This window comes from Pipra filicauda, unplaced genomic scaffold, assembly GCF_003945595.2.
Source record: "Pipra filicauda isolate LSUMZ 115617 unplaced genomic scaffold, ASM394559v2 scaffold13_size5146498_pilon, whole genome shotgun sequence".
NCBI classification, from domain to species: domain Eukaryota; kingdom Metazoa; phylum Chordata; class Aves; order Passeriformes; family Pipridae; genus Pipra; species Pipra filicauda.
In genome coordinates, this window is record NW_024103874.1 from 2,523,809 (window position 1) to 2,750,206 (window position 226,398).

Consider the following 226,398-nt stretch of genomic DNA (forward strand, 5'->3'; position numbering starts at 1 on the left):
ATGGGCTCTGGTTGCTTCCCCTGCTTCAGGTATCACAGCACTTCACATCACAGCTGAGGTCTTCACTGTTTCTTACACTTAACAAAATTGTATTGTCGTATATTTTTCCCCTCTCATATTCTGACATACAGCCACACTGCAGCAACACTGCACCAGTTCTTTGGTCTGAAATCCAAGTTTCATCTGTTGGAAATATTGGTATTCACAGGCAGTATTAATGAAAACCATTCAAAGCTCTTTTCTTGAGCTGGAAAAACAAGTTCCCACTCCCTTTGTCAGTCTGGCGGTGGAACTGGCAGAGAATTGACATTGTCAATGTTTTCCAGACAAACCTATTCAATGACTTCTATTATACAACTCTTACAGGCCCCATCTATAAACACTCTTTCATTAGCTGTAAATTCAGTATCTGAGGCTGTTCGTGCTTGGCTTTATGTTCCTTAATGTACTTCTTATAAGAACTTTGTTGGATAGCAAAGCTCCTTTTCTCTGCTTCCAGAATCAGCTCTTTAATGCCTTGCAAGTTAAAGTACATCTCATGAGAAGGTCACACCAAATGGTACTTTTAATAAGCAAATACTCTTCAGAAAGAAAGCACAGCAATACTCCAGTGTAGGATGGTACCAACTTCTCTAGCTTTGCTCATACTTTAATAGGAGTGTTGAAGTAATTTTAATCCTTCCAGAACTCTGATTAGGATCCAAAGGAGTCACCAGTGAGGAAATGCCACCATTACACAACATATAACATTCTGGAAAAATGGTGTTAGGTGCAAATGAGTTTACATGAGGATACATTTACTGTGTCAGAACAGAGTACCATCAGAACACTGTACCATGGATTAGCATTCATATGCTTTGGTGCATCCCTTTGAGTCTTCAAAGAAATGTAGGTGGGAGAAAAAGATTTCCTCTTCAATACTGAAAATGTGTTTTTATCAAAATAAACAGATTCTTTACCAGTTTTATGTTGTCTGTGTGGCATTAACAGTTCCACTGCTGATGTTGGGTCCTACCAGCTGCTTCCCACTGCTCCAGCAAGCTGGCCTCCCACTCCAGAGCCTTTCACCTCCCTTCTTCATAACTGATGTCATCCCAAATTCCTGTCCCTGAGGCCTGTGCTCATCATTTGACCCCAGGCAGAGGGGAAGGATGGGAATGCAGCAAACAGCATTTAAGACCCCTGAGCTCTACAGCATCTCACAGCCTCAGTGAAGGGAGCTGCACTGCCAACCCACAGCTGTGCAGCACATCCTCAGCTCTGCCCACGCTGTGTGAGCTGGTTGGAACAGGTGCCACCTGAGGGCAGTTACTCCTGATCTCCAGCTGCTCCTGCTGTTGCTGTGGGACAGCTCTTCCTATGGCCAGGATGAGCACTGTGAGGGAACAGGGCAGCTGAATTCCTGTTTTCTGCACAGTGAACCATAAATGTAATGGAAAAATCACAGAAAGGCCCTGCTAGTGCTGCAGAGCCAGAACAAGTGGTCAGGGCTGATTTAGCCAATGCTCTGCACGCCCCAGAACAACCACTGGAGCCAGCTCGGCTTTAGCAAGACATTTAACACTTCTCTAAGTTCAGTGCATTCATCCACTTCATCCACTAACAAACACTGACTTGCTATTTGTTAGTATCATGCAATTTGGTTCAACCCAAAAACCCTCACAGATCAGTGTAAGACAACCAAATGCCTGTATTTGTTTCTGTACTTTATCAGTCTACCAGGGAAGTTTTCTATCCTTTAGTATTTAGTGCTCTTCCTCCCTCAATTTGAAGAAAAATCAGATTATAGAAATGGCCAACAAATCCCTTTCCCCAACCCCCCGTGTTCTGGTGAAAATGGCTGTCAAGTTGCATATGAAATGCAAATAAACATTTTTACAGATTATCATCTTCTATCCTGAGACTAATGCCTACCATCCTCAAAGAAGAGATGAAATAGCAGTAACATATCAGCTTTCAGGAAAAAGATGCAGGTGTTTATATTTTTATTAAGAAATAAGGCTGGATCCATTCCTGCCTTCTGAGTGGAAAAAACCACGAGAGGGGGCTGGATCACATGTGTTATCTGTGTATTCCACTCCCCGTCCATGGGGCTTCACATGCTCAAGAACAGTCTTTTAGACTTCAATTTCCACAAGTCCTCATCTGTGATGAAGTAGCTTTTCCTTCCTTTGCAGATACTTGTCACCACAGGCACAATTACACCACATAACTCTCAGGGATGTGACTTAAATAAAGCAGATCCAATGTCTCAGGTAATGGCAAACTGAGATTTCCAGACAGAAAAACCTGAGAACAATTCAGAGTGCAAGTGTCCTGTTGTAAACCTGTGCACTCAATATGAGGGAAGAGTGTTTGGTACTTTAATTATGGAAGCAGTGAGGAAAGCCTAGGGTAGCATTCACAGAATGTAATTAGGAAACTCTTAACAGGAGCTAATGCATATTCCAAAAGGATTTAAAGTAGTCTTTGCTGAAGAGAGAATGGCCTCTTCATCTTGACCATGGAATTGCTTTTTCTTGGAGAAGCTCTGAAAGGCAGAGTTACAGTCAGAAACTAGATATGAAAGAGGTGTATAGAAGATGATAAATCTTCCATCAGATTCTACCCTGGATCTCTCATAATACCCACAGAGGGAATGACACAGCCCAACGAACCCTCTGTAAACTTACAGGATATTCTGACCAAATGGCACAGGATCTATAAGGAAATGAATTTACTATTCCACTCACACTTGAAGTCATTCTTAACAAGTAAAAAATTAAAAACTTGGGATAAGATCTTCAGAAACCTGTGGCCACCTGATGTGAAAAGATAGCATGGGATATGAACTGCTAATTTGCCACACTGCTACAGCTCAGTTGGTTTTAGCTAATTAGAGCTAAGAACATCAAGGGGAGACTGAGATTTTGTTACCTAGAATTTAATATCTCTCCCTTCCCTGAATAACACCCTCTACCTTGAAAAAAACCCCAAATCCCATCAGTATCCTGCCCCCCCCAATAAATTCAAACCCAGACATTATCTTTGCTTCAGAACATAGAGTTTAAGTTAGGACATATTAAGAATGTGCATTTTTAATAGAATGATCTGGCACTAGCCCTGGGACAAACATTTGGTTGTCAGATGCCTTTTATTTTATCCATCTGCCATAAATGTGCTAAGAGTCTTAGAGCTGCACACCTTCAGAGGGCTGTTGCCTCATATACCTCCCTTATGGAGCGTGTGATAGGAGTACTGCAGTTGGGAACCACACTGTCTAACACTGCCTACACTAACCAGGCTCTGGTGCTGTTTATATAATTTGAATGCAAATAATTATTTTTCTTATCAGCTTTCCCTCCCACCTGACAGCACACAAAATGCAAACCCAGTGCACACAGGATCCCACCCCGCTGCCCAACTCACCTCCTCGCCCTGAGCGCTCCAGCTGCTTCCAGTGTTGGCCCTTCCACCTGCTCCCTGGGCTGTTTTAAGGTGCTCAAATTGCCACAGGGAAATGATTTACCACATTATACAGCTGCCCTTGGATTAATGCCTGGCAGCAGAGGTCTTAAACATGGCCCTTAAATGCCTTTTGGCTAGTAAATGATCTGGTTTCAATTTAAAAACTGACTCAGGGTTTGTGCTGTTTGACTTGTTAGACATAAAATTTTTGACTTTTTTTTTTTTTATTGTTTAGATTGTGCAGTTTCCTTGACTTCCATAGTTCAGGCAGGTTGATTTTGGTTGTACAAACAGTTCCATCTCGTCTGTGTCATTAGTGGGAGCAGCAGCTGCCACCAGGTGTTTGACTGGAGTGCAGGTACCCGGCGGTGCACAGCTCACGGATGCAATCTGACTATTCTGTTGTCTGGGAAACAGTCTCTTAAACTCTGCAGAATATGACAGTTACCAGCCAGATAATGTTTTCTCTTGCAAGCATCACAAATGTGCATGTGATCAAGTAGGCAGATGATAATCACATGTTATCACCCACAACTCATGAGCAAGCACAGTAACAGCACAATTAAAGACAAAACCACAAATTTTAAAGTACTTTGAAAATGCTGATGATTTTACATTGTTTGGAAATAATCATGTTTCTCCCCTTATCTGATCCTTGTGTAATTCTAAAGACAACAGTTCTTATAAAAACACACTGAGCTCTCAAACATTTGTCGAATGCAATTTTCAGTGCTAAGCCTTGAAGAACCAGCGATGACAGGTCGTGGTCAGAATTCCGTGTTAAATCACAAACACAACTCATGGTCTTCAAACTTTGCTCCTGTGTCCAAAATTTGTATCAAGCTCTTTGTTTCAGAAATCTTTGGACATGGTTTAAAGAAACCACAACGTGGGAATAAAAGTTGAGAATTCCTCATACACAAACTACTGCATGGAAGTGGCCACTTAGTCACCAGTGCTGACTTACCCAGACAATTGTCACCAAGACAATTCTCAGATCAATTATAAACCAAACAGTCTTGAGACACCTCTGACTTACATCTGCCAGCTGTGGTGAAGGCAAGCCATTAAATCATTTTTGCTCCAAGTTTTGGGGGCTACAGAACAGGTAGGTCCTGGATTTAAGACTCTTTCTGCTGTCCTTAGTGCTGGGGTTGTATTTGCCACCTCTTTGGGAGGGGGAGGATCCAGTCTCAGCAACTGAGAGCACAAGGCCTTGTCTCTGGGACCACAGTCTTCAGATCTTTAATAGTAACAGCAACTTAAGGCTCAGTCCCAACCTCCTCAGGGGGGCTTGACAGCAGGAATTCCCAACTCCCAGCTGAGAAGAAATGCTGGTGTTTGGACAGGACTGACAACCCACAGCAAAACAGCGAGACTGAGAGTCAAAAACTGCACCTGAAAGTGATCCTTTTCCTTCTGGGGATGAGGCACTCCAAGAGTTTAATAGTTTTGATATTTATCTGGCCAGTGATAGTTTCCTGTTCTGAAAATACACCTATTTTCCAAGTACCTCCCAGGGGTTTTTCATGAGTTTATTTCATCCCACCTAAGGAATAAACTATAAAAGAAAAACAAATAAAAATATTAATCAAAGAGGAGAGTTTAAGATAGAAACAGAATGCAAGAATCTTCTATGCCAATGAAGTAACAGGATACTCTTCTTGTACAATTGGAACAAAAATACTTTCTTTCATGGTGTTCTCTAATAAACATTTAAAACTAACAAACAGACTCCATAAAAATCTTCATTAATTTAAAATAATAGATTTCCATTTAAGAAAAGTCAAAATTAAAGGCAATGAGGTGGTGTGATCAAATCTGTCAGAGTCCAGCTTGATAACTGCCTGAGTCTGCACTGTCCTGTAACCACTGTCTGACACTCACTACAGGTGTTTTTTTATAAACTTAATGGTGAAATCTCATAGCACTTAAAGAAAGTGAGAGGAATATGTGGGAATACTTATAATCTTGGAAGTCCTGCAGAAGAACTCCACTACATTCTCTAGAACTGTCCTGATCCGAAGCCAAACACATTTCATTTATCAGGCCTGTACACGAACAGAAAGAAAATTGGAGTAAAATTAATGCAACAACTTAAAGAGGTTCTAAGAACTTGGTAAATATTACAAGAACATATGAGCTGTAAAAATCCATTTATGGAACTTGTGGAAAACACCAAGTTAACATCATCACAACCTTAAATCCTGCTGTGGAGGTTGGGCACTTGCAGACTCAGACACTTGTCTTTCTCCACACTCACATCTCACTCTGTACCAGGGATGGAGAGTGTTCAGTGCACACAACAGTTCTTAGATATGGAATTCAGACTCTTCTAGGCCTTCACCCACCCCATTATTGTTAATTAGTGCAGCTTCATTAGTGATGATTAATTAGAGAGCCCTTTGAGAGAAAAAAGCTTTGCCATCATCATACTGCCTATACTTATGTGATGCTGAAACAAAGCTGTATGCATCTTAGTGTTTCAGCAATAATTAAAGGAATAAACAACATGTATAAATGAAAAAAAAATTAAATTCCAAGCACTGAGAAAGCCTCACACCCATCACAGTATGATTAAGCCAACTTGGATTAATGCCATCCATCTCCTGAGGATGTACATATGCTTGTAGAGTCCAAAATGTTAACAGCCACAAACTTAAATTAAAAATATTTCATAAAGGAATAAATATTTGTAAATGTAGTTTTAACAATGAGTAGTCTTCTCACAAAGCAACCATTTAAAATGTAATTTGCCATACCTAGGTCTTGCACATTGTACATTAAAGCACTTTCTTACCAGATGCCTCAATTTATTTTTTCTCTAAATTGAGTCATTTAAGAACCACTTCCAAGTTTCTGCACTAGCAAGTAACATTTGTATCAGTTCCACCTCACTGAATCAATAGGATATCCATCAGGTTCATGATTAATAAGATGGTAAAATTGGAGTTTGAGCTTCTTAGTGTCAATGTATGGTTTCCCTGCTCAGAAATGAGGAGGTTTTATACACACTTTCTACCAGTGACAAATTCTGAGCATTCAGCAACTCTCTGCAATACATAAAATACTGTAAAGCAGTAATTATTAAACCCCAAGGTCTATAAAAAGGTAAGATGAAGAGCACAGAACCTACAGCAGCTCTTCTTTTTAATCAAGACACGCATTCTAAGTCCGGGGCTCCCAAATGTCCAGTGGTATGAGTAGCATAGGAACAGAAAAAACAAATAGTGTGTGACCAGCTGAGCACTCCCCGAGCAGATGGACTCACACGGCCACTGCTCTGCCAGAGCATGAGCAAGGAGAGCTCTAAGTGAAACTCTGATATTAATAAAAAGCCTCCACAAAGCTTCACCAAACACAGAGCTTGGAGACAGCCCAGTATCAGAAGCAACTAAAACTTATTTAATTCGGTTACCCCACAATTAATGTTTGTTCCTTTTATAAATGTGTGTTTCAGAGTGTCATATATATATATATATGTATATCTATCTATCTATCTATCTATATCTTAATCCCTGCTGATAAAATTAGGAATACTTTCAAAACCATCTGAACACTCCTACAAGGAATCTGCACAGATTTAAACAAAAGTTAACTACAACTACCTGTAAGAAAGACCCTTATTTAGAAAAGTGATGGTGAATATTCTTTTTGGTTCAATAATTATCCATCTGATAGTGAGGATCAAAACCATGAAAAAAAGTCTGCAGAATTAGGGTTTAGGCCAACCTCAGGTGTTGAATCTCTTCTGTGCTAACTTAGAAAAGATTCTCTTCCAAAAAGTAATTCCTACCTCATCTGCTTGTAGGCTTTTTTTAAATGCCTATATTAAGAGTATGGTTTGTCATCTGTTTTTTAATTAGTGTATTTTTTTGTTGCCTCTTAGAGAATCTATTCAGCACAGGCATGCATTCCAAGAACTGAAATACTAAACCCAAAGAAAAAAAAAAGATATTCTGTTTTCTGAAAATCATGGCTATAAATGAAGAGAAGGAGAACAACTGCTAACCTTGCTAAAACACTTGTAATTTCTGGAAGATGAACAAAATGGGATTATACCTGTCAGCTTTGTTAGTTAAAATGAGCACTTCAATTTAATCTGTCTTTTCAGAAATAATATGAGAAAGCACTGAAAGCTGTGACAGTTCACAGAGACTTAAGGGAATAGCAGCCCTGGGAAGATGGAATCTTTACATGTAACAATCTGGAGAACAAACTCCTTGGCAATCATGACACATGTCTCAAACAACAAAGCTTATAGACTCTAAACTATTAAAGGAAACGTTAGGAAAAATGTTGTCTCTAGTCAGAGATATTCAGATATTCACTGCTAGGAAATGTTTCCTTCACAAGCCACAATAACTAGTATTTTGTGTAGGAATAAAGAATAGGATATAACCTATGGTTTGAGTTGGAAAGGATCTTCTTGGTGTGGATGAATTTGATTTTAAAAAAGCCAAGATAAAGATAAAAAATGTGAATTTACAGTCTAAAGGTGCAGTAACTAAATAGCAGAATCTATATAATTAGGCAGGAAGCTATTTACATCTGACACATTAAGTGATGAATGACCACTAACTCAAATAACACCTTATAATTGTGTCTCAGATTCTTTGATGGCTTTATTCAAGGAAATAAAAATTCCTCATGCCCACAGTAGTCTAGTGAAATAAGGAAGTATGAAATATGTAAGTAGTAGTGTCTCAGACGTTACAAACATGAAAATGTTGAGGAGATTTTCTCAAAGCTCTAGGATCAGCTAAGGACTCAATTCCCAGGAAAAAATTAGTGGGAGTTGAGCTTCCAACTCACATGTTATCTTTTTCAAAATCTGACTTAGATGGCTTTTCTGAGGCAAGGGAATGGTTCACCTTGATTTAAGAATTCACAGTTCCCAGTTCAGTCAACTGAGCCACATTTTCTCATTGCACTTTCTTATATTTTGAATTTCATTCCCATGCAAGCACATAAGGATGGGTGTGTGAAGGGATCCTTGCACAGAACACAACTTGAAAATTTGCTTTCCTGAAGTAGTTTTACTAATGACTGTTGGGGAGGACAGACCATCTTGTCCCTCAAATCTTTGCTAATAACAGAGATTTGGAAAGGTTGGTAATTATTGAAAGGGCCCTGTAATTTTATTATACATTTTGTTCCATTGCTGTATTTTTAATTTGGAGCAGCCTTGAGGAGTTTATTAAATTGCTCAATACTTCAGAGACCTAGTTTTTATTAAAATGAACCCTGAAAGGATAGTTTAGCAATGGATCTTTACAAACACAATCACTGAAATCTATACTATGAGGAGAGCTGTTGAGATGACTGTTTCCATAACAGCATCTACAGGATGGTCCTCAGAGACACAGGGTACTGTTTCTATGGCAATGGAATGTCTGAGCCTCAAGGATACACAGAAATCCAGTATGAAAAATAGGAACTAATATTTTAGATTTAAGAGGCTTCCTTTTCACACTTATCTGTGTTTAGCCACTTGTCACCCTTTTCTTATACCTACATTGTAAACATTTTGGGTTGGTGACTCTCTTTAGCTTTTTTTTTCCTAAAAAAAAAAAAAAAAATAGGTGGTATCCAGTCATTCTGTCTGTCCTGCTCTTACAACTTCTTAAACTGTTGGTTAATTTTAATCAAGGTACACTGTGGGACTGGTGTGTGTCTCCTGGCTGGGGCTCAGAGTGGTGGCACTGGTGGGATGTTCATACAGTGAGTTCAGTTCTGTCCTCTACTGAGGCTGAGGGCAGGAGGGACTGGAGATGATGGAAAGAAAGGGTGAGGGTATAGAACATGCACTTATGGTGCTTTGTAAGCACTTCAAACAGGCAAGTAAATGGTAACAAGTAAATCAGGAGTGTTAGAAGATGGCATAGGAACAATTTCAGTGTGGTAGCAGTGTCCACACAGCCACAGACAGACATGCAGATCAGTCACTTTTTGTCTTAAGAAAACATGAATTATGTCCCTGTTAAGTAATACCAGTTTTAGCAACACTGGTGCTCTCAATTCTTTGTGCTTTTCCATATTCCTGTATCCTGACTTGGCCAGATATTTGGCTGTAAAAATTCTCCCAGATTATCCTATTGGGGTCAAATTTACAAAGGATCTGTAATATGTTAGATATTGGGCTTGACACTGAGCAGATTCACAACAGAACTTGTGCACTTCTTTGCAGGGGACCATCAGAAATTGAACCCTATACAACTAAAAAGCAGAGTATTTTCAGTAATTTCAGAGCACCACGTCTGGAGCCTGAGTCTGGGTGCAGTGAGTGTCTGGATGCTGGAGACTTTTCTTAGCATGTACCCAGAATTTCAGGACAAGGAGATAACACATGTTAATAGCTGAAAAACTGCTGATATAATTTCGGTGTCTGCTTTTGAAAATCAGAGCCATTAATGGTGTCAATAAATTACAAAAACTCATGGTAATCCAATTACTGCTATTTTAAAACACTAAGGTTCCTTTGTAGCTATGGAAACAAAAATGCAGACATTAATGAGCAAGGGGGAAAAAACCCTGGTGTTTCCTTGACGACAGATAAAAGCAAAGCTCCATGAAACCCGAAGGGGAGAGGGACAGAAATACCTCTTACCATGACACACACAACTGAAATACAAGTCCAGTGCAATGACAGCCTTCACTCTGCCAGGAAGCTACAAGTGCTCCTTCCCATTTCCCACCTTTATCCATGCACGAGGCATTCTGTGTGTCCCACCGATCGTCTCTGTGAGGGTAACAATTGAAATGGCATTTTAAAGCCTGTGATAAGAAGCAGAACCCTTCTGGGCCGTGCCTGGAGCAGGTGAGTGTTGTACAGAACACACTGAAAATGTTTCTCAGACATCAGGCAAGAGGTAAATGATTGGTCCCAAATCTGAGACTGGCCCGGTGCTTTGCAGTGTGAGTTTGACTCATGTGCTGCACAGGAAGCTCAGCATGGGCAGGGCAAACACCACCACTGCACACCCAGGGGTTGAAGGGCAGCATCATAAATTCTGGAGTGCATCATAAATTCTGTGTATATGTATAGATTTATATATAGTACCCCTTCTCCCAGTGAAAACCTGCCTAAATGTCAGGTAAAATTATGACACAGATACAAGGAGTGTGCAACTGCAACTTAATTAGTAGCACCTGAAATTTAGCTGGCAGCTCTCACAAAATCCCAAAATATTGTTTGTCAGAGGAACTCAGCACTGTTCAAAGATAATAAAACAAGAGAGGAATTGTAGGTAAACGAGAAGACACCAGTCAGATTACAGGGTTGCTTTCCAGTGGATAGCATATAGCCTAACAGAATATTGACATGTAAAATCATTAATAAAATTAATAAATAGAAGAATTAATTGGCAAATTTCCCATAGCCATTTTGGAAGAACTGAACTTTAAAAAAAGGTCTCCCTTTAACTCTATCCAGCTTACGGTACAAGTGAAGATCCCTTCATAATGGGAAGGCAAGTGCATCAATTGGTTCAAAACCCTAAATTATTTTGTGTCTACAGCAATAAGGAGCTGGATACTAAGCTACAGGAATGTAGGGTTTCCTTGGCAACATGCTGAGAAAAGACACAACTACATAAAAACTTACAGGGAAAATTAAAAATCAAAATAGCTGAGTTGGCTGAATGGTGCAGACTGTGGACTGGGACAGTCTACCTGACTCTGTTGGTCTGGGTCACAGTGAGGGGAATGCTCTGTTTCTATATTTATAGTTACTGATGCTTCCTTTTACTGGTCTTGACACTGATCTGAAAGTTGGTTCAAATGATCAATGACTGTCAAATTCTATTCTCTTTTCTGTAAAACACATTTAAGTTGGTGTAGTTGGGGGTTTTCAGAACATTTCTGACTACTGTCAGTAGTTCTGGTTATGTGTTTTTCTATGACAAGTCAGAAACAGATGGAAAAATTAATATGTCTATAGTTTGTGCATGTACAAACCAACAAACCTTCTTGCCTTTTTGAGTTGAAGCAACTGTTTCTCTGACAGCTACATTGCTTCTAAGTGTGTAATAATTGTAATTACTCATATTTATGATGTGATATACCTGAAAATTAATCATTAATCCAAGAGAAATTACCGCTCATTAATCCAGCAATCTATAAGACCTGGAAAGACCCTTCGTATTTCTCCTGCAAAACATCTGTTTTGTAGAAGAGGCACCGTAACATCCTCCACTTTTTAACCTTTTAACTGTCAGGAAAAGGATGATTTGAGCAAGGAGGAGTAATTGGAGATCTTCATTCCCACCCAATCATCTGATGCTTTAGAAACAAAGCTGGACTCACACATCTGCCTTTTCTCTCTGATGTCCAAGTTTTTTCTTGGATTGTAGACTGTCCTCATAAATTAATTCATGAAACAGTCCTTCAGTATACCTTTTTATGGTGAATTAATACTAAAAATCTAAACCAAATAACCCCCAAATTAAACTGTATGAGGATTCAGCATTTAGAGCCTCACCTAAAACACATTAAATCTAAACCTGGATAAAAAGATCTGTGAGTTTTTAATGGAAGGTGGTTTGAGGCTGGATTTTTTGTTTTCTTTTTTTCTTTTCTCCTCTGGGTGTGTGTCCAGCTCTGCTGCTGGGCTGTGAAAGGAACCCAAGCACTTTAAAGGAGACATTCCATTCTCAGTGAAACACTGAGTTGTGTGTGCACCCAGCTGCACCTTTTCAGTGCTGTGACTGCCCTTGCATTTTCTCGGCAGCCCTTGGGTCTTTTCCCTCTGGGATCCATTACTTTGTCTTCTGTTTTAGTTTTCCTTGAACTGGCTTTTCTTTGGCAAGTAGACTTGTGTTTGCTTCTAAAGGAGCCACATCTCTCCCTTTTGCTGTTCGAGCACATTTTTGTCTTTAAGTTTTTTTCTCTTGGACTTCTTTTTCCTGTATGGCCTGACCAGTTTGTGAGGGTTACTCCCCTCTTTGGGTGGTGGTTTTTGCTGGCTCAACAAGACAGAAGTGCCAGATGAATCCTACTAGGTGTTCTGCATTATTGATATGAGAGTAGTAGTTGGCTGTCCTGTTTACTGGAATGCTTTGAATTTTTTTATACTTACTTTTCCCCCCAGACTTTTAATAGTTGCTTTAAGAGATTCTGTGAATTTACAAAGCTGTGATCTTTGTGAAAAAAAAGTCATGTTAATGGTGGAAATGTGCCTTTGGTCAAATGAAAGTTGTGTAGGCAACCATGATTTCTGTACATTCAGAGTTCATGTCTATAAGGGAAATATTGCCATTTATGATAACCAACAGCAATATTTCATAATGGTTCTTCATGGAGAGCAGTCCTCAGGGGAGGATTAGGTGCATTTAGACATTCTAGGTGTTACTTCACCTGCAGCAAAATGGCCAAAACCCAGGCAGAAATGGTGACTTGGAAAGACGACATCTTCAGGGTCAGGATACATAGTTGTTCATGTCACATAAACCTTTCAGAGTTACTGCTTCAGGGTGTGTGTTTTGTTACTAAACTTCACTGAATTGATTTAAGCAATTCCACTTTGCAGTCCTCATCAGGCTGCACAATGGCACTCGGTCTGCATGAATGGAGCCCTGCTGGGAGCCAGATTTCTTGTCTCTCCAAACATTCACTTTTCTGTATCAGCTGAGGCCACAGACATTTCTCCAGTAAAATATTCCTGGAGCTGCCCTCAGCTGTTAGTGTGTACATGAAAGAAGAATTCAGGCTTCTACTGTGGCCAGTAGCCAGACCCCCTTGGTACCAAGGCTTAGTGCTGTGTGTTAGTGGTAATATCTCTGAGAGTTTTACCAGGTACAGAACTGAAGGTCGTTTTTCATTCACTGTTGGGTGATTCACTGCTCAAGTCCCTTTATCAGAGTCTTAGTTAAAGTTCAGGATTAGTAGTCTGAAGTCCTCAAGTCCAGAGGACTTGCTGAAAACTTGCTGTTTTCACTCACACACTAAATTGTGCTGGTTTGGCATCCACTTTTGGGTCCTCAGCCCTGGGAACTCTCCCTGCTTCACCCTGTGGGCAGGAGATGAGCTGAGAACTGCCAGGGATACCCTGCACTAAACAGCAATGTGGGCATCACAAAGTGTCTCCTCTTTCCCACCCTCTTTGCCTGTGTTTCCCTGCTTTTGATTGTCAGCACAACATCAAAGGCAATAGAAATCCTGAGTGATTTGGGGATCGTTTGAATATTTGAAAAAATAGACAGCCAAACCTTTCCACTCCAGAATGCATAAGCCTTCTGTCCAAGCACATGATTTTCAAGCTGGCTGTCTTCTCTCAAGGTACATGAAGATATATATTTAACAAGTGTTAGTCCCTGACTATCATGGAGCAGCCAAGGCATAAAGGCTCCTTGGAGTTTTCAAGCTCCTTTCTAAAACTGTTTTTTTTCTCTCTTTCACTCTTTGTGGTAAAAAATCTGCTTGAGAAGTGTTCTTGTTTGTCTGACAAAAACCTTCCACCTGTCCCTCCCAACAACAGTGTGCCTGTAACTGTTTATATTCAGTCTCTTGTGTCAGCAATTTCGTATCAGCTTAAACAGCACTTTCCTCTCCTTCCCCTCGATATTACAGAGAACATCCCCTTTGTCTCACTCCTGTGGGTCTCCAGTACTTACAACAAACATTCAAGTCTGTTTTCTGCCCAGTTTGGGTGAGTAAACCTGAGGCATTGCTGGACTACTGAACAAAAGTGGGTGCCAGCATGTTTTCTTTTCTGTGTTTTGTGGAATATTCAAGGAAATAGTCCTGGCCTCATTTTTCCTACCTGGCCAGTTGTGGAGTGGCTGCTCTGTCTATCCTACAGTGCTACTTGGTGCTCCCAAGATCTGGGTACCTATTTAACACGTCCAAAGGCAGAAATACAGGTGTGCTCTGAAGACTTTTACCGTGGAAATCTGGACAGCCTTCTGGAATACAAGCTCTTGTAGGTTAATTAAAAAACAGCAGCAAAACCCATAACAAAATGTTCACGCTACGTAAAATCTAAAAACCTTCCTAAATACTTAATTTACCTATTATTTTTTTTTTAATTTAGAGGATGAAGAAGAAACTTGCCTGTCTAAGTTAAAAAAAAAAAAAAAGCAACAAACAAACCTTAGGAAAAAAATAAAAGGCAAAAAGTGATAATTTTTCATTTGTGCCTGATGGGGTTGTGTGTGTTTTTTTTTTTTTTTTTTTTAACTGTTTGCAAATCTTCAGTGTAATGGTTTGAAACCCAGTCGTGTCATTTCTTTACGCCCACACACAGAGCTGCAGTAGTGCAGACACTGTAGCAGGCAAACCATATTACCAGCATCGGCCATTAAAACTCTTCCTACACCAGCGTGGGCTGACTTCACCCCCTCCTCTCTTTGCACACACCCCACCACCCACCTTTCAGTTTTCAAACGCTCCAAAAAAAAAAAAAAAAAAAAAAAAAAGAGAAGAGAGAGACACTGAAAAAAGAAAAACAGGATGCTTCTTTTGTTTCAACGCTATTCCAGGGACCTGAACCTCTCCACCTGCCTGTGAATTGGCCACCTAAAGGTTAGCAAGTGTTTCGTTCTCGTTTTATGTGGGCAGATAATTAAATTCGAGATGGTAAGGCAGAAATTTTAAAGTTCTAATTTTTTTAATGTGATGGTTCTTTCACTTAGCAACGAGAAAGATTTTTTCCTAAAACACAAAGCATTTCAGTTCTGGCCCCACTTCAGCTTTTAAGAGGGCTTTAATTGGTATTTTTTCATCATTTAGTCCAACCTCCTAAACTTTAAAAGATGTATTAGGGTTATTATTTTTCTGTTAGAACAACCTGTTGATTGCAGTCTGCTGGCTGGAGGTTGTTAACTCTTTCCTAACGTGGGAAATGCACAGGAGCAAATTTGATGAAAGGATGAAACAATCAAAATCCTTGGAGGTTTTTAAACACTAAAAATCTTACTTTTTTCCTCATTGTGAAGCCACCGACAGTGTTACAAAACCAACAGATGTTTTAGATATGTTTCTTTTTAGAAATAAGTGGTGCAAATGTAAAATAAAGACATATAATAAACTAGAAAGCTTTTCTTATGACTAGAGCTGAGAAAAGTAGTTGGATAAGAAGTAGAATAGGAAATATTCTCTGATATAAATTGCATGAAGAGATCAAAAAAGCCAATGCAATGTTTACTTCCACACTAAAATATATTTTAGGTTACAATGTTCTTACTGATTTAAGCCTTTTGAATGTTTTCATTTATGGACATTCAAGAAAAGGAGGATAAAAAAGTATAGAAAACTGTATAATAATGTTCAAACCAGTTGTTATTTTAGGATGAAGAGAAGTTATTACAGATCCTATTCTTCTTAAAAGGTTTTAATATTGTATTCTGGTACAGTGTTTACAAAAATAATAGTTAAAAAAACCCTGCCAGTTTTGCTGATATTACACAACTGTGGAAGTTTGGTGTCAAAAATATTTGTCCTCAGGTTATGGTACAAGAATTTCAAAGTTCAGGCAGCAGGTTTTATAGTTGCTTTATACTTTTATAACACGGGAGGCAAAACTTCAGAACAATGAACTTCTTACTAACCAGTAAGATTTCCCAAAGTCAGAATTTGAAATGTGACCACTGAAAGACTATAAAGGTTTGAGAAGATGAGGGAATTACACATTTCCAGCCCAATTCTGCAGGGAACTGAGGCTCCCAACTTTGTTCAAAGGTCCCAGCAGGCTGCAGGTGGAACTGGCAGTGCTGTGAGATCAGACACATCCCATAAGAACAAGTGAAAAGGTGAAGTCAGTACTTCTGTTATGAGACATTTCAAGATATGAAGTCAAACTGAGAAAAGAGCAAGGGCAGAAACAGGTTTTAAATAAAACAAGATGAACGGTGATTTCTGGGCTAATCAGGAAAGGTATCGGTTCCATTTGGCTTGTTTGAACTGAGAACTAGAAAGTGCCAGAATTGGGATACACTCACAAACACTCTGTTTCCATCAGAGAAGGGGTGCTTAAAGTACCTGCACAACATTTATTTCAGACCCTGTGGTTCACTATTACGTTATGATACTAATATTTAAGTAGAAGTTTTGTCTAGTCAGTCAAGAGAGTTCACAAACACTGTCACGTTGTGCCAGCCGGCAGTGGGGGGAATGCAAATCCCAGTGTCTGTGTCTTCTGCTGACAGAAAGATACTGTGTGCTGGTCTCAGCATCACTGTCCTCAGAAGAAAAATGAGTAATTAACAATCCTAAAAGATGCTTTAGTTTCAGTTTGAAAAGTTCTTTAAAACACGTAGGATCTTCGAAATCTTATTCTCTCATTAGCACAGGAAGCTGCTTGTTGCTGCTTTCACTTGATCACCCCTCTGACAGAACTCTGTACCTTTGCAGGGATTGGAACACCTGGGACAGTGCCTTTTTCACAGATACCTGGGACCCAGAAATGCATAACAATGGGATGTGGGTTTATCTCCCCAAGTCCTGCTTAGGACATGAAATGAGAGCAAAGTGTAGCCCCACATAGTCCCTCCTGGGCAGTACCTGGCCGTGGCTGATCTTTATACACAGTCAAAATAGATGTTTTGCTGTACACTGAGACAACTGAGAAGTTTCTCTGAGCAGGACAGTGTTTTGAACTTAAATGAGTATAAGTAATCTTGCACAGAGATTCCATCTTAGGAAGTGACACACAAAAATAGATCGATTAAGAATTTAACTTCATTCCAAACATAGTTAATGCAGTGTAATACTGGTCCTCTGTATTATGTGCACAGGTCAAATTCCTTCTAGCCATTAGAGCAACCTGTTCATCCATATAAATGGGAAGAATCACAGGATGCTGTGGAGCCAGCCTGATTCCAGAGTCATTTATTCAAGATTTAGAGATTTTAGATCAAGCTTCAAAAGGTTCTGCTAAGCCCTGAAACCTGTGTGATAGTGGCAAATATCCACACAGGCACTTGCTTCAGTTGTAACTTGCTTTAATTGATTATTGCCTCTTCAAGCATCTCAGGATAAGAAGTTTGCAGCTTTAGCATGCAGAATGTTACTGAGTGGCCTAAATAATGAATTTTGAAAGCTTACACATGTTTTCAATTTGTTCCTAGTTCCAGCATACTTCTGGAATAATTAGTACTGTTTAAAACAAGTCTCCCTTTTAAGTAAATTCATCTTAACTTAATAATAGTCAGTCTCAAAGTGGATTAAATTATAATGGGCTGCAGATATGTGATCGAACTGAAGAGAAACTAATTTTGACTGGTTATGTAAAATGCCCAGAATCATCTGTTTGTCTGATTTGATTCATGCCAGTGTTCTATTATAAGATGTGCATCTTTTTCCCCGTTGGTTTGTTGACTGTAGCATGCAGTAATCCTCCAGAAGATCTCACTCAGAGGTGAGAACACATTCCTTTAGGAAAGTATCTCCCAGCAGAGCTGAAACTAGTTGCTGCATGTAGTTCTCTCCATCTGGACAGACAGTCTGTAGAGCAGAAGCATGAGTCATTGTAAAACAGTTCAGAATGTCAAGTATTTTCTAGATTCACTGATTTTAAGCATTTGCAGTGCCATTACCAATTACTGGGAGCATTTCAGGCTATGGTAGAAACAAGAAGGATTTTGAGCAACAATACCAGGCCTTGTTAAGAGCTTTTCTGCCCCCTGAATAACTAGATGATAGGCAAGAAAGATAGGAAGAACAAGACAGAAATATTTCTCCACCTCCAAAACTAGAGGCCTACTAAATCAGGGCTCCAGAAACAAATGGAAAGCAATCCAAACAACAGGAAAAACTCTCCAGGATCAATAAAGCTGTGTGGAATGAAAATCCACTGGGGCCTCCAGCATTAGTCTCTCACCAGAATTAATAAAAGAAAGAGCTTGCACTGAAGTGGATACTGGACAATCAGAACTTTACAGTTTCATCACTATCCAGCTTACAAGGGACAGGCTGCAGTGTCTGAACTGGGCAGATGCTCATTGCAGGAAGATTAAAAGCTGCGTCTTCCAAAATATGATGTTCTTAAGGAAATTTTACAGGCTGGATATACCAATTTGGTAACATTATTGAGAATTTATATTCCACTTTGGGATTCACTCAGTCTCACAGCAGTGGAGGGCGCAGCCATCCCAGTCCATAATTTAAATGAGTGTTTGGATGAAGAAGAGCTGCCCCTTCCCAGGACCCCTCAGTGCTGCTGAACTGTGTTACCTGAGGACTCTTCATGAACTCAACCCACAAACAAAATCTAATCTTTTAAAATGATCTTTTCACTGCTGTTGACTGTCCCCTATCCTGTTTTCCCTGCAGTTTCCACAAATTTAGGGAGGTTTGTTGAGCATGAGCTAAACACTTCTAACATTCCTGAGGCACTTTCCCACCTCCTTACAAGCAAATCACCTTTAGGGGTATAAAGAAAAAAGCCTACCATTGTGTCAGTGTATTTCATGGAATGGTACAACTGAATGCAGTGCACAAAATCCCCATTTTGTGAAGATTCTGTGTAGAGGTTCCTACATAGAGAGTGATAAAGGATATGGAGAGATTGAAATGTCACTTCATTTTCTCCTGTTTCAGCTCTTCCTGTTTTCTGAAGGTTGTCACTGTGACACCAGTGTAGAAAAAAAAAAGAAAACCACCCAACTTCCTACTTCTAATCTGTTTCAAGTCTTTGTCCTCGTTTCTCTCTGCTTGCATCAAGTATTGACAGAAATGAGGCTTTTTTGCTGACATGCCTGGCTCAGTCAAAGGTACGTGAGCTAAAATTATTTCCAGACTAAAGAGGATTCCACTTCTGTTTGCTCTCTGGTTTATTTAAGGTAAGGATCACCTAAAGCTTTTTAGAAAGGCAAAACCTTGTAGTATAACTGAGTATATTGTGTATGTTCAGAATGTTGAAAACCTGCTTCTGTGGGGTTACAAAAATAACCTCTGTCATGTCTCCAGGTTATACCTGTGGACCAAGGTGGGGACTGAGCAACTGAGCTTTGCATCTGCTTAGGGACTGATGCTCTTCTCAATGTTGTGTCAAAAAAAATTATATGGAAGTGCTGGAAATAAGTAGTTACATGTTTATTTATTGATTTAATTAATAATGAAGGGCAGCTGACAGAGCACTTACATGTGACAAAAATCTTTCACTTGTGTAGTCCAAGATTATTATAACAGTGCTGACAAAATTAAACAAGTTTTATAAAATGTATTTGGAACTCAAGAAAGATTCTATAAAAAAGGAACACACTGGATTTAAAATGAGTTTTTTATACCACCCTTTCCTATTAAAATACTTTATACTTATAAAGTGAGTAAGACATTTTCTGATACAATGATTTTTTATCTGAAACTCTTCCACTTCTTGACTTTTCAGTGTTCCACAGGACTATCTATGCTGTGTACCTGAAGCTAGAATTCAAACGAGGAACAAAATAATTGTATTTAAATGGAATTTTAGTGACCAGTTTTGATAGCTTAGGAAATCAATTTAGATAATTTTGGATTGGCCAAATCCTGCATTTAGTTCTGTTTATTTTTCCTTATCTAGTTAAGATCAAGTTCTTATGCTGGTAGTTCAATGCCACAAGCTGCAAACAGCTGGGAACACGAGGTGGATGCTCAGTAACAGAGCTCAGGGGATAATCAACAAAGGAAGTTTTTCTACTTTAGGCAAGGACTACCCAGCATCAGCCTTGGGGCAGAATTAGTTTGAGATGAGCTATTTTTGTCAATGTACAGAGAAATACAGTGGCTTTTTTTTGGTATATAAACAACAGATGTGAAAAGTCTGATCGTATTTGCCCCAGTAGAATACAAGCCAGGGCAGTTTCACTTAGGAAGAAAGTCTGTTTGTTTGCTGTGAAAAGCAGGAAACTACCACAGCTGGTAGAAATGTGTTATTACATTCTTAACAGTAATGACCTTGTGTGTCACCATTACTTTACTTGTTTAGCATTGTTTAAAACTTTCCTTTAAATTTTCTGCCACCACTTAGGTATTTTCTTTGTGGACCATTGCAGAGCACTGAAATGATTCTCAGAATTACACTGAATTTTGGGCCCCAGAAACTTAATAAGTGAAATTACAGAGAGTCTCTGGTATTTGGGAACCACAGGATTCATATGAAAAACATCTGGCCATGGTGAATCCTGCTGACTCAGGCTGGCCTTGAAGGGCCCATCAGCTCTGTGTGCCCATGGGGATATTCAAGGAGAGAAGTAGTTTGTGGCACTGGAGCTGACTGGGAGGAAATGTAAAATATGTGGAAATGTATTTCCACACTTCTCTCCAGGGGAAGGAGGGGAGCACAACCACTGTGACTTGTTTCATCTGGTGTGGTACTTGGATGTTCTGGCTGCAGGGTATTTAGGCTTCACTTCTTGGAGTCTGGACTCTGCAGTGTAATTTTTTCCCTCAACTTCTTTTTCCCCCACATCTTTGGAAAAACTACTGCATGCTTAGTTTGTGAGTATCACGGGCTCATGTCTTATCATTTGCTCCTGTTTTCATTGTATGCTGTGTTAAAATTTAAAATTGCCTGTATAACTTAAGAACAATCTTAAATGGACTTGAAATGTTGATAACATCACTTTGCAAATCAGAGAAATCCACTTTTTTCCTGTAGAGTTCACCACACTACACAATATGGATAATAACTTAATTTCTTTAACAAGCCATATTCTTTTAACATTCTTCCATCAATATAATCATTACCTATAGCAAAAAGCCACTTAAGTGATTATTCCATGTAGAAATCTCTGAAAGTGGACAAGAAAAGTCCCTGTGTGATAAGTGAACTTGGTTTATAACATTCATGGGAAAGGAGAAAGGGAAAAATCTAACAATGCTGTGCACACATCAGTTCATTTTACAGGTTGCTTTCTGGGATGGAACCAGTACAAATTTCAAACAGTGTTTTTAAGTAATCCTTTTACTGTTTCTCAGCAATGATTACCTATTAAAATGATCCTAGGAAGTTACAGAAACGCCACTACAGCTTGTGCAGTAAAGCAACAAATTGCAGATTTCAAATTTAGCCACCAATTATGTTATTCCAAATGGGTTTTTTTTATGACTATTTGCACAAGAACAGCCCATTATTCATAGCAGTAAACTGATACAGAGCTGTGAGTAAAGCTGAGTAAGAAATGAACATTCACAGATCACCTGATTTTCACCCTGACTGTAATTACAAGGGGTTATGCTCATACCCCTATTAGCTCCTCCAAAGATAATTTTCAACTTGATTATTTTGATAGTTTACTCCTTTGTTGCTAATGAAAGAAAAAAGACAATACAAATTTTTGTTGAAATAAGAACTAGTCTGGACCAGCACCAACCCTGCACATATTTGGACAGATTTCATAAGAATAGGCTCACTTTTTTCAAAAACTGTGTCTAGAAGATGTTTTCATCTGGCATTAAAAGCATCTAAAAATAAGCAGCATATCATAATATCTCCATTTATTAGATAAAATGAATTAGGGCTACACAAAAGCCAGCTTTAATTTATCCCACTATTTTCCTATGATACCATCTTTTCTACTTTGCACATATTTATGTAAATCTCACTTGTAAAACAGGACATCAGTTTACTTTTGTTCACATATTTCCATTTTACACCATTTGCTGGAATATGTTTGGCTTTAGCCCCCTTAAATTTGGGTAAACAAAGATTAATATGAAGCCATGTTTACTGTCCTGTGTTTGGAACAGTTGCCCAAAGAACCTGTGCAGTTTTTATCCTCAGAGGATCTCAAAACCAGACAGGGTAACACCCTGACAACCTCATCTGACCTCAGTGCTGACTCTGCTCTGAGCAGGTCTTTGGACTAGAGACCTCCTGAGGTCCCCTCTAACCTCCATTGTCCTGTGTTTCTATATTAACAATTATTAATGTTAATTAAATATAAAACCATGATACACATATATAATGAGAATATGGTTCCAGAAAATTAAAACTGTATTATTTCTGGTGTGCTGAGAGCCTCCATTTGCAAATCTGAAACTCAGGTTTATTTCTAATGCTTTGGGTATCTATCACAGATCGTAAGAGTGGTTTTAAATGCAGTGTTAAATGTTCTTTACACTTTAATTCCTAGATAAGAAATGAAAAATGAATCAATTTAATTGGAAAATGAAGTAATTGTTGTCTGTATAATGCTTGTGTGTAAGATTTGTGATATTCTTAACCGCTGACTTTCCTAGTCCAGCAGTTGAATGTTTGTATTTTATTTGCTGCCTGAAGATTCCTACTTGCTCTGTTTCCCCTCCTCGCAGGTACCTGAGCACGTGGCAGAGAGCCCTTGGCATGGAGGCACAGAAGGCACAGAAGGCACCTGGTTTCACAGCTGCACCCCCAGATCGCCCCGTTCCAGCCTCCTCTCTGCAGCCCTCGCAGGGCTCCTCAGATCCCGGCCAGGGCACTGGGCTTCCCCGGGAACCGGCGCTGTCCCAGCCCGTGTACCTCAAAGCCCTCACCATCCCGCTGTACCAGCCTGTCCAGGCAGGATGCTTCCAGCCACACGGGCAGTTAGTGACCGCCAGGAGCTGTGTCCATCTCGACAGCACCAACATTCCCCTCATCCTCAACCCACTCGTCCCTCCGGAAAGCCCAGATCGGCCTCAGTCAGTTTTTCAGAAACAACTTGGGCAAAGTCTAACATTGAGCATAGTCAGCACTTTACCAGTTTTATCATCACCGAGTTCTTGTGTAAATGCATCTACTGGAAGCCCAGGAAAATCCAAAAAAGCTGGGAAATATATCTGCAAACACTGTGGACGAGATTGTCTGAAGCCAAGTGTCCTTGAGAAGCACATTCGCTCCCACACAGGAGAGAGGCCCTTTCCGTGCACCACCTGTGGCATTGCATTTAAAACTCAGAGCAACTTGTATAAACACAGGAGAACTCAAACACACGTCAACAACACCAGACTGCCCTCAGACTCTGACACCAGTGGGGCATCAGAGCAAAACGGGAGATCAGCAGAGAGCACAACCTCAGCCCAAGGCAGCGAACCACTGAGCAGCACCGGTGAGGACAAGGGGATACAGATGAAACAACCAAGTTCAGAGACCAGTGCTGGACCAGACACTAAAAAACTTCACGAGCTTTCACTGCCAGCAACAAGCACTTCACCAGTTTTTTCAGAAAATCAAGAAAGAACGAATCAATCCTTCAGTTCAAAGGCTAATCAAGGGGTTCCTGAAAGAGAGCCTCGCAGTTTATCATCTCCAGGAGCTTTGCCAAATGGTCCGTGTCAGAGGAAGAAGATGCAGGAACAAAGAACTCCAACTGCCAACAAGCATATTCAGCTGCAAAGGCAGCAAGCAACCTCTTCGGAGAAGCAGTGGGATTACAAGCCATTGGACTGCAAGCTGAAGAAGTGTGAGAGCACTGACTCGGGGTATCTGTCCCGCTCTGACAGCACAGAACAACAGATGGCATCACCCAGCCCCTTGCACAGCCTCTGTGAGCACAGCACGGAGCTGGAAAGCGAAACTGCCTTCAGCAGCCCCAGGTGTGCCTCCGGAAGCAGTGCAAAGCCAGAGGCAGCCGAGAAAGCTGCAGTCTCCATGCTAGAGAAAAAGAGGCTGGAAGAACACATTTCAAAACTTATTTCTCATAACAAAAGTGTGGTGGATGATACCCAGTTAGACAATGTCAGGCCCAGGAAAACTGTCCTTTCCAAACAGGGAAGCATTGACCTGCCAATGCCTTACACATACAAAGACTCTTTCCATTTTGATATCAGAACTTGTGATGTAAATAGGAAAAAGAATCTTGCCCTTTGTTCAGCAAAGTCTACCTTTGCACCCCTGGAGAAATGCAAGCCAATGTTTTTCCATTCAGTTCCCACCCAGTTCTCCACGACCATTGACACTGTGCCTGTTACTCGGAGCAACTCCTTGCCGTTCGTGGAGGGAGCAAGGATGGCACAGGACAAACCAGGTTGCTCAAAACCACTTTCTCTTACTAAGCAGTCTGTAAACACAGGCACTGCTGGTTTGCTGCCTAGCAACAATCTTGCTGCAAATTCAGTGGATTTCCCTAATAGCCATCCCCGAGCTCTAGTCAGACAAACAGCCGTGGATGATTTGCCGCTAAGTAATGTGGTTGATCATCCTCCTCCTTCAGAGGAGTTGCAAGGCAGTAAAAAGCTTGGGGCTGGAGAAGTAATCAGTGCTAAAAATAAGAAACACAATCAAAGGAAGTTAAAGATGTTCTCTCAAGAAAAATGGCAAATGTATGGAGATGAAACATTTAAGAAAATCTACCAAAAAATGAAAAGCAGTCAAAACGCCAAGAAAATGAAACAAAGGGGGGATAAGATTACAGGTATTACAAGCTTCACTCCTGACTCAAAGGAATCAGCCAGCAGCACTGAAATTATTGAGGAAAGAGATGGCAGGAGCTCTGTAAGTGACAGTCATTCCTCCCTTGTGACAGCAGCTTCAAACACGGGTAAATCAGGAACCTGTACTGATGGTAATCATGTTCTGCAGAATGTGTCCTCTGAGGAAACTGCAGACAGTGTGTCCTACCTAATGGAGACATCGCATTCCACAAATGCCTGTGCATGGACTGTAAGGAGCAAAACTTCCCAAGACCCCAGTGGCAGGGACAGAGAGAAGTGCACAGCTCTCAGCAGCACAGGGCGAGCTCCAAGCAGTTGTGAGCTCAGGTTTCAAAATCTTGAGTGGCAGCCCAGCTGTCACAGAAGAAATGATGACTCCTTGCCAGTACAGAGTAGCAAGTGGGAAAACCCAAGCCCTGGGAAAGAATCCAGTGCATTTGAATTAGATTCTAAAAGCACCCCAGACAATTATGGAGGCCATCGCAGGACTAAGGAGACTGGCCAACAAGGCCTGTGGGTCCATTGCAACAGCAGAGAGACTGCAGGGAAATCCCAGAATTTACCATCAGAAAGAAAAAAGCTGAAATTTGAAGTGGAGAAGACAACACAAAATATGATTTCAATGTCCTGCCCTAGTCCTGGTAGCGAAAGTAGTGCAGTAAGTGAAGCAGAGAGAGCCCATTGCTCTGGCACTCCCTGTCTTTCCACAGCTCCAGTGACATTCTCCAGTAAAGCACAAGAGCAAAAATTGGGCACAGGAATTAATGAATCCACTGGAGGTACTGAGAATGTGGAATATAGGAAAACAATCAAACTCCCCACAAAAGCCCTCAATTACAGTGATGTTGACCTCCTTTCAAATTCAACTGGTATCTCAAAAGCTTCACTGGTGGGATTTTTAGGGCCTGAATTAAGGGGAAGTGATTGCAACTCTTTTGCCTTGCACAATGCAACACATAAAGACGACAAAACATGTCTTGTGAAAATAGAAGCAAAAGTACCACTTTTCAATGACAATGTTGTGGATGTATCTTCTAAAATTCATCATCTGCAATCTGGTCATTCAACTCCAGCCCCACAACAAAATGCCTTTTCTCCAAAATATATCCTTAAATTGCCACAGGCCAAGAGAGCCTCAAATTTGTCACTTTTGCCTAGATCTGAACAGGTTACACCTTGCACATCTGAGACAAACACCCTAACCACCCCTTCCTGCTCTTCCAGCAGTGGATCCCTCCATTCTCATCCCAGTGATGTGGTTTGGTCCCCTTTACAATTTGAAGTGAGACAGAAGGCTGGCACAGGAGAGCTTCGATGGAACATACACACAAACTGGAAAACTCCAGGATTTTGTTCACCAGTCACCTCAGAAACAACAAATATCTTAACCACAGTAGATAACACCTTTTATAACCCAAACTTCAGGCAGCAGGATATGGCGAGAGATGATTGGAAAAACAAGCAGAAGAAAAAAAAATTGAATTATCAAAGGCAAACAGAAGAGAAGTGGATGAGCATAACTACTTGCTCTACACAGACTCCAAAGAAGAAAATATGCTTTACTTCTGTGTATACAAGTGGCTTTTTCATATCAGCTGACATCAAAGATGAGAGAAAGGTTTTACAGCATCTTTGCTCAGGAAGTGACTCTTTGATAAAGACATCAGCTTCTAGCAAGGGAGCAGAGCCAACAGTCGTGGGATGGGACAGAGGGAGAAGTCTGTGCACCCTCAAGGATGCTTCACCAACAGTGCAGGACACGCTGCAGCATCCTCAGAGCTCGACAGACAGCCCCACTTATCTTTGCCATTCTTTTGGCACTTTTTATTGCCACACTCTCACCGCTCACTGTAAAGAATTCCCAGTGCTCCCCCACAATAACAGGACCTGCTCCTCTGGCAGTTTAACAGTGTCAGGCACAAAGGGCACCTTCCCCTCCCTCAGTGCTGAGCCCCGACTAACCTGGTGCTGCTTAAGCAGGAGCCTCCCCCTGCCCACGGAGCAGAAGGGGAATGCAGACTCTGCCTACTCCTCCCTGCACTCCTGTGACAGGGGATCCAGCAGGGAATGCAGCCTGTCCAAATACGACATCTCTATCTTCAAAATGAAAAATATTAACAAGACTGTGGCATATGGCTTAACAAACACAAGTTTAAAAACGCTGGTTTCATCTTTTTCTAAAGGACAACAGATGCAGGAGGTAATATTAATAATCCTATTTGCCTTCTCAAGAGGGTGTTATTGGCTGACAGCCCATCCTCACCCTCTTATTAGAAAAATGAAATAATTATCAGAAGTGTATTTATGGTCATTTACAGGATTTTGTTGATACAGAATTTACAATTTACATTTTTATAAGATAAATCTTATATTCATTTGATGCATGAGAAAGGTATACTTTTGTGTGAATATTTAAGTTTCTTTCACTTGACCATTTTGGTAAGAATGCTGGCTAGTGAGAAGAATGAACTGTTATTTTTCCTTTTGGGTATATTTTATATAATTATCAGAAAAAAATGGGAAAAATTCAGAGTTGTGCTACTAAACTACTATGTTGTTCACTGCTATTTAAAAAGAGCACAGATTTCCAATCTCTTGGTCAATGTAACTCACAGTTTTCATTTGCTTAATTTTTTCCCAATATTCTCAACAGTTAAGCTCAGTAGCTCCTGGTGGTGCTTTCAAAAATATTTCAGAACAAAAGAAGAAAACTGTAGTTTGCAGAAAGGAAAAACCCTCAACAAATAAACTCAAGAGGAGCCACAAACAGAAAAAGATTAAAGTCACCCCCAAATGGTAAGAAATATGGTTTGCAGCTTCGCTAGATATAGACATGATTTTGCTGAAATGGGTGTAAAAAGTCCACAGAAAATAAAAAGGCATCCCCAAAATTCAACCACGTTAAAATTGGGGGGAAAAAAATAAATCTCTCAAAAAGAGCTATTCTCACACCGCAGCAGTTCCCCAAAGGTAAACCATAAAAATACCAATATGTTGTTTATTACCAGGAACAGACTTTTCTAAGTCAAACAGACATATCCCAAAGAAAGAGGATGATTGGTCAGTGGAGTCTCACTATGCTTTAGAAATTATTCTTATCTGTCAAACTTGCCAGCATTTACTTTTGCTCGAAGGGAACCAAAATCCTTTCGTTTTTAATCCGGTTACAGCTCAGAGCAGAGCACAAAGTGCTCCTGAACTGCTATTCACAGGAGAATGCAGAAGAATAAATATCAAGTTTAACACAAACTAACAAAACCATCTGTAGTTCAAAGGATCATTTGGTTTAAATGAAAAGCAGGAAGAATTTGAGCATAAAACTGTCAAAGGCACATTGTCTCAATCAGCAAAGCTCCCCTGTATCTAATGGGAGCTCAGGCCAGTGGATTTAGCCTCTAATCTTTCAGGAGCGTGGGGCAGCAGAATGTCTGATGAATTGCTTCAATAAGAAACACATATTGTGTGCATACATCCCTCTGATTCCATTTCACGACCAAAATCAGACAGAGTGACTCCCTTGAGGACAAATCAGTGTCAGTAACTTAATCACCGTGTCTAGTTCAGCAAGCAGCACTGAGGAGCATGAGAACAAAAATAGAAGACTCAGGGCTATGTCATGCAGCCTAGTCATACTCCTCTAGGACTTTTTTCTGATTTGTTTTTTGGGTGGTGTTTGGTATTTTTTTTTCTTTTTTCCTGCTGACCTCAGAATTTATTTATTTGGCTCTATCAAATAATTACAGGGATTCAGGTAAGTACAGCATCCTGAAAGCTCAGATCATGCATACTAGTAGCTAACTGGCCCAATTGGTAACCAAGAAATTCAGTGTAATTTTCTAATACACCAAATACCAGAATTACCACGTCCTTTTAGGTTTACATCTTGCTCTGTGTGTGGTGACATTCTACTGATTTAGTCACTCAGAGTTACTGAAAGATCTATCCAGAGTAGAAAACAAGGCAGAGCTGGAATATTCAGTGTGAGTTTTCTAAATAACTGAAACACTTATGCTGTTCTTTAGTGATGATGAATAGGTGGCACATAAGAAGTGAAAAGTAAAAAAGCCAACAACCACACAGCGTCAGGTGACTCCCGTATGATTCGAGCCTTTATGAAGTATATTGTTTTAAAATTCCAGATACAGGAAAAAGGATCTGTTATTTCTTAATCCTTTTCTCTTAGAAAACCAACAGAGGGGGAAAAAAAAAGTAATAAAATAATTGTGGGTCTCTTCCCTAAAATCCTGATTATTTTTTTTTTGAGTTGGCATAAACATCTCTTTCACAGTGGTAAACTGCTGTTAGACTTTAGTGTCTGTGACGAGGTGGTGTTATTACTCTGGCAAGTTTTACATCTCCCATATTTGTTTACCCTTTCAATGCCTCTGGCACTGCAGGTACAGAGGGAGGCATATCCATGGATATTCCCAGTTGAAAGTGAACCGGCTGAGCAAGAGGCCCTGTTTTCCCAACAGAGCACTGGATGCTTTGAGAAAGGGCTGTTCATCACAGCCCCCCAAATTCAATAAGCATAAGAAGTGCCATTCTCCTCAGCTGAAGGTGCAAGGTAAGTATCTTGAATATTTTTTTAAAAAAACTGATGTTACTTCAGTGCTACGATGAGAAATGTAGTAAGTTCTAGCATGTGGGGCAATAAAAATCAAAGTAAAAGTTTCTTCAACCTCTTTTCAATAGAGAGTTACCTACACCAGCAAAATTCCACCTCAGATAAACCACTTTGCAGAAGGAAAAAAGAAGGAAAGAATAACTCAGGAATATCTTCCCATACTGAAAACCTAAACCATGTTAAACAAAGAGACAAAACGGATAAAAAAGTATGTATTGTACCTTAATTCCTGTATTAATATCTACTAAAATAAAAAAAAATCGGTAATTAAAACGTGAATTATATTCAGCTGGTTTAAAGTTCAAGTTGAGACTACTTTGTAGCACAGGTTTTGTTTAAAATGTTTAAAAATATGTTAAAGGTATTACTGGGGGTTAAAATACAATGAAAACTTACTAATGTTAGCTTTTTAAAAAGAACAACTAAACTTGCATCAATTGCTCTGGATTGAAAATTTTAAACCTCAATTTTTTCCCCCCTCCTAATTTCTACAGGACATTTCTGGGCAAATCAGGGAACACACGGGAACAAACGTCTGTGTCCAGAACATCACGGCTCCCCTGGGAATAGCTGTGACAGCTCATTCCTTTCCCTCCCCAGCTCCCACATCCATGCAGCAGGTCAGCAGGGATGTGGCCATTTGCTGCTGGGTGACACAGCCCCTCGTGCTCCAGCCATCCGGGCCAGGGCATTCCCGGCCAAGCCTCCGGAGTGACTCAACGGCAGCTTCCTTTGGGTCTCGCCCTTCTGATTTTACAAACACAGGCACAGGTGACCAACCCAGCAGCACAGACCCAGAGGCTCCTGGTCCTCTTTCCTTACATCTGGAGACAAGCCAGGAAAACACACTGAGTGCAGAGTCAGAGAAGCAAATATCTGGTACATTAGACCCGGTGATCCGGGCCTCGGGAAGGGAGAAAACTCCAGCTGAAGAAGACACAAATTCACCTCCCAAAGAACACCCAACTCCCAGTTCCCAGCCTGGATGTTCACATTTATTTGGATCAAAAGCAGAGTCTCTTCCTGAATCAGTCACAAGGGCTCAGTTACCCAGCAGAGAATACACAGAGAGGGCAAACGTGTCTCAAAATCTCCTGGACCTCCACGGAAGCAGAGACAGGAACGGATCCCACCTGCAGCCCAATCCCTATGGAAGGCCACATGGAACAGCTACTACTACCTTTAAAAAGCCCCCAATTTCTCTCAGATCCCCTGAGTTCAAGAGTTACTCTGCAGCACTTTCCAAGACATACAAAAAGAGAGGTTTAGAGATGATGAGGAAGCAAACGCGAGTGGAGTACGATGACACGAGCAGTGATGATGAGGACAGGCTGGTTATAGAGATATAGCAGACAGGCTGCTCACACAGGGACAGGAGGAAATGCCAGGGATGTCTGATCCATATTTCTGAAACACCTAAACATCAGCAAAGCCATTCCTCTGTGCAAGAGGCAGAATTCTCTTTGGAAAAGCCCTTTCTTTCAAGGACTAGAACTTTTTTTAAAGAAGCTTATTTGAGGCATCACACATTTAAATGCAAGAGGTAAACCTGTGTTTCTGACGGGTTTCCAGCATTGTTATGTTCTTGTCACCCTCACAGATTTCCCACAAGTGCTGGCTGCCAGTGGGTGTGTTACTCAAAGCCTGCAGTGTATTTGGTTACTTTTAACAATACAACAGCAGCAGCTTCCTCCGTGTACGAGCTGGGATTTCCTGGAAGGCTATAGATGTGTCCTCTTCCATACACTCCTCTTTTCTTGTAGTCACTGCCATCTGCACTGGGAGTGACACACTGGCATTAAGGGGAAGATCTGCTCCCTAAGTATCTGTGATATTGGAAGAGTGTGGAAAAATGCTGACCTTTTTCCATGTTGCACAAATGTCAATGCTTCTGTGTGAGAAATGACACAAGCATGCTTTGCTTTGTGTTTCGTGCCTTTTATGCCAAGATCTACTCAAATATTCTTGATTTCTAGGTGGAGAATATGGGTGTTAGCTATTGATATTTCCTTGTGGTAAAATTTCTGACAAGGATTTTCTCATTGTATTTGTCACATTGTGCTCCAAACGATGTCATCTGGAATGTTTTGTTTTTATTGTAACTTTAACTGCTCTTTTATTGAGGGTAAAGAAGCTATATGGCATAGCTGGTTTTCTTTTTTTAACAAAAAGTTTTGTGCTACAAACCCTAAAATTTACTGGTTTCCATGTGAATAAATAATTAGATATTTCAACTTGACCAGGTGTATTCACTTGCTTCATTAAGCCGATAAACACTAAAACCATTCCACTTCTACATTACAGCCAAATTCTACACTTAAACTTCTACTGTTCCTGTATTGTGACACACACACAGGGTTTAATGCATTAACCTACATAAGATATTTGGAGTTGCTTTTACTTTAGTCATGCACAGGTAAAAGCTTATACAAATCATCATCACAAAGAAATCTAGAATGTATTGGCTGAGAAAAATGAATGTATATGTGCAAAAAGATGCCAAAACATTCAACTGCTTCAGATATATTCCACCTTCATCTTCAAACTCCTTGTGTATCATTGTTAATAGTACTATGGATGGCAAGAAATCTTTGGTTTTCACCAGCAGCCTCCACAGCAACTATATTCACCTCTTGCTTGTGCAAGAGCTAATTATTATATGGACATATAATGAATCTGTTGTATAAAGTTTTTTTTGCATAATATTTGTGGCTAAATACTGTGTTTAAAAGTGGAATTTCTAGAGCAGTAATTTAGAAATATAGCAATTAGAAATTTAGACTCACAAATGCTGTGCAAAGAAACATTTACACTGCATATATTTTACAGCATGAAATATAGAAATTTCTTTGTCATACTGAAGCTGTAGCTGGAAGAAAAACGGGACAAGTCAGCTGAGAAAGCAAATTTTAAACTACATTTCCTGACATAAGTAATCCTTGAAATTTTAGCTCACTATACTGTATGAAAATTTGACCTTACATTAGTTTTTTAGAAGAACCAGTAGATCTATGGGGGCATTTTAACAGGATTACTGAAGAAGGCAGTGACTGCAGCACAAAGACTCTGAGCCACAACAACCCCTGGAGGAGTCAGGTCTGAGTCATGTGCACTGTGAGAAACGGTCTTGGTTTAAGTTAGGGAATTCAGGGAGTTTGCACATCCAAATCCAACTGACCACAGCGTATTCCAGCTTTCCAGAAGGCTCTGTATTCCCAGAACACGCCAGGACAAACAGGCAAACTGTTCCCTACCTTCTACACAGCAGAAGTCTCAGCCACGCAGTGAATTCACTCGCAAGTAGCTGAACATCAAAACCACATGAGGGCACCAGGCACAGAGGGAAAAAGCTGTGCTGCTTTATCCAGCAGCAGTTCTGAAGGATCCTTGCTTTGCTATAAGCAAATCTGAAATTCCTTTGCACATGAATGCATCTCATCTTTTTCCTCCTTCTAGCGAAGGAAGAAAATTATTAAGGAGTGTTGATCACAGGCTGCAAATAAGTGGATGTTTCAAATTTTGCCATTTGATTTGTGAACCCGTTAATTCTTATTGTTTCAGACTTTTATATTAGATCTTATTAATTACTGATACTTCACTGATCTGCCTGGCAAACCCCAACTCAGGGGTGCAAACCAACCAGAGGAAGCCCAGAGATCATCAACAAACATGAAGATATACCTTGAATACAAGTCTGTCTTGGAGCCACTGGAATTTGCTCCTTAGGGGAAACTTCCAGCAGCTTCTCACAGAAGCCACCCCTGCAGCCTCACCCCATTACCAAAACCTTACCATGCAAACCCAATACAGTATCATTTCATTTTGGGATGGAACAGACTTTCTTTCCAGCCCCATTTTTTATTCATGAAATCTTGTTTGTCCACAGCTTCCCCAAAACACAATGCCTAAAATATTTAGTGCTTCTGTAGAAGCACTCCTGACACACACAGGGGGTGATACTAAACACAGAGATATCTGGGTTTGTGTGCTGCCTAGGTTTTATTTGCACAACCAAATTTGTTCCCATTCACCAGTGTTTATATTATAATAATTTTCATGTAATTAAGTAGCTTTGTTAAACCATTAATTTTACCTCAAGGATTTGTGTGGAATTATGGCCACAGATTAAGACTTCTGGCCTGTATTTTTCATTTACCATCAGCATTCCATGAGAGTCACATGGATGAAAAGGTCAATAGTATTTTTTTTTTTTTTGACTTTACAATACTCTGAGCTTTTAACAGCTCATTTAGTGTGGCCTGGTGGAACTGGATGAGTGTCACGTAGAAGTACATAACTGTGTCTTCCAGGGAGCTGTAATGTTACCACAGTTTGGTTATAAGCCATCCTCTTAAATACTTAAATATAAAAAAGTGGTTTTCTTTCTCACAGTCAAAGTACCTACTGGCTACTCACGACAATTGCCTAAATATGTCCTGTATTTATGTCATGCTTGAGTTTAGAGGAGCTACAAGAGCCAGTTAAACAAGAGATGAACTCACTTGACAAATTTGTGAGTGCTTTCCAAAGTAGTCAAAACGGACTCTTGTGCCATGGGCATATAAACTGTTTTAGCTATAAAACCCCCATTATATAAGTCTCATTATCAGTCCCTAAATTATTGTTAGGGTTTAAAAACTAAAACAAACCAAGGTGATTCTAATACAGTCAATTAATTAATCCACAATCCATTTCTTTAAGCATCACAAGTTGTGTGCACGTGCATTTGTAGCATGTTTTTGCTTCTCTGGATGACAAAACAAGCACTGCTGGTAAAACACTGTGTGTAACATCGGGAGCATGTTACTAATCCAGTAAGGATTGGAAGTGTTTCAGAGTGAGCTAGTTCAGATATATTAAACTGATTCTTTTCAGACTCCTGTGCCATTAACCAAAGGAGCAATTGGATGGGAGCCGTGGGAGCTGTTTCATAACCTACTGTGGGCTTGTTTTCAGCTGCCTTTGACGGCCCCTCGGGTCCAGCATTGCTGCTGCTGAGCTCAGTCCTGGACCAGCACAGGCTGTTAAACCTTGACAGAGTCAGGCTTCAATTACACTGAGTTACACTTGCCCTCTCCAAAGCAAAGCCTCTTACACATTGCAGAGGTATTCACAGGGCAAAATTTAGGTCACATCAACAGCCCTCCTCACTCTTTTGACACTGATAGGACCATAATCAGGGTTGATATCTAAAAATGTTTTTATAATTTATCATTCTGTATTATACAGATCATATTCAGATTTTTCTTGAAAACATCCTTCTCATTTCATTGCACATGCCCAAATAAAACATTTTGCCTCAAACACACAGCTGGGAGTATGGCAAGATCATTCAGATGAGCTGCTGTTGTCCTTTCTCCTCTACAGAAAGAAGCCGTTACAGAAATTTTCCCCTCTCCAGCAAATGGTTAATGCACACAAAAAAAAAAAGAACAAAATTGATTTCCGTAACATGCTTTGGCAGCAACTGAGGTGAGCAACTAAATGGGGGAAAGGGAGCCAGGGTTGTTCCCACCTGTGTTAGGAAACCACAGTCTGAGAAGAGGAATACTTTGCTGGGAAGCTGAGCCAGGACTATAATAGTTACCTCAAATCTCCCAACTTGTATGTGCAAATGCAATTACGGGATTGGCACAACCAGCACTTCAGAGACCTCTGTGCACATACACGTTTCTGTGTGTTGGCTGCAAGGAGGAACAGGGAAAATTACACTCCTTAAAAAGTAATTTGACCATTAGCCCCTACCATGCCTGTTAATGTTCCCATTGCTCACAAGGAATCATTTGCATTGAGCTCCTCAAATGGAAGGCACAAAACACCATCACAGCCTCTGCAGCCCACGAGTGGTTTGTATTCCAGTTCATCCCTCTTATGAAGAAGTTTTGTATAACTTTGTTGATTCTAGTTATGGGTTATGTTAGCTCCAAATGGAGCAAATATTTAAAAGGGAAATGATACAAAGGTCTCAGACCTCAAATCACTACTTGTCCAGAAGCAAGAAAGTAAATATAGCAAAGTAAAGCATAAAAAACTGCCTCATCCTGCACAATATTATAAGGCTTAAGGGATTATATAAAAAGGATTTACCAACTTTGATTTAAAAATAAGAACAAAAGCAAAATGGTCATTATTACATGTTTGATACGAAAACCACCAAACCTTTTTTTATTTGCACCAGATGTGGATAGGCAGATGTGAACTGTTGGATAATATTCAGAGAAGTGGAATTAGGGAAATATCCATAATTAATAACATGCCTGTGGAAACATGTTCTGTGCTTCAAAAAGAATTCAGGTGGTATTAGAACTGGAAGAACCTCCTTACCCTGAAGATGTTGACAAATTTGAAGAAATTCCAAGCAGTGAAAAAAAAAAAAAAACCAATCTGATTGGGGAAACAGATTACTGGTGCAGAAAGATGAAAGGACCCAATTTTCTGCTCTCAATTACACCAATGTGGTCCAGTTAAATTCAGTGACAATGTACCAACAGAACAAGGAGAAAAGCTTGACTGAAATATATGATATGAAGAATTTGCTTAGAAACACTCAGAGGAAGAATTCCCTTTAGGAAGGAAAGGAACTGGTAAAATATGTGAGGGAAACAATAGGTCCTGTAGGATTTAAACTGAGAAGAAGGAAAATACAGACAATGTTCCACTGCAGTTGCATCTTCCAAATATCTCCTCTGGGATATTTAACATGGAGCTAAAACAGATCCACTCACTGTACAAAAGAATTATGCCCAGGAGGTGGCCAGAGAATGTAATCAGGCAGTTCTGCTCCTGGATATCCCTGTCATTCGTGGAATCAAACACACTGTCTACGGTCATTGTTTCTATGCCTACATCCATTATTTCTCTCCACCTTAATTCACACAGTAGTGACTAATGCACTATGAAAATTTATCCAGGCTGGATCAGTTACTAAAATATAATTGCATTGCCTTTGTGTGCTGTCTATCAGATGTTCCATTTTGTATTCATCAAGAATACGTTGTGTAAGAAGAGCTCCTCAAACAACAGCAAAAAAAAAAATCACCATTCTTGGTTTAATTACAATGACACTGCAGAAAAAAAAAAAAAATAGGGCCAGAAGAGCAATCTTATCACTTATCCTTGTCTCCTGGACAATATGATCAGAGAGTTCCTAAGACAGATCTGAAAATACACATAAAGAATCATAGACTCACAGAACCATTACGGTTAGAAAAGACTTCTAGGATCGTGTCCAACCATCAACAGCACCACGACCTTGTTCACCACCAAACCATGTCCTCAAGTGCCATATCCACACATCTTTTGAGTTTTTCCAGGGATGGTGACTCCACCACTTCCCTGGGTAGTCTGTTCCAATGCTTGACAACCCTTTCAGTGAAGAAGTTTTTCCTGCTTTCCAATCTAAACTTCCCCTGGTGCAATTTGCTTTTGTCTTGTCACTTGTTAGCCGGGAGAAGAGACTGACCCTCCTCTCACTACATCATCCTGTCAGGGAGTTGTAGAGAGCGAGAAGGTCCCCCTGAGCCTCCTTTTTTCCAGGCTCAGCCCTCCCAGCTCCCTCAGCTGCTCCTCATCAGCCTTGGGCTCCAGGCTCTTCTCCACCTCCGTTCCCTTCTCTGGACACTCTCCAGCACCTCAGTGTCAAACCAGGACAGTAGTTTCTGGTGCCCAACTTGAGGCATGACAGGTTGGGATAACGACAGATCTGACTAGAACACATTAGAACAAATATGTTATAAGCATTTATTAGATTAGTGAAATAGTTGCTGGTCGCACTGTGTACTTATTTGCTCCCAGAGCTGGCATGCTTGTCCTTAAAGTTGCATCATGCCATACTTTACTTGCAGTGTGTGTTCCCTCTTGTGCTGTTTATCCCGTGGGAACTGGGCTAAGGTATCATGCTGCTGTACTTTGTAGCGCTGGGATATGATATGATATATGATCTGGTATGATATATGACATGACATGATATGACATGATAGAAGTGCCAGTCGTGAGACTGACGTGGTGTCTGCACCCAGCCGTGAATGGTGGGAGCCATCTATGGGAAACATCCACAATTACACCTTTAACCTGCCCTTGCAGAGACACCTATGGAGGGGACACCTTCCCACACCTTCCCTATGGAGGGGATGTCTTCCCACACCTTCCCTCCCCCACCAGGCTAATTACAGCAGCACTTGAGAATTTTGAAAATTTTGAATATCCTTGGGATGCTGAAACCAGCACAGTTCTATGGCTGGGAACCAGAATGTTGCTAAATGTGTTTAAGGTTAAACTGTTTAGGAACACTACTCAGAGACCTGCCCTGAGGCTGGATAGCTCTGAGTTGTGGGTGTGTGGGGTAGTGTGGGCAAGTACCCAGGACAGGGGGAACCTCCAATGTTTTGGAACTTCACCTCTGAAAAAGCAAGGAAAAGTAATGAAATGTTTGGAAAAAGTAAGTTGTCACTCTGGCAATTCCAGAGAGAGAATGGGCCTAGTAGCCTGGAATTAGACGGTAAGGCAGCCAGCTGGGATCACTCCCTAGGGCAGGAGGCATTGACAAGGCATTTGGAAAAGGGATACAAGCCCACAGGCCTGTTAGGTGTGAAGGAAAGATATTCCTTCCAGGAAGATGCTGGGTGGCAAGTGGGCCACCACGGAGAGAGGTATCCAGCACCCGAGGGAATTAGTCCTGCCAGAGATGTTTTATTGTGACCTGAACAAGACACAAGTACCCTCGGATCCAGACAAAGTCCAACACCCAGAACACACCTGGCAGACACTTGTACAGAGCACCACTGTTGCATGGCACCCACTGCCAGTAAGGACCTGGAGACACAAAGAATCACCAGGGGATGATCCTGATCTCCACCAAGGCACACATCCCATGCCAGGTTACCTGAGCCATTCAGATGCCTGTGCTACCCACTCCTGCAATTCCACGATGTTTCTGGCTTCAGAAATCAATAGAAATCCCAAGCCAAACCAAAACCAAATCTGGTCTTGAGCAGAGCAAAGGATCAATCTAAATTTAAATGGGATTTACTTCGCCTCCCAAGCTCTAGATGTGACAAATTTCAGAACAATGAGCTGTGAACCATTTAGAAGTCAGTGATCAAAATAGCATTTCTGATGGAAAGATTCCACATTGGACTGTAGCAACAGTAACTATGTTGCAGTAAGGCCAAGCCTAAAAAAGCCACTAAGATATACAAAGAGGGAGAGCCATTTCTTCACACGTCCTCACACGCAGAGTTCCCCCCCCGGTCCCATGCTGCGTGACAATAAGAAAAGAGTGCTTGAGTCAACAGAAAACTATTTAGTTGACTATCCCTAAGCTCTTCACATAGCTTGTATTGCTTTAAATATCTTTGCCCCCTGAAAAGTTAAATTCATCCTACATTCTTCTGGGAAGGCTCAGGGCTAGGGTTCCAGCAGCGTTCCTAAGAGGAGCCTGACAGAACTGGGATGTGTTTGCAGGTACTCCCCCTTCCTCCAGCAAGTGAGAAATCCCAATTATGCAAGGCAGGGAAAGTTAACATCATTTGGGAGACAAAGGCTTCATAGTACAGCACAACTTAAAACAGACCACAAGTCTGGATTAAGCACCCTCAGCTCCGAAATAAAAAATAATACAGAAAGCACCAAATGGCTCTAAGGGATCCTAAGCCTAGGAGTTGGTTTGTTGGTTTTTTTTTTCTTTTTTCTTTTTCTGTGGGAGAACACCAGCTATTCTGCAAAAAAGCAGAAATATAACGAAGTCTTAAAATCAATGAAAGCCTAATAGTCTTTTATCAGACTAAAAGGATTCAAATTCTCCTATGAAATCAATCAGTCATAAAATTAATCCAGAAAAATTTACACTTTACAAGTGATGGTCTGCGGGATTATACGACCCTGGCAAACACAAGTGTTGTGGTCAACGAAAATAAGACTTTCTCTTCCACTCAAAGCTACAGAATCCATCCTGGATCCCATCCATGTAGTGTTGATCTGTGCTGGGATGTTTTAGATGAATGTAGAGCACAGGTTTCCAAAACTGATACTTGTAAATCCTGATTTAGGGAAAACTGCTGTTTTCAACTTTTCTAATGACGTGAATTTAGCATTATATTTTCCTCTAAGCACTGTCTGAAGGGGTATGAGGTGCAAACAAATGAAAGATTTTCAGACAGAAAGTAGGTAACGGGTCTCATCTCCTTGGGACTGCACAGAAGTCCTGCCTCCCTGCAGAGGTGTCAGTGGGTTGGTGAGGAGTAACTGCCAAATACCTTCACCCCACCAATGCAACTCAAACTTCACCAGTTTAGGGGGCACATTTACACTAACTTTTATGTACTCTGGCTAATTTCTATTACATTCACATTGTACAAAAATGAGATGCTTTTCTACCCTTCTTTCCCCTAAAAGGAGATGAAACGGAACTGGCACCAGCACATTTTGAGAGAAAGTGTGAACTCCACCATTGGTGAATATTAGTAGTTCATTTTGTTTACTGTTGGAACAGAAATACTCGTTAGTCACTGCACCTAAACCACTTTATAACTGGCCTAGTCAAAACTGATAAGAAATCAATTCCTTGTGCCAGCTGCATAATTTCATTCACAGTTACACTTCATCTTTTAAGTAATCTCAAAAGCCCTCAGGCCCTTCCCAGATGCAGAAAGAAGGAAGCCTGTGCTATTCTGTTTTGAGAATACCCTCAACTGCTGGTTCAATTTAACACATGATGGATTTCCATCCAACCTAATTTTTTAGGCTGCCCTTGCAAAGCAGGTACTTTTACTCATAGAACAAAATTAGCTGTTACAATGCAGAATGTCTGACTTGCACAGCAGATTGCAGAGAAATTTTAAAATTTAATATAAATATTTCTTTACTGCATAATATTTTCTTTCAGATAATGCTGTGTCCAGAATATAGCCAGTAGTATTTACAGGCTTTTTATCTACTCAATGAGAATTTCTAGTAATCTTGTAATGCAGGATTTTCCTTTCATGAATAGTTCATGTCACACATACCAGCTTATAAATTTGATCTTTGTCATACAGGCCTTGGCATCTTCCCTGGCTTTTTATAACATGGGAAGAATATGTTCCCTTCTGAAGAATATAAATTGATTACTTAATACTTAATTTCAGAGCTATCAATATGCTAAGAGGGAATGTTCCTTCAATTGGAGGCAAAGGTTTTAAGCTTCTTTGGAGCATAAAATATAAAACCCCAGCATCACATGACTATAATACTGTCCAACAACACACACACAAACCACGAGTTTCCAGTTTTCTGTTGACAGAGAACAGCCATCCACAGTGCTAAAAAAGCAGTTTCCCCATTAGGTGCCCTAACAAACTTTTCAAACTATTCAAACACAAAGGCATAAATCAAGAAAACAAAGCTTTTGCAAGATGTTACATGTAAGTTATACTAAGATGTTAAAGAAAACCATCTGGGCATAAAATGTAAATACAGCCAGCATACAAAAATTAAGAGGAAAATAAAACCAACCACACATTTCAAATACCCCAAATACGGAGCTTTTATTCTGTAAGACCACTGATTTTTAACTCCAAACATCCATCTCAAACAAAACATTCATTTTTCAAAGTATCACTGAAGCAGAGCACTAAGCTTATGCAAGATGCAGCGTTTTCCAACTTTTTTGGATTACTTAAGTTCCTCAAGACTTTATTTATCAGCATCTCTCCAGTGGCAGTTATGAATCAGAGCTGGAAAGAAATGAAGACTTCCTACATCACCATGAAAAATATCAGGATCAAACCTAAAGGGTTTGGTTCAGCTCCCTATATTGCTGTATCTGCAGTTTTTAATGGTAAAGCAACCTGGACATGCTTTATGGACCCAAGAGATTAAGAATAACCCCAAGAGAAAGAAAGAGAAGAAAGCAAATGCCTGGATACATCCCCAAAGACAGGGGCCTGCAGGATTGGAGGAAGATCAGAAAATACCTCAAAAGGTACTATAGCTGTACAGCAACTGTTTTTCAGAGGTGTCTGAATCAACCAACCAAAAAAAAGCCCTTTTTAAAACCAAGACCCAGAACTTCAGGGGATAAAATCCCCAAACTTTGGATTTTTCATGCTGACTTAGTTCAGATCACTTACATAAGCAACATACTTGAGATTTGATTACATAGCTAGATTTTTTGTTTATTTATTTACTTTTAAACAGGATGCTTGCTTGGGTTTAAGTTAGTTTGGGGAAAGGGAAGCAGGAAGATTTTGAAAACAAACAAATTACTTACAAACAGACAAGTTAAAAAAATAAACCCGTAATCCCAAAGCTCTCCCTGTGTCTAGAGGCTGGTACCTTTGGATTCTCAGTAAATTCCTATTCTTCCTGAACTGATGTAGTGACTGGGAATGACCACCAGCCTGGAAGCCTTGGCAGAGCCCAGCTCACAGCTGATGAGACTCAGTTTGTCACTGATTTTGGAGATAATTATCATGATAGGGAATTCTGGCTTAATTTCCTGATTCGAGAAGGGAGTACGTGATCCCCATCATAAACCATCCCGTGAGCAGCAAACGATCTCTGAGCAGCATTTACAGCTGAAGTTTAAAATACTCATGTAGTTTGTATACAACAGATGTGAATTTTCAAACTGAACAACAGATTTTTCCTAAGAGAAAAGAAGTTGAAACAACAGAGGAAAGCTCTGTGTCCTCTGCTTCTGAGGAATCTACAAGTGAATGATGGTTCTCCCACAGCTGATGTACTAAGTTTCTTTTTTCCTGATGATCTGTTTTATTCTCTTTTTCCAAATAATTTTTCCTATTCTGCCTTTCATATTTCTAGGAAATTACAGCTACATGAGACTTTGCTGATAGGTCTCATGTGGTTTTTTCCCCCCAGATATGATTTTTTCAATTAGTCTTACGTGTTGAAGTTATTGTCCCAGATATTGTATTTACTTGGGCCTTTAGCCTGAAATCTGCATCCATTCTTAATCCATCCTTAGGAGCCCTAATGTATCTTTAGTAGGATCTGAAACCACCAACGTGTTGGGGTTTTTTCTCCCTCCTCTCCTAGGCCACATAACATGGAACAGCCTGGGCCATATCCTGGATGAGCTGTATTTTTTAGAGGATAGATTAGCTTCTGGATTTAATTGCACTTGGTTTCAGCATGTTTTGTGTAATAAAGAGGGGCTGCTAGAGGCTGCTCATATTGAACATGTTCTGTATAAAAAGAAGCTACTGTCAGGTATTTATTTTATCTGATGTCAGGCAAAAGTGTTTCACAGTATTTTCCTGGTTTAGCCAATCTTTTCTAATCATCTGACCTATCACTGCCTTCAGCTTTCCAACTGTGTAAAACTGTCTTGACCAGAAACAACTAGAATGGAGGGAGTAGGAACTCCTTCTTATGCACATGGATCAAACAATCACATCCTTCTGTTTTGGCCCTTTAAGTTTATGCTACAAACCTAACATTAAAATAAAATTAAAAAAAAATAGCTTCATCTCATTTTTTCAGGAAGGCCTATGTATCCACATGCTCTTACAGTCTGTCCTTTAATTCCAAAGAGCATATACTGAAAAAGTTATCATAGAATCATGATGTGAAGTCATGGTGACTGCCAGGATGGCAAGAGCAACAAAATAAAACAGTGAATAAAAGTTTTCACTGAAAACTGGCAACTAAGTCTGAACCTTATATAGAAAACCTCCAACTTAGAGCAGACTCTTCTTCATAGAAATAAACCATGCCATTTTAATTAAATCTTAACATGTTCCTGCCAAGGCATTGCTGTGAACACAAGCAAAAAGCACAGTGGAGGGTCCCAGTGCCTGTTGTGGCATTGCCTTGAGTGGGGCTGGACTGGAAAGAAGCAGTTCTTTAGAAACAGTTTGACCTGTGACCCAAGCTTTTCATGAATGACAGTCTTAATGGGTTGAGACAGTCTGAAATTACAGGAACTGTTTGCCTGAGAAGAAAAAAAAACCCTTGCCAGAATATCAGGAAAACAATTTTTGGAAAACCAGACAAGAAGCAACAGTGGCCCTGTGCTATGGAACCAGAACTGTGTAGAGCCAGAGTAGGAGAAATGCATTAATTAACTCTGCATTCAAACCCCTCCCCCCAAACCCATGAAAAATGGCTTTGGTAGTAAATAATTATGGAGGATTTTCTCCATATGAGAAGCACACTGAGCTTAAACAATGTTATGCCCTTTATCCCACTGTGAACTGCACTATCTGAACGCTTGGCACAGCTGCTGTCCTTGTGTACACTCACAGTTTGGTAACGGGAACCACAAACATAATACCCCTGAGAACTGTAAATTTGCTGTATTATTTGTGCTGCTGCCTCATAACTTCTCCTCCTTGATCTTCCTTTCCCTACTTATTTTACTGGCAGTAAAACTCAGATTAATAATGCTATTAATACTTTACTTTCTCTGCCAGAACTTCTTGGGTGGCCGATTTCCAGCAGTAGAACAATCTTTACTTGCTCACATCTCCTTGCTCTCAGTGCCACCCTTTTTAGCATTTTTTATTATATTCTGCAAATTTTAGGCCCCAGTGCATTTTCAGAGCCTGACATATTTGAAGCAAATACATTAAAGCAACAGCTAGTTACAGTTATTAGCAATTCATGCAACTTTTTACCAAGCAAATAAAGGTATCTCAATGACACTCCAGCTGGTCAAACACTTCTTGGATTTAGTGAAAAACTGTTCAGTCAAAATGGATAGTCAATACTTGATTGATATTAATGAGCCTATAATAACTCTCATCATCATTTTTGCAGCTACCCTCTAGTAAGACAGTGATTTTCTGACCATCCCTGTTATGGCAATGCTGGACATATAAAATCCTTGCCCTTAGATTCTGACCCATCACAAAATGAACACGAGTCCTCTTCATAGATATCACTGGGACAGATAGTCACTACCAGTCTGACTTTAACTAGTTTAAAAATTAGGCTAAACTTTGCTGGCAAAATTGCAAATATCAAAAGCAGAAAGTCTGACCCCTTGCTCTCCATTCCTAGACCGAGAAAAGATAAAACAGTAAAAGGAAAAAATGTCAAAACAACAATAAATTACTTCAGAGCCAGGGATAATAAATTACACGAGGGCCCTTCTATGTGTGAAATGCTGTTACTCAAAACTGGAAAGGCATGGAAACAATTGCACTCCAGAGTGAGAGAAGTATGACCACAACTCTTTTGTTCCAGTACAAACATGAACACACACACATGACCCTTGCTAACAGCTGTGGTGCCTTCTGTCTGTCTCGTTAGGTCAGCAAGGTATATCCAAGGCTTCAGAGAACAGCTTGGAGCACCATTGTTTCTTTGGAAGTGAAAGTCAATAAAAACACTGACAAAGGAATGCAGCCAGACTGTCAGAGTTGTACAAATTCTGCTCCTTCAAGCAATGAAATAGCTCTTTCAACTTGCCTTATTTTATTAGTTTGCCTCACTTTTCTTTTCAATGCTTGCCACAATGTATCTTCCAGAACATACGAAAAGTAACACTGTAGTAAGAACATATCCCAGATTGTCTCTTTATCCATGCCCACAACAGCACAATCATGGACTGAAAATGTTTGCAGCTGAAGCACAATATCTGGGAAGCTCAAATGACAGTCAACTCCACCAAGCAGCCTGGTGCCTTTAAGGAAGCACTCAAGAGGCAAAAAACAGAAGCCAAATCCCAGCCATGCTGTTAGAGGGATATACTTGACCCTTGGCAAGAGATTAACATCTCTTTTTCTTCCTTTACCCTGTTTCTTTATTCCTTTTCCCTACTTCCCCCATTAAGTCTCCTATCGTATCTATTTTTTTACTTTTATTTTTTTTATTCCTCCTCCTTTTTCCTTTTATTGTCTTTATAACAGAAAATATACTTCTGTGAAAAGTGAGCTAATTGACTTTCTCTTTTCCCCTTCCTTTGCCTATTGCTTTTCCTCATTACCTTTCCTATTTGCCCACCAAGCACTGTTGCTTTCCCTGTCCTATTTTGGCTAATGCTCCAGTATTTCCCCCTAGCAGCCAGGGGAGAACATTCTTTTGGCACCCACTCTTTCCTTATAATCTGATTTACTAACTTGCTTTACCAACCCCAATAAGGAAGGGTGAGATGCAGTTGTGGTAAATGTGAGAAAGGAAAAGCTCCATCAGCTGCATTCAGAACTTCCATGCAGGTTGTATGGTGACTTACTCTTCCCCTACCTCTCTTCCTATCCTGATTTCTATTCCTATTCAGCCACACAGAATGTACATGTATGTACTTAAATGTACTAAATGTACAGAACTCCTGCCATGTCTAAAGTACTGCACTGATATTATTCCCAGGCTTGTGTTATTAAACTGAATGGGAGGTCAAGACCCTCCAGAATAAGTGCAGCCATGTCAATGAGAACAGATAAATAGATCCAGAATTCCCATGTTAGATTAGGTTTGTGTTCATCTTGCAACTCCCTCTGTTTACTTTGAAGACCTCTGCCTCTTCTGGAAAGAGCTGTTCCTTTTGAGCCATCGAGGAGGATGCTGTCAACCCTTCTGCTTCCACCAAAACAGACTAAACACAACATTGCCACGGACACGAATTTCATAACTACGATTGCTTTGGATATCTGTGCCATCTGTTACTGACCAACAGCATCTCAAGCTGAAAGCGACTTGGTAGCCTGGATCTGAATGGCATTTATGTCCTTGCCATAAGACAAGCTAGGGCTGGCATGCACACCTACTGGATATTCAGAATGCACAAAAGTAGCTGTGCACCATCTATGCACTGCAGAAAGGGCTCAGACACAGCACTTACACCTCAGCAATGCATGACCTCCCTTAACCTCTTTTAGTTAAACCTGCACTAGTTAAACCCCAGACCATGCAGCCTGCACAGATTTTGTGCAGCTGTCACCCCAGATTTCGTGCTGCAGTCCCCTGATCCCCACAGACAGAGTCTTTCTAGGGACTAGAATGATTTAACCTACTCAGCCTCTGTACCACACCTCAACACTCCCAGAGGACTCACAGATCACTCACAACTCTGATGCCCAACTTGGCCTTGTCTTTGTGTTCAGGCATTTGTGTGACTTCATCCCAACAAGGGGCCTGAAGAAAATCTGAAGGATTATAATCTCATACCATTGCAAAATATAATATGTTCACAAAACTAGGTTCAGGTTCAACCAAAGCTTAGGAACAAAGCAGGCTGCTCTCAGAGGGCTGGGTGTGAGCAGCACTCGCAGTTTATCATGTCACACTGTTTAAATAATACAAGTTCATTTTTCATTTTATTTTCCCTTTACTAGTTCATACAGGCAGACACTTGTTTATTTCTCTCTGAAAGTCTTTTCTTAGGAAGAGATAAGTTACGTGGAGAGAGGAAAGGTTATATATTCAAACATGGTGTCAAGGTTGTTGCTGGACTGATGAGTCTCAGCTGTAGATTCTCCCAAAAAAAAAGAAATGGTACCACCTGTATTTGACTTTAAAATTGGATTTACCAAGAAGTTGCAATAGGGAGACATGAACTTCATCAGTAGCTGGTAACTTCAGCAGAACTTTTCTTTATACTATCCTACAAGGCAGCACCAGAAACATTAATCCCTTACTAATGTTAAGTACAAATTTGAACAGGAGATTTGTCACAGAATTCAGGTAGTTATGACCAGCCTCTTTGGTTGTTATATAGTTGAATAAATTATTACCACACGGTATTCTCACTGCTGCATGTCCATTAACAGTGTTGTCCACCTGGGCACATCACACACAACAAATTTGTTATCAATGTGCACATTTTTGCTACTGCACATTTTATTAAGCTTTGTTCCAGGCTGCCCTTGCTGTGTAACAAGACTGTTGGAAGACACCTGTCTCACCTATGGATTTGTAAATAGATGTTCCTGTCTATGAGTGGTCCAACACAAGGTATTTTAAACTTCTGCAGTCACCTGCATGTCACATCACAAAACCACAAGGAGAAAAAAAATCCCTGAAACTGCTTAACCAGGCAAACAGGAACTGTCACTGCACAAAGAGGCCAACCATCTCTGCAAAAGCCATGCTCTTAATTAAAACCCAGCAGATGTTGTAGAGCTCCCTTCACAGCCAGCAGGGCTATGAACCACATGATTTGTAGCACAAGCTTCAGGCTTTTATTCCACACAAGCTGCTGCCTCTCTGCACAAAGGGAGCCGTGAAAAACGGCACCGTGTCAGTGCCCCAGGACACTTCAGGCTGCTGCTCCATCCAGCTCCTGGAGCACAGCAGTGGCACTGGCAGACACTCACCTCTCCAGCAGCCCAGTGTGCCCCTCCCTGCAGGTTCTGCTCCAGACAGGACAGTCCATTCAGGGTTTCTGGTCTTCTGGTTTTCCAACAAATGCAAAAAATGTCTCTTCAAAAGCATCCAGGCAGGCTTGAGCTCAGTGCTCTCCAAGAAGGGGAGCTGCCAAGGAAGTGTTCTCAGAGAAGCACATGAATTCCACCTTTTATATAATAGCCTGAGGGTCAGCCTTAGTCTTCAGGCCATACCTAGTCTCCAGCCTCCTTCCTCCAGCTTATCTTTACACCTCCCTTTCCTCCCAGCACTACAGACTTCCCCAGCCAGTCACACTTCGACCAAGTGACCACAAGTTTCCTACCAGTCTGCTGAGGGAGGAAAACCAGGCCAGCACCCAGATCCTTACACATGCACACCACTCCCTCCCTCTTCACATCACCCTCCAGACTGGCTTCTGTCCAAATTGATTTGTTTTGGTATTCGTGTCTTCCTCCTCCTGCCAGTGCACCTCCAGAAACCAGCTGTCCCTCCCAGGGCTCTGCCTCTCTGCCTTGCTCATTTTTAAACGTTTAAAGTTCTGGCAACGCAGTCACCTGAGTTTTTTGCCTCCAGCTTATTTGCTGGCAGACCTCTATCCATTCTTTACAAACACAAGAAGTGTTCAGATTGATCATATTTTGATATGGAATTCTCTTTGTTCAGTAGCGTGCCCAAACCTGAATAAATGTCAAGGAAAAGAACTGTTTCAAGTAATAATTATAGACAATTCTCCTTCTGTAAAATCCTGTTATTTTTACAAAGACAGAGATTGTTTGGATCAAGGAAGGGAGGTCAGGTTCAGATCCTGGGGAGAGTGGTGTGTAGTGATAATAACACTTAGAATTTTTGCAGCATTCCTTATCCAGAGATCTGAGCTCTGTCTCCAGTATGTTACAACAGCAGGATATGTTATCTTATGCAAACTCCTTCCTAAATTTCACAATAGCTGTAACAAGCAGGAATCATTAAATTACTGTGGCTGAAAAACAGCCACAGAGCTCCTTCTTTATTTTGCTTTTATCTAAATAAAGTGGAATATGGTCAGAACAGAGGCATTTGTTCTCTTCACTGTTTACCAAGTACCTATATTACTCTTAACAGTATATAAATATTAAAGGAAATAAAAAGAATGAGAAAACAGAAATGGGTATCAGAATTCTCCTCCTTCAAGCAAGTTACCCAATTGCAACCCCTACAAATGCTCAGTTGCCCTTTTACTACATCTGGTTCAAAGGCCACTAAAAATGGGATTCTTTGCACTAACATCAAAGGGCTCTGAAAAGGGCTGTCTGTAACAGGAGAGTAGACAAGATTAACTTCAGCTTTCTGGCTATAGAACTCTAGCAAAAAGTAACAAATAATAATCAGAAGATAAGGTTTTCTGGAGAACCTCCTGATCTCAGCACATTTTTCAAACATCAGCCACCACTATGAAGTTGCTTTGTGAGAGTGATGCAGACTGTGTTACTAAACACAGTGTTTGCAGCTTAAGATGATCTTTTCTTTCAATAACACTAAAGAACACTGTGATTAAGAAGGAAGTAAGAGGGTGAGAAAAGAGATATGAATAGTTTATAAACCAATAGATTGGGGTTCTTTATTTACTATCCCATCTGTATTGATCAGGCTTTCCTCTCGGCCTGCTTGAGGCTGTAAGAATAGATATCGGTGCCAAAAAATTCTCCACTGCTGCTGAAACCCTACACTACCTTTTAAATACAGGCTTTATTGCTAGTGTAAATACATCCTAGAAGGCTGGCTTTTAAAGTGGTTTCTCTCAGTAACCAACCTTATTTAAACACATCTGGAACTTCTTTATAACTCCTGACTGCTTTGTGTAGTCACCTGTACCATGAAGGTTAAATGCTGTGGAATTACTGCTGGAGTCTCTGATTACTCCACAATCACATAAGGGTATGTATAAAGTAGAGATACAAGGGGCAGAGAAACACTAAACAAAACCAAGATTATGTTCCTAATTGAAATGGCAGTCTGGAGTTTTCGCATATAAAATCCGGAATCGGAGCTTACTTTCCTTAACATCATCTATTTCAGCTGCTCCACATTCCAGGACTCCTTCAGCCTTGACCTCATCCCTAAGATATATTCTCCCTCCAGTCAATTAGAAGTTCTCAAATATACAATATTTACACCCGGCAACAGGGCAGATCTGCTGATTGTCTTCCTTCAGCTGCCTGGGTGGCCCTAAGAATGAGGAAGTGTCCCAGGAGTGGGGAATTCCCATTGTCTGTGGAGAGTAGAGCTGGATCTCACAGCACTGCCAGGCTGCTCCTGCACAAGGACAAGGAGTAGGTCAGAGCTGGGAAGATTAGAAGGCAAAAGGAGAAGGATTAACTCCACCCATTTGTCCAGGGCTCTCAAGATTTATGCAAAGTACCCATCCACAGTAAAGACCTTGAAAATGAAATAGAAAAAGGAACCTGTGAAGTTAAAACAATTTTAAAGGAAAAGCTGAAAAATACTATGAATTAGGTCTCTTGGCTTCCAATCTCTGCCTGCTACTTCAATGGCTGCTACTCTTTAACTAAATGAAAACATAATCCTTAGATTTACAAAACCATTTTGCATCACATGCGAGTATCACTGACACTGATACCCAGACATATTTTATTACTACCCAAACAAATAAATTTTAAAATTTATTTGTTGCTATTTGCTTAACCAGCATTCTTGTTTTGAGACTGCTGCATTTATGAAACAAAAAGTTCTCAAGTCATTAGGTAATGTGTGACACAAATAACTTGCTAATCAATGCAAACGTGAATCAGACCTACAGTATCCAGGAGAATTAATTCCTTTGATGACAGTCTTTCTTTCTGTACAATCTATGTCTTATCCTCATCTAAAGCTTATATAAGGTCATTTGATCAAACCCTTGCCCTTAATTTCTGAACCCTGATAGATAATTTCAGAATATATTTTATTACTTCTTTTGTTTGCACAGCACTCGGTATCAGTGCTGATATGGTCTCCCCTGGCTCTTCAGAGATTAAACAGCATATGGAAGAAAAAGCAGAGCAATGTAGAAGAGGCCTTCACAATCTTGTTCAAAATATAAACCAGTAATTTTTAGGAAAACGTGGTTAAATCAATTCACACACAACGAGACTGGTTTTTTGCTATAATGCCCCTATATGTATGATACAGTTATATATGACTAATTTCTATGATAATTTTGCATTAGTGTTAAAAAAGACACCCTGTTGCAATGAAGAAAATCAAATCCATGAAGCAGAATTTACTCATGTCATTATTACTTGTCACACCCACAACATGTAATCAGTACTTCCTACTCACTGCAGAGAGTTCTGTTACACAGTAACAGCACAATAAATCTCTTTTTTTTTTCCAGATAAGTTAAAATGCAATCATTTGTCAAAATCAATCCAACAGCACAAGAGTACGATATCTAGAACTTCCTGATCTGGAGAAATTGATTTTTCTAGTCGTATAAGAAATGCAAACAACTTCAAATCAATTTTTTCTCTCAGGGATGTTTTGTCACAATATTTTTTAAAGTAGAGCACCTATGCAACTGTGAAGCCAAACTGTAACTGCTGATGCTTGGAGAGCATGACTTGAACTTACACAAACCCACAAACCAGCAAAGCAAACGGTACAAACATTCAGGTCACTGCAGCTACTCTTCCTCAAAGGTAAGTAAGCACTTACTTTCCGAGCTCCAGCATGAACTTCACTATAATGCTGACTTCACAAATTTACATGGGCTCTATTTTCCCTTAAATTAGCAACTGCAGTGAAACTTTTTCAAATTAACAGAACTAAAATCTCCTAAGGTGCTTTCACAATTCCTTTTCAGTGCTTCAGTGCTGTCAGTACCTGAGCAAACTCGTGTGTCCTCATGAGCTGCACTCACTGCAGAGGGTACAAACCTTAAATCTTGTGTTTTCTACCTGGGTTTTAGAGATAGGGCACGATTAATACTTCTGGCACTTCAATTTTATATTCCAAAATCTTGTAATTTGCACAAATCGTGTGAAACAAAAGCAATTTAAGTTTCCACAGAGAACTGTGGTCTCAGCAAAACTTGAGAAAATGGAACTTGCTAGCTATTACCCTGCCTGATGATCATCGTGCTCTTGTTCTTAGCTGGGTAACTACAGCTCTCACACAAAACTCTCAATCTGCAGAGATTGACAGAAGGCAAGGTTTGATAACTGACAAAACATGGCATCTTAATGAGGCTTTTTTTTTTTTTGCAAGTGTTACTGGATAGTCCACACCAGAAGCTGGAATTGGGGGCAGGGCTGGAGAAGAATGTGAGGCAGTAGAGAACAGGGATAACGTAACCTGGGTGATCCTGCAACTACTTTGCTACACACAAACCACATTTTAGTGAATATGTCAAATTGGTGTGATACACGAAAGAAATCTTGGCTGAGTTCTTTCTCTTAGTACTGAAATATTCTTAAATGAAACATTGTGTTTTGATTTAAAATATCCACAATTAAATTTGTGACATTTTTCCATGTGCTGTCTATAACATATGTTTCCTATAACAGGACATACTACACATACTACTGTAAAAAAAGATAGAGCCAACTCCCTTAAACCCTTACCTATTATCACCTAAGAGCTGATATTACAATAGAAAATGGGGCCACATGCAGGAGTGTTTTTCTAGGCCCAACTATCAGGTATTTCACACAATATGAAATCCCCTTTTGCCTTTAGTGTTACACTCTAGGTAGGTTTGTCCACAAACAGGTGCTCATAAGTAACTGGAGAAACGAAAGTATTAATTAATTGCTGACTTAATTTCGCCTGGGGAATCACTGGCAGAGTCTTGGGGAGAAAATAAGCCCCAAACAATTTCAAAAGACGTAGCCCAGCTTTGAGTCAAAACGCTGCGTTTCCATCGCACAAGCGATTCCTCCTGGAATTAGACATGGAGCAAGAGGATCAGATCATTGACAAGCGAGGAACCAGGAGCAGCATTAGCAACTCGGCCGGGCTGTTCCGGGAGGATGTGCTGCTCTACCCCTGCTTGTACCTGGCGGGTGGGGAGCGGGGGGCGGGAGCGGGGGCCGTGCCCGCCCCCCGGCCCCGGGGGAGGCCGGCAGCTGTCCGGGTGGGAGGCGTCTGCAGCTGGAAAACAGCAGCTCCGCTTTCTGATCGGATTTGGGGGTGGGGTGGGAGGTGTGTGTGGGAAAAGCCAAGCGATGGATCTTCCCTTCTTTTGACAACGCTCTCCCCGCTTCAGGACTAAGCCTGCGCTGGAGGAAAATAACTGCAAGGGAGAACTGCTAATCACACCTCCGTGTGGGAACTAACTCCGGGGAGCAGCGTGTGCCGCCAGCCCCAGGATATTCCCTGCCTCCAACCTGAAGTGATTCCTCCTGGAACGGTTCAGTCGCCCCTGCAGTTCACCTTTGCCTGCAGTTAACCAGCGTGCAATTTGGGTTTAATGGAGCTGGGTTTATTGTTCCTCTTTGGACTTACGATTACGTCGACTGCAGGTAACTCGAATTTCTTTCTTTCTTTGCCACTTCCACGCATGCACACAAAGAAAGGCTGGGTGGGTTCGTGTTTTTGTTGTTGTTTGGTTTTTTTTTTTTCCTTTTTCCTCCTTCCAAAAGGCTGTGAAGCAACAGCCCGCTCCGGGAGTGAGTGGTAAAGAACCAAACTCCAAAAAGACATCATTTGGCCGTGCGTAGGTTTGAAACAAAAGCGCTGCCTTAGCGATGCATCCCTGTGGGGCAGCGAAAACATAACGGTGCTTTAAGCGCCCCGAAACTCCTGGGGGAGCCGGGGTGGGTCGGGTGCTGTTACAAAGGGGGTCTCCGGGAGCTGAGCGCTGCTGTTGCCTCCCCGCAGGGTCCGCGCTGCCCCGGCCCCGCTCGGCGCTCCCCGCGGGCGGGGACCCGGCACACCGGGAGCGGGACGCGAGCGGGGCGGCGGCGGCGGGCGGCGGGCGCGCCAGGGCGGACGGCGGGGGGCTGCGGCCGCGGGCCCGGCGCTGCACTTGCTACACCTACAAGGACAAGGAGTGCGTGTACTACTGCCACCTCGACATCATCTGGATCAACACCCCCGAGTGAGTGCGGCGGGAATGGCGGGCGGAGGCAGCGGGACGGCGGGAGGGAGCGGGCGGGGGATCCCTGCCCGGCCCCCGGGGGACCCCGCGGGGACGGCCCGGGCGGGGGGAGCCGGAGGCGGAGCCGCCCCCGGCGGGGTCAGGGCGGGACGAGGGAGCCCGAGCGCTGCCCCGGGAGCCCGGGCAGCCCCCCCGAGCCCCCGGGAGCGTGGTGACCTCGGCACCTGCCGGGAGGGGGCACAGGGGGTGCCGCCAGCGCCCGGCGCGGTGACCTCCCCTCCCGCGGTCCAGGTACCATCCGTGTGCTGGGCACAGCCTGAGTGAAATAAGGGAACAGCGGGTATTTTCCGGGAGAAATCTGTTCCTAATAACCCACTCTATAGGAAGGGAAGAACAGTGTGTGATTGTCTGTGCAACTGTACTGGTTTGGATAAAAATTAAAATAGAAAAATACCGGTACGTTAAAATAATGATTTTCTTTTTTTTTTTTTTTTCTTTTTAAATTCAATACACTAGATTTTAAGACGTCACAAAAGAAAGCCTTTTGCAATTATGCTTTGTGGAATGGCAAACATAAGTCATCATTATACTTCAAGTCATAATAAAAACAGTTTTTGAAGACATTTCTCATGGATTGGAAGTTGGGAGCCCCACACAGGGCACTGGGGGTGGAGCACACGTGCAGAAAAGCAGGGTCTGGTACTGACAGTGTTTAATGGAAAGAAATCATCAGGAAGGGTGACACTTTGCCTACATCCCGAAGGTTTGAGGCCTCCTTTCTCTACACCATTGTATATATCCTGTCTTGTTGAGTAACTAAGACTTAAGGATATTAGGTTTCAGTCCTGTAGCAACCACAGTGATCAGTTCAGTAAAAAAATAATCAGGAGATCAGATGAACCCCAAACCAAATTACTTTAGGAATTCAAGTTCTTCAGGCTGTATGACTGTGAACTTCTACACACGCCATTAAGTACCTCAGTGACTAAAGTTTAGGTACAGTTGCACTAATCCAGATCTGCCTTTGAATCAATTGCAAAGCTTTTAATCAGATTAAAATAACAAAAGGAGTAAAAAAACACCAGAAAATAGCAGTAAAATAGGTTAAGTCAAATGGGGTTTAGGGCACTTAATTTGTAAATTCACATGTGTGTCCTGGCCAGAGGCCATGTCTGATGATGTCTTTTGAACTTCTACCAACCTGTAAGTATCATGTATTCACACAAGTCATTCAGTTCTTTGAGTTCCATACCTGCACTAATCCACCCCAGGATTACATAAAGTTATTTTAGCCAAATATTTATGACTCAGTAAATTTAAGTCAGAGCTCACCAGTGAAAACGGGGGAATGACATTCCTTTTCCCCTACACACTGAATAAATAGACCACTGCTAATTTTAAACATACACTCCTCTTTTTCTTTCCTTTCTTTCTTTTTTTTTTTCTTTAGGATATCCTGTTTTAACTCTATAGGAATTACAATTTTCATTCCAGTGGGGAAAGTATTTAGTGTGCATTAATTCAGTGATGTGGAGAATTTTTTCCTACCTGAAAGTTTTGTGCAAACATCACAAAACAAAGAACAAAAAAAAAAAAGAAAAAAAAAGAACATAGAGGTATCTAATGTTTTAGTGATACCTATAGCATTAGCAATGAAGTATGTATAATAATCCAAATATTAAACACTTGGGGCTCTAAGCCTCTGCTTGTTTAACTGAAGTCAGTTGTACATAAATAGCAGCAAATTTCTCAGCTCTGTCAAGTCCACCCCCACTGGGTATAGAGTAGCCTGTAATATTTTGATGTGAGTATTAGGAAATTCTCTTTTTATAACCTTTATGTGACTGGACATTTCTATGCAAACTATGGAATGAATACATTCAATGTCAATACTAAATATTCACATAGAATATACATGTTAACTACTTTGCTCCAAAGACATGAACTTGTATAACCTAATAACACTGTTGGAACTGGGTGAATTGGGATGCTGGGAGCCCTCTGGGGTTGGTAAAGAGTGGGTGGATGATGATGGAAAGTAGGGAATTAGGCCAGTAGGGACTGAGTTTCCTGGAGTGTGTCAGTGTCTGAAGTGGGCAGCTTTGCTGTCCTGCTCCCTGTGCTGTTTCTGACCTGAGCCAGGAAGGTGAGCAGTGAAAGGAGCAGCTCTGTGTGCAGGCCATGTACTTGTCCAAATCTCCCTTTAGGCTGAAACAGGAATGCTTTTATGTATGAGGGCAGAGGAGGTCACTGAAATAAGTGTGTTAGACATTTTGGAGCATTTCAGTGCAACAGAAGCAGCATTAAGATTTCATATCACATGTCTGAATGAACAGGCACTAATTCTGCCCTGCTGTCCTACCTGGAGTAATGTCTCAGCAAGTCAAAAGGTACTTCTGGATGTGAATGTGTGAAACCAGGCCTGCTTGTGCAATCTAATACCCCAAGCAGGTTACACCACTGCCTTTAACTGGAAATAACCCCTGGTGACTTATTTGTAAACGGGGCTTTTATGTTGCTCTTGTACGCACATTGTTGGAAGTTCTTATATTTACTAAAAGCTTGGCTCCAATGCAACTTTGAGGATCAAACACACAGTGAGACACCAGAAGATGGTGTTAAAGTTTGGAGAAGTTTTCCTGACATCTGTTGATTCTGCTATTTTTCTTGCTTATATACTTGCCTTTTTGTTTTGTTTTATTTCCTACGTCAAGTACTATAATTGCTTATTATTTTTTCCTTTTTTTCCCTGCCGATTTATTTCTTTCACTTTATCATTTCTTATTCCCCGCAAAAATTCCTTAATATTTTCTCAACATTACTCTTGCCTCCATACTTCAAGGACAAACTTTACTTCCTCCTCTGGTTTCTTCTGCTTTTCCTGACAGGAGATGCTGTTAAGCATTGTTGTAATACATTCAAAACAAATCTTAGTCATGGCCACTCCTCCTTTTCTGGAAAAGCAGTTAAAGTTTTTAGTGAAACTGTTGGAGGCAAAGTGATGATAGACGGTCTATTCTATCCCTGCTGAGAAACCACTTAGATCAAGCAGGGGCACAGTTGTAGAAAAGCACAAAACTGCAGAGTTTGGAGCCTCTGACTCACTGCAGCTTGTGCCAATTAAGAGAGAAATTATCTCTGTGCACATGTTTTGAGTATTGCTTTATACTTGTGCATGAACCGCTGCTGTTAGGCCAGACCACTAAGAGCATCAGCCTGTTATATTGACATAGTGAGTCTTTTATGCTGGGAACAGTGGGAGCCTTAAGTGGAAAAGAAGATGTCCTAAAGAAAGGCAGGTAAGTCAGAACAGAATCATGCAATTATGTGGTGTAGACAAAGCTTGCATAACAAAGATAATTAAATAATTAAAAGCTGGTAAACTGTTCTCACTGATAAGATTGATTAGTCAGGAATTAGTTTGCAATGTATTTTTTTTGTCAAGTGCTTATCTTGATCTATAGCTACAGACACGTTCTAAAGAAGAATTGTTTTTTTAAACAGTACCCACTGATGTAATACAGACACAACTTGATGCTTAATTCTGTAAGTTAAAGAAGAAAATGTAGACAAGACTACATTTAGATCTGCACTTCTTCAAAGGGCTTCTATATTTCAGTATGAACTGAATTTGTGTATGTGACAGCAACATGTGGTTCAATTAACATTAATGTTGTTGTGTGAAGCATCAGGGATGCTCTCAGTGATTAGTAAAAGATTAGAAGGTGACAACTCCTAAGAAAGCGGTGCTATCATGAGGGCACAGTATCAGATGCTCAAGTGGTCTTCAATTCTAAAATAAAACTACAATGAGAATTTATGGCAATAATCCAGACAATTTTCAAAGGACAATTCCTCACTCAAACTAAGCACCAAAAATAAGAACAGTTCTTTCGAAGGGTTTAAATCAAAGCAAAAGTGAGTTTTTTTCTAGATGTCTTTTTTCTGTATTTGCTATTATGTTCAAGAGAGGAGTAACTGAATGAAATCCTGTGACCACATTGTAAAGACCAGCTTACATGCTGATCTAAGAGTTCTGTCTGCCAATTACATGAATTTCTGCATCAGGAAAATTGGATGGATGGACAAAGTGAAAGGAAGAGTTTGATCTAACACTCTGTTTGCTGCTCTGATCCTCTGTACTTAAACACGTGTTCTATTTCCTTTGGAAGGACAAGGGCAGGGGCTGACTTGTATCTGTTGCTTTTCTGTGTGGGATAAATTGGAGAGGATCTGGTGAGTGTTCCATGGTGTGTGAGTACATGGTGACCTGAAAGGACCTGATGTTTCGTCACTTAATAAATTTGTTTCTGTAACATATGAAGGTCAGATACCCTTTAGCACTAGGTTGGCTCCAGACAGCTCCCAATAGAAATGTGTTTTCCTGACCTAAGGAGACCATTGGTTGGGGTGAGAAAGGCTTTTTGTACACTTGAATTGTTTTGGTCTCTCCTGAAGGTGATGACGGATGGCTTTGTTAGCAACTTGTCAGAAGCTGAACAGACACCAGCCGATTGCACAGGCAGTCAGCTCTGCAACAGCTAAAAGTCAACAATCTCTGCTCATTACTGACTTAGGTTGCCATCAGAAAGTCATCTTAGAATGGGAACAATTTGTGCCCTATCATGGCTTCACTCACGGTTTTACTCACATGTAGAGATGAAGTGATTTCTTGGGATGCTGTTACAAGAAAAAGACTTCAGGCAACCCATTGGTTGCTCCTGCTCTAACTGCTGCTCTGCTGGCTGACTTTTCCTTCACAACAGCTTTTTGTTACCTGCACCTCACTGGACTGCATTTCATTCTCATGGGCATTAAGTGATATTCCAGAGTATTATAATTACCTCAATTCTGGATAATCATCGTTAAATATGTATAGATGATGTCCTGTATTCTACTGGAAATAAAAGTACACAGCTAAAGATTTCTTGTTCAGCAAAACAATTAAGCAGGTGGTTATAAACTTTAGATCAGATTGGAAATACCTGGTAGCCAAAGGCATGATGATAAAACAGTGGCTGCAAGCCAGGCAGCTGAAACAAGGAAGCTAAACAGTGCACATGGTTAACCATCAGAACCAAGTGCCAAAAGTGATAAATCTTCTGTTGAGTTGATTTTATTTTTCTGAATGAAATTTGCCCTGATTTTGCAATCTTTACTACCCACATATTCACTGAAACCTATTTGTCTTGCACAAAATAAACTTCACATAGATATACTGAACATAGTAACAGGCTTCTGCTGTAATTGCTATATTTTATCATGGACAAACTGATCTGACTTTTAGCCAGTTTATTCAAAGAGTTATTCTTGTTTAGACTGTGTACTGACTTCCCACTTTCAGTGTCTTACTGTCTGAAATGTGCACAGCTTGTGTGCCCTCCTCAGTCTAGAAGAAGAATCTATCCTCCTAGTCTTCCTGTAAAGCTTATTTACACAGTATGGACCTTTTACAGCAGTATCCAGAAAGACTTAAAATTATTTGGCTCTGCAGTTAAAAATCCCACATCCCTGCAGGAGCTGGCCCTGCAGAACACAGGGTGAGGGATGAGACACTGATGGCCACTGCCTTGAGATTTCCCCACTGCTACTCGTGTTGGTCTAATTCTAAGGATAAACAGTCTCGAGGGCTGTCAAACCACACTCACTTTCATCAGCCTTATATTTTAACACCACGTGTTTATTTTTCCCCAGGTTTTTGTTTTATTTGTTTTTAAACCTGTGGTGGATTTTGAACTAAACAGGCTGTAGAGAGTGGTAGAAACATACATTAGTGTGTGTTCTTTGTGTGCACTGCTGGAGTGGCTTCAGCAGTAAGTACTCTGAATTTTAGGTTGAAAAGCTACCATTTGACATTTCATTTGATTCCTTTAATCCCTATTTCCCATCAGTTCTGCCTTTTGGCATTTACCTCAGTGGTTTTGTGTTAGAACCACTTACTAATGACATTCCCTGCCAGTCAGAGGGAGAAAAGGAATAAAGGGAGTTTGGGCCTGACAGACAGAAAATTATGCACCAAAGTTTATTTAATTACTTAAACCAAAAATCATATATCCTGCCACAGAACTGGGATCAGATTAGGACTGGTATGAAGTACTGAAGGATATGCTGAGAGTTGTTTTGAGAGAGGTATTTCTGTGAAACAGCGGCTCAGTTTATTGAGCTCTACCCAGCCCCTCTGGGGATTTGGGGTGTTAATGGACACCCCTCACCCCAATCTTTGCTTCATATTGCTTCCCTCAAGAAATGTACCCCAGCTTTTAGCTCAGCAACTCAGATATTGTTCTGATCATGTTTCGAAAAGAAAACATGTAACATCATTTTGACAGCTACAGGAGGAGGATGGATAGTGATAAAAAGCCTCCAGATTCTCACAGCACTTGACTCGGGTACCATGAAATCCCCAGTGGGAGGGAAATCAAAGAACTCACGGGGTCAGTGAAACTGGACAATGAAGCAGATGTGTGTAATCCTTGGCTTATTAACTAAGTTAGCTGTAACTAATGAACTAAAGCTAATTTGCATCCAGCAGCCTGTTCGGTATCAAGGAACACTGGCTACTACTACACTGAGGATGTGGAAAAGAAAGGTGTGGCTATAAAGGATAAAGGTTTGTTTCCTCTGAAAATTACTTTAGGTGCAAAAAGCTACTCAGAAAAAGTCCAGCTTCTGAGAATGGAGCATGTGGTTAGGCTGACAAAACCAACAAGGCAGGCACTTCTTTGAAGAAGGTGTTTTACTGCTTAAATAATGATGCTAGGGAAGGGTTAATAGGGGAGGCACATTGATTGTGAACACTCTTAAAAAATATGTCTGTTACAGAAAGAGTTGGAGCCAACTTTCAGAACAGCCAATGATCTCTTCATCTATAGAGCTACACAATATTACTGCAGTGGCTTTATATGAAAGCATACATAGAAATATCTGTTATTTCCCCCAAGCATCTTTCATTCCGTAGACATTTTGTTTCACTTGGAGGATGGTAAATTTTGCTCCCTTTCTGTGTTCTTTGTTCTCAGTGGTCCTTACAGGGATCTCATACATTTTAGGATTGTCTGGAAACACTGGAGACTGTTGGGAGCCTCGTTGGCCTGGATGCAGGCCAGAAAATATATTGCTGAATACTGAAATCACAGCATCTAAGATGATTGCTGCAACCCCCTCATCCCTTTGTTTTGGCTGAAACTCTCCAGTGCCCTGGAGGTATCTACTGTGTTTAAGTGGCTGGGAAAGTAGAAAATAATAGCAGCTCATAGGTCAATTATAACATAGCATGAGAAACTCAGCCACATGTTATAAAAATTAAAATAAACCAATTAGACTTGTCTGCCTGAATTCACTATAAATGAGGGACAGCAGGACTTAGGCTTCCCAATTCGACCTGAAGGCAGTAATCATTCAATGGGCAGTTTGCTTCTGTGGGAAATTTTCCCTGATATCCCTGGTTCAGAATGGCTGTTCCACTATTAGTCAGTAATTTTGCCTTTTTCAAAAAAAAAAAATCCCTACTTCTGTTAATTTAATGGCCAAATCTTGCTTCAAGAGCTAGCTGGCTTTCAGAGGACAGCTTTTATGATTGTGTTTTGTGGGCACAAAGCACAGAAATAATCTAGGTTATTTCAGCATCTGTTATCCAATCTTCAGATCTATACTTTTTTTTTTCCTTTTAAAATTCTAGAAGGAACATTTACTGTGTATTCCCTTCCACTGCAGAAATCCAAAGCACACTGTGCTTTGATTAGTTTTGTGCTGCTCTGTTATACATGGAATTATCTTCAGTTAACAGATCTGTTGCGCTGACTAATCATAATTACATCTCATGGAATAATTACAAGTACTGGAGAGTTGTGTTAGCATTTTTTACAGAATAAAGAACAAATAGCTTATATTCAAGAAGAAATTACTTCCTTGAACTCAGACCTTCTCTAATCTAGAAAGTGCTTTAAAACTGAGTGTGCAGACTTTTATGCACTCCCTCACTTGCTGCAGTAATGATCCTTAACTCCACAAAAGAGAGTAATTCCATGGAAATCACAAATCTGTGTGTTGCCAATCAGATACCAGTTCAAAGCACGACAGAAAGGCTGATCCAGAACTACACAGGTTTGCTTGTTCTCCACTTTGTAGAGAAGAAAGGGATAAAGGACGCACAGCCCTTAAATAGTGCAAACCCATTTCACTGCTTCAGGAGAAGCTTGTTCTCCTAAAGGAAGAAATGTTGCCTACTTAGTTAAAGGTCAGAAATTCAAATTTTATCTTTTTTTTTTTTTTTTTTCCAAAAAATTTGGAAATGGCTCTTAGCTGGTGCTTTGGCCAGGGACTGGGTCATAAGCATGAGGAACACAGTGTAAGGGAACTGGTTGTTCAGGATCTCCAGAAGCCTGGAGCAGGTAGCCAGCCAACAAATCTGCCTCTGCCCTACTCCAACTGATCCTCATCTTCACCTTCACTGAGAAGACACAAACTACTCTGGGTATACTAAAGTCCTCAAGCTTTGACTAAAGAAAACAGATGCCTCACCTCAAACAGAAAGCAAAGAGACTTTTTTTGCCACACAAGTGCTTGGTGACAATCACATGCTGACAATAATTCCCATTCAATGTGCAGAAATTGTGATTCTACTTCATTTTGCACCTGAGCCTTGCAACACCACAAAAATAATAAAAAAGAGCAGCATCTGTTAATCACATGTAACAATCTAAGATTAAGAAGCTGCCAGGCAAATGCTTCTGATACCTGTTCAACTGAATCTCCTCAGCATCTCCTCTCACCTCTGAAGTGCTGAGAAAGAGGCATGAACTAACTTGAAACACGAACATTTTCAGCTGCTGGAATGATAACCATACACACACTAACATTTGCTTAAACGTTGTGATTTATGAGTTGTATCAGAGTAACTGACAAGCAAGAAAACATCTCTATTTTTTGGTTCTTTTTGAACACTGTTGCAAAGACTGGGTTGCTGTAGAAGTATCTCTGGTTTGGGTTTGAATTTTTGGGTTAGAAATGAAAACCAGGCATATTGGGAGCATTATTACATTTCTATCTCTGATGGGCAAATCTGCACATTAGCTTACATAAAAACTTCACTTGGATGTTCCAGGTAATTCTTACACTTGTCAGAGCACTAGCAGGTATTTCTGGGCCACTGAAAACGAAGGGGTCTTGAATACATTTCCTAAGTTATGAACCACACTCCTATAAGCATTCTGTGTTTCACAGAGCATGAAGTACCTCATTAGAAAGATCAGAAGCAGCATCTAAAATACCAATTTCCTCCTTTGCTTAGGGCTGTGATTTGTGGCTCTTATCACTTGTAATTAATTTATATTCTCTACCCCTCCCTGTTTGCTGGAATTTACTGTTTCTTAGAAAAGACAGCAGACTGGTAATGGGCCTGTTCTTCAGTCACTGTAATTCACACACTGATGTATTAAAGTGAAATTGAAAGTTGATGGCAATTCTAGTTGGTCCATTAATTTGCAAACTGCAGCAATTAAGAATAAAACACATTCCCTTCTTCCTCTCCAGCTATTCAGGCAGAACCTCTGACACAGGGCAAACTGCAGCTCAGTCCCACAGAAATTCTGGGTTAGAGAATTAGAGTGAAAAAAACCAGTATTGTATTTTGGAAGAGTGGTCTTTTTAACAAGGAACCACTTTAAATAACGAGAATAACATACTGCAGTATTTTATGTCTTGTTAGCATAATGTGGGATGACATCTGCAAAAGCTGCAAGTAGCTTCTTTATCCCTTGGTAAACTATCTGTCATGAAACAGGGCTTTCCTATTTGGCTACCACACACCAAATTAATCTTTCTATTTCAGTCTCAATTTGAGCAGGAAGTTGAATAATAGAATTTTACCAGACAGTTTTCATAGAGGATTTGTTAAAAATAAAGTAACTTCCTCCTGTTCCTGTCTCTAAATACTAGCTATTACTTAATTAAAAAGAAAAAAAAAAGTATTTGTATAAAAAATACAACCATACAGCAAAATTATTTATACTAGAAGTTACCTACATTAGCCATTCAACATTCATCATTCTAAAGCAGATGGCAGTATGGAACCATTAATACTCTTCAGTTATAAAACGGGACTCGCTCCTAATCCTAAAGACAACAAAAAGCTTTTTAAATGGCTGTTAGAGAAGGGAGGCCAAAATCAAGTCCTAAAGTGTTTTGAGACAAATATGGATATTCTTGACTCCCCCAATGTCTGGGCATAGGAGTAAAGGGAAAATATGCAACAGTTTCTGCATGTAGGTGAGGCAGAGCAGCATCTGCTGGAGAAAGACCATTTCCTGGGCTCTTAACACAGAAATATTGCTTGTGATTTTCTACCTTTCAGTATGATTTTATCATAAATCCAACTGACAGGTGTGCTCTGGCTCAGGCTGTCAAAGACAAGATGCACAAGCTCATACGTACTGTAAGTGCAGAGGCTTGAATAAATGATTTGCATCAACTGTACTGATGTTACACCAAAATAATGTTTCTGAACCTTTCAGCCCACCATGTGTGTGGGAAAATGGAAAATTTGCTGCTTTCCCATTAATAGCCTAATGATGTTTTTATGAAAGCAAATGTAAGAAGAACTACGTGAAGGTTGTGGTTGCAAACTAATTATTCAGGCTTTGTTCTGTAACCTTTCTGTAACCCTTCTAGATTTACTCTTCCTCTTCCCTGCCTTTTTTTTTTTCCCACTCTCTTCACTCCTCTTACTTGCTTGTGAACATGAGATTCCCTTCATATTTTTAGTGTTTGTGGAGTTGTGGGTTGCTTAGCCCATCCCTCAAGTCCACAGGAGCTTTTATGGGTCTCCAGAAGTTTCATGTGGTGGACAGCTGCTGTCACTTGGGATTCTTTAACAACTTGAAGGAGAATAATTTATGACATCAGTCCAAACCATCCAACTCCTTTTGGGGATGTCAGCAGGAATTGATTGACTATAACCCATTAAAGAGCAAAGCATGCCAGACTGCAGGGAAATACAGAGAGCTGCCTCATCCTATTTCTTGGTGTGCTGGAGTACAGAACACCATCTCTTGTAGAAAGGTATTAATAGATACATACAGGGAAGATTATCCAGCAGTTTCTCACCTCTGTAACTCCAAGGGTCATGTTCCAAACATGATGTAGTGAACTAATCATGCTGACAGTTGTCTCCATTTCTCAATGATTAAATTAATGGCAAATCAGGCTCAGAATCATGAAGATGACACAACTACATGATGTTACTCGTCTGGTGAAATCAGCACAGCTCATTTGTCACTTCACACCAGCCATGGCACGGGACATAACAAATATTGTACACTGGGGGAGGGTGAGCAACACAACACAGGAATTAGGAGTAAAATAAGCAATAACCTTGCTTGTAATTGTATCAGCTGTTAGGTATTCCAATCTTTTTTTGGATTGTGTAGTTGCCAATTAATTCTCCCAGTAGAGCTGATTGTCTGCTACTTAATAACTTCCCAAAAGCCAGAGCTAATTGGGCAGAAGTTACGATCTTTTATAGGCAGAACTGCTTATTTATATGAGTATGTTTTGATTTTTGTGCCAGTATTTATTGCTTTGCATCAATAGATCTCTTTACTAAAACAGCAAAGAGATGGAATATCATTTTAATTGGCTTCTAAGATACACGATATGTGTGACTCACAACAGGAGGACTGTGCCATATGGACTGTCTAACTACAGAGGCAGCTTTAGAGGCAAAAGGTCTACAGGCCAGAGTCAAAGTACTTCCCAGTCTTCATTTCGATGTTCCTGTTTGGATGCTCAGGATGAACAGTGTTTGCAGTTTTGCAGAAGAGTGCAAGACAGAAGAAGGTGAGTACTTGAATGCTGCCACCTGTCTACATGATTTGACTATTTTGCAGAGATAAATTAATCAAGTTGCACTTATCAAATGGAACTGAGTAAAAACCACATTGATTTTAACTAAAATTCCCCTCTCCAGTGTGGAGGGTTAGCCCTGGCCAGCAGCCAAGCACTTACAGAGGTGCTTGTTCCCTTCCCCCCCAGTGGGACGGGGGAGTGAACAGAAAGAACAAAAGTGAGAGAACTCGTATGTCACCTCAGAGTTTAGCAGGTGAAGGAAAGAGGCCAGAGGCAGCCAGTACTGCTTGGAATTTTCATTTTGCTGTTCCTTTCCATGATGTGGTGTTTCTGAGAACACCAGATCTGCCCAGTTAGGAGCATGCTGAATATTGCACTATTCTAGAATGTTTAATCTAGTCTGACAAAGAGCATCACATTGTCTTTTTATGAATGGCTCCATAAGGGGACTTGATGAGAGCACATTTACAAACTTGGAAAATCTCTCTTCTCCAGAAATCATGGATCAATGAAAAAGACAGAGGAGAAAGACCAATGCAGGGAAGAGGAACACAACTTCATTCAGTAGCACAGAGAGTCTGGAGGATTCTGAACAATCAGGTATGGTGCAGATGTTTAATATTTAAAACAAATAGTGATTTTCCATAAACGTTCTTTGTATTTGCAGCACCCTTAACTCTTTTAATTGAATGTTATAAATAAGGGCAGAATTTGGCCCGAGTTGTTTGTTTGGGTTTTTTCCATATGTAATTTTTAAAATAACCTTTACTATGCACAGAACTACTACAACCTCCCTTGTGCTAACTAACTCCTTCAAAAGTTGGATTCTTTGGCTATAAGCCAATACATATTTTTGCCTTTTTTTTTTTTTTTTTTAGGGCAAGGGCTGTTCCTGTCTATCATGTTTTTGCTCATTTAGCACTGCAGCAACTTAAGCTACATGTCCCAGTGCAGTGCTTCAGTAAAACTAGAATTGTCAAGGTAAAGAAACAGAAAAGAACCTTGTGGAAAAAGCATCTGAGGGGAAAAATAAATCTGCTTTCGATAACAGATACAAAGAGATTACTGGGACCTAGCAGCCAGTTTCAAATATTTCCACTTTGAAATAAGTCGCACTATGACCCAAAGTTTTTTGCTATGAAGGAAAGCACTTGGATTAGGAGTCCTCAAGCTGGATTTATTGCTATGATTATCTGAGCAGAGCTAATCAGACAACTGTGCAGCGTTCATTACTCTGGGTACACGTAATCAAGGAGATAAACCCTTTTCTATCAGGTAACAGGCAGTTAGTGCTGAATATTAAGCAGTTTGGTTGTTGTGTTTGTTTTTTTTTTAAAGCTTTAACATTTATTTGCTGGAGCTCAGAAACAAGAACTTAAACTACAACTCTCCCTTGAGATGGACAAACTTGATGCTTCAGTGTGATGCCAGTGGAGAATTGAGCGATGCACCACTTCCATTTCAGCAGTGCCACTCTGAGGGCACGTGAACCTGCATGAGGAAGCTTTGTCCCGTGTTCCCCTCCTGAGAGTCTCAGTAAAGGATAATCTTTATCATGGAACTGGCAGGGAATGTATCACTAGTGAAGAAAACTTCAAAGGCAGATCCAAACTTCAGCAATGCAAAGTTTCAGGGAGCATTTTTTTCCTCTGTGATTTCAAAGAGTACAATAGAAACATACTGTTCCACTTTGTGTCTGAGGAATCCATCCACAGCTTTATGCAGGCAACTGTAATTGGAGAATGTGGTGAGCTAGAGAGAGATTGCCTCTACATGAGTTCTCATTCAGAATAAACAGATGCAAAATATTTCTCTTGTTAATGTATGCAAGCCTGAATCATCATATTGTAACTTCGTGGCAGATGTTTAAATGACAGTATCTATGCAGAATAAATATGAATGGCTAATATAAATATTATTATAAACTATAGCAAGTTAAGAGTATGCATTGAGTATTCAATAGATTACCTAATTTAGGCACAAATTATTCCTGCACTTCAAAGTTCCATTCAAAAACACAGTGATTATTTAAGGTTGCACTGTAGTTGGTGAACAGAACTTTAATTATTCAGCCCCAAGAATTTTCCTAAAGCTGCAAAGGTAGGACTGTGGAACTTCAAATGAAGCTTCATACAATCAGAGTAACTCAGATTTGCTGTTCTAAGCCCCTGCCCACGTTACCATCCACGGCACATACATTTGTCTCTGTTAGTACTACAAATCACACGTTTATCTTCATTGAAACATCATCAGTGAATAACTTGAAAACTTGGCAATAAGGATTAAATCCAACCCTGGACATTTTTCAATGTAAATGATGTCTTCAGAAATTATGGACTTCTTTTTGCTACGAGGATGCAAGAGTAAGCAAGGAAAAAAGAGTAACTTTTGCAAACCCTGTTCTATATTATTTAAGAAGAGAGGAAATCCCTTACTTGTGACAAATTTTTTTTGGGTTGACTGACCTTCATGCAGACTTTCCCCAGGGCACATAGGTTAAACTATAACCCCATGACAATAAATTATATTTTATAAGAAGAAAGATGGAGACCAAAAGAAAAGTGAAAAGAAATCAACAGTACAAATGTTTATATAGGGCTTAAATCAGTGGTAATAGATTTTCTTCGAAACAAGAAAGGGAGCTCTTTGCCAAAACATATGATATATTTTATATATATGTGGATATATTTCATAAATAAATTATTACAGTTATAAAATTAAATATATCTTTCAGTTATTGCATTTGTATCAGTTTCTTACTTGCTGTATAACTGATTTTGTACGTTTATAGAAAATAGATTATTTATTTTATAAAACCACTTCACATACTATTTTCCCGTATTTTTTTTAAAGACACTGTATAGTTTTGGGGATTTTTTAAAAAATAATCAAGCTCTGTTGTGAAGAATACATAATGCTCCTGATGTTGCTTTATGACCACAAACTGGAAACTTTTTCCCCTCAGAATTCATACATCCAGGTCACACAACAACTTGCCTTCTTCAAGACACTGAGAGTTCTCCTACAGCAGTCTGAGAACTATGAAAATATAATAACATTCCATGATAATAACCGTGTATAAAAAGTGACACTACAATTTTGTGTCCCTTTTGCTCTAAATGTAACCACCCAGGCCTAATCCTGGGATAAACCCCACAAACAAACTGGGCTCTTCCTTTGACATGCAGGTAGATTTAGCCCTCGAGCAGTGGGCTACAGGTGCTACTGTTGCTTTTTCCTCAAGAAAGAAAAATCCAGTGTTTTTCTACAGGAAATCCACTTTCAAGTGGTTTGGTTTGGGGACTCTGCACAGCAGCTGAAAATATCGTGTCAATGTACAACTAACAGTTAGTGCAAAAATCAGTCCAATGTGAATACACCAAAAGAATGAAAATGAGAAATAATGTTATATCAAACTATCAGACTCAAAAGAGGGAAAACTTCAAAGTTTACTGTAGATATTTCCAAATAAATCCCTAAGCCACAGCGTATACCTGAAAGTTCTATGTGCTGGATTCTGACATTGAACTACCATTATTCCATCTGGGAACAGTTAACAACCATGAGATACTTTTTACCTAATTTCATATGTTTATAGAAAATGTCAGCATTAATATTCCTCAGCTCTCAGTGACTCAGTTTACCGATTTTTAATTTTTAACTAGAAGGTGTTAAGCTAATTTGAAATACATTTCTTAAAAATTATCCACAGAATTAATTTCATATACCACCAATAAGTGTTTTGAACTAAGAACTCTTAAAATGTGATAAATCATAAAAGGATTATTTGCAGAAGTTAGAATTAAATGCTCTTTCAACATATAACATTAGCACAGTGAGGTGTACTGCAGAATTATTCTTAGTCTGGGATATTATTTTGAGGACATTTGTATTTACTTTTGTAAGAGAACAAATTAGTTCCAGCTCTTACTCCATATATGTCCAAATGTGCTCTAATTCTGTCAGGGTTCCATAGCTCTCATTCTATTTCCCAGTAACAAAAGTTCATTTTTAAATTGTTAATAGCAATAAGAACAATAAATGACCAAAGGCCTAGAAAACAATGTGGAAGGGAACCTTGGAAGAATTTAAGACATTTAGCCTCAAAGGAGAGGAGATGTGAACACAGTTGTCAGATGCAAAGGGCTGAGAGAGAGAGGAGAGCACTGTTTTTTTCCCTGTGTTCCCAGAAGGAAGTACAGGATTTATGTTACAGCAAAGCCCTTCAGGCAAACTTATCAGCACGAGTGGGTGAGTGCCATGAAGACAAAGGTCTCCACCACTACCTCCACCTCTTAGGCTGTGCCTCATGAAAGCCCCAGGCTTTGACATGAGTGTGGAAGGAGCCCTGTCCTCCTCCAGAGCTCATCTTGTTTCCTGGGCATTAAAATAACTAGCTCCTTGTTCCTGTGCCTGCTTTTGGGGACACCACTCTGTTGCTTCTGCTGCTCCCCACACAGAAAATGCTTGCAAAACCTGGGAGCTGAGTTCTTCTGTAGATCCTTATCCTGTTATGTCATCCCTATATTGATCCCCCATTGGCAGCATCCGGCATCTCACACGTACTCAGATGCTGTTTTTAGGAGCTGGCTTTCAGAAGAGCTGGACAAAAATAACTCTGCTGTGACAGATTGGTGAGGACAATCGTGGCAATTTGATGTAAGGTGATTTAAGAAGACAAAATCGTGTGTCTTGATATAAGCAAAATGGAGGCTAACATAAGTAAGGCTGAATAATGCAGCTAAAACTAATCATTAGAAAAGGAACAAATTCTGTCCATATGAACATTAAACCTTTCAATCCTCAGCTTGAAATCTATTGGAAGAGTAATCAAGCAAAATTGCAAACAGATGACTCTGGAAACAATGTTTGTTTTCACTACTGGAGTTTTACAATGCAAAAGATATAACCTGATCTGGAGAGCTTTATGCTACAAAGAAATGTCAGGATTGAGAGATTTCAAATTCTAAGCAAGTTAAACAGAGCATATTGCACTCTCTGTTTGCCTTGCAGTAGTACCTTTCCAAACTTTGCTTAAAAGCACATTTTAAAGAGTAGTTTGACTTCCAAGATTTTCAGCAGTGCTTTAGAAGGCAGATGTGCCTTGATGTGCACTTCAAAGGTATCTCTGCAGATCCATGCTGATAGTTGGTAGCACAACTGAGCTTCAGCAGGGGCTTGGGCTGAGGTTCAAGTCTCGGCTCCTGTTCTGCCACAGGAAACACCTCCCTGAAGCCTTGGGCTCTTAGTAGGTTTTAGCCCAGAATGGCCCCAGTGTCCACATGGAACACCCCTCCTCAGATCTAGATTAGTTCCCTTGTTTTATTTCAGTATGATCCTTGTGCATTTTAGAACAGACCAGGGTGCTGGTCATTTCCTGAATGTGCCACTTTCAGAAGTTAGGGACATGTGTAGGTCTGCAAACTCCTGCTGCACCTCTGGGTTACTTTAGGTATCTAAACACCTTTACTGTGAGCTATCATCAGGCACTGGTAAATGGATACCTTGGCTCACACTTCCTGCAAATGTCTCCAGCAACATAAATGGAATTGGTTGAAGTTCAAGTCCCTTAACAACAACTTGATTACAAGTCTTTGACATTCAGACACCATTTTTTCCTTTAAATATTTTTGTAAAAACCCTATATGGACAAGGTAATTTAGACACTAAAGGGCCAGTATGTTAAACAATGAAATATTCTTATAGAATGTGAGAGTTTCCTTTTTACTGCTTATAATGGAAATTCCATTAGACAACAAGTCCCATTTATTAACGAATCATTTCTGCTAAAGCTGTTTCACAGAGTGTCAACCAGCTCTCCCTTGAGTTAGTGACTATTTATATGTTTCATTAATTATACTTTTACCATACCTGTCCAGGAATTATTTGTTCTACTGCAATCAGTTAAATAATGGTAATTTTTATTTTCATAGTTCATTTTGAGTTAGCAGTCTTGTTTTTATAATTATTCCTCTCACCCTCCCCCCTCAAAGAATTGACTAAATGTGGAAATGCTTCAGTGTCCCAGTGCTCCCCTTTGGTGTTCCAGACCTGGCAATCCATATGGCTCTGGAGGTGAGCTGCCTTTGGGGTGAGTCCTTGGCTATGCAAATACTTTCCATGCAGATGTGAAGAGGGTTGGAGCCTTTTGTCATTAAAAAATAAATGTGCAAACTATTGTAGCAATATAAAAGATATATTGAATGGCTAGTGCATGAGGTGAACCACATAACTAGAGAAAAGCAAATGCAAAATCAAAGCCCAGAGGCTCCATTAGATTCCTGGAACTATGCATATGCTTATGCAACTGTGATACCATTAAGATGCAGTTCCCAAAGGGATGTTTTTTTAAATCTGTACCTTGTTTCCCTGTATCTACCACAGAAGAGGAATCCATTGGTTTCACAATGAAGTCAGTTTACATCCCCTTCTGGTGTCAATTTGAATAGTCACGGGTCAGCTCAGGGTCACGTTTTCAGTGTTTTATTTAAGATACTGCAACTAAGATCCAGATTGAACCTAAGCATTTGAATTCTTCAGTGTAAAACCTTTCTTTACACAAATCTGATCATGAATTAATACGTTCAAAACACCTGTGCCAGATCCTGAGGTTTGTCCTTGATTAACATTCTGTCTTTAAGCCAAGTTCCAAAGAGATTGAACACTCTGTATTTGGAGAAGCAGAGAAGAAAAAAAAGAAGACTTAAGGGGAGGAAATTCTGCATTAGAGTTCAATAACCCCTGAATCAGAATTCTGATTCTGCTACCTCATTATGGGATCTTGGGCAAATTGCTCTTATTGCAAACACTAACACAAGGGCAAGACCAAAGCCAATGTCCATGTTAGGATCCCTATGGACCCAGGTCAAAGCAGTTTTTCTCTCTAAGAAACATTTTTACTTATAAGTGCTTCTGGTCATCCTAGAGAACATGTGAAGAATCAATGCCTTGTGGTGGAACTGCCACTGTACCTCTTTGAACATTTGCAAAGAATTGGTCAGCTATTGCCTATGTGAAACAAGAAGTCTGCACAACACTACATAGAGGAGCAGGCACACATGGAACTGAGGGGTTCTGGTGATGATTCAGGAGAGAACTGGGGCATACAAAAGGTCTGAAAAGCTGTTTTCTTTGGTTATGGCTGCCTGTGCATTCAGGCACACATTGGTTGTCCTGAAACAAGGTAAGTGTTGCTTTGGCTGGTTGGTTCCAGTCCCCCCACATGCTTTCAACCAGAAGGGTTAGAAGAACACTGACAAGTTATTACCATTAGTCTAAACTGAGGAACTGCAGTCTTAGGGGAAAACCCAGAGAAAACTAGGCAAGGGGCATGAAGCAACTCACTGGCAATGTACATTCCCTGCAAGAATCCCAGAAAGGAAACTCATGTACATAGAGTTCACTGTGCTGAGCTGCTCAGAAACGCCTCAATATTGCACCCACTGCCAGTACCAGTAATATTGACATGCACATCCCAGTTGCTTGTGTCCAAATCCTGAGGTACAAATTTGTGTAGGATCTCATACGTGTCCTTAAGAGCAGCACACCCCGAAGCCCCAGCCAAGCTGTTCCAACATGTGCCTTCCAGAGAAGGCAGTGTGGGCACTGGGCCCTCTGTCCCAGGACATGAAATACCAGGAGCAAAGGGTTCCTGAGAAGGGTATTTTACTGTGAGGCTCATTTATTTCACTGATGTTCCAAATGTCTTCTCCCAAACACCACAGAGCAAACCCAGTACACGCGTTTTCCCAGTCACATGCACTGTCTTCATAAACAGGTCTCAAAGCCTTTATTTCCACACATGCTGCACTATCATTTATTTCAAAAGGCAATGCCTGTTGCCAAACTCCTTCTACTGTGCCTGTCTCACTGTGTGAAAAACACCAGTTTCAAAACAAACACTGCCTGTTGGAAGAAACACGAGCTTCACACTCCCTGTTCCTAATATCGAAGAAATGCTGGTGAAGAAAGGACATGGCACAGCTACAGTGTCTGAACTGAGAGGCCTCCAGCATCTGTCACCTCTGCTGCAGCAAAAGGAACTGCACTACAATCTTGCAACAACTTTTTTTTTGCACAGTTGCCAGCATTCTTTATAGGAGTGTCTCTCCTCAGCTGGCCTCAATAAGGCATGGCTTTTTTTTCTTTTTTAAAATCTTTAATATCACTTTTATAAAGGAGTTGTCTAACAGTATGAATTGGGACATCAGCCATCCAGAAAGTTCCTAAGTAAGTCAGCTTTTATTTTTCAAGTGTTCTTCTGTTTGTAAATAGTAAAGAGTTTGCACACCACTTTTTGTGCTTCATCTGTCTCTCCTACTGCAGATTCCATTGTTTGCAGATTTCATCTCTGGAAAGCAGCCTTCAGATGTTTATCAAGTGTGGTTTTTTCACTTAAGAGCCACAGGGACATTTCATGTTGTACAAAACATAAATTTCTTGAAAAATTCCTCTGGAAATTTTCAATTTCTCTGTCAAATGTGCATATTAGCCCAATCCCTCATGATTAAACGATTACCAACCTTACCTGGAGTGTTGTTTGCACTTGAAGTGTGCTTTTAAATCATCAGCTGTTGTAGATGTAAACCCATTAGAAAGACATTATTCCTACTATTTATTCACGTTTTCTGTTACCAGCATCATATGAATGGTATTGTAATTGTCCAGTCTTTGTTCCAGTTTCTCAAATACAAAACCTTGTTTTTGGAACTATACAGACAAACCCAATTCTGCTGCCCATTGCTGTATCTCTTCTATAGAGACAAAGAGAGACCTTGCTCAAATACAGGCTAAACATCACTAAAAAAGTGCCTTATATATGATTAAGGAGAGGAAATACTATGTGACATCTCTCAAAGTTTATGTATTACAGCAATAGGAACACTAAAACATTAATTCTATGAAAACAGATCAAAAGAAGTCTGACTATATATTTTAATTCTTTTAAATAAACTTTTAAATCAAACTGTACCCATTTTTTTTCTGTTAATTCCTCCCATATTTACACAATTCTTTCCTTTCCTACCCTAGAAAACCCCGGTCTTTCAGAGGATTTTGGCAGAAAGAGGCAAGCTGCCTTGAATGATTACAAACATTGGTGGATGGGTCATTAGGACAAACTTGTAAATGAACTTTCTGTTGCCCGATGACCTGCTTACACTGAAGGAGGCATTTAAGGATATCTAAGATTATTAACTCATCCAGCAATCTGTCAAAAGTGGTCATAAGCAGAAGAAAGCATGAAAGGTTCAAACACTCACAGCATTTGCCTAAAAGGCAGAAGTTTGCTTTCTACAGGAAGCCAAAAATCCTTGGAATTTCAGAAATGTGCCAAACTAAAAGTATAACATTACCTAATTAAACAGCTCTTTATGCAGTCCTTGCCTCCTAAAAATAGTAAGTCCATCTCAAAACTCTAATCAAATACATCTATTCCAGTTAGGATTTCACAGAAAATAGCAGCTCCGTTGACATAAAGGAGGAATTTATGGTTGAGACACACTGTAAAAATTAGCCAAGCCAGGTTTTTTTCTGTAACTCTGTTGAAGCAGCAATTTTCCAGACCTCACTCTTTTAATTGCCCATAAATATAACATCCCACTGTCACTGTTTGACCATCAGTGGCTTGGCATTTTCACTCTATACCTTCCTACAGGTAAAGCACCTACACTGGGGTATTTTCATTATTGCAAGACAAAGTCCCCTCGCAGGGTTAAATGAAATTTCTGTGTGACAACAAAAATCCCTCTATGTGGCAGCAACAGCAGAAATACTGCAGGCTGTCTTTGCTGTTCCAAAGTGTTTCATCTGAAAGAACATTTCATGTGAACATAATTGAATTTCTCTCCTCCATTGTCCCTTCCTTCTGTCACCACCACTGCAGGCAAGTGGCAGTCCTGGTTTTGATTATGGAGATTTATTTATCGGACTCACGGAAAAGTTCTCATATGGAAATGATTCGTGATTCATGAATGATCTGATCTGGACTTTAATTGATTTAGAGGTTGGTCTGAAGCACAGCTATCCAAATGCTTGTGCAACTTACTTTCACAAATCGTTACATACCACTTCACACCTTCTGTTACATTTTTTGCATGTAAAGAAACCTCAAAGAGCACTGAAGACCATAAAAAATGAGTTAGATTTAAGCTATAATACCTGCTAGGCAGGTCACGGTCTGTAGCTGTCTAGTAATAACAGCTTCTCAGGAATTTTACATCTTGATTTTATATCACAAGGTTTTGGTATGCTGAAATTCCTGGCTGCGTTGCCTTCCACAACTGTATCTTTTTCACCTAAGGAAACGAATATAAAATGTGTGACTTTTTTTTTTTTTTAATCCATTTTTTGTAGTAATTCTTGAAGTTTTAAGGACAAATTTGGAAAGCTGGAAGGGGATGGTAAATACCAAAATCACCCTTATCATCAGTATTTAATTAAAATGTTTTTGTCAGCTTAGAGTTTTTCGTCCATTTGAGATTGGTCTATAGAACAGGACAAAAATGATGACTGTATTTAATTTTTCCATCAAGGGCAATTATCTTCAGTTATTCATAGCCAGCCTTTAAGTCTTCACTCAGTAGTTTTTGTAGCACACCTTCCCCTCAAAATACTCCAAGCTAATCACAACATCTATTGGAAACAATGGCACTACTCCAGCACCTGATGTTAAATATCTTTTCGAGCAGACAAGGATATACAGAGGGAAGCAGAAATGGCTGTTTACTTTTGAAATGCTGCCAGGAGTGAACCTGGTCAGCTCCCTTGGGAACTGCAGAGTCTACTGCACAGGCTGGGAGAACAGTATTACCTCACTCCTACATCCCACAGTTTATCCACAGCTCTCAAAGCAATTCACAGCAGTCAATAATCATCATTTCTGCTTCACCAACAACAAACCAAGGCTGTAAACAGGCAATGCCTCCCCAAGTTCAACTGGAAACCAAACCCTTCCCCCATACACTGTTCATCTCTATCTGTGAGGCTCTCGCTGCCTTCTGGGGATCAGACCCATCTTGCTACCAGATTTTTATTCGGTAATATCTTGCAGAATTTAAGTTCAGCTTGCAACACTTGGGTGTTTATAGAGCCTCTCTTGGATGCAGTTAGGAAAGGCCACACTCCACAAATACTACATGGCCTGGGAAAAACGCTGCTCTCAAGAAGTGCACGTTCAGAAGGATAAACAAGAGCGTGTAATTACTCATCTGCAAAAGCAGTGCACAAAGACAAAGGGAAGTAGCTGTTCTGAACAGCTTCTTTAGCTTCCAGAGCAGAACCTTCTGCCTGCAAATGTTCCTCAGGAACACAGCAAGTGTGGCACTGTACTGGCAGCACTTCCTCAGGGACTGGGGTTACACAGAGGAGCTCAGCAGAAAGAGAGAACTTGAGCATAACAGTAATTTGTCTTGTCAGTGTTAGTGCCATCAATAACTTCTATTCCTGCTGTTTAGGCAATTATTGGTGATTTCCACGAAATAATCTTTCCCACTACAGGAAATACCAGCCTGTACCTACCATAAGTAGTTCCCTAAATCTTAAATAACGATTTCTAAGGCCAGACACAGACCCCTCCAGTGTTTTCACTGAATGTAGTAAGATTTAGACATCACTAATTAACTAATTTCCTGAGTAACCCTAACTGGAAGGGAGGGCCTGTGTTTATAAGCACTCTTGATAAAACAAATATGTATCTGTCATTCAGGAGGAGTGAGATGACCCTTCTGAAAGAATTCCTCTGAAATGAAGTAGTTGAAATTGCTTACACCCTTTACACATTGAGTACCAAAATCTGTGTTCAGGTTCAGTGCAGACTTGGAAATTACCAAGCAAAACAGATGAAGATAAAGGAGAAAAAAAAAAAATCCATGCCCCGGCAAGATCTGTAAATCATGCATTTCCCAAAAAGTACATCACCAAAGCCTAAATCCTTCAGTTTTCTCCTCTTTCTCTATTAAGAAGCTGGGAGAATACAAAAATCGTTTTTTATATAGTATGGTTATCCACAAGTTTTACTTTTTAAGGAATGGCAAAGGAAGTCAGCATTTCTGTTCCAGTTTTATATCCAAAAAAAAGAGAGCGATGGCTGAGCTACTAACACAGGACTGGGAAAGGGGAAGAAAGTACATCATCCCACATGGAATGACGCTTACAAGAGCATCCAGGCTGCTCCCAACTCACACACACACACGTACTCTGAGAAAACCTTTGGTGTTTACTATCCAATAAACAAGACGTGAGCAGGAAAGACTCGCGGACGCACATGGGAGGGCTGGGCCTGACCACGAGAGCACGGCCTGAATTACCGGAAACGAAACCACCACGGCCAAGAGCAAACTGCGTTTGGATCCCGTGACTTACTACGGCCATCACCTCCTCCTTCAGCCACCCAACCCTGGCTGTGCTCTCTTAAAGCACCAGGGACTTCAGTGGCTGTGCTGTGCAGGGGTGACAGACTGTAAGTGGGAACAGAGGAGAATATGCACTTCTCATCCTCTGCCTTTCTGTCAGTCCTGTTTCTACCGACTCATTTTCTTCCCGTCTGGTTTGGGGGAGGAAGAAGAAATTATCAACTTTTGACAGCACGTGGATATAAATAATCATTTAGTTGCATTTTTCAGCTGTAATTCTGCTAAGCATCATCCTTGGTATTGCTAATTTTAGGGGCAACGTCAAACCCCAAAAGCACAGATGATAGGAAGAGCTGTCAATCCACAGCAGTTCTGTCCCAGTGCAATAATGTAGCTGCTCCACCCCAAAGTGTAATGCTCCCAGGCCTGACACTGCCAGTATTCCAAAAAACCCTCAGGAAACAGCTACTTCATCTGCTCTTCTAAACCATCCTCTTCTTGGCCTTTCTTTAACTGTGAAGACGGGAGGGATGAGAAAAATGGGGAAAAGGAAGAAAAAAAGTGTCCATCATGCACTTAAAAATTATTATAAACTGTTTCAATTAAGGAAAAAGTATTTTTTTTTTTTTTATAACAAGGCTAGGAGCAATCCTGCTCTTCTCTCTGAGATACACCAGTGGAGCTTTGTCCAGATGCAAACATTTGTTCCCATAACAGACAAAAGCACAGGTAGGCAAAAATCCCAGCACTGGTATGCTCATGGGCATACCAGTAAAGACATCTGGAACAGAACAGTTCAGAAACTATGATTTTAAGTCACTGTGGAGGCTTTTTAATGAGTCCTATTATTATGTCCTGCATTGAACCTTATTAAAGTTCAAGAATGACCTGAAGATTGAACACACCCCCTTGATTTATTACCTTTTAAAAAAATAATTAAGATTCATATTGGGAATTGATAGCTTTTAGTATTTACAACAGTTTTTTCAGTTATTTCCTCATTTCTGCACGAATCTCAAGATGCCTCCCCAAATAGTTACCTACATGTGCATTCCATATGTGCTTTCTTCCCTTCCCAAATGTGATTACTGCAATACTTTTTCTGTCTGTCTTTCAAATACAGAGCTATAGGATTACACACTGCTGTGCTTTAATTAAGATTCAAGTACTGGTGTGAATGATAGAACCGTGACAAGGAAACATTTATTAGAAGTTAGGATTAAGATTTTGATTTTTTTTGGACCAAAGCTCAGAGTTTTGATGCTGATCACCCTGATCTCTGTACATGGCACTGATCTGTTACACCATTCTTGACTTCCCATACAGAGCTCTCAGTCCCTTGCTGCTTAAGCAGATCTAAGCAATTAGTACTGCACGGGATGATCTTAGTTTGACCTCCCATTCCCACATGGTGTCTATTAAAAGTGATCCCCAAACTGTTAGTGGTGTAGTGGTGCTCTCGGCACAAAGCAAAAGTCAAGGACAAATGCCAGCAGTGCCTGGTATCCCACTCCCACTTTTGATGTGTCCAGCATCACAGCCTATCTGGGAGGCTTCCTTTGATCACTACTTTTCCCTCTTTTCATCCTGACTGGTGTTTTTCATGCCACAGTTACTGTACCTACACCTGTGCTTATACAGCTATTTGTGGGACCATATGGTGACCTGGATCAGCAGAAGGAAAAAGCTTTTCTAAAGATGCTTTATCATTAATTGTTCATTGCAGAACGATAAAATAAGAAATATTTTAGAGGAAACTTCTGAAAATCATCTGGTCCAATTTCACAGCTAACTTGAAAGATAGAGAAAATTTCAAGTTGAGATCAGGTTGTTCAGGACCTTGACCAGCTGAATTTTGAGAATTCAAGTGAAAATCAAAATGTCCACAGCTTCTCTCAGGCTCTAGTCCAGTGACTGAACACTGGAAGAATTTTCTCCTTCTACCTATTCAGAATTTTCCCTGCTGTAACCTGTGTCTGTTGCTGGTGCCCCCAAGAGCCACCATTGCCTGCACAACCCCCCCTGAGGTCACTGGGACAGTGACACAGCACTGGACAAACCCAGGGCTCCCAGGCTCTGGCTTGGGAATGTTCAGGATCTCAGGGCTCCAAGCAGTAGCTGACACTCTGTAGGAGTTCATCAGTATCTTTCTGGAGCTTGGCTCCCCCCCAAGCCCCAAAACGTGATCTCACAAGTGAATACAGGCTACAACCACTTCCTTGGCCCCCTGGCAGCTTTCTCCATGCAGGCAGCCTTCAGCTCCCCTGACAGAAACGAAGGAGCAGTGAAATCCAGTGTAGGGTTGCCTAGGATATATAAGTTTCCACTGAGATTTAATTCAAAACTTACTGAAAAAGAACAGAATCTTTCCTGCCTTTACCCAGTGTTCACTTGGATCCTCTCTAGGTCCAGGTCCTGCACATCCTGGGGCTTATCTGCACAAATGCCTTTAACTCAGAACAAGATGCATCAAAGCAAAAGAAGTACTTCTTAACTGCTTTGATCAAAATGTGTCAAAATGAACCATCAGTCTTTGCTTTACCACAAATCCTACTTCCCCAAAAGGGGGTGGGTTTTTCCCTAGGGATACAAAGGCACTAGAGAAGGGATAGAATGGATTTCTGCAGTTCTTTATGTTACTGCCACCTCACAAGGTGGGAAATAAGCGGGCACGTGGGCACGTTACAAGGTAGAGTCTGGGACTGGGCCTGGTCACAAAGTGAACCTGGCACAGACACCACCACACTTGCACCACAACAGGAGCCATAGCATGGATAGTTTGGATAACAGTATTGCTTGAAAGATGTATGAAGTAATCCTTCCTTTTCTGCAGTACTGTGTTTAAAAAGAATGCTCAGCAAATAAAGAGCCCAGAAGAACAATGAAGATGGTCAAACATCAAAATTTGAAGGTGTTCTGCCCATGCTTTTCCACATTTTCCAGTTCTTATGCAGAGTTTCTTGGACTTATTGTGCAATGTTCCCATACTAGTCTCCACTTTCAATCAAATAAACTTTAGACTATCCTTTAATTAATTTAAGTGTAATTAATACTGCTTGTTCCTCTCTGCTTTGCTTGCATGAATATGTGCATGCACAGTTTAAAAAACTACTGTCTGCACAATTATTTCACAAACTGTCTGCAGGGAGAGAAAAGCTGGGTTAGTGCAAAGAACAAGTTTTCAGCTACATCTAAAAGAAAGGCAGTAATTGTTTTTTCTGTTGGCTACTAGAACAGTCTTAAATTACAACAAATATTATTCATGTCAAATATTGTTTCAAGGCTTCTTTCTTCTCATAAATGCCAATAACAAGTGAGCAAGAAAGATGAGTCTTGGGACAATGAAGACAAGAGAATCACAAGGAGGCTTTAATAAACGTTCTTTTGGTACAGCTTCAATCTGCACTGTGCTGCTTCTGAGTCTGAAAAACTAATGTGGCCACCACATGTTAGAATGCTTCTCACACCCCAAGAGTTTACAGGTTTTTTTATTCACAGGATTTCTGAAATGTATTGGGGAAACTGAATAAATCCATATTGTTGTGCTTTCCTCTGGCATGAAGCCTTTCAGTTCACAAATGCAAAAGGAACAAAGATTTCAGACTTGGGCTAATCACAGCAGGTTTGTTAATCACGGAGCATCCCAGTCTAGGAGCATTTAAAATACTAAGCTTTTTAAGACATCTCAATAGCCTTCCATAACAAGAAAGTAAGATGGTTTAGGAATGAGCCAGACAGTGCTCAATCTACCTGTGGGGGACAGACAAGGACACCCCGAGTGCCTGAAGGGACACCTGGAATAACGGGGCAGTGTTTGCTGTGCACCACAACGACGTGTTTGCAGAACACATTTCAGAATTGCAGTTTGTTCAAACAAAAATCCTTTCTCTCCCCTCCCACGCCAAGATAAAACTGAATTTCACAGATTTTTGTAAGCTTCATGAAAAGCTGCTGTTCTCAGCAAAATTCAGTTTTGCACAGGTAAAACCCATAAAGCCCATTACTTCCTTGGCAAACAGTTCAAAGGCAAGATGGGGTTTATTTCTTTGTGTCAAGTCAGACTGTTTCACCTTTCATCTTGAAAAGAGATTGAAAACTGATAAATGCAATTTGCTAAAGGAGATATTCTTAATTCCCCCCCCCCCCCTAAACCCACTGGAAGGTTGCTTATTTTCAGAAGCATCATCATGTACTTTTTCAGGAAAAAAGAAGGGGTACCATAAAGATCATAAAGTGGCAAGCACTTAAAAAGTTGTTTAAAGAAAACCTCAGGTTACAGTTATGGTATTTTGTTCTTATACCATGTAATCTTTTTTTAAATCTGCAGAAATTGTCAAATATATTAACTCACATTAGTGTTCATATCAATTTTTAAAGGCATAATAAAGGACAGTCAAGCACAGCCCTGTAACGTGCCTTGTTGCAAAAGAACAAACCACTTAACCATCTAAAAAATAAATGCAAGATTTTGAAAAGGGGTAACAGAAGGAACAGTAGTCAGAATAAGCTTTCAGTTAAACAGAAAATATTTATGAGACTGCAATTTGTCAAGACACTTTTAGGACCAATCAACAGGTCATATTGTCTGTCGATTCCTACATGTTGGAAGACATTCATTCAAAATTTATGCTAGAGAGGGATAAATCTCATAAAACTGCAAAGAAATTAGTGATGCAGAGTCTATTGATTTTTTGCTATTACATTTTCTCTCTCTTTTAAATTTTTTTAAACATATGAATGGATTAGCAACTTGAATAAAGAAGTATCTTCTTGATATCTGCATAAAATAAATTAAATTGGAGAGCACAGGAAGACCTTAAAGCCACATCCCTCCCCTCAGGGACAAGAAGTTTCTAAGAACTTTACAGGAACCTGTATTGTATTTGTATTTGTTTCCCAAACAGTTAAAGACAGACCTCTTCAGGAAACCAAGACATTTGAGATATGTAAAGCATGGTGATACCAACAAAAGAGGAGACGAGTATTTCAGTATTTCACTCCCAATCAGGAGAGTTGAAGGAGGGATTTAACTTTGTTCAGAACACCTGACACTACACAGGACTTTAAATTTACCCAGGGAGAAGAGTGACTCGAGAAAGGTGGATGTGGAGACATGTCAGAATGAGGGCTCTTTTCAATATTGCTTTCTCTGAAATGTTTCATTTTAAATAATACATTGTTTTACAAAGCAAGACGTGCACTCTAACGCTGCAGGTGTTGACCTGACCTGGTGAAGGAGATGGCAATGAGCAGAGGGTCAGTGCCTAAGGCCTCGGGTGGGAATGAGTGTGCTGTGGAACGCTACACCGGGAAAGGGGATGGCTGGAGGCTGAAATGGGGCACCCTGAGGATGACCAGGAGCAGGGTCAGTGAGCCAATTCGTTTAGGAATTGTCACACTGTTCATCAGTGTTTGTCAGGGGGTAGAGCAGACTCCCCATCAGTTTGGCAATTCAAAGTCTCTCAAGTATAACACTTGTAAACACTCCTCTGCCACGGCACCGGGACTGCCCTGCATGGCCACGAGGAGCAGTTTTATGGAAAACCTACAAAGCATTATAACCAAATCCATAAGAATTTACAGACTGGTCACAGGTATTGGCATTGTATCAATTCCAAGCCATCATTCTAACAGGACACAGGAGAACCCCTCAACAGCTTTGTCCTCATCAGAATGTGGAATGAGAATTCCAGGACTTGATTTCCACTGAACTCTGAAAGGCTGATTAGGTTACAAGGTATAGATGCACTTCCCACCCTTATATCTAGACAAACAACTCTCACCAGAAAATGTATTTAAATATACATAAAATGTAAATGCAGCTGCCAACACTTATGAACCAAAACGACCTGTGTTTGTAACAATCCCTGCCCCTCCTAAAATCCGAAGATTAACCCTGGCTCGAACTGCAAAGGGCATTCATTAAAAAAGCAAGCAGCAAGAACACTTACAATAGATTAGATACAATACCGTGTAATGACAGAAAAGTACCAATTTATATAACAATTTTACAACTCTCTTGAAAAGAGTTTTGTTACTTTTCCAACGCCTGATGTTGCAGAATATGCAAAATGCAAGGTCTTGCTCTTTCATACTTGGATACTTACTTCAAATTAGTCTACTGAGAATCACCGACAAACACATGCACTGAGAAAAGCACTCATGTGTGGATGAATGCAAAATAAACCTTATTTTCCAGTATTTGGTTCTGAAGTGTTTTGACTGGCTGTGACTAATTTTGCAGAAATAGATGTTTTAGAAAATTCCCTCCAGAAGATTATATCCAAGCATACGCTTCATTAACCACAAAGATACAATTACTATTTTATTTACAGAATGGGTGAGGTTGGTCCCATCTCCCTGCTCAAGCAGGGTCAATCCCAGAGCACGTGGCACAGGATTGTGTCCAGACAGCTCTGGAATATCCCCAGTGATGGAGACTCCACACCCTCTCTGGGCAATCTCTTCCAGGGCACAGTAAAGAAGTTGTTCCTCATATCCAGGTGGAACTTCCTGGGTATCAATTTCTGCCCATTGCTTTTTGTCTTATTATTTGGCATCATGGAGAACAACATTTAGTTTACTTTGTCAGGATGTTTTTCATTACTGTAGCCCTAGAGGCACTAAATGACTAATTTTACAGACCTCATTGAGACTACCTGTGTTACTCATTGAAAGGAAGGTTCTCAGAAACTACCCCAAGCATTAGACCCTGCTGAGCCCAAATTCCTTTTGTTTCAATGGGCTTCAGATCAGAATCTGAAAACTAAATTCTCTTTGAGAAAATTCATAGTTCAATAACAATTTTACTGAGCAATCTTTACTCAGGTCCAAAAATCTTCTCCATTTGAGATATCCATCTATATTAGCAGATCTTAGTAAATGTTTTTAATGTAATTCAATTCCAGAAATTGTCTGCATTTTTTGTCTTCTTCTGCACTAAGATGTCCATTTAATCCAAATGATGGCCCAAGCAAGTATCTATGTTTCACATGTGTGATGGGATATTCAAAAGCAGCTAAAGAACCTGGGAGCACAAATTCCTTGTGCTGTTAAGCAGCTGGAAGCTGCGAAAAGTCCCTACCATGAAGCCAACGTTACTACAACATTAACATCATAAATAAGGCAGTGCATTGAGGTTCCCCAGCAGAGCCTCTGAAGGGAGCCTTAAAAATCTGCTGTGTCCCAAAAGCAGTTGCAGGTAGAACTGGTTTTTTTTTAATATATACAATATCTGATCATTCAAAAAACACAGTTTATGTAACTGGGAGTGTCAAGAAGTGAGGACATCTGTGAAGAACAGGACGTTCTACAGCTCGTTGATTCAAGACCAAGAATCATCCGTGCTGTGATCTCTAAATACATTTATGAAACATGTCAAAAACATTCATGGCGTGCTGTAAAACCATTCATTCAGAGCTTCAATTAAAGTCCATAAATGCCAGTAACATGAGTCCATGGTGGGTGTGTGCACTTGGTGGGCAAGACAGTTTTTGCATTTTGCCAAAGGAAAAAGAGCAGATAGATGAGCTGAAATTGCACAGTGGGATTAACTGAAAAATGGACAATAATGAAAGAAAAGTTTCAAACTTGCAGCCATTGGACAAAGTAGCTTTCAAATCCATAGGAGCCTTATTATTCCAATTCACAGAACAAATATCTACAAAGAATTCTCCCACACACAGAATTCATGCCTTATGGGGAAGGCTTTTCTCATTAACTGGTCCAATTCAAACCAAATGAGCAAGCAGGAAATTAGGGTCAGGAAATTATTATAGAACAATAAAAGGAACACTGTCCTGTAGGCTCCATCCCAATTATTTTTACTGATAGACCTCAACAAACACTCAAGGAGTTTACCACTAAATTTATTGGGAGATCAAACCCAAAAATCCCTTTTATCAGGCTGCCACATTCAAACAGCCCTTCCATCCTTACAGAAACCCTGAGTCATGTTGCTGTTGGAAAGTGCTCTGTAACTGCTTTCAGAATCCTCATTTTGCCAAAGGTTTGGGAGCAGTTTCTCTGTGAGAGCTGCTATTCCCACTGCTACGGGAAAATAATTTCCTTGGCTAACTGCAGAATTCCTATTTTCTTAATTCTGATACTTTTGGCTACATCTCCAGCTGCTGCCTCTCTCTGACTACTGAAGGTAACATTATCCATTTCAGCTTAATGGCAGTGAAAGGAAAGGAAGAGAATCTGCCTAACAACATAGTGAAGCCTTTTGTTCAAAAGTTATTTATTCTGTGGAAAAAATAGGGCTCAGTCCCATAACCTTTGTAGACTTGGATATTCTGGAGGCTTATGTTAGAGTACAGATAATCTCTCCCACTTCAGACAAACAAAAAAGAGTATAATAATAAAAAGAAACATTACACAGGAATATTAAAAGCTTGGAATATGTTACAGTCACTTTCAAAGACTACACATAACCTAAGGCAACATTTGTTACATAATGAAATCCAGGGCCTTCTTTACATTTAGAGAAAATAGGTTTATTTTATGTTGTGTGAATATTTATGAATTATGGACACAATGACATACAGATTCAAGGAGAAGCATCTTAGCAGGGAAATTTAATTAAAACTGTAAAAAGTTAGAATCAGTGCTAGATAATTCAAGCAGTTCAATGTCTCTGAGAAGCCCTGAACAGACTCGCCTCACCTCAACCAAAAATGTAGTATTGTCTATACAGCATCCATCAGAATTTTCTCTACCTTCTGGACCATCATCCAAGAACTGGAGAAGCCACAAAAGTATTTTGAGAATATGAAATCAAATTGTGCTTCTATAGATTCTTCAGTAGAATTTAGTGGTAGAGAGGAAGTGGAAAATTAGTTGGCTTTAATTGTGTTTAGCTTAAATCATTTTTTTTTTTAATCTGTGCCTCAACCTTTTGTAAGGATAGCAATTATAAACATAAAAAAAAAATCAGCTATAATTCCAACCAAGTCCTAACAGTTGCTTCTCCATTCTTGGGTCTCATATCTGACTTTTAGAAAAGATTCTCTTTTTTTGTGGTGGGGCAGGTCTGGAATAGGAATTTTCTACAAGCTTATTATCTTTAATTCAGCCTTCTTTTGTCCAAGCCTGTTAACTGTATTATCTTTATATTCTTATTTTTCCTCACTTTTTTCTTTAAAAAGTCCTCTTTCAAGAGAAGTAATGAAATATTCACTAATGAAATATTCACAGTTTATTTGCCTGAAATTTTTTTTCCCGCCTTTTTTTTTTTTTTCATTCTGCTCAGATCATGAGATTTCTGACAACTGAATAAAATATTTTCTTTGAAGGTAAATGCTCTCATGATGCCAGTGCTGGGAATATTCCTACTGTTTTCCCTTTGGCAATCCATACCTGTAACAAGTACCTAGAGAAGCCTGGCTATGCATCCCAGAAACAGTAGGTGGGGGCAGGGCCTTGAGGAAGTTGTTGCTCTGGGAAATGTGTTTCCAGAACATTTTGATATTATTTTTAAATCCCCCTCCCTTCATTTTCGTAACAAATCCTCTTGCTTACTTTTTTCAGGCCTAGTTTTTCCCTGGAATATTCTTCTCTCTCTGATGGATTTCTACAGCAAATGAACGTGGCCATGTCACAGGGTCTGGATGTGCAGAGCACCAAGCAGCCTCTGTGGCAAACAAAACTTGCAAGTGGCCACTGACAAATCCTCCTCAAATGCAGTCCTTTTAACACACACAAAATCCAATATTCACTAAAGGAGTTCCCGCCTTCCAGAATAGCTGGCTGCCAGGTGTCCAGGAAAGCAGCCAGTTGGTTTTTTCCCATATTTTCACGATGTTACCTAGAGTTTTTGCAATATGTGTGTGCCCTCTGGCTATCCCCGTTGGATGTGTGCCTTTGTCCTTTTGTACCAAACAGGAATTCCCAGGCTGCATCCTTGCACACCCATCCTCGACAGGTCACGCAGCCTCTCTGCAATGTAGGCTTGGGGCCAGGCCCTGTTTGCTTATTGAGTTTTGGGACTTTTGCAGTTCTTTAGAGTCAGCTCATCCCTTCAGGCAGTTCGAACATGTTAAACTCTGCCTGTCACCGAGCAATTCCCTCCAGTGCTCTGGAACAGAGCAGTTTTCAGCTGCTGCTCCATGGCTGTGGGAAGGACTCCCAGGTAAACCATCAGTGTCTCCTGAAAATGACCCCCTGCTTGCCAGGAAGGTGCACGGAGGTAGAAGTCAAGTGTGATTAAAAATAGGAGTGCACCTGCAGCAACAGTTCCCTCAGTTTTAACATCACCATCAATATTGATCAAAGCTGACAAACTCAAAGAAAAGAAAAGCAAAACTTCTTAATGCAAAACAGAACTAGAGCTTTCTGGGAGAACACACTGGGACAACTCTGTATTTTAGCAGGCAAAAATGTATGGGAGGCAAGCCCTGGAAATATCCAGGGCTGGTAAAGCGATACAAAGCCAACGTTTTGGAGTTTTTTTGCCTTTTGTAAGCACACACCCCAATAGCTGCCACACGATCAAGGAACTACCCAAACTCAGTTAAATCAACGCCTGACTTCACAAGAGTTTAGACCAAGATTTACATGTCAGCTCAGCACAGCTTTTTAAAGTGTAGGTTTAGCTTTCACAGAGGTTCCACCCTTTTCAACATCTAGGGTGACCTTGCCGTCTAAGGTGACATGACCTCAAACAAAGAGGCAGCTCTGCTGGACCCGAGCGACCAGAACACGCACGGTAAATCAGCAGATCTGATAAAAGAAAGATGTCCCCAAAGACGGGGTGCAATTGTCAGTATTGGAACGGCAGAAAAGAAATCTATTTATGAAAGAGAACCCGCATGTAAGCAAGACAACAATTTGTCGTTTAATCCATCCCCACTCTCTGATCCCGACCCATTCCCGCGCCTAATCCAGGGATAACGCGACCCCGCAGCGCCACCTCGCGGCCTGCCCCGAACGGCACCGCAACCCCCCGAGGGGGCAGTTCCAGAGGGGTCAGGAAAGGGACAGCGGCCACTCCCATGGGGTGAGGGCACTGAAGAAAGAAAACCTCGTTTTCCATTCAGTAAGAGCGTGCAATTCCCACAAAAGCCATTTGGAGCTGTATGGACAAGTCCGCATCTGCTGCTGAGCAAAAAACCTCTACTGATTGAAACCAGGAGATCAGGAATCGTTCCCTCCTCATTGTGCAACCTTCATAACACCACATGAACACTCCTTGCCACGCTCTGTGTTGCTTTTAAGGACAGGATACAAGAACTTTTCATTTCTTCAGAACTGGCTCCAGTGCAGAAGCTAAAAAGAATTTATTTCTGTTCTTGAGTCTTTTGCTTGAAGGGTCATAACAGAATCAGATAGCATAGTATAATTACCAGATGAGAAAAAATAAACAACAAATAATTTCATTATGACTGGATTCATACCATTGACTTCAGAGAGATTACTCATGAGCACAAGTTAATGTAAATAAGATCACAAAGCCAGATTTGAAACACGCAGTTTTCTGCCTAGGCTGTATTTTTGGCATAGTAAAATTCTAATACAAATGACAAATTTATCATGTAGTCTAACACAAAAAGCACAGCATTGCATATCAGCAGCTCTGCAGCACTGCAAGGTCACTTACTCTTTCCTTCCCCAAGAAAAAAAAAAACAACTACTTTGAGTCACATTTTTATCATGATACTGTGGGGAAAGTCAAACAGACAGTAACTATAGAGACCACTGTACCCAGTAACTTATTCGTAATGATTTGGTTCCTGCACCTTATTCACACATCCCTTTACTTTCTGAGCCACTGTGCTGTACTAATGCCACACAGGTTTGACATCTGAGTTAGACTTGTACTATTTCACAACCCCAAACTCCCTTTCAGAAGGATGCAATGATATCTGTAGTGTCCATGTCTGGTTAAGAGAGAGAAAAGAAGTAAATGCCATTTCTCAACTTTTACTTTCACTGGCCTGCCTATCCTTGTTTTCCTAGGTTAATTAAATCTAGCAAGCAGTTGTTCCAATTAGGCAGCATTAGCAGCTGGCCAAGCATAGCAGTAGGGAAGGGAAAGGCAGCTGTTTCTCTCCCTGGGAAGTCACAGGAAGGTCAGGGAATTCCAGTCCTAACACACCTCTATGCTCCAGGCCCACACTGAGCCCCTCTGTGGGGACACAGACAAGAAGAAATATTAAATTTGGCATCAGATGCTGAAAGCCCATAATTTTTGCCCTGCAAATCCATGATACGTGAGCCAGCAAAACCAACCATTTACATGGTTATTACCTTATGCCATCATTGCTCAGCTATCACAGAGGGGACTGAAGCTGCATTCCAAGGAGTATTATAAATTCATAAAAGACCTGTCTTGCCTTTGTTGCCATTGCCTGTCTCTAGACTGTAATTACTCCTTATACACATACAAAACTGTGGCACAGTGAAGAAGTGATCTACTTGCTTGGAGCCCAAACTGGAAACCAAACTGAGGGCTCTTGAGACACATTGCATTGCTTTAGCACCAAGGACACGTCCAGTCCTGTTGTGTTCTCCTACTGAGTGCAGGAAGAGATTTTAAATTGTATCATTTGGCCCCTGGGTAGTTTTTCATCCCTTTAACCAGCCAGAATGGACAGAGACAAAGGAGCTTTCTTGGCCTCTTGAAATGGAGGTGATATAAAATGATTGGAAAAAGAAAATTATAAAATCTGACAGCAGTATAATGTGTATATTTATATTTTGGAGCTCTAAACCCCTTTCCTGAATTCTCAGCTCTCCCTCAACACTCCATTTTCAACCCAAACCTCAAAAAGCAGCAGAACACCTTGCTTGCTACTGATAGGTTTTCAGCTCTTTAAGTAAATTCCATATGAAATATTATTCAGATTGTAAAAAGAAGAGGGAGGGAAAAAAAGGGGGGGGAGAAACACCTGTAATAAATCCCTTCCCTAGCCATTACCTTGATTACCAAGGTTTGGATTAATTTGGAAACATACTGAACCAAGAAGTATTTTGAGCACTCTCAGTTAAGCCTTCAACAATTTAATGCCAATAATAACAGCTGATAGACCTCCTTTGGCTTAGACTTGCTTTCTCCTCTGTCTGCTTTACAGACTGTAATTGCTGACCTCTTCACCAAAAGGCCACCACTGATCCTTATTTTTCAGCATTCCTGGAACTGTGTATTAACACACTAAAGACTTCTGCAAGCTTGAGGAGAAGCTGAATGTTCCAGACAAGAATGTTTGCTAACCAATTTCCTTTATTCACAGTCTTCAAGACAAAAAGGTACTTAAAACATCTAATCAAACAAATCTTAGACTTTTTTTCTCCACTTTTCTGAATGCAAGCCTTCATTCTCTATATGTAGACTTTTTAAATCACTCCCAGATACCTGTTTAACAGGGAACCTACTAGACTGGTATAACTGTCCTGTCCTTCCTAATTCCTCACCATTCCACCGTTTTACCACTGTAAGGCAGGAAAGTTGTTGACACAAATTCTGAAGTTGCTCATTACTGACACAGTGCACTGAAAAAACAACATCCCAGGTCTAAATCATCCTGTATGTAACAGTCAGTCATCAAATAGTTTGTCTATAATGAGGCCTGAAAACAGAACTGAACAGTTCACGCTCTGTACACCTACAAGCTGGAAAAGCAGAGCTGCTGCTCACAATTTAAACCAAAAAATGGCTATAGCCCTTTCAGAATGCTTCAAAATGCAGACATAATGTGCAGGATGGATGTGGAATGATTACAAATTAATGTGTAGGATTTCAAGTGTTTAACCTCCTTAAAAGCTAAGGCAAAATGTAACACCACCCCCTTTTTCTAAATGGATTTCTACTTCACTAAGTGTAGTGACTGAATGGCTTATGTGCTGAGCCGAGTAGAAATTGTGCAATACAACATTCTTGGCACCTATATATAGTAATTCACATATAAAAACAGTGACTATTCACTATCTCTCATTGATTCTAAAGGATTTCACCATGAATATTGCATAAAATGCACCCGTAGTTTACCAAAATTATTCTGCTGAAAGAATTTCATGTTGGCTAACGAATGCACAAAGTCATCTCCACTTTTAGGCAGGAAGCCCATAGCAGTCAAATCCCCTGAATAACTCAGTGTACTCATTTCACTTATACACATCTTTATGGCCTCAGAATGGAGGGTTTAACATTAAAGATGATAAATGCATTAAAATCATGAGGGCTTTGGACAAACGTGTACTGGGACGCTTAAAATCCCATGTGAGCAGCGCCTTCTCTCCCTGGCCTTGCTTTGTCCAGTTATGAAACGCATTTTGTTCCACAAAGTCTGGAATTCTCATCCCTCATGGGCCCACCCCAAGGATAAACATGTATAAAACAAATATAAATAAACTCGGTCCAAAACCAGCAAAGGATTTTTGCTGAAAACTGAACTTCTTACCAGACAGAGAACTGCATTTTGGGAGTAAATGGAAAAATCAGAGGGGCTTTGCTTTGTAGGGTTTTGTGTTTGGTGCTTGGGTTTTATTTGGTTTTAAATAATGAAAAATATGGTCAGAGGATTTCACCCACTCTTCAGCTTCTTCAAATATTCTGTTGGTTTATATTTAAAAATCAGTATTTTTTTCATGATATTTTGAGGTTCTTACATTAGGATACTAATTGCTTCAGAGGGATTAGTTTATGTTAATTTCTAAAGAGATGAAGAGTGAATGCAATCAACACTTGGCAATTTTATGCCTTTAACATCAACTACATCACAACACTCAGGACTGTACATTGCATAATCATTATTTAATTGTACAGCAGAAGCTCAAACTCTACATTGTCCCATCCTGTGGCAACAAACTTCTACCACTGGGCTGCTGGAAAACCTTGGGAAGGTTATTTCACACCGCTGAACCAGAGTTATTCCAGCCAAAATGGGAATGCTGATATGACAAATGACAAAACACTGAGACCTATGTAGGGTATAACTCCTAATTGGTGGGTACTTTTATTTGTTAATTAGCTAAGGATGGATTGAAGATACACTAGCTGTGTATCAGGCTGAAAAGCTATTTATCACATAAGTCATTCTTGAAGCCCTCATTTCTTGTGTGTATTTTTTGCAGTGATCTGCTTGCTGTTTAAGTGTCAAACTGCTTTTAAAATACTTAATGCACAGAGTCTGCCCCCCGTTTGTTAATAAAAAGACTATATTTTCATTTGTAAAATGTAATAGGGTATTAATAACATTTGCTTCTATTTTACTATTATTACTGGTGCTTTTATACTCATAGTACAGCCCATAAAATTAAGAAAAACTAAACTCATGCTAATCTATGTGCCCTTGGCACTAAACCCCCCACAAACCCCATCTCAACTACAAAAAGCCTCTTTGCCCATGTTTGAGGAAAAGACATAACTGTAAAGATGACTTAGATTAATCAGAGACTTGAAAGTAAAACATTTGTTCCAAGAAAACATGCAAGCACTGAGACAGAACAAAACATAAACCCAAATCCACAAGCTGAGCAGGGAATGTACAGATTAAATCTCCACATGACATCTGTTGATTTGGCTACTTTGCCACCAATGACACCACGTGCTTATTGAGTATTTGGCCCTAATTAACACACAGGCAATATCTCTTTCAAGCAGCCTTTCCCAAAAAGCTGACCTGCACTACTACAAAACTGGTTTCAGTAAGATGCAACAGTGCTGAAAAGGAACTGAGAGGGGATTTTGGAACAAGCCCTCAGCTACAAGAACTTAAAGGCAGGCTGGGAACCGAACTGAGTAGCAGCTCTGAGGAGGATTTTTGGATCCCAGAGGAGCAGGAGGCAGCAGGGAACCCTGGCACAGTGGCAAAGGATAACTGCAGCGGGACACACAGAGTAGCAACTCTTGGGAAACGACTGTTCCCCTCTGCTTGGCACAAGTGAGGCTACATCTGGTCCTGGAATAGCGTGTCCACTCTTGGAACACTCATTACAAGACAAAGATGAACAAACCAGCGTAGCAGAGGCCACTAACACAATGAGGGGACTGGAGCACACGGTGTAAAAAGGCCAAAGAAGTGACTCTGGTCAGCCTGGGAAACAAGGCTAAGGAGAAACCACCAGCCTTCAGTGCCTAAAGCGGGTGGATACAGAGAACCTGGAGCTGAACTCTTCTTTAGAGGTCCATGGGGAAAGGACATGATAAAGGTTGCAGTAAGGGAAATTTTGATTGGCTAAACGGAAAAAAAATCAGAATTAAACTGATTAAAGTTGCTTGGAGGGACTGGAATCTCCACCCTCAGAGATTTTTGAAACACGACTGGACGTGGTCCCAAGTAACCCAATTTAACTTACAAGATGGTCCTGCTTTGAGCAGGAAGATCAAGGCCTGGATAACCTCCACAAATCCCTTCCAGCCTAAATGTTTTTAGGGTTCTGTGATTTCTAAAGAGGGATTAGATTTAAATAAAAAAAAATATATACAAGAGATCCTTCAAACACAATCATAACATTGCTGCTTTTGCATTTCAGAGAACCAATGAGAGCCAACTAAAACATGGAGCCCTTCACTGCATGAGACCTTAGACTGCCCAAGCATAGTTCTTTATAGGTAAATAATCACCAAAACTCTTTCAAAACACAGGGTATTCAACTATTTTAAGAATAAGAAATGACAGATCACCTCTTAACCTTTCCTTTACATAACAGATGCTATTTTTTTAAAAGCAGTGGCTTATTGTCCTTTTAGAGATGGAGGATGTTCCTGCAGTTCCATGTACAGGTAAGAACATTGTTTCAGCAGAAGGGTCTGCCAGGATGGACAAACACAGATGTCCTTGGCCATATGCAAGTAGTGATTTATAATCTGGGCAGAGAGGGAATGGTATATTCCATTTCTTATAATGAGGATAGGGTTATGGTACACACCAGGGATGAAAATTGTATTGTGGATTCACTCTCCCTCTTTTCTTTTGTACTAACAATGGAAAAATTTGATTGTAATCACACACAGAAAACCTGTAGAGCATTTTGTTCTTTTCTTGACCCTTTTATCTGAGTTTCCAGGGCAAAAGGGCACAATGCATAAGTAGAGAAAGGTGCTACATGAAAGCAGAAACCATCGGTGTGTTAGATTACTTCATAAATAAAAATTACTCAGGTTCACTTTCTGATAACAAATTTAGAGGATTTCTTTACTAACATGCTAACGTGCTGCTGTTTCCAAATTCTTAACTCGTCTAAAAGCCAAACTCTTTACTCATCAGTCCATTTAAAATGTTTATATTCATCAGGTCAGTGACTTGCTGAGACCAATCTACAGAAAAGTCATTAGTTTACCAGGTTTGTTTTTATTACACTTCGGTTCCTAAACTAACAGTGTTTGCTCTGCATGAAGTAAGTAGCTGTGGTTAGGTAATCAGAACTTAAAGGGTTAGTGCTGGTATGTAACACAGGAAATTAGTAAGATTTAGATGGTTACTGTGCCAAAAAACACTGCTAAAAGCACTGCTAATACAAATGTTTCTTCATTCTGAGACATGACAGTACCAGGGTAATTTAGCACTATGGTGTTGCACACACATATTAATGGAAACTTTCTGTATGGCTCATCAGCACCAAAACACTAAAGCAAAACAAAAACTTCTATTAAAAAAATCTTTTAACTTAGCTTGGCAGATAAACTACTCCAGATAACTTTTCTCCATGATATATAAACACAGCTAAGTGTCCTGTGCTTTGAGAGAGTCACTTATGCTAAACTTTACTATCAGTTTATTCCTGGGACTCCTTTCTTACTTCCCAGATGGAAACGATGAACAGCACACAAAGCCACAGTGAAATGCACTTCACAAAGCCACTGCCATCTCTCAGATGCCTCATCAGTTTGCACAACCCTCCTGGCAGGCCTAACAAATTGGGGATATTCCTTTATGTGAGTAAAGAAGGGAATAAACAGATAATGGTAGAGAACATAGCAGGGAATCTCAGAGCTGAGGATGGAACACAGGGAAGGCAAATGGTGAAAAACCACATTGTGAACTCAAAACAACCACAACACTGATAACATTCTTTTTTAAAGGCAACTCATTCCCAGCCACTGTTGTAAAGTTTATATATAAAAGAATGAAATAAACTTGAGGCTGCTCTTCAAAATGTATACCCAGTCCTGCTGTCCATATGTGCCACCCACAAACAACCTTGGATTTTTTGGCCAACTTCAAGATGCAGAAACCAATTTATGAGCATAGGTGCCAGAAATGCGTGTGGTTTTTGTGTGAAGGAGAACACTTCAGTATGTGCAGGTCAGAGGGGAATGGAGCAGAGCAGCTAGTGCTTCTTGCCCACCTGCTGGCTTGGGAACTCAGAGGGATTTGTGGATACAGTGGGGAAAATCTGTGGGTGAGCAAAGAAAACGGGAGGGGTTTTGGTCAATGAAGTGAAAAGCACTGGATAATGAGAGGCCAGAGATCTGGGTAATGCCAATAATGCAGTCAGTGTGGAAATGGTGGGAGTAAAACTCCACAAGATGCTGGCCTGTGCTCATCCTGCTGGTTTGGGAGCAATTCACTGCTGTGTTCACCCTGTTGGGATTGGGGCTGCAAACTGGGTAAGTGCCACCAGAACAAAGAAAATCAGTTCTACAGGCAGGAGGTCTAACACATAGAATTGGTGATCTGCTAGAGAAATGAGTCACTGACTGATAAGAGCTTCCAGATCTTAGAATGCAACTTTAGCAAATAAATTCTGTTATACAAAGCCAGTTTATTGCCTTTAACTGTTCTCCCTTTAACACAGATTACCCTGTGCATATCCCAGTAAATTAAATTTTACCCTTTCAAAATTAGGTAAGACATTAGTATTTTCCTGCTTTTCATTACACAGTTCTGCGATTTGTGGGTTGGTTTTGTTTGTTTGGGTTTTTTGTGTTTGGTGTTTTGTTGTTTGTTTTTTTTTAAACACATACCAAGGCCAGGCCTAAGCACTGTCAACAGGGATCCAGACAGTTCTGCATTTGTCAGTAAACAAAAAGAAATTGTGCTGGTTGGCCAATTTAGACAATAAAACACCCAACACAGAGAAATGAGCAGAGTAATTTGTATGCTGTCATATCATTAATCACAAATACATTAACCTTTCAACTGTGGCTAAAGCAATTCCAACTTCATTACTCCCCGGAGGATTCACCTTGGCAATACCCTGTAAGCCCTCTGGGCTTTTCTGTGTACATGTAGGGGGTCTTCTTTGATCTTTGTCCTCAGTTCTAGAGGGAGAGCAATAGTCAACTCACATTTTATCACTGAGTCACAGCATTAAAGCCAAGATAATTCTAGCCACATACTTACTGCCCCTTGCTTTATTGTTTTTAATCCTATTTCTCATCTCTACCTCCTCTGATTCACTTCTGTCATTCACCTTTGTCTTTCCCGAGGAAAGTGAATGGCATTTTACCCGTGAAGAAAATGAGCTTGGAAATTCTTACATTGATGGCAACGAGAACACTTGAATAAGACTCCACATGGATAAACTTCCTTTTTGAAGCTGGTGTGTTGCTTTATTTCTCTGTGCATATGGGAAAAAAAATCACCTCACAAAGGAGATGTGAGAAAACAGGATAGTTGCCATCTTCACTTAGTGCTAAGGGACAAGTGTAAAAGCTCTAAAAGGTAAAGCAATATTAAGGTAGAAACAAGAAGAGTTCCTTTGCCATGAGCGATAACAGCAGAAAATACACAGAAAAGTTGGATTTGCAAGGAATGGACAAATGGTCCCAGCAGCTTGAGTGGTTGAAAGGTGTGTGGGGGAAAAGCCACCAGACCATCCCAATCCATGTCTCCAGTCGTGCTGCAGCTCGTTTGGCTGGAGGGTTGGTTGGCTGCCTTCAGCAATTTGGGGCCTTAATTTGTATTCATTATCAGATCCATCAAATATTCATCTAATTTCCCAGTGTGTGTATTTACTTAGGAACAACTTTTTCTAAATATTTTATCAGCCTGTAATGCAACTGGCGTGGGGACAGTTTGGCCTTTGGTTTCTCCTGTCTTAGATACTTTTAAGAGGGAAGAGAAATTGGATGGGTCAGTGGATGTTGGCATTTCTTTCCTAGCAGCATTTCTGTCTCAAATCACAATTATTTTACTGTACAATTATATTTTATCCTTAACAACTACCACAAGCGAAGCTTGGAGTGTGGAAAGATGCCATAGCACATAAAACCTTAATAAATACTGAATTACATATTATGTACAGTAAAGAAAGCATGAACCAACCACATATAAAGCCAGCAGCCTAGCCCAAAGTATAACACAGACTAACATTCATGGCAAGAACCAGGAAAAAACCCCCACAACATATTACACCTACGTAATTACATTTGCAGAGCCAAAATACTGTTGTACTGTGATTTTTCCAGAAGTCATTGAATTAACTACCCATGACTCAGTTGTATACAGCACCACAAATGGAAAACAGTTGTTTAATTTCATGGTTTAAAGTTGACGCCCCTGTATTTCAGTTCTAAGGGACCTGAACCCAAAAAACCTGTCTGTTTGCTTCTTTAGATCCCGTGACTGTCACGTGAAACCAACGCTACTTATGAAGATAATTGTCCCAACTGAAACATGTACTTACACAAGGAGAGGGTTTATGAGAAAGTGATGCAAGGAAAAGATGTTTATTGATGTATTCCAGGCTGAGGTCTTGGCCTGTCAGCTACACATGTAACATGGCTAAATTTCATCCAAAGAACAGCTCATAGGGTTTTGTTACTTTATAAAAAGGAGCAGTGTTGCAGATGATTAAAGAAATACTTTAAACAGGTCAAAAGCAGCAGCTGGAAAACATCATAATTAATAAAACAGGTAAGAGCACACACTGTTCTTGTGAAGCTTCAGTAATCACAGTAAGTCATGCACCAGGTTGCTGCCATAACATAAAGCAAGTTTTACTGGGATCTATTTAGCAATATTTTTGCACTTGTGCCAGAATATCTGTACTTTGTCTCTTTTATTTTGTCTTGAGAATAAGAAGCACTAGAAGGTGGCATTGGTTGGTTGGTGCCTTGAGGAAATCCCATTAGCTTTAGAAGCAAAATACCATCTTAGCAGCCAGGAATGCTGAGTAAATTTCATTATGAAAAAAAAATCTAGACAAGCAACATCATCGACACACATTCAAGTAAAAAAATCCAGCTGAGAAATACAGCTTAAAAAAATGGAAGTATTTTAAATAGTACCTTTATTTCCAAAATAAAACTAGACAGACAATTGGTCTGACTCAAAGGAACTGCATGTGCTGGTCCCAATTCTAACAACAGCCCTCAGCTGCTCCAGAAACGATAAGGACATTCCATAAAATCCTCTTAAAGGCAGGGCAAGTGTTATCAGGGAGCACAAAATCCCAACATCCCTACTTCATCCTAAAGGTGCCAGGCCTAGCACCTTTATCAGCCCTTGAACTGCACGGCAGGGAACCAGCAGGTCCTGTGGGCCTTCACTTAACAGGGGTTATTGGCTCTTTCATTTCCATTTCAGAAACAGGATTATGGAATATTTACAGTATTCTGGCCAAGAAGTCACAAATACTGAAAAATCTATGATTTTTAGCACCCTATAAGACAATCAAATTTCTGTCAGATACACAACTGATCATTAGTGAAAGTGAACTGGAATTGGTACAATTTTTGCTTTACCAAGCCAGTATTTAAAAAAAATAAAAAAATACAAGTATTTGATTTAAACATTTCCAAGCTACTTAAAATATCATAATCCAAATTGTGTTGTATCACAAGTATCTTTGATTCCAGCTCTTCCACAGCAATATTTTTGCAGTTTCACATCAGCTCTCCCTGAACTGCATCTCCAGTAGAGCTCAACTGGCCCAGGTATTTTCCAAAGAAACAACACTGATGCATTCACACACTACAGATCTAAATCCAATCGTTACTTACATGCAGGAAGGATTTTCTCCCGGTGTCACAAAACAGGTGATGGCATTTTGTCACATAAGGGAACAGCAATTCTGCAGAGGTTCAGAGGAACTTCCCAGTGGCCACCTTGAACCTGGTCTCTAACTCTGCCCATTTGGAGTGCAAGGCTCTCCCAGACGTTTGCTACCTCCCTCACCTGGGAGTCTTCACTTGCCTGTTAGAGACAACACCTTCCACCTGGAACAGAAATCCTCCAAAATTCCCAGCTGCCTTGCTCTCCATATTGCAGTCTGTCCTAAGGCTCTCATCTTCCACTCTCCTAATCATAACTCATCTCACCAGAGCAGATACAAATATCTGGCATAACATAGAAATTCCCTTGCCAATTCAGAAGCAATCTTTTTGGTTTACCATCCCCTACCCAGCAGCCACTTAATTTTGAGAATTTTTTTGTTTTGAGGGTGTTTCTTTGCTTTTATTTTCCCACTTTCTAGCCAAATTAATAAGAATTCATTTAAAGGGTCATCCTGGAAGACTGTATACAATAAAATTAAAATTAAATAAGTCTTTAGAGAGTAGAGGTAAGTCCTTCATGTCTAGGGCTGATGGTTGAGCAATTCTTAAAGTGAGTCCCTGATACTCAGTATCATTTGAATCTTAGGTGTTCCAATATTATCTTTGCCTGTCTCGTAAATCCAAAGTCCAGAATCACAGGTCAGCAATCACACATACTCTCTTCAGATACAAATGTTGCCACTGATTTTAAGATAAGACAGACTCTAATAAAGCTGAGTTTTGTCTTATTTGGGTTTTTAATCTTTTGAATTCGTTGTCTGGCTTTCTAGAATAACTGTTCTTGGATATTCCCAATCAGAGGGGAATGAAAGTCAAACTATTTCTTATAAACCCAAAGTTCTTGCACAAGGGGTCCATACTGTTCCTCTGGAACTCACATGGTCTGGCTATTATTGTACAAACAGTCTCTTAAAACATGAGGAGAAGCCTCCCAAACTGTGGCTGAAGTATGTTATTCAGAGCTCATATTTTTATCACCTTTACACACACTTGGTTGTCAAAAGGAGAAGTCTCAGGTGATGAGTAGTTATTAAAGCACAAGAAGCAGCATGTTGGGCACAAAGCCTTTCCCCAGCTAGTTAAGATGCTGCTGACATTGGTCTTTTAACCCCAGTTGCCTACGGGCTCCCCAGTCAGCCTCTCTCCTCCATCTGTCTCAGCACTAACTGGTCACACCAGTAACAGCATGTTTGAACTACTTTGCTGAGGTTTAATTATTGCATTTGATGACACCTGCACGATCCAATTCCACACTGTTATGAAATATTAATTGCTTTCTGTACTGTAGAATATAGCACATTCAAGAGTGAAAAAATAATGCTGTTACTGCTCTTTTTTTTAACCACAGATTTTAGATTATTTTCTCCATTATCACTAAGCAAGATAAACAACAGCATCAGTTCTTTGCCACATTTTCTACCCTGTCTTGGGCTGCAATTTGCAAACACAATCTTCAGCCATCCCTATAGCCAGCAAATGCCTGGTGTGCAGAACTTGATCTCCCATGGAAAGTTCTTGATTCAGTTGGAAGGACTGGTTGAAGGGTAAGTCTTGGCCTTCCAAGCTGAAGTGAACACATCACCTCAGTTAACACCCTGCACGCACTCCAGCTGCTCCAACCATACTAACGGCATAAAATGCATTCTTGAACTGTTTTTCTAAATAGATGGGACTTAATCTGCTCCTTCAAGACTGAAGGAGGTCTATGCACACAGACTGCAAAGCCACACGTTAATTAGTAACCCTTGGTTCAGACTGTCCAGCCAAACAGTGCAAAAACTGAGGGAGGCAAAGGGCTTATCCACATTTACACAACTGCAGTGACACAGGGCAGGATAGGACCCAAATCTCCAGATTATGAACCAAGCATTGCACAGTGCACATTCACCTTGGGAAGGGATAAGAATTTCCTGAACTCTCACGATTTAAAGTGGAATATACCCAGGGGAATAATAAGGAAGCGTGGTAGCTCTGTTACTGCTGGATGTGTACTTGTCTCAGTAAGTTAGTATTACAGAGAAGAGACTGCAGGTTACTGCCACCACCAAAAGAGAATAATTAGGACAAGTTAAATAACATTAAAATAGTTTGTGAGCAGCTCAACATGAAATACGAAGGTTACACGAGTAAAACTTGTCAACAGGCATCAAGCAATTCTTGGATGGTAACTGAAGGACCAAGGGACTGAAACCACAGGTTTCATCACCAGCATGGCAAGGCACTTTCTAAATATGAAATTCCCATTGTGTTCTTCAGGTGCCTTTATGTCACCTAGTGAATGCTCTGATCTGAAAACCATGGCATTTCTTTTTCTTTCCTGTGAAACTCAAATTCTTAATGTTTTTTATATGGTAAATTAGATATTTAATCCAGAAATCAAATACAACTTGAACTACAGCTATACATCAGAATTTTCCTAGTCTCTCCCTGAAATATGTATGGTAATAAAAATAAGAAAAAACAAAGGTTTGTCTAAAAGATTGTCTCTCCTGGAAAAAAAAAATACATGTGACACATAGCCCTCCTTACTTCTTGGGCTAAAAAGAATTTCCACTATTACTAAAACAATACTCCACTTTCACTGTCACCTTCTGCCACTCAGGGCAAAAGGACAGAACTATTACTATTGTCTCACAAAGAGAAAAATAATTTTTTTCTCTTATATAGGCAAGAGTTATTTTTCTTTACTCCACATGCTGACCATTCTACAGAATGATTGCCATCTTATGTCTCTTCCCTGAAGAGAGATACAGAAATGATAAGAGATGGAGGTTTGCTTTATGGAAGAGTATGTGCCATAGTTTCCATTTTGGGAAAAATATTTAAAAAAAAAAAAAAGAAAGAAAAGAAATTCTATGGTCTTAAGAGAATATATTGTTCAAACAATTTCAGCCAGCATCACTCTTGGCAAGTATCTAAACAACTATTACAAGAGATTTATTATCTGTATACAACATCCACATTCAAGGCTAACTTTTAAGCTCAGCTGCTTAAATTTCCTAGATTACTCTAATTAGGGACAGCCAACGTGTCCAGACTCAGCTACAAAGACTGAGCATTGCAGAACACGTCCCAGGATGTAACATGCAAAGTTCCCTTAAGACAGAGAGAAACCCTTGCCATGGTGAAATCAGGGTGAGCTCCAGGGACTGCAGCAGGGCCAGCATTTCAGTAGCTCAGTCTCTACTTCCTCATTCATGCAGAAGAAATCCAGCCTCCTATCAACTCATGTGAATCTTTATCCATTTTATTCCCTATATAGACTAGAGGGAAGAACATCTAAGAACTTGTGCGTGTAAAGAAGGAATAAAAACACACAGAGTCTGCTGGACTATGCAAAAATCTAGACCTCAGTGATTCATGGGAATAATTTCAAAAAGTAATTAAGACCAATCAATAAAAGGTATTGTAAATAAAGAGATCTCTATCTCTACCTAAAGGTGAAGAGGGAACATTCTTTCAAAAAAATTAAGTACTGATATTATGAAACAGAAATACTTGTCAAGGCACTCCTATCTATGTGCATTTAAATAAAAGACTATGCAGCAATTGCCCCAAAGTAAAGTGAGTTCCATGTTCCAAGACTGAAAGGGAAAGAGCAGATTCCTACCACACACTGGGGGATGGATCATTAGCCAATACAGATCACTGTACTTTCACAATCCAAGAATTATTTTGATGCATTTTCATCTTCCAAGGCATTTATTTCTAAGATAAAGCAAAACCAGTGACAGGTATACTTGGGAAGATGGATCTGGAATATTTTCCTTCAGGGTTAAGATCCAATCTACAAGGCTTTCATAGCCAGAAAAAAAAAAAAAAAGAAGAATGTTCTTCAACCAAACAGGAAAAAAAAAGCTAAAAATTGTAGTCACACTAGAACACATACAAAAAATGTGCTTTGAAAAGAGATGTAATGAAGTTGGCTTAGACTGGGCTGGAAGGAAGTAGAATAACATTGCAAGTATATAACTGGATAATAAATGACAAAAGGGTTGGGTAACCAGACCAAGGTTAAATAACCCACTTGGACAGATTTTTTAGTACTTACTGTAATTTTGCTAAATTTAAAGTACTAGACAAAATGTTACTGACTTATCTCTCTTTTCCAAGTGGGGAAAAAATAATCCTGCTACTAATTCCAGTACTATGCAAGAAAAAAAAAAATCTTATTTCATTCAAAACTAATTAAGAACATCACTGTTAATCTTAATAGGGATTTTTATTTGTAGTTTTTTCCTATCAGAGTGGAAAACAAAAATATTTTCTTTCAAGACAAGAATTTAAATTTGGAAGGACTGGACTCATTTTGGAACAAAATCAGTTTAAAAGACTTAAACTGGTTGTAAAACAGATTTTCCATTATTTTCCAAAGTAGATTAGTAATATCCTTGGAGACATGCAGAACTCCAGCCAGAGGCAAGCCATGTTGGAACACAGAGAACAGACACTGAAGAGGAATGCCGCCATCCCACTTCAAATAGAAACTTTTTCACAGTGAGAATTTCATTGCTTTCAGAAGAACAGATACAGGCAGACAAGAACTGTGAACAGCCAGACCACCAGCTGAGTAAGGAAAACTCATGGAACAAGCCAGAAGATATGACTTAAGGAAAAAATACAAAGAAGGAAAAATTCCCCTTATATCAAATAGTTCTGGACACCAAGGGAAGAAAGAACATTGAGAAACATTTTTTCTAAAAAAATCCCATTTAAGATAAGGGTGGTAACCAAGTTCATAACCTTGCCAATAGCAATCCACAAAACCATCTAAAATGCCAGTGTTGTGTTACAGTGAAATCAAATTAAAAGCGATGAACAGAAGCCTTCCTCAGATAACAATCCAAACAGTTTGTGGAGCTAAATGAAATGCCAGGGTTATATTGTCTAGAGCAATAACCTCTTTCTGGCTTTTATCTCCATTATGTCTGAGACATTTGCAAACATTTTCAAAATTAGTGTATTTCTTTCAAACCTAACAATTACTTCCAATGCCTGTAAACAGCACAGGCTGCAGGAGATTTAATTATTAGTTGCCCGAGAAGGACAATCCAATTTAGGCATAATTTCTGCTCCTGTTACTCTTTCAGTCACAGCAATGAAGACTTGAAAACATAGACAGAAACAAATATAATAAGGCTGGATTAAAACAAAAAAACAAACTACATAGTTCATCCTATTTTTTCTTCTAAATTTAACAGCAATTACCAGTTTCTTCTGCAAAGATACACCTTTTAACAGTAACTGGAAGTGACTGATTCTGCCAAACTGTGCTTCATGATTTCTGGGCAGTCAACTTTACTGTACTGAACTTCCAAATTACAAGAAAGCACTGGGAATTTATAAAATAAAAACAAGGTTTCCTAAAGGAGCTGGACACGGATACAAAACCCTTCCATTTTTTGGTTTTAAATCTTAACTGAGTTATTTACAAGCATATAAGTATTAATTTTCACTTGGCACAAATGGAAACCAGACCAAACAAACAAAATAAACTTCAAACGGAACAAAAAAACCCCCACAAAGACAAGCATTTAGATGCTTAATCATGCACATAATCAAAAGACAAGAGCAAAAACACCAACCACAGCGAAGTGAAAATGTATTAAAAAAAAATGACTATACCTCAAAGTCTTTTCCAAGGTCTGTGTGCAGTTTGGTTGGCTCTCACATCAACTCCCCCTGAAGCTGAGCTGGAAGGGAATATTTGATGGCAGGCACCACATCATCCTGGGAAAAGCCCTGCTCTACTCAGGCCCTGCTGTCAGCAGAGCCACCACACTCTCTATCAGGTAGCTATTTGTCTTAGGCTTTTTATTAGATCTTTCCAGAGTTCCTTTTCACTATATTTTCAAGCTCTCTTTGCAGGACACTCTTTTCATTTCCTCCTCCTCTGTTTTCCTTACACATGTATCATACGCCCAGGGGCACGGAGTGAAGACTTAATTGCTGGATCCAGGTGCCACTTGAACCAAATCACAGGATGAAATGCAGCTGGTCACACTCACGGTGGAGTTAAAAAGCAGTGGGATGAATCCTCATTTAAAATCTCAGTGACAAATAAACCCAACTCTGCCTTCTATTTAAGATTTTAAAATCTTTTAGCTTTTGGTGAGGCATTTAGATGAAATGATGGCACTCATATTTCTGTTTTCACAAGGATCATCCCAAACCCTTTATACTGTGAAAACATTGCCAGCTTGGTGTGGAATCACTGCTGTAAAACTGTATTATTAAGGAATTGCTTGTTCTCCCCCTCCTTGCCTTGAGAATTAGAAGCAGCCTTGCCATGGCAGGCTCCAGCAAAACCTCTCCCTGCCAACTTGTTTTTCTGCCCTAGGTTTGCCAGCTCCCCACGTACAGTGTAGGTACAAGGCTCCTGCCAGGCATGGCTGTCAGTGGTATCTGCTAAGAAAGCAGATTGCTGACACCAAAACAGGCCTGGGAAGGGACTGTGCCCCACTTCATTGCACCAGATTCCTGCAGAACCTGGAGGGCAGCTTTTGTCACTGAAGAAGGGGTCTGAGTGTACAGGGGGCAGTGACTGGGGATGGGAGGGAGAAAAAAAGAGAAGCAACCCCTTTTCCACCTCGTTTTCTCTCACCAGCCCAGTTTAGCCCTGCTGCCCCAGCCAGCCCCACCCTCCAGGGGTAATTAGAGGTGCCCTCAGGCTTTGGATTGCAAAATTCACTTCTGCCTGCACAGGTGAAATTGGTTTCTTTGTTACTCTGCTAGAATGAGCACAAACAACAAAACCGCTGTTTGTCCACAGTGCTCTTGAAGGATAGTACTAAATCTACTTTGTAAATAGGATGTGGATGGAAACACTGGGAGAAAAAAGAAACTTCAGGAACTAGGTTTTCTGTAAGATGCCTGGATAAGCTGAAGATTTACATCTCTAAAACCAAGCCAGGCAGTCAAGGCAGATTTACACTTTCAGAAATGTCTCAGAAGTTTCCACTGACTGATTTTCTGCTCAGTGACTTCTCCCTTTTGTGAAAAAAACCCCCCAGTTAAGATCAGTTCAGAAAACAGATCAGGCTCTTCCACTGGTCTCCTCACCAACATAACCTTCTTTTCCCTGGAAAATGCAGGGAAGAGGGAGAAAGTTGTATAGACCCAGCAGGCTAAGACATGTTACACATGCTCCTTTTGCCAAGCAATTGGTGGTCAGGTGTAATATGAAATCTGAGCTGGTTAACAGCTCTATCTTGCTAAAAACATGTTCTCCTCCCTTGCTGTGTAGACTGAAGGAATTAAAAATTATTAACTAGAAGCTTAAGCACATTATTTTGCCCAGAGGAAAAGGTAACATGCTTCTGGTGAGACTGTGCAGCCCATAAATTTCTGTGGTATCCAAACATTACCAAGTTACTTTACTTTCCATTTTATCTTCATTTACATAAGTGCACAATGTGCACTCACTGCAGAGGGTTATTTTAATGTAGCAGCAAATTTTGAAAGTGCCAGGCATGGAATTTGTGCTCAAAAGACCAACTCCTTTCCATGGAGAAGACATAGGAGTGGTCCTGCTCTTACTCACCCTCAGACCTGTCAGGCTCAAGGCCAGGGGCACTGAAGGGCAATGGATTCCAGCCATCCCTTCCCCTTGATATAAAAGCTGTGACTTCTAGGATCTTCCATTAACATCTTCTCTAGGAATTCACCCAAATGGCAGCACCAAACCAACAAGGGCTCTCTGAGAACACGAATAAAGCAAATATCAATGAAGACACATAAAGAGGTGAACCCCAACTGCTCAGGTCATAGTTTACATCTGCAATTTCTTACCTTTAAATAGAGTCTGTGCTTGGGTTAGAATGAGCAAAAAGCATTCAGTCTACAAATAAGATTCATAAAAAGAATCTCAGATTTTAAATAATGCATTTTTTTCTCCTAAATGGAGAAAATGAAGGTGCAGTTCCATGATGCTGCTGCATCTATTGAACACCAACTTTCAGCCAAAAAGACTAATCTTCACTTTCTGAAATAGAATAGAATGAAATAAATAAAGTTAGGTTCACTGAATTATTGAAGAATCTACATTCATTTGAGAAAATTATGTAAAGGAAAAAATATTTTTTAAACTGATATTGAAACTATTTTTCTAGAAAAATTACCTTCAGAAGTTAATTTCCACAGCAATTTGTGGAAAAAATATAAGGGCCTTTAATTTAAGTGAACTGGAAACAATGTATTTTTGATTTCCGATCTTCCCATTCAACTGAGGAACCAGAAAAAAAAGTTATTCCCACAGCTTTAGTTGTAACAAATCAAAACTAGAAACAAGCCAGCCTAGCGTGCTGTTCTGATTCCTAATCCTTTGACAAATAATTTATATCTTATATGTAAAAAAGGGATTATTAAACCTCTTCCACTTTTATCTGGAGATTTCCTACCACTACTCAACAGAACTATTAAAAACATTATTTCTTCTTTATGCCCACAAAAATGATTCAGAGGATTGGAACACACCAAGAAGTTTCTGCAGGGCAAGCAAGGGTATTATCTTGAAGAGCTCCAGCTATTCCATGAGAAATAGATACATGCACATCCTTAGCCTAACAAGTAGCTATTTCAAAAAGGGGTAAATTCTTGTCTTACCTCAGGAGGTGAATGTGAGGTGGATTATCTCCCTGTCCTGGGGTAAGAATGTCAGTTTGGCAGCGCTGCCGGGAAGCTGATGCTTTTCAAGTTCACACAACAGTTTGCCCTGAAGTGACTTGTTTGTGTGTCCCTGATCAGAGACTTGTCCCAGCTCAGTGACAGAGCCAGGACAGGACGGGGCAGCCGCTGTGGAGACAGGCTGAGGGAGCTGGGGCTGTTCAGCCTGGAGAAAAAAGGGCTCTGGGGAGACCTTAAAGGAGCTTTCCAAGCTAAAAGGGCTCCAAGAAAGCTGGAGAGGGACTTTGGACAAAGGCCTGGAGTGACAGGACAAGGGGGAATGGCTTCCCACTGCCAGAGGGCAGGGTTAGATGGGATATTGGGAAGGAATTCTTCCCTGTGAGGGAGGCACAGGTTGGCATAGGTTGCCCAGAGAAGCTGTGGCTGCCCCATCCCTGGAAGTGTCCCAGGCCAGGTTGGACAGGGATTGGAGCAACCTGATGCAGTGGAAGGTTTCCCTGCCCATGGCAGGAGGGTGGAACTGGATGGTCACTTCCAACCCAAACCAGCCCTGAGGTCACAGCTAACTGTTTCTTTGGATTTTTTTTCCACAAGTTGTTTAAACCTCCACGTTTACATCTTACTACAGAGAGGACCAGAAAAGACCTAGTCATAAAGTTTTCACCTTTCACTGCAGCAAACACATCCTATACTGGTATTAAAAGAGAAATGAAGTGTCTGCTGAGGTTGTTATTTAAACTTGCTTTCTCAGTGTCATTATAACCCTGCTTTTTTTGTGTCCCTTGTGTTCCTACAGACACCATCACATCCTCTGAGAGCTTCAGGTCAGTCCACTAAGCACAAGAGCTTTTAACCCTTCCTGGACAACGCTCTTTGATTCCTTCCCCATTGAGTAAACCCACTGTAAAACCTTGCCAGGTACAAACATCTCACAGTCCACACACTCCACATGCTAAAAACTGTGACCAAACCAAATCTGGAGCAGTAACCACATTCAATTCTTAACTTTGTGTAACCTCTTCTCATTTCTGACTAAACATTGTACTCGGTGTCATGAATTGAAAGACTGAGAAATACTCTTTAATCACTGGCTCCAGGCCACCACAGGCCTTCAGTCCAACACCCCCAGGCCTACAAGATTGACATTCTGCAGCTTTCAGGTGCATTTTGAAAGAACACGAAGCAGTAAAATGCAGGCAGATGATGAGAATAGATCAAAAATTCTCTCTTCAATTAAGGCCAGAAGACACTAATAAGTGGTTTGCAGGTAACTGGTACAGTTTCAGATATGAAACTACTGAGCTACAACATTCTGAGCAGAGTTTTGGTGTTCACAACCACCTCATGCCTGAGAGTGAACAGAAGTGCAACTCCCAGCAAACCCCCCTGTTCCAGGTACTGGGCAGATGTAAATGGAGCCATTAGTCGCTCAGAAGTGAAAAGCTCCATCCCAAAGAGTATTTGCACAAATGGAAAATTATGGAAATCATCTGTGTTAGCTTTGAAGATGAAAAGTTCAACACTTGCAAGGCAAAGTGATGTTATAGCAGATACTACAGAGCTGATTAAAACAGCTGGACTGATCAGCAGCAGTTAATTGCAATATGAAATTCCCAGCACCATTAGTGTTTGGTTAAAAAATCCACATCAAAAAGAGTAGAGACCTATCCAATTTTAATATTTCCCGCCTTTATAATATATGGGCAAAATATAGGTTTGCTTGGCCTTTTAGTTTTGTTTAGTTCACGACATGTCCAAACAGCTCATGTAAAGCAAGAATGAGAGTTCTAGAATCTTAATTTCCAGTTTGCCGCTAGATATTGCCTGCTTGCAACAAGTAAAACAGAAAACACTAGATGATAAAACATGGGGGAAAAAAAGAACTATTGTTTTATGTATGTAACTTTTAAATCTTAATCTAGCCAAAGAAGTTACAAAAAAAATTCAGTCAGATGAAACACCTGTTTGAAACATTTACTTAGCAAACATGTGCTTTTCTTGGGGAAAAAGAAATATAAAAAAAAATTAAATAAGATATCTGAGCTAAGGGAAATAGATTGCTTTCACATGTCTTGTCTGAAGATTTAGGGTTTTTTTTGCCAGTAAAGATGCTATTTTAAAGTTATAATTAGAGCTGGCTTGAAAGAAGCTGTGAAAAGATATGTGTTGGCAATTTGACCAAATGAACTCCAGTTTTGATGAAAGCCAGCCAGCCAGCTTGAGTAACATCATTTACAAGCATTACAAAGCCAGTGTCATTTAGTTCTTAATTTTAAGTTCTTCATATTTCTGATGGTAGTAAATCTCTTGACACAACACCCATTCAATGTAACGTTACACTGGCAGGCACAAAAAAGTGGCTTCTCTACCTTGTCATGACAGTTTTGCCATTCAAGCTCTTCTCAAATGCTGCTTTTTGGCTACTAATGTTGTGCAATGATTATGAAAGAGGCATTTTGTATTTTCCAAAGGGTATTTTACACAGGCAGCTGACTCCCTCATTCCTACAGCACCTCAATGGTTATTTCTCATCCTACAGGGCTTCCATTATGTATTTTTATTATCAGAATTAACCAAGAAGAATGACTCACGCTTAGTGGGAAGGAAGGTAAGTTCAACACAACACTATGAAACATGCTCGAGTCATAAACTGAACTCACAGCAGTGTGAAGCTTTAACAACTGGCTCATGTAGACTGTTCTCTTCTCTATCATTTCCAAAAATACAGTTCTGTTCCAAGAGTGACAAAATAACAAATGGTTCCTGCTTCGTTTCAGTGATGGTACAGCAATGGGTGCTTTGGCTGGTTTTCCTAAACTGATGTAAAACAAAGTGACATGAAAAGGAAGGAAGGGAATGGAGAAACTACAACCTTCTAACTGTGTTCCTGAATCCTGTATGCTCAAGCTGCAGCCCACTCAATTATCTAATTCTTCCTCTGCTGAGTATTTTTATAGCATTTTGTCTTGCAGTTCCATTTTAACTCTCTGTAGTGATTAAAGCAAGTTATTTTACTTGCATTTCTGCAGCGTGACACACCTCGATGTCAGGAAATTTCTTCCTGAAATTGAGTTGAACGGTGGCTTTGGGAAGTATCAGGTGTGTTGAACACCAGCTGGTGTTAAAGTTGAGCAAGCTGTTATTTGACTACCAGAGTCCCAAAGACAGGTGGTGCCATTGCTCCATCCAGCAGGCCCAAGTGTCTCATTTTTTTCCTAGAAGGTGGCATAAGTCAGGCTTTGGTCTATTCTGGGCAGAGAAAAAGGTACCTTAGCTCAGCTGATGATCATCCACTGACAATTTTACTGTCAGTAGGTACAAAGTACATTTAGTGAATGTTAAGCTAAAAGCCAACAGACTCATTCCATGAGGTACATGAAACATTTAAGTGCTGTGACATTTCGGAAACACCAACAGTGTGGATGTGGGAGCCTTTATCATTATGGTCCACATAGGTTCAAACCCCAGTTCATGTCTCATTTGGGCCATAAGATTGTCTATACTACTCTTTCCTTATAGTGTTAACTGTAATAAATACCATTTTAAGGATACTTTAGAGAAGCTTAGTGCCTTTCTTGCTGGGATCATAAGGGACCAGCACCTCCTGGTGCAGAACACATGTATCTGTAGATCACACCTTGCTTGGTAAGAGACCTGTGCAAAAGCATGCACAGGTTTCCACCTTTTTTGTGCTAAAAGAAAGCCATTAAGATGAAAAATTTTCAGGTAGCTCTGACACATTGCATTGATCAGACACCCCCACACTGTCCCTGTGTCCTGAGCATTGTTGTCCTGCTCAGAAAAATATAATCCCTTCTGCAACAGCCCATTCTGGGCAGACTGGACTGACTCTCACTTAGGCCATAAAAGTTAACTGGGGATTGAGGACAATAGCCAGACACCACTTTAAAACTCTAGTGCCCTAAAGGGATAAATATCAACATATTTTTCAAGTCCAATTAACATTTTTGGCTCCAAGTGTTTGGCAGAAGGAGAAGAGTAAACCTTTTATAACTTGCCTTTGCATGGATTACCTATTAGGAGTTCATTTATTAACTAATAAGGTCAATGTGAGTCATTTTTCTAGTGTGTAAATTTGGCATGCTGATACTTTCCTACTGCTGAGACTTGTCCTCATGGGATGTATTACCTGCTGTGTTATTATGCTTTAACACCTCACTGTTATATATTCTTCTTATTGTCAGGTAACTTGAAATATGTGCTTTGCTCAGAGGCACAAATTTCTCTATTTCTCTCGCTGGCAGAAGAGGGACAGACTCCCTAGATCCTAAAGTCACTGCCCAGGGTCTGACTGATGGGACTGCACGGCAGGAAGGGGGACTATTTCTGACAGGATGCAGGTTTAAATTACAATTCTTTCAAAATTCTGGTAAAAATGCTGTTCTGAAGAAGTTGTGGGGAAGCAGCTTTGAGAGAGGGACACAGGAGTTAGAGAAAGGAAGGAATGCAGCCCTCACAAGCTGTTTTATCAGCACTCCTAGAAGGAATGGATACTGTGGTGAATTTTAGGACAGAGAAAAAAATCCCTTTTGTGGTACTTCATTTTAAAACAGGAATTCAAGCACTTTTTTTTTTTTTACAGAATGCCTATAGCTACTCAACTCTGCATATGACAGCAGCTTATCCTGACAGAAAAAAATGGTAACAACTATTTCTAGACCTTGAAGCAAAATCAGGGCATATGGGATGTGAGGGACTATGCAGTTCCTGTAAGGACTTTTGAAGGCAATTCCTGGAAAGAGTCTAGATCCAAGATTTCCTAGAACACCTGGGAAAATTCCTAGGAAGGGAAATTACTAGAACAGCACAGGAAGTACCTCAAGATCTAGATGCAGGAATTGCCATGACAGTGAGAAAATCTCAAGAAAGGGTGTAGGTCCAGTAAAATCTAGAAAGGATCTGAGTCCAGGAATTCCTGGAAAGATTATACATTCAGGAATACCTGCAAAGGTCAGGGAAATTCCTAGAAAAGATCTAGATCAAGTGATTCCAAGAAAGTGCTAGGAAATTCTTTGAGAATTTCTCAATAAAGTAAATCATAGCATAGGTCTCAATCTAGGTCTTCCTGGGAAGGCTCTTGATCCAGGAAGTCCAGAAAAACTCCTGGAAAACTCTACATATTCCGGAAAAGTTTATAGATGTCAGAATTTCAAAAAAGACTGTAGCCTGAATGTTGTTTATTCCAAGTTGCTTAAACAAATTGAGTAATTTTTACATTTCATCCCTTGACTTAAAGCCAGTAACAGTTTCCATGTGGCCAAATCACTTCCCAGCTGAGCATTCCTGTACTGGAAAGGTAAATAGAAATGGAGTCTCTCTTATGAAGTTTCTTCATTACTCATGAAGAAGAGCTACAGAAAACCCCAAACAATTGTACAGGGACACCTGTGAGTTATTTTTTGTCATAGAAGCAATGTGGGCTTTATCACCAAGTACTTCAAACCAATCCTGGTTAGGATTTCAAGTTTAACGCTCACATAAACAGACTGGTGAACTAATTTTGGGATCTGCAACTCGGGGTAGGGTTTTTTTTAGCCTGGTCTATTTAGGCTCTAATGTGATGAATACCATTGTCATGAGTAGGGTCTGTCCCATCCCCACATATCCCATTTACACAGCTGGCCCCAACATTTAATCTCCTCAAAATCCAGTTCACTCCCCTCCAGCTGCTCTGACTCAATGCTGACAGTGACATTTCACTGCAGTACAACAAGTGGCTCTGCCTCTCAGCACCAATTTGTTAAGTAAGGAAACATCATTCTGAGACAATCCCTTTGCTGACCACAGCTGCACTAATCACTCCCTGTAAATAGAACAGCAGATGAGGAAAACTTTGGACTTCTGGGCTGCTCATTATCTTCTGAGGATATATTTTTTTCTCCAATCACTGCCACATTTTAAGCTACAGCCTTTCCATCTTCTGCTCATAAAATAAGCTGGAAGATATCAATGATGTCGCTGAGAAAGTCCCCCCAAAAGCACACAGGAGCTTTAAAAGGACTAAGCACAAACATACCAAGGTCTCTGACAGCTGATTTCAAAAGGATATAGGAAAAGACAGAAAAAACCCACCTCAAGGTACAGGTACTCCAAAAGAAAATAATGCAATTTTCTCTTCTGGGGGCATATGGAAGATGGGCCATATGAGATCTAGAAAAATACGGTGTCAATCACATAAGGAAACACCATCTAAGGAAACGAACACATTCAGTCATGCAGCATTTTCCCTTTAAATCACCATTTCTCAGAGTTTGCTTATGTGTTTTACATAGATTCACTCCTTTCATTTTTTGCTCAGATCATAATGATTTGAGGTAAAAGTTTTTCTAAGGACTAAGCTAAACCAGAACTAGATTCCTCCCAGGTTATCTGTACAGAATGCAGAAAAGCATCAGCATTCAGTCTTACAGTAAAAACAGCCCATACATTAATTACTATAGGGGACTTTTCCTGGCTACATTACAGATCCCAGTGAAACTCAACTGAGCAAGAATTAAATGTTGATGAAAGAAATCACCAAGAATAACAACAATTGTGTAAAATGAAATGCCAGAAGTGCTAAAATCTTGGTTTAATATACTCTATTTTGTACAAAAGACAGTAGGATTCTTTAGAAATGGGAAAAAAAGCCTTTCATATTTAACTTCACACTGTAGTTCACCACACCCTACTTTGGAAAAGATACAATCCCGGAGTGCTCTCTAGTGGCCGCCAGTCAAAAAACCTCTGTAGCCTGTACTCCCAAGTTTAAAAATACACAAAATAACCAAAAATATTCGGTTGCCCCTGTAGTCAGCCATGACTCCCTGAAAAAACCGTGCTTCTGACAAAGAGGATCAAACCCAGGGCACAGGGAGCCCCTCTGCAACAGCTTGTAAAAACGGGCTTGAAACACCTTTAGTTACAATTAACCAGAGCTGAGGTTCTGAATGTGAATAGAAAGTGAAAAAAAATTAATAATCTGTTTAAATGAGAACAAATTCAGATTCTATTTTGTCTCCAGACCCGTTGACCTGACGTCTTTACCAGCTCACTGAGGAGCAGACAGTAACTTAAGGCACAGTCAGCTGCAGAGGAAAAGGTAAGTTACATTCCTTCTTTTCCCTTGGTAAATGTGATCACATTCCTGCATATTTAATAAATTGTTTTGAAGCTGCTTCAAAACCAAACTTTATCACCTTTTCCAGGTACATGAGCCGGTCACTGGATAGGAAGAGATTCAGTATCAGAGAATGTAAAATTATCTATTAAGAAATTATCAAGTCTAGAGAGAGAGAAGGCACTTGTGTTTGTGTCAGCCTTCTGCACTGACTCAAGGCTTGTTCTTTCCTAAGGACTGAATTCCATAACAAAAATGCAAATATTGATGTGCCTGACATTATATAGAACAAACTGAACATGGTTAAGTATATAAGGTGTCTCACAAATTGGGATCAAAATGTGGGACCCTTTGACTCTTGAACAAACTCCAGTTGTGCCAGATTTCTTCCTCATCCTACAAATGGTGGTGTGAAGGGAAAACCATTCCTTTCTGCTCCATCTGGACTTCTCAGCTGGGACTATCACGTTGCAAAATGGGTGCCTATTTTGGGCTATTAAAAGTGTCTTACTGTGCTTAAAACACAGGTCATAAAACAGGCCTGAGGCTTCTCCCTTTCCCTGAGCTTCCCACATCAGAGCATCACATGAAGACAATGCAGAGCCCAGGGTAAATCCTGAGTGCTGGGAGGCAGAGGACAGGGATGATGCACGTGGAGAGCTGTGGTTCACTGGGCTGACCCTCTCCAGGAAGTTCAGCAGGACACAGCCAGCAAATGCAGCTGTGTGGAACCTGCACATTCCACACCCCAGCCAAAAGCAGGACAAGGAGGGACTGTTAAATTTCTTACTTCAATTTTTATCTTATGTGGGGATTCTTTAAAAAAAAAAAAAAAAAGAGGTACATTTTCAAAACTCATTGGGCAAATATCTGTCTCTGAGAATTCCATGGTATTTGTATTGAGTACAAAAAGTACAACAGGTCAGAATGCCCTGAGGGAAAGGCAGATTCTGGGAGCATCCAAGCCAACCATAGTGCTGAAATATGAAGCAGCCCAGACAACAACTGACCCACATTCCATGACAGTGCCAAGGCAGAGTGGGAGTGCAAGGAGATGTACTCTGAAAAAAAATACCCTTATTTTTAGAGTAGCACAACACTAAAACCTGAAAACACAGGATTTCTGCTACCAGTAGTGTTGAACTTAACCTTGTGACCAAGAAGATAATAAAATCAAGAACCACGTCAGTATGATTTCCAAGAGTGGTGTGGAGAGCTACACAAATATTTCAAAGCAGAGGGAAAAAAATAATCCATCAAAAGCTACCTCGTAAGTGAAACTGCAAACCCCAGAGTTGTGTGTAAAACGTTGGGAAGAACTGCACCCTTGGCTGGAATAGCACTAAAGGATCAGTCCTGAAGGAAAACCAAACAGAAATTCCAGTCCAGAACACAAGCTGCAGGGAGAAGAACTATTCACATTATGTTAAACATGGTATTTCTGTGGGATCAAGGCCTAAAGATTTAGTCTCTTGTAAAATGTCTTACTAATGAGAAGTTATACATTGGTATTTGTTCCTTCAGATGCATAAATAAAGGCTGGATGGCAAAATTACCCTTCAGAATAATTCAGTAATTCCTGTGGCTCTCTCGTAGGCACAGCAAGAATTTCCTCAGTGTTTCCTCAGTGGATTCTCTCAGCTCCATCAGATATTTATTCAGCCAAATAAAGAACAAATTGCTGAGTGTAAAACCACTGCTAAAGGTCTGCAGCATCATCCATTAGCTCCAGGATTTCCTTGACAGCACAAAGGAATTGCAGGCTGCCAATTATAATTAATTTGAGCTCCCTATGGTCTTAAGCAGAGCTCCTCATTGCCCTGGATAGGAAAATGCAGGTTAAAACCCAAGAGTAATATAAAATGGACCCAAAGCTGGTCCCAGGCACTGTGTTTTACAGAATTGGATGTATCTCTGTAAACAATGTGTAGGTGACATTGGCATTGGGCAGAATGCACAAGCTGTGGCATTTTTACAGTGTCTCTGGTCTCCTTTTCAGGAAATCCAGTCAGAGCTCACATGAAAATTTAACAAGTACATACTGTACCATTCAGATGCACATATATAACATCTTTACAAATGGAGAAAGAGATTGATTTTGACAGCTTCAGTTCATGGTGCATTAATAAACAGAATTTTTGTAACAGCCATGAAGCCAAGGGAGAAAGAAGACAAAATGTTAAAATAATTCATGACTTCTGAATGATTTTGAAGCAGCAAACCTACTGGCATCTCCCCTGACTGATCTAGTTGGACTTATTTCCAGTTTATTCTTTCTAGGAGGGGGGAAAAAGGCAACATCAGCAAAAAAAACCTGTTTGCCAATTTATTAAACAAGAGTATGATTACCTAATTCTAAATACCACAGTCATACAATCCTTAGCTGTGTGGACATCCACCTCCAACACACCTGCTTACAAAGGACAAGCAAGATTACTGAGGATTCATTCTTGTAAATAATTAATGGCATATTTAGCAAAGATTTGTGTTCCAAGTCTCTGTATTTCCCATTAGGTTAGAATAAAACATTTTTAGACTACATGTTAATGTAGTCTAAATGTAGTCCGTGCAACCGGACCTTGAAACTTGAAGGACTTGGCCCTGCAGAAGTAATTTGTAGGAGAGAGGCTTAAAATATCTGGGTGGTACACAGATGGTGTTAAACTCACCTCAGGAATTCCTTTTCAATGCATTCTTTTGTGTCCAGCCCTAGAAGGACATAATTATATAAAAATAAGAAGCACAAGTGAAAACGGTGGGACTCTTTGTAGAAACCATCTGACTTTTGACCTCACTGGAAGAGTGTGCCAGGCAAGGCTGCATTTTACTTGGTGGATAAAGATGTTAAAGGGTTTGATTCCAAAATACATGAGATCACAGCTGCATAGTCTGAAGGTGTTCTCCTGATTACAGTTTGCTGCTGTTTGGAAGCAAAGTGTATTTTACAATAGCACAGAAATTTCCATGATGAAACTGTTCTGACTTTGCTTCTGATAGTGTCAGTCTCCAGCCTTGAGTCATGCAACAGGAGATCCATCCAATTCTGCCTTGGGCTCACTTTTCAGGCTAAAAGTTCACCAGTAGGACTGACCCCAGAGAAACCACCACTGCCTCTGTCCATCAGGTGAATTGAGATTAAATTGCTGAGCAGCCTGACCTTCCAAAGCCTGCAGCAAGGTGGCATTGGCACCATTAAGAAACAGCACACTGAGCTGCAATACAGCAGGTGAGGAGCTGTCACGACACAACTGTCCAAGAAATTATACTTCAACAGAAAAACAAGTTAGCTCAGTCTTTGCTGAAGAATAATTTCTCAAAAAGACTCTCTGCATCTGCAAAAGAGCAGAAGCACAACCCCCACAGCAGTGATCTTACTGTACATACATATTTTGCCTAAATGAGGATGTAAAGCACTACATAAATCCTGACTTCATCTCTTAGAAAGCAGTAACTTTACTGTGTAGGAATGTTATTAAGTCCTAGTTTTCCTTAAGATGAAACTAAAAATTCCTGAATTTAAAGCTATTCTGCTTTCCTTCTCAAGTCTTGCTTCAGAAGTTGGTGAGCAGGAGGTTGAATAGATGGAACCATCCCAAAGATTACTCTATCCCAGGTGGATATAAAACTAAATAATAGTTTTATTAGGGAATAATAATAATAATATGGGAACTGGAACCATGACTTTTGGGGAGTTGTGATACACGACTTCAGTCTCAAAACAGATATTGCTCTTCTAAGCTGGACCTTGTTTATTGTGAGTTCTAATCAATGTGGTCTTTCATCTTCTTGTCTTCAGCTGCTGATTGACTCTAAACTTCCTATATTTCCTTCCACAAACTGAAGCCCAAGTTAGCTCTTAATTATATGAGGTTGTAGCTTCTGTGAGATGCTCATAAATCCTGAATATTATGATCTTCACTATATTTCAGGTCCTCAGGAACTGCAAACTGTGACCTACTGAAGGAACCTTGGTCACTCATTCCATGTTTCACTGACCCCTAAAGTATTTTAACTCCCCAACAGCCGAATTTCTTGTGGATCATGGTCAGCGTGTGAAACACCAGCTGCTGAAGTCCTGTGTTACCCAAGAAATGGAACTGATGGTGATAACAAAATGCCATTGAAGTAAATGTTGAAACACCAACGTGAATTGAATCAGAATTTTGCCCTGCAGCTCTGCATCAAAGATTCCTCAGCTCTCATCCAATTAGCACAGAACATCACTTTTCTCTTTCCACTTCTGCTGACAACTGAATGATCTTCACTATTCGAATTAATTTGAAAAAATTACATGTCACAATTATTCCAGATTTGGCAGCAAGATGAGATCTGAATCAGAATGTACTGTTTGCATGCAATACATAATAAAGAGAAATGACATCTCTGATAAGGGTACAAGTTATCCAAACTTAGGTTGGATATTAGAAAAAGGTTCTTCCCCCAGAGGGTGGCTGGGCACTGAACAGGCTCCCCAGGGCAGTGGGCACAGCACCAAGGCTGAGCTCAGGAAGTGTCTGGATGATCCTCTCAGGCACAGGGTGTGACTCTTGGGGATGGGTTGAACTTGATGATCATTTTAAGTCCCTTCCAAGTCAGTATATTCTGTGATTCTGATGGTCTTCCTTTCCATTTTTCCCCACCTCTTCCTCTCCTGTTCCTTCCCATGTAAAATGCCAGCAGGAGCACTGGAGCTGTGAAACAAAGCCAACGTGGAACCCAGCGAGTCCCAGAACAGCTCTGGAGTATCAGAGATGTTCATTGTGAGTGTGCACACCAGGCCACCAATAAACAAGTCCCTGATGCTTATTCATTTTTTATTTGCTTGCCATAGTAGAACATCACTGTGCTTTGGAGATGTTTCAAGTCTTTGTAGTGCCGAAGTTGTGAGTGCTGGATGACATTTTGTCTCTTCTCAGTGACACGCACGGATCGTCTCGACAAACGCAGGCTCAAAATAGGCCCCGTGGCCTCTTTACAAAGAAAGCATCTGAGGGGAAAAAAACCCCACAAATTAAACAGAGACAAGAGCCTTTTGAACATGGGAATGCTCCTCTTTATTGTTACGGGGAGCATGCTGAACTACAACGGGCTGGCAGGAAAATCTCAAAAACTAGGTTAAGACTCACAAGCAAGAGAGCAAATGCTTTCTGCTGCTGCATCTAAGAAACTGCTCCTAGCAGGGCTATTTGTGCCTTGGCCATCAGAATAATTTGAACATGAAAGCTGATACTGTCAATCCAAATGTACCCTGAATTCTTTTTTCTAAACAACAACAGGAAAAGAAACATCAGTTCTGCTCAGAGATCACGTGCAGCTTCAAACTAACGAAAATGAGGTTGTTTAATATTCTGCTGATTCGAGAAAAACAGCACTGACATGACTCACCTCTTTCCTTTCTCCTCAGGGGATCATTCCTTTCTAACACAAGTTTGGTTTCCTCTTTATATAACCAGCTCATAAAACAGGCATTCAGCTGTTGGAGAGAAAACAAATTAATCAAACCATGCACACCATTTATATAGTTGCATTTTAAAAGTTTTTATCAAGGGAAGTCGTATCAAATGGACCTGCATTGGTTTGCTTGTGGACTACGCATCAAAATAAATAGTATTACATAAATTTTATTTTCCCTCTTGTGTTCCTTGTGTGGATATTTCATTTTAAGAAGTATTTTCCTCTAACTGAATGGATGCCAGTTGCAGAAATATCTGCTACTAAGCTAGAAAAATTTCATCATAACTTTTCATCATAAATATCAAAGGCTAGAAATCCTCTGAGAGAGAACTAAACGTATCAGATCATTGTACTTTCTGGGAAAATGCTGCAAACTTGTTTACCACAAGACTGCTAGAGTGAGAAAATAAACCAAATCAAAGGAGGGTCATGTTTCTACTAATAGGGTTCTGATCCTCCAAATATTTTTGTTTGTGACACTTACAGAATCATATCAAGTAGTAAATGGAAACTTGAGGACAATTTGTCAGGTGCTTTGTACCCACAGGAAGAACCAGGCTTAGTTTCATTCCAATTTCAGAGGGATTTACAAATCAATATACTTGGAATATATTGGTTAGTGCCTGCCTTCATCAGCTTTGATTTATGTCTGTGAAAATGCTCCTTTCATTTTGGTCTTTCAGCATGAAGACCGGAGTTTGCCTCCCACAGATTTTTCCTCTCCAAAGCTCTGTCCCAGGAGGAATGCAGAGCCTGCTTTAAGGTAAGGTAGTGAAAAGTGCAAATAGATTCTTCATCATCATCATCATCTATGCAACTTGAAAGTAAAAGACATGCAGGTAATCATACTTTTTACACAAGATTAGTTAGCACCATAGCTTTAAATAATTTAACACTTTTTATTTCTGGTACCCCCTCTTCCAAACATGATGATGGTTCACTTGGGAAGAGCAAGGTGGCCCAGGAGCAGCTCGCTCAGCTGGCAGGAACCCACCTGGGATTTATTCCCAGAATGAGTAGAGACTCATTTTGGCACTCAGATGTGCCTGGTTTGGCAGGAGGGAGAGAAAATGAAACACTTTATCAAAGTGAAAACAGCAAGGCAGATTCCAATCTTGTTTGACTGTTTTCTACCAGACAATATTTTTGATCCAAAGGAACCCTGTAAAGTGTCCTTTATAGAGGCAACCAGTGTGTCAGCTGGCTAAAAATACATCCATCTCATCTTCTGTGCTTCTATAGCTACTAAAGCTGTCTTGGAGATATTTTCTTGGGTTGAAAAATATTTTAGTACATTCAATCTTGTACAAATCTTTAAATCTGATATGGAGCTTTTCAACCTTACATTTTAAACAAGAAATCAGTATTGTTCTCCATCTCAGAAGGCAGCTCTATTGATTAGTGCAAACAGACTTTCACAGAATTCACTGGAAACCATCAACATTTTCTAGCATGACCTAAAAGCTATATGGAGAAAAACCATTTAAAACTTGCTACTTCCTCTCTTTTTGGGACTAAAAATAGATTTGGCTCATTATCTCACTTGGCACCTTAATGTATTCCATTGCATGATGGCACAGCTTAGATTACACAACCACATGCTTCTTCTTCCTCAGGGTCTACCTTATACACAGCAAGAAGGGACAGTTCTCATTGAAAGAGAAACTCTTTGATATTTTACTTTAAATCTTTTGTTCAGTTTCTGTTCTCATGGCAATATTCCCACTCATTAGATGCAGCACCTTGCCCCAGCCACACTCAGCCCTTGTTCAAATGGAGTTTTGGAAGAATTTTCTCACCAAGCTCCACCATTAAAGGTAGGCTCACAGACTTTTTTTCTTTCTCCAAAAGGCCACTAAGTTGACCAAACCTCAGGAGACACACAGCCCAAAGGTGACTCACAAGCAAGATGTGTGCAGGTGGATAAAGAAAAAAGGCAAACACATTTCTCAGTGTCACAGATGGGATGTACCTGGGGTAAAATCCACCCAGAGACCCCACAGAACTGCTTTGTTTGCACCTGCTTTCAGAAATGGCTAAAGCATATTTTCTTCATATAAGATAAGCAAAATGTTCTCCATGTATTTCTGGAGAAGCAGAGCAAGGCTCTTCTTGGTGGTGCCAAGTAATAGAATAAGAGGCAATGGGGAGAAACTGGTGCACAGGAAATTCCACCTGAATATGAGGAAGAACTTCTTTACTGTGCAGGTGAGGTTGTGGAGTTTCCCTCACTGGAGATATTCCAGAACCATCTGGACACAATCCTGTGCCATGTGCTCTGGGATGACCTGCCTGAGCAGGGAGGTTGGACCAGATGACTCACTGTGGTCCCTTCCAACGTCACTCATTCAGTGACTCTGTAGGTGAATGAGGGACTGCGTTAATGGAAAATTTTCTGACACAAAGTTTTATCCCTAAAATTTTGCAAACTTATATCTGTCTAACCCCAGGAGCTTGCTCAGCTTCACGTACAACCGCTGCTCAAGTCAGCCAAAGAAATGTGCTTGTAGGTGAGTGCATTCCTTAGCACCAGTTCCGGGCAAAGACAAAACAGCGTTTAAAGCACTGCCTCGCTGTAAGAAACGAGGGGAGAACCTACACGATCCCAAGTGCCGTCTGAGCATTCTACAGGACCGAGACAGTGATTAAAAAGTATCCCTGGCTTTTACAGGTCAAAACTCCAAGGAAAGACGACCCGCATCACCGGGAACAGCAAAGCAGCCCCGAGTTGCGCAGGACGGGGAGAAGTGACCTTGCGTTTAAAATAAAAACCCGTGAAACCAGATACTCGCTTTAAACAAATTCCCAAACGGAGCTACTCAGTCGAGGCGGAATACCCCGTTTTCCCGGGGTTTCCATGCGACACCTCCTTTGCCACGAGCCCCCCGCCCGCCCCAGCGCGGCCCCGCCGGCTCCGCACAAGGTCCCACCGGGCTGCGCGGGGTCCCGGCGGGGCGGACACGGGCACGGACACGGGCAGTGCGACCCCCGCGCGTCCTGCCGCGGGGAACCGGCGCTTTCTGACCCTCCCCAAGATACCCTCCTCCTCCTCCTCTTCCTCTTTCTCCAGCCGCGGGTGGAGGCGGCAGCGGACCCTGAGCCCGCGGTGCCGGAGGGTCGCGCCGCGAAGCGCCCCGAGGGTCGGGTCGGGGAGGGCTCGGGGGGTCCCGGGGGGCTCCCCCCGCACGCCGAGGGCGGGGCGGCCCCTCCCCACGCCCCCCCGGCCGAGGCGCGGGCGGGGCGGACCCCGCGCACCTGCGGAGCCCCCGCCTTTGTGCAGTGCAGGTGCGGCGCCCACCCCCCCCGCCGTGACGTCACAGGGCCGCTCGCGGGGCACCATGGGAGAATCCCAATGTTTTCCAACGGATGCGCTCAGCGGCGCGGCTGCTTGAGGCGACTCCGGGAGCGACGCTCGGGGGAGGGGGCGTCCCGGGAAGGGGCGTCCCGGGAGGGGGCGGCGGCGGCGGCGGCGGGGGGCCGGGCCGGCGGCCCGCGCCCCTGCTCTTCCCCACCCCGGCTGGCAGAATGGCCCACCCCCGTGAGGAGCCCGGAGCTGCCTCCTGAGCTCCCGGTACCGGTGGAGCGCCCGCCGCAGCCCTGCCGACGGCGCCGGGGAAGATGCTGCCGCGGCTGGTCCTGCCCGGCTGACGCCCCTTCGCCGCCGCCGCACCCCCGTCCCCATTGTCCCCCGGCCGCCTCCGGCTCCATGAGCGCCTCCTCCTCCCCCCTCCTCTGAGCTTCCCGCCCTCCACCTCATGGCTGCATCGGAAGAAGGGACCGGCTGCTTTCTCCCGCGAGGCAGGTCGCAGAGTGACCCCAGCATCCTCACCGACCCCGGGGAGCGCACAGGTAACGGCCCCGGCGGCGCTCGGGGGGCGGGCGGGGGAGCGCCGAGATCATCCGCCAATTTGTAGCGCGCCGGGCAGGGATTGGGAACATATTTCCTGCGGTGAGTGCTGAAATGATGCAGCCGCTTAGCTCCAAACGGGATTAGAGCGGAGCGCGTCCCGCGGCGATCGCAGTGTCCGCTCGCCGAGTGAGAGCGGGGGGCGCGGCCGGAGCCGGGTCCCGTCCGGGGGTCCCCGGGAACGCTCGAGCCCCCGCAGGGATGATTTATGACTTTGGGGGGGGGTGGGGGAAATGAGGGCTAATAAAGCAGGCTGTTTGCATGGGATCGCCATGGAGACAAGGGAAGCAGAGTCATAATTAAACGCTTTCTGCCCACAAGAAGGTAATTTTCACTTCATAGGGAGAAGCGTAATCTCCTTATGGAGACACAGAGGGTGGTGCTGAGGGGACCCAGCCCAATCGTTAGGATATAAATAGAATATTGTGATGAGATTTTTTTCTTCTTTAACAATGGCTAATGGTGTTTTCAGTTTAACTTCACTTTGAGGAGTTATTCTAAATGTCTGTTGGTGGTGACTCAGTAATTTCAGATTGTCAGAATCTAAGCAATGATGAGACCTTTAGGAAAAAAACCCCAACAAACAGCTACATCACTTTGATGAGATGTGATTGCACGGGAAGGCACAACAACAAGCTGGAAGCAAAGGGTAAGAGCCAGTTTGCTCTCAGTTTCTCAGAATAGATGATGGTCACACAAGACCTCCAGGCTTGTTTATGAGAAAAGGAGTAACCAAAACAGCATAAAGACAATGAATGGGGTGTTGATCATCACTGCCCACTACACTGAATTCTAAGCCTGGAATCTTGGGGTTTGGGTCAGGCACTATGAGCCTGCAAGAGACAGTCCCTGAATGCAATTTCAGGTTGAACTTTATTCCGACCTTTCTCGGATTACTGAGTAAATAAAATATTCCAGGCTCTATTCACACACCTGCTCGATTGCTTCCTCCCGAGCCTATGAGGTTATTAATATTTGTATCTATTTTACGTTCTTCTATTTATTTGTCTTATCAAGCAATTCTGAGCACCTTGCTCTGGAGTGAAAGACAAATTAAATTAAGGCAAACAGTAGATGATTTATCTCTGATTACCAACTGTTCCAATACCACAAGTGAAGGGAACAAAGGACTCTTCTTACATGAACTGCTCGACTCACTCCCAAAGGGGCAATCTTGACTGAAAGAGGAATGTATGTTTCTGCCATTTGATTTCTGGAAGCAGAAGTGACTAATGAAAGGCAGGCATATGCAACCTCAGCTTTAATTCCTCTATATTATTTTCTGCTAATTAATTATTTTGGCCTTCGTGAAAGGCAACAAAGAAACTACACAACATGTCCGACAAATAGACAAAGATATAAACATTATTATGCTTTTTGTTAGGAGAAAGAACTATCAAGACTAAGTAGCATTTTTCCCCTAATACAGACTTCATGAAATAAGCCAGTGTCCCATTGCAGAAGCCAAACTAAAATACAAGAAAGGATGTCTTTTATAGTATTGTGTTATACAGACAATATGTGGAGAGAAACAAAGGGTGATAAATACATATGATTTTTGTCCAGGTAGGTAGCAGAATTAGCATGTTTAGTGAGTTTTTCATGTTTTAAATTTGTTTGTCAAACAGTATTGAACATCTGTACGACTCAAAATGATAATAAAAAGTGAACATAAATTACTTAATTTAAATAAAATTTACAGTATTGTGAGTAATCATTATGAGCAATTTCATAATGTGGAATAAAATTTATACTGTTGTAAGAGTTATGTATGCTAGATGACATAATTGTAATTTTTACTTATTTTATTAGCCTGGAAAATAATGTTTTCATTGTCATTATAATACCAACATAACCATCCATGGACTCCAAGTCCAAAGACAGACTTAGGAGTGTGAAATGATATGGACAAAGTTTGTGTTTACATCCCAACCCTACTGGCAGACAAACCACGTAGAGAAGTACCTGTGAACATGTAGGATTCTTTCTTAATTTAAAAACTAAATTAATTTTTATTTACATTTAAGCCATGCATTTAAATCATACAGATAAATATACCAATACCAAAATACGGATCACTGCAAAAACCATTCCTACTTTCACGTGGCATTTGAACGATGCCAAATTCCTGCTGGAGATGCACTCTTGTTTTGCAACGTTTTTTTGAGTGCATGATGTGGTCAAGGATTATTCTGCACCAATTCATTTGGCTGTGTCTACTGAGGAAAGTACATGGAGGTAGAAAATGTGGTAATAAATGGTGCCTAGGGTTCCTACTGGTGGTGTGGAGAATACTGGAAATAGTATAAGAAAGATAAGAAGGAATAAAAGTTTCTTTGTTTTAATTGGAGCAGTTATTTTCTCCTTTTGAGATAAAATCATGCATTTCAGCCTGGGATTTAAGTGAACTATTTTATGGCCACTGAGCAGTATTTTATGAGAATTAGTGGAGTACAACAAAGACTGGACTTGATGTTTGAGTCTGTTTAAGCTCACTGTCACACTGAGTGCAAGCCTTTGAAAAAGGAATATGTCCTCAGTTTGAGAAGCACATATCAAAATACTCATGTCTTGCTTAGCTACAGGCTGTCTCTAGACCAATCCATTGTTAAAAAGAGAATTTCATCTTTCTTATTCATAGAATCATGAAATGGTTTGGGTTGGAAGAAACCTTGCAGATCATCTTGTTCCCCCCCTGCCCATGGCAGGGACACCTTCCACTAGACCAGCCTGATTTAAGCCCCATCCAACCTGGCCTCAAACACTTCCAGGGATGTCAAGAATTTCCTTATATATATCTTACATCTCATATGTCTTTCCCCTCCTCCCTCCATCTTTCCAGATAAGGATCAAGAGAGAAAGGAGAGTCTGAAGAGAACAGATTTCAGTATCGCCATCTAATTGAGAGACAGTTGCACAAAGCCAAAATATTGCTCTCATTACATCCTTCCAGCAGTCACAGGCCATAGGAAAGATTGACAATCTCATTTGATTTGTAGTCATAAAAGAGAGGGCTGCACAGACTGGAGAAGAACAGCGTGTCAAAACTCTGTATTACTTGAGGAGATACAGACAACCATGACAACGTGTGAAAATGTCAACCCCTCCCCTCCTTAATTTGGGGGTAATCCATTTGGATTTCTGTAAGTGTACATTGGTGCCATCATGTTTTGCTCTCTGTGATGTTGCTTCTCCCTCCTGGCACCATGCAATCAATGAATGCTGCTTCAGGATGGGCATTTCTGAGTTCTCCAGCAGACCTTGCCAGTGGTCTGCTGTGTGTTCCTTCTCCTCCAGTGCAGGATCTGTACCAAGGCAAGGAGCTGTTGTGGTGAAATTAGCAGTGTTAGATGTTGTTAACAGCTCTGTCATCATCATTTCTTATTGTTCTCCTTGGAGAAGGCTGATGGAGGGGACTCCTCAGCCTCTACATTATTTGCTGTGATGTGCTTCAAGTTCAGACAACTTAAAGCTATTTCAGAATAGTTGTTCTAGTGATGTACAGCTATGTCTGTGCCAGACACTAATTCCCCTTTTATTTCTATTGATACCATGTGTGATCAGCAGCACTGTGCTCTGAATTAACTCAAGAAGAGAAAACTGCATATGACTTAAAGCTCCTTCCTCACTGTTTCTAGTTATCATAATTCAAAAGTTCTGTAGCAGGAAACATTCTTGTAAGTATTCTTCTAGGATGCTAAGAAGGGAATTGAAGTGTTTTGTTCCTTTTACATCATCCCTCTCTGGGCTGAAGGCTGACCTGAACCCAGCAGAGCCTCACAGGCAGTGTAAGGACTCAGCCCTCTAAGTAATGCCCATGGAAAATCCTGAGTCAATAAACAGCAGATATAGGAATATTCTTTACTACAGCTTTTTCTTTCTTCTGTTTTAAAGCTGTAACCTACCCTGGATGGACTGTGCCACTCCATATGCCTATCATTGTTTTCTCTTAACTTTTTGGGGTTGATTGACATTGCTAAAGATTTTGATTGACTCTTGTTACTGACATATTTGTTCCTTCAACAAGTTTGCTCAGTTGTGCAGTGTTAGGGAGCTTGGGAGCAAGTGGGAAGCTGTGCTTTTCCTCCTTAACCATCAGAGTACTGGAAATCTCAGAGATCTTGGAAGCTACTGGCAGGGAAGGTTTGGAAACTCAAAAGCTTATTAAAAGTGAAGTATAGGAGGTTTGGGCTGTGGGTGCTTGTAGGGAGCAAAGGGAAGGCAAAGAGGAACAGGGGTACAACTGGAGTGCAGACAGATTGGTGCCAGCTTTCTGATCTTTTGCTGCAAATCTGTTCCTTCCAGGCCCATAATTCAGAACATCTTTTAAATGTGTGTGCTGAACTTCAAATATGTGCTTAAGACAAGGGAATTGATAGCAGAGGGACAGAGAAAGATGCTGTTGGTGCCCTGCCTGTCAGCTGGCTGGTGCTCTCATCCCTTTGCAGTCATTTGGATCACTGCAGCTTAATCAGGGCCTTAAAGGCTTATCTGTGATGTCTTTAGTTGTTGCATAAATTTTCAAATTTGATCCCAACACTTGAGCCAGGCCACCTATAAAAAGTTGTTAAGGGTTTTTTTTTTCCACCAGAAAGATTTGGTTTCCATTTCATTTTCCTGTATCAACAAGTCTGTTCTGTTAACACAGTTTGTTTTGCCTGCATCATATTTCTTCTGAAACAAGAAGTGTACCCAGGTCTTCTACATCTTTTCCCCTACTAATTTATGAACAAAATTAAATAAGCTAGCCAGTGCTTTTGCTCCAGTTTATAACTGAACCCTGTGTTTAATGTACGTGAAACTTTGTGATGTTCTCTCACCCAAAGTCAGAATGTTCCTGTTCAAATTCAACCCAAGGGCTCCCTGTAGAAACTTAGGAATACTCAGGAATACTCGGTAGAGACAAGAAACATGCAGGATATTAGTTAATAGCCTATTTCCTTTTACATTGAAATCCAAATTTAAGTCCTGTAAGGCTTCCCAAGACATTTGTTATTTGTGTGAATGTAGAGTTTTTTATAATATAGCACCTGAAAAATCACCTTATTACCAAGTACTACAATGGGAGTTATATTTTAGGAAATGGTCCTCTGTGCTCTTGAGAAGGTCTTTTCCTTTCTCATCAAATTCCCAGCCCCTTACTGGTCTGATCTAACTGGACCCCAAGTGATGCAGAGAAACTTCACTGGAAGCACAGAACTCCCTTTTTTTCTCTGTCCTGCAGTGGAGAATCTCCTGTTACCCCAGCACCCTCCTCCCTGCTCCATCACTCATCTCATACACTTGGCAGTTCTTCTCCAGCATTTTCCAGGAGGGGAGACAGGAATCTCTCCACTCCTGGAGAGGAGAATGGGCACAGTGTACTCGGACAACCTACGTAGGTGGCACTTGGTAGATGTGGATTATGTTACTCCAAATGCATAATTTTGGTCCTGCCCACCCTTGGATTGGTGACAGTGCTGGGGTATCATTACACTGGGCACACTTAACACAAACTGCTTTATGCTGCTTGCCTGAGCCTTTTACTTGCTGAAACTCTCCTTAGTTTATTTTTTGAGATTCAAGAAAGAGCTTGAGGAAGTTATATTTTAATGCTACTTTTGCAAAAATTAAATGAGGTCAGTTAATAAGTATGCTACTCATGTTGAGGCTTGGTTTTAGGCTTTTCCAAGGTTTGACTGTTCCCAGTGTTTGGAGATTTGTATTTGGACAAATCTTAGAGTTCTGTAAAGGAAATACAGACCTTTAATTGGGAAAAAAGAGTTTTACAGTTGTCTTTTCTCCTAAATCCCAAGTTGGCAGGTAGTTTGAATATTGATGAAAAGACGCTTAAACCATTAAAACCTCTTTATCCAAGAAGTGGAAATACTGATTATGCATCATCATAACCTACACTGGATTTATGGGAGTGAGGTCAGCATATCAGAAATGCCTCGTGTTGTTTTATGCTTATCTTTGTCTCTTTAATACAGGCTTTATTACAAAACAAAAGTAAACCCCAAATTTGATTGCATACCTTAAATACAAATTACTCAGACTTAATTTACACACGTAAGAACTTGTGCACACAAGTAGTTGCTTCTCTGTGCAAATAAGATAAACTCATGTGTGTCAAATAATAAAAAAAGTCACCCTTTAGCAATGAATGAAGATGGTTTAAGATTATTCATTCAGTTAATGTTTGCACCACACTTAGAAAATGGAATTAGTTACATAATGCTGGGAGTGGTATTTATCTGGAAATGTAACTGTATATTTTAGTGAATAGTTAAATAACAGCATTAATCTTTCACAATCTGTAGTTTGGGAACTCTGTTTCAAGACTGCCCAATTCGTGCTCTAATGAACAGGCTCCACCGTTTATTTATTTATAACATGGTGTTTTTCTAACCAAATTTGTGGCTTTTTGTTTTTAGAACTTAATATGTAGAATTAATTACCGTGGCTTCCCTAAGCAGGTCAGATCTATAAATACCAAGGGTAAGTAAAGCTAAATATGATACCTTGATTTAGCTGCAAAATGGAGGTGGACTTCGTACGTAATACAATGGATTCTTTGTGCCCATTAAATCCCGTACTTTTGTTTGAAATTCAAGTTGATTTATGGTCTAATGTATACACAATTTATACATGCCCTAGAGAGAACATCATATACCTACTTGATGCAGGTCAATAGCTCCACGCTTGAGTCTGCATAAATAGTTCAGTAAGATGATCTGAATCAAAGGGGATCTTATCCTGCTTTCTGTAGCACACTAACTGTGTAATCACATGTGAGTCAGGAATGTGGACCTGTGGTTAGAACTGAAGAAAGGCATGAAGCACTTCATGACTTCATATAATCAAGAGACAGCTCATGTGTTAACTTTCTTAATCTAATTTTTTTTTTGAACATCCTCAAATTGTTCAGCTGCTGCACAACCAGCAACTAGACATAGATCACTGCATCACATCAAACCAGTGAAGCCTTCAACGTTTTCTGAGGGCTGCTCCGTCCCTCAGGCCAGGCACTCTTCCCCGTGCCTTGCCCATATTGATCTGTTTGGAATGGCTGTCACATCTCATTCAGCTGCTCACAGAAATCTGCATCTTATCTCTTAACCAGCCTGCACCAAACTTAGGGTTTTATCCTTATAAGAACATAAATGCTCTGCTGGGTCAGGGCTGTGGTCTGGTCTAGGACTCTTCTTGACGGAGCAGGAGAAGATGCTATTTAGGGAGCAGGTACTTGCCCAGCCTGGAAGCTTGAGCCAGGCTGGAAGGAAATGAAAGGTGGGTGAATAAACACACGTGAACTCCAAATGGAATGGTCAGGGTGAGTCTTCTGTGTCTGCCTTCAAATAACACACACAAGTGGTGATGCTTTGGGCAAGTTTGCTCAGCATCTAGAACCAGTCCTGCCCTCTTAGGGGAGCTCAGACAAAACATGAGTAGAAATCAGTCTCCAAGAAAGTTTCTTGGCTCCTGGGAGTCCTTTTAATTGTTTCATCATGAATGAGATGAATCTGTGTGGAATATTTAACTAGAGCAAACATGATAGTGTATGCAACACTGACTTAATTGGGTTTCTCTGAAGTTTATGCTTTGCAGATGGGACTTGGTAATTTTGTAAGCTCTGCATTTATGATTAAAGAAAAAATATATATTTTTTTTTTTTTTTTTTAAATTCTAGGAGCTATGTAGACTGGGAGCAGCTTTCTGGGATTGCAGGGGTTTCAAGGAGAAAAGCATCCTATTTTCAGATACAGCAGTTCAACTTAACTTCAGCTTAAATGTTTCCTTCCCTGACAGTTGACTTTGCTCTATGTTCCAATGCCTAGAAGCAGAGAATTAGTACTCATATTAGACTCCTAACTATGCAGAGAAAGCTCTAGAAAACAGAAAATGGAGCCTTTCACTCATACAAATTCTCCACTCATGCACCATAAGTTCTAAAAGCCTCATTTCTTGTTTAACTCAAGAAAATGAACCAAAATATACCAAAAAAATGTATATCCTGACTAAACCTGTGATTCTCCTCAATCACAGGAGCAAATATCAGCCATGGCCTGAGGCTGGTTGCCTTGGACCCTCACAGCAGTGGTTAACTTAACAGATGACATGATCAGAGCCACATTTTCTTAAGGCAAACACAGGGAATGTGAACAGCAGCTGTCAAGATGGATAGCAGAGGGATCTCGTAGTGTTGTGGTGTACATTTTCTGCTGTAATTCAACCAGAAGAATAAACTGAAAGGAAGCCAAGTAATATGTAAAAGTACAAAGAAATGTCCTTCAGAAATCCAGAATATTGTGTGTGAATGAAAATGTTTTAAGAAGGGGCCCTATCTCGTAATAGAAATTTATCCTGTGTCTCTCTTCTTTAGTCCAAGGAAGTGTCACTGAAGACAACACAAGTTGATCTGGAAAACTGGCATTCCTCCTACCTCACTGAGCTGGTGCCTCCCTACATTCTCTTGTTGTCTTGTGAGACAGTAGAACTTGTTGCTACTTCTTTTTACTTTTCTCTACAGTTTTTTTCACTGTCCTGTGATCTAGTCTGAGTCCATTCTATTAGCTTGCACTTTTCTCCTGCCTTGGCAAATGCAGGAGGTCCCTGCTCCAGAGGCCTTTCTCCTAAATGATTCTTTTGGAAGTAGGATGGGTGTTACTACTGTAACAACAGAGAAGCCAACAAAGCCTGCCTTCCTACAGTTCCAGCGTTTTCAGTGCTCAATGGGATCTTAAACTGTTAAAAACCTCATTTATCAGATTTATGAGACTTATGACTTAAGATTGGCTCCTCTCTTGTCTAATGAAGTGTCAGACTGACTGAACTCTCTTCCCTTGAGGGCACTCACAGCATCTCTCCTGAGTGGATGCTTTGGTGTATAAGCAAAACTCACCTCACACTGAGGCTTTTCCTACAGGTGAGACTTATGAGGGTCACTAGTGTCATTTTTCATGAACTAAATCCTTTGCTGGAAGTTGCCAATAAGCTCCAAAGTTATTGTGGGTGACATGAGATGAAAAGTGGTTAAATAAACCTTGTTTCTGAAAGAACCTGAGAGCAAAAACCAGAAGAAGCCGTTTTCAGTAACTTGCTGTTCCATTTATATTTTTCTCACTTTTGTTCTCCTCACACAACTTCTAGGATGTGTTTAGGCTTTATTCCAACACATCAAAGGTCTCTAGTTCTACCAACCTCTTCTAAAAAAGCTGCACTGTGACCTGAAGCATTACTCATCTATCTTATTTGGGAGAGGAGATTTTATATAATCAGCTAGTTTGTGTCCTGCACCTGCAGAAAATCTATTCTGCTCCCCATCCTGGGATTTAATATTTGTCTATTCATCTATTTTTTGAGGATTTTAAACACATTTTGTGGTAACTTATTAAAAAGTCAACAAGAAAAACCTCAACCAGGCCCCCAACCACCCCAACCCAAACAATGCTGCCAAGAGCTTTGCATTTTGAGAGCATGGTTTGTTTGGAGGCTTTAATGAAGGAATTATAAAAGAGATAAACTACTGAATATGTTTTTAGTGGCTTAGACATCATAAAATATCAGCAGAGAAATACACCCAAACTTTCTGAATAGGTATGTGTGGAAAGAAGGTTTCACTCTGTCCAAAAGAGCAGATCTCTCAGAAGGAGGATACACCTTTATAGATATTTTTTAATTTATTTTCTCATCCTATTAAAAGAAATGAAAGTCTACTTCTGGTGGGTTTAATTAATTAGTTTTTAATTCAAATTCCCATTCTCCCTCAAGAAATTCTCCTGCAATTTGCCAGGAGAGCATTGAAGGAATCTTTTTTAGATCTTGGTAGCTGAAGTAAAGTTGTCTGAGAACAAAAACTACTTTTGAACAGATTAATCTAAATACATATCCAAGAAGAAAAAAAGTGGCAGTAGATACCCTGATTCTTCAAAACTAACTTTCATTTTAAGTAGTTTCTTGAAGAAAGAGAACTTTGGGTATTACATCATGTTTTTTCAGAAATACTGATTTTTAAGCAGAAGAAAACTTTTTACATGAATAATCTGATTTTTAGCCGGATAGTGTCTGTTAAAATGAAATCATGCAGACTTAGAAATATCTTTTCTGACAGAAGGAGATGAAACTAAGCCTATCAGAGCCAATGGGAATCCTGCAGTTTAGAGATTTTGTCGTTGTTATAGATCATAATATTCTCATAATACAACAGAGATTACAGAAATATGGCATAGTCTTATTTTGTCTGACATTGTAAAGAAAGAAAGACTTAAAGGATTAGTCTTGGTAACTTAGCAGTTCCTTTGCAACGTATTGTGATATAATAGGAAATAATGCAGCACATTTCCTGAACATGAAATAAAGCCTCTGGTCAGAATCTCGTTAATGCCAGAAGTGATTTAAAGCCAGCGAACGGGCCCAGTTCTCTGTCCCAGAAATGACAACACAAGATGTGACGTCTCGTACTCTAATGCTACAGAAGAGCATATCATGCATATGATTAAGATATGATTCAACACGACTAATTCCTCAAGATTTACTTCTCTTCATTGTTAGAAACCCAAGGACAGCACAAGGAAGCAGGATTAGGTTTGAGATGGAAGCTGCTACTTTGACAAGGAATGAAACTACTTTTCTTTTCCAATGTGTGTTGAGAGGGATGGGCTAAGGAGGCAAAGTTAAGTGTTTTTTCCCTCGAGTAGGCTGAGCACTTCATTTACACATTCATTGGACACAAAGCCTCACTCACTGTGCTAACAAATCACATAATGAGGCATTTGCACACCCACACACATTTCTACACGTGCTGTTGCTCATCTTGCACCTGCAGTGGTGGTGAATAGATGTGTAATTGCATTTATGAGTTGTTGAAAGAGGCTACAGGCAAGGTCTGTGTAGCTGGAGTAAGTGGCTGCCTTTTTGCTTCACATTGCTGTGGTCGGCAGCTTTTTGGGAGCTGTTTTAGCACAGAAATCCCGCTCTGCCATTATCCAGCTCTCAAAGACTTTTCCAAGGAGCCTCTAACGGCTCTACAGGTGTTGGTATTGAGCCATGAAAATGTTGGGTAACTGCTCCACGGGCTCACGTCTCCTGCAGAGTCAGAGCTGATCACACTGGGACACTGATAAGCTACACAAAACCAGAGTTCAGGCATGCTCAGGTCTTGCAGCTAAAGGAAGTTCTGTAGAAGAGGTCAAAAACTGGTACTAGGAGATTCCCCTGAGAATAACAAATATTACATGCTTGAAATCTGCAAAATTTGTCACGTATGTGCTGCTGATGGCAGTGCTGTATTTCCTGCCTTACAGCTTCCAGGTCAGATATTACAGTCCCTCGATGTCAGAAATCAATAGTCCCATCTCAGAGGGGCCACTAAACATCCAAGTCATGTTCCAAACTTTAAATTCATGACTGTTCCTGTGAAATTTTTAGTTATACCTTCTAAAGCCCAATTTTTTGTTCCCTCATTTCCTGTGTAACATAGATCTGTGCAAAACCAGAAGCATTGATAACTTGGATGTTTTGTAACCTCCAGAAAGGGCATTGAGATTCCTTTGTAGGCATTTTACCATTGCAACAAGCAGGACTGACCCAGTGCTCCTGCTCTCATCTTGTCGTTAGGAGAGCTTTCAGGAGGTAGGACTTCAAAGCAACTCTTCCAAAATAGTATGTCTGGAGTGGTTTTAAGCAGCTGTTTTATTTCCTTGTTGTTCTGCCCAAAACACACTCTGCCTTCTGAGATGCAAAGAAAACTCCATCTATCTCACTGCCATCTAAGTGTGCTTGGGGTGACAGCCTTGTTATTTAGGGTTATTTCTCATGACAGATGGGTTATTCACAGCAATTGTATTCCAAGGATGTACATAGTGATATTTTCATAAATTGTGGGCAGCTTTGGGAGCATCACGTGGATTTCTTTGGTCTTATCCATTTATCTGCAAATCAGTGAATTCAAAGTGGCTCCAAAATCCATGATGTTTGAATAGTAATTATTTATTTTTTAGAGTTTTGCCTGAAATTTAACAGTTCTAACTATGCATTTTTAATGGGCATTTCACATCTGTATTGATAGCACTGACCATCACTTTGTTTGAGGTTAATGGGAACTCCCTGTTGCACATGTAAACCAGTGCATCACTGTAAAACTCTTTGCACAATTTAAGTGCCTGGACATGAAACTGTGATTCCCTTTCAGGTCTTGTGCTATCACATAATCCATATCCATTGAAAATTGATTTGACGTCCATAATCACTGTTTAATTATAGTATCTCCTAAGAAGGCTGTTTTATAGAAGTGAAGATAATGGTGTAGAACAAGTATATGGTTTTCTCTAATAAGCAAGTTATTCTGATTACCCTGTCCTAATAGCATAATTGCATTCTGGATGTTCTCTCCTCAGCAGTAACTCTGATAATTACAGTCTACATGTGCTCCAGGTCCTGGGAGAGCAAAGGGGTGGGGTTTGGGGCTTTGCTGTTGTTGATGTTGTTGCTTTAATCTAAATTTTAAAAGTGTTTGGCTGGATTTTTCTGCACTGCAGCTCTGGGCAAGCTCTAGGGCAATCTATGGGATAAGAGAGAGTCGCCATTGGGTTTTATTAATTTTTCATTTTTCCCCATTGTTGCTGAAAAAAATAATAATTGCAGCCTTTGTTGGTGGAGGGAGGTGGAAAAAGGAGAGCTAAGGAGGGGATGGCAGCTATCACTGTTTACCTTTATATCTGGTGTGTTTTCCTGTCAACTTAGTAAGTGAAAAGCACAACCCAGTCTGGATTTCTGACATTTTCTTCCTTCATGGCTCTTGTCACTATAAATCTGTCATCCCTGCAGTCACATCCTCAAAGCAGCTCGGAGTGAGCCTCTGTGAGGGCAACCTAGAGCACCAATTTCACCCCTAATATCCATATAGAAGAGGTTTTTCAAACTTCAGCTATATTTAGGACTGAATTTCAGCTGATGAAGTACTACTGTAAGAGCTGTTCCTCTCAATTTAGAAGAGCCAAGAATGAAGCCATTTGGTCATCATAAGAGATGAGAACAAAGCTTTTAGATTCAAGAGGATTTAACTGTGGAACATTCTTGTAGAAGTGCTTGGGCAAATCTAGTCTGATAGTCCTTAAGAAATACTACATAACCATCCTCATTTTCCAATTTTTCCCACCAAAAATTACTTTAATTAACTTTGTAATGTTCTAGTTCTCTTCTCCCCGAAAAAGACTCCAGAAAACCCAACCCCATCCCAAGTTTGGTCTCCCAAAAAGGAGAAAAGCCAGGCAATTATGTATGTAAGTAATTAAGTTCTTACTAATGGGTTTATGCAGAAAGTGTTTAAATACTCAGATCACAGACAGCATAAAAAAACAGCCCTAGAACACCCCAGGTTCGACAAGGCCCTATAACCCCTCCTGGTGATGTGACTGAGTCCTGATGGAAAGGACTGGAAGGACAAGTTCAGTGCTATTGCATGGGGAACTCTTGTTCCATAAACAACCACCTCAGTTCTTCTGGGAACACTGCAGTCACTTCAGGAAATAATACAGCTTGCAATCTGGTAGTTCATGAAATGCACTTTGTTTACTCTACAATAAGAGATTAATGAAATGGTCTGGGGCTTGAAACAGGATTTTTCAGCTCTCATAATTTTGCAGCTGATTTAACCATTCACCTGGAATTGTGATGCAGAGCAAGTAATTGCACGTTAATGGCAATTACAGTAACTAACAGGCATAATGAAGTGCTTTGCATAGGCACTCATGGGATTTTTGTGCATACAAATCATTTGTATATCTTGCACAAATTTTCTTCATTGTATGTAAAGGAACTCCCTTACATGTTGTTGCCTATTTCATTTTGCACAGCATTTTATACTAAACATTCAAAGAATTCAAGCCCACAGTTCCCATTGATATATATATTATGACTGACTAACTGCTGAACCAGATTGGATGAATAATGCTTTTTTTTTTCATCAAAGGCTGATTCTTTTGTCTAGTTGTCTGGTAGATCAAGGGCTGTCTTATTTACTAGAAATACACAAATTTTAACTGAACTTTGAGAAAATCCCTTTATATGTCTTTGGGGCCTTTCTTGAGAATGTACCTTTCTTGAGAATGAACTTACTGGAGCTGATAGCACAGAGGCCAGAATTTGCCAGAGTGCTTTTCTTCCTTTGGTTTTGTTTCACTATTTCAGTGTTCCTTTTTTGTTTTTATTTTTGGAAGACTGAATAAATCATGCTACTGTATGTCATTAAGCTTATCCACTTTCCCTTACTCTTGGTTTCTCCACACCTAAGATGTGCCAGTTCCTTTCCAGAGTGAGCCAAGCAGAGTCCCCCACGAGCCCACAGCTGCTGTGGCTGTTTCTTTGGTAGAGTGAGGGTTTTTCTCTGTATGTCTTCACTTTTGGGCAATTCTGATGAGATCAGCCTTGAGGAATCTGCAGAACCCATTTCACCATGAAATGGAAAAAAAGAAATGGGAAGGAATCCCCTAAATTCAGAGAAGCAGCTTGCACAGGAGGACATTCCAGAAGGCTTTAGCTCCATCAGTGTATGGTTTGGCAGTTCTGTAATGCACCCCTGACTTCTTTCAGGGAGCACAATGACTCACTGCAGAGGAGACAGAGCTAATGATGGTTGAAGAGTCCTAATGATGCATTTTGTGTACAAACAACGTACAAATCCATTATATTCTGCTTTCATTTTATTAATTAGTTATTCATTACCCAATGCACTGTCAATTAAGCCGCTTTAAAGCAATTCCTAGCATCCTCCTGTTCCTTTTATCTGTAATAAATATGTCAGTCTCTGATTAAATGCCTGAATGGTCAGAACACGTTTAGGGGATATGACATTGTCTACCTCTTCCCAGTATGACCCAAGGCTCTGATGACATAATTAAAGCATGCTCCACTGGACAGACCAGCTACCCACAGTGTGCAGCCTCAGTGGGCTCGTCCAAAGTCATGAGGGTTAGGATCCCACCTCAAATCAGTCTCCAGGAGTGTCTCAGTGTACACCCCCCAGGCCATCTCAGTGTGCTGATGTCTCAGAACTCCCCGAGTCAGCCTGGGCTGGGATGAAGCACGCGGCAAACCCCAATAAAAATCTGTGTTTATGAAAATCACAAATTCTCATTTCACAGCGTTTGAAAATAGATAAAGCATTTAAATTATCACAAACAAGGTACCAAATGGTCGCGTTAGTCTGGGAACACACTCAAGTGGTTCAATCTATTCTAATTTGGGTAATTTCTCCTAAAAATTATAGTGGTCTCTCCCATTTAACAAAATTAGGCAACATCTGTGCAAAGCAAGGTTTGAATAGGCAAGCATATGTTTTGCACACATGCAAATAAACTTAATTAAGAGTTGCACTCAGTCACAGAGTGAACTGACATGAGGGACTGGACTAGGACTGAGCAATGCCACTTGTATTTGGCTGCTGAACTCAGACAATGCACATTTCAAACACACAATCAAAGGCAACATGCAGATAGAAAGTATGAAGGTGCAAAAGTATTACCCATGAGGAACTACTTGCTCAGCTATAATGGATGGCATTGCATCTGACTAAAACAGGATGGGCTGTAAAATGAAATTTGGGTCATGCTATCACATTAATTAGTAACTCCTAATCTTGCTAAACTTACTACCTTCTCAACCAGGCAAAAAACCCCCAGACTTTTGCCTCCAGTTCCCCAGATGACCTGTAATAACTTTCAGATTGCATTTTATTTAACTGATGCTGACTTGAAACGTGAACAAGTTCTATCCTTCTCAGAAAATACAGAAATAGCTAAAAATGCGAGTCGGAGAGAAAGTCCTCCCTGCTTCTTTTTATAGTCACAGTTTGAATTTCATGCATGGCAGTAGCTCTAAGGCACTGGAGCTATTAGATCGTTTTTAGTTCTACCTATTATGTGAGCTGTTTTGGAAGAGAGAAAAACCTACTCAAATATATTTAAAGATAAAAGCAAAACATGAAACACAGCATTTTGAATCAATGCATCAATGGCATCCACGAGCCAACTGCATCTAAAACAATCCCACAGAGCCTGGATCCACAGCCTGAACCTGTGCAGCAAAACCTGCCAGATTTAGTGGGGTTGTTTCATCCCCGTTGTCGCGCTGGGACAATCACGTGTGCTATGTTTTGTCATTAATTCACACCAATTTTTACCAGTCACAATAGTCTAGTGTTGGTGCTTTTATACTCAAATTGGGGGACAGCTGGAAGGGGAAGCCACTCAGTCCATGCAGTGTGACTGGTACCAAACATAGTTGACCTCTCTGATCTCTGATGGGATGGATTTTCAGCTGGTGGGAAATGTCTGTCTCCAGTGGGATCAGGAGAGTTAACTCAGGCTGGGGAACTGGTGTGTTCTCTTTCCTTCTCTTACACTCTCTCCCACATCCACCCCCATTATCTTTAAAATGTTTTAACTGCTTCAGCCAGGCAGAGGAGGAGAAGAGAAGGTAGCTTTTTGTCAGAGTAATTGCCTTGTTCTCTCAGTTTTAATTGAGATGATAGGCCTATGAATCCTAACATTTAGGAAAGCAATCCTGAATTGCTGTTGAGCCAGCCTGAAAAAGTCATCCAGATATGTCTAGTGAAACATAAACTAAATGGGGTGCAGAAAACCCTGTAGTGTGTTGCCTTAGCAGAGGGCCATTAATTCTTAGAACACAGACACGAGTGCTGGATCCACGTCTGAGCTTGCAAACGTTGCTTGCACTTTCTGGGGAAGTCTGGGGTCATTGGACATCTTCCTGCAAATAGTGCTTGTTAGAACAGGCTCCTGGGCAGTGGGGAACACCCACATCAAACCACAGAGTTGTGCAGCTCCTTGTTTTCTGCCCGTGTACTGGAGGCAGGTGTTTACCTAATGAAGAAATGCAGGCTTTTCTCTGAAGTCTCTTACAGTGATTGAACCAGTTGTGCACCTTTGTCTATTATATTTGTGCTTCCTTTTATTTCAAAGGGATTTGAGGGTACTTAGTGCTTTGCAAGGTTTTGAACAGTCAGTGTATAAGAGGAGTGTGGAATTCAGGCTTTGCAAGGACCAGTGCAAGTCAACAGGAGATGGGTCTTAGAAATAACCACCAAGAATTAACATTCTACTAGAAGGAGTGCTTGTGATCCATTCTGCTGTTTTTTTCTTAAAATATTTCATATTTTATATATGCTGACTCCTCTTTTCAGCCAAAGGTATTTTTGATTTGAGGTCTCATAACATTGTGATTGGCCTTTTGCTCTGATCTGTCACAACCTCTGGGCTGACTTGGCACACTAATGATGTCTTCCTGAGGTACTTCCTTTGCCTAAGTCACACATTCGTGAAACAAGAAGTAGAAATGTACAGGAACTTCAGTGAAGATCAGAAGAATCCATATCTTAAATTTCATCTTTTGTTACTGCTGCGCAAGAATAGAAAAATATTTTTGCCTCTCCTCTGCACCACGTGATTTTTAGGCACAAAGACCTTCATTCTGTAGTAGAAAGATGCTGACAGGTTTCTGTTAAAAACTACTATTCAGTCTGTTTTTCTAATACAAGAACATCTGTGTTTTCATGAGCAGAAGTTCCGTGTTGCTGAAGTAATAGCTGAAAAGATCTTTCCGTTTCCATTGAGGAGAACAGTTGAACTTCCATCCACATCAAAGAGTCTCTATCTGAACTCCTGGCCATTTTAATGGCTTTCTCTAGTAAATCTGAAGGCTAGGAGATCAGTTGTCATGGGAACTGGCAACAGATGACTCAAGAAAACAAAATTAAATGTTGGCTTGATGTCAACAGCTAATCCAGTGCCCTGCCAACTGAAATCACAGCTAACACGAGCCGTGCCCAGCAAGCTGTGATTTGAATGGAGCTGCAGCCAAAGATAGTTTCTCACCCCAGGAACAGGAGAACATTTTAAAAATTGAAACTAATGAGGAGACCCAACAACTTTGGAAACAGTGAAACTTAGAAAAACATTGTTTATAATTGTTGAGTTAGAGCCTTAACAGCTATAAATCAGAGTTTCTTCTTTGACATCAGAATTACATCAAATTAATTACCATTTCAAGATCTGTCTTAGCATTTTCAGAATCCATAAGATTGATTTGTGCTGGGACAGAGTCCAAAAATTGTTTCAAGTTGTGGTTTTAGTGCATCTGTTATCTAGAAAATCCAATTCTTATGCTATAATCTATTTTGCAAAGGAACATCTTTAGGCACATAATTTTTAGACTTGGAATTTCAAGACTCTTTTTTCTATCAAATCATACTTAGCTTCTTTTGTTCATCATCAGTAGATTTTAGGGTCCAAAGGGCTACATTAAGGACTGTAATTAAGAGAATATATAAAAAATTGTCTTTTATATACAGTGCTGAAAAATACAGTCGTGGTTAACAACAATCTGCTGATACTTGGCTCCTCCTTGTGACTGTTAAATTAGCCCATATGGAGTGTAATAGAAAATAGAACAGTCCTGAAATAACAGTAGAGTGTGTTTAGAGCTTGTTTACATAAACATGGACTATGAAATTCTGTGGAGTTTCACTTATGAAAGTACAATGGATTAATTAACTATTAAAATCTGTGTGGACACTCGTGTTGAGAATTAAAGTGAGCTTGATTTAATTTAACTTTATTCTGTTCCAAAGTAAATGAACCTAAATTGAATTAAGATTACTTTAATTCTAGGATAGAGTGTTCATGCAAATTTAGTGTGGTTTAATTAAGCTACTTCAAGCTCATGCACTTAGGTAATTTGGATTAGATTCTGTAAGCACTTCCATGTCAAAAAGCTCTTGGGATTTATGTAAAGGACAACTTCTAGGCTGAAATGTCTTTGTGAGCAGTATCAGCCTGGTCACTTCAGTAAATGTGCAGTGCCTGACTTCTCTCTTTGTTTTGGGATTTCCCATATTATTGCCATGTTCTCTCTAGTGCTGCTACACTACAGGCTATTTATTTGGGAAGATTTTTTGACCTTGCTGCACCCACAACACTTAGAAGTTTTGGGAATTTCCAGCTGTCAGCATGGCTTTGTTGTCACTAGTAGATGGCCAAAGGACTTATTCAGAACCTGTGACAATTCCTTCTCTAAATCTTAAAGCACTTGTTGGCTTGATACATAATAAATCCAGCAGGACCTCATCTGCCTTTTTACATGTATAAAATATATGAAGAGGCCTTCTGAGTGAGCATCTCACATGCCTCTAGACCAGTTTAAGGTCAGGAATAGATGAATCTCAATCTACCCAATGCACTTCCATGTTTCAAGTCCACACTCAGAGGGAATATGACTCAGCTAAACCTACACAAAAAGAATCTCTGGGTACATCCATACATCTGTGTAAGGGACTGAAAATGGGTGTCTGTCTCAGTCTCATACAAGGGGGCACACAGGAAACCTGGTTCCTATGCCCTGGGGGATGTATTTGAGGAGCTGACAAGAAATGGAAAGAGAAATAGGCTTTTCTGTTCCTCTGCACTGCCCTGGTTGGTGGGTGGGTCTGAGGCATTGCACACACACTGTAAACTGCTTCAGAAAAAGGCAATTTGTGGCTGGCCTATCATGGAGCAAAGAGGGAGTTGTGCTACAATATCATGTCTTTGGAGACTGTGCAATTTATGATCTTTGTTCAAGACTGTGCCTAAAGGCACGATTTAGCCCATATATTGTACATAGAGAGTTCAAAGGAAAGTACATGTGAGTGCTGTACAATTCATCTGCCTGTTCTTCCACTGCAGCTGCATTGTGCATTACTAAAAGTAAATAATGTTCCAGACTCCGTCTCACATCTAACTGTTTGCATTATATTCCACATAGAATGGTCTGTAAAGAACGCAGTTAATGAATAAAATATAAGGTTTAGCTTTTTTAAAATCTTCTCTATTTCAACAAGTGGTTTATGAATTCAAGATTTCTCTATGTATTTGACAGGAGTTTTGACTTTTTGATGAATCAAGGTCCTTTTATTTTCCTGGGCTGTGCACAGTCCTGAGCTGACCTTGGTGCTGAACACTGGCGTGGTGCTCCCTGCTCTGCATTCCAGCATCACTGGTACTCCCAGTGGGAGGGAGAGACGTGTGTTTATGAGGATAGAGATCACGTTGGGGTACCTTACTCTTATGAGCTGATTAATGTAGAGCCAGCCTCAAATTCTTGTGGCAGTTTTTGAGGGAGGCTGATGAAGAGAGGGCCAGAACAGCAGTCCATAAAAGCGTTACTAGACAGTAAAGTCAACAATTCATGACATGCTGATCTGGATCTATTTTTATGGAAGAAAAGATTAGCCAGTTTAGTCCTCAGAGCAATGGAAATACGGTTTCAAGGCCTGTACCATGTACCCTATGCTTATATTTTAACTTGTTAAATGATTTATCCTATACGGGGATGACAGAAACTCATGCTTTCAGAACTGACTACAATCAAAATTCCTACTTTTACACAGTGCAGAAATTGCCTTCTCATTGATTATTGTCTTGAAAGACCATCACAATTTCAAGTGAAAAGGCAAGGGAAGTTGTAAAGTAAGGCTGATATAATGTGAGAAGAGATAAGAGAAAATCCTAAAGGGAATTACAGTTCAGTGTTCCTGCTTTTTGACATCACTCTTTTCACTTTCTCTGATGTTGGCTGGTGAAAAAATGGTCATCCCTCTTTCAAGTGATACACTTCAAGTGATGACTGTTAGAAGTCACAAGGATCTTATTTTAACAAGTGAGAAGGGAAATACACATTGTGTGTGATATTAAGTAATGTCTGAAAAACTTCCTTCAAAAATTTCTTTAGAGCTCAAACTAATAATTTCAATTGCAAATACAGAAATTCATCCCAAGATGTTAGACAATACCAGGTGTTAATTGTCAACAACTGGTTCCTTTTTGTACTAAGCTAAAATGAGCGTGATTTACCATTACTTGTTTTACCAAAGTTACTCTTGCAATCCGGAAGAGTGGATAATTTATAGACTTCTAAGCTTTTCTACCTTTGGCCAAGTGGAATTTTCTGTTGTGCTTCAGTGTTTCTGCCTGAAGGTCAAACACATATATTTGGGACATCTGTAGAAATATAGGTAAATAATTGATGGATGTGGACATGGATTTTGTTTGTAAGGGTTACATAAACTGCTCATAGGATCACAGAGTGATTCAGGTTGGCAGGGATCACAGAAGATCATCTGGTCCAATACAAAGGGTCTTTGCAAGGAAGAGTTTCTAGTTTCTCAGAGGATGCTGTGGTTGGAAAATAAACTGAATCATGAAGTTATGTCTTGCAGAAACAAGTGCACAACATGATTATAATTCTCTATTCTCTCACATACCTTAAGAGGAGCTCTTATTCCTGTGGAAATCAGTGCCAGGGAAATAAAAACAACAATGTTGGGTCTTTCACTGCCTTTGGAGTAGTACTTATGTATAATCAGTTTAGAGTCAAATTGCCCAGCCCTCATTCCCAGAGCAGTGCTTGGCTGTGTGATAATCACAGCAGTGGTCAACAGGACTAGGTGGGATGTGATGCCATGAGTGAGCAGTGCTGGCAGAACCTGCCCTTGGCATTAACTGCACCCTGATCCCGCTGGGAAGAGCTGTGTGTGCTGTCCCAGGGGCAGTAAGCTCTGCCAATGGATCACATTGCCCATGCACTGTATCCACTTACAGGACCATGATGGGTATGGATGGAAAGCCCTCGGGTTCTCACATTTGTGCAGCAGAACTGCATTTATCACTCTTCACCTCCACTGTTAAACCAGGCTTAATGATTTTAATCATAGCTCAGCTTTACACTGAGTGGCTTCTGTTTGGAAAGCTCTCCATGAAATGGAGCAAGCAGTGGTGTTGTGTTGGAATAATCACTGCAGACCCTTTGGCTACGTTGTGGCTCTGGAGCCCTGCCTGTGCCGAGCTTTCTGTTCCTGACATCCCAACGTTAGGTGTGGAATCTCGTCCCTCTTACACTCACAGCATATCAAGGAGAGCTTTACAAAACCACAGAGAAAAGATTTAAAACCAACAGGAGACATATTTAAATTCTCAGCCTTTCCCCATTGCGCTGTTTCCCCCTTACAGTAATTTCTGGGTTTGGACAGGATTTTATACAACTCAGTTGCATAACAACCTTGCAGTGAACCATTAAATTGCTTACACATACAACAGATTTCTGTGACAGATGATAAAAATAAAAATTGAAAAAGGCCTTATTGAGAAAATAAAAGGAACTTATTGCCACATTTAAAACCCTAAAATATCCTAATTAAGACTGATCAAGACACACAGGGATAATGGTATATGAATTTTCTAGCTTTTGAAAATTATTCGTAGGACGTTTTAAAGATACTTCCAGGAATATATTGGAATATCTGCTCTCTCTTTTTCTACTAAATATAACATTAATTCCAAATCAGCAAAGGTTACAAATGTAATTTACTGAAGTAGTAACAAAGTACTCCAAGCATGTTAAGTGCATTCAAATGAAAAATACTTTAAAATAAGAGAGATTCCTCAGCTTCATGACAACAAGAGAACAAATGCTTCATTCTACAGTATTTCTAAATCTAATCTTAAAGTTTCTGGTTTAAAGAGTAGTTGTTTGCAATTTTATGAGTGTGCCTCTTGTATAGGTATTCATTAAATCTGTTAGAAAAAAAATCTCAAAACTGAGTCCAAGCACAATTTATGACTATTTAAGAAACACTGAATGTTATAGTCCTAATTTCACCTAATTTAAAACCTGTTAGGAAAGATTCCTCAATTGCCAATTTTTCTTCAGTGTGTTTCGAAGAGTCTTCTGATTCTATTTGAAGAGTTCTAAATTAGCACTCAGCATTCTGATACACAGATAAATTTCCTCAAGATCATTTTTTTTCCTGAAAAATGGGAATCAGAAGCAAAACACCTTGGATTTTCAAGAGATAAGAGCCAATTTGCACCCACCAACCCCTTCCCCAGTAAGGAAACGAGCTTTTCAGTATCCACCTATGTTTTGGATGCCAAGTTCATCCTATGTCAACAGCTCAAGTCATTACCTGGTGACTCTGACAATTTAATCTCTTTTTACTGGAAGACTTCTAAACAATAAAACACTGGAAGATGGAAAGTTGCCCAGCTTCACTGAAAGGAGTCATCATTTATTACCAGCAAAGACTTATATTTTAGCTATAATCCAAAGTTCTATGATCTCATAGATAAATTAATATCTTCTAAACCAGAAATACACTGGCATCTGAAATGTGGACTGTTATATCCAAAACTATTGCCACATGCACAGAATTCAACATGAGACATTCAAGATGCTTTAGTTCACATACCCGAAACGTGTTTGCTAAGAAAAGCTTAACAAAAGCTTTGTTCTCCAGACAAACACACTCTGAGTGGGGTTCAGATTCTTAAACAGATATTTTAAACAGGCACATATTCACTGCAGAGATTATTTATTCCTGCAGTGTAAGTAGCCAGAGGTGCTTCTTATACGGAAGTATAAAAACGAGAGTTCTGAGTCTCAGGCAAAAAGGGAAGATTAAAGTCTGGGTCCTTTTAGAGAGGAGAAGTTCTATTTTATTTATGGTATTGAAAAATCTGAATCTGAAGTTAAGCCATTCTAAGCTTTTGGGGAATTTTGCCCATCAGCAAGAGTACAAGACATCAACTATCTCAGTATGTTTATTCATTTCGTAGCTCAGTCCTATATCAAAAACTTGCAGTGGTTGCTGCAGCCTCAGAAACCCTCCAGCATTTTCTGGGGGGCTGTGACACAACTCCTCCATTGGTTAACAACCAATGATTCAGACGAACTTCAGCACCAGAAAAGATCTGTTTATTTTTCTCTTACCTTTAAGAAGCTTTTGCCAGATTTTCAAACTTGAGTGCCTAAATTCCAAGTGTTCAGAAGCTTAGCAAACATGGTTTTAGAACCCAAAGCCTGTTTGCACATAAGGCATCTCCCCGACAGATGAATCCTATTAACCTTGTTAAGACTAAGCACTTAAATTCAAACACATGTTTGGGAACTCTGCTGGGTCAGAGTCTTTAATTTTTAATAAAGATTTCGCCTAATACTTTTTATTTACACTTGAAAGTTGGGCCTTTGTTTGCCATAGTGTTTTCCAGAACTTAAGTAAGTAGAAGGGATGAATTCTGAATGGTGAGATTGTCACTGTCTTTTTTTTTTTTTTTTTTAATTAACTAAGGACTTCAACACAACCAAGGAAGCACTTTTAGATAAGAGGATGTTTGTCCTTTTCTCTGTTCGACTTTATCTTCCTCTTTTCCCTACTTTATGTTATTTGTCTGTCCAATTTTAGGATTCCTCCATTCAGGAATAATTCAGGGAAAGGTTAGTGTTGCCAGCAACAAGGTGAAGAGACAAGATGATTGAACAACCTCCTTTGTCGTATGGTACAAAGATCATTAGACTTTGCAGCACATGCCTGAGAGATTCTAATGGAAGAACTTAATGAATAACAATTAGATTAATGGCCAGATGCTGATTGATGGGTCAGAATAAGGCTCACTAGCAAATTTCTACTAAAAAAGTGGTTTCTTTCAGCTTTTCACTGCTTTTAGTTCTGTGGGATATTCATCTCTCATGACAATATAGACAGAATTACATAAAAACAACCAGGAAACTCAGACTTATCAAAAACTTCCCAACTTTCTGGGCTGGATTTCCCTCTAGAGAGAATCTGATTCTTCCAAAATGCTAAAGTCAAATTCAGGAAATATAAGAAAGTCCTTACCTAGAACATACACACACACACACACACAAACAAACATATATATAGTATATGTGTATACAGAATTGATCCAGGTTATGCCATTGATGTTAATTAAAAGTCTCCCAATGATAATAGTCACTAAACCAGTACTTCATTAAATTTTTTCCTTAAAATACCCCTCAGGGAATAAAAAATGGGCCATCCACTGAAGTCCTGTTTATGACTGAAAGTCCATGCCTCTGTTTTACATATGTTCATTGAATTAAAACACTTTTCTATTTTCAATTTTCTGTTATCCATATGATCAGTGCATTTTTCCAGAAGCAGCAGTTTACCTGAGTTGCAATGGATCCTTTAGTCACCCACTAAACAATTCTGGAAAATACATGTGGGTGGTTGTAGATGATGCATAAGAAGACTCAATAAGAGAAAAACCTGTTAATATGTATTTCCTGGGGCAAAAAAAGCGATTGTGATTTACTTTAAATTTGTAAGATTTTATTGAAAATATCTTAGAATTTCTCCCTGGATTTTGCCAGTTCACCAGCAGGAGCTGTGCCCAGTGCTCCGAAGTGGAATTGTTTGCCAGAACACTGTTTCAGGAATTACATGACTTAATATCTACAGAAGCAGACAGTGCTCAGTTTATTTTAAAAATATTTTCCTTTAGAACTGAAAAACGATAACTTTGGAACATGGGTTTGATGTCCAGCATTTCAGTCTACTGCAGCTGGAATACAGTAGTGCTCATTAGCAGGGACAAGGTATTTCTGAGCTGAAGCATCTGTGGAATGAAATTTCAGCACAGAACTGTGAATAGTGATTAATTTGGAAGTGCACAAGAATTCCTGTACCTGTGGTTCCTGGCCAGTTCTGTACAGACACCTTGGAAGCAAAGACCTTGGAAAAGAAGAATTGTTTTTCACTTTGATCTCATTTTCTGCATCATTGGCATGGAGTACTTGCACAGAACAGTCATTGTGGTTTTAAGCCTGCTTTTGCCTTTGTGCAAGAAAGCCAGTGTTTTTAAATTTAGATGGTAATAATATGTTCCCAGTGACAAAATAATGTACCAAACCATTCTGAAATATGGCTCGCTCGGAGCTGAGAGCAATGCAGCTGTTCACTGAGAGTCCTCTCTTGTTTCTTTTAAATCTGGAGCATCTGCCTTTCCAAAACACTTCAATGTTAAGTCTCCCTAATGAAGGCATTTAGGATTGCAGGAAGGAAAGACTGTTTTCCTGCATTCTGGGAAGTATGGCTAAGACTGGGTGAGGACTAATATGAAATTTAAATATTCTATAAAAAAACCAAACAGTAAGGGAAAAGGCCAGGACAGGCTTTCACTACTGTAATTTAGGCTGGAATCTTTTCAAGCAGTTTGCTGACAGTGCTATAAGACAAAATTGCCTTGGGAGGAAGGAATCAGAGGTTTGATGTGGTAGCTGACCAAAAGTTACAGCGGGGTTCGAGGCATTTTAATGGCCAAAACATCTCCGGTTGGTTTGTTTCGGGTGTTAGACCAAGTCTAGAGCTCTCCTCCAGCATTTGCAGTGAGAGATATTGATTCAACAGTGACTCCCAGCTTCTTTTACAGGACAGGAAAAAGAGCAACTTTTGCAGCAAAGAGAAGTTGATTTGCAGATTTTCATCTGGTTCTTCATTTAGAAAGCTGAGCCCAAGCCTGAGCATTCCGTGGGTTCTCCCAGTTGCACACAGAGCACAATTAACGAGCCCGGCGCTGTCAGTGAGACATGATTGTCGTGGTTAAAATAGGCAATGCCTTCGTCTGTTTTACATAAGATACACAGCCCTGGAGAGAGCCCAAAGGGTCCATCCTGCTATTCCTCTGCAACTTGAAAAAGTGAAGGAGTTTCAAGGGAGAGCAGGGACATGGGAAAGGAAATAACCATTTTCTTCTGGGATTGAGCTGCTGCATTTCGTGTGCTCCGAGCAGCAGCAGCACTCGGAGGTGAGTAGAAGGAATAGAAGAAATGAATAGAGACATGGAGAAATACTTCCTTCCTGCCATGGATGCTTTATTTTGTTAAACTGATCCATCATATCTACTTGGAGTTTTAACTGAGGTGAGTGAACATTAGGGTATTTTAAAAATATGTCTGTGATTCTGTGCTGAGGGAACGCTGCTTTTAACATGAAGGAATTAGGACTCTTAGGATGTTTTGCATGTGATACAATATGCAAGAATGTGTTATTCTGTGATCATTTGGAATATAGAAAAAAAAAATCCATTGGCTCTGTTTCACCTGAGAAAGTAGATTGTTCTTTCATACTCTGTGCTCTGCAAATCATACATTTCGTAACCATGAATATGTTCCTCCCAAACTAGGAATCAGTGATGGTGCTGGCAGATTAATTGCACAATTCAGTTACATGTGCTTCATTTCAGTGTTGACAGAGACACTTTTCCAATAGGGAGAGAGATTTATTCTACAGTTCTGTGGCAGAGAAGCTGGGGGGCAATAAAAAGAATTTTCCCACTACAAGTGCCGTAATACATTTTAGTTTAGGTGTGTGTGGACTTTTTCCTCCTGGCACTGCTGAGAAAAAGAGTTTTGCTAAAGAAATCCAGCAGTGCAAGAAAGTTTATTGCTATGAAACCTTTAAATCTGGTCAGATAATCTAACAGTTGTCCAGCATGCCTGTGACTGCATTTTGCTGTATAGTTTGAAGATGCAGATGTTTTTATGCTACCTAGTACTTAGATATTGATGTATATTAATTTTCAACCTACAGTTTAAAAAATCCAAAAAGAAATGTATTATTTTATAAAATGCAATCTTTTTCAGTAACGTATAAACCAACATATTGAAGCTTTCAGGAGGTTCTTTTTTTTTCTATACATTTGGATCTGCATTATGATTAAAATAAAGTGCCTGGTGAAATTAAATTCACATACTTTAAAAGAAGCCATCAATTCCCTTCCTCTCTCACTCTTCCTACACATTATTCATCTGGTATGTGAAAAGCTGTTCTGTGGCTTCCACACAAAAGCAAAGTGAAAAGAAAGCCAAGGATGTTTTAGTCAAATAACGATTATTTTCAGGATCCTTTTAAAGCACAAAACAAAATGTTCTCCATATATTGTGAAAATATATAGGTGCTTTCAGATATATACCAGAAAGCCATTATGTTAAGAGCACATTATTCAGATTTTAAAGGCAAGAACTAAACACTTAAAAAACGCCAGAATTACGGTTGTCTGTGAAATCTTCCCTTGGTTCCTTGTGCATTGTGATGCAGCCTTAAAGTGCACATCACGCACTCTTGTCTCCAGTAATCTGTGAAGGCAGAAGTTATTCATACATTCTGAAGCTTTTCTGTAGTGCCCATCACTGCAGTACCTGCTCCACTAAAGCTCTGGGTAGTGTGGGGCTGGGGTGTCCACTCCACAGATCTGAGGAGTGTGCAGAGCATCAGAGAGGGATTTAAAAACGCTGATTTTGGTTGCCTCACTTGAGACGTGTTTACTGTGATTTTCCAGACCCATTAGATAAGGCAGTACTTTATGTGCTTGGAGAATAATGGCTTACTGAATTCTCTTGTGGGTTCTTAACTACCTGAAGATTTACATCTCAGCTGTAGGTTGAAGATGAGCACCTTGTTCAAGTGACTTACTCTTTCCCCCCCCCAAGCAGTCTGGCAGAGGAAGGAGAGAGAACCCAGTTCTCCAAGACCTTCTCCATCTTCCTTTTTCCACACTTCCCTGCCCCATTCCCAACTTCTGCAGCAAAGCCATTATACAGTTTCTCAGGGAATGCCTATAGAACACTGCACTAAGATTATGTAGCTCACAAGAGGCATGTAAGAGTTCTAGTAAAGACTTCAGAATATAAATTAAAGCAGCCCCAGACCCTCTGCCACGAAGATCAACATCTGTTTTGTCAGATCTACTGCAGAGAATAACAGGGTAACCAACTGAACCAGCATGGGAATGAAGGGGAAACCTTTCCCAGCACCCATCAGGCTTTTTCCAGCAGAGGAATAGTGTCTGAAATCTTGGATTCCATTTGGGGTTCTGGAGGACACTGTTTTGAGTTCAGTTTTTTTCATTCTATTTAAATCTCTCCAACTGTTTTGTCTCTCTTGAAATTTTGGCTCCAGATCTTTCTCGCTCTCTCTTGTATTTCTAATCCTACACTTCCCCATTCCAAGGCACAAATTTTCTTCCCTTCAGTCTAAGTGTGGGACAGACTTTTAGGACACGTGCTTTGAAGGCAAAGCCAATTAAGAAGTTGTTCTGCCTTTAGCTGTTTGCTTTCATTCCCACTTGTACTTCATCATCCTGCACTCAGCTGCTTGTCCTCAATTTTTGCCCACTGAATGGTTTCTGAGGCAATGTTGGGAAGTGTAGCATTGAAATAACCCAGGTTAAGAGGACCCTTGGAAAAAGAAGTTGAATTATACACATTAAAGGGTTAACATCTTTTTAAAGTAAGCCTGGAAAAAGTATGTTAATCTCCCTTTAAATGAACAATATATTTTTTTGCCATTGGATTTATAGTGTTGGTCAATAGATTGAATCTATAACTTGTAATTCCTAGTAGTGCCAGTCTTTATACCTTAATAATCTATAGTGGCTATGCTGAAAGCATTAAGTGTTATACATAAGAGCATGCTATGAATGCTTATTATTATTGATATTATGAGTTGATAAATTATACTCGATTAATTTATGGATCTCAAATGTGTGGAAATATCTTGTCCACCACCAACTCCTTGTTTCTGCTGGAAATTTGACACTATTTTGCAAAGGAACCCGGAGCAAACAGAATGTGATTTACATAAATTGTGGAGGGTTGAAAAGGAGCTGATTTATAGTAAACCTCATGGGGTTTATTTAAATAAATACCATTGTAGTATTTACTTCAGCATGGCCTTGTCACAGTTAAAATTGCCCAGTACAACATCAGCCTTGTGTGACTGGAACACTTTTCCTCACTCTCCTGGTGCTGTTTGAGGTGAACAAGTAAAAGATTTCCACTTTTGTGTGAGTATTTTCCTGCTCTGTGGTTTCAACCTAAACACTTGGCAGGCTGTTGTGGTGAAGCAGAGAGTGGAGTACGAAGCTGTTTGGAGGGAGAAATCTCTTTACCTGGGGAAATAAAAATGTTTTTCTTAATGGATGGGCATCATCTGAAATCTGATGAAGCACATGAAGGATGGGAATCCCAGAGGCCTGTGTGGTGAACTGAATTAGCTTTGCAGTTTGGTTTGGAGCAGCCATTTTACCTCAGCATTGCACTTTGCTTTTGCTATTTCCAATCTCTAAAAGTGATGTCTAGGAGAGGTAACTTTGCAATGGCGGGATATTTTCCATCCCTTTTTCCCCCTGGGAAAACCTTCTCATTGTTTCCAAGAATTGGAAGAAAAAGATTGTATTTTAGCATAAAATTTTTGAAAATTGTTTGCATTTTTCATGGCACAGGAAATACTGTTAGTATTTCTTATGTTTGTGTTTATGAAAGCACTTTTATATGATGTACATTTTTTTAACTTACTTTGTGCTGGAGAGTCCTGTGGCAGAGCCTTAGTAGATATAATCAGTAATAGATCCCCTGATTTCATAAGAGCTGGAACAATTTATAACACTGATAGTGAATCTGCCCTTGGAAAATTCTTTTTGAAAGTGCTTAGTTGTTTGTGGTAGGAAAAAGTTTTGTGGTTAAAATACTGGGCTAAGGAAAGGGTCTGTTCTTTATCCAGTTCTTCAAAACTTTGGAAAAATCATTAAAATCTGAGCCTCAGTCTGTTTTGTAAAGTTTGACTAGCCTCTTTTAAAATATTTAAATTGCAATCTCTTCAGAAAAAAATATTCTTATTTATTAATTATTATCTTGGTTGTTTTTCCAGCTTGTTTCTTGGAGTTAATATACGGCTCTAAAAATACCCCAAACTTGCCCTGCAGCTTTTACAACGATATTCTTTGAATTCTAAGAGGCAAATTGCAAAAAAACCTCCAACCTTCTTACTTGGCACCACTCTAGAGCCCATCAGTGTGGTTGAGGCTGAGCCACATCCAGACAGGGGCTGGTTTGCTGGGAGTAGTGATCACACAATAATCATGTTATGACAGAGATGTAAAACAAGAATGAAGATGTCAGAGCTACCTAGCAGCGAGTGTAAATTTAATCTTAAGATAAAAGCATATCAAATATACCCTGGTGGCTTATTGCCAGGGATGCTAATTGGAAAAAGCTGTATTATGCAAAGCCATTTGTTCCAAATGGCTCTTCAGGGACCAGGGTAAGGAGGAGTTTCCCCTGTGTGGTTTGGTCTTGTTTACAGAGGTTGTTAATATTTGCATAACCATCTCGGTGAAAAAATGTGTCAAGTGAATAAAAGAGACTTAAATGTAACTCTGGAAATTTCGGTTTTCAATGAAAGAAAACATTTCAGGGAAAAGCTGTAAATTGCAGATGCTGTCAGTAGTAGAATATTACAGTTCCCCTCATGTAGCCTGGATCACTGTCTTCAGGACAAGGCATAGAGATAAATAATTTTGGACTCAGTAAATGACTGCTTTATCAACCAGCAACTTTAGAACCCACAAAAAAAGGTACAATCCTGAATTTCATCTGGAGTGGTGCCCAGGGCTCGGTTCAGAAGGGTGTTAGGGGGTAACAGCCAAAACATAACTGTATTTTAGAGGGATAGGAGGCCCAGTGCATCCCTGTGCTTAATTTCTAGAAAAGGAACTATGTTAAAATGAGGTTTTTAGGTAAAAAAGGAAACCCTAAAATAGACAGTCCAAAAAGTGAGATGCCTACAAGATGCCTTTAAGATGATAAAAATAGAGTGTATTTGAAACCCAGGAGAAATATATGCCCACAACTCAGGATAGAGCTGTCATAAAACACAAGGAATGGCAATGGGAAAGTTAAGGAGATGCTGGAGGGAAAAGGTTGGTATTCAAAAATTAAAGTTTACCAAAATGAAGGTAGAAACTCTGTGCATCTTTCTCATTTCCCCTTCCCTAGCACTGAAATGGTGCTGAATAGCTCCTGTGACAGGGAAGGAGCCTCCTGCCAAAGGCACTGCCAGGAATGTCCTCTCTATTAAACACTCATCCATCCATTGTCTTAAGACTCCAATGGACACTGCAGATGATAGTCATACCTTTCAAAGTAAATTAAATTTCTTGTATCCCTTTTACTCCAAGAGGATAAATGAAGCCCAGAGGGAAGAGAAAGTTTGCTCAAGGCCACCAGACAAGTCAGTGGCAGGACTGCACAAAGAAAAAATCAGCAGTTCTCCCAGGTTTGGGATCTCTTGGCCCGTGCACAAGACAATCTTGATGAACAGTGACACAAGAAATGTAAATAATGTCCAATTTATGGATTATTGTCTGAAAAAACCCCACACTGAAGCATAAATCCCATAAAACTTGTGATTGAATCCTGAGCTGGCAACACTGTGTGTGTTAGAAGATTAATAATATTTTTCTGCTAAGGATTTACTGAAAAATAAGTGAGCTGCCCCTTAGCAACACCTTCCCTGCTCCATCCACCAAAGCCAGCTCTGCCATGGAGCTCTCAGCCACACCAACACCTGTGTTACCACATGTCATTACACATAAATAATGCATCTTTGAAGTGTCAGGTTTGGGAATTGAGAATGAGGAGTTGTTGGAATCATTTCCCCAGGTCGGCAGGTGAGGGTGCACAAGCTGTCGGCTCAAATGGAGCTGCTTCCAGCCTGGAATGCTCTGGGAATTAACTTTGTCAGAGGGCTTTTGCTTATCAGAAGCCAAACAACACAAAGCTAATAGTATCACAGTGTCCAGCAAAGAAAAACCTGTTAATTCCCTGATAAATCCATGAGAAGTCACTGAGAGGTCGTGGGCAGTTCCACCACATCCTTTCTGCCTGTGGTGCGATGGAAAACCAGGAAGGCCTGAGGAAGGGAACCGTGTGCCTCGTGCCACAGCAGCTCCTGGAAGCCCCTCTTTGCCCTGGCATCTCAGTGACATTCTCCTCCTCAGTGTCACTCAGCTCCCAACAGGGCCAGAGCAGAGGGATTCTTGCTCTCATTCTGCAGGGAAGGTGCACGTGAAGCTTTGTTGTCCCTGTCAGGGCTGTCTGGAAGTACCTGCTTTTCCATCTCAGCTCCTAAGTTCCAGAGAAGCTGTGCAAGCAGACACCTCAGCCCAGCGCATGTCTGAGATGTGAACCTGCCCCATGGGCACAGTTAGGACCATTATGCAAAGTGGGTAACCAAAAACCAAAAAATCTCTAATTAAACATCAGTTTGCTGTTATGCAGCGAGTAGAACTGTATCAGTTTATAAATAGTGTCCATGGATCTTCCCTGCTGGATGACACAGGATTACTGCTGGGCAATTTTTGCAGCTCTTTGAAATCCTGCAAAATGAGGCATCATCAGACAGCACAGAAAGAGATGACAAAGAGAGGAGAAGCCCGGATAGAGACAGAAATATGAGACTGGCCTTATTAACACAAAGATGAATTTTAACCTGCAAATACAGGTTTGAAAACTGCAAACGTGATCTCCCATTATTTAAATACCACAATCCTTTCTCCAGCCATCCTGCCTTCAAAGATGTTCCAGTTTTAATAGATTATCTGACATTTAAAAATAAAAGTGTGGAGAGAGTTGCTAATATATTTAGACTGGGAAGCTTCATTTTGGTCATCTCTGCCTCCAGCTTCCTCTTAAAACATTTAATAGAGCCTCATTCCTCTTGGCTTCTATGAAGTGGGGATTTTAATTTATTTATGCTGATGAGGAACTTTTCAATATCCTCTTCCCCTCTTGTCACCATTACAGAGAAGAGGGCAATGATTTTTAGAGGAAACTGTTTTTTATCTAGAACATGCAAAATTAAAAAGATACTGGAAAATGCAGCATAATTCAGGCTCACAGCACTCTGGAGACCTAGTTAAAGAATACCTGTTAATGGATTAATTTGTCATGCTCCACATGTGCAGAGGGATGTATTTCAGGGAATATATAGACCTACAGTATAAAATCAATTTCAGAAGTAATGTGATGAAATGGTGGAAGCTTGACCTGATGAAAGTACTAATTTGTTTGAATATCCCATGATTTGTTAAATATACAACCAATGCTCAACTTCACCCCTTGCACAGTGGTTGAAGAGGAAAGTGTGAGTAAGCTGACAGTTCTTGTAATATTTAATGCAGCCAGCCCCCTCTCTACCTTCTGCTTCTGCTTAATCTATTTATGTATAACTTTGCTACCAGCTATTGCTTTAAATCTAAAATAAAGGACAGGGTTAATTCATAGGAAGGATGGGTCTCTCCATCCTGTGTTCCCTTGAGGTGCTTGTGCCAACTTTCTCCAGATTTGTGCACCAGAGTCCTTCAGATTTACTCCTTCTCTGTTCTTTAATTCTTTCTACAGAAACTTCATCTCCCTGCCCAGAAAATCTTGAGGTTTTCTTAGAAGTCATGTAACTTAAATTAAACCAGGGGTTATTGAACCTTTATGACTCACTTTACCAAGCTCTGCTGAATAACCATGTGGGCCAGAAAATTTAATTAATTTCTATTGTCTATTTGCAAAATCTATTAATGTTCTTCCAGAAGAAATGAGCTCTGTCACTCACAGAAAACTGAGCTATCAGACCCTAATGTTATTTTTGCAGCACTGTATTTTTTTTGCCAAAATTAGATCTCAGTCTATGGCAAGATTATCCAGACATGATCACCAGGCACCACTACCTGGCAGCACTTTGGAAAGATGAACAAATATATTCAAGTATCAGAAACCTTCAGAATTTCTGTTTTTTACTTTTGGAGAATAAGCCTTGAAAATTTGATCCATGTGCAGCCTAAGGCTTCAAAAACCAGACAACCAAGGAGATCCATCCCTGTCCCTTGCCCCTCTTCCATTGTAAAAAAAATAAAGGGAGGGGATACTTGGAATTTTCAAGACGATGTTACGATTCAGATATCTAGCAATGGTGATAAAGCTAAAGGAGTTTTTTTCTACATATTTGCAAGTCAAAAGTCTTCTCCCTTTTTTTCAGTGCCAGAGAAATCAGGCTGGGCCTATTTTTGTGGCCCAGTAGATTTTACCTGGGTGTTACCCCTGCACTGCCATGGAGAGTCAGCAAAAAACACTACACAGAGTGGGGAAAAACAGCAGGATCCTCTCACCTCTCCCATTACCCCAGATAATGAGAACTTTTCCCAGCTTTTCTTATTTGTCTCAGGAAGATGAAAGATAGGTGGTAACTCCCTTTCAATACAGCGTTTAACGATCGTCTGGAAGGTGAGAAGTGAGATACTTGGGCACAGTGAAACCCCCGAACCAGCAACTGCAGCAATCTGCAAATGCAGGAGGCAATTTATCCCAAAAGACAGACCATATTATTTTCTTCTGAGCATACAATTGTACAGCAACTTAAAATACCATTATCAATGCAGATACAAATATGTATCTGTCATTCCATAACTACTGAAAAACAGTTTGATGCTTGTTCCACTGAGCTACTTTATTTTTTTTTTCGGACTAGTTTCCATCCCTGAATAACATTTAGATTTTAGAGACCATCTATAAATGGGGGGCGGGGGGTAATATATAAATTACTCACATTGCATCTGTATTCTGGTCTACAAAGGTCTAGTCTACATAGTTCTGGTCTACCTAGTTCTCACTTTTCTCTCAGTTGGGAATGGAGTTGGATTCATAAGCAAAGCAAGAAGCAGCCCTCCCCATACCCTGAAAGACAGAGCCCCGTTTGAGAGGGCAGAAAATCCCAGGAAATTTGCACTGGACATTGCTGGAGATTCAAAACAGCATTTGAAAGATGCTCGTGAAATTCTTTGAATGAAATGTTGAACAGGGATCTAAAAATGAACTTTGGTTATTCAAAGTAAACAGTATAGAAAGAAAATTAGTATTGTAAGAAGAGAAAGGAGCTGATTGCTTTTTATGTTTCTGCTCATTAAAAGTGTGATTAAATTGAGAAGCAAGATAAGGTAGACCATGTGTCGTGTATTTGCACTGAAGATAGCCAGGCAGCAGCATGTTTGACTTCAAACTAAATTCCCCTGTAGCTGTGCATCCTAGTAGGGCTTGATTTTATTAAATGTCATGCTAGAAACTATTACTTTGCTGTGTTTGTATGAAGTAGCTGCTGGTGCCATCCCATCTGTGCCTCAACCCTCATTAGCCCCTGCTCTCCTTTTCTGCAAAGATTAATCTATTTTGAGAAGAATCATGGCAAGAAATGATGCTTGTTTAGCGAGGTCTCATTCTGCAAACTGAGAAGCGTGGAACTGTCCTTCTGTTTGCACTAATTTAAGGCCACAGTGTCAAAGGGGGATGATTAACTGAGCCTGCACAAAGGCATGGACTGGCAATGCTGCTGTTGCTGGTGTGGCTGAGCGGTTCCACACGTAGTGAGAGCTGCCCAAGAGCAGCTATTATGTGATTCATACCTACAACTGTGGCAACTGTAGCTCAAATTTGGGCTAAATATGCACGTGCTGCTGTACAGCTGCACACTACAGTCATTGAAGATGTTTTCCTGACGGTCAGTGCAGACATTCTGCACCCCATTCACGTTTGTGAAACACCCCGGTTACCTGTTTGTGCACCTTCAGCTCTCTTGCACTCCAGACCTCACAACCTCCATCGTGTTCAGAGCAAGATAAGGTGTTGTGTCACTGGGCAGCTCTGGGGAACTCCCTCAGCCTGTGACCACAGTCAGAATTTGCTGGGTCCAGGATTTAGCTAAAGAACCTAAAGGCAGAGTGCTGGATCAATATTCAGAGGTGAAGGTTCTTCCAGCACTGGATGAACCTGAGACAGGTCACACTGCACGTTCTGCTTTAGCTTCCCTGCCCTGTAAAGCACTTGAGTGTATCATTACAAAACACTGTTATGTAAGACTCGGCTGTTAAGTTAAATTAATAACTGGCAAACATGATACAAATACATGATGCTGAGCTATTTCATGTGGGTTTTTTAGATAACCCTTAATGACCATAGAGCATCCAGGTTGATGTGTAGGACAAGATGGTGAGGACCACTTGACTGAAGAGTTTGTGTGTCTAAAGTGGCTTTTCAGTTGCCATGGTAAAATTTATTTGCTGAGTGCCAAAGAGCATCATGGAAGAAGAGAGTTGTTTTCCTTCTTAAATGGTCAAAACATAAGTTAAACCTGCCTTTAGGCAGGCTCAGTGTATCCTGAGGCCACCCTGGAACGTTTTCAAAAAATTAAAGAGGTTTGCAATTTAAACAGGAACATGTGGGGTGTTTTTTTCAGCTGGCTTATGCCAGTTTTGGCTTGGGAGATGCTCAACTGTCAAAGCTTTTCACTTTTAATGTTGCCTAAATACAAAGTAGCACTGCCCTTCTCCCCTTGCCCTTCTGCCTAATGGGGGGGCGGGGGCAAGGAGGGGGACAAAAATAAAGAAAAAAAAAAAGAGGGCAAACAAAAAAAGTCAGAGGGAAAAAAATACCAAGAGAGGTGAGGAGAGCTAAAGAACCCTCAGTGAGAACAAGTTAACTCTTGTTTACAATCCTATCACTGTGCATTTGGTCACTCGAGCGTTAGAAATATGAACGTTCAAGACAGCACTGTAAGAGATGCCAAAATTTAACTTCTAACTTGTGCCTTCTCTTGTTTTCTTTGAAAGTCAACTTACATGTTCCCAGCATGAGTTAGATGCATTATTGAGAAGGGGTTAGGAACAGCCTGGCTGAGCCAGGCACTGGGTTCTGCTGGGCTGTGGCTGCTGGGGAGCTCTGTTGGCTTTACGAGATCTCTGATGCCGACGGTGCTACCCTAAAATCAAGCTCCCAAACCCTCTCTCACTCTGACCTACATGAGAAGTAGCTATTTTATAATGCAAATCCATATTACCAGCAGGCTCCTTGACTTTTTTTTTTTGGATTTTAACATGTAGTTATGTAATACAGCATGTAATACTGCACAGACACAGTATAGATACAATACATAGATACAGACTATAGAATATCTGCTGAATTTGGGGAGGGTGGAGCATGCATGCTCTAGTGCACAAACCAAAAGCCCAAAGAAAAGCAAACACGAGGAGAGGGTGGTCTGTTTTGCTCTGAAAATGGGTTTGTTCTGCACGAGCCTCACTGGCTGTGGCTGCACAGCACAGGCTCCTGCCCTGTGCAAATCCTCTCCTTGCTGCTCTTGTAGCAGTAGCTGCTGTTGAGAGCTGAGGTCACTGAGCAGAAGAGATGTGTTCAGAGGCTGGAGCCACCACGTGATGTCTCATTTTGGTTCTTTCTACCCAGACCTATGAGCTGGGGCTCAGGCAGAGTTGTGTTGGTGTCACATCACCTTCTGGCCCTGCCAGGCTCTGCTGTTCACACCAGGTCTGTGCACTGCTGTGCCTGTACCAGCAGTGCAGGTTTCCTGCACATCCCCCATGGGCAAATGACCATATTCCTGTCAAATCAGCCAGAGCTGTGATACATTTGGTGCCAGCTCTGTGCTTTTGTGCCAGATCGGTGCCAACTGTGAGATGACAGACAAAGCCTGATATGTGCAATTGGTGCAGGAAAATGATACCTGATCCACAAAAACCTTGCAGGAACCAGGCTGACTGATCAGTGTATTTTAAACACGTTTGAGAAGGCAGAGTGAATTTCTACTGGATCTACATTTTGTACCATTGGGACCATGATCTTTTTGATCTGATACTAAATGCCCTAAAACTTGATTTATTGGATACCAGCCCAAGACTTTGTAAACCAAGGCCTACTTGTGTCTGTATCTTCTAAGGGTTTATCTACCTTGTAGAAGAAAAGTTGTGTCAGGGAATTGAGCTGCTGTGTCTAATTCCATGCCATGCAAGCATCATGGAAATACACACCTCCTCCCATCCAGCACCCTGCTGATGGAGAGTGCTGCTCAGCTCTCCATTTTAGAGCTCACAGCCATGCAAATGCTGCAGAATTGGGATTGGGTTACTCAGAGATCTCTAGCACAGTGTCCCCGTTCACTTTACAAATATCTTGTCTCCATTTCCTTATTGAAGAAAAACAAAATCATAAGATGCTTTTGATTTTCAGTTTTAAGGATTCTATTTGGATTTTAGAAGGTTTATTGTGAAACACATGTGTTGGGCAACACACCCATGTGTTTTTGCAAATATGATCTCTGGGTGATCCCACCAGGAATGCACATAACTCCCACAACTCTGGAGTGAATTCCTAGAACGGCACCCGGGTGCCATTGATGGTCACATGTGAAGGAAATCACCAAGTGCCAGCACATATCAAGGAAGTAAAGCCTCATGGATCAGGTGCCTGGAAGCAGGATATGAGCTATTCAGTATAAAATGTCCCTGTAAACTCCTGGGGAGGTGTTCAGTTTGCTGATTTATTGTGACAGGAATTCTCAGTCCTGTGCCCACACGAAATGTCACCCCAGCCAGTATCAGTGTCCTCCCTCGTCAGGAAGATCCTGGGGACAGAGTGACACCTGCTCTGCTGATCATGGGGGATTTGGGTGAGGGTCAGGCTTTGCTGCTCAGCAGCTGGGGAGGTTCTGCTGCTGCTTTAGCTGGGCTTGTTCCTGGGCAGGAAGACAGACCTGTGGTTTTGGGGGCAGTCAATCCGGTATTCTCAAATTTGCTTCCCTCAGCACAAGCTGGGTGGGCTTCTAGCAAAGATGTGGGGACAACATGCAACTGTGTGGGCAGATGATGCCTTGTCTATCATCCTGCCTTGTCTCCAAATAAATGTATGCATTGCAGAGCCACTATCTGAACTCATCATCCAAAGGCTACACTGATAGCCAGATGTCAGAATCATATTTTTCTGTTCTTTCAAGCTTTTCCCCAGTAGCTTTAAATAGAAGAATAAATTTTCCACAGAGAAAGAATCTTCTATTAATAGCATTAGATCATTTCAGCACTTGAAAGGAAGAAATTAGTTGAGATTTTTATAGGGTTTTTTTTTTTAAATACTTTAAAAAATATTATAAGTTCTTTTATTGTGCAGGCAAGAGCATCCGCCTTCAGAGTTTTAATTACTAGGGAGAAAAAAATTCTCTGAGTTCAAAAAATAAAAATAGTGAATAAGAATATGTGAAATGACTTAAAATAAACATCTTCAAACAATCTGGCCCTGTGTGTCAGTTCTTTCTCATGCTTTGATAATCTCATCTCCGTTGTTGAAACAGCCTTACACAGATTGCACAGGAGGCCTGGAGCTGATTGAAAAGCTGCCTGCTTATCCAGGGCAGAGAATTGCCAATAAGAGGTGATGTTCTGGAGGGCAGTCTCAGCAAATCTCCTCACTGTATTTTCTCGTAACTGAGAAAATTTGGCCAGTTCCACTCCTGTGATTTCACATTCCAACATCTCTCCTCATTCATTTAAGGAAATGAGAGGAAAACAAGCTGTGTAGGCTTCACCGCCTTTTCCAAATAAACTTTGTTATCCTCTTATGTAAAACACTAAGATATTCCAAGTGGCAAAGAGCTTTATACACAGCTTCACTTAAAAGCAAAAACATAAAACATGTTTTGTTCTGCAGTCACAGAAATTCCAGTCATTTATAACAATGAATGGGCAATGTCAAAGGAACATATGGTATTTTTAGCTCTGCTTCATTACCCAATGTTGTAAATGAATCCTGAAGACTTGTAATGTCTAAAAGCTTTCTCAGAGAAGAAAGGCTTTTCCTGCATAGTCTTGATTAAAGTCAGACTGTTCCTGTGCAGAGGCTCAGTAAACTGCACCAAGCAGGGAGGGAAAGATGAGAAGTCAGACCTGTACAAATGATAAAATGACAGCAAAAACAGGGCTGTGAAAGCAGACTGTGCCTTGAGAAGAGAAGGGATAGTGAGGAAGAGCATAGGGAGATGTGATTTCAGTGTCTGACCTGCTGTGCAGGAATTTAGGACTGAAGCTCCGTGTTAGAGACAGATAAGCCTGAGCTGACGTGACTGAAACAGGGCAGTGGAAGGCAGAATGATACCTGCCTATAAATGCCATGGAGCTCACAGGCACGTTTGATACCAACACCCTCTCTCAGTATGTTCCACAACATTCTTTTCCTCTTGTGTTTGCTGTCTGAATCCGTTTGACCTGCCAGTGGGTTTGGTTTACGAAGAAGTTGACCTTTCTTTCTGTTTCCTCTCTTACTGCACAAGATCCTTGACCTGGTTTGCTCTGCTCAGTCTAGACATGTGCCAAAGTATGAGGGATCTGGCTTGTTCTCAACAAACTTACAGCATTTCAGAATGAAGGATGGGCTTCTGCAGGAGCTTCCCCCGTTGTTTCTAAATATTTCATAGGTAGCTTCAAGCAGAGATTCAGTTTGGATGTATAGGAAGGAACAGGCAATGGAGGAACATATTAACTTGGAATAGCGTGGATCAGCATGGCAAGCACTGAACACCCAGTTCTTACAAAAGCCTGTGGATTTTAAAGTTCCTTGGAACATCACAGGACCAAATCCAAATTCTGTCTAGACCAGTGAAATTCAACACCATCATTACACACAACAATCCCCAAAGTCAACAGCAGTCTGAAATCTCGGCAAACGCCGACGAACAATTACATGAATTTCAAGACAGTGATATGGAAATCCTAAAATATCTTCATTTTTATTACCCTCATAAGTAATCTCTTTTTGCAGCTGAGATATTGGCCCTTCCTCTATTAGTTCCCATGGAGGTTTCTGGCACAAAGAAGCTTTCAGGAGATTTTTGTGGCTTTTTAGTGGTCTACCCCAAAACACACATAGGCTCCCTCCTAGGGAAGCAGTTATTATAATATTGTGGGGGGTTCTTGTTTCCAGCTCTCCATGACTCATGCAAGCAGCTGAGAACACAGTTAAAATATGAGAGCTGAAAAGAAACTGAGAAGAGGGAGTAGTTATTCCACTTCTCTTTCTCTTGGAAGAACTAAAAAATACATAAATTTAGGTCAGACAGGGTAAAAATATTCCATGCTGGTTTTCCTTCCATGCTATTTGGGCTTTGTGAAACTTAAAAAAACAGGCCCAGGATATGGTTGAAGTGAACAAGACTATGATTTACTTGTTTAATAAAAAGCTCATGCGTTGAAATAGAAATTCAGTTCATATTCTATGGTGGTTTTAAAACGATGGTTTTGTCACAGATCTGGTTATCCCCTTTGCGTAAAAAATAATAAATTAAAAATTAAAAACATAAGAAAACAAGAGGAGAAAGTCAAATATTCTTGCTGATGAAAGGCAAATGTTAGAAAAACATTCATTAGAGGTTTCCATCTCAAAAACATGTCCCGAATGAAAATCAAGAGCTGGAGACCAAAGAACTGCCAGGGGTTGTTAGTTTAAAAATGTGAATTTAAAACTTGTGGCCAGTAAAATTAACAAAACTTGTCTGTGCAAAGAAAGAGCCCACTGCCATGCTTTACCTTTGGAATGGGGAGCTATTTTTTGTTCTTTTGCATAAACCCTGGCCAGAAGAATAGAAGTGTAATCATGTGCTCCCTGAACACTCAGTATTGTAGAATCTCATCAGTTGGGGTTTTTTTACACCATTACATTATAAACTGAAGCCTGTGAATGTAGAACCAGTCTCACCTTGCCTGTTCAGGATTTTGAGCAGCAGTTTCTGGATGTAGGTGAAACACAGTGCAGAGAGGGTTTGTTGTCCCAAGGCAAATCTAAGTTGCTCCACATCCACCGTGCTGGCCCCAACCACTGGGTTTTCTTGACAAAGCCACGGGAAAAACTATTAGTAGGAAAATCTTGTGCAACTCAGAGTTGCTCCAGCCCCTCCTGCTTGATCCAGAGGCTGGCCCAGGGTGGAGCAGGATAACTCCTGGTGCATCTGCCACATGGTGACACTTGGGGAAACATCCCAGCAGTCGTGAGATATGTGGGGAACTTCCACCAATGATGTCGTAGACTTTTAAATGCAAATGCTACTTTTAAAATATCAAAAAAACCATTTCTCAGCAGTTATGATTTACATTTTAGTTCAGCTCATGGCATTCTTTGTACCTGCTTTGAATGGGTTTGTGTGCTACCTCCTCCTCCTCCGTGTGTTTCCATTTAAGGTGGAACCACTGCAACCATTAAACATCCTGCTTGTTCATACTGTTGCCTAATATTCCTAGAGACAGGAACCATCTGCAGACACATTGCTGAGGTTTGTTCTCTGACCTTTGCAGTTGTTGTAAGCAGTACAACCTAACTAGCCCATCAATATTAAAATAGGCTTTAAGACATATCTCTCTTGTTCTTTCAAATGTAACCATTTCAATAATTGATCATGGGGCATTTTTGGACTTGTTTTTAGCAACAATTGTCTAGTTTGTGTTGAAAGAATGAATACAAAACTCAGTTCTTGCACTGAACTACACAAAAACTCACTCCAACTAAGAAACCAGTACAACTCTGGTTAAATGCAGAGCCCTTTCTCCACTAAATTCAGTGTACTATAAACCCTAGGAAAGAAGCTGAAAGAAATTCATCCATCTGTGTGTTAAATTGGCTGTTCTGTCACAACCACAGCATCATTCTAGCAAGTTTGAAATTACCATTATATGTTAATTTATGCATAGCATTTTCATTGATGCTAAAATGTGTGGCTGAAAGGCTCTAGGAAGGTATCTGCCATTCTGGACATAGGGATATATAACAGACATAAGGACATTTCAAATAAGCTTTAGGATGGGCTAAAACACAATACAAGGGAACTTTGACTTTACCAGAAATTTAAAAGACAAGGTGTTGCTGCAAATTAGTGACTTTGGGTACCAACAACTCACAGGAATTTGCATGTCGGATTAGGGGTTTTTTAATGTTGTAAATTAGTAAGAGAAATAACGATCTTTATCCTTCCTCTGGAAAGAAAATAGGGGAATTCTTAGTTTGGTTTTGGAAGGATGATTGTTCAGGTTGGTTGGTATTTTTGTTATAGTGAAGAATCTTGTTTCCTTTGCACTTTGTAAGGAGAGAGCTCGTTCTCTGTTGAGTTGGAGTCACAAGATCACACCACTTAACAAATGCACCAGAAGGTGTTGAGTCCTCAGCACCAGCTGCTCACAGACCCACTTCTACCCCTGCCTTTCTTGCTAATGCAGACACACCAATAAATCACATTAGCAAAAGGAATTGCAGTTACTTCCATGGTTGTTCCCCCTGCTTGGCTGCTGGGTGACAGGGAGAGTTAATGGACAGACACTGCTGTTCTCCTGCCAAATTCTCATTTTGTTGTTGCCATTTGGGATATTGTCTCTCTATTCTTCTACACAGGGCAAGGATTACAACTCAGGAGTTTGTTTTTCCTAGTCTTGTAACAGAAGAAGGAAACAACCTGGAATGGAGTCATTCCAAGAGCTGCAGAGGAGACAGCTTCATGTATTTTGAGTAATTTCCCTGTTTTTTCTTGCTCTGGAGAGCCTGCCATTCCCATTAGGAATAGATTGTGGTCTTGGTTCAGACAAACAGTGATAATCACTACAGTAAATCTGATAAGCAATTATTTCTCTTGGCCCTTGACCAGTGAGAAATTTCATTTTAGAAGGCATGTTGCAGTTTGGTCAGATCAGTGTTGTAAAGCCCTTACTGAGCCTTGAGATGGTCCCATGCTAAGGCTCCTGTTGACTTCAATGCAGGATTGAACAGGTGAGAAGTGCCATTGCCCTTGGGGACTTGGTAGCTGTGACTCTGCACTCTGTGTGTGCCCAAATGTGCCTTTACAGAGGTGCTGAGGGCACCAGAACGTTGTGGCACCTTTGCTGTCTTTTGAGAACTCTTGAGTATTTGGTATTATTGCTTCCTAAAAATACCAGTAGACAATGGGATAAGTGAATCTTTTAAAAACAAAGCTCCCTTCAAAGTATTTCCTACATGTGTCTCTTATTTAAAGACTGCTGCATGCAGCAGGGCAAACCATCCCTAGAAAATATTTAACCATTCATTCTTAGTGACATGACCTCCCAAGAAGGGGTTCATTACAGTTTACCTACCAATCAAGTGTGTAAATCATTGGTAGCTTTAAAACAAGTTTTACAAGGAGCCAAACTGGATGCATAACCTTAGACAAAAGTTGAATTCAGTCACTGTGCCTGTTTTCTATCTGCCTTTCCCTGTAGCTGTTCTGGTTTATGTCATATTTTTGTTGTCTAAGGATTTCTTCCAAATCTCTGTCCTATTCTGGAGTATGCACAGGGACTGTTGAATAATGTGTATTTGTTGCCAGTGGGTGCAAGGAAAGTGAAAGTGCAAAGCAGCAGGAGTGATAAAGGAGAAAACAAAACAAAAGGCAGATGCTCTTGCATTTCACAGAGCAGAAAGAGTGTTTTCCATCTGCAGCAGTGGCACTGAACAGTGACAGAGCACCAACAGAGCTGTGGTGTGTTTGAGGGAAGAAGGAAATTATGCATTAAATTACAAAGCCATAAAAGTGCACAAGACATGAGAATTTGATTATTTCGCAAATAGACAAGTTTGGGATGGTTATAAAGTGAGAGCTGATTGTATGTCTGAGAGACATAGACTCCTATAAACTGAAGAAATTCAAAACAGATCAGTCCTGGGCCATGAATCCCAGAAAAAAAGCAATACATGGGGCCATGAATCCCAGAAAAAAAGCAATGCATGGGGCCATGAATCCCAGAAAAAAAGCAGTGCGTGGGTCCCTGTTAGCAAAGGTGATGCTCTTACACCGAAGGCTTCCCTGAGTCCCTCCAAAGGCAGCTGCTGTCAGGGATGAGCTGCAGTGCATGGATTTGAAGGTGCCTCTTGGAGACAGCACAGGGTGTGTTCCAGTCTGCAGACTCCCTGAGGAAGCTATAAAAAACATCCTTGCAACAGGTTTGCAGCAAAGCTACAGCTAATTAAACAACTGCAGGTGATGAAACGCTGCTCCTGCAGTGCAGACAACAGCTTTACTACTATGAGGACATGGCAAGCCTAATCCAAGCCCTTCCTGTGCTTCCCGGCTCTGGCTCCCTGTGTCCTGCAGAGCAGCATCTCTCCAAGAGGCTTGGGGAAACTGCCCAGCACTGGGAATTTCTGATGTGTCTGTGGTCCAAACCCCCTTGCAGCTGCAGGAGGGACACGCTTGGCACAGCTCCTGGTCCTCTGCAGAGGCAGTGCCCATTTCAATGGATTTTTATTTGATTTGAATGGATTTTTTGTGACTCTGAGGAGATGCTGCTCTGCTGCCTGAGCCAGCTCTCCCTGGGTGACGGGCATACAAATGGCGAGGGTCCCCCCTCAAAAGCAGATCTTGTACAGGCTCAGGTAAGCGAATTAACGGTGATTACACGGCAATCCTTCATTAGCCTCATTTTCTTATTGTTACTTAGCTCCTTCTTACCGAGGTAAAGCATGTTGGGGGTTCCTTTGTGCAAACACTGACAAACTGATTCTGTTAATGAACTGCTAATGTCACACCGTGCATTGTAAATCACAGCAAGTGGTGCTGGGACTGACACAATGATCCAAAAGCCTGAAAGGTTTCTGATTAATGTCCCTACACCTTGGCTCACTTGGTGGTAATGCTGTTAGGTGATATGTTAACTTCCCAAAGGAACGTTTTCTGAAAGAAATCACAGATTTCAAGCATACAAGGAGTATTTTTATCTAAGAGATTTAGCTGGAGTTGCCACTTCCCTGCTCTCTTTCCTTTGATAAGCATAATCTGTTTCCCCGTTCCTTTCAGTGAAAGCTCGTTTTAAAATCCAAATACTTTGAAGGGAGGCTCAGCATGACAGAATGGAAATAAACTTCCCTGGAAGCACAGCCCCCTCCCACCACCCACAAATTGTGTTTTGGGTTTTTTTTCCCCTTCAATTAAAGAAAAATGTTAAATCATAATTTAACACACTAAAGAGCAGTGGAAATTATAGAACAAGGACAAATGGCAAACATTTGAGCATGAAGTGAAAATGGAAGCTCAGACTCTGGAGACCACACAGTAAATCTGCATTTTCATGCAGGGAAGTACAACAACCTAATCAGGATTCATCCCACCAGCTAAAAGAAAAGTGATTGAGCCCAAGAACAGCCTTTACTCAGTGGAAGCTGAACCCAGAGCTGTTTCTGTTTTCCCCTTTCTGCCATTTATCTTTGCATTTTCCCCCTGCCTTCAAGTACCTCTATGAATCTGAAGTCTGCACAAATTTCCTGTGCCAAATTTCCCCCCCAGGTAACTCAAGGAATGTTGTAGTTACTATGTGGATGAACCTGGCCCACTGTCCGTCTGCTTCCTTAGGAGGTGAAACTATTGGGTGAGATGAAATCCAAGGTGGGAAATCAAGAACATAAAGGATTACAATGAGAGATAAGAACTCAAGCCATTTTTACCTACACCACTGACCAGACAAACTCCAAAAATTTGGATAGATAAATGGCTGAGTTTCCACATCAATCCCGTAATTTCCCTACTTTGTTTCAATATTTTTCTGGTGTAACAAATATGATGTGTCAGAGTAAAAATCCAAGTCATGGATTTTTAAGTCATGATCCAAAAGTCATGATCCAAGTCATGATCCAAAATCAACTTATAATTACATTCAATAATCTACTACAGGTACCTTGCCTTTTCTAAATAACTAAACAGCTAGAAAGTAGGTTTTCTGTTTTACAAAGGATTCTCTGTAAATTTTTTCCAAACCAACCCAAAACAATATTGAAACATTCATGGCTTCAAATACAAAATCCCTTCAAAAATTAAATAAATTTCAGGTTCATAAAAAGCTTTTTTTCTCCTGTCTGATCTTAATTTCTAATTTCTAACAGTCATTCAGAATTGGGAAAATGAAAATACTCTTATGCTCAAAAAACTGAAATGGAAACTTCAAACTGGAACATTCTGCTGCAGTTTTCTTTCAAAGAGAGTCAAGAAAGAGAGAGTGTCTGCAGAAATGCAGGTGACAGAAAACATTTTTAGAACAAGGAAGAGCTCCATCACAGGAAACATCTAACTAGTGCAATAAAAAACTCCTCAGTTTGAATTCTCTGGAACATAACAGAAGTGTTCAAAGGCTCCCAGACACAAGTGATTTACCCCTATCCTGCATATTCAATCACTGAGATCAGTTCTTTATCTTTTAGGATGCTAAACTAAAGAAAAGGGGGATTGTTCCTGCTGGTAATTCTCCTTCAAAAAACTCAGGATAGTCCTTAGTCTGAAACCAAGACCACCTTTCTGCCCTCTTTGCCCTGCAGGTTTCTTTCACTAGATAACAAATACTCTCTGTAAGGATCACCCCTCACAAGTGTCTGGGTCCCTCACACTTTTTAGAGGCAGATATGAGTTCTAGGCAGCACTGAAAGTCCCCAAAAGGTCATTTTGATTCCACTCCCTGTCTCCACCCTCTGCAATGGACCAAGGGGAACCTGTTTTCACTCTGTATCTGAGTTGCAAAGGCAGATGCAATGACAGTAAAGGGGAAAACATGCAGAGCTGCATCACAAACCAGTTCATCAGCAAACAGAGCACGCCTGCCTTACAAATTTGCCTGCAGCTCCTGTCTGCTGTGTTATTTTTAAACTGCCTGCAGGTTGCAGATTTTTCAGTGGTCCTTCTCCTGCCAGTGTACACAAAGGATTTAGCAAGGCACAAGTTTCATTACCATGAATTTAAGTTACCAAAATTCCCAGCACATTAAAATTCAGCATCCTTCATCTTCCCACAAAGTTCTTGCTGCATTTGTGTAGTCACAAGAGGACATCCCATGCCTCTTACAGCCTCCCTCTGTGGCCAAGGTCAGTGTAACTCAGCTCTGCATCCCTGATGTTCCCAACTGCCATCCATCAGCCTGCAGTTGCTGTCATCAGCAACCCAGGGATCAAGCTACAGACTCTTTGGCTCATCATGGAAACCCCAAGAAGATGGACCCAACTCACTGAACCCAGTGCTCAATTTAACAGCACTGCCATGTCATCTCAGCCCCAGCTGCTGTACAAATGAGGGCTGTGGGCAGGCACAGGGCACTTTTCCATCACACACCCAGGACACAACTCACAGAACTCGCAGCAAACCTGCCCCACTCCTGGAATAAGAGTCAGGATTTGACACGTGGGAGAGTTTCTATGTGCAGAATATCTTCACAACCATCACACAAATCCTACAGGGAAAGGACTAACAGGAAGAGTGGTCTATTTATGGCACCACGGTATTTTAAAGAAGAAAGCAAGGGGGTGTTTTTCAGAAACACCAATTGCCACAATTGCTGCTGATGTGAACAGAAGCTGCTCAGACTTTCTGAGGGGTCAGACCCTGCAGCCAAATGTAATGAATATTATGGTTTGTTTGCTTCTTCTCTGTTGCCTGGTTGATCCTGCAGCCCAGGGCTGCTCTGCAGAGCAGGACCCGTCAGTTTGGAGCCTTTCCCCTCATCTGATTTGGGAGTCTCAGACATTAAATCATTCACACTTGGCCACTGTTAGGAGTTCTAGAAATACTCCAGCTGGGAGAAGCACTTGCCCAGCATCATCAGAGGGGCACAGCCACACTCACTTGCACCCCTTTGACACACATGGAGCAGAGGACAAGTGTGTGATATCCGAGGGCTTTGTTTTGGAGCTGGAGCTCCAGCACAGCAGCCTGTGCCCTCAGTGGGGCACAGCAGAGAATTTAAAGTAATTTTGATGTAAACAGCCAATAAGCTTCAGTCAGAGCACTCAGCTCCCCACAGGGCTGACCATGGGACCAACTGGTCTGTCTTGGCAGTGAGGACACTGAGGGCAGTGAGGACAGTCAGGTCCCTGGGCTGAGGGTTAATCTTGTGCTCACTGGCCCCTGACAACAACCGCCCCTCAACCTTCCCCATTACACAGGACTTAAGCTGTTGCTCCTTTCCCCTGCTGGTTTGGAGAGTCAGGGGTTGGCTCTCGGCTGTTTATATTTTGCAGACATCCTCTGTAATTGCATGGCCTGGCCCCAGGCTCTCAGGCTCTGGGAGGAATAACCACATTATTCCACAGAACAGTTAGCATAATTAAAATATTGACTGCAGATTAAAAAAATGTGCTGAATATTTCACAGAGTGGTTGGAGGGTTGGCAAGCCTTGGCAGCTTGTTGGCTGCAGGAGCTGGCTGATATTTAGGCACTCCTTCTCCTTCAGCATTCACTGCTGTACGTGGGAACTGCTTTTTGTGCTGTCAACTTCTTATCTCCCAGGCAGCCAACCCACAACCAGGAAAAGATGAACTGACTGGAAATGAGGTGCTCCAAGGCTTTCTTGTGATTCTTATTGCCAGTGAGACCATTTCCTTGTTATTTCTGATTTCAGGACATCTGTCTTGCTGTGTCTCTATCTATTTATATTTGTGTCCATCTCTCCAAATGCAAAGTATAGGAACTGCATATGGTGAGAATGTACCAGGTGATAAATCCATTTGCTTAAGAACTGTTTGTACCATAAGAGAAGCATTAATAAAGTTAAAAAGCCCACAAAAACCTCCATTGGAACATTTGGTTTAGTTTCTATTCCTTCTTAGACATTTGATTTCTATCTGTGTTTCCTCTGTTATCCAAGTCTAAGGCACAAAATCCTTACATTTCCACAGCCAAGAGGGCAGAAGGGGGTGGAAGAAACCCAACTGGCAGGGCTGGAAAAACCAAAGAAAGACTGATTGCTATAGGGCATATATGTTGAAGTTTATATTTAAATGTTTGATGTCTTTGCAATCTCTCCCCATTCTCTAATTTTTGTGGGAATATCTGGGATGATAAGCATTGCTAAAGACACACAGGTTTGGGTTTCAAGGACTTCTTTGTCTTTGTACATCCCCTATCTGGCAAAAAGGTGAAATGATCTCATGCTGCCAGTGTTAAACAAAACATGTGGATGATGTCTAAAGCGCTTTGCAGACACCTACATCCTGAACAGAGTGCTGTAACTTGCCAAGGTACTCCTTTAAATCAGCTTCTTATTTAATCTTCACTTACATGCTTGAGAAACCCCTGGAATGGAGGAGCAGCAGGGCAGTCTCACAGGCAAGGACCAGGGAGAGCTGAGCTGAGCCTGTCCTGCTCCTCTGCAGCTTCCAGGGACAAGGCTGTGATTTCCAGTCTGATCTACAGCTCTTTTGAGATGAGTTAATTCTGTGAACATTTCTATTCCCACTCAAGAGATGTCACAAGAAATGGTCAAATGCTATTTTCTGAGGCTTCTATCACAGCTTTAAAGTGATCATAATAGCATATTAATAGGAGATCTACTCAGCCATTTTCCATTCTCATTGCCATTGCTGTAATCAAGAGTAGCTCTACTGCTTCAAAGCTTATTTCTATGATACTTCTCATGTTTGAATGTGCTGTTAGGAAAGGAGAAGGATATCTTGGCACTCCAGCTGTGTTCTGTAGGCTACTGCCTTTCTTCTGGGCTATTTTCTGCTCTCAACTTAATAGTGACCTCCCAACTGTAAATGATAAATCTCACCTTGGGTAGACACCATACTTTCAAAGGCAAAAATGTATTTTTATGTACGTTTTCAATATTTCGTAAATTAAACCCCAAGATAAACTCAGTGGGATGAGAGAAAAGGTGCTCTAAATTCAGTACAAAAAAGAGAATTTCACTGGGCAGGCACGATGTGTGTGTGGGGAACTGTTACAGCTTTTCTCTGCTCTCATAGTTCACGTGGCCAAGATTTTAGTTTGTCTCCACTGAATGATTCATCTCTATTACCAGTATTTTCAAAATTAAATGGAAGAGGAGGAATGTGTTCATTCCCCTGCTGTGTTTAATAATCTTCCAAAAATTGTTTCCTGTTTACTTGGAAATCCCCACCTCCATGCTGTGATTTAGACATTTTCACCCTGTTAACTCAAAAGCAAAGCCTAGAAGATGCTGTAGAGTTTTTCTCTTGCAGTCATAAAGCAATTTGTGATAAGTGTTGATGTTCCAGGGGAAAATTACTTGGAAATGTACATAAGTTCACAGCTTCACGTTGCTCATTTAAATCATAACTGATTGTTGAAAAGAAAATACAAATTGTTGTTAGTTTTTACTCATGTAATTTATCTGATGGGAGCTTCTCTTTCAACAATTACTGTGTTGGTGCTCAGTATAGACATCAATAACCCCATTTATGGGGCTGTGCTGGTTTCCTCCATGGTACTGGTTAGCACACAACTCTGAATACTCTGTGTGCATTGTTTCATGCAAGGCTTGTCTATAAGCAAAAATTACAGTGTATTTTCAAGACAAAATATTAAAAATACCTAAATTGATTTTCCAGCTGAAGCATTATCTCTAAATTGCTGTGGCTTGGCTGGACAAAGGGAAAGAATTTTTCCCTTAGCTTCCTCAAGGAATAAATTTTCACCAAAGTTCTAAGATTTTACTTATGTAGCACATATCAAACAAACTATTCTTATATAAAAGATTTGCATTAGCTCACAAAAGTCAGTGTGTTCTGTGTTAGTTTATGTGAAGAGTTCATTTAAAAGGCAGCAATATCCTGTGGCCTGAGAACAGAACTGGAAGCTGGGAATTCCAAAGGGACCTGAGCTTTTTCACACTTCCTCTCAGCTTTTCATAAAGGTCTGCATTTTTGTAAATGAACATTCCATTTCTCTGATTAACTGGAGGCCACATGGGCCTGATTTACAGATGTGTTAAATTCCTCCTGCTCCCACTAAAGCCACGGGGAGCTCTCAGCTCTCCAGGTTTCCAAAGGCTGTGATGCAGCTCCTGGGGGGGAGAGTGACACCATTGCCTTGGTGGGTACCAAGCATGGGCAAAGGTAGGGAAGGGATGGGAAAAGCATAAGGTGTACAAATTCAGCACATCCCCCTCTCTCTGGGCCTGGTAGCCCTGATGAACCTATGAGGGATGGCAGGAATGGAGATACTGAGATATTTGGCATCCAGACAGATTCTGTGCAAGGGTAAAGAGAGCAGCTGGTAGGAAGCTCTGGGCTGGCACAGAGAGGTTGGACACCTCTGGCTGGTCTCCCTCAGCCTGGCCACTGGCTCCAGCAGTGCAGAGAGTTCCTTGCACTGCTTATCTGGGTGACAAGACTCTGCTTTTTATCTGGTGAGGCTCCACCTGCCTGCCCCTGGTAACTCAGTGTCCAACAGCCCTCTCTCCTCTTCCCTCCCAGATGAGATGGAGCAATCCCCGGCAGTGCGCTCGGACTACTTGGTCTCAGGGATTCGAACTCCACCAGTGAGGAGGAACAGCAAACTGGCAACACTGGGCAGGATCTTCAAACCATGGAAGTGGAGGAAAAAGAAAAACGAGAAGCTAAAGCAGACGTCTGCAGGTAGGTTGGGAACAAGAGAGGGATGTGCACTGAGCAAAGCTTAGCTGGGTGAAACTTGCTTACATAGGACATGGTAAAGGTGACCTGATCTAAACCCAATTCAGAGATTTCAGCATTCAACAGGTTAATAACATGTAGGGCTACAAAGAGCCCATATGTGCTGACTTTCTATATAATACAGTAGATTACATTTAGAAGAACAGGTCAAAACATGAGAGTGAAGCACAAGGCTTGCCACAGACTGCTTTCCATGGGCTCTGCCTTCTCCAAATAGGCTACACATTTATGGCCCCAAATACCATCACCCCTTTTATTTGGGGTGAAGATTATACAGGTCACAGTAACATTATGAGAAGTGACAGGAGGGAGCATGTGAAAAACCTTCCCTCCAGCAACTGTCCCTGGGGGGAAGGAGCCCAGCACACAGCACAGCATGTGCCTGCTGGTCTCCAGGGATGTCCCAGGAGATCAGTAAGGAGACAAACTCACTTGCCTTTTCCTAACACAGGATGGTGCAGTTCCCTCCACTTGCTCTGATATCCTGTGGGATATTCCTGAGGCAGCTCTAAGGTGCTGTGTTAAACAGCATGAAGGCTCCGATATCCCTGTTCCTCTGCACTCAGTGTGATCCAACAGCAGGTCACATCATAAACCTCAGCTCTACACAGGGGTCATTTTACAGCTGGTTGAACAAAGGAAAAGGCACAAACAGGCTGAGCAGTCCATGCTCCCCAAAACAAAATCCTGGCAGTTCTTTCCAAGCACGCAGTAGCTGAGACTAGAGGGAATTCCCATATTGCATCTTTTTCACTCCGTTATATGAGTACTCTGTTCTTAACTGGAGCTGTGTTGTGCTATTACTTTGTGCAGTGCTGGAGAAGAAGATGACAGCACGGCAAGGCCGGGATGAGCTCATTAAGAAAGGCCTTCTGGAGATGATGGAACAAGGTAAGGAAAAATTCCTAACCTTTTTTGTCAGAGGTTCTGTCAGAACACATGGGAAACACATAATTGCAAAAGCAGAAACCTAACAAGCAAGTGAATAAAAAGGAAAACCTTCAATCCAAACAGAGAGGAAAACTCTGTGTCTGAATTAAGACTTCTCTTTCTTCAAACTCCTCCCTGCTGCAATCAATCCATGTAGTTTAATTTTGATGCTTTACCATCTTGAGTGCAGCTCCATCTTCACTTGATTTATACATGGTGCAGTCTGAGCTGGTACGTATATTTTATGTAATTGCTCTAAAGCCAGTTAAATCCTACTGCCAAGAAAGGCAGCTAAAGCTGGATAAATACAAACTTCAACACACAGATGCAGTCAGCTAACATGTACAACCCAGGGGTGCAAATCCCATCTAATGATACTAATCTGATGTTTTCAGCTGTCTTCCCAGTAAACCAAGTTTGTGACAAAACACGTCACTATTGCTCCTGCTTTTCATTCACATGGAAAAGTGAAGCTTTTGGGAGTGTCATTTTAAAGCTTCCCTGAGTCCAAACCAGCAGAATTTGTGGAAGGAAAGATGATAAAGTGTGAGAAACATGCACAAAGGACCATGGTTCTTGTGCAGCCCTGCTCCAAAGCCCTGACAGATGCTCAAGGGAGAGAGAGATCTGGGTGACTATTCTGTGAGATCAAGTGAGCTCCCAGTGTTACAACATCCCAATTGCCATTTCCACCTAAACCGAGATGAAAACCATAAATCCATCTTTACTTTGAAAACTTTATAGCAGAAAGTCCTGAAGAAAGACTGGTCTTTTGAGTTTGACCAATCTCAGAGGTAGAAGTTCTGTTCTTTAAAAACAATAATTGAGTTTCTTCGTGTAACACAAATGCCATGTCTATAAACAGCCTGTGGGACAATAGTCAGTGATGCCCTGCTGGAGTGTAACCGAGTGAATGAAGAGTCAGAAAAAAAGAATTTTAATCAGGGCTTTTTTTTTTTTTCATTGCAGTAAAGCAATTTTCATGTTATTTTATTTGATATATTTTAAGATGAGTTTATGTTCAAGTCAAAAAAATAATCTATCAAACCATCAGCTTATTCTAAAATGGAAGTTCTTAGAAAGCTCATTTTTAGTTCTTGTCCATTGAACTCATTGTGTCTCTCATAATTCTAGATAATTAGTTGCCCTATTAGCGTATTAGTACTACTGGATAGAAAAACACAACCTATTCCTGCTAGGAATAGAATGTTCCCTTTAATCCATGACTTTGAATACTTGCTTATCTAGAGCTTTGCAAAAGAACAGTAAAATAAACCTTCTGTAGAGCACATTAAAAGGTAATAATGATGAATCAATAAACCTCTTGCACACATAATGAACTGGTTGGGAGGAAAACAGATGATGCCAAGCTAGAAGATCCTTTTAACAAAATTAAAATAGTTTAAATAAATACACATAGTCCAGTGAGGAGTGATGACAAGCTGTGCTTTTAACTAGACAGCTGCAAGCAGACTGCTTACCTGTCTGCAAGAAAGTTGCCTAGAGCTCCTGTAAACATCAAACGATTTCCCAGAACCTCCCTGAGCCCAGCAAGGGGACAATGGCTGACAGGCAGCTGAAGGACACTGCAGCTGCCTGCAAGTTATTTTTCTTTACAGAGTGTTGTGAATCTCCAGGGTTATTGTATTGTATTATTAGGAGAAGCAGCTTATTAACTGGAATAAAAAATTGACCCAAATAATTCTCAGTAAGTGATTAGTGCCCTACTTGGACTGAGCTGAAGCGGCAGCAGTTTCAAGGCTAAGTCCTCGTTTATGCCGTAAGTTGCAATTGTCAAAGCAGCAACACTGTGCTAAAAGACTGCAGTAAATCCTAAAATCCCTCTATTTCATCAGGCTTCACTCCGCTCCCAGGGACCTAATTCCCGCTCACTTTCATAAATAGCCAAACTGGGCTGATGCTGCAGCCTGAGAAGCCTCGTGCCTTTCCAGTAGCCGTGTGTCACTCAGGGCAGGAGCACAGCTCTGTCTGGCTCAGGGCACACCACGAGGCTGGCACAGGATCTGCAGCGGGCTGGGAGCAGCCCAGGGGGAAACTGCCCCGTCCTTGCTTTGGTGATGAGTCATCCTGCCAGGTTATGTCACCCTGTCTCCTCACACCACCCCAAAGCAGCTGCCCAGACACGCTGTGCCATTGCCTGGGCCCCTTCTGTCCTTCTGTGCTCTCCAGCTCTGCTCCCACAGGGCGATGCCAACCTGCCCCCTGAAAACTCCTGGGACCCAGCTGCACTCCCAGCAACCCGCCTGCACTCTGGGAGAGGTTACATGCTGCAGGGGCTGGCATACAGTGGGATTAATTCCCAACAACATCACAGCCCTACTTCTGATTCTTTGGAATACTCAAGACTGGTTTTTTCCTTACCCCTGGATGTAAGGTCTGTGCTTTCTCCTGTCCCCAGCTGATCTCTCTAATATGGTTTTGGGACCCGCTGCTACTCACGGCATACCCACTTTCATCTAAGCACTAGCTGATCATTCCTGCCCAAGAACATCATGGTTGTGAATCTCAGATGCTCCTCAACAGAAATTCTCCAGCAGGGCTGTCTTCTGTTTGTCATTACTTCATTAGTCATTCCACTTTCCATGGTCCAGGATGTGAAGGAACTCATGTCTGCCTGCAGTTTCACTGAGGCACAGCTGTCAGCAGCCTGCCTTTCCCTGGGATGTGAGGAATGTGCAAAGCAGAGTTACCTCAAAAACTTTTAGGGAGCTTCCCCTGATATTTCTCCCCACTGTGAGCACAAAGGAGATCAGGTATATCTGTGCTTACGGCCCCAGGGCTGAGGGCTGCTGTCAAGCAATGGAGGCAGCTGTTAATACACCGGTGATTATGTATAGGCTGCCTTCACAATGAGATGAAATATAGGCAATGAACTTTTTCCCCCTCCCCTTCCCTGTATCATAGCAACTGTGCTACTGCAAGGGCTATTTTAAGAACAGTAACTTTTCACCAAACGTGATTATGAGGCAGATTGAGTGAGCTCAGTGTGCGAAAATACTGCATCCCTTCCACAGCATCTTTGGGCCAAAAGCTGATACCCTCACCCAAAAGCACAAGAAATTACTCTGCAGATTGTCCAGATAGCATTAAAAAGGTGTAGCTGTAGATGCTTGCTATTTAAAATCAATGTTCAAGAAAACATAGCCCTGTCAGGAGCTTCCAGAAAGGAGTGTCCAGGGCTGAGAAATACAAGCTGGGAGGTGAGGGGTGGACAGCAGGCATGTCCATCAGCATGGAACACTGCCCAGGGTGGGAAGTAATTGCTTTCTGTGGTTTGCAACAGTGATGTACATCTTGTAGATTCTGAGAGAGTAAAAGGATAGTTTGTATTCCAAGGACTCTTGCCTGAATAGGAGAAGAGTAGAAAAGCTTCAGTCATCAAGCCTTGTACAGCTGCAGGGATCACTGGCACAAAAATCTCTCAGAGTAAGCAAAGGGAGCAGTTTCTAGGTCTGCATGAAGAGGGATTTGAATTTCTGATCAGCTCAATCACACAGGACACGCTTTTCAAAGCTGAGAAACTAAAAGTGCGCTCAAAACCTACAGCTTGGTAGGGAATACTCCTTGGGCAAGGCTCTGGCATTGCTGCTGGGGCAGCTGGATGGCAGCATGTTGTGAGCCTGACACAGCTCACACATGTCAGACCAACCTGGGAATGTGCTGCACCAGGAGCTCTGCTCATGCAAGGAATTGCCTTCTCCCAGAGACCTCTGGTTGCCCATGATTTTGCTCATCTCCCACATGGCAGGTGCTTCCAGAGGCCAGTGGCCACTTGCTGGGGCTGCTGGGTGCCCACAGAAACAGGTGCCCATTGAGAAAACTGAGTGGGTTTTAGTATCCAGATGGGCTGGTGTCCACAGGGTTTGCATTGCAGATGGTGAACGCTGCCAGAGATCAGGTGCTGCTCTAAGAGCAGCCTCAGTCCCCTGAGCACAGCAGCTTTGGGACCCACTCCTCTCAAGAGGAGAGCAGGGAGTGTCAGCTTTCTCTGCTCGTGGTTTAGTTAAGATGAAATGATTTGTTGTTTTAGATACCGAAGGCAAAGCCTGCACTGGTGAGGATGCCACGAGAGTGACACAGGGTGACCCTCCAGCCCCTGTGTGCCAGGCACTGGCTCCAGAAGAGGACCAGCAAGAGAGTCCAACAGCAGCCACAACTGATGTGACCTCCTTTGGTGAGGAGCTGCATTTGGAGGAGCTGAAAGAAGATGCAGGTATTGGATATAGAATGTTTTTAAAACAACTGTAAAATTTTATGAAAGTACTTCTGCCAAACTGTTTTGTGAGGAGTCAAATATGCCAGTGCTTTAAAGGGTCAGAGCACCTTGTTCAGCTCAGCCCATTCTAGGTTAGCAATTGGTATTTAAAAACAGTGATTTTTGAGACTTCTACCAAACTCAGGGACAACCCAAAGCTTGGTGTGATGGGATTAGTTGGATTATGAGGCGATCCAGTCCTGGCATGGTGCCCCGTTGGTATTAGCAGTGGCTGCTGTGAAGATGAAACAAGCTTCCCTTAAAAACATTTCTTAAACTTCTATGCCAAGGCTGAAATTGTTTGTCCTGGCTTGGGAGAACAATGTCAATACACAGCCCACAGAGCCCATATCATCACCCTGGCACAACATGCTGCAAATCCAAGTGAAGTTCAATACCAGGAGCACAGATAAGCTAAACCAAGCTCCTTTCATGCAATTCTGCTCTGGCAGAGCTTATCCATGACAGCAGTTCCTTGGGACTAGAGCAGCCTGGCACAACCCAGCAGTTGGAGGGTTTCTATTCACTTCCTGAGAACCAAGAATTGCAAAGCTGCAGAGATAATGCTTTATCCTGGTTTGTGCCACTCCTGTCATGGAGTGATTATGGATCTTCCTGGCCTCTGGTCAATCTTTACCCTTCTCCATCTGCCCTGGCTGCCCTTTGTTCTCTGTCCCACCCCTCATGCCCTGCTTTCCCTGGGGTCCAGCCCCTGGCAGCTTTCAAGCATGTCCATGCCTTCAGACCTACCCAAACGTGCTGCTGATACCAGAAACAACCACAAATTAACCTGGAAGTGAAGAGTTCTTTGCAGGGAATGTAAAGTGGACATTCTTTAGCCATCAGCACACAGTGGTAGTTTGCTTCAGGATTGTCAGAACAGGATGGAGTTCAGAACCAAAGAAGTCTGTCTGACTGAGGCTGAGTGTGTGTCAGATCCACCTTCTCTACAGCAAAGGTCCCACTGTGGCTGCTCCTCATCACCTGTGCCAGGCAGCACCTCATGTCCCAGGGAGATCCACTGATTTCAGGGAAGTTAATGCCAAAGACAGCATTGCTCCACTCAGGGGAATGCACTCCAATCTCACTAATTTTCCCATCAAGCTCCCAACATCTACGGGGGCTCTTGATCTTTCTGTGATGTAACCCATTAGTGACTTTTTTTCTTCTCTTCCTCTATTCCACATTTTGTCTTCTACGCAGTGGCATGAACACACAAGGTGATGTCAGCCAGGAACAAGGCATTTCCCTAGAAGTACATTTAAAAGAAAATGATTTCCTTCTATAATTCACACAATTACCACATATGGCAGCTTTCTTATCAAGCCAAATTTCACAAGAATTCCTGTTAACGATGCGTATTTATTCTACTTTCCTGTCTTTTTTGAGCGATAAATACTCATTCCTCCTCCTCTAGGCACACTCATTAATCTGTTTGTCAACAAATTAAATGCTATTATCTTGCCAGTGCTATTGTTTCCAAGTGCCTAAGTGCTTTGGTGCCTCCCCACGCACTCTGAGCATGAGGCTGCTGAATGTTCATTAATACAGAGAGTTTGTGTTCCCAACGAGACAGAAAACTGAGCCAAGAAGAGATTTGTGATGCTGCAGCTGTGGGTGCTCTGGGTGCCCGCTGAAGTAAGATGTTAGGAGATGCCATGGAATGGTTTGGAGGGAAAGGTGCTCTGTTTGGACAAGCCAGAATGCTAAAAGGAGTGGGATTTGCCAAGTAGTTTGGACCTCTCTCATGCTCTGCTTTTGTGAGAGCCCACTTGGAGTACTGCATCCAGCTCTGGAGTCCTCAGCACAGGCAAGGCATGGACCTGTTGGAGCAGGGCCACAAAACAGATCAGAGGGATGGAACACCTCTCCTGTAAAGACAATGAGAGAGCTGGAGTCATCCAGCACGGAGAAGAGAAGGCTGCAGGGAGATACTTCAGTACTTAAAGGGGGCTTATAAGAAAGATAGGGGCAAACTTTTTAACAGGACCTGTTAACAAGGAAAAGGGGTAGTGTTTTTAAACTAAAAGAAGGTAGATTCAGACTAGACAGAAGGAAGAAATTTTTTTCCAATGAGGGTGATAAAATGCTGGAACAGAATGCCTAGAGAGGTGGGAGATGCCTCATCCCTGGAAACACTCAAGGTCAGATTGGACAGAGCTCTGAGCAACTTGATCTTGTTGAAGATGTCCCTGCTCATTGAAGGGGAGGTTGGAGTCCCTTCTAGGCCCCTTCCAACTCAGAATGTTCTGTGATTCTGTGCTAAGCAGAGTCTTACACTGATCTCCCCCAGTGCTTCACCTGCCAGGGTAGGAACAATAACCCTCATGTTACTACTGAGCACGTCATGGCTGGAAATGCAGTTTGGAGAGAGCCTGGCCATGGCTGGAGCCTGGCTCAGACTCAGCCTTGAGCCTCTGTGGGGGTCCCCACATATGCCAAGGCAGAGCTCAGGCCGTGTAACAGAGTGTGAAATCCAGCAGTGAGGCGCTGTGGGAGTTTAAGCATTGCCAGAGCCAGTTGGTATCTGAGCAGAATTCAAGGATGCTAATTTTGGACTGAAATTCCACCTATGTCCTGCTTCAGCTTCATGCCTTTCTGGATGTATTCCCCTGTGCCCTCATCACAGCCTGGTCAATTTGATGAATTGCTCAGTGATTCAGCCTGCACTAACTTTAAGTGCTTTTGCCATCTTTATGGAGACAATCCTGAAATGAGCACTGCTTCACCATCTCAAATTAAGGCTTTGCAGATTCAATTTTTTTCTCTCAAGTACTTCACCAATTCCCTGTTCCACTTGCTGCTGAGATCCAAGGGCAAATCTCTTTTATGGCAGGTTCTTTTTGGTTATCAACATTAACCTCAGGAAACACTCAACAGTTCTGGAGTCAGGTACAGTAAAAGAAGACTTGGGAAGCAAGCTGAAGTCATGTATTAAAGAAGATAAAAATTAAATTGTGAAAATAAACACGTCCATCAAACTATTGGAAATTCAGCTTTTATGAACTATTATTGGTTTGGTACTCTTTGCCCTTTGGCTGTGTGTTCCTAGCACAGAAGGTACTCACTCAGGAACTGCCACCGCAGCTGTGCTGTAGGAAAATTCCTTACAGTTCTCAAAAGCTGCTTTGCCTTGCTACCTTCATTATTAAAATAAAAAAGTAGAGGGGAAAAGGCTTTAGGGAAGTAAGGGAAGCTCAGTAGTTTTTTTCAGAAATATCAAAACTAACACTTCAATATCCTCATACATTTTATTCTTCTCCTACCTTGTCTGGTTGGCTATTTAACACAATAATTACTTTCACTAAGGAAAAGAACTGCTTCAGTTGTGTGCCATGTGTTCTGTTTTTCTGAATGTTCCTGGCATTGTCCCCTGGCCTATCATTATTAACTTCATGTTCCATTAATTTTACTCATCTTCCTCCTAGCCAAGAAACCTTCAGCACCCACGGAAGAATCAGAAGATGCCAGCCTGCCAGCATCTGAAGACAGTCCACAAGCCTTACTTGTACCTGAATCCACAGATTCCCCCCAGAAACAGATGGAAAGAAACCCAGCACAGCTTCCCAGCCCTCCATTGCTCCCAGCTCCACCACCTAAGGCAATCTCCAAAATCACAAAGAGCATCACAGGTCAGTCATTGCTGCTCAGGAAGCACTTTCCCATCCCTTGTGTGCTGTTCACCTGCACAGCACAGTATCTAATTCTTTTCTCAGGGCCATTTTGCCCCAAAGTGCTATAAATCAGGCCAGTTACACTGAGTGAACAGAACACCAATGATTCCATGTCCAGTTGCCTGATAACAACCCCCTGATCTTTGTATCACGTATTTATCTGAGTCTCTCTGGGCATTACCTGTTGTGTGTCCATTGGACTAAACACATATAAAACAAACCAAACCAAAGCAACTGCAATCATCTGCTGAATCACATGCTCATATTGATATGCCATAAAACACGGGGAAGATTTAAATATTTTCATTACCTACACTCCCACTGGGCAGCAGAACAACAGCCAAGATCGAGCTCAAGTGAAAGGTTCTGCAGAGGTTTCTGTCTGAAGGGTTTGCTCTCTAGGGTGGGCCTAAACCAGAGCTATGAATTCTGGTCTAGTTAACAGAGCACACAGGAGTGATACACCTGGCTCCCACAAATCAATCCTCTGTGCCAGACTCCATTGAACATTCCAAAAGCAATTCCTCTGGGCCTGATTTTCTTATGTATTGCCAATGTTGTTACGTTTTCCAACATTCTGGCGCTGCAGAAAGGGTGTTAAAATGAATATGATTTTAGTTGGTTCCAATTTTAGGACCCCTACATATGGTAAAAGCAGTTAAAAGGGCCTTATTGCAAATTAAACTCAAGTCCTGTCATCTAAATGTCAGACCTGTTGGATATTTAGACTTTGAAATGACAGCCATTATCCCAGCTCTGATTTGCATCCACACTCATCTGCTGGCACAATGAATAGGGTTTTCAGTGTCACCAGGAAACCAAACACCAGAGGGGCACTGTGACCTGACCACTGGGGCTCCCAGAAAATACTGAGCTCTTCAGTCTCTTTGAAGAGAATTACAAGTGTTTGTTTGCTATGGAAATTATCCATACTTTGTCCATGCTTAAAAGCTGTAAGAATTTAAGTGGGAGCTGGATTCAAAATGGTATCTTAGTGCTCCTTGGGAGCTGCTGTTCAGGTTGCTTCACATTTCTGTGTTTTTGGTCAGGCTGAAGCCTGTCCCTTCCACCCTGCAAGATGAACAGGCAGACTCAGGCCCTCCTGTGACTTTGCTCAGCTGAGGAGAAGGCCGTGCTTGGCATCAGGTGGATTTGGGAACCTGTCCTGGAGGGTAGTGAGATTACACCTCCACCAGGCACTTGACAGCATTTCGAGTTGAGATATTTTGCTGCAAAGTATTTCTTGTAGCATCCAAAATATTCTGAGTTTTGGTGTTTCATTCTCATTTATGTTTTCCACAAGGAACAACTTTTAATTTTCTCAATGACTCCAATAACTGTAGACCCTTTTTCAGTAGTGATTATACATGTTTTATTTTTGTGGGGATGTGGAGGCAGTGCTAAGTTAAAATTAAACAAATACCGTCAGTGAGTGAAAGGGAAGACAAAAGTGTAGGGAGAAAGGTTATGATTATGAAAGAAAAGGAAGATGAAGAGGTTGAAAAGCTCTTTTGTGTTTAGTTTTTTCCCTTTTAACAATGTTAGGGTTGCTGTTAGCAGAGGAGTAAGTCAAGAACCAATTAATCAGAGAGAGGAGGGACAGGGCAAGGTGCCAAGACATCACTTTGCAAGATTATTCTCTGAACAGCTGTCATTAGGACAAATAAAGTGTGATGTAAGGAAACTCTCAATATTGTCCTAAGGTGCCATGAGGATGAGATAGGCCCTTGACCTGTTCCAGGAACAGGCTGGTATAAAGACAAAACAAGGTCTCCTCCCTTCCTGCTCTAGGGTTGAACTGAACCCCTTGCTCTGAGGGACACCCCCTTTCACTGTGCAGCAGGATAAAGTGACTCAGGAGCTGGTTTTGTTCACCTCCTCAGGCCTTGATTGATCATAAATGTCCCCTGTGCATCCCCACAGTAGCTCATCACCAAAATGCCCCTGAGTACCCAAAACCACCTTTCCTCAGCAGAGCTTGGCTGTCTCCTGGCCGTGACAACCACCCTGATCAGTGCAGGAGGAGCTCCGGGGTGGGAAGTGCCTCATTGCCAAGACATTGCACAGACAGTTACAGAAATGCCCCTGTGCTTTCAGACTTTTTGGTAACAGGTAACTTTTGGCCTGCCTTGAACCCTGTCTCCTGTATGCACGGAGACAAATGAAGCTCTGGATGTTGGTTGGGGTTCTGCACTGGAGGGACAGAAATGTGCAAAAACACCCTCCAGAAAGGAAAAAAATGTTAGAGCTTTCTTAGAGCAAGAGAGATTTTACTGTGGATGCAACTGTCCTCACCGAGGGATGCTCTCCTCCTCACCCCACACAGGTGAAAAAGAGACCAGCCTTAGCCTTGTCACTCTCAAATTTTCAGTGTTTGACTACAAGAGCTGTTCTTCCTCCTTGTGCTGTTTATAAGGAAATATTTAATAACTGAAATTAATATTCAAACCTAACTTCTCCCTCTATAGTTTTCTAGTAGGTTCCCTGCTAATAAGAGCCAAGTCCTGTTTTCAATGGCTATTTCAGAATAATCCTGGCCTGAGCAGAGGTTTTGCCCAGCTAGGAATTGAAGGATTTATCTCAAAATGAAGTGCAAAAAAGTAAAGGTTGCCTGTGAAAACAAGTTAGTACAAAAGCCGTACAAGCTGCGTCAGTTTAAATTCCTGTTTAAGGCACTAGGTGGCAACAAGAGACAAGAAATACTCTCGGACGAGGGTCTCACACTGCTTTTTACACCCAGCTGAGCTGCTGGTGTAAACAACGCCGTGTACCACGGGCTTGGGACACAGATATAAGGGAAAGGGGAAAGGGAAAGAGAACTGCAGACCAGAAAAACTAATCAGCATCTTTTTCAGGCCAAATGTTCAATTGTCCTAAGGGTGTGAAACTACCAAATTTACAACCAGTGAAATGTCCACTGGGACAGAGAAATGTTTAGATCAGAGTCTAAATTTCAACAAAATGCTTACATTGCATAGAAAACAGCTGAATCTGGGGGTAAAAAGAGATTAGATTTTCCCACCCTTCTTTTTTGTTGTTAGTGCTCAATAGCACATCTTTCATTTGGATGTTATTTTGTTATGCAAACATTATGCTCATATTATGATGACTTTGGCATTTTCTCCACTGGCATATGAAAGGCAGAGGTCTGAGCTATGCAGCAATCACAGAGGAGCAGATAATAGACACTGGGACATTCTGTCCAGACTGAGAACCACAGTGCATAAATTTTAATACAGTCTGCCAGAGTTCAGCAGAGAAAGTGCTGGATTGGAAAGCCACCACAGTCCAAGCCATTGGTGGTTAGGATCAAGGGGGAATCAAGAATGCCTTGGTGGGCCGGGAAAAAGGAGAATCTGATCCTGTGAGAAACAGGGGAAATGGGGAGGTATTTATTTTGCTAGTTCAAAGATAGGGATTCGTGTAGCAAGAGCCTTCTGAACTCGAATAGTTTCTCAGCCTGAGCAGTTACCTCATAGCAAGAGCAAATCACCACCGTTTTCCTCTGTTCAACACGACAAATTCATTTCAGTGCAGAGTCTGTGTGCAAAAAACCAAAAGCATTTTTCAACTTCTTGCCCTCTCGTGTTTTGACTGCAGGAAGTGAAGGTGATGACCCAGCCATGAAATCTCCTCCTTCCACCATCCTGAAGAATTATGTCATTGTTGGTTCCTCCCAAATCTCAGGACAAGCTGCCCTCTTCCACCCCTCTGGCCAGAAAAGCTCAGACCCCCTTGGCAGGGGCCAGGTGACGACACCAACGGGTTCCCCCCACCTGGCTGCCGTTCACCTGCCTCTGCCTCCCAGCAGAGTGATCGAGGAGCTGCACAGGGCTCTGGCCACCAAACACCGCCAGGACAGGTACCCACAGCCTCGTGGCCACAGGGGGGCATGAGGACAGTCACTGCATGACATCATTTCGCCTGGGACGTGATCCTAGCCTGTTATTGGTGTTTTCAGTGCTCCTGCAGCTTGGGTTTGCCTTCCCTCCTATGGCACTACTTGGAACATCCATCCCTGGTTTAAGTGCTTGATTTGGCAGTTACTTCACAGTGTGCTCTTGCTTTATAAGGAGGCTACTGTGGCATGGAAGTAGGTTTTCAAACAGATAGAATCATGTGATAATCCTTGACCCATTGCAAAGGAAAATCTCCCCACAAGACACCAAGTCAGAGTAGTGAAGGCACATCCTGCTCTAAGTCCCAGCACCCCACACATGAGGAGTGCTGCTGTTCCAGGCTGTGTCTCTTGGCTTACATGGCAGCACATACAATATCCATTTGTAACACAAATGCTTTTGTGGGAGTACACTGGGTACTTTATCTGGCTTTCATTATAAGCTCTCCTGTATATTAGAGGAGGAAAGAGATAACCTTTTCCTCCTCGAGCTTCGGAATTAAGTTGGTATAATTTCTTATTTCCATAGCGGCTGTTGCCATGGGGAACAGACTCATACAACATTATTTCCAGGTCCTGTCGAACCTTTGTCACAATCATAAAATATCAGAGTGGTAATATTTCATGCCAGGTATGTTTTACATTAGAAGGACGTGCTGTTGTGGATTTTTTAGTCACAGTATATCTTGTGACTATATACAAAAGAAAAACATCAGTCACCAGTCACCAACCTTCCATATCTTATTTTAGTGGCAGAGACAGCAAAGCAGATCCACATTACCCATGCTCAGCACAGTCTTGAGAATGCCATCCTGTGTTGGCCTGTGCTGAACTCCCTGCCCTGCCCTTTACGAGCTACAGGACATTCCGCTCATTCACATATAACGATAAGTTTCTGCTGTGGCAGTAAAACAGTCTTTGTGAAATCTGGGCTGTGCATCTTCCACCCACAGCTTCCATGGAAGAGAAAGCAAAGGCTCTCCAAAAAAAAGAGTGGATGTGCGTCCATCCAGAACATCCAGCATGGAGCGCAACAAGGAGAAGGAGAACTCCCTGAGTTACAGCAGCGACTCAGAAAACAAGAGGAACTCAGTTAAAGAGTCAGATGAGAACAAAGAAAACATGATCATGAACTCAGAGCTCAAGGAAGACTCTGTTTTTTATCAGGATGAGGAAGTTTTGAATGACTCCATTATTTCTGGTAAGGAAAGTCACTTCTATTCTAAAGGTACACTACCAGAGCCTAACAGAGTGCTCTAAACAAGGCAGCAAGGAACAGAAAGTACAGAGAAGTGTCAGTTCCTCTATTGTCACAGCAGCTGTTTAAAGGAATCTTGGTGAGAAGCTAAAGTTAGATTTCAGTCATAATGATTGTGATCGTGTTTGTCTTGCCAGGTACTGCACACTAAGCTGATGTTGAGGGTTGTGCTGGTAAGACATCAGTGTGCTTTACTCGGTGCAAGCTGGGCCATTCCCAAGGCATTCCCGGGCTGGACACAGTGTGCTTTACTCTCAGTTCCTCGGTGCAAGCTGGGCCATTCCCAAGGCATTCCCGGGCTGGACACTGGGCGGCACTGCTGGTGCCAGCATTCACTCAAACGCAGCCTGTGCGTTTCTGAGAGGAGGGAGAGGTGCAGCAGTGACAGGGACAGCGCCAGAACGACTCCCTAACAATCTCCAGATTCCTTCTAGTTTGAAAAAATCTGGGTTGGTTTCCAAGTCAGGGAGTAAAACTATCCATTAATCCAGAGCTGTTTGCAGTCAGGGCACTGCCTTAACATGTCACCCGCTCTCTGCCACTGCCACCAGAGGCAGAGCAGCAGTGCCACAGCCCCCTGCCTACAGAAGATTGGTACAGACAGGTGAGGAATCTTACCTTGGCTTTCCATCACCATCCTACTCAATAAATCATTATTTGAAACATCTAAAAACACAAGGCAAGACAGTCTAGTACGTGAGCTTAAATATCAATGTAACTATAATTTAGTCCACAACTGATAATTGGTGTAATCAAGGTCCTTGCAGCATCATGTAGTGTTAGGATTTGTTTTTTACTTGATAGAAAGAACAGCAAGTATGATAGAAAGGACAGTACAGATACAGGAAATTGAATGTCATGATTCAACTGAATTAAAACAGGAACTTTTCTCAGGAACCTGCAGCCCAAACATGAAAAGGGTGTGAATTGCCCAAACATTCCTTGTTGACCTGGCTGAGCTGCCATAAATCAGGAAACAAGCCAAGATCCTGGCTGAGATAGCTTGGTCATGGGGCAGACTGGCATTGAACCTGCATGACTGCCCAGGAAAAATAACCCTTAGGAAAAAAATACTTAAATGAGGGTATTTGCAGGTTCACTTTCTACTGAGATAGGTATCAGGAAGGAGTTTGCCTCAGGATGCTAAAAATGGATGTGGGGAAAACTAGTTTGGGGCTTTATTTTCTTTTTATTCTCTGGTTTAGTTTTATTTATTTGTTTATTCTGAAACATCAGCTCTGGGTTTCTGCAGTGGGTGGAATAACAGACCTGGCCTGGTCAAGTGGGTTGGTCAGGATGAAAGCACATGAATGGCAGTTTTGGAGCATGTGTTCCTGAAGGGGGGAACATCATCTGCCTCTTTCCACTTTCTTGGGCAGGCATTATTTTTCAGGAATTAACCCAATTGGTCAGGCAGTGGGAATGGCTCCTCAGACTGGCAGATCAGCCTGATCCAGATCTCTTGCATTTTTATTTGGTGAAACACTCTCCAGATTAATCAGTGCTCGGTGCATTTGGACCATGGGAGTGGCCATGGCATGAGCCTTTCAGAAATGCTGACATCTGGATGGAGGGAGCACAGCTTATCCTGAGTGGGTTATATGCTCTCTACCATTCAAATAGGACAGCAGGATTTGGGTTAAACTTGAGATTTTTCAGATATGATTTGTGTTTTTAATTTCCCAAAGTAGTAGGCTCTCTCTTAGAGTGCAACAGAGCAGCCTGGGAACAGTCAAACCTGAAAACATGTTCAGGGATACCCAGGAGTTTTCCAAATGTCCTTCCGAAGGAGTTCTGGTGGTCCCTGTGCACTGCAAACGCCCACTCTGCACCCACTCCCAGGGAGGCTGAGGCTTGAAAACCTTGACAGAGTTTCAAGTCTGTGGCTTTGTGAGCCAAATGTTTCTGATGGAGTCAGAGTTCAGTCAGCAGAAGGCTCTGCATGGCATCAGCCAAATCATTTAACTTCTTTACCCATCTGTTAAATGTATAAGTACCACTTCAGAGAGGGCTGTGTGGTTTAATTTAATTAATGTTTCCAACAGACTTTGAAAGCATTCAAAGGAAGGTGCTAAACAAGGGCACAGCTTTTAGACTCTAAAAGGGGGTTTGAGCTCATTATGGTTTCTAAAAAGTTTAGTTTGAAATCAATGCAACTATCAAGAGACTTGTTGCTGCTCACACAGGGAGACCGTAACTACTGTGCCCCACCTTCCCAAGAGGTATGTGTGGGAAGGAGTATAAACTCCTCCCCTCTGCATAAAGAAATTCGAGATCAGTATGATAATAACAATATCCCTAGCAAACAAACCCCCAGTATTTGGGAAGGAGGATCTGTTTAGGATTTAGAATCTTGCCGACCTCCAGAGCACCCTTTAAAAATAGACTTTAATCCTATCTCAAATGCCAAACAAAAATACCAATTAAATGTCATTTTCTTTAAAAAGGAGGTGACCTTTTGTAAAAAAGGTGAAACATTAAATTAAAAAAAAAAAAGCCCTTTAAAGTTAAAAGGGACCAAAACAAATTAACCTCCTGTTACACCCTAAGCTCCCAAGATGAAGCAAATATAAAGACTTAACTGTAGGTCCTGACAATGCACCAAACCCTGTGTGACTGATGCTGCTCTGCAGGGACAATGTCCACACTGCTGAAGCCCTGGACAGCACAGCAGCAGAGGTGAGGAGGGGTCTGGTGTAAATTTTCTTGCCTACAACCCACCTGAGACACAATTGTTGAAGGACTGCAGCCCTACCAGTACAACCCAGCAGCTCACTGGTTTTAATAGCACTTCCCTCTTCTTTTGTCCCCATCACAAACAAGCTCCCCCTCATCAAACATGGGCATCAGCCCACACTTCCAGGGTGCATTTGCAAATACAGCTGGCTTTCTACTTCACAGAGCCTTCCGAACACATGGCAGAATGGCTTTATAAGCTCAGGAGGGAAATTTTCATTTCTTAAGCCTTCTGAAGACTAAAGAGTTACACCAGAGAGACAAACACCTACACTCAAACACAGTTCCCTCTAATGAGAGTGAAAGGAGAGTGAAAGGGTGTTTTAATGTCGTCAGAGGACTCAACACTCAGCACGCTCTACTCAAAACAGTTGCTGTATGTTCTGCTACCAACAGTTCCTTTGTAATGGCAATGTTTAGGTTGTCTGGTTTGATGGAAACAGTGTCTCATATTTTTACAATAAGCACAACAGATCATGGAATCACAGTAAGTATTTGTGTCTCTTATTGCCCAAATATCCAATTAAGTTGCCACCATTCTGCAAATCATCATAAAAAATGGTCTTTTTTTTCATTCCTTGGAACATTTGCCCCTGCTGTCTTCAGAGGGAAAGGTCTGATGTCAATAGGGTAGTATTGACTGCTAAATGAAATCCTGTTGTGACACACTGTCACACTGGACAGGACGAAGATGTACACAGTGGTTGACTTTTAGTGCTGCAGTTACACACAGTATCTGATCACAGTTCATATTTTCTAATTTCTGATGTCAGAAAACCAGAATGACGTTTAACATATGTGTATATTATATACATTATACATATACACACAGACATGCCAAGCAACAACTTCCACTGTTTCAGTCACCAATATCTATTCCTGGCTATACTGGTGACTCAAAGAGGAAAATGTACATGTCCCAGTCACTCCTGCCACGGAGCAATCCAGTCCTTTTGCAAAGGAACAACTCTGTGGTTCAGAAAAGAGGGATTGCTCAGGGTTACAGAGATGGTCAGAGGACTGTGTCAAAATGCAGAGTCTTTGACTTCTGAACTAGTGACATGAATCACATCTCAGCTGCAAATAATTTTCACTGGAGAGCTCTGCCTGGTTATCATGGATAACAAAGATAACAGAGGAATATGATCCTTCTGCATTTGTAGGGTGATGTGTCTGAGCCCTGCTCAGCTGTAGTGCTCCTTACTTACATTAGTGTGTACAACTGCTCCTTGCACACTGACGTACACAACACTGTCACTCTGATATTCCTGCTCTTCAAATATTCCTGTTTCATTCCCAGGATCTGTCTTTCTAATAACTTTCTTTTCAATGCATGTCCCAGGTACTTTGCCAAGAAAATGCAAGAAAGAACTGCTGGCAGTAAAACTACGGAACAGACCAAGTAAGCAGGAGCTGGAAGACAGGAATATTTTCCCGAGGAGGACAGATGAGGAAAGACAGGAAATCCGGCAGCAAATTGAAATGAAACTCTCAAAGTAAGTGTTGGGAATGAGAACAGGGAGGAACCTCCCTTTGCAAGGGAGTGTCCTCTGAGTCCTGTCGGATGAGACACTGTGACCCACCCCCAAGTCCATGCACAAACTGATACAGCACATTTTCAGCTGTCAATCAGCCACAGGAAAAAAATAAATCTTAACTCTTCAGTCAGGATTGCCTTGATTCCAACAGAAACCAAGACAGAAGTCAGTGTGGGAGACAAAATTCTGCCAAATCTACCTGCAGCCCCGCTGATGTAATCAAGATTTTGAGGTCCTGCTTTAACAAAAAGAGTAATATAATTATTTATTAACCTGGTTTGGCTTTGTCAGCACTAGCTGAATTTGCGGATAAAGGCAATCATTACAGCTACTTGCACAGGGGAAAGCTGCTGTATTGGTGGCTGCATTGGTGCTTTAAGGAAGAGGCAGCATTGCCCTCACCTGGGGAAGGTACCTGTGTCAGTCCAGCTGCAGGCACAGCAGGATGGTCTGGTTTTCATCAGTAACCAGGGCAACAGGGTAGTGCTGTGAGAGAAAAAGCATCACTGTGGCTTGTAGCCTAAAGGAAAGATTTAAGATGACTGTGAGGCTCAGACTGCACCATTTGGTTTGTGTATGTCTGTTTTTTTTGAGAGTTCCATTTGGATATCTGCAAACATGAATATTTTAGATGAGACAAAGTGGATTGTTAAATAATCTGTGCTCTGTCTGCCCACACTGGGACAGTGAGCGCTGCTCACCGCCAAAATGCTTGGAATCAAATTGAGAAACATGAATAGAAGTTCATTTTCAAGGCTTATTAAATATTAAATATCTCAGGCCTCTCCTGAAAGAAACATTTATTGATATTTAGACTAGCTCATTCATGTGTGTGTGCTTTTGATTAAACTTTACCTCAGGGGACAGGGAGTGAGAAGCACACACATGGATCAGAGCACGAGTCCTGAGGGACCAGAGTTTGTGCAGGAAAACATCCCTGCCAGCACCACGCTTGCCCTCAGCTGAGGAACATGCTGTTCAGTGAACAGAGATGAGATTTTGGGTGCCCTTCAGGGTGCCCCTGCCCCTGATGGAGTCACTGCCTTCCTCCAATCTCAGTGATTGCGTGACAGCACTTTGCTCCCAAAGGAAAATGGTGCCTCGTGCCAGTGACTGCACAAGGCAGTGCAGATGCCAGACCCTGTCACAAAAAACATGTCCATCCCATACAAGTAGGAAAGATCCTATTACAATTTGCTTTAAGTTCCAAAAATTACAGGCAGAGCAAATCACAGACGTGTCCCATTAATAACCATCGGAAGGAAAGCATCACGGCCCTGGACCATCTGGATCCTGCAAGCCTGTGTATTCATTGCAGGGGAATATTTAAGCTGCACTGCAATATTGCTAATTCCAGTATTATGGCCAGTCAATTGCTCATAAAATCTCTTCACAGGTCAGGAGCTCAATTTGATTGCTCTAAAATACACAAAAAATGGTTTCTGCCCCAGTGCATCCCTAAAACCAAGTTCACCTGTCACAAAGTATTCACTGAATGAGAAGGTTATGTCACATCCAGCCATATCTCACACTGCTGAAATGCCTAGAAGGTCCCATCTCGTTTCAGTCCAGCCTGACTTCTGTTAGTGTGAAAGGTCTAATGGAATTGCAGCTGCAGGTGGTATAACTACAGGCTTTATCCCTTTCTTTTCATTTATCATTTAGCTTACTTAATGAGCAAGGAATTCCTAAGGAATTCCTTTCAAGGGTTCATGCCTGAAGTCAAATGTCAAGGAATTCAAAAGGAAATTGCTGGACAGGTGAAGGCAAGGGCTGGTCATGACCAGGAAGTGTCTATAGGGGAATGCAGGGAAGGGACCCCCCACGCTGTCTGCTCTGGTTTTGTGGAACAATCTGTGGGTGCAGCCCATTGATCTCATTGGTGATGTCTAGAGGTTGGCTAAAAGCCATCTTTGTTCCAAGTGCTGGAAAACATGCCTTCATTTAGCTCCTTCTTCCAGGAATGTGGAATACTGAGCGCATTTCGGGGAACAGACGGTACAGAGATTGCTGGAATAGCCAGGAATGGCAAAACAGATTGGAAGCCCTCTCCCACACAACTTCCAGCACATATGTGGGCTGGCAGAGCTCAGCTCAGCTCTTAACTCATCCACCAGAATAGACATGAGCATGCAGACAAGCTCAGGTGGTGGATGCATCAGGAAAATATTTACACCAGGAAAAGCAAGTAGGTGTTCAAAAATACCCAACCACCAACCAACCAAGTAAAAATGGGTATTGGTAAAGGCCAGAAAGTCAGAGCATAGAGGTATCCCTCTGGAACTTCTGACTAGGACTCACCCCACAAAACCCAGACCACCCCAGAGCCCCCACTCAGCACAGTCTGGCAGCAGCGTGGAAATGGAACCACGCTGGGAAGAGTGAAATTCTTGGATGAGATTTTGAGGTCTTTACATTCATTCATTTCACTGGTACTTGTGCAGCATAATCTCTGTGACAACTTGGGAGTTTATAGCTAAGGAACTTACTGCTGAGTGCTGAGGTGGGAAGTACAGAGCAGGAAATGGGATCCAGTAGGAATGTCTGCTCTCTGTAGGGTTTTGCCACTACCTGTGCAAGTGAGAGCATGTTCCTGCTGCCATAGTAGTAACACTTGATAACAGCAAATCGTGAATCCACGTGTCCCATCAGGTTATAGACCTGTTCTTTAGCACAAAAAAATAATGTATGGGCAGATAAGTGAGTAGTTATTCAATAGCTGTTGGCATAAGAAGAGCAAGAAAACAAGATCAATATTTTTCAGCACAGTTGTAGGATTTGCTGTCTAGCAAATTGCCTCAGTCCCACAGCTAACACAGCCTAGCTCTGTACTCTGGAGGAAAAGCTGTGCTGACATACCTAATGTGCAAAATACATCAAATAATAGTGTTTATGTAACTTCAGAAGTGGGGAGACAAAAGAATAACATCTTCTCAAAACCACTGTATTTTTAAACGGTTCTGGTTGTAACACATTTCAACAGTAGCTGTGAGCCTGCTGAGAAAATCAACTCTCTGCTATCACTCTGATGAGTGTTTATGAAGTCAAAGCTAAAATCCCTTTTTTTCTTCACTTTCCCACTTATTCCATCTCAAAAGAGAGACTGAGGAGTTCTATCTTTTGAGCCAAATTCTACTTTTACAGCAGTGCAAAATCCACTGACTTCAGTCTTATTGACTGACAGCAGCATGAGGATTCCAGGAGTCATTTATGTGCATTGCTGCTTTTGGAAAGTGTATTTCCTGTATTTCGTGCTCCCAGCCAATTTAATCTACCACTTGTTGCCGTGGAAACATGCACTTCTCCCTGCTCCTCCATCCAAGATGGCAAGATTCCATTTTTTCCCAGATTTCCCTATGCTGTAGTGCTTCTCTTAGTGATTCATGCATCTCCAGTTCCCCAAACCATGGTGCACACTTGCAATATTCTACTGTGCAATAGGCAACAGGGCTCCCAGCAGGTCTTGGTTCCCATTAGTATGTGCTTGGAGTACAGATAATAAGCCCTCGATGGAATTCAGTGAATTTGGAGCTCTTTGTGTCACGAGGCAGAAAAGACATTTGCAAGTACAATTATTTGCAATATCTACTTTCTGTCTGACAGGCTCATGTTGTTCTAGAGGCGGTTTAAGCTGAAACCTGGGGGAGTAAAATAGTTGCCAGACTGAAGAGTGATGCAGGAAAAGATTGCTTAATTAAATTTGATCTCTGACTGTTTAGAAAGTTGATGTTTGAGCTGCCTGGGTCGCTGGCGCTTTTCAAGAATGCCTTATATAACCACAGTTAAAGATGCTCCAGTATTACTTAATATTCAATGAATACATGAATTCCTGGAAAAGATTATACTTCATGTTCTCTTTCACCTCCTTGGGTATTTGCATAAGTAGACATGATGTGTTAAGTGGCACTTCAGAGATTATGGAAACAGGAATTCACATACAGAAATGGGAGGAACGATGGGTTTGTGGACACAGAGCAGAACCAAAACTTGAGCACCTAAAACTGATCTTTACCACATTGAAAATCTTGGCCTGGGTAAGTGGATCATGCTGGGGCAAGGCTTCTTGGCAAAGCAAAGGGAAAAGCAGGTATCTTTATAAAGTACTTCACCGCATCTGGGATCTGTAGTTCTAGTGCTGCCCTGAGGTTCTTGGAGGGGCATTTTCAAGTTGACTTGCCCAGAAACTGCAGCTGTAGCTAAAAGCACACTCAGATTAGAGCCTGGTTTGTACCTCAGCCTCAGGTAACAGAGTGTGAAGTTTGCAGTGCTGCTTGAGACAGAACAATACCAGGCTAAGAGCACTTCAGATTTGCAGCCTAAAATACAGCCTGACAGTTCAGCACAGAGCCATCACAAAGGAAATGTTACCTACTGATGACACAAAAGCTGTCCTGTTTCCCAAGGATGGCACGACCAGTGCCACTTCCTCACAGAAATGTCTCATTGCAGCTTTGCTCACTGAAAAGGCATCAGCCCTCCAGATTGAGAGGTTCAGCAGGAAACTGAATCCCCAGAATTTTGGGGAATATTTTTTTTACTTTGACCAAAAAGGGGGGGGTGTGCCCAAACCACTAGTAGCCCTAAAGAAGAAGTTAAGTAGCTACTAAACTGAGCCCAGTTTAGAGACTCACTTAAATTCACCTGGAGCTTAGCAATGTTTTTTGATGAAACTCCAACTCCCAGTCATTGCACTTAAAATCAGGGAAGTACCCTGATTTCAGAAGGCTGGGAAGACTTGACACAGATTCATTGAAGACAGAAAGGCAAGGGCAGGCACGAAGAACAGCTCAGCTGTCAGCACTAATTAGCTATGTACAGTTTAATGCTTTTCCTTCTCATTTGGCAGCAATGAGCCAGGTAACATCTCCCTGATGCTAAAAATAACCCCAAGCACAGCGTGGGCGGCTGTGCAGCCTCAGCTCCTCACATGAGACACGAGCTATTTATAGAGCCAGTTTAATTCTGGGGGCGTGTGTGGAAGCCCAGGGAGTCTCCTGTCTCCTCTGCACCAGACAGAAGAACGTGACGGTGGTGGGGGACGAGCTGGGGGCTGCTGTCAGTACGTGCTGCAGGATTTTATTAAGAGCTTCCACAGCGCCTGAGTGCTGTGTGAGGATTTGGATATTTTTTAAATGTTTTGTCCCTTTTCAGTTATGGCCTCTGCTTTTCAGGTTATAGAAAAGAAAAATACTGTGGGGAAGGGAGAAGGTGCAAGTGATGGTGAGATTTTTTTTTGCGCTGCCTCCAGGATTTAGATGTCTGGATCCCACAGGCATTAATATTCCCTCTGCCCTTCCTTGGTGTCAGGCAGTGGCACACACCTAAAATCCCTACTGTGAACACAGTGACAGACAGCACTGGCCTGGTCCAGGGGGCTGAGGTTTTGTGTGTGCTGCCAGAGGTACTGAGACAGCCTTCAGTGATAAAGATCAGAAGGAAAGGGAGAAGCCTCAACTGTTTTTATCATCTCCAAGCAGTGAGTGAGTTCAGCCTCCTGTTTACAGGGCTTTTCATGTCCAAGGGAGCATTAGAGGAACTTCAAGTACATCTGTACACGCTGTACCTTGGCTACACTGTCCCCTTGTCTTTAGGGCTGAAGAGCTCTTGAGAAAGGTTTGTTCCCTTTCAGGTATTACACCCACAAAAATAGAATGATCTTCACTAACACGAATCTCTGGTCAGCAAATAAACCTGACCCCAAGTACAGGATCATACCAGGCCCTCTGGATAGAGGCTCTTTAATCAGAGGCACTTGCTTGCTTCAGCAATGAAGCAGTGCTTGCACAATTAATTATGGAGCACCCTGGCAGCTCTGGGCAAGAGCCGTGATCTGCAGCTGAACCACAAAGAGCAATTTGCTGTCTCAGACCAGCCCACAGCTTGTCTGGCAAGGATTTTTGAACACACCAATTCATTTATAAAGGGTTGAAACAGGGAGGACTTAATCCTGTGTTATTTTTTTGATTTGAACACATGCACAGGACCCAGAGCTGCTCTCAGGGCAGGTGTGTTGCGCTAAGGATTCAGCACACACCTCCTGCTGAAAATGGTGGCTGTTTGTGCAAACATGGGGCAGTGTCACTGCAGAGACAGGAACTTCTGCCAGGGGACAAAATGAAGTTCCAAATTCCCAGGGCACAGCTGATGAAAGATTGTCTTCTGGGAAGACACTATCTCCTCACACTGCTCTGTTCTACTTCTCTGGCAGTGCTGGGAATTCATAATCAAACATGTTTTCCACAGCACAGTGAAGGCAAGGGCAGCAGGTCAAAGCACAGCAGGCAAGGGAAGAGAGGAGCAGCAGGTGTAAACATAGATAGGAATATACAGGGCCTTTTCTGGGACACAGAGTCAATTCCTCAAATAGATCTTCTGGCATAAGAGGCACATGTGAAACTAGAAATATAAAAATCAGAGTTCGGAAAGCTGTAAAATATCACAGGGGAGCATAATTACGTAAATAAACTTACGGGAAAACTGCTAAAGCAAGTGTAAGCAAATAAGGAAAAAAAACATTTTAGGGAAGAAAAGAGTGCACTTGCTTTGCCAAACCGCCTACAAATGGGAGCATGTGTTCAGGCTCACATCCTTCCTCAGAAACTGGGCACCTACATGGGCCTGGAGATCTGGGCTCGAACCCTGTGAAGTGACAAGCAGTCATAAACCAAAATGGAAATGCAGAGAAAGCAAATAACACTCTGTAATGCTTCACCTTTCACTGGATTATGATTCAGGTCCTTGAGCTAGTTGGAGTCTGCAGCACAAGTAATTACAGAAAGAAATTACTTTAATTTAATTTGCAGAGCTTAATCGATAGAGACCAAAGTGAGCTGCTCTGGTTGTCACAGTGATTTGTGCAAACCTGACCAGAACAAGGTGCTGAAACAGTTGTGAGCTCCTGATAACCCAAGGGTTGAGCAGGGAGGGATTCAGACATTCATTCATTCATCCTCTTTGTGGGGATGGTCACTGTGTTACTGAGATCATTTAGGATTAGGGTTTTTTTGTTCGTTTTCCATTAATGAAATTCAGGAAAAATGTTTTATGCACTTAAAGCCAAGCACTTACTTCACTGTAGTTGGAACAGAAGCCAGATAGGAAGGACAGTGTGTATCTGAGAGACTATGAACTGGCACAAGTAAAATCTCATCTAGAAAGGGGTTTACCTGCATGGCTTTTTCAGTTTTAACATATCCATTTCGGATGTGCCACTTGAAAACATGTAAGAACAAAAGAGAGAGAGAGGGGAAGTTTTGCTGTTGTGTTGGTTCTCCTGCCACTTGCCCTTTAAACCCAACCAAATTTAAATGCAGACTGGATATAAATGAGTGTCCCCATCAGTGTTGCTGTGAATTGCCTGCAGAATACCTAAGTGGAGAGAAACTTCTCCCACTAAATTTGAAGTGTGGCTTTTAGTTTGGAGAAGGGAAAAAAGACAAAACTTCCTTACTGTGGGGTGTCAGGTCTGCACACACCATACCTGGAGGGCACATGGCTGTTCCACAGCAGAGTTAGCGCTGATTTACGGGCAGAGTTGGCAGATGAATCATCTGCACCTTCGCATGAACAACTCGGGCGTATTTTTGGATTCTCTTCCAAGAACTGTCTCAGCACATGTGAGGCAAGGAAATTAATTCATATAGAGCAGTTGCTGCCTCTCCAAATACTGTTACTACAGTTTCCTCCTCCTGTGGCTCTGAGCACAACTTGTGTAGCCTGGTTCATTCAGGATCTTAATTCCTCCAGGAATCAGGCTTGCTGCTTTCATATAGAAAACTGGGTCAGTCTGGCACAGTTTTTACCTTTCTGAGAGAACTTCAGAGAAGGCAAGGCAGATGAAAAATGAAGGAAATAAACATTTAGAAAATAGGGAGGGGGGGAGGGAGAGAAAATAGGTCAGAACAGAAGGTCATTGATTTCAATCAACCACTGCTCAATAGATATTGTACAGTTGTATCAATTAAAACACAGCTCTAGCTAAATCTTTTTGATTCCATTGCCTGTGCCCACCTGGCAAGTTGCAGCTCTACAGTCTGATCTTGTGGGGTTTTTCCTGTAGTTTGGGAGCTACTTGTGTCAAACAGAGCACTACAAGTTTCCTTCAGTATCTGTTTTTGAGGATAATTATCCAAATGGCCTGCACACTTCCTTGACCTTTTCAGGCCCTGGAAAGTATTTTTCTCCCCTGAGAAGCACTCTTATTTTCTTATCTTTTTTTTAGCTGTGACACGTAACATACGAAAAGATAAAAGAAAAGAACTCCCAGATTTATCACTCCATGCTCAAGTATTTACCCAGTGTAGTTAATAAGGAAAAGGTGACACCTTTGGAGGTTGAGAACCTGCTTCTGTTGAAAATCCACTTATGCAGAGGACTGTATCAAGACAACTAGGAAACAAGAACCATCAAGATGGCAAAATCTGAGTCTTAAATCACATTAGAAACAGGAACTTATATGTAGTTAGTCCATTGCTGTGCAGAGATGTGTCAGTTATTTGGGTTTTTAATATTATACAAAATACTACTCGGCCAAGAGACAAACAGCAGAATAAAACCATGAGTGCCTCACTGTTGAAAAAGAGCTCTCAAAATCAAGACTACACAGCACACAGACAAACCACCAGTGTCATTTTTTTTGAGATGATCATATTCATTAAGCAAATTAAATTCTGAATGAATTAGTACGTCATTAATTTCTCAGAAATCATGTTTAAAATAATAATAATAAAAAAGCCAGGCTCTCCTAGCAGTGTCTGCAGAGAGCAGCTGGCCTGGTGCAAAGAGATCAGGCTAATTTGAGGGTGTCTGCAAAAGCCATATTGTGGCCAGGCTGCACTGCACCCTGTTATAATGATCACTGGGAGTGGCTACAGCACTTCCAAATACCACTCAACTGGGGCAAAATCCTCCTTCTCAAGGAAAGGTTAAAAAAAAACAGGGCTAATGGAGTAAGGAAAGTTATATTTATAGGCATCATGCAATTAAGCTTAAAGAAATCCCTTTAGCAGAAAATGATAACTGGGAATGTTATGGCATGTGGGAATGGCAAGCTCAGGTGTGCAGGGGTGATGAGAGCAGGAAGCTCAGGGGCAGCAGGACTTTGGGTGGACCAGGAGCCCAGCTCTCAAATGCTGTGACTCGCTGTGCATCAGCTGCAATGAAAAGCGTGCTCCAAAAGCCTAGAAAAGCAGGGCATGATGGAGAGTGTTTGCACAGTTAAGGCCTCTTCCAGCTCTGAGAGGGCACTGCCAGCTCCCCCCGCTCTGCTGAGCTCACCCCATCCCAGCAGTCACTCCACAGGCAGGGAACAGCTCTGAGGAGACACGGAGGTGGGAAAACAGAACCAGAACACGGAGAACTCGCAAATGTTTTCCTCACAGCCTTGTGCTTTGACGGTAAGAGACAGTGCATGTTGTACCATAACAAATCATAGCTGTACTGTCAAGAATAAATGCTCAGGTCAATAGGGAATGTTACATAATTAAATTCTTACATATTATTCAATTGAAGAACCCAGGTTTCAAAAGCTCGGAATATTCTGTTCTGCCTGAAATTTGCCAGCAAATTCTGTTTGGATTTACATGGCCATGAGTAAACACAGGATCCTAAACAAAGCTAAGGAGGGTCCCAAAAAGCTTTGGGGAAGAGCAGACAGAAAATGAGGATGACATTCTAAAATTCAAATCCTCTCTGCATTTCCCTGTAAGTTAGCCTGTCTGCAATGCTCAGTGTCACACACAGTGGCATCAAGTGACAAGTCATAGTACTCACCCAGTCCAATTTAAAAACAAAGGAAAGCAGAATTACTGAAATACCATTTGCAGAGGGAAGTGAATAAATCCCCAGAGGGTCTGCAAATCTGGTTTTCCAGACAAGACACTTTGCCACACTTTCCTGTTCTGTACCACAGAGATAACCACATAGACCAGCCTTACAGAGCACTGGGAGAGCTGCTGGGGAAAGGACTACAAACCAGGTGATTGCTGAGACCAGGGCACTTGCACTTTACAGAGTGTTTGGGCTGCTTTGAGCTGTCAGTGGAATTCCTCATAACGGGAACACTTTGCACTGAAAACCAAGACACTCTCAAGAGAAATTCTGAGAAAAAGCAAGATATTAAAATCAAATAAATAAAATAGAAAAAAAGAAGCAGGGTTCAGAGCCTGCTATGGGCAAAGGCTGTGTGTGGCTCTGGCCAGCCAAGGCTAACGACAGTGTAAGGACAGGCTGTTGGTCTAAGTCTGTCCCGAAAAACACTGGGCCAACAATAGCATGCACGAGATAGACAAAAAATAGTGCAACAGATGGTGGAATGCTGTCTGAAGGCAGGGATATCCCATCCTTTTGGAGATGCTGTGTGGGTGAGTGACAGGCGAGAACTAGAAAGTACTTGCTTTGCCAGGGGGGATGTTCCCAGAGAGATTCCTGCCATTGGGAGCAGGTGTGCAGCTCTCTATCCCAGCAGCATTTGCAACTTTAGGAATCCCTACCATTTAGGTTTTTTTCTTTAGGGATTACATAAAATGCTTGGAAAGTACTGCATCTTCCTTGATTTACTTCAGTAATCAAGAAAACCATCCCTTGGCATGAAGACTGACATTACAAGGGGTTTGAAAGGGCCCCAGGATGTCCATCCCTGCCAGGGCTCAGAGCTCCTGGGTCGGTAGGTTCACACAGCTTGAGACCCCCAGCTCCAGGGGAAATCCTTGCTGCTGCTTTATGCAACACCTTGCAGTGGCAAATACACCTGCAGACTTTTCTTTGTCACTGCACAGACTGCAGATTGCCAAAGGGTTCTTTATGTGCTACTGCAGCTTACAGGGAACAGAACTCCCACTGCATGGGGAATTCTCAGCAGCTCAGTATCCATGGTGAGAGTGGCCATTCCCAAACCATTCTGCATTAAATGAGGGGGAGGAAGAGGACTGACACACACACTGCAGAGACAGGCTGACAGGCCACACATGCCAAGATTTCTTTGTCTGCTCTCTGCAAATCCAGCTGTGGTTTCTTCCAGTGACCCAAATCCCACAGTTGCACATTGCAGTGGCATCTGTTGGTAGGGGCAACTGTTTATAGGTTAAATGGACAGTATTGCAGGATCTTACTGCTGGCTGTGCAGCAGTGAGCATCCAGCTGAATCCAGGACATTTTGGGGCACTTCCATCCATGTACTGTATGTATTTCATACACTCTGGAACACAGCTAGTACTACAGTCCAAACTGACATGTCTTTCTGTCATCCTGCCCCTGTTCCCTCGCCCTGCAGTGGCTGGCATTGCATTCCTGGCTGCCTGGGAAGTTGAGCCACAAGCCCTCAGACACTTAATTTCTTATGGGGCTCAAGGGTGGCTGGCAAACCAGTCTCGGCCTCTCTGGAAGCACAAACATTATATTAGGCATAATTTCTTTGATATAAAGTTAAAACTTAACTTCCTTTTTTTTTTTTTTTTTTTTTTTTTTGTACATATCATTACCCAGCAAGCACCCAGGAGCATGGAACTGTTTCAGTAGGAGATGGGAAAGTTTCAGTCCCCACCACTGAGCTGAGATTTGTTTCTGGTCTACTGATGATTCACTTGCAGACTCCCTACTGCTGCTCAAGCAGTTGCTATCAGAGTTGATTTTGGTATTGCTTCAGCAGTGGCAGATGTCTTTATTTAAAATAATATAATGGTAATACATACATAGTGGGATAGAACTGGGAATTATATGATTCATTTTATTTGCCTGTCCTGAAGCATCAAACCCACAATGTTCTCAATTTGCCCAAACTTGAGATATGTAGCATTGTTTTTTTCCCTTTCATTCTGTGGGAACACAGGGCTCCAGAGTTGTACTCCTGTTTCAGAGTGGGGAAAAAAAAAAAAGAAAGAAAACCTATTGCCTTCCAATGAAATATTATTAACCATTTTCAGTGACCTGCATAGTGTGACCCAGGTCATAACCACCCTGTGGTTTCCATTGGAACACTCTTCAATATGCATTTTAGTACAGAGCCCTAAGCCCTGATCAGCCTTCAGCAGAGGAGGGGCACTGGGAGGCTGCAGCACTTGCACTGTTATTTCAAGAGCTTGTTCTTTGAGCACTCTTTTTTGCTGAGCTATTTTTAGCTTGACTGTATTCCCCAAACCAGCTCTTTGCCCAGCTGCAAGGCAAAGCAGAAGTAAGAACAAGCAGTGGTGCTGCTCACACTGACATTGCTACTGAACAAAGCACTCATCAAACTACAGACTCAGAACATGTCTCTGGCTGAATAATCAGTTGTACTTCGGTCACCCTAGTGACTAAATATTGTAATTCTATTACAAACAGGACAGATCCAGTATGTAGCAGCTCTGTTAAATCACAGAGTGGGGAAGCAGATGGAAGGGAGAGAACTCCTGTTCTTTTACATTCACACCCCAATGTCAGAGCATTAGTTCTTGTGTAGTAAATTAAAATCATTCTGTGATGTCGGTCCTGCAGTGTGCCACAACATCCTCCAAGAGTCCTCATCTGTGTGTTGGGAGAGGTATGAAAGCAAAAGCCTCCTGAAGGGGATGGAAGGATGCTCAGCATCTGCACTGAGCTTTGCAGCAGGCCTTTGAACAGAGGCTGGCTCTGCTCCCCTGCTGTACCTGGCCTTTCTCCCTCATACATTGAGAAAACCAGGGACCCAAAGGTCAAATGCAGCAGGGCTTTCACAGGGGGTGAAAACAGTGATTAGGTAAAGCCTTCTCCATCTGAATCCTCTGCCATAATTAGATCTGGCCCTGTTGGTGCATCTCAGCCCACACAGTGCTTATCACTAAGTAGCACTGTGCAAGAGCAGACCTGTCACAGGGTGTGGGTCGCTCGGGGACGGTGGGTTGTGATACAAGGGTCACGCTGGGCAAGTATGTGGGTTTGATTCCAACTGAAATCTGAACTCCTCATTGCAGGCCTTATATCACAGAAATTATAGTGATGGACAACTGTAATTGCCTGGGAGACGAGAGACAACATAATTAACTGAACTCGTGCTGATTCGCAGCCTTGAAAATGCAGAGAGAACTAAAGGCCAAACGAATAAGTAACATATGTAATTAAGGCAACATATACAGCCCCTGTGTTTATCCACAGTTTTCTTATTTGGATGCAAAAAATAGTTCATGAAGGAACATAGACACAAATATTGGGCAGTTTTAAAGCATGCAACTCACAGTATCTACCATACCAACTCACCCTTTTCATACTGCTCTGAGCTCCATTCACAGAATGGCACCAACTACTCATAGGATGATACTCTTAGATGCTCCAAGGGCTGGAGCACCTCTGCTATGGAGACAGGCTGAGAAAGTTGGGGATGTTCAGCCTGGGGAGGAGAAGGCTCTGGGGATACATTATTGTGACCTACCAGTACTTAAAGGGAGCTTATAAAAAAGAGGAAGAATGACCTTTTACACGGTCAGAGAGTAATTATTCAAAGGGGAACAGTTTTAAACTGAAGGAAGATTGTGTTAGATTAGATATAAGAATGAGGATTTTTACAGTGAGGGTGGTAAAACAATGGAACAAGTTACTCAGAGAGATGGTGGATGTCCCATTCCTGGAAACATTCAAAGTCAGGCTGGACAGGGCTCTGAGTAACCTGATCTATTTGAAGATGTCCCCATTCATTGTAGGGGGGTTGAACTAGATGAATCTTTAAAGTTCCCTGCCAACTCAAACTATTGTATGATTTTCCTGTTATGGCAAATCCTGGCACATCACTGAGCTCATGCCAGAATTACCTTGGGGTGAAAACAAGTTGTGTCTCAGTGTCTGCCTTCTAATTTTGTACAGACAGTAAAAGAGAAGTCCCTCCCACCACGGATTTACTACTACCCATAATTGTACATTGCCAGCAGTTCTGCAGCGCCACAGTGCAGCGCGTGGGTGACTCAAAGCCCTGGCACACATCCTCTTCACAACTACTTATAGGAAGGATGAAAATAAACTGCTTGATGAATTGAACATGATGTTCTGGTAACAGAGATGCCAATTTAAGAGGCAGAGCCTTGGCCTCCTGATGGGCAGCAGACACAAGCGGCTTTATGAGAAGCAAGCACAGGGCACTCCCATTTCTCCTCCCTTTGGCTGGACTGGAGCTCTCCTGTGAGAGGGATCCTCCCCACCACCTCCCTTCCCAACTCGTCTGCAAAACCACCTGACACAAAGAAAATCAATGCAATCGCCTCTGGCTACAGCTCATTTACTGATGGCTGGATTGATTGCTCACTTGTCAGTCCAGGGTCCACAGGCACATGCACGTGTCCAAGTCTCCCAGTTCACTGCTCCCTTTGGAGAAGATTATTGGAATCACATGGATCTAACTAGGAACAGCAACAGGATTCCAAACTATGTCTTTTGGCCTCAGCGACAAATCCAAAAGAAATTCAGTTTTGTGACAGTCATACATCCAGATACCGTGCAACAGATATTGTGCAAAAATATTTTTGGACAACAGAGGAACATATTTTGGGGACAGAAAAGAAACCACACAAACCAAGAACCTGAGCTGTTTTCACTGGATTCTGCTGAATGTTTGCTAGGCAGGGGAGTGCAAACCTGTAAGAAGAGCTAGAAAAGAAGGACTGTCTGAGGTGTGGCAAGTCAGCATAGCCCCATACGCACACAGGTGGGCAGTACCTCATCAGCTATTCTGTGCCCATAACTGCAAGCCCACAGCTTGCTGTGGCTTTGCTGGGATGCAATTCCAACACGGACAAGGCAGATACTGCTGAGGGTCACTCTGAGGACAGAGAACTTGACAGTGTCTCCTGTTTATAGGACATATTGATGCATTGCCCATCTGACAGCAGACCCTGATACATGCAAATTCACAGACTGCTGAGGATTCGGTCACCTGTAACAGTCCAATATTGTCAACCTTGGTGTAATGCTGGTCCCATTCCCTTAAATGTGAAGGAGTCAGTCTGGCTGTGTGAAGTAAATATCGATCTACTGATCAGCAGTCCCAGGCACGTGTGCTCACATTGGGCTCACAGACATGTGACCTTGCTCCAGAGGGGATGAGCAGTTTGTGGTTTTCCCCTTGACTCTGATGCCAGCACATGTCAAACACGATTGTTAGCGGGACCTCCCCCTGGACTCTCATGGTGAAGGGCTGCAGCCCACCCCACCAAACCTCCTACGCATGGGGCTGGTAGGGCAGCACTCTCCTGCTCTCCCCCTGGGCAGCCTGTTTTGCTGCAATTATACACCACACGTGTTCATCAAGGGGAACAGCCAGACATGATGGATTTACTGCCCTTTGGGGAGCCAGTGTGGAGCCCTCACCGACGTCACAGGGCTCCCATGTGCACATTGCACGGAGAAAACAAACACCTCGAGGCCATGTGCAAACTCCCAGCACCCGAGGTGCTTTGAGCCCCATAGTGCACATGGCTGTACCTGTGGGGTGTTCTTGGGGCCAAGCAGGTGACTGAGCTACACCTGCACTGACCTGCTCCTCTCACCCACAGGAATAACAGTGGAGAGGACATGGGAGCAAGGAAAGTCTTTGGCTTCTGAGATGGCAATATATACATGTATCCAGTTGTCTTTCTGGCCTCAAATTCCTTGAGAAAACATTCTAAAGGTAGACTGAAAATACACCCAGAACATGCTGAAAGGTTAAACAGCTGAAGAACACTTGGTGCTTGGAGGGTTTTGCTTGCTTTGCACAAAACAACAATAATGCAGAACCTTTGTAACCCTTCTGACCTTAAGAAATAGCTGCACATGTAGTGCTGTGTGCCCATCCCCTTCTATCCCCACACTCTTAGGGTGACTACTTTAGCATTATGAGGAACTATTCAGATTGTGGTGTCTATCCAAACTTGGAGCATCACTGACACATGTACAGCAAACTCTGAACTGTGTCCAAACACCATTTACAGAAAAGCAACACTGGTGCCTCCAGTTCTGCCCAGTTTCCCCAAGGCAGCTGCAGTTGCCTCTGAGGAGCTGCCAGTTCAGCTCCACTTACTGCTGCTCTTGGCATCCCTCGCTTTAAGCTAACAAGGAAGCAAATTCCTGGACTGGATACTCTTAACATGAGACCACAGCAATACCAATGACTGTGGGAGATCTGGACAGAGGTAGGACTTTCGTGTGTGTTACTTGAGAGCTTTCAAGAAAGTTTCAAGACCTCCCCAACAACGGCTGGCCCTGCAGAGGTGTGCTAAAGGAGCACTCCTGCCTCAGCAGGCAGTACTAAAATACTCAAACCTAGATTTTAATAACATCCAGGAACACAACAGCATTAATTGGATATTTTTCCCAGAAACAAGTAATAGGTATCTAAATCAACCAAAAGAAAATCATTACTGTGACACAACAGGAGTGGCGGATTACATGAGTCCTCCCTGCGGAGCTTACAGTCACCTCACTGAGGTGAGTCCATGTGGGGCTGCGAGTCCCTGAGTGAAAAAACAACAGAAATGGAAAGCACAGGACTTACCCAGCCATGGCCACATCTGTGTTGCAGCAGTGCTGGAGCCTTGTGCCCACCTCAGACCTTCCAATGGCTCCTACAGAGTCGCCAAGCAGCATCACAGCCAGGCTGAGAGCAGGATGAGCCCTGCAACCACCCACACTCAGGTGCAGGGACTTTGCTGGACCCACAGGAAATGAGCCAGGACTCTGATTGAAAATGGCCTGCACCTGTCTGATACAAACCCCTCTCTTTGCAAAGCCTGTGGAGACCATCCAGAGTCACGGAGGGGTCAGTTTTTAGCCTTTACAAAGGCTCCATCATGGCAGATGCCTGCTCCACACACTGGCTCCCCTGCTCTGGTGATAACTGTTATTCAGCTGCAGTTTATTTTCATCGAGCAGGATTTGAGCATCCCCTCTCCAGACCCTCAGCCTCTCAGTGCCCGGTTCCTGGCCCGTGCTCCCCGGCCATGGCGTGAGGGGAGCCAGCGGCCATTTTCCCGGGCCAGGCGTCCCTGAGGTTTCGAAGGCCACGGTGCTGGCTGTTTGTAGGGATGGACAGTCCCTTCCAGGGAAACACGTCCAGCTCAGCGTGCAGGGTGTGTTTCTGGTTCTACCAGAGGCGGGATTTAACATTGTAACAGTTTTGGAGAAAATATGGAATAAATATCCAAAGTAGAGCACTTGTTGCTCGGAGCCCCACAGTGCCCGGAGAACAGCTCATCGGAGCAGAACCATGAACTCATCTGAAACGGTTTCTTACATTAAAGCTCCCTTCAGGAGGGATGTGCATTTTTCACAGGAGTTCCCCCTGCTCTGCCGAGCCTCTGCCCCTCAGGAACATGTTTGTTCTCTCGCTCTGAGCCTGACTGCAGGCTCGTTCTGAGGGAAGTCAGCGGTGTCAGGGGGGCTGAGTCCCCCTCTGAGGAAACGAAGTGTGGCTTAGGGGGGTGAGGTCCCCTCCTCTATCCTCCCAGACCATCAGAGCAGTTCAGGCAGGACGGGCTCTGCTCACACCCACAGCAGCCATGCGTTTCTTGCTCTGAGGGATGACCAGTCAAGGCAGTGAGTTCACTCTACAAGCGGCCACGCTCCTCCCGGGTGCAGGAAAGCCCCTGCAGAAAGGGTCTCTCATGCCCTGATTCCCTCCAGCACAGCTCAGGGAGGATATGTGTGTCCCCGGGCTGTGCTCGCAGCCACTGCCCCCTGTTCCAGCCCTTGTGGAAGATCTGGAGTCCTTCACCTTCACCAGCTCCCTCATATCCCCTTCACCCCAAGCTACCCCACAGCAGCTGAGAACGGAAGTGAAAGTTTTGTCTGGGCAGAGAGAGGCTTCTCCTGAACAGAAAAAATAACACACAGACACAAAATGTCCCTGTGCTTTGGTAGCAACAGTGTCAGTGGGTTTTTACCACTTCTCATTTGATCATGACTCTTGCTCTATTTGGTGTTTTCACTCCATCTCGTTTCCTGAAATTCTGTTAGAATTTTATTTTGAAGCAAAATCCACGTCTAGTTTTGTGGCTGTGACACAAAGTTTGAAAGTGTGGTCCATAGCTCTGAAAAACTCAGGAAAAAACCTGTAATGCCCCCATGTACACACGCCCCCATGTACACACGTCTGCACCTTTTCCTTCTGCTGTGTGTAAAGCTGAGGGTATGCACAGAAATATGGGCACTTAGTTTGTATTTATCAAAGCCAAAAGGGGACACAGGGTTTTAAACAATCAACCATTGTACATATTATAACTACATATATATATATAAATACAGAGCATTCGTATACATTTGCATTCTCATACTGCTTTAATCACTTCTGTTAGGCTTTTAATCCCTCAGTGTACAAGAGGCTTCTGGAATCTAATGTACAGATTCAGGAGAATCTATCAATCTTGCATGGCAGGGCTGTAATTAAGAATGGTTAAGTGAGAGGTGTGTGAGCAGCAGGTTGCGTAGACCTTTCATTTGCAGACAAGCTCTCAGAGTAAGTTATTCTTCCCTGATTTATATTATAAAATGCACTTTAATCTGTTTCAAACAAAACCTATTCAGAGTTGTGTCATTTCTGAGACATACAGGCAAATGAGTGAGGATGGAAAAGTCCAAGGGTAACAGGAACTAAAAATACATGTTTAATTCTTTACTAGGGCATTTCAGCGTAATTCCAGTTTGGATTATTGCAGCTTCTGCTGCTGGAATATCTGGCTTATTACTCAACAGAACCTGGAGGCTGGGAGAAGAAGATTAGGGGATACAGAATGTTACATAGAAAAAAATGAGAGTTAGGCTGTAGGTGTTTCCTAGGCACAGGAGCTCATGTAATCTAAATTTTCTGTGGGAATCTGTGTAGTAGTTGTGGTACCTTCCTGTTGCCAAAGATGAGAGTTTTTCCAGTGGTCTCAGGGAAATTAATTAAAAAAGGGTAAGGAGTTGTTGGTCTGATAACACAAGACTGCGGAGTTGGTTGTAAAGGTATATTGGATAAGGCTCACAAAACAAGGAGAAACTGGAATCAGTTACTCTTACTAGTTCTTTTATGGTCTATTAACAGTTACTTCATTTTTCCATCTCTTGTGTGTTTGATAAGATGTAGATCTTGTTACAGCATGACTTTATAATCATTCATTCATTTCCCATGCACAGTAGAGGAATAACTGCCGCAGCAGTTTGCAGTGTGGTCCCTGCTCTGAGTGTTTCTTTGTCTCTGTAACTTCATCTCTGGCTTGGCAACATCTGCTGAGAGCAGGCAGTGAGAATCCTTAACGCTGCCAGAACACAGCCCAGAGAGCATCCGAAACTCTTCCCTGTCTGCTGGCTGGATTATTCCATGAAAGCCAGCAGATGCAGCCTGTGTGTGTGCCTGCCTAGGGGAGGGTCCCTGTACCTGAGATCCTCTGCAGATATGAGCAGTGTCTCGTGGGGAACTCTCATTTAGTATGCGGAATAAAATCACTGTGGCACCGATCATATGATCTGAAGACTCAATCCTGAGGCAGCACTACTGAAAAGGGGAGGTGAAACCAAGACATTCTGTTCAGACAGCGTGAGGCTGCGAGCAGCACACGAGCTGCATCCAGCAGGCAGAGCAGAGCAGAGCTGCTGGACTGGGCTGGGCAACGTGTGGTCAGGAAACCACAGGAAAGCTTCATTTCTGGCCAGTCTGCATTTTGTCAGGGTGCACCACTGGTGTTACTGGAGCAAAGGAAATCCGCTGCTCCGCGTGATTAAAGGGAAAGGCAGTGAGAGCTACAGAAGATCACTGTGAAACTCCTTTGATAACCACCTTGAACACCCTCTCGGGAGCGAATTCTACCCTTGGAGAGAACTGGTTCCAACTGACTGTCTGGAAAGTGGGATGGAAAGGATGCATGTTATGAGGAAGCCTTTCACTGGCAGCAGAGCAAACTAGAGGAGAACTTTCACCTGCATTGCTGGCATTTGGGAAAAATAATACAAGAAAGAATTCTGCTGCCAGCATTCTTTTTTAGTTTCTTCCTCACTAGTCCTAGAGAGAGATTTTGTAGTTCCCTCCTGAGGAAAACACCAACCAGAACTCAGAATCCTGCAGACTTTCCCAAGAACAGGCATGGTACAAAATGTGATTTTGGTGTTTTTCCGCAGGCGACTCAGCCAAAGACCCGCTGTTGAGGAGCTGGAAAGAAGGAATATCCTTAAACGTGAGTATTTTTTTTTTCCTCAACTACTTTATATGCATTTGTTGAAACCTGTGATTGCATTTCCAGAACCTATTATTCTTAAATAGATGAATTCATTCACTGGGATTATTTTCTGTACCTAAAAGTTTTAATTTTTCACAAAGACATGCAATTTAGGACAGACAAGAACTGTTCAGATTCAGGCTTTCGAAAATAATTTTCATTCTGATTACACTGTTATGGCTGTCCAAGAGGGGAATACAATTCCCTCAGTACCATGAGAATGGGAGTGACATTTCTCAAGACATGGATTGTCAAGGCAAACCACACATGGAGGCTGCAGTGGAAGGGGGAACATCCTTACAGAGGGGTGGTTCTCCTAAAATACATTTGTTATGCCACTGGAGATCTTCCCAAAGACAAGTCAAAGATCATTCTGAGATGTCAGAGCTATCAGAGGGAGAGTCCCAGGACTGTTAGAAATGTTGCCACAGGAGAATGTTCTCAGCATCTCTCAAATTCTCAAAGCAAAACTTGCAACTCTTTTCCTAAAGATTGGTGTTCGGAGCAGGGGATCAAACAAGTGATGAACATAAACCCTTTCCTTACTGGGAACCCTCTAAACTAGGGGAAGGTGAGAGGGAGATTTGAAATTGTCTCAGACATAAGAGAGGGGGAATCTATCTGCTTAAAGGAAAAGTTTATTGCTTCTTTTATTTTCATGGTCTAGTTAGTGTTGAAAGACAGAACCCAGAATAATTTGAACTATAATTTCTCACTAAACAAGCATAAATTTGTCATACAAGCAATGCTGCCTATGCAATTTAATTTATATTTAATCACAGGCTTGTAATTTGCTACTAAAAAAGTTACCTACATTGTGTTACCTAAAATTTCTTAGTGGTTTCTAAAAAAAACCCCTTGTGCTCTTGCCATGGAAGTTACCAGGATTTCATTTCAGTTTTAACACAAAGAAATTCCATAGTCGACATATATTTACCAGTATTTTCTGTACTGTTCCAATGCACAGATCACACCCAGTAAAATTAACTGTATTTACCATTTGCATAGCTCCATGAGAAAAGGATATCCCCCTTGAAATGTGAGGGATGAACTTGGCCAAACTTCACCTGTCATCCACCACAAGAGGCAAGAAAAAGCAGTAACCCAAGATTCTGAAATAGGTTGGGCCAGATTTTCAAGAGTCAATAACCAAGATCTCTGAAAATCTGTTTCTTTGGGTTTTTTCCTGGCTAAGGAAGAGCTGATCTCTACTGAAAAATCTGTTCTTTTATGTTTACTTTTTGAAGTGTGCTGGTTACATCCTTAATCTGGGTTAAACTGACCAGCTTCAATAATAAAAAAGTTTGAATACATTCATATAATGAGCTTAGAGAGAGATAAAGCAGAAAGAAGATAAAGCAGAATTAAAGATAGTTCCTGAATTCCAGCTAAACATACTGGGCTGGATTTGTATCTCATTTAAAGAACTTCCAGCATGGAGCAAATTTATTGACTTCTGTTGGGTTGCTCAGGCTTTATACAGGTTCAGAACCACTTCCATTTTATTTACCTCTGCCATTATATAAAAAGCTGAGTATCCTGTGAAGAGCTACAGTCACCACAGAGCTGTGCCAGGTATAAACTTCAACTGCTGGACAGGTGCAACAACTCTGCTCTCGGTTTTGGGTGAACTCAGAAATTAGTAAAGGCTCCTCTTTATTAATAAGAAATTTTTGTTATGGACTTTAAAATAGCTTTTAAAATAGACTTCAATAGCCTTCTTGTTATGGATTTTATAAAACCCCTCCATGGATTGGGTGTGACATGCAGAGCTGTAGAGTACAGACGCCCTTCAGTGAAATCACCACAACCTCCTCCAGGTACAAAGGGTTGCATGGCTTTAAACTCTAAGTTTCCCAGCCCCTTGGATGTTCATAGTTTATACTGCTGACAGAAGCAATGCTACCCCCAAAGCTCTCTTAAGGACCTACAAATCACATTTGTACAACTGGCAAAAAGAGAAGCATATTGCACAAGCCTAAGTGCAACTCCTGTTATTTTAAAGCGAATCTCAGCAAGATTTCAAAAAGTGATTTCTTATCTCCCTTAGGGAGATGTTTCTGAGATCAACACATAAAAAGCAAACTGAAAGCCAACACTTTCTTATAATTTTGTTCATCTTCCAAGTCCTTTATCTATAGAAACACTGCTGGTTTCCCACCAAGCATGAAAAGCTTGAACTAAAATCACAACCCAGGTGTCAGATGTGTCCTCTGTCCTCAACAAAGAGCTGAATTTCACATTCAAGGAGGCATCTCTTGAACCACTGTGTACAATTCTTATTTCATTCTTAGCTCAAGCAATTGTTTTAGTGTCGTGCAGAGCTGAGGGTTCCCTGAAGAACTGGCAGAGCAGCAGAATGAATTATAGCACTGCCCAGGCCCCCTCAGGATTGGGAGCATCTCTGCTGAGACTTATAAACCCAGCCCTCAGTAATGAATGGATGTGTGTGGGCAGAGTGATGGGGGTGGGAAAAGCCTCTCTGGATTGTCTCAGTAATAATGCCTGAGTTCTAAAATGCCCTTGCCAGCATTTCCTATCAAATCTTCCTTTTTTTTTTCTTTTTTTTTTTTTTTTAAAGGACTATTTCTTGTATTTCTCGGAGCTGGGAATAAGCACTGAACCCGAGTGAATGTCAAATAGAAATGGGTCACTGCATGTTGAGTATACTTGGAAAAGCATTTTTTTAACAGAAATGTGTATTTTTGGCTTTCCTTTAGGAATTAGAATCACTGAATCATGGAATGGATTGGTTGGAAGGGACCTTAAAGTTCATCTTGTTCCATGCCCTGCCATGGGCAGGGACACCTTCCACTAGCCCAGGTTGCTCCAAGCCCTGTCCAGTCTGGCCTTGGGCACTTCCAGGGATCCCGGGGCAGCCACAGCTCCTCTGGGCAATTCTCTCACTGCATATCACACCATGTCTTAGAAAGGCACCATGCCATGGAAAATTCTCTTTTTTTAATAAAAAATACATATAGAAATATCTACTCTAAAAGGGGTGAATTAAAGCTGAATGAATAACCTCTTGCAGGTATCTCTACATCCAAGAATACCCTCTGCTTTTTAAAGCCTGTTCTCTTTTTAAACATTCCCCACTGAAATAGCTGCTCATCCCTGACACAGCACTAATTTTAGCTGACCTGTTCTCTTTACATTTCGTGCCTTGCCACTGAACTGTAATAAAGCACATTACAGCATTTTAAATTCTCTGATTTACATTTCTACTACAGCCAGTTGTAGCTCTGCAAGTACTACGTTACTTTAAATAGACACTTATGATTGCATTTCAGCATAGTCTAATGAGCATAAAAATCAGGGAGAACACTTCATTATTAAAAATAGCTTTTTGGAAACTCATTTGCACTGTTGGTGGTTTTTTGAGGCACGTTAGAAATCACGTGTGTGTTTAACACTGGAAATATCTCATGCAAGTGGTGTAATGGGCTCCACAGGAGCATCCGGAGAATCCCACAATGGTTAAACCTTTCTCTGCAGCTTTGTTCAGGTCATGGGCTCACTCCTGATTTAGTAACAGATAGTACTGGAAATAGAAACGCCATTAACTTGTTTCCTAAGGCAGGGGATGGATTTCAGCAGTGTTACAGCACTCCAGGCTATTTTTAGAGCCAGTGTGGAGGAGTTCTCACGGCTTGAATGTTAATAGGCACAACACACAAAGCCAGGCTGGCTGGGGTAGGACAGAGCACTGCAAAGGAACCCCGGGAGGATAAAGAGCTTCTCATGGCAGGAGGAGCAGGGAAAGCAAAACGTGCAGGTCACAGCCCAGCACTGCAGCACTGCCACCATGTAGCCTGAGAAAACCAGGAGAGAGGACAGAACATACTTTCCCTGGAGTTGCTGCAATGAGGCTCCTCAGCATCCAAGAGCAGTGAATGGCTCCAGCAATATGGAGAGTAAAACATGATCATTAACCAACTATGGGATATTTTGATTTTCCTCCTCAAGTTTATACAAGTGGAGAGTTGGTGTGGCTGCTGTTTTATTAAATCTGCTTGGAGCTGGAATTCAGAGCACAGGGAACCTGCCATTGGAAGCAATGCCTTGTCCTCCCAGAGAGGTAGCTCCATGTTCTGATACATGACACAGAGATGAACTGACTTAACACAACCAGGAACCAGCTCCTCGTTTTTCTGTGCTCATTATTGCCTGGAACTTGAGAAAACACCAAATTCCCTCATGAGGAAAGTCATCTTTTTTTTTATATTCTCTGCAGAACGAAATGATCAGACGGAGCAGGAAGAAAGAAGGGAAATCAAACAGAGACTGACAAGAAAGGTAAAAACTTGCAATACCTGCTATTAGCTTTTAGAAATTACCTAACAGAAATTCTAGAAATTAGCAAAGCTACTGTAACATCAACCAGTCATTATTACACAGAACCTCCCTTAATATACAACCTCCTCAGCAGTGTCTCACAATGTTTAGTAATAGGGATTATAAAAATCCTTACCTTTTCTCAGCTCCATGAGACTTAGTAGAATACTTACATATAAACTGTAAGTCAGAAAATGGGTATATATTGCTAGAAAAGGACATTTTCCTTCATTGGAGCAGTAGCTGGCAGAGCTGAGCCCCTGCTGAGCCCCAGGTGTGCTCCAGTGGAACATTCCTCTTTGTGTTTGAAGTATTCCCAGAACTAGTTGTTGTTGTTCTGTTCCTGGGAATCCCTACGGGAATTGGAAACCAAACACGCTGATAACTCGCTAAAGCCAAACTGAAATTCTTACAGTGGATCCAGCCAGGAGAATCTCACCCAGACAATCTGCCTCTGCCTGTAGAACACCCCAACAGGATCCACTGTCATCCAGAGAACTTACCAAATCCACCAGGATTCCTTTACATTTTGCAAGTGTATTTGATTGGTAGCCAGGTTAAAATATTGGTAGCCAGGCACTGTGCTGCAGCCCATTTACACCATTACTACTCTGCTAAAGGTCCTCCAAATGATTAATATTCCCTGAAATTTCCAAGGATTGGGTGGGTTTCCCTCCACATAAATGCACACTAGGGTAAGAAGCAGAAAAATCGCATATTTTACTGATACCTTTGTTATTAACCCTGGTTTTATTTTTCAAAATGACTGAATACAGCTTAACCAGAGACCTACAGTCGATGAACTGAGAGACAGAAAAATCCTGATTCGATTCAGTGATTATGTGGAAGTGGCAAAGGCACAGGACTACGACAGGAGAGCAGACAAACCATGGACACGACTCTCAGCAGCAGACAAGGTACTGCCAGAGCTAAAATCACACACAACTGCTTTCTCCTTGCTTTGTCTGGAACGATACATCACATTCTGCAACGACATTTAACCACTGGGACATTTAATCTCTGTACAGTTCACCATTATTTTCTATGCTGAGATCACACTGACCAATGCATCCTGTCAGGAAAAATGCTATTTATAAAAATACCTATTTAGTGCTGGAAGGGCTTCTACCCAGCCCACCCAAAAAGGTGGATACAATCACTGGGCATTTTCAGCCAATATAACATTAACATTTCTTCTCAGACTGGAAGTTTTGTCCCAGACACGCAAATATTCTCCGCTGTGTTTCTAAACATGCAAAGATTTCCTCTCCTCTTCCCTATGAATGCTCAAGGAGTCACTTGACCCACATTCTCAGGAGCACAAACAAACACTCAGTTTGTGTCACATACCTGCCACTCACTGATTTCCATCCCAGTCGAACTGTCACATTGAGGTCCTTGAGCAGTAAGAGCAGTTCAGCTCTAGATTCCAGCTGGGAGTGCTGCTGGATAAGTTGGGAGGTTTCAGGAGCAGGGTGCTGAGATGTACTGGCAAAATGGCAAACACGGGACTGTTACTTGTGGTTTTGTTCTGAGATGTGGAGCTCAAACCCTTCAGTCTCCATCCTCAGTAAAAAAACCCAAATGGATTCAGAGGACTCATATGGAAAAGGAACAGAGCATTTCTCCTCCAGCAGCTCTTCTCCTGAGCAAAATGGTGAATATCCTATAGTAATCAATAAATAATGATTTTGTATTTTCCTTGTAGGTACTCAGCTTTTATTAAAATTAGGCTTTTCCTAGTTCCAATTATTGCTAACAAGGCAGGTTCATAAGCAAAACCAAAATGACAGTTCAACTGCATGTGCTGGTGGCTCCCATCAGGGAGTCAGGGTCAGGAGCTGGGCTGGAAAAGGATCAATTGCTTGGCAACTCCTGTTAGTCTTTAATAAATTTTAACTGGAATCTTATTAAATGTGAGACAATAAGCCCTGGGGTGTTATTCTGTCAGAAGTGCTTCTAGACAGCAGTGGCCCTGTCAGCAATCAATAATGAATGAGAAGGGTTGTGTCACCAATCCATAGAACCTAAATATTCTGTGTCTCTGGCAGCACAGTGGGCTCTGCTATACCCAATACCTGCAATTTCTGCTGTAGAAAACTGTTCTGCAAGTCTGGCATTTTGCAATGCTCACAAATACAAAATTACTTTTACTATATAATTCTTTGTTTTTCTATTTTCAATCCCCAGGCAGCAATTCGGAAAGAGCTGAATGAGTACAAAAGCAATGAAATGGAGGTACATGCATCCAGCAAACATTTGACAAGGTCAGTTTTCCACCTATTTACTTCCATTGCCTGCTAAAAACAGTCTCTTGAGTCTTGCATCTGTACATTTTATTCTTACATGATGTGGGAGAAGAATATGCAAAGGGAGCTTTGTTTTAAAAGAAAATGGAAGTATTTCTCTCCCTGTTCAGAATCTGGATTTTCTGATTTTGTTGGGGCTTTTAATAGCATGTACCCAGCAGACCTTCTCCAGAGCAGCCCTCAGCCAGCATTCCTTGCACCAAAGATCCAAAAGATAGGCCAAAAAATTAATGTAGGGTAAAATGTACAAAGCAATATGAGTTTTTTGAAGCAGAAGAACAACTTAATACACTTTATAAAGGTCTTTGAATCAAATATACTTTAGTCTGCAACATTATCACGAACACTGCAGTTTGCCTGCTAAGAAATATAAAACTCTACCTGCAGTAACAAACACACCTAATGCCCCTGGGTAATGCACTTGTTCTAATTGGATTTGTTCTAATGGATTCAGCCTGGGGATTTCAGGATCCCCTGTCAGGCCACTTGCTCTTGGAAGGAGTGCAACCCCCCAGGGAACTTCTTGGCAGTCAGGTGAGGACTGGAGCAGGTCAGGAGAGGGAACAAGTTTGGAGTATTGTCACTCTCTGTCACATTCCCAGGCTTATTCCTGAACTCACAATGAATTCCAGCTTAACTGAGCTCGGGCTGGTCAATGAACAGATGGTCCAGGCAAACACACTTCAGCTGTAAATGCAATGTCCAATGTGATATTTATATAATTCCAGACTGTTCCTGCAATTTAAGGCCCTTTTAACATGACAGGACTCAGACTCAGTGTTTAGGGCAAAAATCATCACTGCACTGATGGAATGAAACACGGGAGGGGAAAAGGGGATGGCTGCAGTGTCAGTCTCAGAGTGACACCTACATTCTCCAACTGAAGCTACCTGGGATGTTTAGGTAGATGATAATGATAGATTTGGAAATTTGTTCAGGATACTAGGAATAAACAGGCTTACAATTTACAGTTAGTGCTAAGGCATTTCAAATGACTGGAACTTTAATTGTGTATCTCAGCCTAAAGAACAAGCCTACAGAGCAAGAGGATATTTATTCCAGACTCATAATCACACACTCCACCAACAGTAGCTCCTCAGACTTTATGAAACGTCAACACTGTTAGCTCTTACAAAAGAACAAAATCACCACACAATAAAGAATATTGCCACCAATGACAACCTGTGGCTTCATTTGCTAAAAGAAAAGAACCTCAAATCAACCCCACACCTGTATTTGCATTTGCACTCCCAAATTGCTGTAACTGGTTAAACTGGGCCCTGAGGATCGTCCCTGCACTACAGTCCTGGCACATGGTGAAAATGAAGACTTAGAGGTGCTGATATTCTTCAACACTGTTACTGTACCTTTAAACAGAGTGAATAGTTTTGTGGGTTTTTTAAATTTTTGTTAATTTAACAGAGAACTGAACTATCTTTTGTTTTCTGTTTCAAAGCGGTTTGATGAATGTCTCTCATCTCTCCCAGATTTCACAGGCCATAGAAATTTTCTTCTGAGAAGAATCTGTCTTTACTTTTTGATATTGCTGCTGAACACGCATCAGGGAATATCTGAGTCTTTCCCTCAAGTTCAGAGCAGGATCCCTTGGTGTTTGTGTGAAGGAAGGACTCTGAGCTGAGGTCTCTGCAGCACTTATGGACAGAGAGCCCAGGGCTGCCCCTCGCTCTGGAGGCAGGAGAGCCATGGCCTGGGATTGGGATGAGCTGCTGACAAAGACTGAAGCAAAGCTACTTGGAAGAGCCTCCTACTCTCACACTTGTTTGGAACTGTTTTGCAGCCTGTCTTGGAAGAGGAGATGTTGTGCATGTACAGGCTTTACCATTCCAAGGCCTCTGACATAAACGGACATGACACACTGTCATCCAGTATTATGTTGACGAGACATTTTGAACTTGCCACAATTAGTTTGTAAAACACTTCAGTTCATGTTCTAAAAACTAATTTAATGTATTATAATTTCATTCTTTTTTATATAATGTCTAACAGAATCACAGCTGCAAGCATTTTTGATTCCTGTTACTTTTGTTCTTTAATTAAATGACTACTTATTGCAGGAAATGAACATGTTTCCTAAAGCTCTTTTTTCCCAGGGACAGTTGGGAAGGGAAGAGATTATAATTATTCTGCACCAGACCATTGCACCTCTTCATCAACATGAAGTCTGCAAAAAGAAGATCCCAACTAAGGTTTTTCCATCTCATGGAATAGCAGAACCTGATTGTCATCCTCCACTACTTGAGGCTCTGACCCTCTAAAGAATGACAATTAAGTTCACTGTTATTCTCATTCAAAATGACTAAATTGGACAAGCACAGGTAGAAATGTAACAATGTACTTTGATATTTAGCAAACAAATGATTTTAATGCTTTCTTGACAGTAAGAAGAAAAAAGTTACTAAGTGCTAATAACAAAGCAGATAGAACTGGCTGAGAAAAACGTAAAGCCAGGCATTCTAATAATGCCTGACACGGAGGAGCATCTGAGAATTTACTCAAATTACTACTAAAAAATAAAACACAGACAGCTGGAAAACACACCTGAGACAAGAACAAAATGGTGAATACACTCCCAAACATTTCTCTGCAAGACTCTTCAGTGCTATAACTTTAGGGAGTCTTTCAATGTTAAACACTTGAGAAAGGCATTCTTGGTCTTGTAGCTTCACTGAGCTGATCTCCATGGAGTGTGACAACAATAAAATCCAGTGTTTCAAATGGATGGCACAGACTACGACTGAGTTGCTGCAGGTGGGGCACAGTCAGCACACAGAGCCAGGACTGTGTGCTCAGGGTGGGGATGGACTCACACACAGTCCTGCTCCTGGAGAAGGGCAGGTCAGAGCACAGCAGCACTTCACTGTGTGTCACCAAGGCAACGAGAGGGAACTGAGGACTCCTGGCAGAGGTGCTGGCCAGGATGGGGGACACTGGCTGGCTTTGTTGGAGCTGGCTGTTGCTCTGTCCAACATTTTCATGTTTGACCTGTCTGACTGTCGTTTGAAGACCTGACTGACCCAACTACTTGATCCAAAGATGTATTTTTTCCTCTTTAGTGCAATTTTTTAACTTGCTGGATTTTCACAGAAATATGCATCATTAACTAGCTTTTTAACTTACTACTATATTTATCCATCATTTTAATTTGATTATTAATACAATAGTATTAATTCTTAAGAACAACACAGTGAGAGTTCAGATGCAATATACAAGAAGGTTGAACAGAAAGGAGAGAAAAGTTTCTTCAGCAGAGGCATTTTTAGTGTGAGAACAGCAGATGAGCCACT

The 226,398-nt window shown here is 41.3% G+C and overlaps 3 protein-coding genes and 2 long non-coding RNA genes across 9 annotated transcripts; 3 read left to right on the forward strand and 2 right to left on the reverse strand.

The window, feature by feature from the left end:
* Nucleotides 1-547: 547 nt before the first annotated feature.
* LOC113982380 lies at nt 548-120,119 on the reverse strand. The gene is made up of 6 exons (XR_005562478.1): nt 118,305-120,119; nt 114,609-114,686; nt 107,682-107,874; nt 107,434-107,589; nt 3,409-5,008; nt 548-2,530 (listed from the first exon to the last, which is right to left on the reverse strand). It is a non-coding gene; the product is annotated as an uncharacterized LOC113982380 (long non-coding RNA).
* ZNF831 (zinc finger protein 831) lies at nt 14,845-31,625 on the forward strand. Of its 3 annotated transcripts, none has more exons than XM_027710517.2 (6): nt 14,845-19,157; nt 22,681-26,959; nt 27,413-27,555; nt 29,157-29,326; nt 29,455-29,594; nt 29,881-31,625. In XM_027710517.2, exons 2-6 carry the CDS (start codon nt 22,712-22,714, stop codon nt 30,733-30,735), a joined length of 5,556 nt encoding a protein of 1,851 aa, XP_027566318.2. In that variant the 5' UTR covers nt 14,845-19,157; nt 22,681-22,711; the 3' UTR covers nt 30,736-31,625. The 3 variants fall into 3 exon arrangements, with proteins under 3 accessions (XP_027566318.2, XP_039234455.1, XP_027566317.2); XM_039378521.1 differs by having other exon boundaries at nt 14,845-14,970; nt 18,985-26,959; XM_027710516.2 differs by having other exon boundaries at nt 14,845-14,970.
* EDN3 (endothelin 3) lies at nt 52,901-67,405 on the forward strand. The gene is made up of 5 exons (XM_027710532.2): nt 52,901-53,175; nt 53,534-53,753; nt 65,424-65,588; nt 66,093-66,197; nt 66,936-67,405. Exons 1-4 carry the CDS (start codon nt 53,124-53,126, stop codon nt 66,163-66,165), a joined length of 510 nt encoding a protein of 169 aa, XP_027566333.1. The 5' UTR covers nt 52,901-53,123; the 3' UTR covers nt 66,166-66,197; nt 66,936-67,405.
* Nucleotides 120,120-120,432: 313 nt separating the features above from the next.
* LOC120322655 lies at nt 120,433-122,829 on the reverse strand. Of its 2 annotated transcripts, XR_005562482.1 has the most exons (3): nt 121,021-122,829; nt 120,762-120,897; nt 120,433-120,622 (listed from the first exon to the last, which is right to left on the reverse strand). It is a non-coding gene; the product is annotated as an uncharacterized LOC120322655 (long non-coding RNA). The 2 variants fall into 2 exon arrangements; XR_005562481.1 differs by lacking the exon at nt 120,762-120,897.
* A 1,815-nt stretch (nt 122,830-124,644) lies between these two features.
* PHACTR3 (phosphatase and actin regulator 3) lies at nt 124,645-225,833 on the forward strand. 2 transcript variants are annotated; one of them, XM_027710527.2, is made up of 13 exons: nt 124,645-124,938; nt 177,756-177,917; nt 178,788-178,865; nt 182,956-183,138; nt 186,609-186,812; nt 190,455-190,716; nt 191,706-191,953; nt 196,089-196,242; nt 216,349-216,404; nt 220,684-220,745; nt 221,561-221,701; nt 222,975-223,051; nt 224,581-225,833. In XM_027710527.2, exons 1-13 carry the CDS (start codon nt 124,845-124,847, stop codon nt 224,594-224,596), a joined length of 1,737 nt encoding a protein of 578 aa, XP_027566328.1. In that variant the 5' UTR covers nt 124,645-124,844; the 3' UTR covers nt 224,597-225,833. The 2 variants fall into 2 exon arrangements, with proteins under 2 accessions (XP_027566328.1, XP_027566329.1); XM_027710528.2 differs by lacking the exon at nt 124,645-124,938 and adding an exon at nt 151,576-151,771.
* The last annotated feature ends 565 nt before the right edge of the window (nt 225,834-226,398 follow it).

Coding starts and splice junctions, on each gene's coding strand:
- ZNF831 (XM_027710517.2), top strand. CDS start 22,712: ATGGAGGCACAGAAGGCACAGAAGGCACCTGGTTTCACAGCTGCACCC. Junction 26,960..27,412: donor AAGGACAACAGATGCAGGAG/GTAATATTAATA, acceptor TATTCTCAACAG/TTAAGCTCAGTAGCTCCTGG. Junction 29,595..29,880: donor GAGACAAAACGGATAAAAAA/GTATGTATTGTA, acceptor TAATTTCTACAG/GACATTTCTGGGCAAATCAG.
- EDN3 (XM_027710532.2), top strand. CDS start 53,124: ATGGAGCTGGGTTTATTGTTCCTCTTTGGACTTACGATTACGTCGACT. Junction 53,176..53,533: donor TACGATTACGTCGACTGCAG/GTAACTCGAATT, acceptor GCCTCCCCGCAG/GGTCCGCGCTGCCCCGGCCC. Junction 65,589..66,092: donor AGAGTGCAAGACAGAAGAAG/GTGAGTACTTGA, acceptor TCTCTTCTCCAG/AAATCATGGATCAATGAAAA.
- PHACTR3 (XM_027710527.2), top strand. CDS start 124,845: ATGGCTGCATCGGAAGAAGGGACCGGCTGCTTTCTCCCGCGAGGCAGG. Junction 196,243..216,348: donor ATTGAAATGAAACTCTCAAA/GTAAGTGTTGGG, acceptor GTTTTTCCGCAG/GCGACTCAGCCAAAGACCCG. Junction 220,746..221,560: donor AACAGAGACTGACAAGAAAG/GTAAAAACTTGC, acceptor GACTGAATACAG/CTTAACCAGAGACCTACAGT.